At 43.4% G+C, this 250667-nt stretch overlaps 6 protein-coding genes and 2 long non-coding RNA genes across 13 annotated transcripts; 3 read left to right on the forward strand and 5 right to left on the reverse strand.

Annotated features, from left to right (window-relative positions):
• Positions 1-7296: 7296 nt before the first annotated feature.
• Positions 7297-14067, reverse strand: LOC139393084 (post-GPI attachment to proteins factor 2-like). Of its 2 annotated transcripts, none has more exons than XM_071141427.1 (6): positions 13693-14067; positions 13186-13354; positions 12416-12665; positions 12084-12190; positions 9188-9296; positions 7297-7994 (listed from the first exon to the last, which is right to left on the reverse strand). In XM_071141427.1, exons 2-6 carry the CDS (start codon positions 13351-13353, stop codon positions 7864-7866), a joined length of 765 nt encoding a protein of 254 aa, XP_070997528.1. In that variant the 5' UTR covers position 13354; positions 13693-14067; the 3' UTR covers positions 7297-7863. The 2 variants fall into 2 exon arrangements, with proteins under 2 accessions (XP_070997528.1, XP_070997529.1); XM_071141428.1 differs by having other exon boundaries at positions 7334-7994; positions 13683-14025.
• A 24014-nt stretch (positions 14068-38081) lies between these two features.
• Positions 38082-39607, forward strand: LOC139392539 (odorant receptor 131-2-like). The gene is made up of 3 exons (XM_071140583.1): positions 38082-38283; positions 38692-38860; positions 39004-39607. The coding sequence occupies exons 1-3, from the start codon at positions 38082-38084 to the stop codon at positions 39605-39607; spliced, it is 975 nt and encodes a 324-aa protein (XP_070996684.1).
• A 5346-nt stretch (positions 39608-44953) lies between these two features.
• On the reverse strand, positions 44954-60730 carry LOC139392845 (transmembrane gamma-carboxyglutamic acid protein 3-like). Its single transcript, XM_071141151.1, has 4 exons — positions 60416-60730; positions 59145-59190; positions 55969-56129; positions 44954-47959 (listed from the first exon to the last, which is right to left on the reverse strand). The coding sequence occupies exons 2-4, from the start codon at positions 59152-59154 to the stop codon at positions 47387-47389; spliced, it is 744 nt and encodes a 247-aa protein (XP_070997252.1). The 5' UTR covers positions 59155-59190; positions 60416-60730; the 3' UTR covers positions 44954-47386.
• Positions 60731-65625: 4895 nt separating this feature from the next.
• LOC139393067 (ripply transcriptional repressor 1) lies at positions 65626-68815 on the reverse strand. Its single transcript, XM_071141408.1, has 4 exons — positions 68538-68815; positions 68085-68163; positions 66938-67026; positions 65626-66659 (listed from the first exon to the last, which is right to left on the reverse strand). Exons 1-4 carry the CDS (start codon positions 68606-68608, stop codon positions 66452-66454), a joined length of 447 nt encoding a protein of 148 aa, XP_070997509.1. The 5' UTR covers positions 68609-68815; the 3' UTR covers positions 65626-66451.
• A 24503-nt stretch (positions 68816-93318) lies between these two features.
• Positions 93319-97895, reverse strand: LOC139393249 (uncharacterized). Its single transcript, XR_011629756.1, has 3 exons — positions 97759-97895; positions 96671-96739; positions 93319-93561 (listed from the first exon to the last, which is right to left on the reverse strand). It is a non-coding gene; the product is annotated as an uncharacterized lncRNA (long non-coding RNA).
• A 10140-nt stretch (positions 97896-108035) lies between these two features.
• On the forward strand, positions 108036-111042 carry LOC139393211 (claudin 2). Of its 2 annotated transcripts, XM_071141652.1 has the most exons (3): positions 108036-108147; positions 108293-108393; positions 109171-110620. In XM_071141652.1, exons 2-3 carry the CDS (start codon positions 108327-108329, stop codon positions 109956-109958), a joined length of 855 nt encoding a protein of 284 aa, XP_070997753.1. In that variant the 5' UTR covers positions 108036-108147; positions 108293-108326; the 3' UTR covers positions 109959-110620. The 2 variants fall into 2 exon arrangements, with proteins under 2 accessions (XP_070997753.1, XP_070997754.1); XM_071141653.1 differs by lacking the exons at positions 108036-108147; positions 108293-108393 and having other exon boundaries at positions 108525-111042.
• A 12652-nt stretch (positions 111043-123694) lies between these two features.
• Positions 123695-126251, reverse strand: LOC139393248 (uncharacterized). The gene is made up of 3 exons (XR_011629755.1): positions 126223-126251; positions 125829-125917; positions 123695-124454 (listed from the first exon to the last, which is right to left on the reverse strand). It is a non-coding gene; the product is annotated as an uncharacterized lncRNA (long non-coding RNA).
• A 1148-nt stretch (positions 126252-127399) lies between these two features.
• Positions 127400-243567, forward strand: LOC139392890 (Krueppel-like factor 8). Of its 4 annotated transcripts, none has more exons than XM_071141214.1 (7): positions 127400-127685; positions 192367-192582; positions 218040-218330; positions 219466-219703; positions 227666-227777; positions 236934-237076; positions 239127-243567. In XM_071141214.1, the coding sequence occupies exons 1-7, from the start codon at positions 127659-127661 to the stop codon at positions 239306-239308; spliced, it is 1209 nt and encodes a 402-aa protein (XP_070997315.1). In that variant the 5' UTR covers positions 127400-127658; the 3' UTR covers positions 239309-243567. The 4 variants fall into 4 exon arrangements, with proteins under 4 accessions (XP_070997315.1, XP_070997312.1, XP_070997314.1 ...); XM_071141211.1 differs by having other exon boundaries at positions 127406-127685; positions 218037-218351; XM_071141213.1 differs by having other exon boundaries at positions 127406-127685; positions 218037-218330.
• Positions 243568-250667: the final 7100 nt, after the last annotated feature.

Consider the following 250667-nt stretch of genomic DNA (forward strand, 5'->3'; position numbering starts at 1 on the left):
AAATCACAAATTCACAGGTGCTCGCATCTTGGGACATTTGGCCCATAGACTTACACGAAACTCACTGTCAGTTTCCGTTTAGAGTTGGGGAGACATTGAACTAACACGTTTCCTTCCAGAATTTAAACAAGCATCTGATGCAATTAATTACACAAGATTGTATTTCTGGGTGTCCGAGATTAAACATGCTCCAAAAGTATCTGTACGCCAGAGCTAAATGATACAATGACTGAGGTTAAAGTGCAGCGTTAGAGGCAGGCGGGCGAGCAATATCCACCATCCACCGTCGTAGTACGAGCCTGATATGGAATGTGAAGCTAACTGAAGTTGGCTAGCTTCATAAAAGCCAGGGGAGGTTAACATTTTAGAATCATACCCCCAAGACATGCCAACATCTCACCATTTCAATAACAGGGGAGGTTAGCATTTTATATTATACCGCCAAGACATGCCAACATCTCACCATTTCAATAACAGGGGAGGTTAGCATTTTATATTATACCCCCAAGACATGCCAACATCTCACCATTATAATAATAGGGGAGGTTAGCATTTTATATCATACCCCCAAGACATGCCAACATCTCACCATTACAATAACAGGGGAGGTTAGCATTTTATATCATACCCCCAAGACATGCCAACATCTCACCATTACAATAACAGGGGAGGTTAGCATTTTATATCATACCCCCCAATACATGCCAACATCTCACCATTACAATAACAGGGGAGGTTAGCATTTTATATCATATCCCCAAGACATGCCAACATCTCACCATTACAATAACAGGGGAGGTTAGCATTTTATATCATATCCCCAAGACATGCCAACATCTCACCATTACAATAACAGGGGAGGTTAGCATTTTATATCATATCCCCAATACATGCCAACATCTCACCATTACAATAACAGGGGAGGTTAGCATTTTATATCATACCCCCAATACATGCCAACATCTCACCATTACAATAACAGGGGAGGTTAGCATTTTATATCATATCCCCAATACATGCCAACATCTCACCATTACAATAACAGGGGAGGTTAGCATTTTATATCATACCTCCAAGACATGCCAACATCTCACCACTACAATAACAGGGGAGGTTAGCATTTTATATCATATCCCCAATACATGCCAACATCTCACCATTACAATAACAGGGGAGGTTAGCATTTTATATCATACCCCCAATACATGCCAACATCTCACCATTACAATAACAGGGGAGGATAGCATTTTATATCATATCCCCAAGACATGCCAACATCTCACCATTACAATAACAGGGGAGGTTAGCATTTTATATTATATCCCCAATACATGCCAACATCTCACCATTACAATAACAGGGGAGGTTAGCATTTTATATCATATCCCCAAGACATGCCAACATCTCACCATTACAATAACAGGGGAGGTTAGCATTTTATATCATACCCCCAATACATGCCAACATCTCACCATTACAATAACAGGGGAGGTTAGCATTTTATATCATACCCCCCAATACATGCCAACATCTCACCATTACAATAACAGGGGAGGATAGCATTTTATATCATACCCCCAAGACATGCCAACATCTCACCATTACAATAACAGGGGAGGTTAGCATTTTATATCATATCCCCAAGACATGCCAACATCTCACCATTACAATAACAGGGGAGGTTAGCATTTTATATCATATCCCCAAGACATGCCAACATCTCACCATTACAATAACAGGGGAGGTTAGCATTTTATATCATACCCCCCAATACATGCCAACATCTCACCATTACAATAACAGGGGAGGTTAGCATTTTATATCATATCCCCAATACATGCCAACATCTCACCATTACAATAACAGGGAGGTTAGCATTTTATATCATATCCCCAAGACATGCCAACATCTCACCATTACAATAACAGGGGAGGTTAGCATTTTATATCATATCCCCAATACATGCCAACATCTCACCATTACAATAACAGGGGAGGTTAGCATTTTATATCATACCCCCCAATACATGCCAACATCTCACCATTACAATAACAGGGGAGGATAGCATTTTATATCATATCCCCAAGACATGCCAACATCTCACCATTACAATAACAGGGGAGGTTAGCATTTTTGGAGAGGTATGATATTTAAGCCACATTTTTTGCAGTTTTACTAGTGCTTTATTGCAAACAGGATGCATGTTTTTGAATATTTGTAATCTGTAAAGGCTTCCTTCTTTTCACTCTGTCATTTAGGTTGGTATTGTGGAGTAACTACAATGTTGTTGATCCATCCTCAGTTTTCTCCTATCACAGCCATTAAACTTTTATAAAGCCACCATTGGCCTCATGGTGAAATTTACTGTAACTTTCTCACTCATCATTATTCACTATAAATTCAGGATAATCTGTAATCATGGTAGTGTCCACATTATTGTTGAAGTGTTTTGAAACCCTTCTGATTTACAATAAAAGTGACTCCAAAATGACACAATACATTATTTACCATTAATTTCTATTAGGCACAAAATAATCTGAAACAACCAAAACAAACAGCAAATGCATCCAAGTTTGTAGAGGCACATTTCGTGCTTGGAATATGGGACAAAATACTACAGTTTTGTTTACTTTAATACACACGTGATGTTGTCCCAATACTTTTGGTCCCCTAAAAATGGGGAGGGGGGGGGGGACTATGTACAAAGAAGTACTGTAACTTCTAAACGGTTCACCTGATATGGATGAAAATGCCCTCAAATTAAAGCTGACAGTCTGCACTTTAACCTCAGTCATTGTATCAAAGGGCTGGTGTACTGAGATCCAGAACAACAAATAAATTGTCACTGTCCCAAATCTTTTGAAGCTCACTGTACGTCAACCACAGACCAGGGGTCGTATGTATCAAGATTTTCAGAGTCGGAGTGCTGATTTAGGATCAGTTTTGCTTGTTAAAACACAAATCAATAAAAGACTACATTGACAAGGGGATCGGTAGTTTGACTGTATAACCAACCCAGGCCAATCCTGCTACCTGCCTCCACTTCCTATAGCCAGTCTGATTTGAAAGTCAAATCATCTGTCAGTATTTCCCTCCACCTATTACAGGTTCAATCATAATGCTTCTTTGTCCCAGGCAACCAACCGTATGCTGAGTCACCCTCGTCTCTGTAACACACTCACGCACACGGTTACTGCGTTGGTGACATTCACAAGTGTACACACACTCACGCAAACAAACCGTGGTTAAAGGGGCATTGACTGTTGGCGACAGCAGGCAACTGTTTGAGTAAATCAAATCTTATCTTACAATGTTAGCAGATGTTAATGCGAGTGTAGCAAAATGCTTGTGCTTCTAGTTCCAACCATGCAGTAATATCTAACAAGTAATCTAACCTAACAATTTCAAAACAACTACCTTATACACACAAGTTTAAAGGGATGAATAAGAATATGCGCATAAAAATATATGGATGAGCGATGGCCGAAAGGCATAGGCAAGATGCAGTAGATGGTATAGAGCACAGTATATACATATGAGATGAGTAATGTAGGGTATGTAAACATTATACTGTACAAAGTGGCATAGAATAATCCATGAGATGGCGTATCCCGCTCTCTAACCCCCGACCCACACACAGTAACAACACACTCAATCTACACCATTCAAACAGTACACATAATCATAGCATACAGTACAAAATGGTCCCATAATATGACTGAGATACTGGGACTTCCGAAAGTATTCATACCCCTGGACTTATTCCACACTCTGTTGTGTTACAGCCTGAATTCAGAATGGATTAATTTGTTTCTCTCATCCATCTACAAACAATAACCCACAAAAGTGAAAACATGTTCATAGAAGTTTTTTGCTAATTTGACAAATTCATTCAGAAATATCTAATTTACATATGTATTCACACCCAAGTCAACACGTTAGAGTCACCTTTGGCAGCGATTACAGCTGTGAGTCTTTCTGGGAAAGTCTCTAAGAGTTTTGCACACCTGGATTGTGCAATACTTACACATTATTACTTAAAAAGTTCTTCATGCTCTTTCAAGTTGGTTGTTGATCATTGTTAGACAGCCTTTTTCAAGTCTTGACATTGATTTTCAAGCCGATTTAAGTCAACACTAATTAGGCCACTCAGGAACATACGTCGTCTTGGTAAGAAACTCTAGTGTACAGTGGGGCAAAAAACTATTTAGTCAGCCACCAATTGTGCAAGTTCTCCCACTTAAAAAGATGAGAGGCCTGTAACTTTCATCATAGGTACACTTCAACTATGACAGACAAAATGAGAAAAAAAATCCAGAAAATCACATTGTAGGATTTTTTATTAATTTATTTGCAAATTATGGTGGAAAATAAGTATTTGGTCAATAACAAAAGTCAATAACAAAAGGTGAGGGATCAGCCCAGAACTACACGGCAGGACCTGGTCAATGACCTGAAGAGAGCTGGGACCACAGTCTCAAAGAAAACCATTAGTAACACACTACGCCGCCATGGATTAAAATCCTGCAGCGCACGCAAGGTCCCCCTGCTCAAGTCAGCGCATGTCCAGGCCCGTCTGAAGTTTGCCAATGACCATCTGGATGAGCCAGAGGAGGAATGGGAGAAGGTCATGTGGTCTGATGAGACAAAAATAGAGCTTTTTGGTCTAAACTCCACTCGCCGTGTTTGGAGGAAGAAGGATGAGTACAACCCCAAGAACACCATCCCAACCGTGAAGCATGGAGGTGGAAACATCATTATTTGGGGATGCTTTTTGTAAAGGGGACAGGACGACTGCACCATATTGAGGGGAGGACGGATGGGGCCATGTATCGCGAGATCTTGGCCAACAATCTCCTTCCCTCAGTAAGAGCATTGAAGATGGGTCGTGGCTGGGTCTTCCAGCATGACAATGACCCGAAACACACAGCCAGGGCAACTAAGGAGTGGCTCCGTAAGAAGAAATACCCAATAGACCCAAAAGAAAATTGAAAACCCAATAGAAAATCTTTGGAGGGAGCTGAAAGTCCGACTGAACAGTAGTCCAGGTGCGACAAAACTAGGGCCTGTAGGACCTGCCATGTTTATGGTGCTGTCAATATGTTTGACCATGACAGTTTAAAATCCAGGGTTACTCCAAGCAGTTGTCACCTCAATTTGCTCAATTTCCACATTAATTATTACAAGATTTAGTTGAGATTTAGTGAAATATTTGTCCCAAATACAATACTTTTAGAAATATTTAGGACTGACTCATTCCTTGCCACCCACTCTGAAACTAACTACAACTCTTTGTTAAGCAAACACAGACACATTGGCTTTAATCAGATGCCGAGACAGCCGCCCTGGGGAATTCCTGATTCTACCTGGATAATGTTGGAGGCGCTTCCCTTAAAGAACACCCTCTGTTCTGTTGGACAGGTAACTCTTCATCCACAATATAGCAAGTGGTGTGAATCCATAACACATCTGATGGACCTGGATATGGTCTGGATGGTCTATAGTAGCTTCCCACCAGAATGGGCTTTAGGTGAGGCAGATGAACCTGTAGCCATATTACTTCAACAGTATTTAACATGAGATCCGCTCTAATCTTTACAGGAATGTGGTTCTGAATATAAACAACACCTCCACCATTGGCATTTCTATCTTTCTATAAATGTTATAACATTGTATTGCTACCACTGTATCAAAGGTATTATCTAAGTGAGTTTCAGGGATAGTCAGAATATGAATGTCGTCTGTTACGAGCAAATTTTTAAGTTCAAGCGACATATGTTAACGTGGGCTATTTTGAGCACTTTTCTTCTGGGATGCTTACTTATTTGTATTGCTTTACTGGGAAGCTTAGCAGCAGTAGATATGCTCATGTTAGTGCAGGGTGAGCTGCACACGGTGGACATCCTCCTAGGGCAGTGCTAACAGTATAACCGGCACATGATTACTGCATACAATAGCTGTAGGATCAGCAGAGGCATTCAGGACAGTAAGAGGGACATAAATTAGGTTACATACATTGTGTCTACCAACACCCCTGTGTACCTAACATGAGCACAGGGAAGTATTATCCACAGGTATTGGCTGTAGCAGAACAGAGGAGGTCATTGGGGATGTTGGTGCCTATGGAACCGGATGGGAGTTGGGAGCTATCAGTAAACTATGAAGATAATAGGAGACAGATTCCAAGCAATAGCTATTCTCACAGAAGTCGCTGTAGCACTGTTGAGATATCATCTTCTGAGGGCAGTGTTAGTAGTTGCAGGGGTTACCTTGGTAACACTGTCAGGATATCATCTTCTGAGGGCAGTGTTAGTAGTAGCAAGGGTTACCTTGTTAGCACTGTTGGGATATCATCTTCTGAGGGCAGTGTTAGTAGTAGCAGGGGTTAACTTGGTAGCACTGTTGGGATATCATCTTCTGAGGGCAGTGTTAGTAGTAGCAGGGGTTACCTTGTTAGTACTGTTGGGATATCATCTTCTGAGGGCAGTGTTCGTAGTAGCAGGGGTTAACTTGGTAGCACTGTTGGGATATCATATTCTGAGGGCAGTGTTAGTAGTAGCAGGGGTTACCTTGTTAGCACTGTTGGGATATCATCTTCTGAGGGCAGTGTTAGTAGTAGCAGGGGTTAACTTGGTAGCACTGTTGGGATATCATCTTCTGAGGGCAGTGTTAGTAGTAGCAGTGGTAACCTTGGTAGCACTGTTGGGATATCATCTTCTGAGGGCAGTGTTAGTAGTAGCAGGGGTTACCTTGGTAGCACTGTTGGGATATCATCTTCTGAGGGCAGTGTTAGTAGTAGCAGGGGTTACCTTTGTAGCACTGTTGGGATATCATCTTCTGAGGGCATTGATGTGAAACATATATACAGTGTTGAGTTACCTCAAGATTAGGTCAAGTTGATTAAAGCCACCACACGTGTATATTGAGTGGCTATTGAGGAAGAAGATGATGGGGAACAAAGTGAAAATGACATGGCTTGGGAACATCTCTTGGAGCCTGTGGTCGGGGAAGACTGGGTGAAAGCATGAGTTTTTTTTTGGACCTTCATTTTTGTGGAACCCAGAAGAAAAGTATCCTGAAAGCATAGTCAGGCAAAGAGAGAGTGGGAATTGTCATGTTATCAAACTTTGGTTTTGTCTTTGCATATATAATTATGCATAGCATGACACATTAATACTGTTATGTCTTGTGTTTCTTTTTGCTTTCATGTCTTGTGCCATCACTCTCTTAGGAACCAGAAGCTGAAATGGGGAAAGTCAAAAGTGTGATTATAGAACAGAGGCCACAAGTCTTGGATTTGTAAAACATAATAATAAACTGAATGGTAATCATGTTTTATTATCATTGTTTGTTTATTTATAAGTCATTTCCAAGTTTATATAATGTTGAACAGCATGGAGTTAATGTTCAAAGGGGGAACTGATTAGTTCTAAACTTGAAATATCCTTATTCATGTTACTGAGGGAGAGGGGATTGTAGAATGTTTACATGTCAGAACATGTTATTGTTAGACATCAGGTATCCTATGGAAAGGAGAAGGGTCACAGTCTGGTACAAGGACAGCCGTGAGTTGGGGAGGAGTGGGGAATTTGGGCCGAGGTCAGGTTAGATGAAGTGAGGAAGAACAGATATCCCTAATCTTCTGTATAGCAAAAGAGGTGTATTGGCTGTTCAGATGTGTAAGGAGAGGGCTCAGCATAAGAGAAAGGGTTAAATACCAGTTCTTGTGTGAATGTGTCTGTTCAGCTGTCTGACCCTTTGGATGAAAAAAAAACTTGCTTTGTGCTTTTATACTTGTCAGGTCCTAAATAACAGGGTAAAAATTAACAAGAGTAGGGGTGTGTCCTCTGTCACACTCAGTCTTCAATAGCGTTTGTCCTCTGCTGGAGTGGTGACCATCACTTCCTTGTTTCCAAAGTCCCAGAATGCCGTCATGTGGAAGGCCATGTTGGAGAGCACCACCAGGTACTCACATAGAGCAAACAGAGTGTAGACTGGAGGGAAAGGGAGGGAGGAAGGGAGAGGGGGAAATAGAGAGGGAGGGCGTAAATGAGATGAGACATCAGTCAGTTATCAGTCACTTGTCTCAGTGAAGGAGAGAGATACACTGTATATACAAAAGTATGTGGACACCCCTACATATTAGTGGATTTGGCCATTTCAGCCACACCCGTTGCTGACAGGTATACAAATATTGAGCATACAGTCATGCAGTCTCCAGAGACAAACATTGGCAGTAGAATGGCCTTACTGAAGAGCTCAGTTACTTTCAATGTGGCACCGTCATAGGATGCCACCTTTCCAACAAGTCAGTTCATCAAATTTCTGCCCTGCTAGAGCTGCCCCAGTCAACTTTAAGTGCTGATATTGTGAAGTGGAAAACGTCTAGGAGCAACAACGGCTCAGCCGCTAAGTGGTAGGACACACAAGCTCACAGAATGGGACCGCCGAATGCTGAAGCGCGTAAATATATATTCGGTCGCAACACTCACTACAGAGTTCCAAACCGCCTCTGGAAGCAACATCAGCACAAGAACTGTTCTGGGTTTCCATGGCTGAGCAGCCGCACACAAGGCTAAGATCACCATGCGCAACGCCAAGCCTAATTGCCCAACATCACGGCCAGACCTCACTAATAATCTTGTGGCTGAATGGAAGCAAGTCCCCACAACAATGTTCCACCATCTAGTAGAAAGCCTTCCCAGAAGAGAGGAGGCTGTTATAGCAGCAAAGGGGGGACCAACGCCATATTTTGGAATGAGATGTTAGACGAGCAGGTGTCCACATCCTTTTAGTGTACATTCAGACATATGATATACATAGCATGTTACAACAGAGTCGAGAGAATGTGTACACTGGAAGAGACGGGAGCGAGAACCCATTTGGGGTGGAGGTGAAAGGAGCGGAGGTTTCAAACTGGAGTATTGGTGTTATCATTACTGGTAACGCCGGGGTTGACAAAGATATGAGGGAAATGGAGAAACAAAGCCCTAAACACACAGACAACTTCTACTCAAACTTCCTCTACTACAGGGTGATGTATATTACAAAATATGACATTATCAGGACCTTGATTGACTGAGCAGAGAGGAAAGAGGGGCATAATACAAAATAATGGGTGGGGATCTGTTCAAAAGTAGTACACTATATAGGGAATAGGGTTCCAATACAGGTGCCAAAAACTCACTTATGGGTTCGCAGTACTTGTTGTGGCGTCTGTAAAAGTAGGCGGCGACCAAACAAAAGCTGACATTGAAGAGAAAGAGACGCACCTTCCAACGAAACGACGTGATCTCCTGGGAGAGACAGAAAGAGGAGGAGAGTCACCAACAGACAGAGAGAGAGATTGAGACAGAGAGGGGGAGAAAGAGATGGAGACAAACAGAGCGGTTAAAATGTAGCTAGCTATAACAGGTGGTGTTGCAATAGTGAGTTCAGAGTGCCTCAGGCTGGTGAGGGTAGTTGGGTTGGTCCCCGTGTGTGTAACCCACTTCCCCTGCTTTGAACAGACCAAGCCACACACTAACAAAACATAAGCTGTGGACTCAAACACATACAGTTGAAGTCTGAAGTTTACATACACTTAGGTTGGAGTCATTGGAACTCGTTTTTCAACCACTCCACAAATATCTTGTTAACAAACTATAGTTTTGGCAAGTCAGCTAGGACATCTACTTTGTGCATGACAAGTAATTTTTCCAACAACTGTTTACAGACAGATTATTTCACTTATAATTCACTGTATCACAAATCCAGTGGGTCAGAAGTTTACATACACTAAGTTGACTGTGCCTTTAAACAGCTTGGAAAATTCCAGAAAATGACGACATGGCTTTAGAAGCTTCTGATAGGCTAATTGACATAATTTGAGTCAATTGGAGGTGTACCTGTGGATGTACTTTAAGGCCTACCTTCAAACTCAGTGCCTCTTTGCTTGACATCATGGGAAAATCAAAAGAAATCAGCAAAGACCTCAGAAAAAAAATTGTAGACCTCCACAAGTCTGGTTCATCCTTGGGAGCAATTTCCAAAAGTCTGGTTCATCCTTGGGAGCAATTTCCAAACGCCTGAGGGTACCATGTTCATCTGTACAAACAATAGTACGCAAGTTTAAACACCATGAGACAACGCAGCCGTCATACCGCTCAGGAAGGAGACGTGTTCTGTCTCCTAGAGATGAACGTACTTGGGTGCGAAAAGGGCAAATCAATCCCAGAACAACAGCAAAGGACCTTGTGAAGATGCTGGAGAAAACATGTACAAAGTATCTATATCCACAGTAAAACGAGTCCCATATCGACATAACCTGAAAAGCCGCTCAGCAAGGAAGAAGCCACTGCTCCAAAACCGCCATAAAAAGCCAGACTACGGTTTGCAACTGCACAAGGGGACAAAGATTGTGCTTTTTAGAGAAATGTCCTCTGGTCTGATGAAACAAAAATAGAACTGTTTGGCCATAATGACCATCATTATGTTTGGAGGAAAAAGGGGGAGGCTTGCAAGCCGAAGATCACCATCCCAACCTTGAAGCACGGGGGTGGCAGCATCATGTTGCGGGGGTGCTTAGCTGCAGGAGGGACTGGTGCACTTCACAAAATAGATGGCATCATGAGGTAAGAAAATTATGTGGATATATTCAAGAAATACCTCAAGACATCAGTCAGGAAGTTAAAGCTTGGTCGCAACTGGGTCTTCCAAATGGACAATGACCCCAAGCATACTTCCAAAGTTGTGGCAAAATGGCATAAGGACAACAAAGTCAAGGTATTGGAGTGGCCATCACAGAGCCCTGACCTAAATCCTATAGAAAATGTGTGGGCAGAACTGAAAAAGAGTGTGCGAACAAGGAGGCCTAAAACCTAACTCAGTTTTTTTATTTTACCTTTATTTAACTAGGCAAGTCAGTTAAGAACAAATTCTTATTTTCAATGACGGCCTACCTGCCTGTTCAGGGGCAGAACAGCAGACCTTGTCAGCTCGGGGGTTTGAACTTGCAACCTTCTGGTTACTAGTGCAACGCTCTAACCACTAGGCTACCCTGCCGCCCCTGCACCAGGTCTGTCAGGAGGAATGGGCCAAAATTCACCCAACTTGAAACAATTTCAAGGCAATGCTACAAAATACTAATTGAGTGTAAGTAAAGTTCTGACCCACTGGGAATGTGATGAAAGAAATAAAAGCTGAAATAAATCTCTCTACTATTATTCTGACATTTCACATTCTTAAAATAAAGTGGTGATCTGACCTAAGACAGGGAATTTTTACTAGGATTAAATGTCAGGAATTGTGAAAGACTGAGTTTAAATGTATTTGGCTGTGTATGTCAACTTCCGACTTCAACTGTACACCTCGGGTGACACCATCATAGTTCTGTGTGTGGTTATAAATTAATTTCCACACCTGTTTGCTGGTGTTGAAACTGTGGCTCAATGTGTGTTGAAAGGCTATCAGAGATTAGTGTGTGTCCATAATGAGCCAGGGCCATAATGAGCTCTCTGGTATTCAAAAAGCATCTCAAAGCGAGATGCAGCAATGCTAATCTAGGATCAGGTCTCTCTGTCCAATTATATTAATTATGATCAAAAAAGCATAATTGATCCTAGACTCTTTATTAATAGGGTCCCTGGTAACAGTAGCTCAACACTGTCACGGGGTGGTGAGAAAGAGTCCTGTTCTCTGGCATGGCTGCTGTAGCATTAATGACCCAGCCTCTGGCACACGTCTACAGTAATGGCATAGGTTTGAGTCCGGCCTACTCCCCTTTTATGCAACCTGTCTCAGATATATATATATATATATATCTATCTATCTATCTTACGAAACTGTCATCCTTTTTCACTATCTGTTCAATAAAATCTGAAAATCCCATATAAAAATTAAGAAAGGGTCCTGTTCCAAGTACAGGAATGAACATCAGCTTTTTTAGTAGGATGTTGAGACATTTATGACGAGTCTTAAAAAGTGGGATAACAACGCCGATGACACTAGTACTCAAGGACTGAAGAGGAATGGCAATACGAAGGCACACAGCACAAATAAGAAACATGCACGGTAAGGTGAGGGAATGAGGGTGTGTACTCTACCTCGGGGTTGAGACTGAACTTCTTAATCACCTGCCACAGTCTGCAGGTAATGAGCATGTGCAGAAGAGAGCAGGCGGCGAACGTGATAAAACCATTCTTGTGAACACCTGCCGAACACAAACCCGGCAGTGAATGTAACTCTAAAACACCAGCACATAATACAGTGGATAACAACACATCTGTCACTTACGCTAAAAACTAAGTGGACATTAACGCAGGGTGTATGAATGCATGTGTACGATGCATTAGCCCATGTCCTAACTTGGAATGCAAAGCAGTGTGTGTATATGTTTGATGCATGCTTGTGCACGTGTGCATCTACCGGTACTCACTGTAGGTCTCAGTAGAGGACACATAGGTGAGCAACAGCAGGCCTACGTTCTCAGCCAGGGCAGCTATGAGAGCCAGGACGCTAAGGCCCATGTCAGGGAAGCTCTTAGCAAACCGTCCGCGGTAGAAGCTGAAGTAGGCCGCAGCCACCAGGAAACGAGGGGCCGAGTGCAGGCCGATACAGAACCTCCATATATAGCGCTCTGGGACCAGACTGATAGATGCACTGATGGAGGGGAGGTAGTTGGGCACCTGGTGGTGAGGAGGTGCAGCAGGAGGAGAGGTCAGTCAATGGAGTGTTATTTGTATATGTAGTGTAGCACGTTCTACAATGCTGTATTTATTTAAGCGATACACACACATTGTCAGTATTACCAGTAGTGTAGCACGTGTAGTGTAGAACATTCTGCATATAGCTAAGCTAATACTGCATTTATCAAAGTGCATCATAGGCCCTTATTTAAAGGAAAATTACACCCAAAAAGTATATTTTGGTATTTGTTTCATTAGTCCATTGTTGTTATTGTCCCAACATGTATTGCATGTCAGCATTCAAGATATTGAACTTTCAAAATACAGCCGGTATGATGCAAAATGCATGTATTTTGAAAATACATATATCTTGAATGCTGACATGTAATACATTTTGGGACAATAACAACAATGGACTAATGAAACAAATAGGAAAACCTCCCTAATCAAAAACCTGAAAGGAAGTGTCAATGGACAGAGAGAGAGACAAGACAGAACGAGAGTGAGGTGAACTACTCACCTGACAGTGGGTATAGGTAGACTCATCGAAATGGAACATCAGAGAAATGACGATGCAGGCTATTAGACCGGTTAGAGCCAGCAAGACAGTCCCAACGGCAAAGTCCGTGAAAGGAAGCCGGATCAGCGGCTTGTCCCGATCCAGACTTCCGTACAGTCCCTGCAGCATCCTGCCAACAAAACACCACCCAAACAAATGGAACAGCTAACGTTAGCCGAGCTCCTTCATTGACAACTGTTTGGCTACTTTATTTTTAACATGGATGCATGGACAGCTGGCTAGTAGAGTAATAAAAGCTACATCACGTTATTTGCTGTATTTCAATAACCAGCTAACTACTATGGCCGAGCATCGGCGCGGCTAATTATGGCCAAACCAGTTAGCTAGCTAACGTTAGGTTAACATGACAGAATATTCGCTAGTTAGCTGCTCTGGCATGCATTTTGAAATGAACCACAATAATAAATCAACCAAATATAACTAGTATAGCAACATACGGTAGCCTACCTGGCTTTCCCCCCAAGCTATCCCGACTGGGAGCTGGATTTCATAGCCTTCCACCCGGTCTCATCCACCAGACGACCATTATGGCTAACGTTAACACGCGTTAGCTAGCAGGCTAAAGTCAAGAGGTAACAAGCTACCAGTTCTCAAAGAGGTCGTTCAAATTGAGATCTGTAGCTAGTTAGTGTAAAGTAATCGTTATCAGTGGTGTGAGTATACTGTGCTGATAGTTTAGTATTCCGTTAGCTGGTTGAATCAGCTGTAGGCGAAAAATAGTATGAGCTGCACCCGGAAGAACGTCCAGCTAAACTGGTATAATTTAAACCAGAGGAAAGGAAAGGCACAACTCGGTGGAAAATCTGTCTCCCTCCAGCAGGCGGCGTTATTTCCTTGTTTCGCCCAACAAGCAATGAGTTTATTTATGTAGATCAGTAGTTCCAAACTTTTTATAGTCCCGTCCCCTTCAAACATTCAACCTCCAGCTGCGTATCCCCTCTAGCACCAGGGTCAGCATACTCTCAATTTTAGTTTTTTTTGCCATCATTGTAAGGCTGCCACACACACATTATATGATACATTTATTAAACATAAGAATGAGTGTGAGTTTGTCAAAACCTGGCTCCTGGGAAGTGAAAAAAGTCTTAAATCACTTTTCACATACAGTCTGTGCCTGTATTTAGTTGTCATGCTAGTGAGGGCCGAGAATCCACTCTCACGTAGGTACGTGGTTGCAAAGGGCATCAGTGTCTTAGCAGTGCGATTTGTCAAGGCAAGAAACTCTGAGGGCAGCCCTGTCCAGAAATCTGGCAGTGGCTTCTGATTAAATTCAATTTTCACAGAACCGCTTGTTGCAATTTCGATGAGGCTCTCTTGTTCAGATATCGGTAAGTGGACTGGAGGCAGGGCATGAAAGGGATAATGAATCCAGTAGTTTGTGTCGTCTGTTTCGGGAAAGTACCTGCGTAATTGTGCACCCAGCTCACTCAGGTACTTCGCTATATCAGATTTGACATTGTCCGTAAGCTTGAGTTCATTTGCACACAAAAACTCATACAATGATGGAAAGACCTGTGTGTTGTCCTTATTAATGCAGACAGAAAAGAATTCCAACTTCTTAATCACAGCCATAATTTTGTCCCGCACATTAAATATAGCTGAAGAGTCCCTGTAATCCTAGATTCAGATCATTCAGGTGAGAAACAGCATCACCCAGATAGGCCAGTCGTGTGACAAACTCATCATCATGCAGTAGTCAGACAAGTGAAAATTATGGTCAGTAAAGAAAACTTTAAGCTTGTCTCTCAATTTGAAAAAACGTGTCAATACTTTGCCCCTTGATAACCAGCGCACTTCTATATGTTGTAAAAGCGTTACTGTGTAGACTTTGATCTGAAGCCATTCTTGTGATTATTGTGACTTTGCCATTGTAATTGTTTGTAAGCTTGTGTAGCCAAATTAATCTATGATCGTATGCTATCCATTTGTTGTTTGTATGCTGTTCTTTGTATGACATTTTAATATTTGATTATTAACCAATGATGTTAGGCCACTCTTGATCATGATTATAGACACCTGTGTCTTTTGAAACTATATAAACGAGTCATCCTGCAGTGTTTGTGATTATACCCTGATGAAGACAGCTTGGCTGTCGAAACGTTGGTAATTACATTTTTGCATCTGAGCTCCTAGAGTGTGCGGCTCTCTTTTATTTTCAAGTAAAAGCGTTACTGCCCATATCATTGCATAACGCAGAAACTACACAACAGTTCTGGGGCCTTGCTTTAACAAAGTTAACAATTTTCACTGTAGTGTCCAAAACGTCTTTCAAGCTATCAGGCATTCCCTTGGCAGCAAGAGCCTCTCGGTGGATGCTGCAGTGTACCCAAGTAGTTGCACGCACGTTACCACCACGTTACCACTATGTCCCCCCGTCATGGCTTTTGCGCCATCAGTACAGATACCAACACATCTTGACCACCAAAGTCCATTCAATGTCACAGAGCTGTCCAATACTTTAAAAATATCCTCTCATGTTGTCCTGGTTTCCAGTGGTTTGCAGAAGAGGATGTCTTCTTTAATTGACCCCCCATAAACGTAACGGACATATACCAGGAGCTGTGCCAGCTGTAACACATCGAATTCACTGGCTTGTTTACGAAGCAGTAATTGTTTCAAAACGTCTCCTGCCATGTCACTGATGCATCGTAAAACAGTGTTGTTTGATGAAGGCATTGTCTGAATAGTTTTTTTGGCCTTTTCCCCCAGCATTGTCCCAGCCATATCAATGGCAACAAGAATACTTCAGTCCTCCACAATAGTATGGGGCTTGCCTGTCCTAGCCACTCGGTAGCTCACCATATAAGATGCTTCTAGCCCCTTCTTATTAATGGTATCTGTTGCTTTTATACATGTCTTACTACTCGAAAGTCATCTTTATTCTCGCTCAAAAAACTCCTGTGGCTTATTTTTCAAATTGTCATGTTTCGTTTCTAAATGTCTGAGCATGAGTTTATTTAAAAATATATATATTGAACCTTTATTTAACCAGGTAGGCCAGTTGAGAACAAGTTCTCATTTACAACTGCGAACTGGCCAAGATAAAGCAAAGAAGTGCGACACAAACAACAACACATGGAATAAACAAGCGTACAGTCAATAACACAATAGAAAACAAAAACACGTCTATATACAGTGTGTGCAAATGGGGTGAGGAGCTAAGGCAATAAATAGGCCATAGTGGCAAAGTAATTACAATTTAGCAAATTAGCACTGGAGTGATAGATGTGCAGATGATGATGTGCAAGTAGAAATACTGGTGTGCAAAAGAGCAGAAAAGTAAACAAAAAAACAATGTGGGGATGAGGTAGGTAGATTGGATGGGCCATGTACAGCTGCAGCGATCGGTTAGCTGCTCAGATAGCTGATGTTTAAAGTTAGTGAGGGAAATATAAGACTCCAACTTCAGCAACTTTTTAAATTCATTCTAGTCATTGGCAACTGGAAAGAAAGGCGGCCTAAGGAGGTATTGGCTTTGGGGATGACCAGTGAGATATGCCAGCTGGAGCGCGTGCTACGGGTGGGTGTTGTTATCATGACCAGTGAGCTGAGAAAAGACAAAGCTTTACATAGCAAAGACTTATAGATGACCTGGAGCCAGTGGGGGGGGGGGGGGGGGGGGGGGGGGCAGCCGTCGGCGAGGGCCAGCCGACGAGAGCATACAGGTCACAGTGGTGGGTGGTATATGGGGCTTTGGTGACAAAACGGATGGCACTGTGATAGACTGCATCCAGTTTTCTGAGTAGAGTGTTGGAAAATATTTTGCAAATGACATCACCGAAGTCGAGGATCGGTAGTATAGTCAGTTTTATGAGGGTATGTCTGGTGGCATGAGTGAAGGAGGCTTTGTTGCGAAATAGAATGCCGATTCTACATTTAATTTTGGATTGGAGATGTTTAATATGAGTCTGGAAGGAGAGATTGCAGTCTAGCCAGACACCTAGGTATTTGTAGTTGTCGACATATTCTAAGTCAAAACCGTCCGAGTTGTGATATCGAGTTGTGATGCTAGTCAGGAGGGAGGGTGCAGGCAGCGATCGGTTGAAGATCATGCACTTAGTTTTACTAGCATTTAAAAGCAGTTGGAGGCCACAGAAGGAGTGTTGTATGGCATTGAAGCTCGTTTGGAGGTTTGTTAGCACAGTGTCCAAAGAAGGGCCAGATGTATACAGAATGGTGTCATCTGCGTAGATGTGGATCAGGGAGTCACCCGCAGCAAGAGCGACATCGTTGATATATACAGAGAAAAGAGTCGGCCCGAGAATTGAACCTTGTGGTACAGAGACTGCCAGAGGTCTGGACAACAGGCCCTCCGATTTGGCACACTGAACTCTATCTGAGAAGTAGTCGGTGAACCAGGTGAGGCATTTGAGTCATTTGAGAAACCAAGGCTGTTGAGTCTGCCGATAAGAATACGGTGATTGACAGAGTCGAAAGCCTTGGCCAGGTCGATGAATACGGCTGCACAGTACTGTCTTTTATCAATGGCAGTTATGATATTGTTTAGTACCTTGAGCGTGGCTGAGGTGCACCCATGACCAGCTCGGAAATTGGATTGCACAACGGAGAAGATACGGTGGGTTTCGAAATGGTCAGTGATCTGTTTATTAACTTGGCTTTCGAAGACTTTAGAAAGGCAGGGCAGGATGGATATAGGTCTGTAACAGTTTGGGTCTAGAGTGTCACCCCCTTTGAAGAGGGGGGTGACCGTGTCAGCTTTCCAATCTTTAGTGATCTCGGACGATACGAAAGAGATGTTGAACAGACTAGTAAAGCCAGCATTAGCTTTCCTGACTGACTGTGTGTATTGGTTCCTGACTTCCCTGAAAAGTTTCATATCTATTTGATGTTAGTGCAGTCCGCCACAGGATGTGTTTGTGCTGCTCGAGGGCAGTCAGGTCTGGAGTGAACCAAGGGCTATATTTGTTCTTAGTTCAAAAAAAATTCGAATGGGGCATGCTTATTTATTTTTAAAGAATGACCAGGCATCCTCTACTGAAGGGATGAGGTAAATATCCTTCCAGGAAACCCGGGCCAGATCGATTTGAAAGGCCTGCTCGCAGAAGTTTTTTTAGGGAGCATTTGACAGTGATGAGGTGTGGTCTTTTGACCTCGGACCCAGGCAATGATCCTGATTGAAGACAGCAGTGGTGTATTTGGAGGGCAAGTTGGTCAGGATAATATCTGTGAGGGTGCCCATGTTTACAGATTTAGGGTTGTACCTGGTGGGTTCCTTGATAATTTGTGTGAGATTGAGAGCATCTATCTTAGATTGTAGGACTGCCAGGGTGTTAAGCATATCCCAGTTTAGGTCACCTAACAGAACAAACTCTGAAGATAGATGGGGGGGGGGGTGCGATCAAGTCACATATTGTTAATTTATCCATTATTTTACCAGGTAAATTGACTAAGAACACATTCTCATTTACAGCAACGACCTGGGGAATAGTGTCAGGGGATGAATGACCCAATTGTAAAATGGGGATTATTAGGTGACCTTAATGGTTTGAGGGCCAGATTGGGAATTTAGCCAGGACACCGGTGTTAACACCCCTACTCTTTAATGACCTTTAAGGACACCCACTTAACATTCCATCCGAAAGACGGCACCCTATACAGGGCAGTGTCCCCAATCACTTCCCTGGGGAATTGGGATATATATATATGTTTTTAGACCAGAGGAAAGAGTGCCTCCTACTGGCCCTCCAACACCACTTCCAGCAGCATCTGGTCTCCCATCCAGGGACTGACCATGACCAACCCTGCTTAGCTTCAGAAGCAAGCCAGCAGTGGTATGCAGGGTGGTATGCTGCTGGCTAAAATGGCGCTGGCACATATGGTGTCCAGGCCACAGCTGGGAGCTGAGGGGGATCTATAATAGGCGGCAAATGTTTGGGCATAGACATGGAAAGTATGACAGAACTTTGCAGGCTATCACTGAAGTAGATTGCAACTCCTCCCCCTTTGGCAGTTCTATCTTGATGGAAAATGTTATAGTTTGGGATGGAAATCTCAGATTTTTGGTGGCCTTCCTAAGCCAGGATTCAGACACGGCAAGAACATCAGGGTTGGCGGAGTGTGCTAAAGCAATGAGTAAAACAAATTTAGGGAGGAGGCTTCTGATGTTAACATGCATGAAACCAAGGCTTTTACGGTTACAGAAGTCAACAAATGAGAGCGCCTGGGGACACACAGGACCTGTGTTAACCTCCACATCACCCGAGGAGTGGGATGAGGGTAGGGCTAAAGGCTATCAAAACTGTTTGTCTAGTGCGTTTGGGGATAGAGAATAAAAGGAGCAGATTTCTGGCCGTGGTAGGATAGATTCAGGGCATAATGTACAGACAAGGGTATGGTAGAGTGAAGGTTTCCCATGAGAGAGTAACTGTTAATGTGATTGGATGTTAATTATTTGACTAGGCTACCTGTATTTTACATTGCGTTAATTCGCTGAAAACAAGATGATTTTATTTGATTTTTGGCAATAAACGAGCCTACTCAGGCGAGAAAAAAACCTCACAAATGTATAACCCGTTGGAAAATACAAATGTACTTTTTTTACATGTGAAGAATAAATGAAAAAAAATTATATACATATATCACAACTGGTCGTGACTGGGAGTCCCATAGGGCTGCGCACAATTGGCCCAGCGTTGTCCGGGTTTGACCGGTATAGGCCGTCATTGTAAATAAGAATGTGTTCTTAAATGACTTCCCTAGTTAAATTAAGGTTAAAAAAAAGTAGGACACATGACATACTGGCAACTTCAAGAAAAAACACTTTGTCTCGAGATGGCTATACATATTCATAGCAGAGGCTAGTAGCATGCAGTGGAGGGGGAGGACCATCCTCCTCAGTGAATTTCATAAACATTTCAATTGTAAAATGTTTAAAAAGTAACAAAAAAAAGTTACTATTTTCAAAGAAGGTCTAGAGTGGCGCAGCGGTCTAAGGCAATGCATGTCAGTGTTAGAGGTGTCACTATAGACCTTGGTTTGATTCCAGGCTATATCACAACCGGCCATGATTGAGAGTCACATAGGGCGGCGCACAATTGGCCCAGCGTCATCCGGGTTAGGATATGGCTGGGGTAGGCTGTCATTGTAAATAACAATATGTTCTTATTTGACTTACCTATTTAAATAAAGGTGAAACATTTAAATAAACAGCACTCTGTAGGGTAGCACCATGGGGTAGCCGGAGGACAGCTTGCTTCCGTCCTCCTTTGGATACATTGACTTCAATACAAAACTTAAGTACTTAGAGGAGGCTCATGGTTCTCACCCCCTTCCATACACTTACACAGTAATTATGACAACTTCTGGACGTCCTCCAGCCTATTAGAGCTCTTGTAGCATGAACTGACATGTTGTCAACCAAATCAAAGGATCAGAGAATTAATCTAGTACTGAAAGTATAATCTACAGCTAGCTAGCACTGCATTGTGTAAAATGTGGCGAGTAGTTGACTCAAAGGGAAAGACAATAGTTGAACAAATTAATTTATTCCAAAATAAATGAGAAGCAAGAGAGAAAGAGAGAGAGAGTTCATCATTTTTTGTTCACTCTCAGTTTCACTTACGCTTCGAATTCACCGACAGCGTCATTGCGCAAAATAGTATGCAGCATCATCTGGATATGAATGCAACAAAAGTTCAACATTCACCTTCTGCTACCATCTCTGTCAAGCCGTCTACGCATACAGTTTGACGCATATGTTCAATAAACCCAACTTTTGCACCACAACGAACACACTGAAACGCAATGCTGCAAGGCAAACACAGCGTTTCATTGGAAATTAATGTAATTCTGCTGTTCCAAAATGCAATGACGCTGTCGTGTGTTCAAAGCGTTGCTTATTGTAGCTAGCAAATGCAGCTAGCTAGTTTAGCCTACTGAAACACTTTGCTCTAACAGAGGGATGCTATGTTAGCTAGCTGGCTATGACTTTCCAACACAACACTGGAACTCTTCCAAGTCAAGGTAAGCTTTTGGCATCACTCATTTATTGCCACCGGGGCCTGCCGATGTAACTGCTTACTGACTGTACACTGTACCGTTACTGCATGATTGTATCGGGTTAACTAACTTGTTAGTTCTATTAGCTATGCTGACTATGACGTTATTTGAGCTAATATGATGACAACGATGTAGGCTGTGTGTAGTGGTTTGGCTTGGAAAGGTTTTTTCACCTGGTCACAGACCTGATGTGTTGTGCATTGAAGTCCACAAGCGAAGGGAAGAGGAGAGAGGAAGAGAACACATAGATTCGTGAAGGAATACAACGTGGCTGCTATGAAAGTGAACTGTTTACGAGTGATCAGGGGTGTATTCATTCCACCAATTCTGTTGAAAAACATTTCTTAATCGGACACAAAATGAACAAAATGGGGAGAAACATACCTGAATATATTCAACAGAAACTCGTTTTCAAATGTTGGACCAATGATTACACCCTATATCAGCGCAATGCAGGCAAGAGTTTTGCAAGGCGGTATTGAATGTCACCGTCTGTTCATGTGTCACTGTCTGTCACCTCAAATTTGTCTTTCGACCTGTGCGGCCGCATGGCGCACCCCCTTTCCCCGTTAGACACGGCCGCATGGCGCACCCCCAATATCAAGGTGCACATGGGCCTATTTATATGATGAATATGAATTCAGAGGGCAGAAATTATTAAATATTAAAGCATTAGACCTTTCACTAAAGGCATCATGGAATAATGCAATAGAATGTCTGTTTAATATGCAGTGCAGATCACCTCCTATTACCCTTCTCAGAGTTTTAAGAATTGTGTGTGTTCAATTATTTGTGACATTGTGGTATTTGAAGATAGAAGCAATAGGATTTGAAGCAATAGCCTACCCACGCGTGGTCAACTATTTCAGCACCGTTTCGTGCTACTCTGAGACAAGCATGGGGACTGGTCTTGATAAATCAATTAGATTTTTATTTTCACTGAATCTCCGTTTGGTATTGGTTAGCCTACAATTAGGGTGTGGAAATGTTAGGATTATAGCCTACTCCCGACCGGTCACGTTGTACAGCGCCATATTTTCCTAAAGGAAACCCTGAGGGTTTTGTTTTTTTGGAATAAAAACACCATAATATTAATCAAATTAATTAAGCTACATTTCTTCAAATCAATCCAATATACAATGTTCTTACAAAAAAAAGGTTTTAAATTCTCTAGTACAGCCAATATTGAAGACTGTCAAATGCTTCTCAAAGATGCCCTCTGGTGGTCAAACTAGCACTAACTAAAATGAATGGCAACAATGGCTGACACCTAAAATAAATGCCATAGAATTCTGCGGCAGCCCGCAAGGTGTGCTGCTGTATGACGCAACTTTTACAGTAAGAACCACTGTACAACCTAGCCTATGAATGAAAGTTTACAACGTTGGTGCACTGTCTAGAGGGGAAATGGGGTGCGCCATGAGGCAGTGTCTAATGGGGAAAAACCAGTTCAGAGTTCAAAAGTTACCGAAGGGCAGGCAGAATCAAGGTCAGGGGAGGCAGGATGATCAGGCAGGCAGGAAAGTAGTCCAGAGACAGGCAGGGGTCAAAACCAGGAAGACTATCAAAAAGAGAATAGCAAAAGGAGAACGGGAAAACCATGCTGGTTGATTTGACAAACATACAAGACGAACTGGCACAGAGAGACAGGAAACACAGGGATAAATACACTGGAGAAAATCAGCGGCACCTGGAGGGGGTGGAGACAATCACAAGGACAGGTGAAACAGATCAGGGTGTGACACAAAATGTTATGAGAACTGGTGAAGAAAGTTACCCCTCTACATACACATTTCTTTACCGGAATCTCTAAATGAAAATACTGGCAGATCCATAAAATGTCCTTGTGCAGTAGTAGATCTAATTACGTTCATAGATTCATATCTAAGGGGCTTTTATACTATTGTAATGCAGGGTTAATCAAAAAAACTGTTTTAAAATGTAAATGAAGTAGTCTTGCTTGTCTCAGAGCAGAGCGAACGGTGCTGAAATAGTTGACCACACTCAGGTAGGGTATTGCTTGTTGGGGCGATTTTCACACGGTAGCCAGGCTATTAATCTAATCATTGGATAACAGATCTGTCATGACCTGACCTTAGAGAGCCTGTTTATTTCTATATTTGGTTAGGTCAGGGTGTGATTTGGGTGGGCATCTTAGTTTTCTATTTCTTTGTTGGCCGGGTATGGTTCCCAATCAGAGGCAGCTGTCAATCGTTGTCTCTGATTGGGAATCATACTTTGGCAGCCTGTTTTCCACCTGAGTTTGTGGGATCTTGTTTTTGCACAGTAGCTGTATGGCCCTGCAGAACTTTACATTCATTGTTCTTTTTGGGTGTTCATCTAAAATTAAGAAAGATGTACACTTTCCACGCTGCGCTTTGGTCTCATTGCGACAACGGATGTAACAAGATCGGCTCTTAGATATTATGAGCCGATCTATGAGGGTGCCCATGTTTACGTAATTTAGGGTTGTACCTGCTGGGTTCTTTGATAATTTGTGTGAGATTGAGGGCATCTAATTTAGATTGTAGGATTGCCGGGATGTTAACTTCTGGGCCTTTTTTTCCAGTCACACAAAAAAAAGCCCTCATTCTGTCACTCAGAAACGTGTTTTCCTGTGTCTGCCTGTCAAATGAAAATCTTTGCCAGTGTGTGCATGCATGTGTAGGCTACTTGCTTCACCCCTGCCGAAACACTGTAGGCTACTGACATTACAAGCGTGTTAAGGATACTATAGTTATCATATTTCACATTGGGTTTATTAACAAAAAAAAGGTAAGATGTGGTTTTATTTTAATTCGGGTGCTGCTGCACAAATTAGCTTGTTAGCTAGCTACTAGCTCTGGTCCAACGTTATGCCAACTCTCTGAAGTTCAAAGACATTCAAAGTTCCTTCATCGAAGCCGCTCCTCCGTAGGTATTGTTCTGTGGGCCTAATTAGCTTTTCTCTGGTTTCCAGGTTGGGTCATCTGTTTTGGAGCGAATATGGGGAATTCTATATCCGGGCTAAGGCATATGGCCTTTTCTTAACACAAATGGTGCAAACCAAGAGCAAGTCCTGTTGTAGCATATCTCTTTGTTTGAATTAGAAAATATTAATGAAATTGTAGAAAGTCCTTTGGCTACAACAAGCTAGATAACTATTCGGAACAAAAATATAAACACATGCCAAAATTAAAAGATTTTACATGGTTGCATATGGCCTGCCGGTGTGAGGCAGGTTGGACGTACTACTAAATTCTCTAAAACGACATTGGAGGCGGCAGGCCAGAGAATGTAACATTAATTTCTCTGGCAATAGCTCTGATGGACATTCCTGGAGTCAGAATGCATTTGGCACGCTCCCTAAAAAACTTGAGACATCTCTGGCATTGTGTTGTGTGACAAAGCTGCACATTTTAGACTGGCCTTGTATTGTCCCCGGCACATGATGCACCTGTGTACTGATCATGCTGTTTAATCAGCTTCTAGATATGCCACACCTGTCAGGTGGATGGATTATCTTGGCAACAGAGAAATTCTAACTAACAGGGATGTAAACAAATTTGTTCACAAATTATTAGAGAAATAAGCTTATTGTGCGTATGGAACATGTTGGGTGTCTTTTATTTCAGCTCATGAAACATGGGACTAACACTTTACATGTTGCGTTTATATTTTTGTTCAGTATATAACTACAACAAAAATAAAAAAGAAATACATCAAAATACATTTACAAGGACAGCAACTAGTATTCTGAATTTTAAATATATCAAAAAGTTGGGCTGAAACAGCTAACCATTACTAGATGGGTGCTCCAATACTTAATAATAAAAAAGTGTCTACCACTTTCTTGGTCATAATGGTTAATGTCAAGCAAATATATTGTGCATCTTTAATCAATTCATCTGATTACATGTGTTAGCCCTTGAGGAATGTACTTCCAGTGCCTTCAGAAAGGATTCCCACCCCTTGAGGAATGTACTTCCAGTGCCTTCAGAAAGGATTCCCACCCCTAGAGGAATGTACTTCCAGTGCCTTCAGAAAGGATTCCCACCCCTTGAGGAATGTACTTCCAGTGCCTTCAGAAAGGATTCCCACCCCTAGAGGAATGTACTTCCAGTGCCTTCAGAAAGGATTCCCACCCCTTGAGGAATGTACTTCCAGTGCCTTCAGAAAGGATTCCCACCCCTAGAGGAATGTACTTCCAGTGCCTTCAGAAAGGATTCCCACCCCTAGAGGAATGTACTTCCAGTGCCTTCAGAAAGGATTCCCACCCCTTGAGGAATGTACTTCCAGTGCCTTCAGAAAGGATTCCCACCCCTAGAGGAATGTACTTCCAGTGCCTTCAGAAAGGATTCCCACCCCTAGAGGAATGTACTTCCAGTGCCTTCAGAAAGGATTCCCACCCCTTGAGGAATATACTTCCAGTGCCTTCAGAAAGGATTCCCACCCCTTGAGGAATGTACCTCCAGTGCCTTCAGAAAGGATTCCCACCCCTTGAGGAATGTACCTCCAGTGCCTTCAGAAAGGATTCCCACCCCTTGAGGAATGTACTTCCAGTGCCTTCAGAAAGGATTCCCACCCCTTGAGGAATATACCTCCAGTGCCTTCAGAAAGGATTCCCACCCCTTGAGGAATATACTTCCAGTGCCTTCAGAAAGGATTCCCACCCCTTGAGGAATATACCTCCAGTGCCTTCAGAAAGGATTCCCACCCCTTGAGGAATGTACCTCCAGTGCCTTCAGAAAGGATTCCCACCCCTTGAGGAATGTACTTACAGTGCAGTGCCTTCAGAAAGTATTCCCACCCCTTGACTTTTTCCACATTTTGTTTTATTACAGCCTGAATTTATCGATTCAATTGAGATTTTGTGTCATCGGCCTACACACAAAACCCCATAATATCAAAGTTGAATTATGTTTTTAGAAATGTAAAAGTTTAAATGTTTTGAGTCAATAAGTATTCAACCGCTTTGTTATGGCAAGCCTAAATAAGTGCAAAAGTAAACATTGAGTTAATAACAAGTCACCTAATTAGTAGTATGGACTCACTCTGTGTGCAGTAATAGTTTTTAACCCATTAGAGTCTAAGCCCTGCCTAAGCCGGGAGAGGGTTCTACTAAGCTATACTAAGCTATATGATTTTGATTTTGAAAAAGCCTTGAAGTATCCCAAAAATATTTGATGACATTTTTTTGGGGGGGGCATACCGCTATTAGCACATACAAACACATTGAATAACAGATTCACTACATGGAACAACAGGAAATTTGTTCTGAACTGTCTGTCCTATATCTCAGAGATATAAGAAAGATCAGGAAACTGTCTAAGTCCTGTCTAATTTGGGGGAGAGGGGAGGGCTCTGCTACACTATATATAATTGTTTTAAGAAGGTCATACCAAGGAAATTTAAGACCCCTTGAAGTATAATTTAGTAAACAAATGTGGTCTTACTTTTATTAGCCCATACAAACGCATTGAATAACCGATTGTAGGTCAAACCTTTTGGACGCTACAGATGAACTTCGCGGACATCGACCTTAAGGGGTTAACAGGATTTTTGAATGACTACCTAATTTCTGTACCCCACACATACAATTATCTGTGAGGTCCCTCAGTCGTGCAGTGAATTTCAAACACAGATTTAACCACAAAGACTAGGGAGGTTTTCCAATGCATCGCAAATGGTAGATGAGTAAAAAAAAGCAGACATTGAATCTCCCTTTGAGCATGGTGAAGTTATATAATACACTTTGGATGGTGTATCAATACACCCAGTCAATGATGGCTAGATGACGGCTAGCACCCATCTAGAAGACGGGTGACACCGACCACCGAACGCCGCCGAACAAGGAGAAGAACCGACTTTGGCGGAAGTCCTAGACAGTACCCCCCCATCTGCGGCCACAGATGGTACACGTGAAAGCCCCTCCTCCGGCCTCCCTTAGCGCAGCACCTCCCAGCTCCATAGGCACCGGAGCGGTGGTGCTGGAGAGGGAATTGTCAGAGCCCTCTCTGGACGTCCGCTGGAGACCAGCAGGTTATCCAACCGAATGGACAGGTCCACCAGCTGGTCGAAGATGAGGGTGGTATCCCTTCAGGCCAACTCCCGACGGACATCCTCGTGCAGGCTGCAACGGTAGTGGTCGATAAGGGCCCTGTCTTTCCATCCCACTCCTGCGGCCAAGGTCCGAAATTTCAGGGCGAACGGCGGGTGAACTCTGTGAAGTCGTCCAATGCCGCATCTCCTTCCTCCCACACGGCGTTAGCCCACTCCAGAGCTTTCCCTGAGAGGCACGAGACGAGGGCGGACACCATCTCCCTTCCCAAGGGAGCCGGGTAAACGGTGCCCAGTTATAGGTCCAGCTGTAGTCGGAACCCCTGGCACCGTGCCGCCGTCCCATCATACTCCCCGGGAAGGACGAGACGCCTCCCACTTGGACTGGGTACAGGAGGGACTAGTAGTGGGAACCCCGGGTGTGCTGGTGGAGGCACTGGAGGGACTCCCTGTCTCTCCCAGCCGTCCATGGTCTGGACGACGCAGTCCATTGTTACGCCAAGATGTTGTAGCATCGCTGCGTGTTCTCTGACGCGCTCCTTACTCCTCTAACCGGGGTACCTGCTCCTGCTGGCTCCATGGTGGGGTGTGGAATTCTGTAAGGGGTGCGTAACCGGTGGCAGGGAAGTCAGACGCAGAACTAGATAATAGCCGGAGCAGTTTAATAGAACAAAACAACGGCATAAAGAATAACAAGACATGGGTACAAAACCCGTCACGCACCAGTCAACATGTGAACAAGCACTTACAATAAACAATACCACACAAAGACATGGGGGGAACAGAGGGTTAAATACACAACACTTAATGTGTGAAATGAGAACCAGGTGTGTAGGAAAACAAGACAAAACAAATGGAAAATGAAAAGTGGATCGATGATGGTTAGAAGACCGGTGACGGCAACAGCCGAACGCTGTCCGAACAAGAGAGGAAGTCGTGACAGACACTTATGAAATGCTTGTAATTATACTTCAGTATTCCATAGTAACATCTGACAAAAACATATGAAGACACTGAAGAAGCAAACTTTGTGAAAATTAATACTTGTGTCATTCTCAATTTTTTGGGGCCACGTCTGTAGTTGTGGCTACATAATGTTATGGGTATGCTTGTAATCATTAAGGACTGGTGAGTTTTTCACGATAAAAAATAAACGGAATGGAGCTAAGCACAGGCAAAATCCTAGAGGAAAGCCTAGTTCAGTCTGCTTTCCACCAGACACAAGGTGTCACGCCCTGGTCGAAGTATTTTGTGTTTATCTTCATGTATTGGGTCAGGCCAGGGTGTGGCATGGGGTTTTTGTATTGTGGTGTGTTTTGTCTTGGGGTTTTGGTATGTATTGGGATTGTAGCTAGTGGGGTGATCTAGCAAAGTCTATGGCTGTCTGGAGTGGTTCTCAATCAGAGGCAGGTGTTTATCGTTGTCTCTGATTGGGAACCATATTTAGGCAGCCATATTCTTTGAGTGTTTTGTGGGTGATTGTCCTATGTGTCGTTGTTCCTGTCGCAGTGTTAGTTTACACAAGTATAGGCTGTTTCGGTTTTCGTTAAGTTCTTTGTTTTGTAGTGTTTGTTATTGATTCGTGTTTTACGTTCGTTCATTAAACGTGGATCGCAATCTACACGCTGCATTTTGGTCCGACTCTCCTTCACACCTAGAAAACCGTTACACAAGGAGATTAATTCACCTTTCATCAGAACAATAACCTAAAACACAAGGCCAAATCTACACTAGAGTTGCTTACCAAGAACACAGTACATTTTCCTGAGTGGACAAGTTATGGTTTTGACTTATATTTGCTTGAAAATCTATGGCAAGACTTGAAAATGGTTGTCTAATGGTTGTTGCAATGATCAACAACCAATTTGACAGAGCTTGAAGAATGTTTTAAAAACAATAATGTGCAAATATTGTACAATCCAGATGTCCAAAGCTCTTAGAGATCTACCCAGAAAGACTGACAGAAATCGCTTCCAAAAGTGATTCTAACATGTATTGACTCAGGGGTGTGAACACTTACCTGTATGTAAATGAGATATTTCTGTATTTCATGTTCAATACATTTGCAAATATTTCTGGTGTTATGGAGTATTGGGTGTACTGTAGATTGGTGAGGATTTTAAAAAAATCTCCTTACTTCTTATTTAATACATTTTAAATGTGTGTTGTAACACAACTAAATGTGGAATAAGTGAAGGCGTATGAATACTTTCTGAAGGCACTGTGTGTAGCTGTATTTTTTGGGGGGGACTCATTCCACACCTGCACACACACTCAGGCTTTGACTCTCTGATGTTCTCCCGAGTCCCACACACAGATTGAGGAGGATAATAACGGACTGCAGGACTTGGTGGACAAATTGCAGCTGAAACTGAAGACCGGCAAGAATCAGGTTGAGGAAGTGATGAGTCACACTAGACATGCAGTCAAATACTCTGAGGCTGCAACTGAAATGATACCATGGTACCCTATTCCCAATATAGTGCACTACTTTTGACTAGGGCCTTCTATTCTTAACTTTATACCACTATTCAAGGAGAGCTGCTTGAATAGTATAATAGAGCTGCTTGAATAGTACATTTCTCTGCATAAAGGAGTGTTCAAACATTGAATGCTGATGTTATTATTTTCCTCTTTCCGTCTCTCCTCTTCCTCTCATATTCTCTCCTTCTCTCCCTCTGTATTTTCACTTTACAGGAGGAAGCAGCCAACCAGGACGTTTCTAAGTTTAAGAATGTGCAGCATGAGATGAGCTGGAGGAGGCAGAGGAGCACGCTTACATCGCTGAGACCTAAGTCAACAAGCTCGGGACCAAGGGTCGCAACGCCGGAGGAAAAGTACAGTCTATAGGTCTGATGCATCCAAAATGGCATCTTATTCCCTATATAGTGCAATACTTTTGACTTTTGACAGAGTCTGTTGTATTCTTTCAAACATTTATGTGGTTTCGAGTGAAAAGGATGATGTTGATCCCCTCTTCGCTTTCTGTCTTCCTTTTCACAGAAAGTTGAAGGTGAATAAACAATGCCCAACCTTTCCTATTTCCATGTTTGTGTAATAACATTTTAATTGGTGAAACTCTGAACATTCATTAAACTTGTGTAGCTACTCCTTGGTGCCTCTGTGGCTTTGTTGCATGATAATACAGTAGGCCTACACACAGCTTGGAACCATACATCAAAATCTGTGTTATCCCTAACACATCCATAACAATCCAAAGCAATCACACTTCTTAACTACTGAAAATGAATAGACATGTACATATTGAAATCTAACTACGACACATAACAAAGTTTACATTTTTATGATGAGAACATTTAGACATCTGCATGTCCAAAACCTCAGTGGTAAAGAGGCTGGACACAAATGATCTAAGCAATGACAATCCCAAAGGCATTTGAAAAGTATCAAATGCAAGCTGCTCCCCTCCGTAGAGAAACCCTGACTCCCAGACACGCAACACAACAACCATAACAACAGGCATGAATGATGTCAATATTTACTGTCTGGTAGCGTTAATGATGGCACAAAGGATTATTAAAAGTCTAATCATCGTATTAAAAAGAATCGAACTGTAATAAAGGAACAAGGGACTGTCTGTTTCATGAGGGATTGAGGGATAGAGAGATGGAGGGATGGGGGCATAGAGGGATGGAGGGATGCTGCTTCAATCCCCTGGTCACCCTCCTTAATGAAGTCATATTAATATTTAATGTGATAAATAAACATCTATTTTCTTTGTGCCATCATTAACATTCTGAGTAAACATGGACATAATGAGTGTCTGTTGTGGTTGTTGTGTTAACTGGTGGTCAGGGTTTCACTATGGGGAGAATTGAGGGCCTGACTGATGCAGACTTCTAATATGGAGAGACAGGCATTTTCAATGCTGTATTGTGTTATATAGAAACAACAGAATACAACAAATACAAAGTAAAAGACCCAACAAATACCAATAAAACTGGTTTTCTGTGAGAAAAAGAAAAGAAAAAGTATGACAACAAACGAAACAATATAGAAAACGGGACTCAACTAAAATCACTAGCTAATCACATCACACTGGGCAGAGAGAATAGGATAAATACATCAACCAAGGTAATAAAACACATGAAGAGGGCTACGCTTATGGCTTAAATTTAACAACCCATTTTCACTGAGGTCTCATGAACCACTGATATGATCTAGATATTTACCCCATTACAAATCATATTTCTCCACATGGTTGATAAGTCGGAAAGACAGTTTCTCGTATGATGCAACAGTACCCATTTGGGAGTACCATACTGGGATATACAAATTATATTTTAGTGATATAATAATAAATAATGTGCAGAAAACTCTTTGTTGTATAACAACCATTGTGCCTAATGAGTTGTACACCAGTTGTACAACTTGAGTGGGACTTCAGTCACAACACATTCTTTATTCTCCTTAACTATCCATCTCAACGCAAGCCGCCTGTTGTTGGTTTCCTCTTCTTTCACCTTCAATGTGGATAACTGACTTGAAACTTAAGCTTATCGATCTTCAGTCTGATGCAGTGATTGGTGAACTATTCAAAACAATGTCACTGACGAGGAATGCAGGTGGCTAAAAACAGACCTCCATCTTCTGTTAGCTTGCTACCCATGGCCCTGCTAGCTGTCTGAATCGCCGTGACCCCAACCAACCTCACTACTCACTGGACCTTATGATGACTCGACTAAGCATGCCTCTCCTTAATGTCAATATGCCTTGTCCATTGCTGTTCTGGTTAGTGTTTATTGGATTATTTCACTGTAGAGCCTCTAGCCCTGCTCATTATACCTTATCCAACCTTTCAGTTCCACCACCCACACATGCGATGACATCACCTGGTTTCAATGATGTTTCTAGAGACAATATCTCTCTCATCATCACTCAATGCCTAGGTTTACCTCCACTGTATTCACATCCTACCATACCTTTGTCTGTACATTATACCTTGAAGCTATTTTACCGCCCCCAGAAACCTCCTTTTACTTTCTGTTCCGGACGTCCTAGACGACCAATTCTCATAGCTTTTAGCCGTACCCTTATCCTACTCCTCCTCTGTTCCTCTGGTGATGTAGAGGTGAACCCAGGCCCTGCAGTGCCTAGCTCCACTCCTATTCCCCAGGCGCTCTCCACTCCTATTCCCCATGACTTCTGTAACCGTAATAGCCTTGGTTTCATTCCTGTTAACATTAGAAGCCTCCTCCCTAAGTTTGTTTTTTTCACTGCTTTAGCACACTCTGCCAACCCGGATGTTCTAGCCGTGTCTGAATCCTGGTTTAGGAAATCTCCATCCCTAACTACAACATTTTCAGACAAGATAGAACGGCCAAAGGGGGCGGTGTTGCAATCTACTGCAGAGATAGCCTGCAGAGTTCTGTCCTACCACCCAGGTCTGTACCCAAATAATTTGAACTTCTAGTTTTACAAATCTAACTCTCTAAAAACAAGTCTCTATAGTCTCTGCTATAGACCACCCGCTGCCCCCAGCTGTGCTCTGGACACCATATGTGTCACGTTCTGACCATCGTTTGTGTGTGTTGTCCTTGTTCCTGTCTGTGTTACTTTGCACCAGTATTAGGCTGTTTCGGTTTTCGTGTTACGTTTATTGTTTTGTATTTGATTCGTGTTTACTTTGTTTCATTAAACATGGATCGCAATAGCCACGCCGCATTTTGGTCTGACTCTCCTTCACCTAAAGAAAACCGTTACAATATGTGAACTGATTTCCCCACATCTATCTTCAGAGCTTGTGCTGCTAGGTGACCTAAACTGGAAAATGCTTTACACCCCAGCCATCCTACAATCTAAGCTTGATGCCCTCAATCTCACACAAATTATCAATGAACCTACCAGGTACCACCCCAAAGCCGTTAACACGGGCACCCTCATAGATATCCTCCTAACCAACTTGCCCTCTAAATACACCTCTGCTGTTTTCAACCAAGATCTCAGCGATCACTGCCTCATTGCCTGCATCCGTAATGGGTCAGCGGTCAAGCGACCTCCACTCATCACTGTCAAACGCTCCCTGAAACACTTCAGCGAGCAGGCCTTTCTAATCGGCCTGGCCCGGGGTATCCTGGAAGGATATTGACCTCATCCCGTCAGCCTGATTATTTTTTTTAAATGCCTTCTTCGCCATCTTAAATAAGCATGCTCCATTCAATGAATTTAGAACCAGGAACAGATATAGCCCTTGGTTCTCTCCAGACCTGACTGCCCTTAACCAACACAAAAACATTCTATGGCGTTCTGCATTAGCATCGAACAGCCCCCGTGATGTGCAACTTTTCAGGGAAGTTAGAAACCAATATACACAGGCAGTTAGAATAGCCAAGGCTAGCTTTTTCAAACAGAAATTTGCTTCCTGCAGCACAAACTCAAAAAGGTTCTGGGACACTGTAAAGTCAATGGAGAATAAGAACACCTCCTCCCAGATGCCCACTGCACTGAGGATAGGAAACTCTGTCACCACCGATAAATCCACTATAATTGAACATTTCAATAAGCATTTTTCTACAGCTGGCCATGCTTTCCACCTGGCTACCCCTACCCCGGTCAACAGCACTGTACTTCCCACAGCAACTCGCCCAAGCCTTCCCCATTTATCCTTCTCCCAAATCGTCAGCTGATGTTCTGAAAAAGCTGCAAATTCTTGACCCCTACAAATCAGCCGGGCTAGACATTCTGGACCCTTTCTTTCTAAAATGATCTGCCAAAATTGTTGCAACACCTATTACTAGACTGTTCAGCCTCTCTTTGTCTATTACTAGACTGGTCAACCTCTCTGTGTCGTCTGAGATTCCCAAACATTGGAAAGCAGCTGCGGTCATCCCCCTCTTCAAAGGGGGGAACACTCAAGACCCAAACTGCTACAGACCTATATCTATCCTACCATGTCTTTCTAAGGTCTTCGAAAGCCAAGTCAACAAACAGATTACCAACCATTTCAAATCCCACCGCACCTTCTCCGCTATGCAATCTGGTTTCAGAGCTGGTCATGGGTGCACCTCAGCCACGCTCAGGGTCCTAAACGATATCTTAACCGCCATCGATAAGAAACAATACTGTGCAGCCGTATTCATTGACCTGGCCAAGGCTTTTGACTCTGTCACCAATCACCACATCCTCATTGGCAGACTCGATAGCCTTGGTTTCTCAAATGATTGCCTTGCCTGGTTCACCAACTACTTATCTGATAGAGTTCAGTGTGTCAAATCGGAGGGCCTGTTGTCCGGGCCTCTGGCAGTCTCCATGGGAGTGCCACAAGGTTCAATTCTTGGGCTGACTCTCTTCTCTGTATACATCAATGATGACGCTCTTGCTGCTGGTGATTCTCTGATCCACCTCTACGCAGAAGACACCATTCTGTATACTTCTGGCCCTTCTTTGGACACTGTGTTATTTAACCTCCAAACGAGCTTCAATGCCATACAACTCTCCTCCCGTGGCCTCCAACTGCTCTTAAATATACTGTAAGTAAAACTAAATGCATGCACTTCAACCGATCACTGCCCGCACCTGCACGCCCGTCCAGCATCACTACTCTGGACGGTTCTGACTTAGAATATGTGGACAACTACAAATAACTAGGTGTCTGGTTAGACTGTAAACTCTCCTTCCAGACTCACATCAAACATCTTCAATCCAAAGTTAAATCTAGAATTGGCTTCATATTTCGCAACAAAGCATCCTTCACTCATGCTGCCAAACATACCCTCGTAAAACTGACCATCCTACCGATCCTCGACTTCGGCGATGTCATTTACAAAATAGCCTCCAATACCCAACTCAATAAATTGGATGCAGTCTATCATAGTGCCATCCATTTTGTCACCAAAGTCCTATATACTACCCACCACTGCGACCTGTATGCTCTCGTTGGCTGGCCCTCACTTCATACTCATCGCCAAACCCACCGGCTCCAGGTCATCTACAAGCCCTGCTAGGTAAAGTCCCCCTTATCTCAGCTCGCTGGTCACTATAGCAGCACCCACCTGTAGCACGCGCTCCAGCAGGTATATCTCTCTGGTCACCCCCAAAACCAATTCTTCCTTTGGCCGCCTCTCCTTCCAGTTCTCTGCTGCCAATGACTGGAACGAACTACAAAAATCTCTGAAACTGGAAACACTTATCTCCCTCACTAGCTTTAAGCACCAGCTTTCAGAGCAGCTCACAGATTACTGCACCTGTACATAGCCCATCTATAATTTAGCCCAAACAACTACCTTTTCCCCTACTGTATTTATTTATTTTGCTCCTTTGCACCCCATTATTTGTATTTCTACTTTGAACATTCTTCCAATGCAAATCTACCATTCCAGTGTTTTACTTGCTATATTGTATTTACTTTGCCACCATGGCCTTTTTGCCTTTACCTCCCTTCTCACCTCATTTGCTCACATCGTATATAGACTTGTTTATACTGTATTATTGACTGTATGTTTGTTTTATTCCATGTGTAACTCTGTGTTGTTGTATGTGTCGAACTGCTTTGCTTTATCTTGGCAAGTTCACAGTTGTAAATGAGAACTTGTTCTCAACTGGCCTACCTGGTTAAATAAAGGTGAAATAAAATACAATGAAGAAAAATCTCTCGATGAACAAAACAAAGATTAGGAGTCATGCACAGAAGATGTTTGTACTGTTTGTGTCAACCTATGTATGTGAACAAACATTTTCAGTGATGAAATATAACAAGTCAAGGCACAGATCATCTCTTACTGACTCTCACCTCTCTGCAATCCTGTGCATAGCGACATCAGAAACTATACCTGACTTCACTGCTCTAGTCAATGCCCATCAGAGACTTCACTCCGCACACTGATTGAGTAGTTGAAATGTAATGTTGAGCTCTCTCTCTTTCTTGTGTTGTTGTGCATACCCGTTAACAAGGGTTCTGTCCGTGGTGCTGAATGCACAGTGTACTTTTCCCTCCGTGTAGTTCATTGCATGTTTAATAATGAAAATACCTACCAAAAGGAGAACATGGACATGGTTTATTTCTGCGCATGTTAAAAAAGTAAAATAAGCAGCATATCTGGATGTGATTTACAGTAGATATATCTGTCAACACAGTCATACTCATGATGTATATCCCTGTAATATGATTCTGGCCCACGATGGCAAAAATATATTCTAATGAGGCCCTCCATGGAAATAATTGCCCTGCACTACAGTAGGCTAACAGTTTGTGTTTCTCTCTGGATCCTGATTGGCCAGACTACAGCATGCAACCGTTTCTTGATGATTCACTAATAATTGAGCAACTATTTTAGAGTCCACATTTAATAAAGACATTGGTCGATTAGACCGACATCTGCCCTCACGGGCTAGATCACCTCATGCTACTCTGTTATTGGCTACAGGACCGGCACATGTGATGGTGTGATGTAGAGTGAACTGTCGATATATATCTTATAAGAGGTGGACAAGAGGTGAGCCCCACACACCTTGGGCAGAGCCCTACAGAGCCTCAGACTGTAGCTGAACTGACAGTGAGTATTTCTGCTTTGAAATTACTTCAGGAGATCTCCTGTGGGTGATTCCTCTGCCTTCAATGTGAACTGAATTGTGACTGAAAGCTACAGAAGGAAACAGTTGTGGGATTCTGTAATATTTGTTTTTATTCTTTGTCTTTGCTGTGTTCAATTGTTTTTGCTATTCCATTAGCATAATAAGCATTGCATTTATAGCAGTTTGAATTTGAGATTTTATTTGATTGTTATCATATTGCATGTTTGATTTGATCCTATGGGGATCGGTACAGGGCAGGCAATATGCTAGTCTGCTCCCAGAGCTGTTGTTTGAAATTGACAACGACCTTAGGATTTGGCTATATAGCACAAAGAGATCTGGGACCACCCTGTCAATGTTTCTCATAGAGGTATAATGAATGCATGTTTGTCCTAATGTATACGACAGAGACATGTCCAAGACAACACCACCATTCCAGACCTGTATAAGCAATATACTGTATTACAGATACAGTGAAATCCAAGAGTATTTGGACTGTGACAATGATGTTTTTGTTTTGGCTCTGTACTCCAGCACTTTGACATTATACAATGACTATAAGCGCAGACTGTCATCTTAATTTGAGAGTATTTTCATTCATGTTCATAATGTCGAATTGTACAGAAACATATTCTATTCATATTTACAGTAAAAGTGACTCCAAAATAACACAATACATTATTTGCCATTCATTTCTATTGGACATAGATCATCTGATACACAACCAACTGCAAATGCATCCAATACGTTTGTAGAGTCACAAGCTTGATTTAGTCATTGCGTGCTAAGAATATGGGACCAAAAACAACATTTTGACAACTTTAATACACATATGAGTGAATTTGTCCCAATACTTTTGGGTCCTTAAAAGGGAGGAGACTATGTTCAAAAATTACTGTAATTTCTGAAAGGTTCATCTGATATGGACTTCTTATTTATCCTTTACTTAACTAGGCAGGTCAGTTAAGAACAAATTCTTATTTACAATGACGGCCTAAATTAGCCAAACCCGGATGAAGCTGGGCCAATTGTGCGCCACCCTATGGGACCGCCTGGAATCAAACCAGGGTCTGTGGTGACACCTCTAGCACTGAGATGCAGTGCCATAGACCGCTGCGCTACCAAGTGCTAGAGTACAAAGCCAAAACAACAAAAAATGTGTCACTGTCCAAATATTTGTACAGACCTCACTGTAATATAATTATTTTTGTTTCAAGTATTCTTGTCTCTACAGATGCGCCTGAAACATGTCCAATACAACACCCCCATTCCAGCTCCTGTCCAACAACGTTTCGTTGACCAATCAGAGGTTGGGAGTGCCCATAAGGACGTTCATGAGCTTTCTGTCTGTGTCTCCATGTCTCCTCTTCCTCTACATCAACACTATCATGCTGTACAGTCTGAAGAGCAAGCCCATGTTCAGAGAGACCTCACGCTACATCTTGTTTGGTAAACCTGGCTACCGGACGTTTTATACATGAGTATTGAACAGATATTGAGAGAGGATGACAGTGGGGAAAGACACAGGTTGTGTCAAGGGGCAGTAGGCCAGATCTGAACCTAAGCCGCCTCTGTAGAAGTGTGCAGATGCTTCAGCAGTACTGCTAGCCCAATCAGGTCATACACTCCATTTGAAATCTTCCATGGCCTGTGGCTTGTTACACGATAACCTGTTCCCAATTCATTTGGTATTTAGGACTTTAGAAGCTCTAAATGCACTCCAAACTAGCTTTTCATGTATTTGTGAAAGCAAAGATGGGGCAGAATGCATTACAATTCAAGTTGTGTTAAAATACAATCTGTTATTGTGCAATTATTGTATTCCCAACAAATGTTTAACGTGTTCATTTCCGGTAGGTAACCTCCTCTTCGCCGACACCGTCCTACTGCTGACCAGCCAACTGCTGTACATATTAGCCGTCGCTGGGTTGTTTGTGATCCGATATATATGTGTTGTGATTGTGTTGGTGGCCATTTTCACCAGCGCTGTTTCCCCTCTCAACCTGTCTGTGATGTCGCTAGAGAGGTATGTTTGCTTATACCCTTTCCCCTATTTAGTCCCCCGGGCAAAAGAGGTTTCTAACCTCAAGGGTTAAATAAAGGTTAAATAGTGTACTACTTTTGACCAGGGCCTATGTTTGGTACTCAATAAAAAATGATCCTTTCCAGGTACGTGGCGATCTGTTATCCTCTGAGGCATGCCTCCATTGTCACCCCCAGGACTACGGGCGTGGTCATTGCTGTGGTGTGGATCCTGTGTTCCCTAAACACTATCATTAAGCTTGTCATGCTGCTGGTTCTAGAGTCCATGCCCCTGGACCAGTTCATGCAGGAATTCTGCTCTACCAGCGAGCTTTTCCACCTGAAGATTCACAACCAGGTAGACAACGTGTTCATCAGCATCGTCTTCATGACCGTTGGTTTTATCATCATATACTCCTACATCGCTATGATGATGGTAGCCAAGTCGGCCTCCGCAGACAAGGACATAAACAGCAAGGCTCGTAACACGGTTCTCCTGCACCTGATCCAGCTAGGCCTGAGTCTCTCCTCCACCCTGGTTCCTACTATAGTGGCAGCCTTGAAATCCAGAGCAATGGACAAAGCCACACAGATTGAGTATATTGTGTTTATCATCCTGATTATTCTGCCCAGGTGTCTGAGTCCTCTGATCTACGGCCTGAGAGACAAGGCATTCAGACACATCCTCATGTACCATCTCACCTGTGGCCTCAGACGCACAGTGGAGCCCATTAAAATCTCTAGCTATTGATGGTTTTTCTTGTAACAGAAACATTTATTCCGTTTTTAATGAAAACTGTTTTTAAGAACTTGTAATAATGCTGGAAGAATGAACTAAACTAAAACACAGGTATGTGAATGTTTTAAAGGGACAATCTGCAGTTGGTACATACTTTTTTACCTTACAAATAAATGAAGGATATGCACCCATTGATTCTTGAAGAATATTACTTATACTTCGGCTTCTGATGGGGTTCGAGGCATTTAGACGTTTGTTTGACTCCAATGCTCGTAAAACAAAGTAAATGTAAACAAACACTCTATAGCCTCAAAACACGGTTAAAACTATAATTTTGATGTCATGGAATGTCAGTCCTTGCATCCATAGCATCTTCTTTGAATTTGAGAGTAGTTACATTTCTCCAGCCTCATCCGCCAGCTTTTTACCGAAACAGTGCCGCTTTGTTATTGTTTCAACTGCGGATTGCCCCTTTAACTTGAAACCACAGTATGTATGTTTTCCTGTAATACAATTAATTAAATAAACCCCTTGATTTTTAGGAATATTTAATAAAAGGGATTTGACCTTCTCGTGCTTCCCAAGCTTCATTACCTTGAAATGTTCATTCACTCTTTGATCCATCGCAGTGACCCACTCCTGTTTGCCCAACAGATGGAGCCAAAGTGCAGTTACAGCCTTCCAATACCGGCCCTTTGGTCACATACACTGCTTTAACCAGACTGAACAGTGCGCCCAATGATGAGTACAGCTTTCAGTCAGCCTTAACCAGGCTACCTAGCCACACATCCTTCAATGTGCCATGTAGATTACACATTTTTATCTCATTGCTAAGACATCTCCTAATCAAATAATCTGATCACCTGACTCATACAAAACCAATCACAGACACAACAGAGGCACAGAGAGAGAAAGCAAGTATGGATAAATGCACTTTAATATATTCACAAAGTAATTCAGCATCAGTGCTTTACCAACAAGAGAAAGAGAGAAATTGGCACTTAGTACGGTATGTGGTGTGTGACTATCGAGTGATGATGTTATCCATCCACTGTGACAAAGAGGATTTAGTGACAGAGGGATGTGTCCCAAATGGCACCCTATTCCACATTTAGTGCACTAGACCTACATTTGACCAGGTCCCATAGGGTGCCATTTGGGACACATAGAGAATACTTTCTCAAAAGTAGTGCACTTTAAAGGGAATACATTTACATGTTAGTCATTTATCAGACGCTCTTATCCAGAGTGACTTACAGTAGTGAGTGCAGACATTTTTCATACTGGTCTCCCATGGGACGTGCCATACTGAGCCACATGGCACCCATTTGGGACCTATTTGGGACAGACCCCCCCCCCCCCAGCCCCCAGCATCCACAATCTGACGTAGATACATTAGTCTACTTACCCAGGGGGAAACATTTGGCATTGTAAACTGGTTTTCTGCTTATAAAGATAACCTGATTACAACAAGGTAATGGAGACATCTGGGAAAGACCTCATATTTTGGCTGTTAGACGTTTTCTGGTCGCTAAAAATATGTCTAAAAAAACATACTTCCCTGACCTCACTTTGCAATTGCATGATATTTACACTGAGTGTACAAAACTTTAGGAACAACTGCTCTTTCCATGACAGACTGACCAGGTGAATAAAGGTGAATGCTATGATCCCTTATTTATGTCACTTGTTAAATCCACTTCAATCAGTGTAGATAAAGAGGAGGAGATGGGTTAAAGAAGGATTTTAAACCTTGAGACAGTTGAGACATGGATTGTATGTGTGTGTCATTCAGAGGGTGAATGGACAAGACTAAATATTCACGTCCCTTAAAACGGGGTATGACAGTAGGTGCGAGGCACAAAGGTTTCAGTGTGTGAAGAACTGCTATGCTGCAGGGTTTTTCATGCTCAACAGCTTCCTGTGTGTAACCAACCAACTTGACACAACATGTTGGAGTCAACATGGGTCAGCATCCCTGTGGAACGCTTTCGACACCTTGCAGAGTCCACGCCCGACGAATTGAGGTTGTTCTGAGGGCAAAGGGGAGTGCAACTCAATATTAGGAAGGTGTTCCTAATGTTTTGTACACTCGTTGTATATTACACGTTTCACCCCAATTGAAACATGAAAAGACAGTTGAAGATATGTAATATTGTTTACATTGTAATATTGTATACATTGTTGTCAACTTAACTATACCAAAATATGACAGTAGCTGACTGAATGTATGTTTGTTGCACCCCCCACCCCCTATATAATACATAGAAAGTGATAGGCAGCAGTACAACCACATGGTTTGTGTTTGAAATTGGAACAGCAACCTATTTTAACTCTATTGTATTCCATTAGGACCACCACCAATTCCACTGGGTCTGTCATAAGATGGGAGACACCCAGCCCCCTTCACATCACCCTCTCCTCCGACTCTCACACTGACCCACATGCAGGCCTGCGTCCCCAAATGGCCCCCTATTCCCTACATGGTCCACTATTTATTGCCAGATCCCTATGGGTCCTGGTCCAAAGAAGTGCACCATATAGGGAATAGGGTGACATTTGAGATCCAGAAAGCCCAGTATATCCACAACCAGACAGAACCAGGAGGAAGCATAGACCACAGTTGCTCTGGTCCAGGGGGTTACATGCGCCAAGCCTTGTTGAAGAAGGCCACATGTAATGCCCTGGACCAGAGCATAGGGCCAGTGACCCAGAGACAGACTGTATGGTACTTTGGTCAAAGACACGTGAGTATTAATAAAGCATTTGTCAGGCTGAACCCATTTAATGGACATCCAGTAACAAGAGAACGAGTATTTGGACATTTCTAACATTTCAGTGGTTTCTTCATGATAACTGGGTGAAATCAACTTTAACAGAGTGGGAGGCCAGGCTGTGGCTTATGTAATTGTATCTGAACTAACTGAATGTTGATGAGGCCTGGATTGTCCAAGGTTCATTAGTCTAGGAGACCTATCTAAGCTACTCTCACTTGTAACCCTCATTTATGCACCGTAGGTAGAAATAGCTGTTATACACTGATACAGGGTCAGATGTTTTTCATCCCGCTACTGGTAAAGGTTAGAATTGCAGTTTTCTGATCCTATACCTGTTGTTGACTGATTTATGTAACAGTGGAGAGCAGCAAGCAGTGTTCTTCGTAATGAACTCCCTGTAGCATTGGCCTGATCCCAGATCTGTTTGTGCTCTTGCCAACTCCATTGCTGTCATTTTGAAGTCAATGTTAGGCATGACAATGAGTGACAGGAGTTGGCAAGATAGCACAAACAGATCAGCATTCAGGCTAATGTAGCACCACTGTAACCCAATCATATAAGTCCATCTCATTGTGCTCACAGTTCTTTCTTGAGGCGTGATCATGAATAGAGCCAAGGGTTTTTCTAAACAGGTTCAACTTCTGGCCCCTATTTGTGAGGCTTCAAGGTCCGTCTTTCTAAACATTGAACAGCATCACAAGCACAGTCACTTCTAGACTAGTGATATAGGCTTCGTCCCAGATGGCACCCTATTCCCTATATAGTGGACTACTTTTGACCAGGGCACATAGGCCTCTGGTCAAAAGAAATGCACTTCATAGGGAACAGAGTGCCATTTGGGATGTAGACATAGTGTTGAACCCAAGTCATTGACAAAAATGATCAGATATTCATGCACCCATTAAAAACCATTAGAAAACATCAACCGTAGTGTGCCATATATATATCTACAGTGCATTCGGAAAGTATTCAGACCCCTTGACTTCTTCCACATTTTGTTAGGTTACAGCCTTATTCTAAAATTGATTAAATTGTTTTTTCCCTCATCAATCTACACACAATAATCCATAATGACAAAGCAAAAACAGGTTTAATTAAAATGTATTAATAATAAAAAACTGAAATATGACATTTACATAAGTATTCAGACCTTTTACTCAGTACTTTGTTGAAGCCCCTTTGGTCGATTACAACCTCAATTATTCTTGGGTATGACGCTACAAGCTTGGCACACCTGTAATTGGGGAGTTTCTCCCATTCTTCTCTGCAGATCCTCTCAATCTCTGTCAGGTTGGATGGGGAGCGTTGCTGCACAGCTATTTTCAGGTCTCTCCAGAAATGTTTGATCAGGTTCAAGTCCGAGCTCTGACTTGGCCACTCAAGGACATTCAGAGACTTGTCCCGAAGCCACTCCTACGCAGGCTTTGTGCTTGGGGTCGTTATCTTGTTGGTAGGTGAACCTTCACCCCAGTCTGAGGTCCTGAGCGCTCTGGAGCAGGTTTTCATCAAGGATATCTCTGTGCTTTGCTCCGTTCATCTTTCCCTCGATCCTGACTCGTCTCTCAGTCCCTGCTGCTGAAAAATATCCCCACAGCATGATAATGCCACCACGATAATGCCACCACCATACTTCACCGTAGGGATGGTGCCAGGTTTCCTTTAGATGTGACGCTTGGCATTTAGGCCAAATAATCTAGTTTCTCATGGTCTGAGACTCTTTAGGTGGCTTTTGGCAAGCTCCAGATGTGCTGTCATGTGCCTTTTACTGAGGCGTTGCTTCCGTCTGGCAACTCTACCATAAAGGCCTGATTGGGGGAGTGCTGCAGAGATGGTTGTCCTTCTAGAAGGTTCTCCCATCTCCACAGAGGAACTCTAGAGCTCTGTCAGAATGACCATCTTGTTATTGGTCACCTCACTGACCAAGGCCCTTCGCCCCCGATTGCTCAGTTTGGCTGGGTGGCCAGCTCTAGGAAGAGTCTTGGTGGTTCCAAAAGTCTTCTATTTAAGAATGATGGAGGCCACTGTGTTCTTGGGGACCTTCAATGCTACAGACATGTTTTGGTACGCCAAACCCAGATCTGTGCCTCGACATAATCCTGTCTCCGATCTCTACGGACAATTCCTTCGACCTCATGGCTTGGTTTTTGCTCTGACATGCACTGTCAACTGTGGGACCTTCATATAGACAGGTGTGGGCCTTTCCAAATCATGTCCAATCAATTGAATTTACCACAGGTGGATTCCAATCAAGTTGTAGAAACATCTCAAGGATGATCAGTAGAAGCAGGATGCACCTGAGCTCTATTTCGATTCTCATTGCAAAGGGTCTGAATACTCATGTAAATAAGGTATGTTTTTTGGGGGGCGGGGTTATACATTTGCTAAATATGTTTTTACATGTCATTATGGTTTATTGTGTGTAGACCTCTGAGGGGAAAACAGTATTTAATCAATTTTAGAATAAGGCTGTAACATAACAAAATGTGGAAAAAGTCAAGGGGTCTGAACACTTTCCGAACGCACTGTATATTTACATGTACATGCATGAATATATAGATATAGTAAAGAACATAAACAATTGTTTTTGTGGAGTATTTCAATCTTTAGTGAAGTGAATTTTTAAGGAGAGTTTGGGCACAAATACAGGATCTCACACACACATACACGCACACACACTCTCGCACATTGTTCATTCCATGAATATGAATCAGCACAAACTGTAGAATAGATGTCAGTATAAAGAGCCTTGAGACCCCGGGGACACTAGGAACTAGTCAGCAGACAGAAACAGACAACGCTCGCATCATCAGAAGCAGACAGACAGTGCTCACATCATCAGAAGCAGCCAGCATCTAGCTCCTCTAGAAAGGGAAGGACCATTACAGTAGCCCTGTGTCCATCCCTCCTTCCCTTCCCTGTAGAAGCCCTATTGTTTTGTCATCCCTCCTTCCTTGGAAAACTGCAGAGCAGACTAAGCCCAGGCCAGACGCTTACATTGCTAACCTTGAGGAGAAGGCCCCAGACAGGCCAGAGGGCATCTCCCGCTCCCTATCTCTCTCTCTCTCTCTCTCTGCCCTTGGTCGCTCCTTTTCTCTCTCCCCTGTGTAAAAAACAGGTACTCCAGGTATTGCTGTACAAGTCAGAGTTATCTTGTGATCCCATTTGGTCCAGCCATTGGCAGTGGTTAGTATATAACATAGAGACTGTTACTGCTGGCAACCTGAGCTGATTCTGAAACACTACTTCTGTTGCATGTCCTGGTTGGTGGATATCTGGTTCAACATGGTTTGAACACCAACAAAACGAGACACAAGTGAAAAAGCAGTCAAAAGGCAAACAACAAAACAAGAAGAGACTAAAGAAAAGAAGAGCATTTGTACCATTCAGCAGTCATGATGGTGATATACCCGACCATGGCTCACTAGTCTAGAGATTTCTTACGCATCTATTCAAACACGATTTTAAAAAGTAGCAATTGTAAACAGTTATAGCACAGCAGTACTGAAACCAGCATTGTAAAGTTCACTTTGCAGCTTTGAGAGGGATAGGCTGAGGGTTGACTGGAATGTTGTCAGAGCTACTGATTGTGCTTCCTCTGTCTGTGTGTGTGTGTGTGTGTGTGTGTGTGTGTGTGTGTGTGTGTGTGTGTGTGTGTGTGTGTGTGTGTGTGCGTGCGTACCCGTGTGTGCGTGTGTTTGTGTGTGTGTGTGTGCATTCGTGCGTACCTGTGTGTGTGTGTGTGTGTGTGTCTTTGTGTGTGTGTGTCTTTGTGCGTGCGTGCGTACCTGTGTGTCTTTGTTTGTGTGTGTAAGATAGTATATTTACTGGTAAGCTTAATAAAGGACTGAAATTAATTATCAGGTCATTCAATTATTTTCTAATTAGCCAAAAACTCAAATACCTGATTGACATTTTGAGATGTTCTTCCAACCATACACTTGGAGTGCATCCGTTTCCTCTTAATTCAAGGCCCTTCCATGACCAGAGGATATATGTGGAGAAAGACGGCCTTGGCGTTGGATTCAGACAAAGAGGAGAAACACTGAAGATCCCAATTCATCCGCTGTGTCTGGCTGCATCCTCTTTATAATAAGATAGTCCTATAGTCCCATAGTCCACAAGCACTGGCTACTGTTTCTGTTTGTTAAACCATACTACTTTCAATAAATGAAAGAATATACTTTTTCTTTTCATTTTGTGTGTTCAGAAAGCAGTACACGTAATTAACATTTGGCAAATCAACTCTCCTTTATCATGAGTCACGGCACAACTATGGAGAGGAAGAAGTACTACTGAGGGCTTGGAAACTTCCTCACTACCTTCATCCACACAGTAGTCTCTTCCTCTCAGGGGATGGAGGGTGACTTGGCAATGTTCCATTCTTCTCACAACCACGTCCCAAATGGCCCTGGTCAAAAGTAGTGAGTACACTATGTAGGGAATAGGGCACCATTTGGGATGGCTGACACATTTAAAGGTGCCTCGGGGTGTCCGGGAAAGGTGTCGTTTCTTCAGTGTTTAGTGGGGGAAGGCAGTGTAGACGCAGCGATTGTATTTCTCCAAGTGACTAGCTACAGCTGGTGTGATGAGAGAAAGGTGGAAAAGTATACAGTATAAATATACAGCTATTATGGATATAGCGCTTCACTGCAGAGTCATACGCACTAGTAAACAATGACCACCACATTCAGAGTACAGTGAGAAACACTGATGCATAACAACAACGCAAAATCAAAACAGACCGCCAAACCCCAGGCATTGGCAAGATAGATAACTCAAGAAGAAAACACAGTGTAGCACAGATCATCGTCATTCCAAACCTTGTACAGTAGTCAGTCAGCGATAGATACAACAAGTGCTTCAAGATATTAGATACCACAGTGCATTCTTTCCCACGGATAGCTAGCAGTTTGCCAGCCCCTCAGACCAGAGACAAGGACAATGGAGGGAGGGATGGATCTGACAGTATGGCCCCCGGCCCAGCCTCCCTCCATCCCTCTCTCCCTCCCTCTGCTTACTTCTCCTTGACAATCTCCTCATATTTGGGCGGAGGGTCGCTGTACGGCGCCGACACCTCGTCGCTGCTGCTCTCCAGGTGTCCTGTCACCTCCTCGTAGGAAGGAGGAGGTGTGGCACCGGAGAGACGCGACGCTACTGACACAGACGGATCCTGGACGTACAGGGCTGAGCGAGTGTTCTGAGGGTGGGAGTGAGGTTCTTGGGGAACGTTTGCGGCGCAAACCAGCGACCCTCCTCCACTTCCTCCTACTACTCTCTCCACCCCACTCACCACCACCGTGGGCCTGGATAAGGGGGTCTCGGAGTGGGATGGCGTGTCCCGGTGGACCAGGATGCGCGGCAGGCTGCGGGTGTTGCGGTTGTTCATGTAGCGGTTCTGGGTGTAGGCGGGCCGCCGCCGTGTGGCCTTCTGCAGCTGGCACCTCCAGATGAGGAAGAGGGCGATGAGGAGGAGGAGAGCCACGCCCAGCAGGGGAACCACCATGTAGAGGTGGCCCTCTGAACGGCCGTCCCTGGTCTGCTCGTGGCTGCTCACCGTGTACACACTGCGAGTCTTCCAGAACTCCATCTGGTGGAGAGTAGAGGCAGGTTGGCATTTATTAAGACCAAAAAGCGAATTTCTGCTTTCATGAATTTTGACAATATAGTCAATTTTGACTTTGCAGCTGGCCCATCTACACTGTAAAAAAAACAACAACAATTGTTTCAACTAAATATTATTAGGTGTTTTTTTTGTTTACTCAACTTTTTGGTCAGTGTTACCTGAACTTTAAAAAATGTGATAACATTTGCCCAAAAATTCTGTCAAATTAAAATGTGTTTGCTCAAAGTGTCTCATATGTTCATTCAACTACAAATTATTTTTGGGGCATCTTACCTAAAGAAGGTTGTGGAACTAGTTAAACACAGTGATTTTCACATACAACTTCTTCAAACTTACATGTACATAGTTCACATACAGTACATAATTACATTGTACATGGTCATTTATACAGTAATTCATTTCCAACATGTCTACACCTGGGATTTGAACTGACAACCTATTGGTTCAAAGCATTCCAATCTTCCTGCGACACCACCATGTCTGTGTCAATAACTAATTTCACCTGTATGGCTACACATTGCACTTAAACAAATACCTTAGCTCTGAGATTTACATTTTAAGTGCAAAGTATAACCTTAAAGCCCTATTGGGATGGGATAAGTTTTACTGTGGGAGCTCAGGTAATGTAATTATGTGCACGAGCACAAATCACCACATCCATCATTTTAGTCCTGTCCGAATCTGCCATGTCAGTTGTTTTTACTTGGCAGGAACGTTATTATCCCAGCCCTAAAAACCTACTGTTTTTCGGCAAACTCCCAGGTCCTATGATAATATTTAGCCAGTGCAAATCGTCTTCCCTGTGTTTTGAGGGATATTACAGAGTTTAACGGGTGCTGCACTCAGTTTGGGTAAAAACATGGGGAAAAATTGACACTTAAAACAAAGTGATATGCAAATTGCCTACAAATGAATGATAAGCTTTGTCACATATCAACTTTCCTGGTGCCAAACTTCTCTTTTAAAAGATGAAGTAGATGATATTGTGAAAATGAATTGATAAATTGCCATAGGTTACAATTCATGGTTCTTATTGATATGCATTATGTCTTTCTCAAAACTGAAAGCCATCAGGCCAATAATAGGCAATCCATAAACATTAGAAAAATCTTAAATCCGTCAACACAGGCAATTTTGAATAAGGAAAAAAAAATTACAGGGGCAGTTTGGTCAAACTAATCCCGTACGAATCATCCACTGGAAAAACAGACATGCTGGGGTAATAATTACATAACCGATGTTCTATAGTAATACTAGTCCTGTCTGAATCATGCACTGGAAAAACAGACATGCTGGAATAATAATTACATAACCGATGTTCTATAGTAATACTAGTCCTGTCTGAATCATCCACTGGAAAAACAGGCATGCTGGGATAATAATAACATAACCAATGTTCTATAGTAATACTAGTCCTGTCTGAATCATCCACTGGAAAAACAGACATGCTGGGGTAATAATTACATAACCGATTTTCTATCGTAACACTAGTCCTATCTGAATCATCCACTGGAAAAACAGACATGCTGGGGAAATAATTACATAACCGATGTTCTACAGTAATAGTAGTCCTGTACCAATCATCCACTGGAAAAACAGACATGCTGGGTTAATAATTACATAACCAATGTTCTATAGTAACACTAGTCCTGCCTGAATCATCCACTGGGAAAAAAGACATGCTGGGGTAAAATGACATAACCAATGTTCGATAAATACCAGTCCTGTCTGACATCCACTGGAAAAAAGGCAAAATGGGGTAATAATTACATAACCGATGTTCTATAGTTATACTAGCCCTTTCTGAATCATGCACTGGAAAAACAGACATGCTGGGGTAATGATTACATAACCGATGTTCTACAGTAACACAAGTCCTGTCTGACTCATCCACTGGAAAAACAGACATGCTGGGGTAATAATTACATAACCGATGTTCTATAGTAATACTAGTCCTGTCTGAATCATCCACTGGAAAAACAGACATGCTGGGGTAATAATTACATAACCGGTGTTCCACAGAAACAATATTCCTGTATGAATCATTCACTAGAAAAACAGACATGCTGGGGTAATAATTATATAACCAATGTTCGATAGTAATACCAGTCCTGTCTGAATCATCTACTGGAAAAAAGGCAAAATGGGGTAATAATTACATAACCAATGTTCTATAGTAATACTAGTCCTGTCTGAATCATCCACTGGAAAAACAGACATGCTGGGGTAATAATTACATAACCAATGTTCGATAGTAATACCAGTCCTGTCTGAATCATCTACTGGAAAAAAGGCAAAATGGGGTAATAATTACATAACCAATGTTCTATAGTAATACTAGTCCTATACGAATCATCCACAGGAAAAACAAACATGCTGGGGAAATAATTACATAACCGATGTTCTATAGTAATACCAGTCCTGTCTGAATCATCCACTGGAAAAAAAAGGCAGGCATGCTGGGGTAATAATGATTACAAATGGGGTAATAATTACATAACCAATGTTCTATAGTTATACTAGTCCTGTCTGAATCATGCACTGGAAAAACAGACATGCTGGGGTAATGATTACATAACCGATGTTCTACAGTAACACAAGTCCTGTCTGGCTCATCCACTGGAAAAACAGACATGCTGGGGTAATAATTACATAACCGATGTCCTGTCTGAATCATCTACTGTGGGGTAATACTAACCGATGTTCTATAGTTATACTAGTCCTGTCTGAATCATCCACTGGAAAAAAAGACATGCTGGGGTAAAATTACATAACCGATGTTCTAAAGTAACACTAGACTCATCTACTGGAAAAACAGACATAATGGGGTAATAATTACACAACCGATGTTCTATAGTAATACTAGTCCTGTCTGAATCATCCACTGGAAAAAGAGACATGCTGGGGATCATAATGACATAACCGATTTTCTAAAGTAATACCAGTAATGTCTGAATCATCCCTGGAAAAACAGACATGCTGTGGTAATGATTATATAACCAATGTTCTTTAAAAATACAGTCCTGTACGAATCATCCACTGGAAAAACAGACATACTGGGGAAATAATTATATAACCTGTGTTTTATAGGAATACTAGTCCAGTTTGAATGATCCACTGGAAAAAGAGACAAGCTGTGGTAATAATGACATAACCAATGTTCTATAGTAATACAAGTCCTGTCTGACTCATCCACTGGAAAAACAGACATGCTGGGGTAATAATTGCATAACCGGTGTTCCACAGAAACAATATTCCTGTATGAATCATTCACTGGAAAAACAGACATGTTGGGGTAATAATTACATCACCGATGTTCTATAGTAATAGTAGTCCTGTACGAATCATCCACTGGAAAAAAAAACATGCTGAGGTAATAAATATATAAACGATGTTCTATAGTAACACTAGTCCTGTCTGAATCCTCCACTGGAAAAACAGACAAAATGGGGTAAAAATTACATAACCGATGTTCTATAGTTATACAATTCCTGTCTGGCTCATCCACTGGAAAAACAGACATGCTGGGGTAATAATTACATAACCGATGTTCTATAGTAATACTAGTCCTGTCTGAATCATCCACTGGAAAAACAGACATGCTGGGGTAATAATTACATAACCGATTTTCTATCGTAACACTAGTCCTATCTGAATCATCCACTGGAAAAACAGACATGCTGGGGAAATAATTACATAACCGATGTTCTACAGTAATAGTAGTCCTGTACCAATCATCCACTGGAAAAACAGACATGCTGGGTTAATAATTACATAACCAATGTTCTATAGTAACACTAGTCCTGCCTGAATCATCCACTGGGAAAAAAGACATGCTGGGGTAAAATTACATAACCAATGTTCGATAGTAATACCAGTCCTGTCTGAATCATCCACTGGAAAAAAGGCAAAATGGGGTAATAATTACATAACCGATGTTCTATAGTTATACTAGCCCTTTCTGAATCATGCACTGGAAAAACAGACATGCTGGGGTAATGATTACATAACCGATGTTCTACAGTAACACAAGTCCTGTCTGACTCATCCACTGGAAAAACAGACATGCTGGGGTAATAATTACATAACCGATGTTCTATAGTAATACTAGTCCTGTCTGAATCATCCACTGGAAAAACAGACATGCTGGGGTAATAATTACATAACCGGTGTTCCACAGAAACAATATTCCTGTATGAATCATTCACTGGAAAAACAGACATGCTGGGGTAATAATTACATAACCAATGTTCGATAGTAATACCAGTCCTGTCTGAATCATCTACTGGAAAAAAGGCAAAATGGGGTAATAATTACATAACCAATGTTCTATAGTAATACTAGTCCTGTCTGAATCATCCACTGGAAAAACAGACATGCTGGGGTAATAATTACATAACCAATGTTCGATAGTAATACCAGTCCTGTCTGAATCATCTACTGGAAAAAAGGCAAAATGGGGTAATAATTACATAACCAATGTTCTATAGTAATACTAGTCCTATACGAATCATCCACAGGAAAAACAAACATGCTGGGGAAATAATTACATAACCGATGTTCTATAGTAATACCAGTCCTGTCTGAATCATCCACTGGAAAAAAAAGGCAAAATGGGGTAATAATTACATAACCAATGTTCTATAGTTATACTAGTCCTGTCTGAATCATGCACTGGAAAAACAGACATGCTGGGGTAATGATTACATAACCGATGTTCTACAGTAACACAAGTCCTGTCTGGCTCATCCACTGGAAAAACAGACATGCTGGGGTAATAATTACATAACCGATGTTCTATAGTAATACTAGTCCTGTCTGAATCATCCACTGGAAAAACAGACATGCTGGGGTAATAATTACATAACCAATGTTCGATAGTAATACCAGTCCTGTCTGAATCATCTACTGGAAAAAAGGAAAAATGGGGTAATAATTACATAACTAATGTTCTATATTAATACTAGTCCTATACGAATCATCCACAGGAAAAACAGACATGCTGGGGAAATAATTACATAACCGATGTTCTATAGTAATACCAGTCCTGTCTGAATCATCCACTGGAAAAAAAGACATGCTGGGGTAAAATTACATAACCAATGTTCGATAGTAATACCAGTCCTGTCTGAATCATCTACTGAATCATCCACTGGAAAAACAGACATGCTGGGGTAATAATTACATAACCGATGTTCTATAGTTTTCTAGTCCTGTCTGAATCATCCACTGGGAAAACAGACATGCTGTGGTAATGATTATATAACATATGTTCTTTAAAAATACAGTCCTGTACGAATCATCCACTGGAAAAACAGATATGCTGGGGAAATAATTATATAACCTGTGTTCTAAAGTAATACCAGTCCTGTCTGAATCATCCACTGGAAAAACAGACAAAATGGGGTAAAAATTACATAACCGATGTTCTATAGTTATACAATTCCTGTCTGAAACATCCACTGGGAAAACAGACATGCTGTGGTAATAATACATAACCAATGTTCTATAGTAATATTAGTCCTGTCTGAATCATCCACTGGAAAAACAGACATGCTGGGGTAATAATTACATAACCGATGTTCTATAGTTTTCTAGTCCTGTCTGAATCATCCACTGGGAAAACAGACATGCTGTGGTAATGATTATATAACCGATGTTCTTTAAAAATACAGTCCTGTACGAATCATCCACTGGAAAAACAGACATGCTGGGGAAATAATTATATAACCTGTGTTTTATAGGAATACTAGTCCAGTTTGAATCATCCACTGGAAAAATAGACAAGCTGTAGTAATAATGACATAACCAATGTTCTATAGTAATACTAGTCCTGTCTGAATCATCCACTGGAAAAACAGACATGCTTGGGTAATAATTACATTACCGATGTTCTATAGTAATACTAGTCCTGTCTGAATCATCCACTGGAAAACAGACATGCTGGGGTAATAATTACATAACCGATGTTCTATTGTAACACTAATCCTGTCTGAATCATCCACTGGAAAAACAGACATGCTTGGGTAATAATTACATAACCGATGTTCCACAGTAATAGTAGTCCTGTGAGAAGAGGTATATAGATGTGAAATCAGTTATTGACACACACATGGTGGCGTAGCTGGAAGAATGGAATTATGTGAAACAATAAGTTGTTAGTTAAATAGTTAACCAATAACTACCCGGAATCCTAAATGTACCCTTTTTGCACTCGTCTCTTTTGACTCATCACATACGCTGCTGGTACTGTATTGGAGTTAAGTTTGTGCCAACAATAATTATTTGATCACTTAACAGTTGGACCAAAAAGTTGAGCAAACTAAAGAAAGGCTGTGGAAACAGTTGAAGTCTGAAGTTTACATACACTTAGGTTGGAGACATTAAAACTCGTTTTTCAACCACTCCACAAATTTCTGTTTAACAAACTATAGTTTTGGCAAGTCGGTTAGGACATCTACTTTGTGCAGGACATCTACTTTTTTCACTTATAATTTACTGTATCACATTTCCAGTGGGTCAGAAGTTGACATACACTAAGTTGACTGTGCCTTTAAACAGCTTGGAAAATTCCAGAAAATGATGTCCTGGCTTTAGAAGCTTCTGATGGGCTAATTGACATACTTTTAGTCAATTGGAGGTGTACCTGCTGATGCATTTCAAGGCCTACCTTCAAACTCTTTGCTTGACATCATGGGAAAATCAAAAGAAATCAGCCAAGACCTCAGAAAAACAAATGTAGACCTCCACAAGTCTGGTTCATCCTTGGAAGCAATCTCCAAACGCCGAAGGTACCACGTTCATCTGTACAAACAATAGTACGCAAGTTTAAACACCATGGGACAACGCAGCCGTCATACCGCTCAGGAAGAAAACGCGCTCTGTCTCCTAGAGATGAACATACTTTGGTGCGAAAAGTGCAAATCAATCCCAGAACAACAGCAAAGGACCTTGTGAAGATGCTGGAGGAAACAGGTACAAAAGTATCTATATCCACAGTAAAACAAGTCCCACATCAACATAACCTGAAAGTCTGCTCAGCAAGGAAGAAGCCACTGCTCCAAAACCTCCACGAAAAAGCCAGATCGTACTTTTTGGAGAAATGTCCTCTGGTCTGATGAAACAAAAACAGCACTGTTTGGCCATAATGACCATCGTTATGTTTGGAGGAAAAAGGGGGAGGCTTGCAAGCTGAAGAACACCATCCCAACCGTGAAGCACGGGGGTGGCAGCATCATGTTGTGGGGGTGCTTTGCTGCAGGAGGGACTGGTGCACTTACAAAATAGATGGCATCATGAAGCAGGAAAATGATGTGGATATATTGAAGCAACATCTCAAGACATCAGTCAGGAAGTTAAAGCCGGGTCGCAAATGGGTCTTCCAAATGGACAATGACCCCAAGCATACTTCCAAAGTTGTGGCAAAATGGCTTAAGGACATCAAAGTCAAGGTATTGGAGTGGTCATCACAAAGCCCTGACCTCAATCCCATAGAACATTTGTGGGCAGAACTGAAAAAGCATGTGTTAGCAAGGAGGCCTACAAACCTGACTCAGTTACACCAGCTCTGTCAGGAGGAATGGGCCAAAATTCATCCAACTTATTTGTACTAGGATTAAATTTCAGGAATTGTGAAAAACTGAGTTTAAATGTATTTGGCTAAAGTGTATGTAAACTTCCGACTTCAACTGTAATTATTTGCTCAGATTCATGACAAAAGCTGTCAACCTGCGAGGAAAGGGGAGGAGAAAAGGAGACGGGTGTATAAGAGGAGTAGAGAGGACAGAAAAGAGAACAGAAGAGGACAGAAGTAAGGAGAGAGGGGGAAGACGAGGAGAGGAGAGACGTGTGTTATAACACACATACTGTATGGGCACATACATGTATAACCAAAACTCAAAAACCAGAACTCAATGATTCGGCCCAGTAATCAATAAATCTGTTTATCTAAAGAGGAGTGTGATATAATTTACTGTTCTCTCTTTGTTCTCGAACACTTCATTGGCCTCCTCGAAGCTGCAGCTCTCCTCCACACACTCCCGTTCGATGTTACCCTGTCTGAACTCCTCCAGGAAACTGTTGGCTCGGGGGAAGCGCTTGAGGAGAGAGTGAGCATCCTTCTCATCTACGAACGCTACAAAGAGAAAGATTGGTTTGTGAGCATCCTTCCCATCTAGGAATGCAACTGACTCACAGCGAGGAGAACATGAAAGAGCATGACACAAACACACACTCAAACACACACACTCCCTCTGCGTGGAGGAGAGCTGCAGCTTCGAGAAGGTGACCTGTGGCTGGTTGACCTTGGTTATCTATTCTTGTGTATTCACACATTCTGTTGAACACACACACACACACACACACGCACACACACACACACACACACACACACACACACACACACACACACACACACACACACACACACACACACACACACACACACACACACACACACACAGACAGTGTTCCCTTTCCAATGGGGAGCAGTCAGAGGCTGTGTCCCAAACGGCAACCCATTCCCTATGGGGCTTGGTCAAAAGTAGAGCACTATACAGGGGCTAGGGTGCCATTTGGGAGGCACAAAGAGAGAACAACTGATACAACGCATTCGGAAAGTATTCAGACCCCTTCAATTTCCCACATTTTGTTAAATGACATACTTAATCTAAAATGGATTAAATTTAAGAAAATGCTCATCAATCTACACACAATACCCTATAATGACAAAGTGAAAAATGTTTTTTTAGATATTTTTACAATTGACATTTTTCCTTATTTACATAAGTATTCAGACCCTTTGCTATGAGACTCCAAATTGAGATCAGGTGCATCCTGTTTCCCTGGATCATCCTTGATTGGAGTCCAACTGTGGTAAATTCAATTGATTGGACATGATTTTCAAAGGCACGCACATGTCTATATAAGGTCCCACAGTTGACAGTGCATGTCAGAGCAAAAACCAAGCCATGAGGTCAAAGAAATTGTCGGTAGACCTCCGAGACAGGATTGTGTTTAGGCACAGATCTGGGGAAGGGTACCAAAAAATGTCTGCAGTATTGAAGGTGCCCAAGAACACAATGGCCTCTATCATTCTTAAATGGAAGAAGTTTGGAACCACCAAGACTCTTCCTAGAGCTGGCCACCCAGCCAAACTGAAAAATTGGGGGCGAAGGCCCTTTGTCAGTGAGGTGACCAATAACCTGATGGCAACTCTGACAGAGCTCCAGAGTTCCACTGTGGAGATGGGAGAACATTCCAGAAGGACAACCATCTCTGCAGCACTCCACCAATCAGGCCTCTATGGTAGAGTGGCCAGACGGAAGCCCTAAAAGGCCCATGACAGCCTGCTTGGTTTGCCAAAAGGCACCTAAAGTCTCTCAGACCATGAAAAACAAGATTCTCGGATCTGATGAAACCAAGATTAAACTATTTGGCCTGAATGCCAAGTGTCACGTCTGGAGGAAACCTGACGCCATCATTATACTGAATGAAGTACGGTGGTGGCAGCATCATGCTGTGGGGATGTTTTTCAGCGGCAGGGACTGGGAGACTAGTCAGGATCAAGGGAAAGATGAACAGAGCAAAGTACAGAGAGATCCTTGATGAAAACCTGCTCCAGAGCGCTCAGGACCTCAGACTGGGGCGAAGGTTCACCTTCCAACAGGTCAACGACCCTAAGCACACAGCCAAGACAACGCAGGAGTGGCTTCGGGACAAGTCTCTGAATGTCCTTGAGTGGCCCCGTCAGAGCCCGGACATGAACCCGATCAAACATCTCTGGAAAGACCTAAAAATAGCTGTGCAGCGACGCTCCCCATCCAACCTGACAGAGCTTGAGAGGATCTGCAGAGAAGAATGGGAGAAACTCCCCAAATACAGGTGTGCCAAGCTTGTAGCGTCATAACAAGAAGACTCATGGCTGTAATCGCTGCTAAAGGTGCTTCAATAAAGTACTGAGTAAAGGGACTGAATGCTTACACTACCGTTCAAAAGTTTGGGGGCACTTAGAAATGTCCTTGTTTTTGAAAGAAAAGCTATTTTCTTGCCAATAAAATAACATTAAATTGATCAGAAATACAGTGTTGACATTGTCAATGTCGTAAATTACTATTGTTGCTGGAAACGGCAGATTTTTTATGGAATATCTACATAGGTGTACAGAGGCCAATTATCAGCAACCATCACTCCTTTGTTCCAATGGCACGTTGTGTTAGCTAATCCAAGTTTATCATTTTAAAAGGCTAATTGGTCATTAGAAAACCCTTTTGCAATTATGTTAGCACAGCTGAAAACGTTTGTTCTGATTAAAGAAGCAATAAAACTGGCCTTCTTTAGACTAGTTGAGTATCTGGAGCATCAGCATTTATGGGTTCGATTACAGGCTCAAAATGGCCAGAAACAAATAACTTGCTTCTGAAACTCATCAGTTTATTCTCTTTCTGAGAAATGAAGGCTGTTCCATGCGAGAAATTGCCAAGAAACTGAAAATCTGGTACAACGCTATGTAGAACAGTGCAAACTGTCCCTAACCAGAATAGAAAGAGGAGTGGGAGGCCCCAGTGCACAACTGAGTAAGAGGACAGGTGCATTAGAATATCTAGTTTGAGAAACAGACACCTCACAAGTCCTCAACTGGCAGCTTCATTAAATAGTACCCGCAAAACACCAGTCTCAACGTCAACAGTGAAGAGGCGACTCCGGGATGCTGGCCTCCAAGAGTTCCTCTGTCCAGTGTCTGTGTTCTTTTTCCCATCTTAATCTATTCTTTTTATTGTCCAGTCTGAGATATGCCTTTTTCTTTGCAATTCTGCCTAGAAGGCCAGCATCCCGGAGTCGCCTCTTCACTGTTGACGTGTTTTTGCTTCATCATTATGGGGTATTGTGTGTAGATTGAAGAGGGGAAAAACAAATGTAATCCATTTTAGAACAAGGCTGTAACGTAACAAAATGTGGAAGAAGTCTAGGGGTCTGAAAACTTTCTGACTGCACTGTACATATACAAACCCCGTATACAATAATGCAATACTGTTTTAGTATAGTTATAGTACAGTTCTAACACTGTTATGATACAGGTTATAATACAGTTGTTACAATGAACAGATTAGCCATAGGAGATCCAGAGGAGCAGGCCATGCTATGTTCTTACCTTCCGCCATCCTACCACCCTGCTACTCAGACCAAGACTTTCTAACCTGTGGGAGGAGAGAAGAGGAAAGAGGAGCACAAAGTCAGGCCGCAGTGTACCCTGATAAAATGCAATAAGAAATTCAGCCATTTTCCCAATGTGTATGATAAAATAACAACAGGCTACTACTATGATCTTGATATTACATGCCTTACAAAATCATAAAGTATTGTATTGAGAAATAATAACGTTGCAAATGCCTCATGATAAAATGTTTGCGATTGCGAACATTTGCTTTTTAGGAATGTTATCCCCCTCCACCTCCACCTCTTCAATCCATGATGGGTCCAGCTGTATTTCTACTTAAATCAGGGCGCTGGGCATGATGTCATACAGTAGCCCACCCATAAAATGGTTCTTACATGTGTTTCTGGCAAAGACACCAGGCTTCAATAATGCATGGTGGAGTAACATGCTCTCTATAATAGGGATGTATATGCTTTATAAATTGATCACCATGTTGTAGCCTAGAAGTCGCGTGAGAGGCAACGTAACCCCCCCCCCAACCCCATCCTGGATGCTGCCTAAATTAAATCATTTCGAGAAGGCGCGTGTGGAGATGGAATATTAAAATGTAATCTGCTGTAGAAAACGGAGATATAAGAGCGCAAGCAGCACGCACGGTAGATCGCGCGAACCATCTGCCATACAGATAAACGAGCCCTATACATCAACTCTCTCCAGCCTCCTGTAGACCAACAGCACAGATGCTTGCAAGGCAAGCCCTTACAAGCACACCCCGGCCTCAGTTTGCACATCCACAATCTCAAATAGTAGGCTCCCATGTAAAATGGGGGGGGGATATATTTTGAAAGAATAATTTCATGCCTTATTTGAAATTACACTTAAAGGGAAAAATATGGTAATATAATATTCAACAAGAATGTAAATAACCTAAGAATGACATTTGAAAAAAAACAATGACTTGAAAAATGTGTGATTGTCGTGACCTTAGCCAAAGATCCCTCTGCTCTTGCTGCCATAATATAAAATGAAACATTTATAAAGACTCTTGTTGAGTTACAGTCATTTTTCTGGAAAGGCAGACCCTTGCTGGCTGTCTGGCTGTCGCTTTACTCTCATTCTCTCTCATTCTCTCTCTCTACCATTATACGACGATCTCTGATCATAAAATGTGTTTTTCTCTAGCCTACTCAAATTAAACACTGTCCCTCATAAATTGCCGTCTATAACATAACTAGTTTGGAAATTAACCGAAGAAGAAACCCTACCTTCCACTCTCCAGCTACAGCAAAGGGCTTTCAATATCCATCCGCGTCATTGCTATACGGGATCCGTGGGATGTACAACTCTGACGTCACCCCATTGAATTTTAAATCTGATGAGGTTCACCCTAACTGGTAAGGATTATGGTTAATTTTAGGGTTAGGGTAAGTGTGGGGGTTAAAATTAAGGTTAGGGTATAGGGAGTGGAAGTCCCAATGATTCGGAATAGCACTTACCTTTTTAATAAGCGAGAACCCCACCACACGAGACAGTACCACACTGTGACCGAAATATCGCCCATGCAATGGCAGAAGAGGAATCCCCGGCCTTGTCCAATGAAATGACTCCTAGGAATTGGGAGACAACCCTCTATGAATACGGAGACATTCGGGTGATGGAGTTGTTGAAAAAAAGCGCCCCCAGCTTCATCTAATTCGTCTTGTGTGGGGCTGATAGAATATGATGTGTGTGTTTAACCAATCAATGTTTTGCTGTTTATCCGTGCTTTCACTCTTGTTCAGGGTATTTATGAAAGCCTTCTGGAAAGCACCGCCGCCTGCTCTAAACCACACCTTACACCAAAATACTTCACCTCCCAGAATTCCCCCTTTCATTTTCCACGCAGTTATCTTTTTATAGGTGCGTTCAGTTCGATTTAACGTTTACTATGTTGCGGAACAGTTTGTACTGAACGACACGTTCCCCAAACCGTTGTTGCACATTATTGAACAAACTTTGAGGTACGTTTGCTCCCGTTTGGTGGGCGTGGCAAGGTGCGGCTTGAAGCAACGAGTGACTTATTTAAAGGACAGTGGCCATGCTGACAGCGTTCCCCAACCCACAACCCCTCCCCGTTTTTCAACAGGTCGTTCAGTACAGCACCGTTTCCGTTCAATTGAACGGTCGAAAACGTAAAAAAGGAACCCTAGTAATAGGCCTTTTATAGCTCATCTGTAGGCTTCAAAAGAGATGGTGACAAGACGATAATTGTTTAATGAATAATAGATTATTATGGTAAACAAAATCATTTGTCTTGCATGATGCTGAAAATGATAATAAATGTTATTCAAAAAGTAATTAGTCTACCTTCATTATATATAGTGCATTGGGAAAGTATTCAGACCCCTTGACTTTTTACACATTTTGTTACATTACAGCGTTATTCTAAAATGTATGAAATACATTTTATGAAAAATCTATTTTGTATTAGCCGAAACAGTTAGAATGGCCCACTGGCTTCCAGCGGCTTGTATTTATTTTTAAATCCTGTATGTTACATTTCAAGAACCCTCCCGCACATGCCCCTAAAAGGGACGCCCGGCCATCCTCACACACTGTGGCTCCTACGGCACTAATCTACATTCTTAAAAGTAAGGGTGCAAGTTGGGACCAAATAAGGTTCTTGAGAGCAATGCCAAAGGGCAACCATTTTAGGGTCTCTGAAGAACCATAAATGGGATGGTTCTTTGAAGAACCATACAAAAATCCAAAACCAGAAATGTTTCGGCCCTCCAGGACCGGATTTGAATAGCCCTGCTATAAGGTTTTAAGCCTTATTTGCATACGTCCCAGGGTGCCTTTTGAGTGAATATTAGAGTTACCAGTACCACCCATGACTGTGTTTGCTAGTGACAGAGACATGATAGTTTTATTCACTCAATTTTACTCCTCTGGTCCTCACCATGTTGGTATTCCAATTTTATTATTTAAAAATATACATATTTTATAAGGCATTCTTATTTTAGGACTTAGTTTTATACAGTGGCCTCAAATAAATCCTAGTTTACAGGCCACACCGGTCCTGAAAAGCACATTATGCTTTTTGCAAAGTGATGTGTAATTCCTATTGGAATCCAGCCTGAGTGGAGAAATCCAACATTTTGAATTTTTAGTCACCTGCAACCTGCATTCAGAATGACTGCCAGGGCTGGGAAGACTAAGATATGAGAATATCTAAACTGGAACAACTATTTCAGTAACGGGTGCAATAAATCCAGGTAACAGATTGGAATAGTTTAGAAAAATGTATGTTATTTATATTTGAGTAGTATAAGGTCCCAGACCTGCTGTTTTCAACTCTCTAGAGACAGCAGGAGGGGTAGAGATACTCTGAATGATCGGCTATGAAAAGCCAACTGACATTTACTCCTGAGGTGCTGACTTGCTCTACCCTCGACAACTACTGTGATTATTATTATTGGACCATGCTGGTCATTTATAAACATTTGAACATCTTGGCCATGTTCTGTTATAATCTCCACCCGGCACAGCCAGAAGAAGACTGGCCACCCCTCATAGCCTGGTTCCTCTCTAGGTTTCTTCCTAGGTTTTGGCCTTTCTAGGGAGTTTTTCCTAGCCACCGTGTTTCTACAACTACATTGCTTGCTGTTTGGGGTTTTAGGCCGGGTTTCTGTACAGCACTTTGAGATATCAGCTGATGTACGAATGGCTATATTAATCAATTTGATTTGATTTGATTAATCAATGCACATGCAAAAACATATATATTGAAACAGACTATTCTAAAAATAAACCTGCAACAGAGCATGCTGAGAAATACTGATAATGATGGGCGTGGTTTTGGTTCAACTCTGGTTATTAACACCAACACTTTGATTATTTTACACCACAGAATGTTAATTGAACTCTTTAGTCTTAATTTACCTCCTGAATCAACACTTGGAATGTTACACGGTAAAATCAACACTAGTTAACACTGGCCAATTTGCTGTGAAAGGGACACATCTACAGGATTACATACAGTGGGGAGAACAAGTATTTGATACACTGCGGATTTTGCAGGTTTTCCTACTTACAAAGCATGTAGAGGTCTGTAATTTTTTATCATAGGTACACTTCAACTGTGAGAGACGGAATCTAAAACAAAAATCCAGAAAATCACATTGTATGATTTTTAAGTAATTCATTTGCATTTTATTGCATGACATACGTATTTGATCACCTACCAACCAGTAAGAATTCCGGCTCTCACAGACCTGTTAGTTTTTCTTTAAGAAGCCCCCCTGTTCTCCACTCATTACCTGTGTTAACTGCACCTGTTTGAACTCGTTACCTGTATAAAAGACACCTGTCCACACACTCAATCAAACAGACTCCAACCTCTCCACAATGGCCAAGACCAGAGAGCTGTGTAAGGACATCAGGGATAATATTGTAGACCTGCACAAGGCTGGGATGGGCTACAGGACAATAGGCAAGCAGCTTGGTGAGAAGGCAACAACTGTTGGCGCATTCGAAAATGGAAGAAGTTCAAGATGACGGTCAATCACCCGCGGTCTGGGGCTACATGCAAGATCCCACCTCGTGGGGCATCAATGATCATGTGGAAGGTGAGGGATCAGCCCAGAACTGGTCAATGACCTGAAGAGAGCTGGGACCACAGTCTCAAAGAAAACCATTAGTAACACACTACGCCGTCATGGATTAAAATCCTACAGCGCACACAAGGTCCCCCTGCTCAAGCCAGCACATGTCCAGGCCCGTCTGAAGTTTGCCAATGACCATCTGGATGATCCAGAGGAGGAATAGGAGAAGGTCATGTAGTCTGATGAGACAAACTCTATAGCCTTTTGGTCTAAACTCCACTCGCCGTGTTTGGAGGAAGAAGAAGGATGAGTACAACCCCAAGAACACCATCCCAACCGTGAAGCATGGATGTGGAAACATAATTCGCGAGATCTTGGCAAACAACCTCCTCCCCTCAGTAAGAGCATTGAAGATGGGTCGTGGCTGGGTCTTCCAGCATGACAATGACCCGAAACACACAGCCAGGGCAACTAAGGAGTGGCTCCGTAAGAAGCATCTCAAGGTCCTGGAGTGGCCTAGCCAGTCTCCAGACCTGAACCCAATAGAAAATCTTTGGAGGGAGCTGAAAGTCCGTATTGCCCAGCGACAGCCCCGAAACCTGAAGGATCTGGAGATGGTCTGTATGGAGGAGTGGGCCAAAATCCCTGCTGCAGTGTGTGCAAACCTGGTCAACAACTACAGGAAACGTATGATCTCTGTAATTGCAAACAAAGGTTTCTGTACCAAATATTAAGTTCTGCTTTTCTGATGTATCAAATACTTATGTCATGCAATAAAATGCAAATTAATTACTTAAAAATCATACAATGGGATTTTCTGGATTTTTGTTTTAGATTCCGTCTCTCACAGTTGAAGTGTACCTATGATAAAAATTACAGACCTCTACATTACAGACCTCTACAAATCGGCAGTGTATCAAATACTTGTTCTCCCCACTGTACATTTCAAGAACCTTTAAGAATTCTGAAGAACCATAGATGCCATGTCAAGAACCTCACACTTAAGAGCTGAGGAAGAACCATTTAAGAAGCTTAATTTTCAGTGTAGTGAGCACCTTTTGAGCTCTGCCCAAGCAAGACATTTGATTGGTTTGACATGTTGCGAGGCGTCACTGGTTTCCACCCCTTTGTAGCTTCTTTCTGCCATATACTTCACCAGGCTTTCCGATTAGGGAAACCTTGTTTTCGACGAGGCTAGGGGTTGTCATGTGACAGGTCAGGCCTTAAGTGGTGAAACTAACAACAGCAAATGCGTCCGGTGAACTGTGACCCCAGAGAGCCTAATCTCTGACCACAACCCTGGATGCCCTCTCTCTGCTTTCCACCAGTTCAATCTGAGACACTGAAGAGTATGTGTCCCAAATGACACCCTATATAGTGTACTACACTCTTAGATAAAAGGGTTCCAAAAAGGTTCTTCAGCTGTCTACATAAGATAACCCTTTTTGGTTCCAGGTAGAACTATGTTGGGTTCCATGTGGAATCCTCTTTGGAAAGGGTTTTATAAAGGGTTCGTCCTGGAACCAAAAAGGGTTCTGCTATGGGGACAGCTGAAGAGCCCTTTTGGACCCTTTTTTTCTGAGACTGTAGTGAACTTCCACTCTTCCCAGTCCCACATAACTAGCAGATATAGACAGATCAAAGGAGAGGAGAGATAACAGGGGGGAAACAGAGAGTAGAATCTGATCCCCCTCACAACAACAACAGCAGACCTGCAGTGTGTGCTCCAAATGGCAGACTATTCTATAGTGGATTACTTTTGAATAGAGCTCTATGAGCCCTGGTCAAAAGTAGTGCACTATAAAGGGATTAGGGTGCCATTTTGAGCATAAACTATGTTTTTCTCTCTGATCATGTAATCAATAGGAAAATAACAAGATGAAATAATCTGCTTTTCCCAAAATAGGTTTTTATTTTTACCGCTGTTGTTTAGACAGTGTTTTCGACGGACAATATACAAAAAAGTTGAAAAATAGGAAATATATAAACATATACTGTATGTATCTATATACAATTGTACATCATAAATTAGATATGTAAATAAAACGCAAAAAGATACTTTTTTTTATACACAAACAAGGTACAGACCCTGAGATAAACTATCCCAATGTGGGATTTAATGTATGTAGTTATAAAATCCCTTGCATACATTCCACTGCTCCAGAGGAAGACTAATATATGGTACTAGAGCAAGACTGCATACATTACTTTTTGCAACTTTCCATTACTATGTATTGCTACAGAAATACATGTAACTCTTTGCTTAACAGAGCTTATGCCAACATAGTGGCAATACAAGATACCAGTTGAAACAGGCTCCACAATTCACATTTAACTTAGGCTTCTTTGCTTTCATGGAGGTAAGATAAACTATCTAGAATACTTAAGACATTACAATCTCTTCTCTTGTGCTCGGCATGCTGTGTACTACTGAATATGTGACATAAATGGTTTGTTGGATCGTTCTGTGCTCCTGTAGGACAAGTCTATGACTCTGACTGACAGTGGTTATTCCATTCATAGAATAAGAATGGATTCTGACTGTGAAGACAGCTCCAGTTATATAGGTTCTTCCAGGTGTCTCGCCAGAGGTGTCTTGCCAGAGGTGTCTCGCCAGAGGTGTCTCCTTCCAGACATCATTTTCTGTGGTACCACAAAGAGATATTATGGAATATCACCATGTTCCATATGTTCCAATTGGAAACCCTCTAGACTTCAGTTGTAGCTGGTGTGGTGGGACTGACGCTTGAGGTACTCCTTTTCCTCGCTGTACATTTCTTCTTCCCACTCCTCGTCCTCCTCGTCATCCTCGCTGTCTGACTCCTCGTAGAAGCTGATGGTGGCCTGGACAGGGAAGTTCCTCAGGAGAGCCTCTCCGTCGCTGTACAGGTAGTCAAACGACTTGGACTTGGGCCAGAAAAGTCTGCGGTGGTGGGAAGAATCAAGAAACGTTAACACACCAAACCCTTGGAATGGCTTCAGACTGAAAACAGACACGGACTAAAGGCCAAATCCTAACTTGAGATCCGCAAAGGCAATTCTTGCCTTTCAAGTAAATCATGCTGTGGTGAGAATGAGATATTAATAACGTATATATCTCAAATTATAATTTGGCCCTAAATGATACAGATATACTATCTGTATCGACACATTAAAACTAAAATGGAGCAGGAGTGTAGCCTATTGGGACTTGGTACTGACCTGACAGGGTGCTGGAAGGACTGGGACTTCCCAGTGAATGGGATGAGACCTGGAGCTGCAGGGGTGGAGTCTGTAGGTCTGGAGTAAGGCTGTAAATACACAGAGAGAGAGAGAATTAGGCGTTAATCTACCGCACTGTCCTGTCAAAACACAAATCCACAAACACCAAATGCCCTGCTATCATAACCACCACCTAGACCTCCTCCTGTCCTGCATTAGTTCACCATACTGCCAGACAGAATCACAAATCCACAAACACCTATCTTGACCTGACATCCTGTCCTAGCAAAACCCAACACCAGCGCCAACCACACCACACAAGTTACTGCCAGCTGGAGTTGGGTGCCAAACTAGGGAAGTCACAAGAGGTGTTTGCTGTGTGTGAAGTACCTGAACTTCTCTCTCCCTCTCGCTCTATCATGACAACACTCCCTGAGGTGTCCAGTTTAGTGTTTTTCTGGAAAACAGCAGGAAAGTGCTAAGCTAGTAGGATATCTGGAGGGCACTACTCTCTGGCTGTCGCCTTCGGTGTCGGTGTGAGGTGTGGGGCCAGCTCAGCTCAGGATAGAGCCAGGTTGCATCCCAAGTGGCACCCTATTTCAGATATAGTGAACTACTTTCTGACCAGAGCCCTATGGGCCCTGGTCAAAATAAATGCACTAAATAGGGTGCCATTTGGGACGCTGCCAGTCAGTAGGGCCATATGGTGCTGCGGGTCAGTCTGACAGGGTGCAACAGACATGCCTTCTCACCCTCTGAGCCTCAGTTGATTGGCTCAGTGACAGGAAAACAGCTAAGCACTCACACCTTCTGCTCTGCAACAGTGCTGCTAATGGTAATACTGCCCTCCCTCTCTCCCTCCATTCCTCTACAGGACTGTCTGACTGTCTCCTGCCTGGCCCTTGACACTGCCTTAAATGCTATGCTGCAGCTCCTCTCTCGCTTCAATCAACATTATACACAAATACACAGGCACTATCTTACATTCTATGTGAAATGAAATGCCAGACTTTCACTGCTTTTCTCGACTTTCATATTTTCCTGTATATAACACTGGTGACCTACATTTGAACAAACCTAATAAAGAGCTGCAACACAACAGAAAAGACCAGACAAGAGCTTATTATTAGGGCTAATATAAACTTACACATGACTGTCTGCTTCTCTGGCATTCCCTTTGCATATCCTTCTTGGTTGTGAGCCAAGGTCTCCATAGTGAATCATATCTGCAGAGAGAAAGACCGTGCAGGATGGTTGTAGTGTCAATCAAACAGAGATCATTAACATACTAAGGGATGTGGAAGGAAAATGTGCTCTGAATAATTACATGTGCATGCTGGTATGAATTCACCCTACTGTACAAAGCTTAAGTTAGATAATATTATTGCCTCCACATAAAAATGATAGTATTCAATGTAAAATAATAGACTCCTTTTGGAAAATGACTGAAAAGGCTATTGGGTGGTGCCATAATAAAGCACATTTTACGCGTCAATGTAGGTCTACACTTATTAAATAAAGACATTATTACACGATATCACCATCAAAAGTGCTATATATTATTCCTGGAATATTCTGTGATCTTATTTGGAGCGCTTACCTGTCATTTGTCTGCGGACGAGGAGCAACAACGAAGGGCGTCTGTTTGACGATCAGACATGCGGTACTCATTTCTGTAGCTGGTATCCCTTGTATACTATACTGAATAACGATATTCCCTTTGCGGTAAACGCGGCGATATCTGCTCTGCTATGGCTTAAATAGGCGGCGAGCCTCTATTGGTGCGCTTCTGTCCCGTGGAACGGCTACACTGAGAAGAAGTATAGATGGATGTCCAACTGGCCACTACGCCCGCGGTTTATAAAGACCTCTAGATCTGGAGGGGGTGTGGGAGGAGTTGACCTGCCAAATGACCATTGGTAGGGGGGTGAGATCAACCTCAGTGGGGGCGAGCCTGTCTGGCAAATGATTGGGGGTCAGGGCAATTTGTTGTGAAGAGTTCTCCAGTTGTCCAAACAGTGGCCCGCAGCGAGAGGGTGAGAAATCTGTTACGGCAGGGTTATTGGAAAAACACAGAGGAGGAAAGAGAGACACCATCTGTGAGAAAGACAGCGGGGGACAAATAAGGGGGAGTCATCCTATTGTTTACCAATTAACGAAGAACAGAGTTTGAGCAACCATCGAATTGGGTAAAGAAGGATAGGCCCGCCAAGCAGAGACAATTCTAACACCAATGGACAGAGCAGGCGAAATGTCTGAATTCCCAATGCACTCATATACCACATTCTTATGTAGTCTTAGTTTTGGTATTATTACTTTTAATCTGAAACTATATTTAGTCTATATTAGCTAAATCCCTGTAGCCTAAATCATATAGGCAGAGGTCGTCAACCATGTTTAGCTTACAACTAATCTGTTATCAGGATAATCTACAGTTTATGATTATCAAACACTTGTCTTGAAGGACATCAACAACACCACACAGTTTCAAATGTGACATGGACTCTGATATGACAGAGCCTGTACTTTATTTCTATACAGTACCAGTCAAACGTTTGGACACCTACTCATTCCAGGGTTTTTCTTTATTTGGACTATTTTCTACATTGTAGAATAATAGTGAAGACATCAAAACTATGAAATAACACATATGGAATCATGTAGTAACCAAAAAAGTGTTAAACAAAGCAATATGTTATGTTATATTTGAGATTCTTCAAAGCAGCCCCCCTTTGCCTTGATGACAGCTTTGCACACTCTTGACATTCTCTCAACCAGCTTCATGGGTTAGTCACCTGGAATGCATTAACAGGTGTGCCTTGTTAAAAGTACATTTGTGGAATTGCTTTCCTTCTTAATGCATTTGAGCCAATCAGTTGTCTTATGACAAGGTAGGGATGGTTTACAGAAGATGGTCTTTTACCAAATAGGGCTAAGTCCATATTATGACAAGAACAGCTCAAATAAGCAAAGAGAAACGACAGTCCATCATTACAATAAGACATGACGTTCAGCCAATCAGGAATATTGAAAGTTTCTTCAAGTGCAGTCGCAAAAACCATCAAGCGCTATGATGAAACTAACTCTCATGAGGACTGCCACAGGAAACGAATACCCAGAGTTACCTCTGCTGCAGAGGATAAGTTCATTAGAGTTAACTGCACCTCAGATTGCAGCCGAAATAAATGCTTCACAGAATTCAAAGAACAGACACATCTCAACATCAACTGTCCAGAGGAGACTGCGTGAATCAGGCCTTCATGGTCCAATTGCTGCAAAGAAACCACTACTAAAGGACATCAATGATAAGAAGAGACTTGCTTGGGCCAAGAAACATGAGCAATGGACATTAGACCGGTGGAAATCTGTCCTTTGGTCTGATGAGTCCAAATTTGAGATTTTTGGTTCCAACCGCTGTGTCTTTGTGAGATTTTTGGTTCCAACCGCTGTTTCTTTGTGAGATGCAGATGTTCTCCGCATGTGTGGTTCCCACCATGAAGCATGGAGGAGGACATGTGAGGGTGTGGGGGTGCTTTGCTGGTGACACTGTCAGTGATTTATTTAGAATCCATTCTGCAGCGATACGACATCCCTTCTGGTTTGAGCTTAGTGAGACTATCATTTGTTTTTCAACAGGACAATGACCCAAAACACATCTCCAGGATGTGTAAGGGCTGTTTGACCAAGAAGGAGAGTGATGGAGTGCTGCATCAGATGACTTGGCCTCCACAATCAACCGACCTCAACCCAATTGAGAGGGTTTGGGAAGAGTTGTACCGCAGAGTGAAGGAAAAGCAGCCAACAAGTGCTCAGCATATGTGGGAACTCCTTCTAGACTGTTGGAAAATAATTCCAGGTGAAGCTGGTTGAGGGAATGCCAAGAGTGTGCAATGCATCAAGGCAAAGGGTGGCTACTTTGAAGAATCAAAAATCAAAAATATATTTTGATTTGTTTAACAATTTTTTGAGAATGCGCCGGAGATGGCTGCCGTTGTACGGGTTCCTTTCCAATTGTGCTACTGTGTGTGTTTTTCCGTGTTATTTTGTACATAATGTTTCTGCCACCGTCTCTTACGACCGAAAAGAGCTTCTGGGTATCAGGACAGCGATTACTCACCTCGTACTGGACAATTATTTTTTTCTTTAACGAGATGGGTCAGGATTTACTTCAGACACCTGACAAGGTCAAAATCCCCATCATTCACATGAAGAAGAGATGGAGATATCGGAACGTAGGTCAGGCTGCCTTGTAAGTATACGACGCAGAGTGAGTAATCCCCCTCTACCATCTGTCCTATTAGCCAACGTGCAATCATTGGATAACAAAATGGATGAGCTCCGAACAAGACTATCCTACCAACGGAACATAAAAACTGTAATATCTTATGTTTCACCGAATCGTGGCTGAACAATGACATGGATAACATACAGTTGGCTTTGTTTTCGGTCCATCGGCAAGATAGAACAGCTGCCTCCAGTAAGACAAGGGGTCTGTGTCTATTTGTCAACAGCTAGCTAACTATTACCGACTACAAAGGGAAGCACAGCCGGGAGCTGTCCAGTGACACGAGCCTACCAGACGAACTAAATAACATCTATGCTCGCTTCGAGGCAAGCAACACTGAAGCATACATGAGAGTATCAGCTGTTCCGGACGATGTGATCACGTTCTCTGTAGCCAATGTGAGTAAACCTTTAAACAGGTCAACATTCACAAGGCCGCAGGGCCAAACAGATTACCAGGACATGTACTCCGAGCATGCGCTGACCAACTGGCAAGTGTCTTCACTGACATTTTCAACCTGTCCTTGACCAAATCTTTAATACCAACATGTTTCAAGCAGACCACCATAGTGCCCGTGCCCAAGGACACCAAGGTAAACTGCCTAAATGACTACCGACCCGTAGCACTCACATCTGTAGCCATGAAGTGCTTTGAATGGCTGGTCATGGCTCACATCAACACCATTATCCCAGAAACCCCAGACCCACTCCAATTTGCATACCGCCCAAACAGATCCACAGATGATGCAATCTTTATTGCACTCCACACTGCCCTTTCCCACCTAGACAAAAGGAACACCTACATGAGAATGCTATTCATTGACTACAACTCAGCGTTCAACACCATAGTGCCCTCAAAGCTCATCACTGAGCTAAGGACCCTGGGACTTAACACCCCCCTCTGCAACTGGATCCTGGACTTCCTGACAGGCCGCCCCCAGGTGGTAAGGGTAGGTAACAACACATCTGCTACTGCTGATTCTCAACACGGGGGCCCTACGGGGTGCGTGCTCAGTCCCCTCCTGTACAAGCACGACTCCAACACCATCAATAAGTTTGCTGACGACACAACAGTGGTTGGCCTGATCACGGACAATGATGAGACAGCCTATAGGGAGGAGGTCAGAGACCTAGCAGTGTGGTGCCAGGGTAACAACCACTCTCTCAATGCGATCAAGACAAAGGAGATAATTGTAAACTACAGAAAAAGGAGGATGAGCACCCCCCCCATTCTCATCAACTGGTCTTTCGTGGATTAGGTTGCGAGCTTCAAGTTCCTTGGTGTCCACATCACCAACAAACTATCATGGTCCAAACACACCAAGGGGGCACGACAATGCCTATTTCCCCTCAGGAGACTGAAAGGATTTGTCATGGATTCTCAAAAAGTTCTACAGCGGCACCATCGAGAGCATAAAATAAACGGAAGTAAAAATTAATAAATAAAATCAGGAACCGATTCGTCGAGGTTTCTGAGGTAATATGTTTATGTAGGTAGAGGTAAAGTTACTATGCATGGATAATAAACAGAGAGTAGCAGCAGCGTAAAATAGGGGTTAAGGGGGGGGACAATGCAAATAGTCCGGGGAGCCATTTGATTAGCTTGGGGTTAGAAGCTGTTAAGAAGCCTGACTGGTTGCATCACCGCCTGGTATGGCAACTGCTCGACTTCCAACTGCAAGGCACTACCGAGGGTAGTCGTACGGCCCAGTACATCACTGGGGCCAAGCTTCCTGCCATCCAGGACCTCTATACCAGGCGGTGTCAGAGGAAGGCCCCAAAAATTGCCAAAGACTCCAGCCACCCTAGTTATAGACTGTTATCTGTGCTACCGCATGGCAAGCGGTACCGGAGCGCCAAGTCTAGGTCCAGAAGGCTTCTTAACAGCTTCTAACCCCAAGCCATAAGAATCCTGAAGAGCTAATCAAATGGCTCCCCGGACTATTTGCATTGTCCTCCCCTTAACCCCTATTTTACGCTGCTGCTACTCTCTGTTTATTATCCATGCATAGTAATTTTACCTCTACCTACATAAACATATTACCTCAGAAACCTCGACGAATCGGTTCCTGATTTTATTAATTAATTTTTACTTCAGTTTATTTTAGTAAATAATTTTACACATTTTTTCTTAAAACTGCATTGTTGGTTAAGTAAGCGTTTCACTGTAAGGTCTACAGTGTTGTATTCGGTGCATGTGACAAATAACATTTGATTAGATTTTTATTTACATTATTCCATATGTGTTATTTCACAGTTTTGATGTATTCACTATTATTCTACAATGTAGAAAATATTAAAAATAAAGAAAAACCCTTGAATGAGTAGGTGTCCACACTTTTGAATGGTATTGTATATATATATTTTTCAACCACTCCTCACATTTCTTGTTAACAAACTATAGTTTTGGCAAGTCGGTTAGGACATCTACTTTGTGCATGACATAAGTCATTTTTCCAACAATTGTTTACAGACAGATTATTTCACTTATAATTCACTGTATCACTATTCCAGTGGGTCAGAAGTTTACATAGACTAAGTTGACTGTGCCTTTAAACAGCTTGGAAAATTCCAGAAAATTATGTCATGGCTTTAGAAGCTTCTGATAGGCTAATTTACATAATTTGAGTCAATTGGAGGTGTACCTGTGGATGTATTTCAAAGGCCTACTTTCAAACTCATTGTTTTTTTGCTTGACTCCATGGGAAAATCAAAAGAAATCAGCCAAGACCTTAGAAAAAAATTATAGATAGTCTGGTTCATCCTTGGGAGCAATTTCCAAATGGCTGAAGGTAGCACGTTCATCTGTACAAACAATAACACGCAAGTATAAACACCATGGGACCACACAGCCGTCATACCGCTCAGGCAGGAGACGCGTTTTGTCTCCTAGAGATGAACACACTTTTGTGCGAAAAGTGCAAATCAAACCCAGAACAACAGCAAAGGACCTTGTGAAGATGCTGGAGGAAACAGGTACAAAAGTATCTATATCCACAGTAAAATGAGTCCTATATCGACATAACCTGAAAGGCCGCTCAGCAAGGAAGAAGCCACTGCTCCAAAACCGCCATAAAAAAAGACAGACTACGGTTTGCAACTGCACATGGGGACAAAGATTGTACTTATTGGAGAAATGTCCTCTGGTCTGATGAAACAAAAATAGAACTGTTTGGCCATAATGACCATCTTTATGTTTGGAGGAAAAAGGGGAGGCTTGCAAGCCGAAGAACACCATCCCAACCGTGAAGCACGGGGGTGGCAGCATTATGTTGTGGGGGTGCTTTGCTGGAGGAGCGACTAGTGCACTTCACAAAATAGATGGCATCATGAGGAGGAAAATGATGTGGATATATTGAAGCAACATCTCAAGACATCAGTCAGGAAGTTAAAGCTTGGTCGCAAATGGGTCTTCCAAATGGACAATGTCCCCAAGCGTACTTCCAATGTTGTGGCAAAATGGCTTAAGGACATAAAAGGCAAGGTATTGGAGTGGCCATCACAAAGCCCTGACCTCCATCCTATAGAAAATTTGTAGGCAGAACTGAAAAAGTGTGTGTTAGCAAGGAGGCCAACAAACCTGACTCAGTTACACCAGCTCTGCCAGGAGGAATGAGCCAAAATTCACCCAATTTATTGTGGGAAGCTTGTGGAAGGCTACCCAAAACATTTGACCCAAGTGAAACAATGTATAGGAAATGCTACCAAATACTAATTGAGTGTATGTTATCTTCTGACCCACTGGGAATGTGATGAAAGAAATGAAAGTTGAAATAAATAATTCTCTCTACTATTATTCTGACATTTCACATTCTAAAAATAACGTGGTGATCCTAACTGACCTAAAACGGGGAATATGTATTAGGATTAAATGTCAGGAATTGTGAACATTTAAGTTAAAATGTAATTTGGCTAAGGTGTGTATATATATATATATATATATGTATATATTAGGGCTTTGTCGTTATCAAAAAATGTCCCTGTAAATGTCAAAGTAGTCACTAGCCCTATTCAAAGCCAATAGTGTTATCCAGAGCGCACGTGTCATAGCCTATCCAGGTGTGAGAATCCTCACCACCGTGTTCTAATGGTCCTAATGGTTCTAATAGCCGCGTTACGGCTTCCTCTGGAAAAGCAAACCTGGAGCCCAGCAGCTCCCGCCGAGACAGCAAATTGGCGCAAACGGAACAAATGGATAGGGACATGCGGACTTATACCATTACTCAGAACACTCGAACGCGCTATCAGCGTAACCAGTCGATAATTATCTGGAGGACACTATCTATTCAACTTGCAGCATGCACCAACATCGTTGGACTGATTGCGTTAATTACATTACAATGATTACATACGAATTCACGTTAAAAACGCAGAAAACAGTGACATGATTGCACTTCAGGCAATGCTTGAGAAATGAAAGGCTAATTCTGTCCAAAATCTAGGATTTAATCTACATGAATGAAACCCCTGTTTTTTTTCACATTGGGACCTCCCTACCCTAAACCCTTACCCTAATCCTAACCATAATCATAACTATTTCCTAACCTAAACCCTTACCTTAACCATTTTACATTTCAACGACAATGGGACATCCCAAGGAACCCGGATAGCAAGGACCTAACATCTCGGGGAGAAACTAAATTAAACTTCAATAGACATTTCAGAAAACAATAATCGCATGCTTATCATGGTAACACATTTGCCCATGGTTTACAAATACGTTGTGACAAGATATGATTAGTAATATCCATTACAAGGAAAGGGATTGTCTTTTCTCACCGACAACAGTCAGCAGATGAATACAAGAGCAAAGAAACAGACTCATCCAACAGGCTCCAATGGGCCACACAAAAGTATTCTGGATCATTTATTTGATCTTTCTATTCTATTCTATGACGATGCTCAGAGGATGAGGTCTTGACCAGAAAAGACAGACTATGGCCGACTGATGTGGAATAGAGAGCTGTCCAACAAAACCAACAGTCATCCGGAAGTATTCCATATCATTTATTGTCTCTTTCTATTCTAAGAAGATTATAATGTGTTCTAGAAGGCTGGAAGGTCATCACCAGAACAGGCTATGGTCAAGTCACCTGACTTCAACAAATAGTACTAGCATTTAGACAAAAGCTGTCCGGATATATGATCTCTAAAATAGAGCCTTACAACAACAACAAGGAATGGCACAGCTTGTTTACTTTGCTCATCTGTGTGTGTGTGTGTGTGTGTGTGTGTGTGTGTGTGTGTGTGTGTGTGTGTGTGTGTGTGTGTGTGTGTGTGTGTGTGTGTGTGTGTGTGTGTGTGTGTGTGTGTGTGTGTGTGTGTGTGTGTGTGTGTGTGTGTGTGTGTGTGTGTGTGTGTGTGTGTGTGTGTGTCCCACTGTTTTCACATTTGCTGATAGATAGTAGAGGCACAGAGAACCCCCTCCCTTCTCCTCCCCAAAAGCCTCTCTCTCCCCCATGGTGTGGAATGCCAGTAATTGGCGACCAACTGCTCTTTTGTCTTATGTACATATGTTCCTTTCACAAGGTCAATATGACCCTTATCTAGGCAAAACTTAAAATAATTGTGGTGGTGGTGATAACATTTTGAGCTAAACAAAGCTTAGGTTACTTACATAATCCTCTCAGTCCCTTTTGGGGACTTTGGGGTGGGCAGGCTAAATAAAAACACGTCAGGTTGCTGTGAAGTCGACCTTGTAGGCCTGTAGCCTTGGCTAGAATGAGTTCAGGGATGTCTTGGTGTCTGGGTTGGCTTGGCATGGATAGACAGTGGGTAGTTTGAGCTCTATAGCTTCAGATTTTGTGAGAGTAATGTGGAAAGTGTGCTCACCAACACTGATCTGCTTTTATGGAGCGGTCTAATATGGCAGTTAGTTACATGGGCAGATTGTAAGTAATTACTTTACATGTACAGCCCAGGTCAATTCTATTTGAATTCATTCAATTCAGGGCATGAATTGAAATTTGATTGAAACTCAATAAATGATTTGAAAAAACATAAAATTCAATTCATGTTTTGAAAAGTCCACACTGAAAATAACTGTCAATTTTCAATCTCCTGATTTGTCTGAATTGACCTGAAACCTGGTTTCTGTGTGTAACCACAGTGTGTCCCTGCCTCTAGCCCTCCTGACCACACCTCACCCCTCTGGCCTCATTACGGGAGATGTTGGGGTGTCAGGTCAGCCCTCGCTTCCCTCACTTACAGCTCCACAGGCACACTCCAGGGCCCAATTCCCCCCTCTCCAGGGCCCAGTGCCCCCCTCCCCTCCTCTCTCTCCTAGCATCCTGTGCTAGCTGTGCTAGCAGTGCTGGCTGTGCCACTAGAGATTCTGGGTTCGAGTCCAGGCTATGTCACAGCCGGCTGCGACCGGGAGACCCATGGGGTGGCGCACAATTGGCCCAGCGTCGTCCGGGTTAGGGGAGGGTTTTGGCCGGCAGGGACGTCCTTGTCCCATCGCACACTAGCGGCTCCTGTGGCGGGCCAGGCACAGTGCACGCTGACAAGGTAGACAGGTGTACAGTGTTTCCTCCGACACATTGGTGCGGCTGGCTTCCAGGTTAAGTGGGAATTGTGTCAAGAAGCAGTGCGGCTTGGTTGGGTTGTGTTTCGGAAGATGCGCGGCTCTCGACCTTCGCCTCCCGAGTCCGTACGGGAGTTGCAGTGATGAGACAAGACTGTAACTTCAAATTGGATACCACGATATTGGGGGGGAAAGGGGGGGGGGGAAGAGACAGTCCTGTTTTGTACAGCGTTTACATAGGGGTAAAGTGACAAGGCAACAGGATAGGTGATAGACTGAGCTGTAGCAGCAGTGTATGTGGAGTAGTAGCAGCAGCAGCGTATGTGGTGAGTGTGAATGTGTGTGTGTGTGTGTGTGTGTGTGTGTGTGTGTGTGTGTGTGTGTGTGTGTGTGTGTGTGTGTGTGTGTGTGTGTGTGTGTGTGTGTGGCGTCCGTATGCATGTGTGCGCATATTATGTACAGTACCAGACAAAAGTTTGGACACATCTACTCATTCAAGGGTTTTTCTTTATTTGTACTATTTTCTACATTGTAGAATAATAGTGAAAACATCAAAACTATTAAATAACACATATGGAATCATGTAGTAACCAAAAAAGTGTTAAGTTCTTCAAAGTAGCCACCCTGCCTTGATGACAGCTTTGCACACTCTTGGCATTCTCTCAACCAGCTTCACCTGGAATGCTTTTCCAACAGTATTGAAGGAGTTCCCACATAGGCTGAGCACTTGTTGGCTGCTTTTCCTTCACTCTCCAATCCAACTCATCCCAAACCCTCTCAATTGGGTTGAGGTCAGGTGATAGTGGAGGCCAGCTCATCTGATGCAGCACTCCATCACTCTCCTTCTTAGTCAAATAGCCGTTACACAGCCTGGAGGTGTGTTTTAGGTCATTGTCCTGTTGAAAATCAAATGATAGTGGGACTAAGCGCAAACCAGAAGGGATGATGTATCGCTGCAGAATGCTTGTGTAGCCATGCTGGTTAAGTGTGCCTTAAATTCTAAACAAATCACTGGCAGTGTCACCAGCAAAGCACCCCCACACAATCACACCTTCTCCTCCATGCTTCACGGTGGGAATCACACATGCAGAGATCATCCGTTCACCTACTCTGCATCTCACAAAGACACAGCGGTTGGAACCTGTCACGCCCTGACCTTAGAGAGACTTTTTATTCTCTATTTTGGTTAGGTCAGGGTGTGACTAGGGTGGGTTTGTAAATATCTATGTTGGCCTGGTATGGTTCCCAATCAGAGGCAGCTGTTTATCGTTGTCTCTGATTGGGGATCATATTTAGGCAGCCTTTCCCACCTGTTGTTTGTGGAATCTTGATTTTGTATTGTTGCTTTTGAGCCCTACATAGCTGGACGTTTCGTTTTGTTATTTTTTATTTGTTTTAGTTTGCTGGTTCACATTAATAAATACGATGAACGCTTTCCACGCTGCACCTTGGTACAATCCTTCAAACAACGAACGTGACAGAAGATCACACCAACAACGGACCAAGCAGCGTGCCCAGGAGTAGCGGACATCCTGGATGTGGGAGGATATGTGCCACAGTGTCTCCTGACCCCTCCTGTCTCAGCCTCCAGTATTTATGCTGCAGTAGTTATGTGTCAGGGGGCTAGGGTCAGTTTGTTATATCTGGAGTACTTCTCCTGTCTTATCCGGTGTCCTGTGTGAATTTAAGTATGCTCTCTCTAATTCTCTCTTTCTCTCTTTCTTTCTCTCTCTCGGAGGACCTGAGCCTTAGGACCAGGCCTCAGGACTACCTGGCATGATGACTCCTTGCTGTCCCCAGTCCACCTGGCCGTGCTGCTGCTCCAGTTTCAACTGTTCTGCCTGCGGCTATGGAATCCTGACCTGTTCACCGGACGTGCTACCTGTCCCAGACCTATTATTTGACCATGCTGGTCATTTATGAACATATGAACATCTTGGCCGTGTTCAGTTATAATCTCCACCCGGCACAGCCAGAAGAGGACTGGCCACCCCTAATAGCCTGGTTCCTCTCTAGGTTTCTTCCTAGGTTTTGGCCTTTCTAGGGAGTTTTTCCTAGCCCATGTGCTTTAACACCTGCATTGCTTGCTGTGTGGGGTTTTAGGCTGGGTTTCTGTACAGCACTTTTTTATATCAGCTGATGATGTACGAAGGGTTTGATTTGATTTGATATTGGACGGGAAGGAATCCTGGACGTGGGAGGAAATCATGGCCGGAAAGGATCGCCTGCAATGCGAGCAGACGGAGGCAGCGAGGGAGCAACAACGACATGACTTGACGGAAGCCCGAGAGGCAGTCTCCAAAAAAAATTGGGGTGGGGGGACACACACGGAGCCTCCAGAGACGATTCAAGGTCCGGAGCCTCCAGCGACGGTTCCCAGTCCGGAGCCGCCAGCTACTTTGCGACTACTTAGCATGTTAGGTACCTTTCCTCTTCCCCTGACTTTAACCTTAACCATTTTAGCTAACCCTTCCCTTAACCCTAACCCTTTAACCTAACTCCTAAACTTAACCCTAACCTTAATCGTAACCACTAACCTAGTTAACGTTAGCCAGCTAGCTAACGTTAGCTACAACCAATTGAAATTTGTAACATTTCATATATTATGAAAATACTTAACATATTGTATGTTTGCAAATTCGTAATATTTTGTATGAATTGTAATTCTTAACATATCATACAAGATGGATGATGGACAGCCATAAATTAATACATACCATACAAAACGTAACATATCATACTAAATCAGATTTACGTACAGAATAATACGAAATGCTCTGAGACCAGGTTGCTCTGCAGAGTGATGACGCTGTTAAGCAGCCTGTGAAGATACTGCGAGACATTGGGGCATTCCAGTGCTTCATTTTGGAGGGGGTTTTGCCTTTGTCTGACACTTCAGCAACTGGTTACAGCGTGTTAGTTCAAGGTGTGGAGATGGGGTGCATGGAAGTTCCTTTGTTTAATGTGGAACTTGAGTCTGATCTTGTTTATGGTTCTGTTGTCATAGGAGTGAGGCCTATCCTACTTGTGAATGTGGTCTCATTCCTTTTGGGCAACGATTTGACTGTCGGGAAGGTTGTGCCAAATCCTGTTGTTTGTAGCGAACCCAGAGTGGGGGAACCTAATGGGTTATCGGAAAAGTACCCGAGTGTTCCCAGCGTGCGCTATGTCTAAGAAAATAGTAGAGAGCCATTATTTTCAGCTTTTGAGCTTCCTCAGATAGTGTTTTATTATGTGTTGGTCTCTACCCATCTTGTGGTCTATACCGATCCTAATCCTCGTGTTTTCATGCAAAAGACCACAATAGCTGACTCCTTAGCTGGGGTCTCATATTGCAGGAGTTTCCCCTTCAATTTAGACATGTCTGCATTAAGGACAACTTGGCTGCAGATTTTGTGGGCATTCCAAAAAGTTTTGTGTTTTGTGTTTAGCCAGTGTATAGCCCTGGCACACATTTTGTTTTGACTGCAGGTTTTGCCATATTGGAGATGAGTTCTGTTTTGGTTGGGCTCATCCCAAGAGGATGGGAGTTAGAAAGGTACAAAGATCAACATTTTACATCTGTTTTTCAAAACTTCTTGAGTTTTAGACAGCTATATACACTGAACAAAAATATAAATGCAACATGTAAAGTGTTGGTCCCATGTTTCATGAGCTGAAATAAGCTTATTTCTCTCAAATGTTGTGCACAAATTTGTTTACATCCCTGTTAGTGAGCATTTCTCCTTTGCAAAGATAATCCATCCACCTGACAGGTGTGGCATATCCAGAAGATGATTAAACAGCATGATCATTACATAGGTGCACCTTGTGCTGGGGACAATAACAGGCAACTCAAACATGTGCAGTTTTGTCACGCAACAAAGTGCCACAGATGTCTCAAGATGAGGGAGCATGCAATTGGCATGCTGACTGCAGGAATATCCACCCGAGCTGTTGCCAAATAATTGCTTGTTCATTTCTTTACCATAAACCACTTCCAAAATTATTTTAGAGAATTTGGCAATACGTCCAACCAGCCTCACAACCACAGACCACATGTCACCACACCAGCCCAGGACCTACACATCTGAGACAAGCCACCCGGACAGCTGATGAAACTGAGGAGAATTTCTGTCTGTAATAAAGCCCTTTTGTGGGGAAGAATTATTCTGATTGGCTGGGCCTGGTTCCCCAGTGGATGGGCCTGGTTCCCAAGTGGGTGGGCCAGTCATGTGAAATCCATAGATTAGGCCATCATTTATTTATTTCAATTGATTGATTTCCTTCTATGAACTGTAACTCAGTAAAATCTTTGACACTGTTGCATGTTGCATTTATATTTCTATTCAGTGTATATACGGTTTTAAAAATAAGAAATAGATTATAAAAAATGGCTATATAAAACAAGAGTGGCTGTTTTCTCTTGTACAATAGACAGACAATAAAGACCAGGTTTAAATTGTAGAAAACTACGCATTTAAGTAGCGAATCATTTAGGCTGATCAATTTGTGAAATGGGAGTTGTTTTCTGTTTGTTTTGAGCAAAAATATGGGATATATACTCAGCAAAAAAATAAACGTCCCTTTTTCAGGACCCTGTCTTTCAAAGATAATTAGTAAAAATCCAAATAACATCACAGATCTTCATTGTAAAGTGTTTAAACACTGTTTCCCATCCTTGTTCAATGAACCATAAACAATAAATGAACATGCACCTGTTAAGACACTAACAGCTTACAGATGGTAGGCAATTAAGGTCACAGTTATGAAAACGTAGGACACTAAAGAGGCCTTTCTACTGACTCTGAAAAACACACAAAAAATGCCCAGTGTCCCTGCTCATCTGCATGAACGTGCCTTAGGCATGCTGCAAGGAGGCATGAGAACTGCAGATGTGGCCAGGGCAATAAATTGCAATGTCCGGACTGTGAGACGCCTAACACACTGCTACAGGTAGACAGGACGGACAGCTGATCGTCCTCGCAGTGGCAGACCATGTGTAAAAACACCTGCACAGGATCGGTACATCCAAACATCACACCTGCAGGACAGGTACAGGATGGCAACAACAACTGCCCGTTACAGCAGGAACGCACAATTCCTCCATCAGTGCTCAGAATGTCCGTAATATGCTGAAAGAGGCTGGACTGTCAAAAAGTGCTCTTCACTGACGAGTCGTGATTTGGTCTCACCAGGGGTGATGGGCAGATTCGCGTGTATCGTCGAAGGAATTAGCGTTACACCGAGGCCTGTACTCTGGAGTGGGATCGATTTGGAGGTGGAGGGTCCATCATGGTCTGGGGCGGTGTGTCACAGCATCATCAGACTGAGCTTGTTGTCATTCAAATCAAATCAAATGTATTTATATAGCACTTCGTACATCAGCTGATATCTCAAAGTGGTGTACAGAAACACAGCCTAAAACCCCAAGCAGCAAGCAATGGTACACATCCGGCTGATAGAGAGCCGTTTATTATGTTCAACATAGGAGGGCCAAGCACAGGAAGCATCTCTTTCAGTAGTTTAATTGGAATAGGGTCCAGTATGCAGCTTGAAGGTTTAGAGGCCATGATTATTTTCATCATTGTGTCAAGAGATATAGACCTAAAACACTTGAGTGTCTCTCTTGATCCTATGTCCTGGCAGAGTTGTGCAGACTTAGGACAACTGAGCTTTGGAGAAATATGCAGATTTAAAGAGGAGTCAGTAATTTGCTTTCTAATGATCATGATTTTTTCCTCAAAGAAGTTCATGAATTTATTACTGCTGAAGTGAAAGCCATCCTCTCTTGGGGAATGCTGCTTTTTAGTTAGCTTTGTAACAGTATCAAAAATACATTTCGTATTGTTCTTATTTTCCTCAATTAAGTTGGAAAAATAGGATGATCGAGCAGCAGTGAGGTCTCTTCGACACTGCACGGTACTGTCGGTAGACTTCCAGATTGGTGTGGCGCCATTTCCGTTCCAATTTTCTGGAAGCTTGCTTCAGAGCTTCAGAGTTTCTTATGATAAATGTTTTTAGTTTTTAGGGGTGCAACTGCGTCAAGGGTATTGCGCAAGGTTAAATTGAGTACCTCAGTTAAGTGGTTAACTGATTTTTGTCCTCTGACATCCTTGGGTAGGCAGAGGGAGTCTAGAAGGGCATCAAGGAATCTTTGGGTTGTCTGAGAATTTATAGCACGACTTTTGATGCTCCTTGATTGGGGTCTGAGCAGATTATTTGTTGCGATTGCAAACGTAATAAAATGGTGGTCCGATAGTCCAGGATTATGAGGAAAAACAGTAAGATCCACAACATTTATTCCACGGGACAAAACTAGGTCCAGAGTATGACTGACAGTGAGTAGGTCCAGAGACATGTTGGACAAAACCCAATGATGATGGCTCTGAAAGCCTTTTGGAATGGGTCTGTGGACTTTTCCATGTGAATATTAAAATCCCCAAAAATGTGAATATTATCTGCTATGACTACAAGGTCCGATAGGAATTCAGAGAACTCAGTGAGGAAAGTTGTATATGGCCCAGGAGGCCTGTAAACAGTAGCTATAAAAAATGATTGAGTAGGCTGCATAGATTTCATGACTAGAAGCTCAAAAGACAAAGCGTAATTTAAGTGTAGGAAAGGATTAAACAGTGTCTGTACCACCAGTAAGTACAGATAGTAGTATAAAAAACATTTTTTACATTTTTTATTAATTGATATTTGCTATCATAAATGTTAGCAACACCTTCACCATTGCGGGATGCGCGGGGGGAATGGTCACTAGTGTAACCAGGAGGTGAGGCCTCATTTAACAAGGGAAATTCATCAGGATTTATCCATGTTTCAGTCAGGCCAATCACACCAAGATTATGATCAGTGATTAGTTCATTGACTATAACTGCCTTGGAAGTGAGGGATCTAACATTAAGTAGCCCTATTTTGAGATGTGAGGTATCACAATCTCTTTCAGTAATGGCAGGAATGGAGGAGGTCTTTACTCCAGTGAGATTGCTAAGGCGAACACCGCCATGTTTAGTTTTGCCCAACCTAGGTCGAGGCACAGACACGGTCTCAATGGGGATAGCTGAGCTGACTACAATGACTATGCTAGTGGCAGACTAGACTAGTTGCAGGCAGGCTGGCTAACAGCCTGCTGCCTGGCCTGCACCCTATTTCATTGTGGAGCTAGGGGAGTTAGAGCCATGTCTATGTTCATAAATAAGATGAGAGCACCCCTCCAGCTAGGATGGAGTCCATCACTCCTCAGCAGGCCAGGCTTGGTCCTGTTTGTGGGTGAGTCCCAGAAATAGGGCCAATTATCTACAAATTCTATCTTTTGGGTGGGGCAGAAAACAGTTTTCAACCTGCGATTGAGTTGTGAGACTCTGCTGTAGAGCTCATCACTCCCCCTAACTGGGAGGGGGCCAGAGACAATTACTCGATGCCGACACATCTTTCTAGCTGATTTACACGCTGAAGCTATGTTGCACTTGGTGACCTCTGACTGTTTTGGCAACAAAACGCACAGCAACACGTAAACAAGTCTGCAAGTTGTGACCGGAAATGACCCCACCACTCTACACCACTCCACACCACTTGAGCTGTACAGTTTATCACAGTTGCAAAGAACGCAACAAAATACACTTTCTTTACATACAGCATGTCTGCTTCTCTTGGTTGACAAATAGGCCTATTCACCTTGGGCATTGGTGATACCACTACGATTTCTTCAACTTCACTTGCTCTCAAATATTTTGATGGCCTCCGCATAGGAGATCCGATAGACCGCCGTAACTTTTGCCACCTTAACCTCCTTCACCCTTACAGGGTGCTCCATGAACTCTGGGTCATGATCCCCACCACAAATGCAACACGGCCATTCTTCACTCCGATCTTCTGTATACTCCACCCGTCTGAACACACTTGAAACGTGGCCAAATCCTTGAAAGCTTGGGGACAAAAGCTCTTACTGCGTACCTCATATACCCCAACTTTACATAACTTTCTTGCTTTCTTTCTTCCTGCATCCAACATGCAGGTCAAGCGATGGGCACTAAACACGCCTGGGATTCCTGTCACAAGTTTTTCCTCCCTGTCGATAACTCCCTTAAAATCCTTAAGAGTCCGTCAATCTAAGTGACACAATCAAATCAAATCCCCAGTTTAAGCTAGAGATATCATTTTGCTTGGGCTGCGTCTCAATTAGCCGCCATCTGCCTATGTGGGCCTTCGGGGGAAGACATCCAGAAAACAAGTGTCATGGGACTCATCTGAAGCTAACCCATACAAATGAATGGGATGCATGGAGGTAGAGGATTCTAACAAAAATAAGGGGTTAAATATTTATTTAAAAAAAACACAAATATTTGAGCTTTTTTATATATCCTAGATATAGGACAGACACTTCAAAACCTTATTCGTGATTAATTTTTTGCCTGTCTTTTTTGCCATTTATGCGTGTGTTATTCAATGCGTTTCTATGGGCTAACATTATTATACCTAACAAAAGTTATACCTAAAGGGGTGCAACAATTCTAAATCAAATAGCTAAATGGTGTTATGACCTTCTTAAAATAATTCCATATGTTAGTTTAGCACCCCCCCCAGAAATTGGACGATCGCCCTATAGTGGTGAAAGGAAGAACTGCCGAAAATGCACAGTCACTGTGACACAGTGAGTTAATGATAACGCAGTGGTGCAGGAAATGAAGAAATGTATTAAAATGCTGGAAGTGAATGCTGAAATTAAACATTTAACTATGCAAATGAGCAAAAGCTGTGTGAATTAAGGAAATAAATGCCTGGCTCAAATAGAAGCCTGTCTCAAGCTTGTGTTCAGTGATTTAAGCAAATAAACGCCTGGGCTATTAATTGAAGTTTTGCAATAGATACAGAGTTGAGTGACACATTAGGTCCACAGTCTGTTATATTCAGAGACAGTCGATGTAGGCTTACAGTATGAGTATAAATGTATCACAACCGGCCATGATCGGGAGTTCCATAGGGAAGCGCACCGGGTTAAGGGAAGGTTTGGCCGGGGTAGGCCGTCATTGTAAAATAAGAATTTGTTCTTAACTGACTTGCCTAGTTAAATACAGGTTACATAACAATTTAATTAAAATAAAATAAATGTATTCAAATAAATAAAAACAAAGAGACCAAAACGAGCATTTACCCAAAAGTTAAGAAATGTTTACAGTCCATTAAAGTAGTTCAACAGCACACTGCATTACATTACACTATAATATTACAGAGATATCACTATGATGAAAAGTAATGATACCCCATTGACGGTCACTGTGTGTCCACAATGTACTGTATGTGTGTAACCACAGAGTGACTTTGCCTCTAGCCCTCCTGACCACACCTCACACCTCTGGCCTCATTTGGGGAGGTGTTGGGGTGTCAGGTCAGCCTTCACCCCCTCCCCTCACACCACCACAAGCACACTCCAGGGTCCAGAGCCCCCCCCCCTCTTTCTCCTAGCACCTTGTTAGAGCCAGTCTCATACAGGAGAAACACACTACAATGTCCCAGAGTTCCCACATCAGCACCTAGTCTACACACTCTCACTGTGACCTGCAGGCACTCACACACATGCCTGAACAAGCTCAGCTACACACTTTTAGCCACTGCACTGACCCTGTATTGACCTGTATTCATTTGGTAGAGAAACAATGAAAGTCAACACATACAATACGACATAGCCCACCCACACTCTTATACCCCTAACATTCAGCTACTTGGATTCTCATGTCATCACTGGGCAGTGAGAGGGAAAGAGGGATGTGGCTGTAAAAAAAAACATTTCATTTCATTCCCAGGGATATCCAAATGTATTTTTTATATAGGATTAGTTTTGGAATTACACCCTTATCCTTCTGGTGTTGGTCTCTGATGATTTTCAAACATGTTTCTGAGGAGTTGTATTTGTATCATATTTCTATAGGTTGCCAAGATGTCATCTTCAAAATGGAACGATGGTCTCCGAAATGCTTCTGGACAGTCAGTGAACAGCTAAGTTGTTTTAATACCCGTATTATCAATGTTACCTCTGTAATTTCATTCTTGTGTGTTATAGGTCAGAGCAGGGTCAGTAGTTCAGAGTGTGTTTCTGGGACTGTGTGTGTCATCATGCCTGTGTGTACAGGCAGTGTAAGGAATGTAGTAGTCTATAGGTGGTGGTGTGGGAACAGGTCTCAGTTTTGGGAGAGGCAGTGCGTCTCCTCTCAGGGTGAGACTGGCTCTAACAAGGTGCTAGGTGCTAGAGAGGAGAGGGGGAGAGGGAGAGGGGGCACTGGGCCCTAGAGTGTGCCGTTGGAGGTGTGAGGAGAGGGGGTGAGGGCTGACCTGACACCCCAGCACCTCCCATAATGAGGCCAGAGGGGTGAGGCGTGGTCAGGAGGGCCAGCGGCAGGGACACTCTGTGGTTACACACATACTGGACACCAAGTGACCCTCTACTAGGGTCACACTAACATGAGAAACAATTGGAGCAATCTTTACGCAACGTTCACTCTAAAGATAGAAGTACTGTATACTGCGTTGTGAATATTCAGTCCTCCTGGCTCATACTGTGAGATAGACTAAAGCACCCTCTGGTGACTTCATTCATGAATTACATTTCTAACCATTACAGTAAATGGTTTGAGCCATCCAAGTCGGACTGTTCTCTTTGCTACCGTACGGCAAGCAGCACCGATGCACCAAGTCTGGAACCAACAGGACCCTGAACAGCTTCTACCCCCAAACTATAACTCTGCTAAATAGTCAGTTAAATACTTAACCAATATGTACCCGGACTATCTGCATTGACCCCTTTTGCTCAAACTCTTTTGACGCATAACATACACTGCAGTTACTGTTTATCACCTATCCTGTCGCCTAGTCACTTTTCCCTGCCTATGTACAGTGCACCCTTTGACTTTTTCCACATTTTGCTATGTTATAGCCTTATTTTAAAATGGATAAAACATTTTTTGCTCATCAATCTACACACAATACCCCATAATGACAACGTAAAAACAGAAATGTTTAAAGTTACTATTGGCCTTATGGTGAATTACCTGATCGTTATCATTTCTCTCCGGCAACTGAGTTAGGAAGGACGCCAGTATCTTCATAGTGACTGGGTGTATTGATACACCATCCAAAGTGTAATTAATAACTTCACCATGCTCAAAGGGATATTCAGTCTCATTTTTCTATTTTTACCCATCTACCAATTGGTGCCCTTCTTTGTGAGGCATTGGAAAACCTCCCTGGTCTTTGTGGTTGAATCTGTGTTTGAAATTCACTGTTCGACTGAGGCACCTTATAGATAAATGTATGTGTGGGGTACAGAGATGAAGCAGTCATTCCAACACTATTATTGCACACAGAGTGAGTCGATGCAACTTATTATGTGACTTGCTAAGCACATTTTTACTCCTGAACTTATTTAGGCTTGTCATCACAAAGGGGTTGAATACTTATTGACTCAAGGCTTTTCCTTTTTTATTCATTTGTAAAAATGTAATAAATAAATAAATAATCTAAAATGTATACATTTTTCTTTCAGACTGTAGCACAACAAAATGTGGAAAACGTCAAGGGGTGTGAATACTTTCTGAAACCACTGTATATGTAATAAATATCTGTAAAAAAACAAACAAATGTAAGTAACTTTTGGATGGGCCAATATGAATAATGAGTATGTTGTCACGACTTCCGCCGAAGTTGGTGCCTCTCCTTGTTCGGGTGGCGTTCGGCGGTTGTCGTCACCGGCTTTCTAGCTGCCACCGATCAACGTTGCTTTTTCCATTTGTTTTGTCTTGATTGTACACACCTGGTTCCCATTACGTTAGAATTTATTCTCTATTTAACCCTCTGGTTCCCACATGGTTTTGTGCGTGTTTGTTCTTTGTTTAGTGTTCAAGACTTCTGTGAGCTGGTGTGTTTTCCCTGCGTGGAAATATTTGTTGTTTCTTTTCGAGTAAAGTACGTCTTTTACTCAGTTCTGTGTCCTGCGCCTGACTCCGTCCTAACCGCTGCACATTGACACTTGACATATGTAAGTGGGGTTAGGGTGGTGAGTTTCCCCTTACACTGAAAGGGCTTTGGGTGTCTAGAAATGACATAGTTTAAGTCTATTATTATTATTATTAAGTATATTATTATTATTAAATTGCTGCCATCTTCCATACGTTGATGACCGTGCCTTTGTACAGAGATGGAAACCGTTACAAACTGTTACATCTACCGATCCTTGACTTCGGCGATGTCATTTACAAAATAGCCCCCAACACTCTAATCAGCAAACTGGATGTAGTCTATCACAGTGCCATCTGTTTTGTCACCAAAGCCGCATATAATACCCACCACTGGGACCTCTATGCTCTCGTTGGCTGGCCCTCACTACATATCCGTCGCCAAACCCACTGGCTCCAGGTCATCTATAAGTCTTTGCTAGGTAAAGCCCCACCTTATCTCAGCTCACTGGTCACCATAGCTACACCCACATGTAACACGCACTCCAGCAGGTATATTGTACTGGTCATCCCCAAAGCCAAAACTTACTTTGGCCGCCTTTCCTTCCAGTTCTCTGCTGCCAATGACTGGAACGAATAGCAAAAATATTCTGAAGCTGGAGTCTCTTATCTCCATCTCTTTAAGCATCAGCTGTCAGAGCAGCTTACCGATCACTGCACAGCCAATCTGTAAATAGCACACCCGACTACCTCATCCCCATATTGTTATTTATCCTCTTGCTCTTTTGCACCCCAGTGCAAGTGTAATATTGGGATAACTCAAAATTGTATACATTTCAACTTTATATCTGACATTTAAGCCCATAACCACGTGTGTGTGGTGTGTACTTTAGTTTCAAAGTAGATTTGTACCAAGAAACACTCTGTGTGACCCTGATTTAGTCCACTGCAGTAAAAGGTTTTAAGATAGCTAGGTTGGACAACCACATAACATTTTCCCTCAATAAAGTAGCAATCAGCTAAACCAGAAGTACATTCTCCCTCAATAAAGTAGCAGTCATCAAAGTCAGAGCTAGTAAGAAATAAATGTGCATGTCTCTTCCCTGCAAGCCGGTCGGCATACGCATCATCATACTCCATCATCTAAACCGGCGTACGTGTTATCACATCTGATTGGTCGAGTAGGCGATCATGATTTTTTGGCTGTGGTAACTAGTGATGACCCTCCTAAAGGTATTCCAATAGGTTCAACAACTCCCCATTTCTCACATTAGTATGTCTTCCACTTAGCGTCAGTATTCAGGTCACTGAAAGGCATATGTACATTGTCAAAAACACCATCTACAGCTCCACTTGGGTTGTCAGGGAGGACTACTCTCAGAGTTTACTCTGGACGGCTGACTTAGAATACGTGGACAACTACAAATACCTAGGTGTCTGGTTAGACTGTAAACTCTCCTTCCAGACCCACATCAAACATCTCCAATCCAAAGTTAAATCTAGAATTGGCTTCCTATTTCGCAACAAAGCATCCTTCACTCATGCTGCCAAACATACCCTTGTAAAACTGACCATCCTACCAATCCTCGACTTCGGCGATGTCATTTACAAAATAGCCTCCAATACCCAACTCAATAAATTGGATGCAGTCTATCATAGTGCCATCCGTTTTGTCACCAAAGTCCCATATACTACCCACCATTGCGACCTGTACGCTCTCGTTGGCTGGCCCTCACTTCATACTCATCGCCAAACCCACCGGCTCCAGGTCATCTACAAGACCCTGCTAGGTAAAGTCCCCCTTATCTCAGCTCGCTGGTCACCATAGCAGCACCCACCTGTAGCACGCGCTCCAGCAGGTATATCTCTCTGGTCACCCCCAAAACCAATTCTTCCTTTGGCCGCCTCTCCTTCCAGTTCTCTGCTGCCAAATACTGGAACAAACTACAAACATCTCTGAAACTGGAAACACTTATCTCCCTCACTAGCTTTAAGCACCAACTGTCAGAGCAGCTCACAGATTACTGCACCTGTACATAGCCCACCTATAATTTATCCCAAACAACTACCTCTTTCCCTACTGTATTCATTTATTTTGCTCCTTTGCACCCCATTATTTTTATTTCTACTTTGCACATTCTTCCACTGCAAATCTACCATTCCAGTGTTTTACTTGCTATATTGTATTTACTTTGCCACCATGGCCTTTTTTTGCCTTTTCCTCCCTTATCTCACCTCATTTGCTCACATCGTATATAGACTTGTTTATACTGTATTATTGACTGTATGTTTGTTTTACTCCATGTGTAACTCTGTGTCGTTGTATGTGTCGAACTGCTTTGCTTTATCTTGGCCAGGTCACAATTGTAAATGAGAACTTGTTCTCAACTTGCCTACCTGGTTAAATAAAGGTGAAATAAATAAATAAAAGTATTGGAGTGGCCATAACAAAGCCCTGACCTCAATCCTATAGAAAATGTGTGGGCAGAACTTAAAAAGCGTGTGCGAGCAGGGAGGCCTACAAACCTGACTCAGTTACACCAGCTCTGTCAGGAGGAATGAGCCAAAATTCACTCAACTTATTGTGGGAAGCTTGTGGAAGGTTACCAACAGCATTTGACCCAATTAAACAATTTAAAGGCAATGCTGCCAAATACTAATTGACTGTATGTAAACATCTGACCCACTGGGAATGTGATGAAAGAGATAAAAGCTTAAATAAATAATTCCCTCTACTATTATTCTGACATTTCACATTCTTAAAATAGAGTGGTGATCCTAACTGACCTAAGATATTTTTTAAAACTTTTTATTTATTTTACCCCCTTTTTGCCCCCAATTTCGTGGTATCCAATTGTTAGTTACTGTCTTGTCTCATCGCTACAACTCCCGTACGGACTCGGGAGAGGCGAAGGTCGAGAGCCATGCGTCCTCCGAAATCCAACCAAGCCTCACTGCTTCTTAACACAGTGCGCATCCAACCCAGAAGCCAGCCGCACCAATGTGTACCAAATATTAAGTTCTGCTTTTCTGATGTATCAAATACTTATGTCATGCAATAAAATGCAAATTAATTACTTAAAAATCATACAATGTGATTTTCTGGATTTTTGTTTTAGATTCCATCTCTCACAGTTGAAGTGTACCTATGATAAAAATTACAGACTCTACATGCTTTGTAAGTAGGAAAACCTGCAAAATCTGCAGTGTATCAAATACTTGTTCTCCTCACTGTATATTGTATTTCAATATTTTTTTCTCCCCAATTTTCATGGTATCAAATTGGTATTTACAGTCTTGTCTCTTCGCTGCAACTCCCGTACTGACTCGAGAGAATCAAGGGTCGAGAGCCGAAACCTCCTCCGAAACCCAACCAAGCCGACGCTAGGCCAATTGTGCACCACCCATTTGGCTGGCTGTGAGCCTGGACTCGAACCCAGAATCTCTAGTGGCACAGCTAGCACTGCGATGCAGTACCTTAGACCACTGCGCCACTAGGGAGGCCCTAGCTACTATTTGTAACTGTGACGTGTGTGTCAGCCTGTCAGTCAACGTCTGTCCTCGTGCAGTTGTTATTTATACGTGCCTTCAAAATAAATGTCCCACAAGTGGTGGGAGTTAAAATATTACACAAAGGCGAGTATTCATTGGGCTTTAATTTGAATAACAAATACGTTTTTCAAAACTTTACTATTGCAAATTCTTCATGTGATTTGAGTGGCCCCTGGACCCGGTCTTTGCACAGGCCTGACCTAGACAGTCATCATGCTGGATTCTTGTAGATTTCAGCAACCGCTGCGGCAAGGGTGTGCTTGTCAGGTTCTCTCGTATCACTTAACTGATGTTTCTGGGCTGAAGAGCATCCTGAAGACCTGCAGTATCTGAAAAACATTGTGCATCCCTATAAGTACATTTTAATTAAACCATGCACTACTATGTTACAAGCAATTGGTGTACATAATTCAATAAGACATTACCAGTCCTTTTGTGTCCAAAAGCCTCAGGAATATAGTAAGGACAGTCGATGTCTCCGGGTTGCGGAGAAGGCACTGTCTTTACTGAAATGTTTCTTGCACCTTCAGCAGTATAGTCGATCTGTCACGGGTACAGTTCATAAGTGATATGGCTTCCTTGTCTAATTGGATGTTAAGGTGACTCACATCACTTCCAACGGTAGGACCTCCCTGATTTTGACTTGTCTTGGTCTCTGAACCTTTCTCACAAGGCTTTGATGGGCTATGAATTTTTTTGTGTGCCACTTATCCAGGAAGCATGTACAACATTGGCTGTCGTAGTACTGCTTCCCCCCCTAACCTGGAGCAGTAATGTAATGGTTGCATAGCATTAGATAAGTATACAATACCTGCACATTGTTTTTGTTCTGTAAATTGGAGCTTCTTTTTGTTCAATAATAACTCCTGTTACTTGAGAAAGAATTAATAGCAAGTAATGCTTTAAAGTAAAACAATTGGTCCTTTGTAGCTCAGTTGGTAGAGCATGGTGCTTGTAACGCCAGGGTTGTGGGTTTGATTCCTGGAAACACCCATATTTAAAATGGATGCACGCATGACTAAGTCAAGGCATCTACCAAACGGCATATATATACAGTGCATTCCGAAAGCATTGAGACCCCTAGACATTTTCCACATTAAGTTACATTGAGGAATAACAGTGAAGACAACAAGCCTATTAAATAACACATGTGGAATTATGTAGTAAACAAGTGTTCATTCAAAACATCCACCTTTTGCCTCTGACAGCTTTGCACACTCTTGCCATTCTCTCAACCAGCTTCATCAGGTAGTCACCTGGAATGCATTTCAATTAACAGGTGTGCCTTGTTAAAATTACATTTGTGGAATTTCTTAATGCCATTGAGCTAATCAGTTGTGTTGTGACAAGGTAGGGGTGTTATACAGAAGTCAGCCCTATTTGGTAAAAGACCAAGTCCATATTATGGCAAGAACAGCTCAAATAAGCAAAGAGAAATGACAGTTCATCATTACTTTAAGACATGAACGTCAGTCAATATGGAAAATTGCAAGAACTTTGAAACTTCATTTAAGTGCAGTCGCAAGAACCATGAAGCGCTATGATGAAACTGGCTCTCATGAGAACCGTCACAGGAAAGGAAAACCCAGAGTTAACTCTGCTGCAGAGGATAAATTAATTTGAGTTAATTGCACTTAAGATTGCAGCCCAAATTAATGCTTCACAGAATTCAAAGAGCAGACACATCTCAACATCAACTGTCCAGAGGAGACTGCGTGAATCAGGCCTTCATGGTCGAATTGCTGCAAATAAACTACTACTAAAGGACACTAATAAGAAGACACTTGCTTGGGCCAAGAAACACGAGCAATGGACATTAGACCGGTGGAAATCTGTCCTTTAGTCTGATGAGTCCGAATTTTTGGTACCAACTGCCGTGTCTTTGTGAGACGCAGACTAGGTGAATGGATGATCTCGGAATGTGTGATTCCCATCATGAAGCACGGAGGAGGAGGTGTGATGGTATGGGGGTGCTTTGCTGGTGACACTGTCGGTGACTTATTTCAAATTCAAGGCACACTTAACCAGCATGGTTACCACAGTATTCTGCAGCAATACGTCATCCAATCTGGTTTGCGCTTAGCAGGACTATCATTTGTTTTTCAACAGGACAATGACCCAACACACCTCCAGGCAGTGTAAGGGCTATTTGACCAAGGATAGTGATGGAGTGCTGCATCAGATGACCTGGCCTCCACAATCACCCGACCTCAAACCAATCGAGATGGTTTGGGATGAGTTGGACCGTAGAGTGAAGGAAAAGCAGCCAACAAGTGCTCAGCACATGTGGGAACTCCTTCAAGATTGTTGGAAAAGCATTCCTCATGAAGCTGGCTCAGAGAATGCCAAGAGTGTGCAAAGCTGTCATCAAGGCAAAGTGTGGCTACTTTGAAGAATCTCAAATATAAAATGTATTTAGATTTGTTTAACACTTTTTTGGTTACAACATGATTCCTTATGTGTTTTTCATAGTTTTGATGTCTTCACTATTATTCTACAATGTATAAAATAGTAAAAAATAAAGAAAAACCCTTGACTTTTGACTGGTACTGTATATATATATTTTGGCGGCGCACAATTGGCCCGGGGTCATCTCAGTTGGGGGAGGGTTTGGCCGGGGTAGGCCGCCATTGTAAATAAGAATTTGTTCTTAACTGACTTGCTTCGTTAAATAAAAAGTGTTGTGTAAAATATTAGGATGTTAATCTATGAACAAACGATCCGAAAATACAAGAAACCCTCCAAAAATATTTACTTTGAAAAGTCACCCATTGTATGGAAGTCACCTGTTGTCACAATATTGCACTGGAATCATTGTAGTTCTCATTTCAACATCAGTCTATAAGGGGGAAATATCTTTAGTACTTATGGCAATAGCCCAAACATTATTATGATTGATCTAATCGACTGATATGGTTCTGTCTTGATGTCACCATTCCTAAATATTTGTCTTAGTACAGCAACGTGTCAGACAGTGTTTTTTAACCTGTATTTAAAAAAAAATCTGAACCACTATTTGATTTAGTTTCTACTTGCATATGGGCTACTTTCAGGGCAAGTAACCATTCTACATGAGAAATCCTGAATGTATCCTACAAATTATGGAAATCCTCAGCTCATCAACCCCAATGTGTGAATTTCAACTCACCTCTGTTCCATGTCCTTCCATTTGGAATGTTTAAGCTATTGCATGTAGGTTTATACCTGCACTTATTGTTTAATGTCAATAACATATCAGATAAGCTAATAGAATAGACATTTTCATGAGGGCCATGTGTCATCTTTTGACACCCGTCAGAGCATTGTTACAGTCAAGGATTGTGCCTTTTATTAATGGGCCAGAAGGAGGAACCATCTAACTAAAACAGGGGAAATCCCAAACGTATTCTATAAGACATTTCTGTTAAATACTGTTATCAATGAAGTTGAAAGACTTACCAACTGGTTCTCTCAGGGTTGATAGTTGCATTAGGGCCCCTCAAACGGCAGCCTTGAAAAGTAGGCCTTCTGCAAAACAATGAAAGGTTGATGAAGTAGAGCAGACCAAAGTCAGCTAATCTAACGGCCTGTGTACGATATCTAATTTCAGTTAGCTAAGTATTCAAAATAGCATCCATTCATTTACACATAAACACAAGTGCAGGAAATGGATACAGCTGCACACTAAATGCAGATAGACCAAAACCTTTAGTGCCATGTTACTTCTACAATATGTTAAATATTCACGTGTTCAGTTAAATCATTTAGGCTACATATATATTTCACTGAAACTAGAATAAACCAAAAGTCCAATAACACTAAAGTACTGGCGCACTCAAAACTTTGATTGAAATGCATAAGGCATGAGCAAACAATGTCAAGATTAATAAACAGCCCCATCAGGTGGACACCGGAACTAGCTGGTTCTAAATAGGCCAATGGTGGCGAAGTAATTACAATTGAGCAACCAGCAGTGTAGTTCAAGAAGAGTTAAGAAAATATTGACCAAATCAACTGTAGTAAAAAATTATAAAAAGTAACATAACAATAATGAGGATATATACAGGGGGTACCGGTACCGAGTCAGTGCGCGGGGGTACAGGTTAGTTGAGGTAAGCCAGTAATACGTCCAAAAAATATAAACAAAATGCTCACATTTATTTTAAAAAAAATGCCTTTAAACATGAACTTTCCATGTCCCAAATACATTTTATATGGGGCAAAATCATATTCAAACTACAAGATACGGACAACATTATAGTAATTCATAGCTTGTAGTTGGGGGGATAATACGATAATACGTCCCAAAATATAAACAAAATGCGTTGTCAGGTCTGTGCCCCTTTTTGGGGTAAAACAAAGCATTTTCTGTGCAGCGAATTATCACGTCGCTAACTTTGATCACTTTTCTTGACCGTTTCGGCAAAAATTATGCCGAAAATATGCTGTGTGAACTGCTGTGTGACACAGCATATTTTCGGCATAATTTTTGCCGAAACGGTCAAGAAAAGTGAAAAGTGATCAAAGTTAAATGTGACATATTGCACCAGTAATAGTTCGAAAAACCCAGGTCTCCGGTTCGCACGCCTTCCTTAATACAAGAGAGATCCAAAAAGAAGAGCCTTATGGCTTCAGGCCATTCGGCGAGAGGATGAGATAGGGAAACTGGGACCAAGCATCTCCGTAATGGAGATTAAGCAAACAACTCCAATGACTTGGCTAATTCTGAGGATTTGTTTAGCTAGGTAAATTGTACCAAATACAAAAACGTACGTCTATTTAAATTATTTCAGGGTTCCACGTAAATAACCATCTACATCCAGACTACGTGCCAAATATTTCCCCCACCGACAGGAATCTTGTGTAACAGTTGTTAAAGTACTTTGTGAATTTCACTAGGTTCATATGTCGTGTTGATTTGTTATTATGCATGCCTGCATCCTGGGAGAAGGGGAGTGTGTACTTACTTACGTGTTGCCCTGCGTGCTCAAATAATTGTCATGCACTTTGAGAGGTTGGCCCGCTTTTTCTGTCTTCAGAAAAGTTTTATTATAAGCACAAAGTCATACACAGTGTTTTGTTCATGAATAATGTTGTCTATTTAGAGGTTACTCATAAGTGGATGGTATTGTTAAGATGTAATTGTACTTTTTAGGATGATATCAACATTCTGAATTCAACATGTGGTTAATAGCTAGCTAAGGTATCAGCAGGTTATTGTATGTGTGAATGATGGCTAGCTCCTCAAATGATCCCAGTCCCTCCTATTGTGCATCTGTTGTAGAAAGAGGCGACGATTCGCGGAACATATGTGCTCTACAAATGTTTTATTTTCTTTTGGATGCAGGATGCAGAGTGAATTCTGCTTTGTTAAAACTCCCTGATCTCCAAAGTCCCAATCTAGTCTCAATCAACCACATACAACCCAGAGTTACAGCGGTGCAGTACAGCACCGGTTACATTGGTGCCTTCTAGACCCGGATTCATCGTTGATCGACGTCAGCTCAATCACCGGGGCGCTGCTGCTCTTGAGACTGTTTACATCATTGAGGTACTCTTGCCGCCTTGTGGCAAAAGCGGAACTGCAGTATATTTTCTTTCCTGACTTTTTCTGAAAACGATGTATTGAGAGCGCTGTTTATGATTAACTAACATAGAAGTATGTTCATCAACAGACATTTTAACCTAACTTTAGTGGCATGGCATTTTATAATGGTGATGACGAACCCAAATTCACTGCTGGAAGGGGGAGGTTTTTCTCATACTCTGATCAAACCCCTGTAAAGCGTGTAGGTGCAGTAGGTTCCCCCATGTTTTGCTCCACAAAAAATTGGCTGATAGCCCTTCATCTAGTGTTAATCCAAACACCCCTGTAGATGGCCTAGCTGAGCTGGTCACTCAGCCGGCCCGGGAAATAGGGAGCTCCATTAAGGAAGAACTACAGAGTGGCAGGTCCAGTACTTATGAGCCACCCGTAAGTACAGAGAAGATAAGTGATCATCATTCAGAGTCAGTAGGATATGTAGACCTCAGTAAAAATTAAGTTAATCATGCAATCAGACATGAAGGAACCTCCTACATATAGAGGAGATGGTACAGACAAATGCTCCATTCATGAATGGGAGGAGTTGATGAGAATGTACTTGATGAGGAAGGGATGTCCTGTTGGGGAACAATCGGATGAGATGATTAGTCGATTATCTGGCAAAGCAAGAGACATGGTAAAGATACATTTATGCAATGAGACAACTGTTGATCCTACAGAGAAGCCAGAGATTGTATTTGACATTTTGAAACAGAATTTCAGCAAATTGGCCTATTCATGCATGCCTTTGGCTGATTTTTACAATACTAAACCTGTACCCGGAGAGACTGTTATGGAGTATTGGGTTCGATTGAACAAGGCCGTAGATGTTGCTGACAAGGGCCTTAAGAGACAAGGTAAGAAGATTGACAACTCCAACTCCGATGTCGCCAGGATGTTTGTAACATACTGCCCTGACCCCAAACTGGCAGCAGTATTCCAATACAAGTCTGCTGAGAAATGGACTGAGAGTGAATTACAGGAGAGAATCTATGATCATGAACGCAGCAGAAAGGCCACCATGTGTCAATCTACCTCTGTATCCTCAAAGCAAGTAACAGTACATCCCCAGATAACTCCGTTTGAAGGCGGGGTCAATGCTGATGCGTGCAGTGACACTTCTCTCACATTATTCTCCAAACAAGATGGTATCGAGAGACTCATTCACCTGCTTGAACATACCTTAGAGAAGAGCATACCACCCGTTATGGTTTCACAGACACAGGCCAAGGCACCATCTTTCCCCGCCCAACCCTTCAGGCGTAGGGTTTGTGGCTCAACAGATCATTCCACTGTGATGCACTGTAGACATGAGAACCTGTGCCTCTGGTGCTTTCCCCCAGATCATTGGAAGTCAAATTGTCCAAAACAGCGGGAACGCTATGCCAATCCCGGTGGTGAGAGACACCCACCACAACAGCAGAGAAACTCACCACAGCAGCAACCGTTAAACTGACACACCCACAGGTGAAGGGGGAAATGTGGGTGTTCAACTGTCTGCCCTCCAGAAAGAATCTGATGATCTCGAGAAAACATATGAGATTTTGTGCTCTGATGCGAAAGAATGAGAGAAAATTGTTATGTTAGGTTCACAAGAGGTTGTGGCTTTTTCAGATTTGTTTTACACCTCTGTCTGTACACGTGAAAGTGCAGCTTAGGGCATGCTTGACACTGGGTCTATGGCCTGTACATTGAGTGAACATGTGGAGCAGAGGCTTTTGGAAGCAGGTGCCCTTCCTCAGCATTATCAGCCTCCTACAGAGTTAGTGTTAATGGGTCATGGGGGGGGGGGGGGGGGGGAAGAAGACCTCAACAAAGTGTTTCTATGACTTGGAGATGCAAATCTATGGGATTGATGTTAAAGTGCCCACCCTAGATGTTCCTGGACAGCGTGATGATCTCATTACTGGGATCGAATGTCATTATGATATTTGCCCTTACTCATATTACTTGTCTTAACCCAAAATAGATTTACTCCAATATCTACATTGTATTTAAAATGACATGTAGACAAACAAATGTACACATCTTGATTTTCGTATGCAGTTTTACAGAAATGTTAGCAGAAATTAACATTTCTGAAATCAGCAGATCTTTCACTTATTTAAGTTAACTTCAACCCTGTTACTTTATTTGGCAGCTAAGCACTTACTTACTTTATTTATTTAACTTAAAAGAGCCTTGCAGTCCATCTTTTGGGTATTTTTTTTTACCAGTTTCCATTTACCAGTACAAAAAGCATGGTCTTCAAACTATGGAAGATGGCAAGACCAGGACAGTGAAAAGCCCTTGGGAGTGGGGTAACCCTGTGGTAAAGTCTACGGACTGCTGGGACCAGGGGCGGCTGGGGATGGGCAGAGGTTAGAGCATCCCAGTCGGTCGCTGTTGCTTTGGGCACGGGTGGAGCAGGCCATAACGAAGGATTGATCTCACATCCTCAATCATGTTGGGCCACCAGAATTTCCGCATCAGGAAGTCCAGTGTCCGATTAACTCCTGGATGCCCAGTTCATTTAGAGGAGTGTCCCCATTGTAGTACTCTGGAACGGGCTGACCGCGGAACAGTCTGTTCGTGGGACACCTGCCGGGGTCATGGTCTGGGCTTGTCGGACAGTGGTCTTAATACTCCATATCACAGGGGCCACAATGCGGGAGCTGGGGATGATGAGCTCGGAGTCCCTCTCCTCATTAGAGACATTGTGCTGGCGGGACAGGGTGTCTGCTTTCTGATTCTTGGATCCCGGGTGATAGCCTTGTGTGAAGTTGAACCTGTTGAAGAACAGAACCCACCTAGCCTGGCAAGCGTTCAACCTCTTGGCTTCTTGAATGGAGACCAAGTTCTTATGGTCTGTCCAGATCACAAAAGGATGAGGTGCCCCCTCCAACCAGTGTCTACACCCCTCAAGGGCCCACTTAAATGCCAAAAGCTCCCGGTTGCCTACATCGTATTTGCCTTCCGCTGGCGAGAACTGCTTGGAGAGAAAGGCACATGGGTGCAGTTTCTTGTCCCCCTTGTGCCGCTGTGAAAGGGCCGCCCCTGCCCCGGTGTCCGAGGCGTCCACATCTACCACAAAGGGACGGGTAGGATCAGGATGGGCGAGGATGGGTCCGGAGGTGAAACGTCCCTTGAGCTCCCCAATGCCCTGTCAGCCTCGGGGGTCCAGCAAAAACAGTTCTGGGAATTGCGGGTTAGGGCTGTGAGAGGCGCTGCCACAGCACCAAAGTTGCGTATTAAACACCTGTAAAAATGGGCAAACTCAAGGAACCGTTGGACTTGTTTGAGTGAAGCGGGACGGGGCCAGTCGGTGACCACCCTCACCTTTACTGGGTCCATTTGGATGCTAGCAGTAGAGATGTGGCCCAGTAAAGAAACTTGGGATATATGTAACTCACAATCTGATATATAGTTGACTCTGCAGGAGGCAACTCAGGACGTGCAGGATGTGCTCCGGAAGGGTCTTGGAGAAGGTAAACAAAGAGAAACCGATTCAACATATCCCTAAGCGTGTCATTGACCAATGCTTGGAAAACTGCCAGTGAGTTCAATAATCCGAAGGGCATGATTAAATACCCGAGTGGCCACTCTGGGTGATGAAGGCAGTCTTTGGTGGGGGTCTTCGGCATTTAGTAAGCAGTTCTTATCCCAGTCTAGTAAGTGTCCAGTGGACCAGGAGAATTGTGGGTAATGTAGCACTAGCCAGGGTAAGAGGGTTCTCAGGAGCAGTAATCAACAGAAAACTAAGCGTGTGAGTGGTTCACCCCAACCTGCAGTAGAATGGGCTTGGTCTGATATTCCCCCTGGCTGGAGCTGATGGGGAATCCATTGAGGGCTTGAATCTGCAGAGGGATGGGACATTTCATGCAGGGGATTTGTAATTCCCTGTCGAAGTACTGGTCAATGAAATTATCCGTGGCCCTGAAGTCCACGAAGGCTTGAATGTGGTGCTAACGGTTGTTCCAATGGAAGGTTGTGGGTAGTGTCAGATGTTGACCGGGTTGCTGGGGTGTAACTGCACAGCTCGTCAGGGTCTCCCCTTGTCCTGGTGAGACCCAGCGTTTCCCGTCAACTCTGGTCATGTAGAACGGAGATGGCCGAGACCTCTGCAGTAGAGGCAGCAGCCGTCGCGCATGCGCCTGTTATTTTCCTGTGGGCTCAGACATGTGCGTCATAGCTGCATGGGCTACTCAATGCTGGGCTCGGGAGATGCTGGGCTTGGGTTGCTCCGGAAACCGGGATACGGGGGTGTCAAAAAGGTGCTGTCTCACATGTTCTTGGATGCAGTTAATCCTGGCGGCCAGCGTTATCAGGGACTCAAGGTCTTCTCCCAGTTCCTGAGTGGCCAGTTCATCCTTGATGAAGTTAGACAGACCCTGGTGGAAAGCGGTGACAAGTGCCTCAGTATTCCACTCAATCTTGGCGGCGAGGGTGCGGAACTCAATGGCGAAGTCAGCCACTGCTCTGACCCCTTGGCAGAGATTGAACAGTCGGCTTACCGCTTCTCGTCCGCTGACTGGGTGGTTGAAGACTTGTGCCAGATCGGCAGTGAAAACTAATATGGAGCTGCAGGATTGTGGCTGCTGTTCCCACACCGCCGTTGCCCACGCCAGGGCCTTGCCCGAGAGTAGAGAGATGATGCAGGCGATCATGGCCCGATCGGTGTGGAACGAGGAGGACTGTAGCCCGAACACCAGAGAGCACTGAGTGAGGAACCCCTTGCATTCTCCTGGGTGGCCGTCATAACGCTTGTGGGCTGGGATCTTGGGTTCCCGGTGCAGGTTCCCTGGAGGAACTATGGCGACATCTGTAGCACTGGGCGATGAGACTTGGACATTGGCTCCTCCTGGGTTAGGGTTGGGCCGTGGCTGGAGGGAATCGGTAAGTGCCCAGAGGGTCTCTGATATTTGGGAGAGTTGTTCTTGCTGCCGCCCCAGCAGTGCTCCCTGTTGGGTAAAAGCATTCTGGATCTGGGTGATCTCTGCTGGGTCCATGTTGAGGCAGAACCTTTCTGTGATGTGGTGAGGTTGGACCCAGGTGTAGAGAAGAGACCAGATGAGGAATAAGTGGTTAAGTATAAACATCTTACTTTACTGAGAACCGGTAGACGCAGGATGACAGTACACTTGGAAAACAACAAACTCTAAGTCTCAAACTCACTCAGGGTAAACAATTCAAGCTCCTGCAAAGGACAACAGGAAACACACCTCTTTTAACAGGGAAATCATGAGTAAATAGGACACACCTGAGAGTCGTTAATGTCTCTAGGACGGTCTCTGCCGCCCTCTGGTGACAGGTGGTGACAGGTGGAACCATGACAGATTTTTTTATGTTATTACTGAAGGCTGTCTTATATAAGGATGTCCAATGCACTTACTTTTTACCCCAATCCTTTTAATCTTCAGATGTCATTTGGTTGTGAATGTTTTGTTATGTTACTGAAGTCTGTCTTGTATAAAGGGCCTGTGTCTCCTAATGCACATGAGGCGAGTCTGTCGGGACGGGGTATTTGAAATTCAAAAACTGGAACAAACCCCATGTTCCATTGAATATTGTTAAATATTGTTTATGTTAAATATTGTAATATTGTATGTGAGCAGTTTTCTTCTAAGCAGATGAACTGAGCAGAACTTTTGTTTACCCTTTGTATATTTCCATGTTGAAAAAAACATTCACAATATTTGTTGATATGCAACTCCTTGCTAGCATTATGGTTTAGATTTACGCTAAGGGTTAAGGATAGGGTTTAGGATATGGGCAGGGGTTGCACATTTTGGGGAATATTCAGAGGTGGAAACTTTCTGTGAGAATATACGGGAATATATATATGGGAATTAACAGAAATATATGCAAATTAATATTAACACCATATTAAACCCCTTTTTCTCCCCAATTTCGTGGTATCCAATTGTTGTAGTAGCTACTATCTTGTCTCATTGCTACAACTCCCATACGCGTCCTCCGATACACAACCCAACCAGCCGTACTGCTTCTTAACACAGCGCGCATCCAACCCGGAAGCCAGCCGCCACCAATGTGTCGGAGGCTACACCGTGCACCTGGCAACCTTTGCTAGCGCGCACTGCGCGATGAGACAAGGAGATCCCTACTGACCAATCCCTCCCTAACCCGGGCGACGCTAGGCCAATTGTGCCGTCGCCCCACGGACCTCCCGGTCGCGGCCGGTTACGACAGAGCCTGGGCGCGAACCCAGGGACTCTGATGCAGGACAGCGCCCTTAACCACTGCGCCACCCGGGAGGCTGCATTGGATATATTTACCATATCATATGGAGACAGAAACAAACATTTTACCTTATCATAAGTATACATAATTGGACATTTTAAAATCCTTCCAATAGAAAAAAACAACAATTTAGTTACGAATTGAACGTTAATTAAATTAGTTGACTCTTCACATAGGATTATTTCACTGAACAACAAAATAAAGGGAATATTGAATGATCCATCGCATCTCCCAAAAACCTTTTCAACATACATCTGTAAAATGATAGTCTAGAAACTAAACTATTTGCCAGGATTGCCACCAATTTTTCACCCCTTATATTGGTCAGCCTGTTGTGTGCTTTGGTGTGTGTGTGGTGGAATTTGGAGGAAACAGCAATGGCTACTGCTATAGGTTTCAGGAGTTTCAGGCTGCTTACCACTCTCTTCTGCCCCTGAACAAGGCAGTACATCATCCACTTGGAGGATCCTCTTCAGGCTTTTTGATGGTGTTGTCCATATCGGCAGACTGTGATATGGCCATTTCTGCTATAGGTTTCAGGAGTTTCACTCCTTCCACATCCAGGAGACTGTGGTGTTGTCAAACATAATGACAACACCACCCCAATGGGTGTTGCTGGGCAGCTTCAATGTAGATTGCTGCTATAACTTGATGACACTTCACATACCTAACCATTTCCTTGGCTCTCTTATAGAGTGTATCCATTGTTTTCAGTGCCATGATGTCTTTGAGGAGCAGATTCAATGCATGAGCAGCACAGCCAATAGGTGTGATGTGAGGGTAGGACTCCTCCACTTTAGACCAAGCAGCCTTCATGTTTGCAGCATTGTCTGTCACCAGTGCAAATACCTTCTGTGGGCCAAGCTCATTGATGACTGCCTTCAGCTCATCTGCAATTTAGAGACCGGTGTTTCTGTTGTCCCTTGTGTCTGTGCTCTTGTAGAATACTGGTTGAGGGGTGGAGATGATGTAGTTATTTATTCCATGCCCACAAACATTCGACCACCCATCAGAGGTGATTGCAATACAGTTGCATACACAGCTCAAGCAAGACATTCATCAGCATTTCTCCATGTTCCACCATTGAGTCAAAAGAACGTCTGATTCCAGGAGAACCATGAGCTGTTGCTATCAATAAGGTGTCTGATTCATCATTTTCACCTCGAATAGAAGTAGTGGGACTTTTGTCAGAGGTTGCTTGTTGTGAGCGCTGAGGGAACTTTATCCACTTGGCCAGATGATTCTGCATATTTGTTGCATTCTTCCATATGATTTGGCACAGTATTTGCAGATGTACACAGCTTTTCATTCTACTTTAGCTGCAGTGAAATGTGCCCGTGGCATTTAACTGTAAAGATTAGAAAAAAATGTGTAAAGAAATAACAAATTCAATTCCATGTACAGATATAAAATATATTCACCCCACCCAGTATTGTAATCAAAACTTACCAGAAAGCATGGGGTGGCAGGGTAGCCTAGAGCGTTGGACTAGTAACCGGAAGGTTGCAAGTTCAAACCCCCGAGCTGACAAGCTACAAATCTGTCGTTCTAGGCTGTTCCTAGGCCGTCATTGAAAATAAGAATTTGTTCTTAACTGACTTGCCTAGTTAAATAAAGGTACAAAAATAAATAAAACATTTAGTCCTTGACTCAGACAGTGTAGTATTGTGGGCTCAATAGCATCTCATTAGTGTGCAAGATCTTCAGAATGCACTGCACATGTGATGGAAGAGTGCACTGTGCATGCAGAGGGTTGCAATTCCATTGAATTGGGGATAGTTTAACCAAAATATGCTACAAGACTTATGTGTATCCCACAAAAAAAGGCTCACTGTTATAAACAAAGTTTTTTGATGAATTTAAGCAAAATTCCCGGGCATTTTCCCATGGAGAATTTCGGAATAATTACGGAAATTTACCGGAAAGTTTCCGACCCTTTGCAACCCTAGATATGTGTTAAGGTTAGGGTAAGCGTTAAATTTAGAGTTAGGATAACGGTTGGGGTTAGGGTTAATGGATGGTTAGTTGAAATGTTGACAGTTATTGAACATCTACAAACCATCTACTTGGGAGACTATTCAAATGAAGTGATATCAAAGAAATGTTAGTTGTCCAAAATGAATTATGTTTGTTACAGGATATTTTGTATCATATCCAGAGCACTTTATTTTACCTGTAGAAGACTACAACACATTTTTTGTTATTTTTTTACCTTCAATTCCACTGAGGCAATCCAAAATCGTCCCCTAAACCCAATGCACTTGTGGAGATCTGAGAGAATTTGATTGGTATACACAATATGGTGTAAATTCCACCTAGTGGGGCAAGGTCAAGCTATACCAGTTGACGCACCTGTCAATTCCTCTCAGATCTCCACAAGTGCATAGGACATAGGGTTTAGGGGATGAATTTTGATTGGGCCACTTCTCTTGGATGTAAAAAACATTGAGACAAAACCTTTCACAGTTAAACATTTATTGAATAGTACAGCTGCTTTGGAATGGTTGAATGGATAGCATGTGCTATAATCCTTTTCTACCCTGCTTATTGTAATGTTACATAGTAAATGCTTTGCTTTGAAATGACTGTCTGCAGACTTTTGAATGGTAGACCTAGTGTAAATCCTTTAACACTGACCTAGTGTTAAAATCACACTCTGTGTTACATGCACTATATATACAAAAGTATGTGGACACCCCTTCAAATTAGTGGATTCGGCTATTTCAGCCACACCCGATGCTGACAGATGTATAAAATCGAGCAGACATCCATGCAACCTCCATATACAAACATTGGCAGTAGAATGGCCAGAAGGCCCATTCATTCTAATTCTATGGTTGGTACAGTATGCCCATATAGACTGCTCTTAATAATCATGTAGTGTTTCTGGTGCATTTGGACCTTGTACCTCTCCCTCCCTCCACTGAAAGAGTGGCTGGATTACATGCTAATCCCATTATGCTGTTGGTGACATGTGAGCACAGATGAATACAGATTAGGAGCAGAGCGTCAGGTTTCATATACACTTAGGCCTAGTATGAACACACACTTGTCTGTCTCCATTGAGGAATAACATTACCTTCTCTCAGCCAGACGCTGGGGTTTTGTGACGGTACGTGTGTGTGTGTCTGTGTGTCTGTTTGTGATGTTGTTTCAATCAATAATGTAACAGTACAGCTATGGGATTTGTTTTAGTTTTCAGTATTTCTAAATTTGATCTCCCTTCCTTAATATGTATTTCCCTCATTTACCCTCAGTTCCATAGAAGTGTTTGGAGAAGATACAGGAGAGATGCTGCTCTCTTTAGCCTGGCCTGTCCATCAGCTGGCCTTGGTGCAGCCTGAACCGTGTACCAAAGGTCTGTTTTGGGAAAGAGATGACTGATGGCTGAATGAATGTTTAACCCACTGTGCCAATGGGGATGCCAGTGTCTGTGTACATGGAGAGGTGAAGGACCTGATAGGTTAGTGTGATGGTGGGTTCACAAACACAAAGAGAGAAGTGCAATATACTGAGCAGTAGAGAGTGGAGGAAAGAGAGAGGGGAAAAAAGACAAAAGTCAGGATTGAGACTGTAGAGTCGAACAAGAATTGAGAGAGAACATCATTGAGAGAGAGAGAACATCATTTGTCAGGTGTTGTGTTGTTCTTTCCTGACAAAGTGGCCAGAATTATTATCACAGTCGTAGCAAGCTAGAGTAACAATCCATCTGGAGGGTTTGAAAAGTGGCTACCGAGTGTTATGGTGAGGAACATGGATTCAATCAAGTTACCAGTCAGTCGGCAGGTCAGTCTTTGCTAACCAGTGTGTCAGAGAGAGAGAGAGAGAGAGGCTGGGTGTGAGTAAGCAGTTATCACAGGATTGAAACTGGTTCTATGGCAAGTTAGTCAAAGAGAGAGCCGCGAGCTTAGAGGATTGTAACGGGCAACAGTACCGTTATAGCAATCGTGTTAGTAGAAGAGAGTGTAGTGTTTGTGTTAGTGTGGTGAAGGAGGACCAGTGAGAGTGTTTGAGTTAAAAAGACAGAGAGTGGGAGTTAACTGAAATAGCAGCAAGAGGGTATAACATTATCATCATCAGTCCACCATGGCGTCAGCTGCTCTAGAACTGATGGGCTTCTTCATGGGTCTGCTAGGCATGCTGGGTACCCTGGTGTCCACAGTGCTTCCCTACTGGCGGACATCTGCCCACATCGGGCCCAACATCGTCACTGCCGTGGCCAATATGAAGGGCCTCTGGATGGAGTGTGTCTACCAGAGCACCGGAGCCTTCCAGTGTGAGACCTACAACTCCATGCTGGCCTTACCCTCAGACCTCCAGGCCTCCCGGGCCCTGATGGTGGTCTCCGTGGTCTTTTCCGTCCTGGCCGTCGTCATCTCCACCGTGGGCATGCAGTGTACCATCTGCATGGAGGGCTCAACGGCTAAAGGCCGAGTGGCCGGTACTGGGGGAGGCCTCTTCCTCACCGCGGGGTTCCTGGCTCTGATCCCGGTGTCGTGGACCACCCACGAGGTTGTCCAGACCTTCTACCAAGCCAACCTGCCCAACAGCTTGAAGTACGAGCTGGGGGACTGTCTGTACGTGGGGCTGGCCGCCGCCCTGCTCTCCATGCTGGGCGGGGGGCTGCTATGTGTCTCCTGCTGTGAGAAGGCGGATGGGGGGCGCCGTGGAGGGAGGAGGCACGGCGGAGGGTACCCCTACCCAGCCCCGGGCATGGGGGTAGGCACTGGGAGGGCCAGGACCAGCTCACAGACCTATAGGAACCCAACGCTACAGATGGGGGTGAACGCTGCCACCAAGGCAGCGACCCTGGCAAGGAGTCACACCAGCACTACTACCCAGTCCAGCACCCCCGCCCAGGGGGCCAAGAAAGACCCACGCCGCAACCCTGCGGTGGGCTACGATGTCACTGGGTACGTCTGATCGTGTTCAGGCCAATGTTAACATTCACACACACATCACACTGTCTCTTCTATACAGTATGTGGTGCAGAGCATGACCACCCCAACAACTTGCTAAGGTAACTGACTGTGTTATCTTTTACAATTAACTGATCAGGGGACTTTTAGTGCCACACTACCGTATAGGAATACTTTTGGCTCCTCGCAATGGAAATCAGAGAGACTTGTAGTGCTTGACCACGCATACAGTACTGTAGTGACTGAACGAGTATGTTTTATACACCCTTTGATAGATTTACTATTGAAAATGGATTTACTGCAGGAACATCTGTCTTGATGTGATTACTCTGAGGTGTTCGCTCCATCTCTATTTTTTTGCTCTACGACCCCCACAAGCCTCGTCTGAAGGTAGCCCGGTACAAGTTGAGAAAATTAATGGAAGTATGTAATGGTGGTTTAGTGCCACAGAAAATGTGTTAAATATTGCAAAAAAATATACGCATGTATAATAATTTCCTGATCTGTCTTATATTTCTCAGATGCAGGACAGACACTTCAAAACAAATGTCATTTTGATATTCTTTTTCTGTTTTTCCATGTATGAATCTGTTATTCAATGCATTTCTATGGGCTAATAGCAGTAAAGCCAAATTCAATGTTTCATAAAAAAATATATAAAATAAATATGTTTTTATACCTAAATGGGTTCTAGAATTCAAAATCAAATAACTAAATGATCCATGGTATGACCATCTTAAAACGATTCCATATGTTAGCTTAGTAGAACCCCCCCCCCCCACCCCCCTAGACTCTTGTGAATTATAATCATTGACAAATGTTCATTATAAATAACTATGTTAGCTAATCTCTACATGTTTCTTTTGATTGATAATCATTCATGTGAAAGTTGAAAGGCTTTCTTCTGTTTTGCAGAATGTTTCATGTGATTTAACACTACTGATTGTTTTTTTCATATTAAGACCTGTTTACAAATAATTGCAACACTTTCTAAACAGAACTTCTATTTTCCAAAGATATTTAGCCGTCAAAATAGTAAAGAAAAATGCAAGTGATTTAACGAAAAATAAAATGTATTTTGATCTTCATTAGAACCGTCAGTCATTTTCAGTTTATTACAGATGAAGCCCAAGGACCGCTTATTAACCTGAATGTTATCTACTGCATCTCTGTTGTAGAGGGACCCTTATGTCCCATCCCATTCCAAAACAGATGAGCCATGAACGATGATGAAAGACAAACAAGAAGGAAAGATGGCCGCAAATAAACCCAAAACAAGCAACAAAGACAAACTCCCCTCTAATCGATAGGTAGTTAGTTTCGGTGTTGGTGACAGGAGTGAGGTACTTGGGGAGGTTGAGGTGATCTGACAGATGATTTGAAAACAGGTCACTTTGGCTGTTGTCCACAAGTAGACAGACAAGACCGCTGTTTCATTGTATTGGTGGGAAAGCAACGCAACTGTATGTGGTGTTTAATGAACCCTAAAACGACCTCTAAAAAGACTGCTGTAAACTGACACCCCTGGACTTTAACCTTGATTGAGCAGTATTGTGCACGGCTTAACACACACTTCTGCTGGTGGGAAAAACAAACCTAACACACATTCTCTCCATACATACAGTATGTATTTCAGTTTATTCCCGCTCCATTTAGTGAGGTACAGGGACATCTAGTGACTCACCAGAGGAATGACACCCACTCACAATGAGCAGCGAGGTACAGGGACGTCTAGTGACACAACAGAGGAATGACACCCACTCACAATGAGCAGTGAGGTACAGGGACATCTAGTGACTCACCAGAGGAATGACACCCACTCACAATGAGCAGTGAGGTACAGGGACCCAGAGGAATGACACCCACTCACAATGAGCAGTGAGGTACAGGGACCCAGAAGAATGACACCCACTCACAATGAGCAGTGAGGTACAGGGACATCTAGTGACTCACCAGAGGAATGACACCCACTCACAATGAGCAGTGAGGTACAGGGACATCTAGTGACTCACCAGAGGAATGACACCCACTCACAATGAGCAGTGAGGTACAGGGACATCTAGTGACTCACCAGAGGAATGACACCCACTCACAATGAGCAATAAGGTACAGGGACCCAGAGGAATGACACCGACTCACAATGAGCAGTGAGGTACAGGTTACCCAGAAGAATGACACCCACTCACAATGAGCAGTGAGGTACAGGGACATCTAGTGACACACCAGAGGAATGACACCCACTCACAATGAGCAGTGAGGTACAGGGACATCTAGTGACTCACCAGAGGAATGGCACCCACTCACAATGAGCAGTGAGGTACAGGGATGTCTAGTGACCCACCAGAGGAATGACACCCACTCAGAATGAGCAGTGAGGTACAGGGATGTCTAGTGACCCACCAGAGGAATGACACCCACTCAGAATGAGCAGTGAGGTACAGGGACATCTAGTGACTCACCAGAGGAATGACACCCACTCACAATGAGCAGTGAGGTACAGGGATGTCTAGTGACCCACCAGAGGAATGACACCCACTCACAATGAGCAGTGAGGTACAGGGACGTCTAGTGACCCACCAGAGGAATGACACCCACTCAGAATGAAACCTGACCAATAGTGAAAGAGAACTCATGTTGGGTTTATATAACTCACATTTCAAACACAGCCAAAGCGATCACACATAAAAACCACAAACATCCAGGACAAAAATACAAATAAATCCACATTGTTTTGATTGATCTTCACACAACACATTGCATAATGACCAGAAATGTCAAACCTCAGTCATTGAGCTGCGGAGTACCAAACCCTCTCCTCCTTTGACAACATCCGTTCTCTGTCTCTTATTGACAACTCAGCCCTTGTTGAGGCTGTAGAGTCTATAGTACTGGGGTCAGAGATCACTACATCCTCTTTTTCTCCTCCTCCTCCCTTTTCGGTTGATGCTCAGTCGGGGCCAAACTCAAATCACCAGATATGTCCCTAGCAACCAGTACCCATTCTATCTCCAGTGCTCTTTGGGACGTTTCAATATTTTATACCCCATAGAGATCATATTAAATGACTATTTAGTTCATTACTATTTCTATTAAATAAGCATTCTAATTCCTAATTCTATGGTTATACCACTATAAGATATGACATAACATGGCTAATGTTAGCTGGGTTAGGGTTACATTTATGAGTTAGGTTAAAGGGTTAAGGTTAGGGGAAGGGTTAGCTAACATGCTAAGTAGTTGCAAAGTAGCTAAAAATTAGTAAGTAGTTGAAAAATGGCTAATTAGCTAATATGCTAAAACTGTCCGTGATGAGATTCGAACTCGCAACCTTTGGGTTGCTAGTCGTTCATGGTATACGCCCACCCTGACCAACCACTCTCCTTTCGTTTTTGCTTTGAGTAACCATCTGTCTTATGTTACCACACCAAACGTAACACATCACACTCATTTGAGTGTTCTGGGTTTACATTTACTATGTTATGTCTAGTCTATGAGACCAGGCTGATATATCAGACATGTAAAATTAATAAGGGTTCCTGGATCCTTACACAGCATTATAAGGCTTTGTTGAGACAATGACTTATCAATGACCCAAGCCCAGCTCATTTAATCTCTACCAGTGTGATGCTGAGTTGTCAAAATGCTTCAGCAAATGTACATTATCCCAGGGGCGTTGATCAACACAATGTAAGTAACCTAATTTATGTCCCTCTAACTGCCCTGAATGCCTCTGCTGATCCTACAGCCATTGTAGGATCCAGGCTGTATCACATCCGGCCATGAATGGGAGTCCAATAGGGTGGCGCACAATTGGCCCAGCGTCATCCGGGTTTGACTGGGGTAGGCCGTCAATGTAAATAAGAATTTGTTCTTAACTGACTTGCCTAGTTAAATAAAGGTTAAATGAAAAAATATTGTATGCAGTAATCATGTGCCTTACTATACTGTTAGCATTGAGGAGGTGTGCCCTAGTAGGAAGTCCACTCTGTGCAGCTCACCCTGCACTAACATAAATAACATGAGAATATCTACTTCTGCTAAGCTTCCCAGTAAAGCAATGAAAACAATCAAGCATCCCAGAATAAAAGTAGCCCACGTTAACATATGCATCTTAAGAAACAAGGTTCATCAAATTAATAATTTGCTAGTAACAGATGACATTCATATTCTGTCTATCTCTGAAACTCACTTAGATAATACCTTTGATGATACAGTGGTAGCAATACAAGGTTATAACATTTATAGATAAGACAGAAATGCCAATGGTGGAGGTGTTGCTGTTTATATTCAGAACCACATTCCTGTAAAGATTAGAGAGGATCTCATGTTAAATACTGTTGAAGTAATATGGCTACAGGTTCATCTGCCTCACCTAAAGCCCATTCTGGTGGGAAGCTGCTATAGACCACCAAGCGATAACGGTCAGTATCTGGATAATGTTAAATAATGTTGAAATAATATGGCTACAGGTTCATCTGCCTCACCTAAAGCCCATTCTGGTGAGAAGCTGCTATAGACCACCAAGTGGTAACATTCAATATCTGGATAATGTTAAATAATGTTGAAGTAATATGGCTACAGGTTCATCTGCCTCACCTAAAGCCCATTCTGGTGGGAAGCTGCTATAGACCACCAAGCGATAACGGTCAGTATCTGGATAATGTTAAATAATGTTGAAATAATATGGCTACAGGTTCATCTGCCTCACCTAAAGCCCATTCTGGTGAGAAGCTGCTATAGACCACCAAGTGGTAACATTCAATATCTGGATAATGTTAAATAATGTTGAAGTAATATGGCTACAGGTTCATCTGCCTCACCTAAAGCCCATTCTGGTGGGAAGCTGCTATAGACCACCAAGCGATAACGGTCAGTATCTGGATAATGTTAAATAATGTTGAAATAATATGGCTACAGGTTCATCTGCCTCACCTAAAGCCCATTCTGGTAGGAAGCTGCTATAGACCACCAAGTGGTAAGTCAGTATCTGGATAACGTGTGTGAAATGCTTGATAATGTATGTGATATCAACAGAGAGGTATATTTTCTGGGTGATTTAAATATTGACTGGCTTTCATCAGGCTGCCCACTCAAGAAAAAAATTCAAACTGTAACCAGTGCCTGCAACCTGGTTCAGGTTATCAGTCCACCTTCCAGGGTAGTTGCAAATAGCACAGGAATGAGATCATCAACATGTATTGATCACATCTTTACTAATGCTGCAGAAATGCGCTTTAAAGCAGTATCCAGATCCATCGGATGTAGTGATCACAATATAGTAGCCATATGTAGGAAAACCAAAGTTCCAAAGGCTGGGCCTAATATTTTATATAAGAGGTCATACAATACGTTTTGTAGTGATTCATATGTTGTTGATGTAAAGAATATTTGTTGGTCCGTGGAGTGCAATGAGAAGCAAACAGACACTGCACATTTATGAAATTACTTATCTCAGTTACTAATAAGCATGCATGGAGTAACCCTGGATTGTAAACTTTCATGGTCAAAACATATTGATACAACAGTAGCTAAGGTGGGGAGAAGTCTGTCCATAATAAAGTGCTGCTCTACCTTCTTAACAGCACTATCAATAAGGCAGGTCCTACAGGCCCTAGTTTTGTCGCACCTGGACTACTGTTTAGTGGTGTGGTCAGGTGCCACAAAAAGGGACTCAGGAAAATTGCAATTGGCTAAGAACAGGACAGCACGCTGGCCTTGGATGTACACAGAGAGCTAACATCAATAATATGCATGTCAATCTCTCCTGGCTCAAAGTGGAGGAGAGATTGACTTCACCACTACTTGTATTTATGAGAGGTATTGACATGTTGAATGCACAAGCTGTCTGTGTGAACTACTGGGGCACCCCACAAGACATGCCACAAAAGGTCAGACTATATGAGGCGCACAGTACTACATAAAGCCATGACTACATGGAACTCTATTCCACATCAGGTAACTGATGCAAGCAGTACAATTTGATTTAAAACAAATAAGAATACACCTTATGGAAGAGTGAGAACGGTGAAGCAACACAAACATAGGGACAGACACATGCATAAACACACAAGCTAACATACGCACTATACAGACGTACACATGGATTTTGTGTTGTAGATATGTGACAGTGATGGAGTATGGGCCTGAGGGCACACAGCGTGTTGTGAAATCTGTGAATGTATTGTAATGTTTTTAAAATTGTATAACTGCCTTAAAATGTTGCTGGACCTCAGGAAGAGTAATGGGGATCTATAATAAATACAAATCCTCTACCTATCTCTGGACCATTACCAAACCCTGCCTTCGCCGCACCAGACAGGCTACTGATTTGCTGACTCGCGTTGATCCTCTTTGGAGCTGCCAATCGCTTGAGTCCTTGATCCCGCCTCTCAATCCTGCTATGCCCTCTTACGAATCATCAAACAGGCAAAGATCAAATCCTACTACACCGGCTGTGACACTCAGCGGATGTGGCAGGCCTTGCAAACTATCACGGATTACAAAGGTAAACCCAGCCATGAGCTCCACAGTGACATGGACGTACCTGACAAGCTAAATGTCTTCTACGCTCGCTTAGAGCAACTCTGAACCATGCGTGAGAGCACCAGCTGTCCAGGACGACTGTATGATCATGCTCTCCATAGCCAACATGAGTAAGACCTTTAAAACTTCTTAGGGATAGGGGGCAGTATTTTCACATCTGGATGAAAAGTGTGCCCAAAGTAAACTGCCTGCTAGTCAGGCCCAGAAGCTAGGATATGCATATTATTAGTATATTTGGATAGAAAACACTCTGAAGTTTCTACAACTGTTTGAATAATGTCTGTGAGTATAACAGAACTGTTTTGGCAGGCGAAACCCCGAGTACAATCCATCCAGGGATTTTTGTTTTTTAGGTCAATCTGTTTTCCATTAGTTTTCTATCGTAAGCCTTTTTTAATAGGAATCTGGTTACAGTTCCTATGGCTTCCACTAGATGTCAACAGTCTTTAGAAATTAGTTAATGTTTTTCTTTTGAGAAATGAAGAAGTCGCCCTGTTCTTTCCATGTGTCACTCCAGGTGGACTCTAGTCTTTTAGTGCGCACGACCTGGAACGTGCTTCACTTTGTTTTTGTCCGGTATTGAACACAGTTTATCCCGTCTTAAATTTGGATTAGGAACTCTGTTTGAAATGTTTGGACCAAGTTTGATGAAATATGATTGTCTGTGTTTGTTTGATGGGGTGCTGTCCTCAAATAATCCCATGGTTTGCTTTCGCCGTGAAGCCTTTTTGAACTCTGACACCGTGTCTGGATTAACAAGAAGTGAAGCTATTTATTTATTTATTTAGATGTATTATACATGTATTTTTGTGTGAATTTTTATTATGAGTATTTCTGTTTTTGAATTTGGAGCGCTGCAATTTCACTGGATGTTGTCAAATCAGTCCCGTTACCGGGATCTGAGCGGGAAGGGATCACTAGAAGTTAAACGGGTTAACATTCACAAGGCCGCAGGGCCAGATGGATTACCAGGACGTGTATTCAGAGCATTCGCTGACCAGCTGGCAAGTGTCTTCACTGACATTTTCAACCTGTCCCTAACTCAGTTTGCAATAACTATATGTTTTAAGCAGACCATCATAGTTACTTTGCCCAAGAACGCCAAGGTAACCGGTCTAAATGACTATTGCCACATTGCACTCACATCTGTAGCCATGGAATGCTTTGAAAGGCTGGTCATGGCTCACATCAACACCATCATCCCAGACAATCTGGACCTCTACATTGCCCTTTCACACCTGGACAAAAGGAACACCTACGTGAGAATGCTGTTCATTGACTACAGCTCAGTGTTCAACACCATAGTGCCCCTCGAAATTCATCACTAAGCTAAGGACTGAACACCTCCCTCTGCAACTGGATCCTGGACTTCCTGACGGGCCGCCCTCGGGTGATAAGGGTAGGTAACAATACATTCGCCACGCTGACCCTCAACATGGGTGCCCCTCATGGGTGCGTGCTTAGTCCCCTCCTGTATTCCCTGTTCACCCACGACTGTGTGGCCGTGCACAACTCCAAACATCATTATTAAGTTTACCAGGACAACAACCTCTCCCTCAACGTCAGTAAGACAAAGGAGCTGATTGTGGACTACAGGTAACGAAGGTCCGAGCACGTCCCCATTCACATTGACGGGGCTGTAGTGGAGCCGGGTCTAGAGCTTAAAGTTCCTCGTTCCACAACACTTAGGATATATCATGGTCCAAACACACCAACAGTTGTGAAGAGGGCACAACAACGCCTCTTCCCCTCAGAAAAAAATTGGCATAGGCCCTCAGATCCTCATAAAGTTATACAGCTGCTTTATCGAGAGCATCTTGACTGGTTGCATCACCGCATGGTAAGGCAACTGCTTGACATCTGACCGCAAGGCGCTACAGAGTGTAGTGCGTACTGCCCAGTACATAACTGGGGCCGAGCTCCCTGCCTTCCAGGACCTCTATAACAGGCAGTGTCCGAGGAAGGCCCAAAAAACTGTCCTCTCTGCTACCGCATGGCAAGTGGTACCAATGCACCAAGTCTGGAACCTACAGGACCCAGACCTGCTTCTACCACCAAGCCATAAGACTTCTAAATAAGACTGCTAAATAGCTAATCAAATGTTTACCTGGACTACCTGCATTTACCCTTTTTTGCACCAACTCTCATGCATTGACTATACACACACTCACTGGACTCTACTCACACAGACTTACACTGACACCCAAACTACATACGCTCACACACACAACATGCATACTGACGCAACAAACACTTTCACCCTCACCACATCCGTTGCTGCTACGGTTTATCTATCCTGTTGCCTAGTCACTTTACCCCTACCTATATGTACAGCACATACAGTTGACGTCGGAAGTTTCCCTGATACTTCAATAAAGAAATATGTCGATGTCCACTCTTGCTGGAACACCCTACATTCATGGTCTACTTTCCTCTTCTTTGAAATATTTGACACACATTGTGTCACAATTTCTAGCGAGCTACTATATCTATATATATATACACACACACACAGTTGAAGTCAGACGTTTACATACACTTAGGTTGGAGTCATTAAAGTTGTTTTTCAATCACTCCACACATTTATTGTTAACAAACTATAGTTTTGGCAAGTCGGTTAGGACATCTACTTTGTGCATGACACAAGTAATTTTTCAAACAATTGTTTACAGACAGATTATTTCACTTATAATTCTCTGTATCACAATTCCAGTGGGTCAGAAGTTTACATACACTAAGTTGACTGTGCCTTTAAACAGCTTGGAAAATTCCAGAAAATTATGTCATGGCTTTAGAAGCTAATTGGGCTAATAGGCTAGGCTAATTGACATCATTTGAGTCAATTGGAGGTGTACCTGTGGATGTATTTCAAGGCCTAACTTCAAATGCAGTGCCTCTTTACTTGACATCATGGGAAAATCAAAAGAAATCAGCCAAGACCTCAGAAAAAAATGGTAGACCTCCACAAGTCTGGTTCATCCTTGGGAACAATTTCCAAACGCTGGAAGATAACACTTTCATCTGTACAAATAATAGTATAAATAGTATAAACACCATAGGACCGTCATACCGCTCAGGAAGGAGACGCAATCTGTCTCCTAGAGATGAACGTACTTTGGTGCGAAGTGCAAATCAATCCCAGAACAACAGCAGAGGACCTTGTGAAGATGCTGGAGGAAACGGGTACAACAATATCTATATCCACAGTAAAACAAGTCCTATATCGACATAACCTGAAAGGCCGCTCAGCAAGGAAGAAGCCACTGCTCCAAAACCGCCATAAAAAACGCAGACTACATTTCTTGCAACTGCACATGGGGACAGAGATCGTACTTTCTGTAGAAATGTCCTCTGGTCTGATGAAACAAAAATAGAACTGTTTGGCCATCGTTATGTCTGGAGGATAAAGGCTTGCAAGCCAAAGAACACCATCCCAAGCATGAAGCATTGGTGTAACGGTTTTCTTCCGTTGAAGGAGAGGAGGACCAAATTGCAGCGTGGTTAGTGTTCAACATGTTTAATATAGACGATAAACGAGAAGCCTACAAAATAACAAATGTGAAAACCGAAACAGTCCTATCTGGTGCAATGACACAAAGACAGAAGACAACCACCCACAAAGTACCCACAGAATTTGGCTGCCTAAATATGGTTCCCAATCAGAGACAACGATAGACAGCTGCCTCTAATTAAAGAACCAATCTAGGCAACCATAGACATACAAACTACCTAGAATGGAAACAGCCCCATAAACATACAAAAACCCCTAGACCAGAAAAACACATAAACCCCCCATGTCACACCCTGACCTAACCAAAATAAAGAAAACAAAGATAACTAAGGCCAGGGCGTGACAACGGGGGTGGCAGCATCATGTTGTGAGGGTGCTTTGCTGCAGGAGGGACTGGTGCACTTCACAAAATAGATGGCATCATGAGGAGGAAAATTATGTGGATATATTGAAGCAACATCTCAAGACATCAGTCAGGAAGTTAAAGCTTGGTCGCAAATGGGTCTTCCAAATGGACAATGACCCCAAGCATACTTCCAAAGTTGTGGCAAAATGGCTTAAAGACAACAAAGTCAAGGTATTGGAGTGACCATAACAAAGTCCTAACCTCGATCCTATAGAAAATGTGTGGGCAGAACTGAAAAAGCGTGTGCGAGCACCCCTGCACATCAACTCAGTACCGGTACACCCTGTATATAGCCACGGCCTATTTATTCCTCGTATCACAATTATTTTTTTTGTTATCTTATATTTAACTCTGCATTGTTGGAAATTGACCCGTAAATAAGCATTTCACTTTTAGTCTACACGTGTTGTCAGCGACGCATGTGACAAATAAAAATGTGATTTGATTTGATCAATGACAGATTTACAGTGAGGCTGGACTTATGATTGGTCAGTGCTTTTCCATGAGCTATGTGATTGGTCAAACTCAGTTTAAGGTCTGGGCTGTGGTAGAGATGAGTCTCCTGTGGTTTTCAGTTCAGAATTCTCTGATACAGTCTGTTTTCTCCCATCACTAGGGCCATCTCTGTACAGCATTGGTATCCAGGACGTCGGTCACGGTCGACCGCAAACTTCTTTCTAGTAGACCACATAAAAGTTTTCAAAATGTAACTTGTGTAACAGTATAGCCTCTGTCCCTCTCCTCGACCCAACCTGGGCTCGACCAGGGACCCTCTGCACACATCAACAACAGCCACCCCCGAAGCATCGTTACCCATTGTCTTGTTTTGCACACTTTGTACAAAATAATAAAATGCAGTACTACAGGATATTTCTTAACGTAGCTCTTTATTAGCTAGCTATAACTGGCATGATCACTTATCGCCAACCAGGATCAAACTGACCATGACCTAACCATTTGGGTGGTCTTAACCAATCATAGCACAGTATGATATGGCAAGGGGAACCACTACTTCAAGGTCTCAGAGTGACGTCACCAATTGAAACGCTATTAGCGTGCACCACCTCTAACTAGCCAGCCATTTCACATCGGTTACATGTGCACAAAAAATATACATTTTGGCAATTCACAGCGTTACCATCGAATCTGCTTAAAAATAATGAGGTCCACAGTTCTGAAGCACAGTATGCTTTGCTTACAGGTTAGCTTCTTTCTCAAATATTGCTGCAATATTTAAAAACTGCTTGATTGACATAAAATTGGATCAACCCCTGGCACTATAGTTGCTACATTTGTTTTCCAAACTGTCGCTACCATAGCAACCGTCTGCAGTTAGTACATTTCCATTTCCATGCTTGCCAGACCTGAAACAGACCTGTAACACAATATTTTTTGTTGTTCCAGTGTTTTTTTTTTACTACTTTTCTCCTATGAAGTTGCAGTTACATTTTTAATATGAGTGCTGGACCAAGCAGCGAGAAACCGAAAATCTACCACTTTCACAGTGAGATCATTTTTTCCCCCACAGCAAATTCAAAATGTGTGTGACTGATTTCCCATTCAAACGTAGCTCTTGATAAGAAGGGAAATGTCGAGAGGCATTTCAAAACTGTTCACAAGAAATATGAAAGTGACTTTCCAGCTAAAAGTGAACTACGTAAGAGAAAAGTAAGAGTTGAAGTCTCAACTAGCTGCCCAACAATCGATCTTTACAAGGCCCAGCTCAAAATCAAAGGCAGCCACGATTTCATAATTCCGGGTGAGTTGCATACTAGCAAAGCACAAGAAACCGTTCCAGGATGGAGAAATAGTCAAATAGGCCTTTTTAGAGGCAACAGACTCATTGTTTGATGTTTTCAAAAATAAATCAGAAATATTTCCAATATTAAGGATGTTCACCTATCCAGAAATACTGTGAAATGATGGATGAGGATTTGAGGGAGCATCTTAAAAAAATACATGAGTATAAATGCTCTTTTCACTTCAATTTGACGAGTCGACAGATGTGATCAACACATCTCAGTTGTGCATTTTCATCAGAATGGTGTTTGAAGATATGACTGCCAAAGAGGAACTGCTCACAATCGTATCGCTAAAATGAAAACTCGAGGGGAGGAAATTTTTGTGGCATTCAAGGACTTTTTTAAAACAGCAATCAGTTACCCATTTACAAACTACAGATGGAGCACCAGCATGACTGGCTGCATCAACTTTGCAAAAGTGATGACTTTCCAGACTTCCTCAATTATCACTGCATAATCCATCAACAACCCTTGTGTGATAAAATGCTGAATATGAAAGATGTCATGGATATCGCGCTCAAAATCGTGAATTTGATTCAGGCCAGAAGTCTGCAGATCTCTTCAGGTCTCAACTGGAAGAAAGTGAAGCTGAACACAGACCTCTTGCAACACACAGATGTAAGGAGGCTTAGTAGAGGTACATTCCTGCAGAGATTTAAGGATCTGTTATTTGAAATCAAGGAGTTTCTGGCCTCAAAATATGCCGAATATGAGCAGTTGGAAGGCAAAGTGTGGCTGTTAGATGTATCTTTTTTGACCAATGTAACTTTTCGGCTGAATGAACTCAATTTAAAGCTGCAAGGAAAATACAAAAATATTGTTGAAATAATTAGCCATGTGACAGCTTTTAATCAAACATTCAAATTGCTGTCCTGACACTTGCAGCACCATGAACTGAGGAATTTCAAAAATATGTCAGAACTCGAGTCAGGGAAAGGCACCTGCACTTTGTGACTGGTCGATACGTTCAACAGGTACACAACATTATCGCAGACTTTGACCGACGCTTTCAAGACTTTGCAATCCTGGAACCTGTGGCAACATTTATGCGCTTTCTGTTTGGTGTGGAAGTTGATGTTGTTGAAATTGCAACAAACATTGCATCATGTTTTCACATGGAGACATCAGCTGTCAAGAGTGAAATTTTGACTCTGCAAAGCGACCTCAAAATCACATCGAGGGCATTGGGGGAACTCTTTTGGAACCTTATCGTGGAGGAAAGATATCCAAAGATGTGAAAAGTTGCCATGTACTTGACAGCATTTTTTGGATCTATCTACCTTTGCGAGTCAGCATTTTAAGACATGAAGATCATCAAGTCAAAATAGCGGTCCACATCTGTTAGAGTGACTTTGCCCTGTCCACCTGGACACCTGCTTGAGGCTAGCAATCAGTAGCTACAACCCAGACCATGCTAAGCTAGCTGATAGCATTCAGTGCAAACCATCCAAACAATAAGGTGGGGTGTAGACCGCGTTAGGAAGCAGGGTGGAAAAAGTAGATCCAATGTAACTAAAGTCTGGGCACCCCTGCTGTACAGAGTCCAGGAGGTCTGAGGAGGATGCCCCCTACTGGTCAGCCAGGGTATCTTCCTCTAAGGGAAATACCAAAAACATGAGCAGGTAAGTGTTAGTACTCCATGACAGCTTGTAGCCTACTTACTAGGTAGTTACAGGGTAATTTAAAAACTAAACATATTGCAACAATAATAACAATATTACACATTAATACAGGATAATTGCTTACTGTCAGATTCCAATATTGTAAATGACAAACAGGATGATGGACAGCTGAATTCTTTTATTTATTTTAAACATTTTACTTTACTTTAAAAAACACACAGTGATGCCAAGGTCATTAATAATAAAACATCTTACAACATTATATTTTCCGGTTCAAGCCCAGCAGCCAACTCCTATTGTGTATTTTCAAAGACACTTCCAACACACATAGGACTTGTTCAAACTCCTCCAAAACTCCTTTTCGTTCTAACTCGTTCAGGCTTTCTAACCTCTTGGTCTATGGAAGTTGCAGTGTGAACGACCAGACACTTAGCATTGTATAACATCACCCCACCTTGGTGATAGAGTGCAGTGAGGAAGCCCGGGTGGTCATTACCATGGAACAGGGCCTACTCGACCATCTCTCTGCGGGACAGGGGTCAGCTGGCTGAGAAGCAAAGTGGAACTCTGCCCGAGCCGACATCTTGTCCTGGATCACCTGCAGACGCTGCGGACCCTGTAGGGCAGAACACACAACGTGGCTGCCTGAAGCACACACCCCACAGCCCTGAACACACACACACACAGCTGCCTACTTGACCATACTGTTCAATGAGTCCAACCGGTAATACAGGTGGAATAATAATAGCATCCTTTTATCAGTGAGTATTGAAGTAAATAGAGTTGAGGAAAGTTACACCCTGATCTCTTCCAGTTTGGATGGATGCCTGAGTCAAAAAATCAATAACAGGCTACACCACCAGGATGTTTTTCATGTCTGACAACACACTCATAGTTGATCAGTCAATATCACTAACATTTATTCCTTCTCAGGTGTAATTGATAACCACAACCACACACATTGTCTCTATTCATAAAACATCTCGTCGTTACAGCCAACAGTATATCCAGCAGCTGGCAAAAACAGTGGGCAAAACTAGTTAAAATGACATTATTACAATCTGGTCGTAGAGACATTTCAACCAGTTTGCCCACTGTCTGGGGAGCAACAATCACCTTCTCTTCACTATTTTGACCTATTCTTCCTTCTATGCGGCTGTCCAAATGTACTGTCCCTGGTAGTAAATGGCATAAATGATATAAATAAATAACATTCACCATCTCAGTGTTTTAAGGCTGGTCTCTGGGGAACCACAGTTCTATCTCCAGGTCTGAGAGCCCCAAATCCCTAAGACTGGCCAGCTCCCTCCCCCCGTTCTGGTGAGCCTGGAACTGGGATATACTCCTCACCCAGGCATCCTGCTCCCCAAAGGCTTGTACAGCACCACAGGGGCAAAACACTTCCTCTTGGCAACACATCTGGGACAACACATGAGAGGACTAAAAGTCTCTCTGAATGTGGTCTGAAAGCACATAATGACATTTAGCAGTAATACTTAATCATTTAGTTATTATGCCTTGATCATTTAAAGGTAAAACTCAAGACTCAATCAGGTATAACACGAGAGTTGAGGAATTCTTATCTTATTCTCTGACTTTCAGACATTGTTTAATTAACGGCTTGGGTTAAGCTAAATTGACGAGTTCATGTGTCTAGACGTTGACAAATCATTGGCTGGCTGGCTGTCCTTAGGTGAACCTGTACTGGAATGCACAGGGGAATGTAGACCCTCCCCTGAGGTCAGTTCAGACATATAAGAATATGTAAATAGTGTGGCTGTTGCAACTTGCTATTGTCATGCTGCAGAAGAAAATAAACAGTTGGATGAGGTGAGTTTCTCCCTTACATGTAAAGCACTTTGAGCTTGTGTTGGTAAGAAAAAAAAAGCGCTATAGAAATCCAAATCAAATTATTATTTAGTAGGAGTGTAGGCTATTGTATGTAAACTGTGTGGGTGATGCTATTGTAATTGTGTGTGTGGAGGCTCACCTGTCTATGTTGAAGTCCGTGTCTAGCTGATGTAGGAAGAGACTGTGGAGCGGTCTCTGTCCCGTTCCTCACACAAATGACAGGTCTTACTGTAAAACACACACACACACACACACACAGTGTCATACACATTACTCTATACATTTTCATTTTCATTAAATATACAACCAATTTTAACTGTGCAGCTATCACTGGAGTAGCTGACGTTAGCTAGCTAACGTTAGTGCATCGCATTCCAGCTACACAATGTTAGTAATGCAAGTGACAGACAGCTTTTGGCAACACGATTATATAAACACCTCATATATGCGTGCATATTATACAGCAAAATGAGGCCAATAAAACCGCAGTAAATCAATGTAATGTGAGCTTGTTAGCAGAGAACGTTGTTTACCGTCGCATATTTCCGTTTTGTTCTCCTGTAGGAGGAGTTTGGGACGCAGCGCGGAATTTTGGGAAATGGAGTGAAATTGTGCTAGCTCAATTTCACTGACTCCAGAGGGAATGATTGTTTAATCTATAATAATATAATTTAAAGGGAGTTAATGGAAGAGCATTTGAGGACAGAAGCCATTCCCACATAGCTGTGCCTTAGGTTTAGTGTAGAAAGTCTACAAGGTAGGTTAAGCCAGATCCTGAAATGTTTCAATTTGTTGCACTAAAAGGAAAACCTGTCAGCATTGACAGTAATATAATTGTAATAGTATTTAGCTGTTTAGCTGAAACCATAGATTATGTGGTTGAAACATCTCTGTTGGATCAACACTCAGATCAAATCAAATTGTACTGGTCACATAAGCAAGTTTAGCAGATTTATTGGGGATGTAGTGAAATGCCCGTTGATAGTTGTGAAGTGATAATTCACCTTAATGAATAGGCTATACAATATTGGAGGACACCTATTTAATACATTTTCTAGAGTTGTGAAAGAGCTCCCAGAGTGTATATCTTTTTTAGGAAAATATGTCAATTTTTTACATTTGTTTTCATACTCGTCAATATCTTCTACTGTAGATAATATTGGCACTGTACTGATCATAAATGTACAGTAGTAATTTGGGCACCTAAGCTATCCCTTCAAAAAAATATTTTTTTAGGAACCACACCCTTCCGATGTCAGGACAGACCACACCCTTCCTACGTCATAACAAAGGGTGTGGTTGAAAGCCATCCTCCCCTCCCCTTACACCAGCATAAACAGAATATTCAGAATGTAATAACACATTAGTTCATGTCTTTTTGGACCGGGCTTTCTTGAATTGCATTGAATACATGTTCCAAGTTAGTTAATAGGAGACATTGCAATATTCAGCTGTGACATATCAATTTGCCTCATAGACATCCACTACAACTTACTTTACATCATTAGGTTGACATGGATGTGTGTGTGCCTTTACAGAAGCTATGACGGCGAAATGCATGCACATTTAGTGTGTGGTTTTTGGGGGATAGTTTGTCGTTGCTGCAAGCTCGGGTAAGTCTGGCCTGTGGCTGGCTGCTCAGCTTCTGATTGACAGGGTTGAGGGGTGGAGACGCAGGGTGGGGTCACAAGCAGGGAGAGGCGGAGGAGAAACGAAGAGAGAGAGCGCCCAACCCTGTACACGGCAACAACACACCGAGAGAGAGAGAGAGAGAGACTTTACTGGTGAAGAAAGAGGAATAGTCGACGCCGTGGATATGATCTAAAAGAATATCCGAAGAGGCAAACAATACAACTTTCTCCCAAATAGCAAATTGATTCAAAAAGGTGGAAAACTGCTAAAAAGATTACTATTATTCAAATTCACCCCACCCGACCAACCCCCCCCCCTCTGCACCCTAGCTACCGAGATGCACACGGAGACTCGAAGCAAGAAAGTAAGTCTGTCTTGACCATTATTGACTTTGCCCTGTCCAGCAAACTGCTATCGGCCGATATTTAAATGAGTTCACATTGTCAGTTTAACATGTGCCAATTTAAAGACAATTGGAGAGTGTCTGACAAAGGGAAAGGCATATGTAAGAAGCTTGACTCTTACATTCAGTTAGCTAGCTAGTTGACCAACTACTAGGTAACGGCACTGATAATAATAGCATGTTAGCTAGCTAGGTGACTGACGCAGGCTACTGAGAGCTAGAGGTGGAGAGTCGAATCGATTCCTCGACTCCCAATTGTGTGTGTCAAGCTTCGATTTTGCTAGGAATCGACTCATAAGATTCAGTATTTTTGCAACGGAGGAGACTGTTGCCGTAGGCTACTTCCGAGAACACAAACTCTCGCATCTTCCACAGCAAAGAAAGAGGTTCGATAGCTCCGACAAATCGACCACAGACTGCTGTTGCCTCTCTCACCCTGTCTCTTAATAAACAATGTTCTCTCCTCTGTAAACGTTAACGATTTAACGTGCATGCAAATGCAAGGAACTGAAACGTGTTAACTATATACCCCTTCTCGGGTAACTGTCTCTCTCATCCCCTCTCTCTGTGCGAGCTTTGGGGTACAGGTTTTTTAAAAGTGCGCTGTGATCTATGTGAGGCAGGAAGGAAACACAGGAACTGCAGCTAGTACATAGAGATGGATAGAGATCTCTAAATGGATATACCCCCTTTTAGTATGGGCATTGCCATTGAGAGTTTCCACCATGAACTGGGTGGTTTATTCCTATGGGTTGGGAGAGAGATCAGCTAATGATCAGAGCATTGTCTTCTTCAAATTGGGTTGACTATGGCTTTAAGCTATATCACTGCCATCTAGTGGCCACAATAGATGAATGACACAAGATTTGGTTGAGGACTCCAGCACTGCAGGTGGTGGTAAATCACCAATATTAGCTTTATGCTTTTTTCAAACACAAAATAAGAACATTTACATCTTTTAAAATGGAGATGGCCTCAATGGTGCTGCCCATGCCACCATAAAGGTACAGATACAAAGATTAGATCTCTATCTATCTCTATGAGCTGGTAGGACACAGTCTTAGTTCCTTAAAGGGACAGTAGCACTCGCTCACATCCCAACCCTGGGAACGAGCCAGGTGTAGGCCTACTGCCTCGAGCGACACTGTACACGCATCCGGCCTGCCGTATCTCGTGCACAGAACTTTACATAATTTGGAAGCCTGCTGTAAATATTTTGGTACAGCCGTCAGGTACAGTAGCAAAAGGTCAGAGTGCAAGACAAGTATTCAGGCTCAACCAGGGACAGGAAAGAACCCATCCTTCAAGCTTGTCTGGGGTGTCAAGACTTTTCATCATTCACATGATCGTTATCCTTCAACAGCAATATGAATAAAGGTTTCATTATGCATCATACATTAAACAGGTAGCCTACTGATCTATCATCATGTTGACACAAATGATGCATTATGTCTGAGATACCTCCACATTACTTTTGGCCTCAGTTATTGTTTTTCTCTAAGCATGACACAAATCCATTTCTTATCATGTCTGTAGTCTGTGTAGTTGCCTTATTATGATGATTGACAGTTTCATGCTGTAATGAAACATGAATCGGATGTCGTCACTCGTCACTGCTACACAAGAGACACAGAGCACACTCCTTTTCCTGTATGTGTGTGTGCAAGCGTGCTTCTTTGTGTGTGTGTGTGTGCTCGTCCGCGGGTATTCTCTCTGTGTGCGAGTTTGGCTTGTATACGCCTCTGTATCTGTGTGCATGGCATGGATTAGGCCAGCTCTGAAGGTGTAATCTATACGCAGGGCCTATAACACATTCCTATGCAAGACAGCAGCAGCCTCAGCAGGCCTAATGGGGGTGACCACTGAGTTTTGTGGAGGGAGAGGCCCAGTCATTTGGAGGCCAGTAGTGTCTGTAGCCGACCAATCAGCCTGTTACCAACACTTAGTAAACTTCTGGAAAAAATTGTGTTTGACCAGATACAATGTTATTTCACAGTAAACAAATTGACAACAGAATTTCAGCATGCTTATAGGGAAGAACACTCAACAAGCACAGCACATACACAAATTACTGATGATTGGCTGAGAGAAATTGATGATAAAATGATTTTGGGGATTTTGGGGTTTTGTTAGACTTCAGTGAGGCTTTTGACATTATCGATCATAGTCTGCTGCTGGAAAAACGTACAGTTGAAGTCAGAAGTTTACATACACTTAGTTGGAGTCATTAAAACTCGTTTTTCAACCACTCCAAACATTTCTTGTTAACAAACTATAGTTTTGGCAAGTCGGTTAGGACATCTACTTTGTGCATAACGCAAGTAATTTTTCCAACAATTGTTTACAGACAGATTATTTCACTTATAATTCACTGTATCACAATTCCAGTGAGTCAGAAGTTTTACATACACTAAGTTGACTGTGCCTTTAAACAGCTTGGAAAATTCCATTAAATGGTGTAATGGCTTTAGAAGCTTCTGATAGGCTAATTGATATAATTTAAGTGAATTGGAGGTATACCTGTGGATGTATTTCAAGGCCTACCTTCAAACTCAGTGCCTCTTTGCTTGACATCATGGGAAAATCAAAAGAAATCAGCCAAGACCTCTACAAGTCTGGTTCATCCTTGAGAGCAATTTCCAAATGCCAGAAGGTACCACGTTCATCTGTACAAACAATAGTACGCAGGTACAAACACCACAGACCACGCATCCGTCATACCGCTCAGGAAGGAGACGCGTTTCTGTCTCCTAGAGTTGAACGCACTTTCGTGCAAAAAGTGCAAATCAATTCCAGAACAACAGCAAAGGATCTTGTGAAGATGAAGGAGGAAACGGGTACAAAAGTACCTATATCCACAGTAAAACGAGTCCTATATTGACATTAGAGGTCGACCAATTAATCGGAATGGACGATTAATTAGGGCCGAGTTCAAGTTTTCATAACAATTGGAAATCGGTATTTTTGGACACCCTATTTGGCCGAATTATTATTATTATTCATTTTTTTTTACACCTTTATTTAATCATTATTTAACTAGGCAAGCCAGTTAAGAACACATTCTTATTTTCAATGACGGCCTAGGAACGGTGGGTTAACTGCCTCGTTCAGGGGCAGAACGACAGATTTTTACCTTGTCGGCTCGGGGCATTCAATCTTGCAACCTTACAGTTAACTAGTCCAACACACTAACCACCTGCCTCTCATTGCACTCCACGAGGAGACTGCCTGTTACGCGAATGCAGAAGCCAAGGTAAGTTGCTAGCTAGCATTAAACTTATCTTAAAAAAAACAATCAATCAATCATAATCACTAGTTAACTACACATGGTTGATGATATTACTAGTTTATCTAGCGTGTCCTGCGTTGCATATAATCGATGCGGTGCGTATCGTTGCTCCAATGTGTTCCTAACCATAAACATCAATGCCTTTCTTAAAATCAATACACAGAAGTATATATTTTTAAACCTGCATATTTAGCTAAAGAAATCCAGGTTAGCAGGCAATATTAACTAGGTGAAATTGTCACTTCTCTTGCATTCATTGCACGCAGAGTCTGTGTATATGCAACAGCTTGGGCCGCCTAATTTGCCAGAATTTTACGTAATTATATTAACGACCTATGGCTCGTATTTCTGTGTGTTATTATGTTATAACTAAGTCTATGATTTGATAGAGCAGTCTGACTGAGCGATAGTAGACAGCAGCAGGCTCGTAAGCATTCATTTAAACAGCACTTTTGTGCGTTTGCCAGCAGCTGTTTATAACTTCAAGCCTATCAACTCCCGAGATTAGGCTCGTGTAACCGATGTGAAATGGCTAGCTTGTTAGCGGGTTGCGCTCTAATAGCGTTTCAAATGTCACTCGCTCTGAGACTTGGAGTAGTTGTTCCCCTTGCTCTGCAAGGGCCGCGGCTTTTGTGGAGCGATGGGTAACGCTGCTTCGAGGGTGGCTGTTGTCGTTGTGTTCCTGGTTCGAGCCCAGGGAGGAGCGAGGAGAGGGACGGAAGCTATACTGTTACATTGGCAATACTAAAGTGCCTATAAGAACATCCAATAGTCAAATGTTAATGGAATACAAATTGTATAGAGATAAATAGTCCTATAATTCCTATAATAACTACATCCTAAAACTTCTTACCTGGGAATATTGAAGACTCATGTTAAAGGGAACCACCAGATTTAATATGTTCTCATGTTCTGAGCAAGGAACTTAAACGTTAGCTTTCTTGCATATTGCACTTTATTGCACTTTGTTTTTGCATTTAAACCAAATTGAACATGTTTCATTATTTATTTGAGGCAAAATTTATTTTATTGATGTATTATATTAAGTTAAAGTAAGTGTTAATTCAGTAATGTTGTAATTGTCATTATTACACATTTAATTTTTTAAATCGGCTGATTAATCGGTATCGGCTTTTTTTGGTCCTCCAATAATCTGTATCGGCGTTGAAAAATCATATTCGGTCGAACTCTAATTGACATAACCTGACATGCCACTCAGCAAGGAAGAAGCCACTGCTCCAAAATAGCCATAAAAAAGCCAGACTACAGTTTGCAACTGCACATGGGGACAAAGATCGTACTTTTTGGAGAAATGTCCTCTGGTCTGATGAAACAAAAATAGAACTGTTTGGCCATAATGACCATCATTATGTTTGGAGGAAAAAGGGGGAGGCTTGCAAGCCGAAGAACACCATCCCAACCATGAAGCACGGGGGTGCAGCATCATGTTGTGGGGTGCTTTTCTGCCGGAGGGACTGGTGCACTTTACAAAATAGATGGCATCATGAGGTAGGAAAATTATGTGGATATATTGAAGCAACATCTCAAGACATCAGTCAGGAAGTTAAAGCAAATTGGTCTTCCAAATGGACAATGACCCCAAGCATACTTCCAAAGTTGTGGCAAAATGTCTTATGGACAACAAAGTCAAGGTCTTGGAGTGGCCATCACAAAGCCCTGACCTCAATCCCATAGAAAATGTGTGGGCAGATCTGAAAAAGCGTGTGCGAGCAAGGAGGGCTACAAACCTGATTCAGTTACTCCAGCTCTGTCAGGAGGAATGGGCCAAAATTCACCCAACTTATTGTGGGAAGCTTGTGGAAAGCTCCCTGAAACATTTGTTAAACCAAGTTAAACAATTTAAAGGCAGTGCTACCAAATACTAATTGAGTGTATGTAAACTTCTGACCCACTGGGAATGTGATGAAAGAAATAAAAGCTGAAATGAATACTTCTCTCTACTGTTATTCTGACATTTCACATTCTTAAAATAAAAATGTTGATCCTAATTGACCTAAGACAGAGAATTTTTACTAGGATTAAATGTCGGGAATTGTGAAAACAAAGTTTAAATGTATTTGGCTCAGGTGTATGTAAACTTCTGACTTCAACTGTATGTGTTATGGTTTTACACCCCCTGCAATAATGTGGATAAAGAGTTACTTGTCTAACAGAACACAGAGGGTGTTCTTTAATTGAAGCCTCTAAAATATAATCCAGTTAGAATCAGGAATTCCCCAGGGTAGCTGTTTAGGCCCCTTGCTTTTTTCAATTTTTACTAACGACATGCCACTGGCTTAGTTGCATGTAAAACCAGAGTGTCTATGTATGCGGATGACGGATATGCGGATGACTCAACACTATACATGTTAGCGACTGAAATGACTGCAACACTCAAAGAGCTGCAGTTAGTTTCAGAGTGGGTTTGAAGGAATAAATTAGCCCCAAATATTTCTAAAACTAAAAGCATTGTATTTGGAACAAAACACTCACTAAACCCTAAACCTCAACTAAATCTTGTAAATAATGTGGAAGTTGAGCAAGTTGAGATAACTAAACTGCTTGGAGTAACCCTGGATTGTATACTGTCATTTTCGAAACATATTGATACAACAGTAGCTAAGGTGGGGAGAAGTCTTTCCATAATAAAGAGATGCTCTGCCTTCTTAACAACACTATCAACAAGGCAGGTCCGACAGACCCTTAGTCATGTGGTCAGGTGCCACGGCTGGCCCTTGGATGTACACAGAGAGCTAATATTAATAATATGCATGTCAATCTCTCCTGGCTGAAAGTGGAGGAGAGATTGACTTCATCACTACTTTTATTTATGAGAGATATTGACATGTTGAATGCACCGAGCGGTCTGTCTAAACTACTGGCACACAGCTCGGACACCCATGCATACCCCACAAGACATGCCTCGAGGTCTCTTCACAGTCCCCAAGTCCAGAACAGACTATGGGAGGTGCACAGTACTACATAGAGCCATGACTACATGGAACGCTATTCCACATCAAGTAACTGAAGCAAGCAGTCAAATTTGATTAAAAAAAACACATTATGGAACAGTGGGGACTGTGATGCAACACAAACATTGGCACGGACACATTCATGCATACACACACACACGATAACATACACAGACAATAACAAACGCACTATACATACACATGGTTTAGTACTGTAGATATGCGGTAGTGGTGGAGTAGGGGCCTGAGGGACCTGAGGGCACACAATGTGTTGTGAAATCTGAATGTATTGTAATGTTTTTAAAATTGTATAAACTGCCTTAATTTTGCTGGACCCCAGGAAGAGTAGCTGCTGTTTTGGAAGCAGCGATTGGGGATCCATAATAAATACAAACCTGGGCCTGAACCTGACCGTTTTGCATTCAAGCATGCCAAATTGTCACAATACTAAATTAATTGTTGACAAGTTGACAAAGGCAGAAACAGACTGTTACCCAGGCTAGGAGCATTAGCCCCTTTCGGGCTTCAGCTTGTTTGAGACAGGAGTGGCCCTGTACTATTACAGGGTTGTAGCATGTGGTGCATGATATTTGAGGGAGAGGGGATTCATTGGTGAGAGTGTCACAACAGGGGGTAAAGAGAGGTGAGGTGACCCTGATTTGGCAGACTGGGGGCGTTAGCTGACTTTGTGGAGCAGCCAGGTATGAGCTGGGTGGGGAGACAGGGTGGATGGTGTCACAGTCACAAGGGTATTAGTTTGGGAGGAAGGGAAGGACAGTTGAGTGGAGGAAGGGAAGGACAGTTGAGTGGGGTTGGGGTGGATAGGGTTAACATGGGTATTAGTTTGGAAGGGAGGGAAGGACAGTTGAGTGGGGTTGGGGTGGATAGGGTTAACAGGGGTAATAGTTTAGAAGGAAGGACAGGAGGGGTAGGGTTGGGGTGGATAGGTTAACAGGGGTATTAGTTTAGAAGGAAGGGAAGGAGTGGTAGGGTTGGGGTGGTGTCATAAGGGTATTAGTTTTGGAGGACAGGAGAGGTGGGGCGATGGTAAGGGGGTGTCAAGCGTGTCACTAGGGCTGGCACAATTACAGTATAGACCTAACTGTGTAATGGACAGTTATGGATGAAGACCTTTATGAACATAAAATAATCGTCAGAACCTTAAAAAAAATCTATTAAATCTGAAAGTATTCAGACCGCTTTACTTTTTCCACATTTTGTTACGTTACAGCCTTAATCTGAAATTGATGAAATTTTGACTTTGTCATTATCGGGTATTGTGTGTTGATTTGATGAGGAAAACATCTATTCAATACATTTTGAATAAGGCTGTAACTAGTGATGTACCAATATAACATTTTTTGTCCGATACTGATATCCAATATTTTCCTTGCCAAAAAAACGATATTTAAAGTTTTAGCGGCCTTTTAAGCATTCTAGTACAGTTAAATAGTTAAAACACACACATGCACGCAGCGGTCTAAGACACTGCATCTCAGTGCAAGAGGTGTCACTGCAGTCCCTGGTTCAAATCCAGGCTATATTACATCTGGCCGTGATGAGAGTCCCATAGGGCAGCGCACAATTAGCCCAGCCTCGTCTGGGTTTGGCCGGGGTAGGCCATCATTGTAAATAAGAATTTGTTCTTAACTGACTTGCCTAGTTAAATAAAGGTTACACACCACACTGACCAAAAAGTTATTTTGTTGGCATTTATGTATGTCCCCATTACCAGTAAAACAATCAAAACCTATATCTTTCACTTACTTTCTGTGCTGTTTCATGGTCATTTGTTCAATCGTTTCATTCTCAACCAGGATTTCATCATACATGTCAAGCTGTGAAGTTTCAGCTCTGTCTGTCCGTGGCCTCTTCTGTCGTGGGTCCTCTTCTTCGGTGGGCACTGTCACTGTGTCCGTTTCCATCTTGTCCAGCTGTGTCTATAACATTTCACGTAAACCCGGTTTCTTGTCTGCATCGATGTAGCGGTCCTTTTACATAGCATCGAGCATGGTGGCAACACAGTAAAGAGCGAATGCCACCGAATCGCTTGTTCACAGCCTGTGTCGGTAGTTTTGTTGAGCAGGTGTTTCAATGCCACCATACAGAGGGTATCACGTCTGCTGCAGGCGCAGTTGATGAGCTTATTTCGCAAGTCAGTTGTTCGAATGGAGCTAGCTAGTGTGTTCATGTTTCAAACATGTTCCCAAATGTCATTGAAATGGCAGCAGCGGTATGACAACCAGCACATTCATGAGCATGCAATACGACTTTCCTCAGTACGAAATCCTCGACAACCCACTGTGCTGTCAGACTCGGCATGCTCATGGGGCTGATATTGCTGGTCCAAATGTCAGTCGTGAAGCTAATAGCAGTGACGCTATTACTGTGTAACTCCGGTAGGAGTTAGTGCACTTGGTAGCGTGTACCGGTGCTCGACCAGTTGCCGAAAGCCAACGTCTCCCTTGACAGAGAACGGTTGATTGTCAAGGGCAATGAATTCAATTATCTTGGCGTTAATGGATTTCACCTTTGAGTTGTCTCGCTAAAATGTTCTTACTCTTTTCAAATGACTGCTGGACTTGTTGACTGCTCGATCCACACAGCAGACATTGTGGGCTAGGTTAGGAATGCTGTGTTGCACGTGTAGCGCAACATTTTATGTGGCGTCATTACGTCATTTACCTACATTGTATAGGTATGCACGTCAGCTTTGACATCGGTTTTGCACATCGGCGTTATACTAGACTTCGGGTCTATGTTGGCATTTTTTAGCTAATATCGTCCGATTCCGATATGTTCACCGATATATCGTGCATCCCTAGCTGTAACGTAACAAAACGTGGAAAAAGTACTTCCGACTGCGCGGTATATTCGACTTTGGGAATGGTTTATTCAAGTTTTAATTAAGCCTAAACGATTTGATTATTTTAACAATATTGAATGTATATGTATTGTTTTGTTATTTTGGCTATAGGCTTTTATTAGGTAAGAAGGCTAATTAGAAGGCTATTTTTCTCAAAGCAATTTGAGTGACTCAACGCATTGTGAAAATAAAAATATTTTTCTTAATTCATAGCATAGTTTCCTTTTATCCAAATATCGAATAGACATACAGACAAATTAATTCATGCAAGGAATAGTAATAATAGATGAATAATGATGCTAATAAAGTTATAATTATAATTTATTTTTATATGGTGGGTTACGGATTGTCTCTCGGAACAATTCTATGTGGTATATCAGCTTAGCACCCATCCCTCACCCCAACGTCTTACATGCTGACCAGACCGGACAAGTCGTGTGCGCAAGCGTCGCAAAATACATTTAGAAATCCATGTTATTCAATTATTGCACCCACACTGCTCGCGCGCGCCAACAAGCGTCTACGATGCCAAGGGCTAAAATAGAACTCCTTTCTATTTCTAATGCAGATCGCGCTGAAAGTCCTGCCTCTCCCATCTCCTCATTGGTTTATAGAAGCAGGTACCCACGTGCCATCTCCTCATTGGTTATACCCACGTGGGTGATTGAAAGACGACCTGTTTTGCCGGTCATCGTGGTAATACTATGAAAGTTTAGATGCCAATCACCATATAAGTTCAAAGAAGAAAAAGCCTGGAAGGAGGAAAGATGACTAGATACGATTCGGTTGGCCGTTTTATGTGTGGATTAATTGTCGGAGTAGAGGACCTTGGGAATTTCAGGTAAATTAACAACTCAATGTTTATATCCCAGGGCAAATTAGCTAGCAACAGCAAGCTAGCTAAATAGTACAAATTAGCTTGCAAGTGCAAGCTAACTAGATAAATTGCCATACATGTTTAATGCTTTTCGACCTGTCCCCAAATTAATGTCATTGGTTCAGAGTTTGTTTTGATATTTTAACCTGCGTGTCGTGATTGCATTTCGTCTACGGGGACAAAATACATTTATGCACGATGGCGCACGCGCGCAGCCGGTTTGGGTTCCGTGTTAGACTAAAAATATAGAAAAAATGGGGAAAGCTTTGCCAATAGTGTGCAATGCTGTCATCAAGGCAAAGGGTGGCTACTTTGAAGAATCTCAAATATAAAATATATTTAGATTTGTTTAACACTTTTTTTTGGTTACTACATGATTCCATATGTGTTATTTATAGTTTTTTGATGTCTTCACTATTATTCTACAATGTAGAAAATAGTAAAAAATGATAGAAAAAACATGTCTAAACCAGAGGTCGACCGATTAATCCGCTATGGGACCAATTTCAAGTTTTCATAACAAACGGTAATCAACCTTTTTGAATGCCGATTATGGCCGATTACATTGCATTCCATGAGGAAACTGCGTGGCAGGCTGACCACCTGTTATGCGAGTGCAGCGTCAAAAGGACCTTGTGGCTGCAAGGAGCCAAGGTAAATTGCTCGCTAGCATTAAACTTATTTTATAAACAATATTTTATAAGCAATCACATAATCACTAGTTAACTACACATGATTGATGATATTACTAGTTTAACTAGCTTGTCCTGCGTTGCATATAATCAATGCGGTGCCTGTTAATTTATCATCGAATCACAGCCAACTTCGACAAACGGGTGATGATTTGACAAAAGCGCATTCGCGAAGAAAGCACATTTGTTGCACAAGTATACTTAGCCATAAACATCAATGCCTTTCTTAAAATCAATACACAGAAGTATATATATTTTTAAACCTGCGTATTTAGTTAAAATAAATGCATGTTAGCAGGCAATATTAACTAGGGAAATTGTGTCACTTCTCTTGCGTTCAGTGCAAGCAGAGTCCGGGTATATGCAACAGTTTGGGCCGCCTGGCTCGTTGAGAACTGTATTGCTTCCTAACAAAGACCGTCATTAATTTGCCAGAATTTTACATAATTATGACATAACATTGAAGGTTGTGCAATATAACAGCAATATTTAGACTTAGGGTTGCCACCCGTTCGACAAAATACGGAATGGTTCCGTGTTTCACTGAAAGAATAAACAGTTTGTTTTCGAAATTATAGTTTCCGTATTCGACCATATTCATGACCAAAGGCTCGTATTTCTGTGTGTTTATTATAATTAAGTCTATGATTTGATAAAGCAGTCTGACTGAGCGGTGGTAGGCAGCAGCAGGCTCGTAAGCATTCATTCAAACAGCACTTTCCTGCGTTTGCCAGCAGCTCTTAGCAATGCTTGAAGCACAGCGCTGTTTATGACTTCAAGCCTATCAACTCCCGAGATTAGGCTGGCAATACTAAAGTGCCTATAAGAACATCCAACAGTCAAAGGGAAATTAAATACGAATGGTATAGAGAGAAATAGTCCTATAATTCCTATAATAACTACAACCTAAAACTTCTTAACTGGGAATATTGAAGACTCATGTTAAAAGGAACCACCAGCTTTCATATGTTCTCATGTTCTGAGCAAGGAACTTACACTTTAGCTTTTTTACATGGCACATATTGCACTTTTACTTTCTTCTCCAACACTTTGTTTTTGCATTATTTAAACCAAATTGAACATGTTTAATGATTTATTTGAGACTACATTTATTTTTATTTATGTATTATATTAAGTTAGAATAAAAGGGTACATTGTTCATTCAGTGTTGTTGTAATTGTCATTATTACAAATATATATATATTAGAGGTCGACCGATGATTTTATGATTTTTCAACGCCGATACCGATTATTGGAGGACCAAAAGAAGCCGATACCGATTAATCAGACGATTTTATTTATTTATTTGTAATAATGTCTGGTGTGAACCGCTCTTTTGAGGTCATGCCACAGCATCTCAATCGGGTTGAGGTCAGGACTCTGACTGTACCACTCCAGAAGGCGTATTTTCTTCTGTTGAAGCCATTCCGTTGTTGATTTACTCCTGTGTTTTGGGTCGTTGTCCTGTTGCATCACCCAACTTATATTGCGTTTCAATTGGCGAACAGATAGCCTATAATCTCCTGCAAAATATCTTGATAAACTTGGGAATTCATTTTTCCGTCGAAGATAGCATGCTGTCCAGGCCCTGAGGCAGCAAAGGAGCCCCAAACCATGATGCTCCTCTTCACCATACTTTACAGTTGGGATGAGTTTTTTTGGACAGCAGTGGCTTCTTCTGTGGTGTCTTCCCATGAACACTATTCTTGTTTAGTGTTTTACGTATCCTAGACTTGTCAACAGAGATGTTAGCATGTTCCAGAGATTTCTGTAAGTCTTTAGCTGACAGTCTAGGATTCTTCTTAACCTCATTGAGCGTTCTGCGTTGTGCTCTTGCAGTCATCTTTGCAGGATGGCCACTCCTAGGGAGAGTAGCAACAGTGCTGAACTTTCTCCATTTATAGACAATTTGTCTTTCTGTGGACTGATGAACATCAAGGCTTTTAGAGATACTTTGTAACCCTTTCCAGCTTTATGCAAGTCAACAATTCTTTGTCTTAGGTCTTCTGAGATCTCTTTTGTCTGATGTATGGTTCACATCAGTCAATGCTTCTTGTGAAAAGCAAACTCAAATTTTGTGAGTAATTTTTTTTAAATGAATTATAATACATTTTTTGGGGCGAGGCAGCTCTAACCAACAGTCTCGTCTCATTGATTGGACTCCAGTTAGCTTTTGGAGAAGTCATTAGCCCAGGGGTTCACATACTTTTTCCAACCTACACCATCAATGTTTAAATGATGTATTCAATATAGACAAGAAAAATACAATAATGTGTGTGTTATTAGTTTAAGGTCACTGTGTTTGTCTATTGTTGTGACTTAGATGAAGATCAGATTAAATGTGATGATCAATTTTTGCACAAATCCATGTAATTCCAAAGGGTTCACATACATTTTCTTGCCACTGTATGTGTTACCTTCATTTTGGCAGTTACCGGTATGCCTACAGTCGGGAAGGCTGCAGTTTGTGCAGCATGCGCATCAAATATACAGCTTGTTGCATTGTGGCCATTAAAATATTGTCCATAGAAGGGTATAGGAACCTCTTACCCTGTCAATTTGATTGTTGAACTCATGGGTACACTAGCAATGGATGCCAGTCTTGTCTTGAATGTGAACTGCCGTCTATAGATTTATATTTCTATGGTTGGTTGCAGCTGTCGTTTTTGAAAGTTTCAAAATACAATTGTGGGAAAAACGTACAGTTTGGAAACCAATTGAAACAAACAGCAGCACTGTTTTTCAAAGTAGCACATCTGCCATCACCATGAGTAGCTTACATCTTCATCAAAAGGTGAGTCAGAATGTGGAAAAAAACAAAGCCCCCGGGGGCCCATGATTTCTTAATTCAACATCTTCTTCAAATGTTTTCATAATTTATCTGCAGATAATCACCAAAAAGCAGTAGTAGCCTACCAGTATGCAAATTAGGTAGCCAAATGAACAGCTCTTTCACCAATGCGATTTGGTTCCTGATCTGTTCAAAAAGAGCCGTTCGTTCCCGAACAACTCATCACTGATGAGTCACTTTAGCGGTCACTGGCAAGTCTGCTGTTCGGTCGTCCAGTCAAGGCACAGTAAATAGCCTAAGCGCCCCGACTCTATGGCAGGCAATATGAAAGTTGAAACACACCAAATAAAATGTATGAATGTGCCACAAAACAATTAAGCTAAATAAACTCATCGTAACCACTTACATTACATGGTCAAATCAAAGTTGATTTGTCATGTACGCCGAATACAACAGGTGTAGTAAAATACAGTGAAATGCTTACTTACAGGCTCGAACCAATAGTGCAAAAAAGGGGTTAGGTGAACAATAGGTACAGTGCCTTGCGAAAGTATTCGGCCCCCTTGAACTTTGCGACTTTTTGCCACATTTCAGGCTTCAAACATGCAGTAAGCTAAGGTAAGTTGCTAGCTATCATTAAACTTATCTTATAAAAAACAATCAAGGCAGAAGCAGGCGCGTAAACATTCATTCAAACAGCACTTTAGTGCGTTTTGCCAGCAGCTCTTCGTTGTGCGTCAAGCATTGCGCTGTTTATGACTTCAAGCCTATCAACTCCTGAGATAAGGCTGGTGTAACCGAAGTGAAATGGCTAGCTAGTTAGCACGCGCTAATAGCGTTTCAAACATCACTCGCTCTGAGCCTTCTAGTAGTTGTTCCTTTTGCTCTGCATGGGTAACGCTGCTTCGATGGTGGCTGTTGTCGTTGTGTTGCTGGTTCGAGCCCAGGGAGGAGCGAGGAGAGGGACGGAAGCTATACTGTTACACTGGTAATACTAAAGTGCCTATACGAACATGGAGGGGCACACAATGCAAATAGTCCGGGTAGCCATTTGATTACCTGTTCAGGAGCCTTATGGCTTGGGGGTAAAAACTGTTGAGAAGCCTTTTTGTCCTAGACTTGGCACTCCGGTACCGCTTGCCATGCGGTAGTAGAGAGAACAGACTATGACTGGGGTGGCTGGGGTCTTTGACCATTTTCAGGGCCTTCCTCTGACACCGCCTGGTGTAGAGGTCCTGGGTGGCAGGAAGCTTGGACCCAGTGATGTACCCTCTGTAGTGCCTTGCGGTCAGAGGTCGAGCAGTTGCCGTACCATGCAGAGATGCAACCCGTCAGGATGCTCTTGATGTTGCAGCTGTAGAACCTTTTGAGGATCTGAGGACCCATGCCAACCTTTTTAGTTTCCTGAGGGGGAATAGGCTTTGTCGTGCCCTCTTCACAACTGTCTTGGTGTGTTTGGACCATTCTAGTTTGTTGTTGATGTGGACACCAAGAAACTTGAAGCTCTCAACCTGCTCCACTACAGCCCCGTCGATGAGAATGGGGGCGTGCTCGGTGCTCCTTTTCCTTTAGTCCACAATCATCTCCTTAGTCTTGGCTACTTTGAGGGATAGGTTGTTTTTCTGGCACCACATGGCCAGGTCTATGAACCTCCTCCCTATAGGCTGTCTCGTCGGTACGTGTACATTCACTCACAGGAGACGATGAAGAAACATCATGCTCTCTCCCTCTTCCGTGAAAATAAATTTGACCGCAACCAACCACATTGCACAAAAATAACACCGGTACTGAGAGGCGGGACAGACAGTAGACTGACAAACCAGCAGTGTTTCCATGTCATAGCTGGCTTTGTGACTGACAGGCGCCTGTCCTATCAATAGATCACTAGAAGATGCAATAGTTTATTTGAGCGGTAGAAGGCTATACAGACTTTTCTGACTAGCGAACTGAAACTTTTAAATGAGGGGGAAAAAAGCCTGAAGTGGGGAAAGTAGCCGGCCGACAATGACTCTTATCGGCTGTTTAGGCACCTAGGGAAAACACTGATGGGGGCAGGGTTATAGGGACGAGGCTGACTGTGAGCAGAAGCAGTCAAGCAGAGGTGCTGTCAGAGACAACAGGCACACCACCCTCCTCGCTCTTATTTCTGCCCCTCCCTCAACCAGCCTCCCCCTGCCCAACATGGAGAGGAGTGGAGACATAGAGAGAGCTCTGGCTGGAAAAATAACTCCCCAACACTCTCGCCTGCTATAACAAGGATCAGCTAGCTGCTATACCCTAACCCTGCAGCCACCATCTAGGAATGCATACTCCAGTACTCTGCCTCTGAGTCTCTGTCTCATTGGCTACATCCCAAATGGCACCCTATTCCCTATATGGTGCACAACTTTTGACCTGAGCCCTATGGGCCTTGGTCAAAAGTAGTGCACTACAAATCAAATTGTGTTTGTCACATGGGGAATAGGTTGCCATTTGGAATGCATCCACTGTCTCTCTGTTAAGGTGTGAAGACAAGACACAGGTATTCTCTCACTTCTACCTGTCAGGACTCAGTTCATATGCTTGTCAACCTGCTCACTGATGCTGGTTTCAGCTAAAGTAGCTCCTCTCAGAGAAGATTCATTCGGGACTCTATGCAGTATGTGGCGGCGGGAGCCGCAGGATAAAGGAGAAAAAGAGAGGGGGACAGAGGAAGGGACAGGGAATGTATGGTGTCATTTCTGTCAGGGTTGAACACACAGACTGAAGTTTGTATGAAGAGTGGGGTTTGTGGATTCTCATGTCTGATAAGGATAGAGAGAGTAAGCTACACCTGTCTTTTTATGGTGGACTAACACTCAGTGATAAAACATTAAAGGATTCTACTATCAGGGCTGCGTCCCACATTTACCCCTATTACCTTTAATGCACTACTTTTGACCTGAGCCCTATACTATGAACCAGGTTTGAGGAGTTACCAAGGTAACTCGGGATAACCGGTACTACAAAAGTTGCTCACCAATACTTCAGAACTAACCTGCTCCAGGGCAGGCTAACTCAGGGCTAACTCCACTATCCTGCATTCAGAACTAACCTGCTCCAGGGCAGGCTAACTCCACTATCCTGCATTCAGAACTAACCTGCTCCAGGGCAGGCTAACTCCACTCAGGTGTTATCCCCTTCATTTGAGGAAGATCACTGATTCGATATGTAATTAATCAAATGTTTATTTGTCTAAAAAAATAGTCATGTTAATACCTATCACATTACACATTTAGTAATGACAGAATGCATTTGTTAGGAGTGGGGGGGAAAGGTGCTTGTACACACCAAAACACACCCTAGTTGGCATGAAGATAAGTAATACAATAAAGATGGCACTTCTAAAAGTTCCAAGCCTGCGAGAGTTAAAAATAGCACAATAGGGAATAGGGTACCATTTGGAACGCACGCATCCCCTCATCCATCCTCCCTCACCTCATCCTACTCATCATATACAGTGCATTCGGAAACTGTTTAGACCCCTTGACTTTGTCCACATTTTGTTATGTTACAGCCTTATTCTAAAATGTATTATAGTTTTTTCCCCCTTATCAATCTACACACAATACCCCATAATGACAAAGCAAGGACAGGTTTTTCATATTTCTTTTGCAAATGTAAAAAAAAAAGAAGAAAAAAAAAGAAGGAAATATCATATTTACATAAGTATTCAGACCCTTTACTCACTACTTTGTTGAAGCACCTTTGGAAGTATTTACAGCCTCGAGTCTGCTTGGGTATGACACTACAAGCTTGGCACACCTGTATTTGGGGAGTTTCTCCCATTTTTCTCTGCAGATCCTCTCAACCTCTGTCAGGTTGGATGGCGAGCATCGCTGCACAGCAATTTTCAGGTCTCTTCAGAGATGTTCGATCGGGTTCAAGTCCGGGTTCTGGCTGGGCCACTCAAAGACATTCAAAGACTGCGTTGTCTTGGCTGTGTGCTTAGGGGCATTGTCCTGTTGGAAGGTGAACCTTCGTCCCAGTCTGGGGTCCTGAGCGCTCTTGAGCAGGTTTTCATCAAGGATCTCTCTGTACTTTGCCAAAGAGTTCAGTCTTGGTTTCATCAGACCAGAAAATCTTGTTTTTCATGGTCTGAGAGTCCTTAAGCTGCCTTTTGGCAAACTCCAAGCGGCCTGTCGTGCCTTTTTAGTGGCTTCCATCTGGCCACTACACCATAAATTCCTGATTGGAGGAGTGCTGCATAAATGGTTGTCCTTCTCCACAAAGGAGCTCTGTCAGCGGGACCATCGGGTTCTTGGTCACCTCCCTGAGTAAGGCCCTTCTCCCCCGATTGCCCAGTTTGGCCGGGCGGCCAGCTCTAAGAAGAGTCTTGGTGGTTCCACACTTCTTCCATTTAAGAATGATGGAGGTCACTGTGTTTTTGGGGACCTTCAATGCTGCAGAAATGTTTTGTTACCCTTCCCCAGATCTGTGCCTACGGACAATTCCTTCGACCTCATGGCTTTGTTTTTGCTCTGACAGGCAATGTCAACTGTGGGACCGTATATAGAGAGGTGTGGGCCTTTCCAAATAATGTCCAATCAATTGAATTTACCACAGGTGGACTCCAATCAAGTTGTAGAAACATGATGATCAATGGAAACAGGATGCACCTGAGCTCAATTTAGATTCTTATAGCAAAGAGTCTGAGTACTTGAAGTTGGAAGCCCTGCCTCCAGCTGTTTGCTTAGAAATTCTAGGGACAATTAGGAGGCCTGCGTCTTGTGACCGTAGCGTACGTGTAGGTATGTACGGCAGGACCAAATCAGAGAGATAGGTAGGAGCAAGCCCATGTAATGCTTTGTAGGTTAGCAGTAAAACCTTGAAATCAGCCCTTGCTTTGACAGGAAGCCAGTGTAGAGAGGCTAGCACTGGAGTAATATGATCAAATTTTTTGGTTCTAGTCAGGATTCTAGCAGCCGTATTTAGCACTAACTGAAGTTTATTTAGTGCTTTATCCGGGTAGCCGGAAAGTAGATCATTGCAGTAGTCTAACCTAGAAGTGACAAAAGCATGGATTAATTTTTCTGCATCATTTTTGGACAGAACGTTTCTGATTTTTGCAATGTTACGTAGATGGAAAAAAGCTGTCCTTGAAATGGTCTTGATATGTTCTTCAAAAGAGAGATCAGGGTCCAGAGTAACGCCGAGGTCCTTCACAGTTTTATTTGAGACGACTGTACAACCATTAAGATTAATTGTCAGATTCAACAGAAGATCTCTTTGTTTCTTGGGACCTAGAACAAGCATCTCTGTTTTGTCCGAGTTTAAAAGTAGAAAGTTGGCAGCCATCCACTTCCTTATGTCTGAAACACATGCTTCTAGCAAGGGCAATTTTGGGGCTTCACCATGTTTCATTGAAATGAACAGCTGTGTGTCATCCGCATAGCAGTGAAAGTTAACATTAAGTTTTCGAATAACATCCCCAAGAGGTAAAATATATAGTGAAAACAATAGTGGTCCTAAAACGGAACCTTGAGGAACACCGAAATTTACAGTTGATTTGTCAGAGATCTAAGGTCTATGTAAACCTCGGATTTCAACTGTATGTAAATAATATATTTACAGGTAAAAAAATAAAAATAATTTGCAAACAATTCTTAACCTGTTTTCATTTTGTCGTTATGAGGTATTGTGTGTAGATTGAGGAAAAATAATAATTTCATCAATTTTAGAATAATGCTTTTAACGTAACATGTGGAAAAGGTGAAGGGGTGTGAATACTTTCCAAATGCACTGTCGATGTTACCTCGGAACCAAAACCAGAAGCGTTCACACTATACTTTGGTTATGGATTTCTTAGAGTAGGACAATGGATGTGTAGATGGAATGCACGGTGTATGTATGTTATTTTACTGGAAGCCTGTTTGAAGGTGGTGAGATGCGGTTATGGCAAGAACACATCTCATTGTGGCTTAAGGATGGTCTCCCTCTTGTTCACTCATTTTCTCTCTTTAATTCACTCATTCTCTACATTTCAATTCAAAGGGCTTTATTGGCATGGGAAACACGTTGCCAAAGCAAGTGAAGTGGATAATAAATATAATTGAAATAAAATTTTAAAAAATGAACCGTAAACATTAAACTCACAAAATTTCATAGAAACATTTGGAAAAAGAAAGGAATATAAACTTTTGAAATGTCATATGGCTCTCGCTCTCTGTCCTCCTTTGCCCTGAGTGCTCTCCTGAAACTCTGCTATTCCTCTAGCGCTTCTTGTAAATCCAGTAAGATAGAGCCCAGTTTGGTTCAATCTGGGTCTGTCTGGCACATAGAACCACTGTTCCATGAATCAGGTGTATTGAAACAGAATGTTTTGTGGTGCCTCGTAGACCCTGTCCTATGTCTTAGAACTAGGGCTGCTTCAAAGAGAAGGGTGGCAGCTGAGACACACGCACACTGCAGATGTTATCAGCCGGGGGAAGGTTTACTTAGTGGGAGCCTCTAGTTGGAGGATTCTGAGGAACGTGTGTGTATGTGTGTGTGTGTGTGTGTGTGTGTGTGTGTGTGTGTGTGTGTGTGTGTGTGTGTATGGGTCTTTGTGTGTGGGTCTTGGGGAAAGGAGGAGCAATTGGCTGGGTGAGAGGATGAAGGCAGACTGCAGGCAGAGGGGAGCTGGGAACTGCGAGGGAGGGAGTCAGTCTGGGTTGGGTTTAGTAGGATAGGAGGGGGCTGCCTGGCTAGCTGGCTGTGTGGTTTAGCTTGGTGAAAAGGAACTGCGTTTTTTTTCCTGTTGGATAGGGTGGGGATGAAGGCTGTTTGGGAGAGACGAGAAGGGGAGAACAGCTCTTGTATCTGAGTGCCTCTGGTAGGTGTGTGTGGGGGGGGGGGGATATTGTCCATGTCTTTCCAGATTAGGGCTGATGTGACGGAGTGACCCCCTACCATCGCACCACAATCATTAACCAGCGAAATAATTCTGTCCCCATAGCAACCCCTGCAGCTCTGCCAAGCGCACAGGGCCAGGCTGAAAAGCGAGAGGAGGAGGTGGGGTGTGAAGGGTGTGTCAATGTGTATGAGAGAGGGAATTTACAAAAAAAACTGTGCAAACTAGAATGCTATTTGGTCCTAAACAGAGAGTACACAGTGGCAGAATACCTGACCATCATGACTGACTCAAACTTAAGGAAAGCTTTGACTATGTACAGACTCAGTGAGCATAGCCTTGCTATTAAGAAAGGCCGCCGTTGGCAGACCTGACTCTCAAGAGAAGACCGGCTATGTGCACACTGCCCACAAAATGGAGTGGAAACTGAGCTGCACTTCCTAACCTCCTGCCAAATGTATGACCATATTAGAGACACATATTTCCCTCAGATTACACAGACCCACAATAAACTCCCATGTCTACTGGTTGAAATAACACAGTGTGCCATCACAGCAGCAAGATTTTTGACCTGTTGCCACAAGAAAAGGGAACTAGTGAAGAACAAACACCCTATATAAATACAACCTATATTTATGTTTATTTATTTTCCCTTTTGTACACTAACTATTTGTACATCGTTACATCGCTGTATATAGACATGACATTTGAAATGTCTTTATTCTTTTGGAACTTTTATGAGTAATTTTTACTGTAAATTTGTGTTGTTAATTTCACTTTTGTTTATCTATTTAACTTGCTTTGGCAATGGAGTGAGAGAGTGAGAGATCCATGTAAAGTTCATAGGAGAATGTCAAATTGGGTGTCAAATGAAAGATGAGCATCTATATTTTTGAGAAATGAAGGCATATGCAATTATGCAATGCAATTATTTTCCATCCCAAAAATGTTGAATAAGTAAAGGCTTTGATATCTTGTCCTCCAAATGGAAAAGGGGTCTTATGAAACATCTACCAGAAAAAGTCTTAACAGGAATTAGACATGCTTTAAAACACTAACGCTGAAGTAAAGACCCTGTCAACTAATATACTAACTATACTAATATAGTTTTGGAGAAATGATTCTGCCTTCTGTAAGTTTAAGAAACCTTGCCTTATGCCTTGAGATCATGTTACCAAAAACCCACATATCTTGAAGATATTCCTCATGAGGGAGGATAATGAAAGTTCACAGAATGAACTGTGAACTGTTAACTGTGAATGTAAGTAAAGATACACCTATCAATTAGTTATAGTGTTTTATCCATTTCCATAATATGAATTATTAAGTGATTCAAATTCTGTTACCAAATTGTACAGTACATAACAGTAGAGTACAGTAGAGTATCGTTCAGTAGAGTACAATAGAGAATCTAGAATCAAGTTTGGTACAGATCAGGGACTCGTGATGTAATTCCGTTACCGGGTGTAAATCCACTTCACTTACTGTAGTTCAATAACTAAAAGAGATTCTTTTTTCCAAAGTCAATGTGTCATGCCATAGCTGACACCCCATTCTGTCTGCAGATATCGTTGAATCTTAATTCAGATATTGAAGAGATTTTAGAAAACGTGCACAGTTTTTCCAGTAAATGAGTTTTTGTAAAATGTTCAGTGTAAATTGTTAAAAGTTGTCATTATGCGAAGAGTTGTGTGGTTTGATAAACTTTGAAAGAAATGGTTTTTGTTTGGCATACAGTGGGGCAAAAAAGTATTTAGTCAGCCACCAATTGTGCAAGTCTCCCACTTAAAAAGATGAGAGAGGCCTGTAATTTTCATCATAGGTACACTTCAACTATGACAGACAAAATGAGAAAAAAAATCTGGAATATCACATTGTAGGATTTTTTATGAATTTATTTGCAAATTATGGTGGAAAATAACTATTTGGTCAATAACAAAAGTTTATATCAATACTTTGTTATATACCCTTTGTTGGCAATGACAGAGGTCAAACGTTTTCTGTAAGTCTTCCCAAGGTTTTCACACACTGTTGCTGGTATTTTGGCCCATTATTGATTTTGTACCAGAAATTATAGTGACAACAGCCATTACATTCTGAAATTGTCGCCATAACTTTTATTCTCGAATGTTGATTTTTTTTTGTCGTTACTTGACTGCACTAAGGAAGGTCCAGGCAAGAAGCAACTCCCCTGGGAATTATCAACGTTTTCAGTTGTAGTTTGCTTTTACCTGACTTCCATGATATTGATAAAAATGAAGCCTGGTTAGTTCCAAGGTAATTTTAATATGGTAGCTAGTGTAAACCTAAGAGCTCCTATCTAGCTATGGTTCAGCTAAACGTCAGCATTCAGCTACAGCCAGCACGTTGATGTGAGGACTCAAACTGGTTTTGTTTAGCCATCTAGCTAATGTTACCTAGCTGTGTAGCTTATGTTATAATATGATTAACGTACATTTTTTATATGCTAACGTTACTTGATCATGAAGCATGTTGTTGTTAGTTAGCTAGCCCGAGTTAGCTGTGTATTGTCAGCTTATTCATTGTAATATGTTTTAGAAAAGAAGTTGCTTGGATTGTTAAATGCGCTGAACAAAAATATAAACCCAACAATTTCTTAGATTTTTGTGTGTTACATTTCATGTAAGGAAATTAGTCAATTGAAATGAATTCATTAGGCAATAATCTATAGATTTCACATGACTGGGAATACAGATATGCATCTGTTGATCACAGATACCGTTAATAAAAGGTAGCGACATGGATCAGAGAACCAGTCAGTATCTGATGTTACCACCATTTTCCTCATTCTGCACGACACATCTCCTTCCCTTAGAGTTGATCAGGCTGTTGATTGTAGCCTGTGGAATTTTGTCCCACTCCTCTTCAATGGCTTTGCAAAGTTGCTGGATATTGGCGGGAACTGGAACACGCTGTTGTACACGTCGATCCAGAGCATCACAAACAGGCTCAATGGGTGACATGTCTGTTGAGTATGCAGGCCGTGGAAGAACTGGGACATTTTCAGCTTGTAGAATTGTGTACAGATCCTTGCAACATGGGCCCGTGCATTATCATGCTGAAACACGAGGTGATGGCGGCAGATGAATGGCACGAAAATGGGCCTCAGGATCTCGTCACTGCATCTCTGTGCTTTCAAATTGCCATCGATAAAATGCATTTGAGTTTGTTGTCCATAGTTTATGCCTGCACATACCGTAAACCCACCACCACGGGGCACTCTGTTCACAATGTTGATATCAGAAAACCGCTTACCCACACAATGCCATACACACTGTCTGCCATCTGCCCGGTACAGTTGAAACCGGGATTCATCCATGAAGAGTAAACTTCTCCAATGTGCCAGTGGCCATCGAAGGTGGGCATTTTACCACTGAAGTCGGTTACAACGCCAACCTGCAGTCAGGTAAAGACCCTGATGAGGACGACGAGCACGCTGATGAGCTTCCCTGAGAGGGTTTCTGACAGTTTGTATGAAAATGATTTGGTTTTGCAAACCCACAGTTTCATCAGCTGTCCGGGGGCTGGTCTCAGACGTTCTCGCAGGTGAAGAAGCCGCATGTGGAGGTCCTGGCTGGCATTGTTACACTTGGTTTGCGGTTGTGAGGCCGGTTGGACGTACTGCCAAATGTTGTTATGGTAGAGAAATTAATATTAAATTCTCTGGCAACAGCTCTTGTGGACATTCCTGCAGCCAGCATGCCAATTGCACGCTGCTTCAAAACTATTGACATCTGTGGCATTGTAGATTTTTAGATTGGATTGGCTTTTTTGTTGTTGTCCCCAGCACAAGGTGCACCTGTGTAATTATCATGCTGTTTAATCAGCTTCTTGATATGCCACATCTGTCAGGTGGATGGATTATCTTAGCAAAGGAGAAATGCTCACTAACAGGGATGTAAACAAATTTGTGCAGGAATCTTTTGAGAAATAAACTTTTTGTGCATATTTTTATTGATTGTTTTCATTTCAGCTCATGGAACATGAAACATGTTGCGTTCATATTTGTTCTGTGTAGTTTGTGCTTACTGGCTAGTGGCTGCTGTGATATTTGTGGTCAATTTGAGCTGCGGTCCAAGAATGTCGCATTGCCAGCCATAACAAAAGGTAAGGCAAGAATGTAATGTGAATTGAAAAGTATAAATATTTTACGCTGTTGCCTACTGCCGGTATGAGCTCTGTCTTACCTTGTACTCACCCTGGTTCAACATCCACCAAGGTAGGATAAATAGTGCTGGAGTCACCAACCCGTCGATCTTGGAAGCATTCCAAGTCGATCGTGAGGAGTTTTCAAAATAAGAGAAAAAAAGTCATAAACGTTTTCATTGATTTATTTATTATTTATTCATTTAATTTCAAATGCGCCATGTGTGAGCCCTGTGTGTAGTGAGGGGGGAGGGGTATATCTGGCCAATCAAATATAGTTTCTAGGTTTAACGTCTGACAAAGTACGTTCCTGACTCCCACCTTAACTAGCTCAGGGACTTGTTGTAACGCTCACAAGCTTTCAAGCTAACACTACGCAAGCTAACGAAAACGATGGCAGAGGCACAACGGAAAAAGCAAAAAAACATATAATTTTCATGTAGATTGGGGAAGACTTTTTTTTCTGTTCACGTAGTTAAGGACAAATTGATTAGCCTGATTTGTCACCAGGCTGTAGCGCTCGCGAAAAGGGGTAACGTGGAGCGGCACCACAACACCATCCACCCCAAGTTCAAAGAAACCTACCCGCTAAAGAGCACGCTTCGAGCTCAAGTCTGTATTGAAAGCACAGCAGTCGCTTTTTACCAAACCGACAGCTAAATCTTAGGCAGCAACAGAGGCATCCTTCCATGTCAGCCATCCCTTGGCTAAACGTAAGAAACTGTTCAACGATGGAGCGCTATACAAGGAGGCAATGGCCGTTGCCGCCGAGACGTTATTCAAAGAATTTAAAAAAACAAAGAGGACATTCAAAATGCTATCGGAGGTGTGCCACTTGGCCCATTTAAAAGGGAGGACAATAGGTGAGGACATTTACAACGAGTTTAAACGTTATGTGCTTGATAACAGCATCCCCGTTCATAAGCTGGTAGAGATCACTACAGACGGGGCACCGGCAATGCGTGGGGTGCATTCGGGTTTCGTTGCACTGTGCCGTCGTGATCCCACTTTTTTTTGTTCCCCCCCCCAAGTTTTTGATCCATCAGCAAGCACTAGCTAGTAAAGTAGTGGACTTGTCTCATGTCATGACACCGGCTAGTAAAGTAGTGGACTTGTCTCATGTCATGACACCAGCTAGTAAAGTAGTGGACTTGTCTCATGTCATGACACCAGCTAGTAAAGTAGTGGACTTGTCTCATGTCATGACACCAGCTAGTAAAGTAGTGGACTTGTCTCATGTCATGACACCAGCTAGTAAAGTAGTGGACTTGTCTCATGTCATGACACCAGCTAGTAAAGTAGTGGACTTGTTTCTTATCATAACACTTGTTGTTTGTTAATTTGATTCGCGCCAAAGGACTTTCGCACCGCTGGTTTAAATCTTTATTAGATGTACTTGATGCTGCATACGGTGACTTGATTCTCCACGCTTGCGTAAGGTGGTTGAGTCGCGGGAAAGTACTGCAGCGATTTGTTGACTTGCTGCCCGCGATCAAATCATTTCTGGAGTCACGAAATGAGGAGCATGAGGAACTGTCTGATGATGCATGGCTGCTAGACTGAGGTTTCCTCACGGACATAACAGCAAAACTCAACCAGCTCAACTATGAGCTTCAGGGAAAAGACAGAGACGTGGAACACATGATCAGCGCTGTCAATGCCTTTAAGGCCAAGGTGGGTGTGTGGGCCTCAGCTGAGGAATGGAAGGCTGGTGCACTTCCCAAACCTGGAGAAAATGTTGCAAAACATCGGAAACTAAAAGATGCTTTTCTCCCGCAAGAATTCTGTGTACACCTGGAGAAACTGGCATCCGTTTTCAGGGGAGGTTGTTGCATTTATCTCAAACCCTTTCCTCCCCATTGAGATTGAGGAGGTGTCCGACAGATTCCAGCCAGTATTTGCTTTACCAATCGGAGTTGACATGGAGCTAATTGAATTGCAAAATGACATGGAGTTGAAAGCAAGATCAAGAGACAGTGACTTTTGGGGTCTTGTAAACACTGAAAAGTTTCCCTTCCTTTTCATCCTGCGTGAAGGCCTACTTTGGATCGACATATCTCATGAGATGGCCTTTTCACAGATGAAAATAATCAAGTCAAAGAACAGGTTTGTCTAACTAATAGACATCTCACAGACAGTGTCAGACTTGCTGTGTCAAACTATGAGCCAGACTACAGAGCACTTGATAGTGTGCAATCACAGCCATCACATTGAATGTGTGTGTGTGTGTGGGGAGGGGATCTCATCCACAGCCGTCACATTGAATGTGTGTGTGTGTGTGGGGAGGGGATCTCATCCACAGCCATCACATTGGATGTTTGTGTGTGGGGAGGGGATCTAATCCACAGCCATCAGAGTGAGTGAGTATTGCCAGTTTGAAATCTGTTGTAGGCCATATTGTTAACAAAAGGATATGATCTGTGATGCATGCTGTTCAAAAAAGGAAAGTGAAACCATATTGTACGTGGTTGGCTGAGGCCTGTAGTTGACTGATTTTATTGAGAATGGTAGTAGGGCTGTGATTTTTGTGAAAATATTTTTTTTAACAATTGAATGATGTGACTCATAGTATTTTGAATGCTAGTTGCACTTATTTGAGTATTGTCATTTTGAAGTGTCTTGAAATATGATGTTTAAAAGGGGGAAGTGAAACAGTACTGTACATGATAGGCTTAGGCCTGTATTTGACAGATTTTTGAGGTTATATATGAATGGTGAATGAGTAATAGGCCTGTGGAAATATAGAATGATTTAATATGACTGTTATACAAATGTTGAATGATAGTTTGACTTCTGATTATACTATTTGTGTAATTCAATGAATACTTTGCTTGTGACTGACATGTAACAAAATAAAGAATGTCAAAGTGGAACTCCATAGTGGCTTTGTTTTTTCATCATTGTTTTGCAAGTGGTAGATCTTGGTTTACATTTGAACTTGGAATGGGATCTTAGGCTTAAAGGTTGGTTGACCACTGGCCTAGTGAGTGTGTGTGAGATAAGTCGACCTCTGCGTATCTAGTCCAGTCCAACCCATCCATAACCACGGGCCACATCGTTCTCTGGGTTACCTTTCTCTTTTTTTTTTGTCATGAACTGTTTATTACTTTTACATGCAAGTTCAAATGAACACATGAAGAAAGAATTGAAAGGACCGTCCTACATTTGAAGAAGAGGATGATCCTAGATCAGTAACATAAGCTGTATAGTGCATTCGGAAAGTATTCACAACCTTTGCATTTTTCCACATGTTGTTACTTTACAGCCTTTTTTTACTTTTTTCCCTCATCAATCTACACACAATATCCCATAATGACAAAGTGAAAAACAGAAATACCTTATTTACAGACCCTTTGCTATGAGACTTGAAATTGAGCTCAGGTGCATCCTGTTTCCATTGATCATCTGCAGCATTGAAGGTCCCCAAGAAGACAGTGGCCTCCATCATTCTTAAATGGAAGTAGTTTGGAACCTCCCAAGACACTTCCTAGAGCTGGCCGCCTGGCCAAACTGAGTAATCGGGGGAGAAGGACCTTGGTCAGTGAGGTGACCAAGAACCTGATGGCCATTCTGACAGAGCTCCAGAGTTCCTCTGTGGAGATGGGAGAACCTTCCAGAAGGACAACCATCTTTGCAGCACTCTACCAATCAGGCCTTTTATAGTAGAGTAGCTAGACGGAAGCCACTCCTCAGTAAATGGCACATGACAGCCTGCTTGGAATTTGCCAAAAGGCACCTAAAGGACTCTCAGACCATGAGAAACAAGATTCTCTGGTCTGATGAAACCAAGATTGAACTTTTTGGCTGGATGCCAAGCATAATTTCGGGAGGAAACCGGGCACCATCCCTACAGTGAAGCATGGTGGTGGCAGCAGCATCATGCTGTGGGAATGTTTTTCAGCGGCAGGGACTAGGAGACTAGTCAGGATTGAGGGTTAAAGATGAACGGAGCAGAGTACAGAGAGATCCTTGATGAAAACCTGCCACAGAGCGCCCAGGACCTCGATTGGAGTGAAGGTCCACCTTTCAACAGAACAACGACCCTAAGCACACAGCCAAGACAACACAGGAGTGGCTTCGGGAAAAATATCAATGTCCCTGATTGGCCCAGCCAGTGCCCGGACTTTAACCCGATTGAACATCTCTGGAGAGACCTGACAGAGCTTGAGAGGAGAAGAATGGGAGAAACTCCCCATATACAGGTGTGCCAAGCTTGTAGCGTCATACCCAGGAAGACTCAAGGCTGTAATTGCTGCCAAAGGAGTAAAGGGTCTGAATTGCAAAATGTTCACCCCCGCTTGGCATTTTTCTTTCTTTGTTGCCTTACAACCTGGAATTAAAATTGATTTTTTTGGGGGGGGGGGGGGTTGTATCATTGGATTTACACAACATGCCTACCACTTTGAAGATGCAAAATATTTTTTTATTGTGGAACAAAAAGAAATTAGACAAAAAAACAGAACTTGAGTGTGCATATCTTCACCCCCCCCCCCCCCCCCCCCCAAATTCAATAATTCGTAGAGCCACCTTTTGCAGCAATTACAGCTGCAAGTCTCTTGGGGTATGTCTCTATAAACTTGGCACATCTAGCCACTGGGATTTTTGCCCATTCTTCAAGGCATAACTGTTCCAGCTCCTTCAAGTTGGATGGGTTCGGCTGGTGTTCAGCAATCTTTAAGTCATACCACAGATTCTCAATTGGATTGAGGTCTGGGCTTTGACTAGGCTATTCCAAGACATTAAAATGTTTCCCCTTAAACTACACAAATGTTTTTTTAGCATTATGCCTATGGATCATTGCAGTATGCAGTATGCAATGGGTCACTGTCCTGCTGGAGGTGAATCTCTGTCCCAGTCTCAAATCTCTGGAAGACACAAACAGGTTTCCCTGAAGAATTTCCCTGTATTTAGCCCCATCCATCATTCCTTCAATTCTGACCAGTTTCCCAGTCCCTGCTGATGGAAAAACATCCACACAGCATGATGCTGCCACCACCATGCTTCACTGTGGGGATGGTGTTCTAAGGGGTGATGAGAGGTGTTGGGTTTGCGCCAGACATAGCATTTTCCTTGATTGCCAAAAAGCTCAATTTTAGTCTCATCTGAGCAGAGTACCTTCTTCCATATGTTTGGGGAGTCTCCCACCTGCCTTTTGGCGAAAACAAAACGTGTTTGCTTATTATTTTCTTTAAGCAATGGCTTTTTTCTGTCCGCTCTTCCTTAAAGCCCAGCTCTGTGGAGTGTACGGCTTAAAGTGGTCCCATGGACAGATACTCCAGTCTCCGCTGTGGAGCTTTGCAGCTTCTTCAGGGTTATCTTTGGTCTCTTTGTTGCCTCTCTTATTAATGTCCTCCTTGCCTGGTCTGTGACTTTTGGTGGGCGGCCCTCTCTTGGCAGGTTTGTTGTGGTGCCATATTCTTTCCATTTTTTGATAATGGATTTAATGGAGCTCCGTGGGATGTTCAAAGTTTTGGATATTTTTTTACAACCCAACCCTGATCTCTACTTCTCCACAACTTTGTCCCTGACCTGTTTTGGAGAGCTCCTTGGTCTTCATGGTGCCCCTTGCTTAGTGGTGTTGCAGACTCTGGGGCCTGTCAGAACAGGTGTGTGTATATATACTGAGATCATGTGACACTTCGATTGCACACACTAATTATGTGACTTCTGAAGGTAATTGGATGCACCAGATCTTATTTAGGGAAAAGTTATTTTTTTCACTTCACCAATTTGGACTATTTTATGTATATCCATTACATGAAATCCAAATAAATATAAATGTAAATTACAGGTTGTAATGCAACAAAATAGGAAAAATGACAATGGAGATTAATACTTTTGCAAGGCAATGTAAATGTGGTATTTCCATTTTTTTTATGTACATTTGCAAAAATGTCTACAAACCTGTTTTTGCATTGTCATTATGGGGTATTGTGTGTAGATTGATGAGGATAAAAAAGGATCAAGGCTGTAACGTAACAAAATGCGTAAAAAGTAAAGGGGTCTGAATGCACTGTATGTCGCTGTAGATCAAAAAGAAGGGCATAATAAATGTTTTAAAGCATTGATAAATCCTATAATAATAGAATATATACATGGTGAATAGGGACCCTGGCCTGCCTCTTTCAGTCTGCAGTACAGATGAGCTGTCTTTTCGAGAAGTAGCAGTCACTAGGCCAAACTCCTTCCTTCCTGTGTCTAATATGGTGTCAATCAGCCATCATGTACATCCCAAAGGGTACCCTATTTCCTATATAGTTCACTACTTTCGACCAGAACCCTATGGGCACTACATGGGGAATAGGGTGCCATTTCAGATACAGCTGTGTGACTGTCTTCTGGTTGTTGAGAGAGAACCCCCCCCCCCCTAGATAAACATTGCTACCAGGGAACAAGCTATTTTATAGTTCTGAGAACTGTTTGCCATTTCTTTCTCCCACTCTGTCTCTCTGCCCTCTCTCTCTCTCTTTCACACTCTCTCTTTTTAAGTGTGCGGGTGAGTCAGTTAGGAAGAGTTTGGGAGGCAGGCAGGTAGATTGGAATTCAAACTCCAATTCTCTTCAAATGGATCCAAATCCCAGTTAGTGTTTATTTGGGGTGGGCATGTGTGTGTTTCTGTCTGTGTGGACAAGAGAGTATTGTGCACAGTGTGCAGTGCCTCTTTAGGGCGTGTCGGAAGTGGTAGCCAGCCTTGCATCAGCAGGGTGTGGTAAGATAAGACCCAGCCTCTCCTCCCGTCTCCTCTTTATTGCCAACCAGAAGGGAGACACTCCCGTGTGTGTGTGTGTGTGTGTGTGTGTGTGTGTGTACACATAGACTTAAAACAATTAAATAGTAGTGTTTGTGTCTTTCGTTTGGTATCTGTGTGACAAGGTCAATAAATGCCTTTTTGAGGGTACAGAGGAAGAACACACTTTTTGGTGTTCATGGCGCCCTCTGATAAAGTACTATATTATTCTATTTAGTTCCCCTTTTAAACCACAACTTTTCTCTTCCCACTTTCCTTTCTCTCCATCCCTATTCTCTCCTTCTTGATAGACAAAAACACAATAACAAGTCAGTGTGACAACATGTTGCATAACCCACAGCAGTTCACCTTTGATCCCAGCCTGTCAGTGAACACCACTCCTTAGTTTTTCTGCTCCTGCTCATCTTGGGAGAGAGGTGGACAGTAACCCAGTCTTAACCCCTTACTCAAGCCATAGCCTATCTCAGTACCCAGCTTCATTCTCAGTTTCAGACCCTATCCTATCCCCTAGCTCCAGCACCAAGTTTCAGGGGGATGAAGGGGAGCTATATAAGGAGCACTCAGGCTTGGGTAGAGCTTTCAGGCACTGCCTGTACCCTTTTAAAGGGAAACCACACCCGCTGATTTGTCCTAGTTTTTTTTACTTGCTCCTCAAGAAAAGTTGCCGGCCATGACAGAAGCCTAATGTTAGATGGTTTGGGGGGTGTGGCATGATGTGGGGGTGTGTCCTTGTCACCACCAAGACACAGCCATCTGTCAGAACCTTGCTGCAGCTGTTTCCCCCCCCACTCAATCACAACAAACAAACCTCCTGCAGGTTGAGTTCAATATCTACAGGCCTACTGTGCCTTCAGAAAATATTCACACTTCACCCTTGACTTTTTCCACATTTTGTTGCGTTACAGCCTGAATTTAAAATTGATTAAATATATATGTTTTGTCACTGACCTACACACAATACCCCATAATGCCAAAGTGATTTTTTTATTTACAAATTAATAAAAAATGAAAAGCTGAAATGTCTTGAGTCAATAAGTATTCAACACCTTTGTTATGGCAAGCCTAAATAAGTTTTCATAGACTCATTGTATGTGTAATTATAGTGTTTAACATGATTTTTGAATGACTACCTGATCTCTGTACCCCACACATAAAAGGATCTGTAAGGTCCCTCAGTCAAGCAGTGAATTTCAAACACAGATTCAACCAAAGCCCAGGGACGTTTTCTAATGCCTCTCAAAGAAGGGTACATTTTTGGTAGATAAAAAATCAAAACATACATTGAATATCCCTTTTGAGCATGGTGAAGTTATTCATTACATTTTTGAAGGTGTATCAATACACCCAGTCACCACAAATATACAGCATTGTAGTTACTCCGCAATACTAACCTAATTGACAGAGTGAAAAGAAGGATGCCTCTACAGATTAAAAATATTAAAAAACTTGCATGCTGTTTGCAACAAGGCACTAAAGTAATATTGCAAAAAAAATGTGGCAAAGCAATTCACTTTTTGCCCTGAATACAAAGTGTTGTGTTTGGGGCAAATCCAATACAACACATTTACTGACTACCATTCTCCATATTTTCAAGCATAGTGGTGGCTGCATCATGTTATGGGTATGCTTGTAATCGTTCAGGACTGAAGAAAAGGAATGGAGCTAAGCATAGGCAAAAATCCTAGAGGTTAACCTGGTTCAGTCTGCTTTCCACAAGACACTGGGAGATGAATTCACTTTCAGCAGGACAATAACCTAAAACACAAGGCCAAATCTACACTGAAGTTGCTTACTAAGAAGACAGTAAATGTTTCTGAGTGGTCGAGTTAAAGTTCTGATTTAAATCTACTTGAAAATCGATGGCAAGACATGGAAATGGTTGTATAGCAATGGTAAACAACCAATTTGACTGCTTGAAGAATTTTGAAAAGAATAATGGGCAAATGTTGTACAATCCAGTTGTGGAAAGCTCTTAGAGATCTACCCAGAAAGTTTGTAATTGCAGCCAAAGGTGATTCTACAAAGTATTGACTCAAGGGTGTGAATACTTATTTAAATGAGATATTTCTAAAAACATTTGTTTCACTTTGTCATTATCGGGTATTGTGTTGAGGGAGAGGTTGTTGTACTGGCACCACACGGCCAGGTCTCTGACCTCCTCCCTATAGGCTGTCTCGTCGTTGTCGGTGATCAGGCCTACCACTGTTGTGTCATCGACAAACTTAATGATGGTGTTGGAGTCGTACTTGGCCGTGCAGTCATGAGTGAAGAGGGAGTACAGGAGGGGACTGATCACGCACCTCTGAGGGGCCCCCGTGTTCTCCCCCGTGTTGAGGATCAGCGTAGCGAATGTTACCTGACCTTACCACCTGGGGGTGGCCCGTCAGGAAGTCCAGGATCCAGATGCAGAGGGAAGTGTTTAGTCCCAGGGACCTTAGCTTATTGATGGGCTTTGAGGGCACTATGGTGTTAAAGGCTGAGCTGTAGTCAATGAATAGCATTCTCACAGGTGTTCCTTTTGTCAGGTGTGAAAGGGAAGTGTAATAGAGTGCAATAGAGATTGCATCATCTGTGGATCTGTTGGGGAAGTATGCAAATTGGAGTGGGTCTAGGGTTTCTGGGATAATGTTGTTGATGTGAGCCATGACCAGCGTTTCAAAGCAATTCATGGCTACAGACGTGAGTGCTACGGCCCGTAGCACCCGTAGTCATTTGAGCAGGTTACCTTTGTGTTCTTGGGCACAGGGACTATGGTGGTCTGCTTTAAATAAGTTGGTATTACAGACTCAGACAGAGAGAGGTTGAAAATGTCAGTGAAGGCAATTTCCAGTTGGTCAGCGCATGCTCGGAGTACATGTCCTAGTAATCCGTCTGGCCCTGCGGCCTAGTGAATGTTGGCCTGTTTAAAGGTCTTACTCACATCGGCTGCGGAGAGCGTGATCACACAGTTGTCCTGAACAGCTGATGCCCTCATGCATGTTTCAGTGTTACTTGCCTCAAAGCGAGCATAGAAGGCATTTAGCTCATCTGGTAGGCTCGTGTCACTGGGCAGCTCTCGGCTGTGCTTCCCTTTTGGAGTAATAGTTTGCAAGCCCTGCCACGTCCGTCGGAACCGGTGTAGTACGATTTGATCTTAGTCCTGTATTGACGCTTTGCCTGTTTGATGGTTCATCAGAGGACATAGCGGGATTTCTTATGTATTGTAGGTACGTACACAGTCACTGTGGGGATGACATCATCGATTCACTTATTGATGAAGCCAGTGACTGTTATGGTGTTCTCCTCAATGCCATCAGAAGAGTCCCGGAACATATTCCAGCCTGTGCTAGCAAAATAGTCCTGTAGCTTAGCATCTGCTTCATCTGACCACTTTTTTATTTATCTAGTCACGGGTGCTTCCTGCTTAAGTTTTTGCTTGTAAGCAGGAATGAGGAGGATAGAATTATGGTCAGATTTTCCAAATGGTGGGCGAGGGAGAGCTTTGTACGTGTCTCTGTGTGGAGTAAAGTTGGTCTAGAGTTTTTTTCCCCATCTGGTTGCACATTTTAACATGCTGGTAGAAATGAGGTAAAATGGTTTTGAGTTTCCCTGCATTAAAGTCCCCGTCCACTAGGAGCGCCGCCTCTGGATGAGCATTGTCCTGTTTGCTTATGGCGGTATACAGCTCATTGAGTGCGGTCCTAGTGCCAGCATCGGTCTGTGGTGGTATGTAGACCGCTACGAAAAATACAGATAGTGTGGTCTACAGCTTATCATAAGATACTCTACCTCAGGTGAGCGGAACATTGAGACTTCCTTAGATATCTGTGCACCAGCTGTTGTTTACAAATATACCTCTTGTCTTACCAGAGAAACCTGTTCTATCCTGCCGATACAGTGTATAACCCACCAGCTTTATGTTATTCATGTCGTTGTTCAACCACGACTCTGTGAAACAACATAAGATATTACTTGGAGTTTTTAATGTCCCGTTGGTAGGATATATATACAGTTGAATTTGGAAGTTTACATACACCTTAGCCAAATACATTTAAACTCAGTTTTTCATAATTGCTGACATTTAATTCTAGTAAAATTCACTGTTTTAGGTAAGTTAGGATTACCACTTTATTTTAAGAATGTGAAATGTCAGAATAATAGTAGAGAGTGATTTATTTCAGGCTTTTGTTTCTTTCATCACATTCCCAGTGGGTCAGAAGTTTACATACACTCAATTAGTATTTGTTAGCATTGCCTTTAAATTGTTTAACTTGGGTCAAACGTTTCAGGTAGCCTCCCATAAGCTTCCCCCTCCTGACAGAGCTGGTGTAACTGAGTCAGGTTTGTAAGCCTCTTTGCTCGCACAATCTTTTTCAGTTCTGCCCACAAATTTTCTATAGGATTGAGGTCAGGGCTTTGTGATGGCCACTACAATACCATGCCTTTGTTGTCCTTAAGCCATTTTGCCACAACTTTGGAAGTATGCTTGGGGTCATTGTCCATTTGGAAGACCCATTTGTGACCAAGTTTTAACTTCCTGACCGATGTCTTGAGATGTTGCTTCAATATATCCACATCATTTCCCCCCTCATGATGCCATCTATTTTGTGAAGTGCATCAGTCCCTCCTGCAGCAAAGCACCCCCACAACATGATGCTACCACCCCTGTGCTTCATGGTTGGGATGGTGTTCTTCAGCTTGCAATCCTCCCCCTTTTTCCTCCAAACATAATGATGGTCATTATGGCCAAACAGTTCTATTTTTGTTTCATCAGACCAGAGGACATTTCTCCAGAAAGTACGACCTTTGTCCCCATGTGTAGTTGCAAATGTAGTCTGGCTTTTTTATGGCGGTTTTGGAGCAGTGGCTTCTTCCTTGCTGAGTGGCCTTTCAGGTTATGTCGATATAGGACTCATTTTACTGTGGATTTAGATACTTTTGTACCTGTTTCCTCCAGCATTCTTCACAAGGTCCTTTTAATGTTATTCTGTGATTGATTTGCACTTTTCGTACCAAAGTACGTTAACCTCTAGGAGACGCGTCTCCATCCTGAGCGGTATGACGGCTGTGTGGTCCCATGGTGTTTCTACTTGCGTACTTGCGTTTGGTATCTGTCCATTCAGAGACATCAGTATCAAGTCTGTCTGAGTGCCAGGTCTCTTTCCATTCAGGGACATTGGTGTCAAGCCCGTCTGTCAGTCTGGACTTCATCACATCATCGTGCAAGTCTCCATGTGCTGTCTGCATACATGTTTCTGTGAACACAAACACACATAGTCACTGTTCTATTACCAATGGCAGTTAGGATAGGTGACATCTGACACACAGTCACTGTTCTATTAAATCAAATCAAATCAAATCAAATTTTATTTGTCACATACACATGGTTAGCAGATGTTAATGCGAGTATAGCGAAATGCTTGTAGTGTAGTGAAATGCTTGTATTACCAATGGTAGTTAGGACAGGTGACATCTGACACACAGTCACTGTTCTATTACCAATGGTAGTTATGACAGGTGACATCTGACACACAGTCACTGTTCTATTACCAATGGTAGTTAGGATAGGTGACATCTGACACACAGTCAATGTTTTATTACCAATGGCAGTTAGGATAGGTGACATATGACACACAGTCACTGTTCTATTACCAATGGCAGTTAGGACAGGTGACATCTGACACACAGTCACTGTTCTATTACCAATGGCAGTTAGGACAGGTGACATCTGACACAGTCACTGTTCTATTACCAATGGCAGTTAGGATAGGTGACATCTGACACAAAGTCACTGTTCTATTACCAATGGTAGTTATTACCAAGGCTATGTTATACCCTGGACATTATATGGTGATCAGGCTGGTTCCATCAGGCTATGTTATACCCTGGACATTATATGGTGAACACAGTGATCAGGCTGGTTATACCAGGCTATGTTATACCCTGGACATTATATGGTGAACACAGTGATCAGGCTGGTTCCACCAGGCTAGGTTATACCCTGGACTTTATATGGTGAACACAGTGATCATGCTGGTTATACCAGGCTATGTTATGCCCTGGACATTATATGGTGATCAGGCTGGTTATACCAGGCTATGTTATGCCCTGGACATTATATGGTGAACACAGTGATCATGCTGGTTATACCAGGCTATGTTATGCCCTGGACATTATATGGTGAACACAGTGATCAGGCTGGTTCCACTAGGCTATGTTATACCCTGGACATTATATGGTGAACACAGTGATCAGGCTGGTTATACCAGGCTAGGTTATGCCTTGGACATTATATGGTGAACACAGTGATCAGGCTGGTTCCACTAGGCTATGTTATACCCTGGACATTATATGGTGAACACAGAGATCAGGCTGGTTATACCAGGCTATGTTATACCCTGGACATTATATGGTGAACACAGTAATCAGGCTGGTTATACCAGGCTATGTTATGCCCTGGACATTATATGGTGAACACAGTGATCAGGCTGGTTATACCAGGCTATGTTATACCCTGGACATCATATGGTGAACACAGTGATCAGGCTGGTTATACCAGGCTAGGTTATGCCCTGGACATTATATGGTGAACACAGTGATCAGGCTGGTTCCACTAGGCTAGGTTATGCCCTGGACATTATATGGTGAACACAGTGATCAGGCTGGTTCCACTAGGCTAGGTTATGCCCTGGACGTTATATGGTGAACACAGTAATCAGGCTGGTTCCACTAGGCTAGGTTATGCCCTGGACATTATATGCATCTATGAAATACAAAATAAGCAACAAATAATGTCAGTTCACATAAATGATGTGTCGCAATTGAGTTCTCAAATGCATCAAAGCTTTTAGTCATTGTTAGCTACTGCTTGCAGCTTTTGCCTCTAGCTCAGACACCACTTTTACCCTGGATAATACCCGCCAGTCTGCACAACGGCAGTCTGCACAGCGCGATATCAACCCTGAGCATATCAGGACTGCTTTTTTCCATCATTACTCCAGATTACTCCATTACTGGACCATTACTCTAGAGCCCCGAAGCTAGCTAGCTGCTACCGAGTGGCCCAGCCCCGAAGCTAGCTAGCTGCTACCGAGTGGCCCAGCCCCGAAGCTAGCTAGCTGCTACCGAGTGGCCCAGCCCTGAAGCTAGCCTTTGAGCCAGGCCCATCTCCCGGCCTGCTCAGCGGACCCTATGATCACTCGGCTACATAGCTGATGCCTCCCGGACTCTAAACTAACACGACTAGAAGCCACTACATCACCCGATTCCTGCCGTAAGCTCTGGACCTTTGCATCGCAACTAGCCAGCCGCTACCAAGTGGCTATCGTGGTTAATCGTAGCTTGTCCCGAAGCTACCACCAGTTAGGCTTGAGCCAGGCGCATCTCCCGGCTAGCAAACTAAATTACTCCAGCTACATTACCTCTTTTGCCAACTGGCCTGAAGCCTTTGTCAACACTGAGCCCCGCAGATCCATTCCGACTGGTCTGCCAACGTAATTCCATCCGTTGTGCCCTCAACCGGCCTTTGCCGGACGTCGATGAAGACGCTTCTGCTAGCCCCGGTCTGCTAACTTTATGAATGCCGTGTCCACCCTCATCCTACTCCTCCTCTGTTCCTCGGGTGATGTAGAGGTTAACCCAGGCCCTGTGTGTCCCCAGGCGCTCTCATTTGTTGATGTCTGTAACCGTAAAATCCTTGGTTTCATGCATGCATCAGAAGCATCCTCCCTAAGTTTGTTTTACTCACTGCTTTAGCACACTCCGCCAACCCTGATGTCCTTGCCGTGTCTGAATCCTGGCTTAGGAAGGCCACCCAAAATTCAGAGATTTCCATCCCCAAACTAAAACATTTTCCATCAAGATAGAACTGCCAAAGGGGGAGGAGTTGCAATCTACTGCAGAAATAGCCTGAAAAGTTCTGTCATACTTTCCATGTCTATGTCTATCCAAACAGTTCAAGTTTCTAATTTTAAAATGAATCTCTCCAGAAACAAGTCTCTCACCGTTGTCGCTCTCACCCCCCTAAGCCCTCAGCTGTGCCCTGGACACCATATGTGAATTGATTGTCCCCCATCTATCTTCAGAGTTCGTTCTGTTAGGTGACCTAAACTGGGACATGCTTAACACCCTGGCCGTCCTACAATCTAAGCTAGATGCCCTCAATCTCACACAAACCATCAAGGAACCCACCAGGTGCAACCCTAAATCTGTAAACATGGGCACCCTCATAGATATTATCCTGATCAACTTGCCCTCCAAATACATCTCTGCTGTTTTCAATCAGGATCTCAGCGTTCACTCATTGTCTGCATTCATTATGGGTCCGCGGTCAAACGACCACCCCTCATCACTTCAAACGCTCCCTAAAACACTTCTGCGAGCAGGCCTTTCTAATCAACCTGGCCCGGGTGTTCTGGAAGGATATTGACCTCATCCCGTCAGTAGAGGATGCCTGGTTGTTCTTTAAAAGTAATTTCCTCACCATCTTAAATAAGCATGCCCCTTTCAAAAAATGAAGAACAGATATAGCCTTGGTTCACTCCAGACCCGACTGCCCTCGACCAGCACAAAAACATCCTGTGGCGTACTGCACTAGCATCGAATAGACCCCGGGATATGCAACTTTTCAGGGAAGTTAGGAACCAATACACACAGTCAGTCAGGAAAGCAAATGCTAGCTTTTTCAAACAGAAATGTGCATCCTGTAGCTCTAACTCCAAAAAGTTCTGGGACACTGTAAAGTCCATGGAGAATAAGAGCACCTCCTCCCAGCTGCCCACTGCACTGAGTCTAGGAAACACTGTCACCACTGATAAATCCACGATAATCGAGAATTTCAAGAAGCATTTCTCTACGGCTGGCCATGCTTTCCTCCTGGCTACCTCTACCCCGGCCAACAGCTCCGCACCCCCCGCAGCTACTTGCCTCCCCAGTTTCTCCTTCACCCAAATCCAGATAATAGATGTTCTGAAAGAGCTGCAAAACCTGGGCCCGTACAAATCAGCTGGGCTAGACAATCTGGACCCTCTCTTTCTAAAATTATCCGCCACCATTGTTGCAACCCCTATTGTTAGTCTGTCAACCTCTTTCGTATCGTCCGAGATCCCCAAAGATTGGAAAGCTGCCCTCTCTTCAAAGGGGGGGGGGGGGGGTGGGGGGTCACTCTAGACCCAAACTGTTATAGACCTATATCCATCCTGCCCTGCCTTTCTAACAGGTAAGAAGTTTTAGGTTGTAGTTATTATAGGAATTATAGGACTATTTCTCTCTATACCATTCGTATTTAATTTCCCTTTGACTATTGGATGTTCTTATAGGCACTTTAGTATTGCCAGCCTAATCTCGGGAGTTGATAGGCTTGAAGTCATAAACAGCGCTGTGCTTCAAGCATTGGTAAGAGCTGCTGGCAAACGCAGGAAAGTGCTGTTTGAATGAATGCTTACGAGCCTGCTGCTGCCTACCAACGCTCAGTCAGACTGCTCTATCAAATCATAGACTTAATTATAATATAATAAACACACAGAACTATGAGCCTTTTGTCATTAATATGGTCAAATCCGGAAACTATCATTTCGAAAACAAAACGTTTATTCTTTCAGTGAAATATGGAACCGTTCCGTATTTTGTCGAACGAGTCGCATCCCTATATCTCAATATTACTGTTATATTGCACAACCTTCAATGTTATGTCATAATTATGTAAGATTCTGGCAAATTAATTATGGTCTTTGTTAGGAAGAAATGGTTTTCACACAGTTCGCAACGAGCCAAGCGGCCCAAACTGTTGCATATACCCGGACTCTGCTTACACTGAACCCAAGAGAAGGGACATAATTTCCCTAGTTAATATTGCCTGCTAACCATCATTTATTTGAACTAAATATGCAGGTTTAAAAATATGTACTTGTGTATTGATTTTAAGAAAGGCATTGATGTGTATGGTTCGGTACAGTGGTGCAAACGACAGTGCTTTTTTCACGAATGCTCTTTTGTTAAATCATCATCCTTTTGGCGAAATGAAGAAGGCTGTGATTCGATGACAAGCTAGTTAACCTAGTAATATCATCAACCATGTGCAGTTAACTAGTGATTATGTGAAGATTGATTGTTTTTTATGAGATAAGTTTAAGGCTAGCTAGCAACTCACCTTGTCTCCTTGCTGCACTCGCGTAACAGGTAGTCAGCCTTCCACGCAGTCTTCTCGTGGAGTGCATTGTAATTGGCCATAATCGGCATCCAAAAATGCCGATTACCGATTGTAATGAAAACTTGAAATCGACCCTAATTTATCGGCCATGCTTATTAATCGGTCAACCTCTAATCACAAGGGTACTTGTGTCGCATGACACACTTTTATTCTGAGGTCTTGCCTGACAAGCTGTGAAAACAGCAAGTGAACAGTGAATTAAATTATTTTTGGAGGTCCCTATACCATTGCAATCACATTGCTGGAAAAGTTGTGATAGCCACCTTTGCTCCTTCTGGTAGGTCCCGGCATCCATTCATGACAAGGGAATCAGTCTGGCACCCAACTGTACACTTTGTCTAACAGAAAAACAAGGTCACCGATTGTCATCATCCCTCAATTATAAACATAGCTTGAGAAAATATCGTAATCTCGTTTGGAAGCTAATTCTATGCTTTACAGATGTAGACTGACTGGCTCCAGAATGGTTTAGATTCAGGTTGGTGAAGCCACTACACTACGCAACCAACTGTGACATGTTTTGCTATGGCCCTGGGTTGGTTTTGAGTCTGTTGTTGCTAGTTAGTCATGGTTGTAGTCAGACATGAGTTAGCTTGTACCACCATAGCTGCATCTAATATTTATTTGTGCCCTAGACATGGGTTGCACCTCAGACTAAATTACACCAATTTAGAGTGGTACTAGACTTGTACATCGCCTTGGTCCGTACAATTGCCCTTATTTTAGCGCCCCAAAAACGTAATACTTCCAGATCAACTGTAATGTCAATACCATTGTAAAGCACAATTTCTCCCCTTTCCAACAGAATCAATTACATGACCTAAACGCTGCCCGTTTCTGCATGATTCAACAAGGCAATGAGCCCCGTTGCGTCTTTTTAAAAATGGTAGGTGGGGAAGCGAAACTAATGCATGATAGTGAGAAGGAGAGATGTCGTGTGGGAAAATTGCTTTTTTTCACTCGATCTGTCCAACTTATCACCTTATCATCTCTAAAATGTAAATAAAACACTATAAAGAATTTATATAATGTCATTACATACCTATTTGAAGGTTTGTGTCGAATTTGAAGAGGGTTTTTATGGCGGTGCTAAAGTGATCTTAGAAGTAAACAGCAGCTTTGAGAATGATGATCGCATGCAATGATGACGCAAAAAATGACTAGGTATCCCCCCCTTACCCCCGTCACTGTCCATTTCTTGTTTTTAAAGGATGATAGAAGTGCTACACCTGGTGGAGAGAGATTGTAAGACAGAAATAGTTGCTTTGTGCGTGCTGTACGTTACGACATGACACGTCGGAGGGTCAGTTTTTTTCAACTTTTCTCCAATACTATAGAGCCATTACCATGTAGATCAACGCTTGAATAGAAACCTAGATCACACCCCTGATTTTGAAGTTAACACAGTCGCTACAGTCCCATTAGTTTTCTTTGTAGCCTTGTTTGAATGTTGCGGTTGTGCACATTTGTACAGAATGGGGTGGGTGAGTTTACGTTAGTTAGGTAGCTAGCTAGCTAACGCCAGTTATGCTTGGAATGATAATGATTATCAAAATATATATAACCAGCAGTCTATGGTTTAGCTACTGGTATACTCACCACCACTGGGGACCAACAAAATCCAACCACCGATTCCACAAGATAGGGACCTTCGGTAGGGCATGGAAACCATAGTTGGTCAATCCGTATAGCTAGGACTTTTCAGTCTCAAACGACCGTGACCATTGAGGTCACTGGGGGCAATGAAACAACGGAACCCCGTTCAATGAAGGGAAGTGGAGTGGGTGGAGGGGCGATTTGCACGTGGAGCTTGGCAAAAGGGGGCATGATTTGTTGACATAATTGTATAATCTAAACCCAACCTTAATTTACTCATTGTGACGCACTGAGGTTCCAAACTCCGTTTTGGACGAGACTGACTTTATGACCAAAATTATCCAATTCACACTTTGTAGGCAATGTTTACACCAGAATAAATGTTTCTGTATCATATCAATGCCACATAGGCTGTTTTTAAAAAGGATTAGTTGGTTTTAGTGGCAGTCGCTCTTTAAGAACCACTGCCAAAGCCAGACAGAGAGGAATAAACGGGGAAAGAGTGAGAGAGGGGGACAGAGAGGCAGCGACAGGGTGGGACCAGGAGAGGGAAGGACAGGGTGGGACCGGGAGAGGGAAGGACAGGGTGGGACCGGGAGAGGGAAGGACAGGGTGGGACCGGGAGAGGGAAGGACTGAGGGAGGCAGAGAGGAGGATACACATGTAAGGTCACATCTGTGTGGGGTTGGCTTGGGGGATGGGGGAGCAGAGAAGGAAAAAAGATAGAGAGAGAGAGAGCCAAATGTATGACCATATTAGAGAGAGAGCGAGGTTAGTGACACACAGTGGAGGAGGCAGTCAGTGACGCAGTGGTGCTCTCTTTCTATCCGGTCCCATTGCTCTCTCCCTCTCTCTCTCTCCCTTCTGTCGCTCTGTGTGTTAGTGCAGTTGGCCATATGCAGGACAGAGGGGCAGGGAGGGAACAAGGGAGGGATGGCGTTGGCTGGTACAGAACACTGTGTGCCCCAGGGCTGCCCTTACAACACACACACTGCCCTGACATACAACATTAAAATGTAGATAGTGCCTTCAAAGTATTCATACCCTTTGACTTAATTCCACATTTTTGTTGTTTTTTATTTATTCATTTAACTTTTATTTAACTAGGCAAGTCAGTTAAGAACAAATTCTTATTTATAATGACAGCCTAGGAACAGTGGGTTAACTACCTTGTTCAGGGGCAGAAGAACAGCTCGGGGATTCGATATAGCAACCTTTCGGTTACTCGTCCAACGCTCTAACCACTAGGCCACCTGCCGTTGTCAAAGCATGAATTACATCATTTTTCTCTCTCACCCATCTACACTCAATACCCCATAATAACAAAGAAAAAACATGTTTTTAGAAATTCTCTGCAAATTGAAATGCAGAAATATCTCATTTGTATAATATTCACACCTCTGAATCAATACATGTTAGAATCAACTTTGGCACCGATTTACAGTTGAGTCCTTCTGGGTAAGTCTCTAAGAGCTTTACACACCTGGATTGTACAATAGTTGCACATTATTTTAAAACATTTTCAAGCTTTGTCAACTTGGTCATTGCTCATTGCTGGAAAGCCATTCTTGCAAGTCTTGCCATAGATTTTCGAGACAATTTAAGTCAAAACTCTAGCTAGGCCACTCAGGAACATTCAGTGCTGTCTTTGTAAGCAACTCCAGCGTATATTTGGCCTTGTGTTTTAGGTGGAAGGTGAATTTGTCTCCCAGTGTCTGGATTTTTCCTGTGCTTAGCTCCATTCGTTTTCTTTTTTCTCAACATGAAAACCCTAGTCCTTGCCAATGACAAGCACACCCATAACATGATGCAGACACCACCATGCTTGAAGAGTGGTACTCGGTGGTGTGTTGAATTTGCCCCGAACATAACGCTTTGTATTCAGGAAAAAAAGTGAATTACTTTGCCACATTTTTATCGTTATTACTTCAGTGCCTTGTTGCAAACAGGATGCAAGTTTTGGAATATTTTATTTTGTACAGTCTGCCTTCTGTTCACTATGTCAATTAGGTGTGTATTGTGGAGTAACTACAATGTTGCTAATCTATGCTCAGTTTTCTCCTATCACAACCATTAAACTCTATAACTGTTTTAAAGTCACCATTGGCCTCATGTTGAAATCCCTTAGCAGTTTCCTTCCTCTCCGGCAACTGGGTTAGGAAGGATGCCTGTATCTTTATAGTGACTGGGTGTCTTGATACACCTTCCAACGTGTAATTAATAACTTCACCATGCTCAAAGGGATATTCAATGTCTGTTTTTTTATTTTTTATCTACCAATAGGTTCCTTGCTTTGCGAGGCATTAGAAAACTTGCCTGGTCTATGTGGTTGAATCTGTGTTTGAAATTCACTGTTCGACTGAGGGACCTTACAAATAATTGCATGTGTGGGGTACAGAGATGAGGCAGTCATTCCAACATTATGTTAAATGCTATTATTGCACACAGAATGAGTCCATGCAACTTATTATGTGACTTGTTAAGCACATTTGTACTCCTTAACTTATTTAGGCTTGTCATCACAAAGGGGTTGAATTAAAAACATAATTCCACTTTGATATTATGGGGTGTTGTGTGTGTGTGTGTGTGTGTGTGTGGTCCAGTCACTTTGATATTATGGGGTGTTGTGTAGAGGTCGACCAGTTTATGATTTTTCAACGCCAATACCGATTATTGGAGGACCAAAAAAAAGCCGATACCAATTAATCGGCCGATTTTGGAAGAAAAAAATATGTATTTGTAATAATGACAATTACAACAATACTAAATGAACACTTATTTTAACTTAATATAATACATCAATAAAATCAATTTAACCTCAAATAAAATGAAACATGTTCAATTTGGTTTAAATATTGCAAAAACACAGTGTTGGAGAAGAAAGTAAAAGTGCAATATGTGCTATGTAAAAAAGCTAACGTTTCAGTTCCTTGCTCAGAACATGAGAACATATGAAATCTGGTGGTTCCCTTTAACATGAGTCTTCAATATTCTGAGGTAAGAAGTTTTAGGTTGTAGTTATTATAGGAATTATAGGACTATTTCCCTCTATACCATTTGTATTTCATTAACCTTTGACTATGTTCTTATAGGCACTTTAGTGTTGCCAGTGTAACAGTATAGCTTCCGTCCCTCTCCTCGCTCCTCCCTGGGCTCGAACCAGCAACACATCGACAACAGCCACCCTCGAAGCAGCATTACCCATGCAGAGCAAGGGGAACAACCACTCCAAGTCTCAGAACGAGTGACGTTTGAAACGCTATTATCGTACGCTAACTAGCTAGCCATTTCACTTCGGTTACACCAGCCTCATCTCGGGAGTTGATATGCTTGAAGTCATAAACAGCCCAATGCTTGACGCACAACAAAGAGCTGCTGGCAAAACGCTCGAAAGTGCTGTTTGAATGAATGTTTACGCGCCTGCTTCTGCCTACCACCGCTCAGTCTGATACTTAGATACTTGTATGCTCAGTCAGATTATATGCAACGCAGTATCATCAACCATGTGTAGTTAACTAGTGATTTATGATTGATTGTTTTTTATAAGATAAGTTTAATGCTAGCTAGCAACTTACCTTGGCTTACTGCATTTGCGTAACAGGCAGTCTCCTTATGGAGTGCAACGAGAGAGAGGCAGGTCGTTATTGCGTTGGACTAGTTAACTGTAAGGTTGCAAGATTGGATCCCCCGAGCTGACAAGGTGAAAATCTGTCGTTCTGCCCCTGAACGAGGCAGTTAACCCACCGTTCCTAGGCCGTCATTGAAAATAAGAATGTGTTCTTAACTGACTTGCCTAGTTAAATAAACATTTTTTTTATTTTTTATTAAAAAACATAATTTTTTTAAATCTGCGCCGCAAAATACAGATTTCCGATTGTTATGAAAACTTGATATCGGCCATTCCGATTAATCGGTCGACCTATATTTTGAACGTACTTACACATTTTTTAAAGCGACTATGCGTATGATAGAGAAATTAACATTAAATTCTCTGGCAACAGCTCTGGTGGATATTCCTGCACTCTGCATGCCAATTGTACGCTCCCTCAAGCGAGTTATCTGTGGCATTGTGTTGTGTGACAAAACTGCATATTTTAAAGTGGCCTTTTCTTGTCCCCAGCACAAGGTGCACCTGTGTAATGATCATGCTGTTCACTGACACACACTGATCAATGCTCACTAACAGGGATGTAAACAAATGTGTGCGTATGGTAAATATCTGGGCTCTTTCTATTTTAGCTTCAACTTGATATGTTGCGTTTCTATTTGTGTTTAGTGTCTATGTTGAGGGACTGTATGTAGTGAGAAGTAGCCACCTGGTACTGCTGGGTCTCAGCTAGTTTTCCTGGATATAATGTGTAACATTTGCTGTATGTCCCACTCCTATGCCAAACTGAGCCATGGCTGGGACATGGACATGGCTTGGGGCTAGGGAAGGGGCTGATTGGAGCAATAGATAGGAGGCTAGTGAAATTGGTAGGGGCTGGCAGGGTTGGGGCTGGTGGAGTTGACACATATATTGTACAGACTGGTGGATAGAGTGTGATCTGAGGAGGTTGGAGGTCCATAGGGGGGGAAGGTCCATATCCATAGGAAGAGAGGGAGGGCTCAGTCATGTCGAATGGTCTGAAAACTATCAGCAGTCAGACGTTACAGCGTGTGGTCTGAAGTGGTCACGCCTGCGTGCTTTCGTGTGTACTGTCCTCTTTCCTACTACCCCTCTAGCTCTCTGGTCCCTCTCCTCTCTCTCCTACTACCCCTCTAGCTCTCTGTTCCCTCTCATCTCTCTCCTACTACCCCTCTAGCTCTCTGTTCCCTCTCCTCTCTCTCCTACTACCCCTCTAGCTCTCTGTTCCCTCTCCTCTCCTCTCTCTCTCCTACTACCCCTCCAGCTCTCTGTTCCCTCTCATACCTGTACAGTGTCTTATTTTTCTCATCATCTCATGTGGCCACTCCTCTCCTCTTTCCTCGCCCTCTTCTCCTCTCACCCGGTGCTCTAGGAAGAAAAGCAAACAGTGGTAGAGCTTATGAGCCTAGTAGAACCTAAGACTAGAGCCTAGAAACCTCCCTCCCTCATCCGCCTGCAGAACATAAGACTAGAGCCTAGAAACCTCCCTCCCTCATCTGCCTGCAGAACATAAGACTAGAGCCTAGAAACCTCCCTCCCTCATCTGCCTGCAGAACATAAGACTAGAGCCTAGAAACCTCCCTGCCTCATCTGCCTGCAGAACATAAGACTAGAGCCTAGAGACCTCCCTCCCGCATCTGCCTGCAGAACCTAAGACTAGAGCCTAGAAACCTCCCTCCCTCATCCGCCTGCAGAACCTAAGACTAGAGCCTAGTGACCTCCCTCCCTCATCTGCCTGCAGAACCTAAGACTAGAGCCTAGAAACCTCCCTCCCTCATCCGCCTGCAGAACATAAGACTAGAGCCTAGAGACCTCCCTCCCTCATCTGCCTGCAGAACATAAGACTAGAGCCTAGAAACCTCCCTCCCTCATCTGCCTGCAGAACATAAGACTAGAGCCTAGAGACCTCCCTCCCTCATCTGCCTGCAGAACCTAAGACTAGAGCCTAGAAACCTCCCTCCCTCATCTGCCTGCAGAACATAAGACTAGAGCCTAGAAACCTCCCTCCCTCATCTGTCTGCATGGTAAACAGGACGTTTTCTCTCTTACATGGAAGTTTCTTGATCAGCTACTCTCCACCAGAGGAAGACTGTGTGTGTCCAGAGTGCCCACTACACTTATGCTCCTTTTTCATTATGACTGTTAAGCAGAACACACAGAGGTCAGAGTGGCAGACTTCATAGCAGCCACTGAGAGGCAGGACTGAAACTGGAGGAGAGGGGGCAAGGCCAGGTCACTGTGTGTGTGTGTGTGTTTGCCGTGTCATCTGTGAGTCGCGATGGTAAACCATATACTGTCTTACCTCATACAGAACATACAGAACATACTGTCATTTCCTTCACTCTGGATCTGTCCCATTTTCCTTACCTCATAGTCAATGGCCATTTTTTAAATGTATTTTTTATTCCACCTTTATTTACCCAGGTCGGCCAGTTCAGAACAAGTTCTCATTTACAACTGCGACCAGGCCAAGATAAAGCATAGCAGTTCAACACATACAACAACACAGAGTTACACATAAACAAACGTACAGTCAATAATACAGTAGAAAAAAATCTTTATACAGTGTGTGCAAATGTAGTAAGATTAGGGAGGTAAGGCAACAAATAGGCCATAGAGGCGAAATAATTACAATTTATCATTAACACTGTAGTGATAGATGTGCAGATGATGATGGGGTGCAAAAGAGCAAGAGGGTAAATAACAATATGGGGATGAGGGAGTTGGTTGTGCCATTTACAGATGGGCTGTGTATAGGTGCAGCGATCGGTAAGATATAAGTCTCCAGCTTCAGTGATTTTTTGCAGTTCGTTCCTGTCATTGGCAGCAGAGAACTGGAAGGGAAGGCGGCCTAATGAGTTGGCTTTGGGGGTGAACAGTGAAATATACCTGGTAGAGCACGTGCTACGGGTGGGTGTTGCTATGGTGACCAGTGAGCTGAGATAAGGGGGCTTTACCTAGCAAAGACTTATAGATCACCTGGAGCCAGTGGGTTTGGTGACCAATATGTAGCAAGGGCCAGCGTATGAGAGCATACAGGTCGCAGTGGTGGGTAGTATATGGGGATTTGGTGACAAAACGGATGGCACTGTGATGGGCCTTGTGTAACTGTGTGCTGTTAACTTGTTGACGCTATCCATCCCGGTAGCGGGATAATTGTCATCAGCAACCGCTAAATAGCATAGTCAAATAATATTCCTATTCATGAAATTACAAGGGCAGTATAGGAAAACACAGTTTAGCCATTTGTTAATCCACCTGTCGTCTCAGATTTTGAAATGATGCTTTACAGCGAAAGCAATCCAAGCCTTTGTGTAAGTTTATAGATAGCATCGCATAACATTATGTACACTAAGCATTAAGTAGCTAGGTCACGAAAATCAGAAAAGCAATCAAAAAAATCTTTACCTTTGATCTTTGGATTTTTTCACTCATGAGACTCCCAGTTACACAACAAATGTTCCTTTTGTTCCATAAAGATTATTTTTATATCCAAAATACCGACGTATGTTTGTCACGTTATGTTCAGAAATCCACAGGAAAGAGCGGTCACGACAATGCAGACAAATATTCCAAATAATATCCATAATGTCCACAGAAACATGTCAAACATTTGAATATATCAACCGAGTGTGTAGGTTTTTCAATAACAGCCAATAGCGGCTTTACTCAGTTGCGCAAAATTCACTCTGAGAGCCCCCCCTCTCCACTTACGCAATGTGATCCTTCACGCTCATTTTTCAAAATAAAAGCATGAAACTATGTCTAAAGACTGTTGACACCTTAGGGAAGCCAGAGAAAAGGGAATCTGGTTGATATCCCTTTAAGTGGAGGATAGGCATACATAGGAACAGAGAGGTTTCAAAATAAGAGGCACTTCCTGATTGGATTTTCCTCAGGCTTTCGCCTGCAATATCAGTTCTGTGATACTCACAGACAATATTATTACAGTTTTGGAAACTTTAGAGTGTTTTCTATCCAAATCTGACTAATCTGACTAATTATATGAATATTCTAGTTTCTGGGGCTGAGAAATAGGCAGTTTCAAATGGATATGTTTTTTTTAGCTAAAAACGAAAATACTGCCCCCTACACGCAAAAGGTTAAAGCCACAATGGTCCCAGAGACTCCTGTGTCCAATTTTGTGTCTGTGGGATATAGGCGTGTGTGTTCTAGACGACAGGCCACACTGTGCCCACGTGCGGTACCCACAGGGAGGGACACAGCCAGGCAGCCACGAGGTGTGGAGACAGGGGAGGAGAGGAGGGAAGAGCACTGACCCAAATAGTCACTCTGTTCCCCCCTCTCCCGCTCTGTCACACACGGTCTTCCCCTCTCTCACACTCATCATGCTCTCTCTTTTTCTTCATCTTTTTTTCTGCCCCTCATTCCCTCCCTCTATCCCACCATTGCTGTCCCTTTCACTCCCTGTCCGGTTTCTGTTCCCCTTCCCTCTATCCCGCCCTCTTTCTCTCCCCATGCTCTCTTCCCCCTTCTGCCTTCTACTTTCTCTTCCCCCTCTCTCTGTAACTTCCTGTAGTGGGACAAACAGGGCTGGGGTCCCCCTCTCTCTCTGTAACTTCCTGTAGTGGGACAAACAGGGCTGGGGTCCCACCCCACCCTCTCCTCCCTCCCTCTCTCTCTGTAACTTCCTGTAATGGGACAAACAGGGCTGGGGTCCCACCCCACCCTCTCCTCCCTCCCTCCCTCCCTCTCTCTTCCTGTAGTGAGACAAACAGGGCTGGGGTCCCACCCCACCCTCTCCTCCCTCCCTCTCTTCCTGTAGTGAGACAAACAGGGCTGGGGTCCCACCCCACCCTTCCTCCCTCTCTTCCTGTAGTGGGACAAACAGGGCTGGGGTCCCACCCCACCCTCTCCTCTCTCCCTCTCTTCTTGTAGTGGGACAAACAGGGCTGGGGTCCCACCCCACCCTCTCCTCTCTCCCTCTCTTCTTGTAGTGGGACAAACAGGGCTGGGGTCCCACCCCACCCTCTCCCTCCCTCCCTCCCTCCCTCCCTCTCTTCCTGTAGTGAGACAAACAGGGCTGGGGTCCCACCCCACCCTCTCCTCCCTCCCTCTCTTCCTGTAGTGGGACAAACAGGGCTGGGGTCCCACCCCACCCTCTCCTCCCTCCCTCTCTTCCTGTAGTGGGACAAACAGGGCTGGGGTCCCACCCCACCCTCTCCTCTCTCCCTCTCTTCTTGTAGTGGGACAAACAGGGCTGGGGTCCCACCCCACCCTCTCCTCCCTCCCTCTCTTCCTGTAGTGAGACAAACAGGGCTAGTGAGACAAACAGGGCTGGGGTCCCACCCCACCCTTCCTCCCTCCCTCTCTTCCTGTAGTGGGACAAACAGGGCTGGGGTCCCACCCCACCCTCTCCTCCCTCCCTCCCTCCCTCCCTCTCTTCCTGTAGTGAGACAAACAGGGCTGGGGTCCCACCCCACCCTCTCCTCCCTCCCTCTCTTCCTGTAGTGGGACAAACAGGGCTGGGGTCCCACCCCACCCTCTTCTCTCTCCCTCTCTTCTTGTAGTGGGACAAACAGGGCTGGGGTCCCACCCCACCCTCTCCTCTCTCCCTCTCTTCCTGTAGTGGGACAAACAGGGCTGGGGTCCCACCCCACCCTCTCCTCACTCCCTCTCTTCTTGTAGTGGGACAAACAGGGCTGGGGTCCCACCCCACCCTCTCCTCCCTCCCTCTCTTCTTGTAGTGGGACAAACAGGGCTGGGGTCCCACCCCACCCTCTCCTCTCTCCCTCTCTTCCTGTAGTGGGACAAACAGGGCTGGGGTCCCACCCCACCCTCTCCTCTCTCCCTCTCTTCCTGTAGTGGGACAAGCAGGGCTGGGGTCCCACCCCACCCTCTCCTCTCTCCCTCTCTTCTTGTAGTGGGACAAACAGGGCTGGGGTCCCACCCCACCCTCTCCTCTCTCCCTCTCTTCTTGTAGTGGGACAAACAGGGCTGGGGTCCCACCCCACCCTCTCCTCCCTCCCTCTCTTCCTGTAGTGAGACAAACAGGGCTGGGGTCCCACCCCACCCTCTCCTCTCTCCCTCTCTTCCTGTAGTGGGACAAACAGGGCTGGGGTCCCACCCCACCCTCTCCTCCCTCCCTCCCTCCCTCCCTCTCTTCCTGTAGTGAGACAAACAGGGCTGGGGTCCCACCCCACCCTCTCCTCCCTCCCTCTCTTCCTGTAGTGGGACAAACAGGGCTGGGGTCCCACCCCACCCTCTCCTCTCTCCCTCTCTTCTTGTAGTGGGACAAACAGGGCTGGGGTCCCACCCCACCCTCTCCTCTCTCCCTCTCTTCCTGTAGTGGGACAAACAGGGCTGGGGTCCCACCCCACCCTCTCCTCTCTCCCTCTCTTCTTGTAGTGGGACAAACAGGGCTGGGGTCCCACCCCACCCTCTCCTCCCTCCCTCTCTTCTTGTAGTGGGACAAACAGGGCTGGGGTCCCACCCCACCCTCTCCTCTCTCCCTCTCTTCCTGTAGTGGGACAAACAGGGCTGGGGTCCCACCCCACCCTCTCCTCTCTCCCTCTCTTCCTGTAGTGGGACAAACAGGGCTGGGGTCCCACCCCACCCTCTCCTCTCTCCCTCTCTTCTTGTAGTGGGACAAACAGGGCTGGGGTCCCACCCCACCCTCTCCTCTCTCCCTCTCTTCTTGTAGTGGGACAAACAGGGCTGGGGTCCCACCCCACCCTCTCCTCTCTCCCACTCTTCTTGTAGTGGGACAAACAGGGCTGGGGTCCCACCCCACCCTCTCCTCTCTCCCTCTCTTCCTGTAGTGGGACAAACAGGGCTGGGGTCCCACCCCACCCTCTCCTCTCTCCCTCTCTTCTTGTAGTGGGACAAACAGGGCTGGGGTCCCACCCCACCCTCTCCTCTCTCCCTCTCTTCTTGTAGTGGGACAAACAGGGCTGGGGTCCCACCCCACCCTCTCCTCTCTCCCTCTCTTCTTGTAGTGGGACAAACAGGGCTGGGGTCCCACCCCACCCTCTCCTCCCTCCCTCCCTCCCTCCCTCTCTTCCTGTAGTGAGACAAACAGGGCTGGGGTCCCACCCCACCCTCTCCTCCCTCCCTCTCTTCCTGTAGTGGGACAAACAGGGCTGGGGTCCCACCCCACCCTCTCCTCCCTCCCTCTCTTCCTGTAGTGGGACAAACAGGGCTGGGGTCCCACCCCACCCTCTCCTCTCTCCCTCTCTTCTTGTAGTGGGACAAACAGGGCTGGGGTCCCACCCCACCCTCTCCTCTCTCCCTCTCTTCTTGTAGTGGGACAAACAGGGCTGGGGTCCCACCCCACCCTCTCCTCTCTCCCTCTCTTCTTGTAGTGGGACAAACAGGGCTGGGGTCCCACCCCACCCTCTCCTCCCTCCCTCTCTTCCTGTAGTGGGACAAACAGGGCTGGGGTCCCACCCCACCCTCTCCTCCCTCCCTCTCTTCCTGTAGTGGGACAAACAGGGCTGGGGTCCCACCCCACCCTCTCCTCTCTCCCTCTCTTCTTGTAGTGGGACAAACAGGGCTGGGGGTGGTCTTGTAGTGGGACAAACAGGGCTGGGGTCCCACCCCACCCTCTCCTCTCTCCCTCTCTTCTTGTAGTGGGACAAACAGGGCTGGGGTCCCACCCCACCCTCTCCTCTCTCCCTCTCTTCCTGTAGTGGGACAAACAGGGCTGGGGTCCCACCCCACCCTCTCCTCTCTCCCTCTCCTCTTGTAGTGGGACAAACAGGGCTGGGGTCCCACCCCACCCTCTCCTCTCTCCCTCTCTTCTTGTAGTGGGACAAACAGGGCTGGGGTCCCACCCCACCCTCTCCTCCCTCCCTCTCTTCCTGTAGTGGGACAAACAGGGCTGGGGTCCCACCCCACCCTCTCCTCCCTCCCTCTCTTCCTGTAGTGGGACAAACATGGCTGGGGTCCCACCCCACCAGGGCTGGGGTCCCACCCCACCCTCTCCTCTCTCCCTCTCTTCTTGTAGTGGGACAAACAGGGCTGGGGTCCCACCCCAGGGCTGGGGTCCCACCCCACCCTCTCCTCTCTCCCTCTCTTCCTGTAGTGGGACAAACAGGGCTGGGGTCCCACCCCTGTAGTGGGACAAACAGGGCTGGGGTCCCACCCCACCCTCTCCTCTCTCCCTCTCTTCTTGTAGTGGGACAAACAGGGCTGGGGTCCCACCCCACCCTCTCCTCTCTCCCTCTCTTCTTGTAGTGGGACAAACAGGGCTGGGGTCCCACCCCACCCTCTCCTCTCTCCCTCTCTTCCTGTAGTGGGACAAACAGGGCTGGGGTCCCACCCCACCCTCTCCTCCCTCCCTCTCTTCCTGTAGTGGGACAAACAGGGCTGGGGTCCCACCCCACCCTCTCCTCTCTCCCTCTCTTCTTGTAGTGGGACAAACAGGGCTGGGGTCCCACCCCACCCTCTCCTCCCTCCCTCTCTTCTTGTAGTGGGACAAACAGGGCTGGGGTCCCACCCCACCCTCTCCTCTCTCCCTCTCTTCTTGTAGTGGGACAAACAGGGCTGGGGTCCCACCCCACCCTCTCCTCTCTCCCTCTCTTCTTGTAGTGAGACAAACAGGGCTGGGGTCCCACCCCACCCTCTCTCCCACTCTTCTTGTAGTGGGACAAACAGGGCTGGGGTCCCACCCCACCCTCTCCTCCCTCCCTCTCTTCCTGTAGTGGGACAAACAGGGCTGGGGTCCCACCCCACCCTCTCCTCCCTCCCTCTCTTCTTGTAGTGGGACAAACAGGGCTGGGGTCCCACCCCACCCTCTCCTCTCTCCCTCTCTTCTTGTAGTGGGACAAACAGGGCTGGGGTCCCACCCCACCCTCTCCTCTCTCCCTCTCTTCCTGTAGTGAGACAAACAGGGCTGGGGTCCCACCCCACCCTCTCCTCCCTCCCTCTCTTCCTGTAGTGGGACAAACAGGGCTGGGGTCCCACCCCACCCTCTCCTCTCTCCCTCTCTTCTTGTAGTGGGACAAACAGGGCTGGGGTCCCACCCCACCCTCTCCTCCCTCCCTCTCTTCTTGTAGTGGGACAAACAGGGCTGGGGTCCCAGGGCTGGGGTCCCACCCCACCCTCTCCTCCCTCCCTCTCTTCCTGTAGTGGGACAAACAGGGCTGGGGTCCCACCCCACCCTCTCCTCCCTCCCTCTCTTCCTGTAGTGGGACAAACAGGGCTGGGGTCCCACCCCACCCTCTCCTCTCTCCCTCTCTTCTTGTAGTGGGACAAACAGGGCTGGGGTCCCACCCCACCCTCTCCTCTCTCCCTCTCTTCTTGTAGTGGGACAAACAGGGCTGGGGTCCCACCCCACCCTCTCCTCTCTCCCTCTCTTCTTGTAGTGGGACAAACAGGGCTGGGGTCCCACCCCACCCTCTCCTCCCTCCCTCTCTTCCTGTAGTGGGACAAACAGGGCTGGGGTCCCACCCCACCCTCTCCTCCCTCCCTCTCGTCTTGTAGTGGGACAAACAGGGCTGGGGTCCCACCCCACCCTCTCCTCCCTCCCTCTCTTCTTGTAGTGGGACAAACAGGGCTGGGGTCCCACCCCACCCTCTGGGGTCCCACCCCACCCTCTCCTCTCTCCCTCTCTTCCTGTAGTGGGACAAACAGGGCTGGGGGCTGGGGTCCCACCCCACCCTCTCCTCCCTCCCTCTCTTCTTGTAGTGGGACAAACAGGGCTGGGGTCCCACCCCACCCTCTCCTCTCTCCCTCTCTTCTTGTAGTGGGACAAACAGGGCTGGGGTCCCACCCCACCCTCTCCTCCCTCTCCTCTCTCCCTCTCTTCCTGTAATGGGACAAACAGGGCTGGGGTCCCACCCCACCCTCTCCTCTCTCCCTCTCTTCTTGTAGTGAGACAAACAGGGCTGGGGTCCCACCCCACCCTCTCCTCTCTCCCTCTCTTCTTGTAGTGGGACAAACAGGGCTGGGGTCCCACCCCACCCTCTCCTCTCTCCCTCTCTTCTTGTAGTGGGACAAACAGGGCTGGGGTCCCACCCCACCCTCTCCTCCCTCTCCTCTCTCCCTCTCTTCCTGTAATGGGACAAACCGGGCTGGGGTCCCACCCCACCCTCTCCTCTCCCTCTCTTCTTGTAGTGAGACAAACAGGGCTGGGGTCCCACCCCTGGGGTCCCACCCCACCCTCTCCTCTCTCCCTCTCTTCCTGTAGTGAGACAAACAGGGCTGGGGTCCCACCCCACCCTCTCCTCTCTCCCTCTCTTCTTGTAGTGAGACAAACAGGGCTGGGGTCCCACCCCACCCTCTCCTCTCTCCCTCTCTTCTTGTAGTGGGACAAACAGGGCTGGGGTCCCACCCCGGCTGGGGTCCCACCCCACCCTCTCCTCCCTCCCTCTCTTCTTGTAGTGGGACAAACAGGGCTGGGGTCCCACCCCACCCTCTCCTCTCTCCCTCTCTTCTTGTAGTGGGACAAACAGGGCTGGGGTCCCACCCCACCCTCTCCTCTCTCCCTCTCTTCCTGTAGTGGGACAAACAGGGCTGGGGTCCCACCCCACCCTCTCCTCTCTCCCTCTCTTCCTGTAGTGAGACAAACAGGGCTGGGGTCCCACCCCACCCTCTCCTCTCTCCCTCTCTTCTTGTAGTGGGACAAACAGGGCTGGGGTCCCACCCCACCCTCTCCTCCCTCCCTCTCTTCCTGTAGTGGGACAAACAGGGCTGGGGTCCCACCCCACCCTCTCCTCCCTCCCTCTCTTCTTGTAGTGGGACAAACAGGGCTGGGGTCCCACCCCACCCTCTCCTCCCTCCCTCTCTTCTTGTAGTGGGACAAACAGGGCTGGGGTCCCACCCCACCCTCTCCTCTCTCCCTCTCTTCCTGTAGTGGGACAAACAGGGCTGGGGTCCCACCCCACCCTCTCCTCCCTCCCTCTCTTCTTGTAGTGGGACAAACAGGGCTGGGGTCCCACCCCACCCTCTCCTCTCTCCCTCTCTTCTTGTAGTGGGACAAACAGGGCTGGGGTCCCACCCCACCCTCTCCTCCCTCTCCTCCCTCCCTCTCTTCCTGTAATGGGACAAACAGGGCTGGGGTCCCACCCCACCCTCTCCTCTCTCCCTCTCTTCTTGTAGTGAGACAAACAGGGCTGGGGTCCCACCCCACCCTCTCCTCTCTCCCTCTCTTCTTGTAGTGGGACAAACAGGGCTGGGGTCCCACCCCACCCTCTCCTCTCTCCCTCTCTTCTTGTAGTGGGACAAACAGGGCTGGGGTCCCACCCCACCCTCTCCTCCCTCTCCTCTCTCCCTCTCTTCCTGTAATGGGACAAACAGGGCTGGGGTCCCACCCCACCCTCTCCTCTCCCTCTCTTCTTGTAGTGAGACAAACAGGGCTGGGGTCCCACCCCACCCTCTCCTCTCTCCCTCTCTTCCTGTAGTGAGACAAACAGGGCTGGGGTCCCACCCCTGGGGTCCCACCCCACCCTCTCCTCTCTCCCTCTCTTCTTGTAGTGGGACAAACAGGGCTGGGGTCCCACCCCGGCTGGGGTCCCACCCCACCCTCTCCTCCCTCCCTCTCTTCTTGTAGTGGGACAAACAGGGCTGGGGTCCCACCCCACCCTCTCCTCTCTCCCTCTCTTCTTGTAGTGGGACAAACAGGGCTGGGGTCCCACCCCACCCTCTCCTCTCTCCCTCTCTTCCTGTAGTGGGACAAACAGGGCTGGGGTCCCACCCCACCCTCTCCTCTCTCCCTCTCTTCCTGTAGTGAGACAAACAGGGCTGGGGTCCCACCCCACCCTCTCCTCTCTCCCTCTCTTCCTGTAGTGAGACAAACAGGGCTGGGGTCCCACCCCACCCTCTCCTCTCTCCCTCTCTTCCTGTAGTGAGACAAACAGGGCTGGGGTCCCATCCCACCCTCTCCTCTCTCCCTCTCTTCCTGTAGTGAGACAAACAGGGCTGGGGTCCCACCCCACCCTCTCCTCTCTCCCTCTCTTCCTGTAGTGGGACAAACAGGGCTGGGGTCCCACCCCACCCTCTCCTCCCTCCCTCTCTTCCTGTAGTGAGACAAACAGGGCTGGGGTCCCACCCCACCCTCTCCTCCCTCCCTCCCTCCCTCTCTTCCTGTAGTGGGACAAACAGGGCTGGGGTCCCACCCCACCCTCTCCTCTCTCCCTCTCTTCCTGTAGTGGGACAAACAGGGCTGGGGTCCCACCCCACCCTCTCCTCTCTCCCTCTCTTCTTGTAGTGGGACAAACAGGGCTGGGGTCCCACCCGTGGGACAAACAGGGCTGGGGTCCCACCCCACCCTCTCCTCTCTCCCTCTCTTCTTGTAGTGGGACAAACAGGGCTGGGGTCCCACCCCACCCTCTCCTCCCTCCCTCTCTTCCTGTAGTGGGACAAACAGGGCTGACTCTTTGTGGATCTACTGCTCTCTGTCTGTTGTGGTTAGCTAGCTAGTCAGAGGTGTCACATCACATTGAGCTCACTGCTTACTTTTGTGACTATAGAGGGGTCTCTGTTCCTCTACAATGGTCATTGGGAGAGGACAGCATGTGTGAAGGGGAAGTGGTGTGTGTGGTGGGGGGAGGCATGTCTGTGTAGTGGGGGGATGGGGTGTCTGTGTAGTGGGGGGATGGTGTGTGTGTGTGTGTGTGTGTGTGTGTGTGTGTGTGTGTGTGTGTGTGTGTGTGTGTGTGTGTGTGTGTGTGTGTGTGTGTGTGTGTGTGTGTGTGTGTGTGAGTGGAGCCACACCTAGGCTGATTGGGGGACCACACCTCTGTGAGGAATCTGCTGCAGCTGGGTCACATGTCTGCTCCTCCTCCCTCCTTCCCCACCCCCACACCTAAACATTTCCATATTGCAGCCAACTCATTCTCTCTCAATTCAATTCAATGGGCTTTATTGGCATGGGACACATGTTTACCTTCGGTTGTATTTACAATGGTGTTTGTTCTTCACTGGTTGCCCGTTTCTTGTGGCAACAGGTCACACATCTTGCTGCTGTGATGGAACACTGTGGTATTTCACCTAATAGATATGGGAGTTTATCAAGATTGGATTTGTTTTCAAATTCAAGTCTGTGTAATCGGAGGGAAATGTGCTACAGAGCCTTCAGAAAGTATTCACACCCCTGGACTTTATTCCCATTTGTTGTGTTATTAAATGCGTGTCATTTGTTGTGTCATTTCTTGCTAGTGATCTGCCCAAAATACTCTTGATGTCAAAAGTGGGAAAAAACCACTCATATTCACATCATTATTAGATAAGTATTCAACCCCCTGAGTCACTACATGCTAGAAACACATTTGGCAGAGATGACAGCTGTGAGGGTTTCTGGGTAAGTCTCTAAGAGTGTTCCACATCTGGATTGGGCAACATTTGCCCATTTTATTATTTTCAAAGTTCTTCTTCAAGCTCTGTCAAATTGGTGGTTGATCATTGCTAGCTTCCACTAAGCTAACATATGGGATCGTATCGAGATGGTCACAAATTGAAGCCCTTATTTTTGTTTGAACCATCTACCTCCATACTTCCATTCATTTGTATGGGTTAGCTTCAGATGAGTCCCGTGACACTTGTGTTGGTCGTAGAGCGAAACGGAGAACACCACCTGTTTGTGAGAGTCTCCCCTTTACACAGTGGGGTCATGTTTTCTGGATGTCTCATGGTCCGACAAACGCCGCTGTAGCTCGGCCACCTTCCCCCGCAGGTGCGGAAGGCCGACATAGGCGGATGCAGCCAATACAAAAAAAATAAGTATCTCTAGTTTCAACTGACATTTTGATGGGGATTGTTTTATTATGTTACTCAGATAAACGCACGGGTGTATCAATAGACTCTTAAGGATTTTAATGTTTTATTTCTATATATTTTTGGGCACTTTTACCCCTTTTTCTCCCCAATTATTGTTATCCAATTGGTAATTAAAGTCTTGCCCTATCAGCCGCAGCCCTACAGACTAGGGAGAGGTCAAAGATCAAGAGCCTTGCATCCTCTGAAACACGACCCCGCCAAGCCGCACTGCTTCTTGACACAATGCTCGCTGAACCCGGAAGCCGGCCGCACCAACGTGTCAGAGGAAACACTACCCAGCTGGACATTTCACTACATACTTTGAAGCACGTCTTACCTGGCTTTAAAGTAGCCTCGACAAAATCGAACCAAAAAATGCAGGCAGTTATTGGGAGAGACAAATACAATATGGCGTTCATCTAACCTGGAAGAAAAAATGATTGTCCTAAAACAAGCAAACGTAGCACTGACCCAATGACAGACCGTGAATATGCACATTTTCCTGGGGAGATGGCTGATGTACTCTAGTGGTGCCAATAACTTTAGGTTGAGAATTTTCATAATTAAAAGACAGATTGGAGTCTTTTCGTTGTCTTCTATTTACAGCAATAGCCATTTCATTTTCCAAACTGTTTTTCTGAGATATGTATTTTTTTTTTTGCTCTGCCCAAATTGCGGGCCCTTCCAACTGTAGGCTATGTGATTTAAATCCACAGCCTTTTTTTGTTTAAGAAGTGTGGCCTGTGTGGCCAAATCATGCTTTATGATGTGGTACCCTATTCTTAATAATTGTATTTACTTATGTATATAAGCTATTTAGGCTAATTCAGTGTACTTTAGGGAAAGCTTCCCCTAGCCATACGAAAGTGCCACCTATGTGTTGTAACATCTCATGGGTATTCGGTAAGAAGGATGCACGCCGTTGCATTGCAGTTGCATGTTCTGTTAAGAGGAATTAACATAAAGTAAAAGGGATGTCTGGCATTCTGAGCAGGGGGGGTGGACGCTCTAATCAGGTTGCGCAACCGATGCATATGAATCCAGTCCTTTTCTTAAATGTCCGGTAAATGAAAATGGTGCCATAATTCACCTTTGACATGATGGGGTATTGTGTGTAGGCCAGTGACAAATTGAGGTTGTAACTCAACAAAATGTGGAAAATGTGAAGGGGTGTGAATACTTTCTGAAGGCACTGCATGTGTCTCTAATATGGTCATACGTTTGGAAGGAGGTTAGGAAGTGCACCTCAGTTTTCTCTTCGAGAACCAGGTCTGCCTACGGCAGCCTCTCTCAATAGCAAGGCTATGCTCACCGAGTGTGTATATAGTCTTAGCTTTCCTTCATTTTGGTGAAGGACAGAATAGAAAATCATGAGCAAGTCAAATGAATGCTTTAGTGAATCTAGGGTTAACAGAGAGTACACAGTGGCAGAATACCACTGTGACTGACCATTTCCTAAATAAGTCTATATAACATACTGCTGTTAGAATTGTAATGTCATAAACAGAACTGGAGTTATAACCAGTTTTAAGAGGGCATGTCATTTCTTTTTAAAAGGTTGTCCCTCCTCCTCCCGACAGTGGAAGTGGAAGGTGCCATGCCCAGTTGATAATCACCCTGATAATTTCCTCAACTGAACATAAACTCATTTCACACATATAACAGATGAAATCAATGGAGTCGATTATGATTGGGGAGAATGGGTGAGTTGATGAGCGAGGGGAAGCGAACAATGCATAATTATGTAATCGCCAGTTGTGAATGAAGAGCAGGGCTGGCCATTCCATTGTATTGATACGACATATTCTAATTCTAATCTCAAAATGGTATGTACCCTATATCAATCCACGCGCCACCGTAGCAGTCTTATCAGTCGACTCCTACGCAGTGAGAGTGTCCGGAATTTACAATGGCAAAAAGAGCAAGAGGAATGGATACGCGTGGAATCCGACGTTTGGAACAAGTACAGACAATTCTTGACTATTTGACAGCTGTCATATCGATACTTTTAAATTCATTACAATGCCATTGTTGGTTTTGTGCAGACTTTCACTACTGACGTTTTCTAATTGCTCACCGTGCATCTGGGGTTGGGTTATGTTATTTAGTCGTTATAAAAATAACATTTTCCCGTGTTTTAACACATATGCTTTCTGTTTCATGACAAAGGCATCCCACAAAAATAATGCATTGAACACTTCAATGTTGGTGTTTTTTGTTTTGACATGTATCCTACAGTAACATAAACTAATGAACATGCTATTGTGATTTTTGCAATTCATTCCAGCCATTCGTAGCAGGGAACTGGAAGGAAAGGCGGCCTAAGGGGGTGTTAGCTTTGGGGATGACCAGTGAAATATATCGGCTGGAGCGCTTGCTACGGGTTGGTGTTGCCATGGTGACCAGTGAGCTGAGATAAGGCGGGGCTTTACCTAGCAAAGACTTACAGATGACCTGGAGCCAGTGGGTTTGGCGACAAATATGTAGCGAGGGCCAGCCAACGAGAGCGTACAGGTCGCAGTGGTGGGTAGTATATGGGGCTTTGATGACAAAACGGATGGCACTGTGATAGACTGCATCCAATTTGCTGAGTAGAGTGTTGGAGGCTATTTTGTAAATGACATTGCATGCAGAATTCTTCAAAAAATAACCTTCATGTACAAAGCAAAACCCCAAGCAGTACATTAGGAGAATTAGGACTATGCCCGCTAATGTTCAAAATCCAGAAAATAGCTGTTTTTAAGTGCTACAACCACCTGAAAGGAAGCGATACCCACACATTTCACCACAAAGCCCTCACCTACAGAGAGATGAACCTAGAGAAGAGCCCCCTCAGCAAGCTGTTTCTGGTGCTATGTTCACAAACAGACCCCACAGAGCCCCAGGACAGCAACACAACCAAATTATGAGAAAAGAAAAAGGTAGCTATTTGACACACTGGAAAGAATCAACCAAAAAACAGAGCAAATTGGAATGATATATGGCCCTAAACAGAGAATCCACAGGGTCAGAATACTTGACCACTGTGAAAGACCCAAAATTAAGGAAATCCTTGACTATGTACAGATTCCGTGACCATGGTCTTGCTGTTGAGAGAGATCGCCATAGAGAGAAGACAGGCTATGTGCCCACTGCCCGCAAAATGAGGTGGAATCTGAGCTGCAATTCCTGACCTCGTGCCAAATGTCTGACCATATTAGAGAGACATATTTCCCTCAGATCATACCCACAAAGAATTAGAAAACAAATCAAACATTGATAAACTCCCATATCTGTTAGGCGAAATACAGCAATGTGCCGTCACAGCAGCAAGATTTGTGACCCGTTGCTATGGAAACAGGGCAACCAGTGGAGCACAAACATTGTAAATACAACCCATATTGATCTTCCTCTACTATTCCTATTACAACTATTTGCACATTGTTAAAAACGCTACACAGTTGATAATAGTTTTTGGTTTCTCCTCACTTTTCTGCATTGTTTATTTCACTTGCTTTGGTCGTGTAATCCAATGTTTCCCATGCCAGTAAAGCCCCCTTGAATTGAATTGAACAAGTGTGCGCGTCGAGATTGTGTGTGTCTTTCTCTCTCTCTCCACTCCCCTCTGCTTCTAGAGAAGGGTGTGACTGCCTACCAGTGAGAGAGAGGGAGGGGACACAATACTTCTGTTGAGCTGCTTCTCTGTTTCTCTTTCGCTCTCATTCCCTCACTGGCAGGGCTAGGATCAGGCTGTCTCTCTCTCTCTCTCTCTCTCTCTCTCTCTCTACTTCTATGTCTCTTTCTCTTTTCCTCTCGCATAGGCCTACCCTTTATATATTATTTGTCTTTCTGCATAGCACAGTTTCAGAGTAATAGGCCTACCGTTTGAGAAGAGGGTAATGCTGGTTTTATTTGTGTGTCATTTCCTTACCTGTCTCTTCTACCCCTCCCCCTGTTCTCACCTCTCCTCTCTTATGGCTTTGTTATCTTTCTCTTTGCCTCTCTCGACCTCTATCTCACCTCTCTACTGCTTTCACCCAACTCCTCCTCCTCTCATCTCTCTGTGTTTGTATGTCAGGGTATGTAACAGTTGGCTAGCATGTCCTTTCTCCCTGTGTAGCGGTAGTCTGACTGTTCCCCTGATTACTGTGCCTCTCTCTCTCTCTCTCTCTCTCTATCGCCGTTCTCTAGATGTGTCTAACATGTCATCTCTTCCAGTGTAACTCTTTCTCTTCTCTGTATGTGCTACTACTTGCTAACAGTCCTCTCTCTCCCTCTGCAGTGCCAGTCGAGTCCTAAGAAGGCCAGCAGTGGTGCCAGCTCCCAGTCCCAACCACATCCAAAGGTGCCCCAACCCAAGAAGGAGCCTCAACCCAAGAAGGAGCCCCAACCCAAGGTTCCCAAGAAGGAACCCAAGACCGAGCCCCAGACCCAGGTGGAAGAAGAAGACATGCCCTCAGTACACATCAAACCAGAACCAGAAGAGGTGGAGTGCACGGTGAGAGGAGGATAGGAATGGGTGAATGAGGTGGGGTAGAGGGACAGTGAGAGGGGGTTAGAGGGGTGAGGAAGACTAGAGAGACACAGGGACACATGGATGAATGGTTGTAGGTGGGTAGGTGTAGAGAGAGGCTGAAAGAAAATGGAGACCGGCTCTGTCTCTGGACTGTTAGAGAGGGTGGAGGAAAAGGTGGGGTGGTGATGACTGGCTGGAGAGGAAAGAGTGAGAGAGAGAGAAGGGTGGAGAGGGTGTGGACGGTTAGATAAGAAGAGTAAGGGCGGGGGAGGTTGGTGGAGAGAGATGGAGGAGGGGACCTGCAGAGTGGGTGGGGTTCATTGGGTTAGGACTGTGCAAACTAAGAACAGAAAATTCGGAATAAAATGTTTGGTGTTGGACAGATGATTTGGAATAGGGAATCGTGGCAACTTTAAATCAAATCAGAGTTTATTTGTTGTGTACGCCGAATACTTGAAATGGTTACTTACAGGCCCTAACCAACAGTGCAATTTTTCAGTAAAAAATAGGTATTAGGTGAACAATAGATAAGTAAAGAAATAAAAACAACAGTAAAAAGACTGAAAAATAACAGTAGAGAGGCTACATACAGTAGAGAGGCTACATACAGTAGAGAGGCTACATACAGTAGAGAGGCTACATACAGTAGCGAGGCTATAACAGTAGCGAGGCTACATACAGTAGCGAGGCTACATACAGTAGCGAGGCTATATAGAGTAGCGAGGCTATATAGAGTAGCGAGGCTATATAGAGTAGCGAGGCTATAAACAGTAGCGAGGCTATATACAGTAGCGAGGTTATACACAGTAGCGAGGCTATAACATAACAGTAGCGAGGCTATAACAGTAGCGAGGCTATATACAGTAGCGAGGCTATATACAGTAGCGAGGCTATATACATTAGCGAGGCTATATACAGTAGCGAGGCTACATACAGTAGAGAGGCTACATACAGTAGAGAGGCTACATACAGTAGCGAGGCTATAACAGTAGCGAGGCTACATACAGTAGCGAGGCTACATACAGTAGCGAGGCTATAACAGTAGCGAGGCTATATAGAGTAGCGAGGCTATATAGAGTAGCGAGGCTATAAACAGTAGCGATGCTATATACAGTAGCGAGGTTATACACAGTAGCGAGGCTATAACATAACAGTAGCGAGGCTATAACAGTAGCGAGGCTATATGCAGTAGCGAGGCTATATGCAGTAGCGAGGCTATATACAGTAGCGAGGCTATATACATTAGCGAGGCTATATACATTAGCGAGGCTATATACAGTAGAGAGGCTACATACAGTAGAGAGGCTACATACAGTAGAGAGGCTACATACAGTAGCGAGGCTATAACAGTAGCGAGGCTACATACAGTAGCGAGGCTACATACAGTAGCGAGGCTATATAGAGTAGCGAGGCTATATAGAGTAGCGAGGCTATATAGAGTAGCGAGGCTATAAACAGTAGCGAGGCTATATACAGTAGCGAGGTTATACACAGTAGCGAGGCTATAACATAACAGTAGCGAGGCTATAACAGTAGCGAGGCTATATACAGTAGCGAGGCTATATACAGTAGCGAGGCTATATACATTAGCGAGGCTATATACAGTAGCGAGGCTATATACAGTAGCGAGGCTATAACAGTAGCAAGGCTATATACAGTAGCGAGGCTATATACAGTAGCGAGGCTATAACAGTAGCGAGGCTATATACAGTAGCGAGGCTATAACAGTAGCGAGGCTATAACAGTAGCGAGGCTATATACAGTAGCGAGGCTATATACAGTAGCGAGGCTATATACAGTAGCGAGGCTATATACAGTAGCAAGGCTATATACAGACACCGGTTAGTCAGGCTGATTGAGTTAGTATGTACATATAGATATGGTTAAAGGGACTATGTATATATGATGAACAGAGAGTAGCAGTAGCGTAAAAGAGAGTTTGGCGGGTGGTGGGACACAATGCAGATAGCCCGGTTAGCCCATGTGTGGGAGCACTGGTTGGTCGGGCCAATTGAGGTAGTATGTACATGAATGTATAGTTAAAGTGACTATGCATATATGGTAAACAGGTTGGGTAAGCAATACAAAATTATAGAGCATCTAGAGAGAAATGTGTTGTGTAGAATAGATTATCTGTCATGTGAAGTAGGTAATCATGTTGGCTCTATAGGCCAGTGTTACATTTCTATTTGGTACGTTGTGAATGGAGGGAGGAAGAGTTAGAGGGGGGAAAGGGAGGGGGGGGGTTGGGGTAAGCAATACAAAGTTACAGAGCATCTAGAGAGAAATGTGTTTTGTAGAATAGATTCTCTGTCGTGTGAAGTAGGTAATCATGTTGGCTCTATAGGCCTGTGTTACATTTCTATGTGGTACGTTGTGAATGGAGGGAGGAAGAGTTAGAGGGGGGAAAGGGAGGGAGGGGCAGGGGCTGGGTGGGCCACCATTACATAAGTGCTCTTTAGAGAGGGGTGTGGTTGGGTTGTCGTGTGAGTGTGTGTGTTTGCCCGCACCCTTGTTTGTGTTTGCCCACGCATACATGTTTGCCCGTGCCTGTGAGTATGTGCACGTCTGTGTGTGTGTGTTGACCACCACTCGTGAGCCGCCCAGCAAAGATTGATCTATGGGTGGGTGGAGGGGCATTTCTGGAGTAGCAGACACTTTTTGGTAACATGGTACCCTCGCCGGTCCCACTCCCATTCACAAGGGGGCAAAAACAAAGTTTTTTAAAAATATTTTGTGTTATATTGGTTTTGCCCCAAACATGACACTTTGTATTCAGGACAGAACGTTAATTGCTTTGCCACAGTTATTGCAGTTATTGCCTTGTTGCAAATGGGATGCATGTTTTGGAATATTTGTATTCTGTACAAGCTTCCTTCTTTTCACTCCTTTTCTGTACAGGTTTCCTTCCTCTCCGGCAACTGAGTTAGAAACAACGCCTGTATTTTGTAGTGACTGCGTGTATTGATACACCATCCAAGCGTAATTAATAACTTCACCATGCTCAAAGGGATATTCAATGTGGGTTTTTTTGTGGGGGGTTTTATGCCCATTTTCCAATAGGCATTGGAAAACCTCCCTGGTCTTTGTGGTTGAATCGGTGTTTGAAATTCACTGCCTGACTGAGGGACCTTTACAGATAATTGTATGTGTGGGGTACAGAGATTTTATTTTATTTATTTTACCTTTATTTTACTAGGCAAGTCAGTTAAGAACAAATTCTTATTTTCAATGACGGCCTAGGAACAGTGGGTTAACTGCCTGTTCAGGGGCAGAACGACAGATTTTGTACCTTGTCAGCTCGGGGATTTGAACTTGCAACCTTTCGGTTACTAGTCCAATGCTCTAACCACTAGGCTATCCTGCCGCCGGAGATCAGGTAGTCAATCAAAAATCACGTCAAACACTATTATTGGACACAGAGTGCAACTTATTATATGACTTGGGCTTGTCATGACAAAGGGGTTGAATACTTGTTGACTCACAACATTTCAGCTTTTCATTTTAAATTCACTTGTCAAAGGACATTTATGGACAATTTTTGTTAGACACGTTCTGATTCAAAATGATTCCTCCCATTTCGTGCCTACTGAACACAACCCTGGACCCTGCCAGACTGTCTCACTAGTAACAGCCAGAGCCAGAGGTAATACTAGACTGAACAAGTAAGTAAGTGGGCGATAGATAGAGACGTAAGAGAAGGAGAGCGAGAGGGGAAGGAAGTAAGGGATGGACAGAGTGAGAGGGAGAACTAAGGGATTCCCCACAACATTAGATTCACTCTCAAGGGAGCCTGGTGTAAGTCTCTGATTTGTCTCGCCCTTTCATCTCACACTCACTCGCTCAATGTTGGGTCAGTCGCGGTGGTCAGGTATTCTGCCACTGTGTACTCTCTGTTTAGAGTCAAATAGCATTCTAGTTTGTTCTGTTGTTTGGTTAATTATTTTCAATGTGTCAAGCAATTGTCTTTTTGTTTGGTTGTGTCTAATTGTGTTGCTGTCCTGCGTCTCTGTGGGGTCTGTTTGTGTTTATGAACAGAGCCCCAGTACCAGCTTGCTTAGGGGACTCTTCTCCAGGTTCATTTCTCTTTGTTATGGAAGGTTTGGGAATCATTTCCTTTTAGGTGGTTGTAGAAATGAAAGTCTCTTTTCTGGATTTTGATCATTAGCGAGCATCGGCCTAATTCTGCTCTGCATGCATTATTTGGTGTTTTACGCTGATACACGGCGGACGTTTTTGCAATGGCGGACTCTGCAATGCAGAGTCTCAATTTGGTGTTCGTCCTATTTTGTGAATTCTTGGTTGGTGAGCGGGCCCCAGACCTCACAACCATAAAGGGCAATTTGTTGAATTTTACAGTAGGTTCCTTTTTGTAGCATCAAAGGCCCTTCTTGCTTTGTCTCTCAGATCGTTCACAGCTTGTGGAAGTTGCCTGTGGTTCTGTTTAGGCTGAGGTAGGCTTCATTTTTTGTGTGCTCTAGGGCTATGGTGTCTAGATGGAATTTGTGTTTCTGACAACTGGACCTTTTTGGAACACCATTATTTTTGTATTACTGAGATTCAGGGCCCAGGTCTGACAGATCTGTGCAGAAGATTTAGGTGCTGCTGTAGGCCCTCCTTGGTTGGGGCCAGAAGCACCAGATCATCAGCAAACAGTAGACTTCAGATTCTAGTAAGCTAATAAGTATGGGTGCTACAGACTGTTCTAGTGCCCTCCCCGATTTGTTGATATACGCGGAGTATACCAAACATTAGGAACATCTTCCTAATACAGCTTAAGTTTTTATGTATTCAATAAAAATCTACAGTTTAATATGTTTCCATCGCATTTTCAACTCTACTGTCACAAACTGTAAATGTGTCTACTATGGTATTGGCACTTGCACCTTAGCCAACAGCTCACAGATGCAGTGCAGATAGGCTGTGTGGTTAGCCTATTCTACATGATGAGATTAGTATGGATAAGGCTGAAAGTATGCGTGTTAGTCAAAAGGTAGCGATCATCATGTCAGCAGAATAAGACAAGGTTTATTGAAAGGAGCATCAAGCTCATCACTTTGCACTTTCACCACCCTGTGCAGTTCATCATCATTTATTTCATCTGTAGCCTAATAAACTGCATGCTTTCCCGAGTCACCACACACCATGTCATTGCCGAATCCATTTTTACTTCAATATGATGGTTAATATCGATATCTGTGCATAAAGGCATCTCCACCTCCATTTTGCACATAATACATTTTACCGACACAAAAAAATCCCACCACGTCGAACGAACAAATTATCTGTCTGTATTTATAAAATTGTACCGTAACTTCCTGTTTCCATCACAGCTGACGTTTTTTTTTTATACGGTTTGACCGTATATGAAAACCTGGTTAGTGTCATGGAAAGAGCAGGTGTCCTTAATGTTTTGTACAGTCAGTGTATATGTTGAAGAGGGTGGGGCTCAAGCTGCATCTCTCTCTCTCGCCTAGGCCCCTAATATCGAGGGAGGCTTCCGCTCTCTGGTAGCCATGGCAACGGGGCTCTGACGGGAGTTGGAAAGACTGTGTGATGTAGTCTGCTTGCCCACACCCCTCCCTACCCCCTCCTCCACCTCTTCACTGCTACCCCACCCCCTCCCTTGCAACCCTCCGCACAACACATCACTACAGCCAAAGGCACACGCAAACACAAATACACACAGTTAAACTGACACACACACAAAAATAAATACCTGCTAGCAATACATTCTCATTTGGATTCTCTCTCTCTCTCTCTCTCACTCACTCACTCACTCACTCACTCACTCACTCACTCACTCACTCACTCACACTCGCGGTTTTTCGTTAAAATAATAAGAACATTTAATACAATTCCATGTCAAATCCTATTGCATGGTATGACCGTTAGTGTGCAATGAAGTTCTACCATAGTCATACAATAGGTGGCAGCATCTGGAACCCGCTTCGGGCAGGTGAAATGTTGTACCGAAGACTACCTACCGTTAATTCACGTTGACTCTAGTGTTCCTTTAATTTGTTATGTGCATTAGCAACTCACAGGAAAAAGATACCTAGCCAAGTGATTTCTTCCCCCTACATTCTCTCGGTTTCGCTCCAAGCGCTCCCTCTACACACACGCATGCTGTTCACCCAAGCACCTATTAGGCCTACAGAAATGACTGAAAATCTAACTGATGGAAATCTAATCACGCCGACTTTATCACAAATTAAAAATGGACAGGTCGATTAAAGTAGGGAAGTATGTGTTTCAACCACGAGTTGTAGTTTTGGAATAATACATTCGTCTCTGCTCTTTTAGAATTTTTAGCTAACTGCAAAATTGTTTTAATGGTATTTTTATTTAACTAAGCAAGTCAGTTAAGAATAAATTCTTATTTACAATGACGGCCTACTCCGGCCAAAACCTCACCCGGACGATGCTGGGCCATTTGTGCTCCCAATCACGGCCTGGAATCCAACCAGGGTCTGTAGTGACCCCTATAGCACTGAGATGCAGTGCTTTAGACCGCTGCGCCACTCGGGAGTGGCATTTAGAATAGGTTAAAACCCCCCTAAACCTAGGGGCAAATTGCGTATTCGTAAGAATTAATCTAGTGGCCTAGTTTGTTTCATTATTAACAAAAGCCTGCCCACCAATTTCATTTTCTGAAAAATAAAATGATGATGATCGGGACTTAGTGGTAGTTTTTTTATAATTGCATTGTGATTTTCCTTGAGTTTTAACATTTAAGGATTTAAACGTTTGTCTAACACACACACAGATTACTGTAGTATCGCTAGGATGCAGTTCCCTGTTCACCCACAGTCAGTTATGGTGTTGTTGTCCAGGGCGAGTTAGTTCTCCTGACTCAGAGACAGTAACTCCACTTTGGGGTGTGTGTGCTTGTGTCAAGTTGTGTTATGTTATTGTTTGTAATAATCGGTAATCTTCAAGACTTTACATTGATGTGTTTGTTGTTTGGGTTTGACTGACGGCTCTTTATTGTGTGTGTTCGTGCCATGCACTTAGATTCTGTGTTTTCAACTGTTGTAACTACAATCAACTGTGGGCTCCACCCTGCTTTAAAGCACAGGTTGTGTGTGTGTGTTAAAGCCCTGCACAGGAATGAATTTTAAGCCCTACCCATGTCCGAGACATTCAGGCCCTACCCAATTTGCTTCTGCCAAATTTAAGGCAAACCCAAAATCTGAAATTACTTCCTCCTGTAGTATCCATTAGCTGCTTGTCTGTCTTTCGCTCCCTGCGCAGCATGCGCTCTGTGCATGGCTCTGCTTGTGTGAACATCCATAGCAACGCCTCTGCTTTCTTCACTCTAAAGTCTGACAAAACTCAAGGAACATTATTATTTTTGGGAAAAGAATCTCTGCTGTGGACTCTGATAATATTCTGATCATGTTTTTGATGAGGTTGAAGCACTTCTGATACCATGATATATACTACGCAGCAGATCACAAGCAAATGTCTTTGCTTCAAAATGTTAATGATCAAATTAGTGATAGCCGGGTCCTACCCATACCCTAGTTATTGATGAAAAAACAGGCCCTTTGGGCTCGGGCCAGGTAGCAGAGCTTGTGTGTGTGTGAACTGGTTGCACAAGTGTAGTGTTTGTAACGCAAGATGGAGAGACGGTCTCTTGTCAGAGATCGCATTCATTTTAGGAGATTGCTAAATATGACCTTTTTATTCAAGACAGGACAAACATATTGTTTCAGGTGATAAAAAAACAAACATTTTGTTTAGTTACTTTCCTCTTTCCTAGCAACTCAAGCTAGCCTTCACATAGCAGCCAACGTTAGTTAGCTTACTCATAGCAGCCAACGTTAGCTAGCTTACACATAGCAGCCAACGTTAGCTAGCTTACACATAGCAGCCAACGTTAGCTAGCTTACACATAGCAGCCAATGTTAGATAGCTTATACATAGCAGCCAACGTTAGCTAGCTAACTCATAGCAGCCAACGTTAGCTAGCTAACTCATAGCAGCCAACGTTAGCTAGCTTACTCATAGCAGCCAAAGCTAGCTAGCTTACTCATAGCAGCCAATGTTAGCTAGCTTACTCATAGCAGCCAACGTTAGCTAGCTTACTCATAGCAGCCAAAGCTAGCTAGCTTACTCATAGCAGCCAACGTTAGCTAGCTTACTCATAGCAGCCAACGTTAGCTAGTTTTCACATAGCAGCCAAAGTTAGCTTACTAGCTTACTCATAGCAGCCACCGTTAGCTAACTTTCACATAGCAGCCAACGTTAGCTAGCTTTTACATAGCGGCCAAAGCTAGCTAGATTACTCATAGCAGCCAAAGCTAGCTAGCTAACTCATATCAGCCAAAGCTAGCTAGCTAACTCATATCAGCCAAAGCTAGCTAGTTAACTCATATCAGCCAAAGCTAGCTAGTTAACTCATATCAGCCAAAGCTAGCTAGTTAACTCATATCAGCCAAAGCTAGCTACCTAACTCATATCAGCCAAAGCTAGCTAGCTAACTCATAGCAGCCAACGTTAGCTAGCTTTCTCATAGCAGCCAAAGCTAGCTAGCTAACTCATAGCAGCCAACGTTAGCTAGGTAGAAGATTCTATAGCAACACAAACATAATTATCATCAACTATTCGGAGGCTACAGTCATATAATATAACTGGCTTGACATCCAATGTTGTATTATTTAACATTATTGTTAAAATAGTACTCATTTAAACAAGGTATGTACGGTCATGAAAATTGTGGAAAAGTTTTAGAAAAGTAATGGAAATCAAACGAATTATTTCTGCTAATGTAATTTATTTAGGCACAATTTTCAAATATTTTACAAATTAAACAAAAATCAACATATCAGCCAGGATGGGAATGACACTAGCACATCTGTGTTTGTGTGCATCAGCTGCATGTTTGCGAGGTGAGTGGACCATTGCTCAAGGAGAGAGACATCACAGACATCACAATATTATGGAGAACAGATGAACTAGGTAGACAATTAAAATCATATATTGTACCCTCTAGTTAACTGTTCAGCTGTTATTAGCTTGTATTCATGTTTTCGTCATGCCCCAAAATATCTTCCACCGACACTCGCAAATTACTTTTTTCAACTATTCATTTAAACTATTTTTGACAAAACAAACGATTCACTTCTCCATTGTATTAGTTGGGATTCGGTTCAATCGCGGTGAATCTAATCATGTGAATCAAAATAATACATTTTAAATCATGAACATTGATTTTAGATGTAGCCTTCCCTTTGGATGGTGTTGCTTCACAACGTGTTTTGTAGATAGTACTTCCAGTTGATTTGGACATTGCAACTCTACATACTCGTCAGCCTGCAAAGTAAATACATCTAAGCTAAGATAAACATGACTAACCTAGAAAAGGTACATTTCCTGTAAATGTGTGGGCATGCTTCAGCTGAATAAAATGACTTGTAGCCTACCATAGCCATTTGATCTTTGAGATATTGAGTGAGATAATTATTTCAACAGGCATAAAACGTATTTGGTTGTGATGTCGCAATGTTTTACATCAAGGGTGGTCCACCATCCTCCAGGAGAGCTAATGGATAGCAGGCCTTTATTCCAGTCCCCCTCTAAAAATACATTTTTAGAAATGAGCTGCTCAACCGGACCTTGATAAAACTCTGTCTGATGTGTTTGAGCAGGGCTTGATGAAAAGCCTGCACACCCAGTATTTCTCGAGACTGAGGGTTGACCATGTGTTTTATACAGTTGCCTAACAGGTGTTCAATACTGATCAAAAATATAAATGCAACATGTAAAGTGTTGGTCCCATGTTTCATGAGCTGACATAAAAGATCCCAGAAATGTTCCATAAAAAAAACGTATTTCTCAAAAATGTTTTGCACAAACTTGTTTGCGTCTGTTAGTGAGAATTTGTTATTTGCCAAGATATTCCATCCACCTGACAGGTGTGGAATATCAAGAAGCTGATTAAACAGCATGATCATTACACAGGTGCACCTTGTGCTGAGAACAATTAAAGGCCACTGTAAAATGTGCAGTTTTGTCACAGTTTGCAATTGGCATGCTGACTGCAGGAATATCCACCAGAGCTGTTGCCAGAGATTTGAATGTTAATTTCCCTTCCATAAGCTGCCTCCAACATCGTTTTAGATAATTTGGCAGTACGTCCACACAACCTCAGACCATGTGTATGGTGTTGTGTGGGCGAGCGATTTGCTGATGTCAACATTGTGAACAAAGTGCCCCATGTTGGCGGTGCGTTTATGGTATGGGCAGGCATAAACTACGGACAGTGAAGACAATTGCATTTTATCAATGGCATTTTGTATGCACAGAGATACTGTGACGAGATCCTGAGGCCCATTGTAGTGCCATTCATCCATGATAATGTAGGGCCCCTTTGTCGCAAGGATCTGTACACAATTCCCAAAGCTGAAAATGTCCAGCCATTGACGAGGAGTGGGACAACATTCCACCGGCCACAATCAACAGCCTGATCAACTCTATCAACTCTATGCGAAGGAGATGTGTCGTGCTGCTTGAGGCAAATGGTGGTCACACCAGATACCGACTGGTTTTCTGATCCACGCTCCTACCTTTTTTTTAAGGTAAAGTATCTGTGACCAACAGATGCATATCTGTGTTCCCAGTCATGCATATCATTGCACACCATGTGCTTGAGTAAAATCAACTATATATGTAGGCTACTGAGCTTTTTTGACGCTTTAAGCACACTGTGATATAATTATTAAGATACACAAATGACTCGAAGGAGCCTAACGAGAAGAAAAAAAGCTGTTGCCGAACCAAGGCTGCTGGCCTTCATAAATTCTGTCATTACGCTCCCGATTTTGGCAGTAATAGGCTACACCAGGGGTCGGCAATCTTTTCCAATTTATCTTACCATTTCTACAGATCTGTGTGCCAGTTATGATTTTCATATGCACATTTTCGTGGAGCACTTTCATTTATTTTATAATAGTCTTTTCATCTCAAAATCGTTGTCTTGATTAATAAATAAAAAAGTATGTGAAAATGATACAAATTTCTATTGTCATAGCCAACTATGTAAAAATAGCCTACATAAAGGCAACAAATAAAAACATTGCAGCCTGCAGGTAGATAAAATCCTGATCAAAATAAATCACATTTGCTATGCATGGACTGTCTGCCAACTATCAGCTTGGTCTAGCCTGATGTTGGTGCTGACAAACTTTGTATCAAATATTTTGGACACTCAGAGTTTCCTGCGCCAGTGATCTCCGGACAGACGGCTGTAGGCTATTTGCACAATGCATAAGAAGTAATCAGGAAGTCCTATTTTCCACCAGATCAGAGCATGACCATTTTTTCCCTTTCTCGCAGTGTGGTTATGGAAAGGGAGAGAGCTGGACATATTTTTCAAATAGGCCACATTGAGGAAAGATTGAGAATGTCAATGTATGTAAAAACAGACTGTGTTTACTTGCATTTTGAGGTGAAGGAAAAATTACTTTGAGAAGCTCGACATTTGTGGCGGTTAGTTAAGACAATCAGAAGTACTATCAGATTCCCAAATGGGCACATTTATATGCCTACATTTGCACGCAGGCTAGGTAGCCCATTAGCCTACAGTTGAAGGCGGAAGTTTACATACACCTTAGCCAAATACATTAACACTCAGTTTATTTTAAGAATGTGAAATGTCAGAATAAAAGTGGAGAGAATGATTTATACCAGCTTTCATTTCTTTCATCAGATTTCCAGTGGGTCAGAAGTTTACATACACTCAATTAGTATTTGGTAGAATTGCCTTTAGAATGTATAACTTGGGTCAAATGTTTCGGGTAGCCTTCCACAAGCTTCCCACAATAAGTTGGCTGAATTTTGGCCCGTTCCTCCTGACAGAGCTGGGGTAACTGAGTCAGGTTTGTAGGCCTCCTTGCTCGCACACACTTTTTTAGTTCTACCCACAAACTTTCCATAGGATTGAGGTCAGGGCTTTATGATGGCCACTCCAATACCTTTACTTTGTTGTCCTTAAGCCATTTTGCCACAACTTTGGAAGTATGCTTGGGGTCATTGTCCATTTGGAAGGCTTTAACTTCCTGACTGATGTCTTGAGATGTTGTTTCAATATATCCACATAATTTTCTTACCTCATGACACCATCTATTTTATGAAGTGCACCAGTCCCTCCTGCAGCAAAGCATCCACACAACATGATGCTGCCACCCCCGTGCTTCACGGTTGGGATGGTGTTTTTCGGCTTGCAAGCCTCCCCCTTTTTCCTCCAAACATAACGATGGTCATTATGGCCAAACAGTTCTATTTTTGTTTCATCAGACCAGAAGACATTTCTCCAAAAAGTACGATCTTTGTCCTCATGTGCAGTTGCAAACCATAGTCTGGCTTTTTTATGCCAGTTTTGGAGCAGTGGTTTCTTCCTTGCTGAGTGGCCTTTCAGGTTATGTCGATATAGGACTCGTTTGACTGTGGATAAAAATACTTTTGTACCTGTTTCCTCCAGCATCTTCACAAGGTCCTTTGCTGTTGTTCTGGGATTGATTTGCCCTTTTCGCACCCAAGTACGTTCATCTCTAGGAGACAGAACGCGTCTCCTTCCCGAGTGGTATGATGACTGCGTGGTCCCATGGTGTTTAAACTTGCGTACTATTGTTTGTACAGGTGAACGTAGTACCTTCAGACATTTGGAAGTTGCTCCCAAGGATGAACCAGACTTGTGGAGGTCGACAATTTTTTTCTGAGGTCTTGGATGATTTTTCCAATTGTGTCAAGCAAAGGGGCACTGAGTTTGAAGGTAGGCCTTGAAATACTTCCACAGGTACACCTCCAATTGACTCAAAACATGTCAATTAGCCTGTCAGAGGCTTCTAAAGCCATGACATCATTTTCTGGAATTTTCCAAGCTGTTTATTCAACTTAGTGTATGTAAACTTCTGACCCACTGGAATTGTGATAAAGTTAATTATAAGTGAAATAATCTGTCTGTAAACAATTGTTGGAAAAATTACTTGTGTCGTGCACAAAGTAGATGTCCTAACCGACTTGCCAAAACTATAGTTTGTTAACAAGACATTTGTGGAGTGGTTGAAAAACGAGTTTTAATGACTCCAACCTAAGTGTATGTAAACTTCCGACTTCGACTGTGTATACTTCTGTGCATAATCAGGTGCTCGTCCTTGTCAGAGTTGTCCACTCTGACAATGAGAACTGTAAAATAATGTAATAGTAATAATATATTGAAAGCATTAACAGAAATGACAGTAACAATACAAACAATGAAGATTAGACATTCTGTGAATTAACGGTGAATGTGGTGGGACTGGTGTGCGTGGCCTCCGCAAAGGATTAGTCCACTGAGAAATGCATCAATCAAAATGTCCCATAACCATTTTGTTTTTTTGGAACTGCTCGACTAAAAAAATGATCAGTCGACCAACAGCCCATCGACCAAACAATTGACCAGTTGACTAAATGTGGTCAGCCCTAACATATAGTATCAGTTAAACGTTTGGACACACCTACTCATTCCAGGGTTTTTCTTTATTTTAACTATTTTCTACATTGTAGAATAATAGTGAAGACATCAAAACTATGAAATAGCATATATGGACTCATGTAGTAACCAAAAAAGTGTTAAACATATTCAAATATATTTTATATTTGACATTCTTCAAAGTAGCCACCCTTTGCCTTGATGACAGCTTTGCACCCTCTTTGCAGTCTGTCAACCAGCTTTGTGAGGTAATCACCTGGAATGCATTTCAATTAACAGATGTGCCTTGTTAAAAGTTAATTTGTGGAATTTCTTTTCTTTATGCATTTGAGCCAATCAGTTTGACACGGTAGGTGTGGTATACAGAAGTCAGCCCTAAGTCCATATTATGGCAAGAACAGCTCAAAGAAGCAAAGTGAAACGACAGTCCATCATTACTTTAAGACATTAAGGTCAGCCAATCGGGAAGGAGTATTTGAAAGTTTCTTCAAGTACAGTCGCAAAAACTATCAAGTGCTATGATGAAACTGGCTCTCATGAGGACCGCCACAGGAAAGGAAGACCCAGCATTACCTCAGATGCAGAATATAAGCTCATTAGAGTTGCCAGCCTCAGAAATCGCAGCCCAAATAAATGGTTCAGAGTTCAAGTAACAGACACATCTCAACATCAACTGTTCAGATGAGACTACGTGAATCAGGCCTTCATGGCCAAATTGCTGCAAAGAAACCACTACTAAAGGAAACCAATAATAAGAAGAGACTTGCTTGGGCCAAGAAACACAAGCAATGGACATTAGACCGGTGGAAATCTGTCTTTTGGTCTGATGAGTCCAAATTTACGATTTTTGGTTCCAACTGCTGTGTCTTTGTGAGACGCAGAGTAGGTGAACGGATGACCTTCGCATGTGTATTTCCCACCGTGAAGCATGGAGGAGGAGGTGTGATGTTGTGGTGCTTTGCTGGTGACACTGTCTGTGATTTATTTAGAATTCAAGGCACACTTAACTTAACCAGCATGGCTACCACAGCATTCTGCAGTGATACGCCATCCCATCTGGTTTGTTCTTAGTGGGACTATCATTTGTTTTTCAACAGGACAATGACCCAACACACCTCTAGGTTGTGTAAGGTCTATTTGACCAAGAAGGAGAGTGATGGAGTGCTGCATCAGATGACCTGGCTTCCATAATCATCCGACCTCAACCCAATCGAGATGGTTTGGGATGAGTTGGACCGCAGAGTGAAGAAAAAACAGCCAACAAGTGTTCAGCATATGTGGGAACTCCTTCAAGACGGTTGGAAAAGCATTCCAGGTGAAGCTGGTTGAGAGAATGCCAAGAGTGTGCAAAGCTGTAAAATACCTCAAGTAAATTCACCCAGTTAGAAACTACTTTAGTGAATGTCTAAAATTATCTGGTTTAAAATGTACTTAATTACAGTGGTGGAAAAAGTAAAACATTTTCTTACTTAAGTAAAAAGTAAATGCTATACATCAAATTCCTTATATTAAGCAAACCGTCTGGCTCAGATTTCTTGTACTTTTAATTTACGGACAGGCAAGGCCATTCTCCAACACAGTATTTGTGTTTAGTGAGTTCGCCAGATTGGAGACCGTAAAGTTGATAACGCATTATATTGATAGGTGCGTGAATTGGCTCATATTACTGTCCTGCCTGAGCTTTCCAAATGTAACAAATTTTGGGTTTCAGAGAAAATGTAAAAATTTAAACGTACATATTTTCTTTAGGAATGTAGTAGAGTAAAAGTTGTGAAAAATATAAATAGTAAAGTGAAGTACAGGTTCTCCAAAAACTCCTTAAGTAGTATTTCAATGTAGTTTTACTCTTTCTCTCGCTCTCACCACTGCTATCTAGTTGTCTAGGTAGTATTATAGCTGGAACACAACATTGTTGACTCCATCATCATATGGACCTTAACCAGGGCGTATGACTGTACTCTAGTATCTATTTCTCTCTCTCCTCTCTTCTCTCTATCTGGCTGTGAGTAGAAATCCATTAACCATTTGAGCTGTTGGCTCTATTAAGATTCACCTCAGACTTTAGGCATGACCTTCAGGGCCACGGCAGAGAGCTATTGACTGGAGACCGATAAGCCTGGAGAGAGTGAGGGGTAGGAAGGGAGAAAGAGAGGGTCACTGAAATTGGGAGAGGTACCATTTGCACTTGCACTCTCTGGCTGCCTCCTTTTCTCTACTCTCTCTCTCTCTCTCCCCCCCATGCCTCCTTTAATCTACTCTCTCTCTCTCTCTCTCTCCTCCTGCATTTCTCTCTGTCCTCATTCCTCCTTTTCTCTACTCTCTCTCACACTCACCCTCTCTCTCTCTCTCTCTCTCTCTCTCTCTCTCTATCTCTCTCTCCTACTGCCTTTCTCTCTGTCCTCATGCCTCCTTTTCTCTACTCTCATGCCTCCTTTTCTCTACTCTCTCTCTCACACTCACACTCACACTCACACTCACACTCACACTCTCTCACACACACACACACACACAGACAAAGCATTGTTTCTCTCACCTTGTGACCTATTGATTTCCTCCTTTAGAATAACTTAGTGACTTAGTCAGAGCCTATTGGGGTTCAACTGAGTTGACTGCCAGAGCTATAGGTTCCCTCTCAGCACTCCATTGCAATAACCAACAATGCAATATCAACACCAGCATTGCAGTGCAGTAGCATGAATGAATACTGTATTGTACCATAGGGAAATGTGTCTGGCAACAATACAGGCTATTCCTGGCATGCATAGCACATCACAAGACATACACCCGTGCATAGCAAGGCATTCACGTTTAAATGACATCAACTACTCTGCATCTGGTGACCCATTTATATGGCAGAGTTGTTGAATTAAAAGTCAGAGTAAATACCACTCTCGTCTCTTGCCAACCTTCCAGGGGGTCTCACACAGTTCTGCCACCAATATTGTTCTCTCTGTTACTTCCTTCATTTAATGTGTCGCCATCGTCTTTACCCAATCACGTTGTTAATGGGCCCATACATTTTCTCTCTCTCTCTCTCTCTTCATCCTGTAAGTCTCCTCTCCAGCTCTCTCATTCTATCATTCTCTCAATCTCTTTCTCTTCTCCCTTTATCTCTCTGTGGTGATAGTGGGGGCTGCGGTGCGGGGCTGGAGGCTTAGCTTTTATAGAAGTGCACAGAGCTAGATAGAGGTCTATATATAAAGTAGTGCTGGGAGGGCAGCCTACGAGGATAGAGAGGGAGGTGGATCACTCAGAGACCGTACAGGGAGAGAGATGGAGGCTGCAGGGAAAGGATAGATACTTAGCTCAAAGTACAAGGATATAGAGGCAGAGGCTGATGATGGAGGTCAAGCTGTTAGTCATTGCTGAGAGAATACAGGGTTAGAGACTGGTAGAAAGTCACTCAGTATAGAGTACAGAGAGAATACAGGGTTAGAGACTGATATAAAGTCACTCAGTATAGAGTACAGAGGATACAGGGTTAGAGACTGATAGAAAGTCACTCAGTATAGAGTACAGAGAGAATACAGGGATAGAGACTGATAGAAAGTCACTCAGTATAGAGTACAGAGAGGATACAGGGTTAGAGACTGATAGAAAGTCACTCAGTATAGAGTACAGAGGATACAGGGTTAGAGACTGATAGAAAGTCACTCAGTATAGAGTACAGAGAATACAGGGTTAGAGACTGATAGAAAGTCACTCAGTATAAAGAGAGAATACAGGGTTAGAGACTGATAGAAAGTCACTCAGTATAGAGTACAGATAGAATAAAGGGTTAGAGACTGATAGAAAGTCACTCAGTATAGAGTACAGAGAATACAGGGTTAGAGACAGATAGAAAGTCACTCAGTATAGAGTACAGAGAGAATACAGGGTTAGAGACTGATAGAAAGTCACTCAGTATAGAGTACAGAGAATACAGGGTTAGAGACTGATATAAAGTCACTCAGTATAGAGTACAGAGAGAATACAGGGTTAGAGACTGATAGAAAGTCACTCAGTATAGAGTACAGAGAGAATACAGGGTTAGAGACTGATAGAAAGTCACTCAGTATAGAGTACAGATAGAATACAGGGTTAGAGACTGATAGAAAGTCACTCAGTATAGAGTACAGATAATACAGGGTTAGAGACTGATAGAAAGTCACTCAGTATAGAGTACAGAGAGAATACAGGGTTAGAGACTGATAGAAAGTCACTCAGTAATAGAGTACAGAGAATACAGGGTTAGAGACTGATAGAAAGTCACTCAGTATAGAGTACAGAGAGAATACAGGGTTAGAGACCGGTAGAAAGTCACTCAGTATAAAGTACAGAGAATACAGGGTTAGAGACTGGTAGAAAGTCACTCAGTATAGAGTACAGAGAGAATACAGGGTTAGAGACTGGTAGAAAGTCACTCAGTATAGAGTACAGAGAATGCAGGGTTAGAGACTGGTAGAAAGTCACTCAGTATAGAGTACAGAGAGAATACAGGGTTAGAGAATGATAGAAAGTCACTCAATATAGAGTACAGAGAATACAGGGTTAGAGACTGATAGAATGTCACTCAGTATAGAGTACAGAGAGAATACAGGGTTAGAGACTGATAGAAAGTCACTCAGTATAGAGTACAGAGAATACAGGGTTAGAGACTGATAGAAAGTCACTCAGTATAGAGTACAGAGAGGATACAGGGTTAGAGACTGATAGAAAGTCACTCAGTATAGAGTACAGAGAATACAGGGTTAGAGACTGATAGAAAGTCACTCAGTATAAAGAGAGAATACAGGGTTAGAGACTGATAGAAAGTCACTCAGTATAGAGTACAGATAGAATACAGGGTTAGAGACTGATAGAAAGTCACTCAGTATAGAGTACATAGAATACAGGGTTAGAGACTGATAGAAAGTCACGCAGTATAGAGTACAGAGAGAATACAGGGTTAGAGACTGATAGAAAGTCACTCAGTAATAGAGTACAGAGAATACAGGGTTAGAGACTGATAGAAAGTCACTCAGTATAGAGTACAGAGAGAATACAGGGTTAGAGACTGATAGAAAGTCACTCAGTATAGAGTACAGAGAGAATACAGGGTTAGAGACTGATAGAAAGTCACTCAGTATAGAGTACAGAGAATACAGGGTTAGAGACTGATAGAAAGTCACTCAGTATAGAGTACAGAGAATACAGGGTTAGAGACTGATAGAAAGTCACTCAGTAATAGAGTACAGAGAATACAGGGTTAAAGACTGATAGAAAGTCACTCAGTATAGAGTACAGAGAGATACTCAGGATCTCTGAGTGTTCAGTGGTGTAGTAGTAAAAGTAGGTGCAGAGAACACTTCATTGCTGCCCTCCATGTCTTTGTACTTACAGGAGACCTCTCATCTCTACCTCGCTGAAACAGTACTTCTCCCATTCGCTAGGCCTGTTGCGACCACACTCCAGCCTCAGGATCTCCATGGCATCGTCTTCTCTTTGAGACCAAGCCTTCGCTCTGGCACAGACGTCAGTTCAACGTCTCTTCAACGTCATTTCAAAGAAATAACGTGGAAACAACGTTTATTCAACCAGTGTGACCCCAGTGGTTTGCTTGAGTTAGATGTTATAACCTATTGTTGCCTAACTTGTGACGCCACTTTCTGTGTGTGATGTGGCCGACTTTGTCTCTCAGTGTTGGTGAGCTCTCCACCGCTCATACAGTCACTGGGTTTGTCCAAAATGGCACCCTATTTCCTATATGCTGCACTACTTTACACCAGAGCCCTTATGCACTATATAGGGCCTGAAAACTCAACTCTGGACCTCGGAGCAAGTTTCACTGTTTTGATAAATTCTTCCCTTCTAATCAGGCACTTATTTAAACACCAGGTGGGTGTAATTAATTAACAGCTTAATTAATTAACAGAAAACCAGCAGGCTTCGGACCTCGTAGGGTAAATGTTGAATGCCCCTGAAATAGGGAATAGGGTGCCATTTGTTAGTGTGTAGTAGGAACAGGGTGTAATTTGTTATCTGATTTTCAGGAGCATTATTTTAAATGTTTTAGCTGAGAATAGTGTATGTGTATTTGTATTTATTATGGATACCCATTAGCAGACTTTTCCTGGGGTCTGGCAAAATTAAGGCAGTTGTACAATTTTTACATTATAATACATTCATAACACACTAAGTGTGCCCTCTGGCCCCTACTCCACTACCACATATCTACAACACAAAATCTATGTGTACGTGTGTATAGTGCGTATGTTATCATGTGTGTGTGTATACATGTGTCTGTGCCTAAGTTTGTGTTACTTCACAGTCCCCGCCGTTCCATAAGGTGTGTATCTGTTTAAATCTGATTCTACTGCTGCATCAGTTACCTGATGTGGAATAGAGTTCAATATAGTCATGGCTCTATGTAGTACTGTGCACCTCCCATAGTCTGTTCTGGACTTGGGGACTGTGAAGAGACCTCTGGTGGCATGTGTTGTGGGGTATGGTGGGTGTTTGAGCTGTGTGCTAGTAGTTTAAACAGACAGCTCGGTGCGTTCAGCATGTCAACACTGATTACAAACCAAGTAGTGAGGAAGTCAATCTCTCTTCTACTTTGAGCCAGGAGAGAATGACATGTATGTGTCTCAATGCCCTTCCAAATGTAGACCATTGTGAAGAGGATATGGGAGAGAGATGGCTAGAAAGAAAGCGAGAGAACGTGATCTGGAGGGAAGGTGTGGGGGACAAACAGACTAGCATGAGAGGATGCGGTGAAAGCAGAGAGGGAGGGAAAAAGGAGGAGAGGGAGGAAGGGAGTGGAAGCAGAGAAAGGGAGGGAAAGAGGAGGAGAGGGAGGAAGGGAGTGGAAGCAGAGACAGGGAGGGAAAGAGGAGGAGAGGGAGGAAGGGAGTGGAAGCAGAGACAGGGAGGGAAAGAGGAGGAGAGGGAGGAAGGGAGTGGAAGCAGAGACAGGGAGGAAAAGAGGAAGGGAGTGGAGGCAGAGACAAGGAGGGAGAGGGAGGAAGGGAGTGGAAGCAGAGACAGGGAGGGAAAGAGGATGAGAGGGAGGAAGGGAGTGGAAGCAGAGACAGGGAGGAAAAGAGGAAGGGAGTGGAAGCAGAGACAGGGAGGGAAAGAGGAGGAGAGGGAGGAAGGGAGTAGAAGCAGAGGCAGGGAGGGCAAGAGGAGGAGAGTGAGGAAGGGAGTGGAAGCAGAGACAGGGAGGGAAAGAGGAGGAGAGGGAGGAAGGGAGTGGAAGCAGAGACAGGGAGGGAAAGAGGAGGAAGGGAGTGGAAGCAGAGACAGGGAGGAAAAGAGGAAGGGAGTGTAAGCAGAGACAGGGAGGAAAAGAGGAGGAGAGGGAGGAAGGGAGTGGAAGCAGAGACAGGGAGGGAAAGAGGAGGAGAGGGAGGAAGGGAGTGGAAGCAGAGACAGGGAGGGAAAGAGGAGAAGAGGGAGGAAGGGAGTGGAAGCAGAGACAGGGAGGGAAAGAGGAGGAGAGGGAGGAAGGGAGTAGAAGCAGAGGCAGGGAGGGAAAGAGGAGGAGAGGGAGGAAGGGAGTGGAAGCAGAGACAGGGAGGGAAAGAGGTGGAGAGGGAGGAAGGGAGTGGAAGCAGAGACAGGGACGGAAAGAGGAGGAGGGAGGAAGGGAGTGGAAGCAGAGACAGGGAGCAAAAGAGGAAGGGAGTGGAAGCAGAGACAGGGAGGAAAAGAGGAGGAGAGGGAGGAAGGGAGTGGAAGCAGAGACAGGGAGGAAAAGAGGAAGGGAGTGGAAGCAGAGACAGGGAGGAAAAGAGGAGGAGAGGGAGGAAGGGAGTGGAAGCAGAGACAGGGAGGGAAAGAGGAGGAGAGGGAGGAAGGGAGTGGAAGCAGAGACAGGGAGGAAAAGAGGAAGGGAGTGGAAGCAGAGACGGGGAGGAACAGAGAAGGAGAGGGAGGAAGGGAGTGGAAGCAGAGACAGGGAGGGAGGGAGGAGAGGGAGGAAGGGAGTGGAAGCAGAGGCAGGGAGGGAAAGAGGAGGAGAGGGAGGAAGGGAGTGGAAGCAGAGACAGGGAGGAAAAGAGGAAGGGAGTGGAAGCACAGACAGGGAGGGAAAGAGGAGGAGAGGGAGGAAGGGAGTGGAAGCAGAGACAGGGAGGGAAAAAGGAGGAGAGGGAGGAAGGGAGTGGAAGCAGAGACAGGGAGGAAAAGAGGAGGAGAGGGAGGAAGGGAGTGGAAGCAGAGACAGGGAGGGAAAGAGGTGGAGAGGGAGGAAGGGAGTGGAAGCAGAGGCAGGGAGGGAAAGAGGAAGAGAGGGAGGAAGGGAGTGGAAGCAGAGACAGTGAGGGAAAGAGGAGGAGAGGGAGGGAGGAAGGGAGTGGAAGCAGAGACAGGGAGGGAAGAGGAGGAGAGGGAGGGAGTGGAAGCAGAGACAGGGAGGAAAAAAGGAAGGGAGTGGAAGGAGAGACAGTGAGGAAAAGAGGAGGAGAGGGGGGAAGGGAGTGGAAGCAGACAGGGAGGGAAAGAGGAGGAGAGGGAGGAAGGGAGTGGAAGCAGAGACAGGGAGGAAAAGAGGAAGGGAGTGGAAGCAGAGACAGGGAGGGAAAGCAGGAGGAGAGGGAGGAAGGGAGTGCATGCAGAGACAGGGAGGGAAAGAGGAGGAGAGGGAGGAAGGGAGTGGAAGCAGAGGCAGGGAGGGAAAGAGGAGGAGAGGGAGGAAGGGAGTGGAAGCAGAGACAGGGAGGAAAAGAGGAGGAGAGGGAGGAAGGGAGTGGAAGCAGAGACAGGGAGGAAAAGAGGAAGGGAGTGGAAGCAGAGACAGGGGGGAAAGAGGAGGAGAGGGAGGAAGGGAGTGGAAGCAGAGACAGGGAGGGAAAGAGGAGGAGAGGGAGGAAGGGAGTAGAAGCAGAGGCAGGGAGGGAAAGAGGAGGAGAGGGAGGAAGGGAGTGGAAGCAGAGACAGGGAGGGAAAGAGGAGGAGAGGGAGTGGAAGCAGAGACAGGGAGGGAAAGAGGAGGAGAGGGAGGAAGGGAGTGGAAGCAGAGACAGGGAGGGAAAGAGGAGGAGAGGGAGTGGAAGCAGAGACAGGGAGGGAAAGAGGAGGAGAGGGAGGAAGGGAGTGGAAGCAGAGACAGGGAGGAAAAGAGGAAGGGGGTGGAAGCAGAGACAGGGAGGGAAAGAGGAGGAGAGGGAGGAAGGGAGTGGAAGCAGAGACAGGGAGGAAAAGAGGAAGGGAGTGGAAGCAGAGACAGGGAGGGAAAGAGGAGGAGAGGGAGGAAGGGAGTAGAAGCAGAGGCAGGGAGGGAAAGAGGAGGAGAGGGAGGAAGGGGGTGGAAGCAGAGACAGGGAGGGAAAGAGGAGGAGAGGGAGGAAGGGAGTAGAAGCAGAGGCAGGGAGGGAAAGAGGAGGAGAGGGAGGAAGGGAGTGGAAGCAGAGACAGGGAGGGAAAGAGGAGGAGAGGGAGGAAGGGAGAGGAAGCAGAGACAGGGAGGGAAAGAGGAGGAGAGGGAGGAAGGGAGTGGAAGCAGAGACAGGGAGGAAAAGAAGAAGGGAGTGGAAGCAGAGACAGGGAGGGAAAGAGGAGGAGAGGGAGGAACGGAGTAGAAGCAGAGGCAGGGAGGGAAAGAGGAGGAGAGGGAGGAAGGGAGAGGAAGCAGAGACAGGGAGGGAAAGAGGAGGAGAGGGAGGAAGGGAGAGGAAGCAGAGACAGGGAGGGAAAGAGGAGGAGAGGGAGGAAGGGAGTGGAAGCAGAGACAGGGAGGAAAAGAAGAAGGGAGTGTAAGCAGAGACAGGGAGGGAAAGAGGAGGAGAGGGAGGAAGGGAGTGGAAGCAGAGACGGGGAGGGAAAGAGGAGGAGAGGGAGGAAGGGAGTGGAAGCAGAGACAGGGAGGGCAAGAGGAGGAGAGGGAGGAAGGGAGTGGAAGCAGAGACAGGGAGGAAAAGAGGAGGAGAGGGAGGAAGGGAGTGGAAGCAGAGACAGGGAGGGCAAGAGGAGGAGAGGGAGGAAGGGAGTGGAAGCAGAGACAGGGAGGGAAAGAGGAGGAGAGGGAGGAAAGGGAGTGGGTAGGTGTGAAGATAGAATGAGGGGAAAAAATTGTCAGCTGATACCTCCCAGTTTCCATGACAACCAGAGGCCTTTCCCACCCACTCTCCTTTTCTCTCTCGCTCGCTCTCTCTCACTCTGCCACCCTCGCTCTCTCTCTCTGCCACCCTCTCTCTCTCTGCCACCCTCGCTCTCTCTCTCTGCCACCCTCTCTCTCTCTGCCACTCTCGCTCTCTCTCTCTCTGCCACCCTCGCTCTCTCTCTCTCTCTGCCACCCTCGCTCTCTCTCTCTCTGCCACCCTCGCTCTCTCTCTCTCTGCCTCCCTCGCTCTCTCTCTCTCTCTCTGCCACCCTCGCTCTCTCTCTCTCTCTGCCACCCTCGCTCTCTCTCGCTCTGCCACCTTCGGCCTCTCTCACTTTGCCACCCTCGCTCTCTCTCTCTCTGCCACCCTCGCTCTCTCTCTGCCACCCTCTCTCTCTCTCTCTCTGCCACTCTCGCTCTCTCTCTCTCTGCCACCCTCTCTCTCTCTCTCTCTGCCACTCTCGCCCTCTCTCTCTCTGCCACTCTCGCTCTCTCTCTCTCTCGCTGCCACCCTCGCTCTCTCTCTCTCTGCCACCCTCGCTCTCTCTCTCTCTGCCTCCCTCGCTCTCTCTCTCTCTGCCACCCTCGCTCTCTCTCTCTCTGCCACCCTCGCTCTCTCTCTCTCTCTGCCACCCTCGCTCTCTCTCTCTCTGCCACCCTCGCTCTCTCTCGCTCTGCCACCTTCGGCCTCTCTCACTTTGCCACCCTCGCTCTCTCTCGATCTGCCACCCTCGCTCTCTCTCACTCTGCGACCCCTCCCTCTCTCACTCTGCCACGCTCTCTCTCACTCTTACTCTGCCACCCTCGCTCTCTCTCACTCTGCCACCCTTTCTCTCTCTCTCTCTCTCTCTCTCTCTCTCTCTCTCTCTCTCTCTCTTTTCCTTTTCCCAACAACATGTATCCTAACCTCCTATGTTATGTACACTGACTGACCTCCTTCCCTCTCTGGGTCCACCTGTGTCCACTCTCTAAGTGTGGTTATGTAGGCTAGGAGAGTTTGGGTAGTGGGTTTAGCCCATCATCCCTATAGCCATCTCTCACTGAATACTGAACCAGACAACCCAAAAGCAGGAATTGTGTGTTTGTCTTGAAATGACTTCAGTAATGATGAACTCATACCCATCATTCATCTCACATGCACTGAGGCTCAGTGTCTGTGTACAGTCACTAACAAACCCCTGCCTTTTCTTGTGCGTGTGTGCATGGTGGCGGTTGTGTCAGCGTGGGCGAGTGTAGGTATGTGCATGCCTGCCCCCCTGGGCTGGGCGTATGCCTGAGCACTGGGTCATGCTCTGCTCCAGGCTGGATAGGGATGTTGTGTTCTGCTCTATGCTTAGTGCTCTCTGCTCTGTATGCTGTAGCTGGGTGCACTCTGTGCCTCAGTGCAGGGCTTGGCCGGGGCTAGGCAGGGCAGGGCAGCTCTCTCCTGGCAGCGTGCCATCATTAGGCCTGCTGCTCTGCTCTCCACCTCCCAGCCCCACCTCCCAGCCCCACCTCTCCCTCTCAGCTCCCAGGGCCCCACACAGCAGCCATTGTTCCCCTACCCAGCTTTGCTCTGCTCTGCTCTGTTTGTGCAGCCAGAGAGTACAGCTGAGCTGAGCCAAGGGAGAGCAGTGTGTGTGTGTGTGTGTGTGTGTGTGTGTGTGTGTGTGTGTGTGTGTGTGTGTGTGTGTATGTGGAGGAAAATCATGTGCTGATCATCTCTCTTCTTTCCTTCTTTCTCTTCCCTTTTCTCCCTATTCATCTCACTTCTTTCTCCTTGACTCTGTCAATCATTCTTCTTAATATCTCTCTACCCTCTCTTTCTTTCCTCTCTTTCTCTCCAACCCTCCCTCACGCCCATCCCCTCCCTCTCCACCTCTCTCTCATATCCTCTTCCCTCTCTCTCTCTAGCAGGCTGAAGTGGGTGAGGAGTTTCCCCAGCCTACAGACCTGAAGATCAAGACAGAGAAGACCCAACCTGAGTCTCCCCCTCCCCTCTGCACAGCCACAGACATGACCATAGACACAACCACAACAGACACACAAGACGACTCCTCCCGCCCCTCAGAGGACCAGACGGAACCTGTCGACCTGTCACTTGGCAAGCCACGCCCCTCCCTGCCCGTTTCTACACCGTCCACCACAGCCAACCCCGCCCCCAGCTCCGTGGCGCCGCCCACGCTGTCGGCAAACCACATCCCTACGGTAACCATTCTAGACACCATGGTAACCACGCCAGTTATTAAGCCAGTCGGCTCGTTAGCTAGCTCCTCTTTTGGAATAATGGGTAGTCGTGTCTGTTGGCTGAAAAGTGAAATCACTCACACAAATTAGGGCCTGCCAAAAAATGTGTCTTATGTAGTAACTTAGTTTACAATGTTTTTTATTTTGACAGGCTCTGTCTTTCAGTTTAACAATTGTTTTTTATTTTTCTATTTAACCTTTTTATTTAACTCGGCAAGTCAGTTAAAGAACTAATTCGTATTTACAATGACGGCCTACCCCATACTGACATGCTCTTTATTTTCTTCTCAGCTTAGCTGTTGACTCAATGTCTGTCTAGAATGGCACCCTATTTCCCTTTCTGGTCAAAAGTAGTGCACTTTGTCAGGGTTTCCCAAACTTTTTCACTCAGGCATTGGACCCCACCCCGGACGTGCCATGTCTGTTTCTATGGGGACAAGCACTGTTCATGACACAAACTGTTCACACCCCTCTTGTTGGTGGAGAGAACATTTAGCTGGTTTCAAGCTTAATTCCCACAATTCTACACAATTATTACCGTTTAATGTGGCATGAACACAACCAGTTATGATATTTTAATCTGATTGTCAAACACTCCAAAATAATTCCAACATCCAAACTGCATGCCATTTGATTCATGGAAATAGACATCTGTTACAAAACACCATAGTGTGCTGATAGTGATTTCTATTGATTAGGCCTACGTGAATTGATGGGTCTTGTTGACAAATTGCCCTTTTTAGTAGCCTGAAGTTGGAATACCTAAAATGGGTATAAAATTTAGAGACCCCACCAAAGTTAGACTTTTGTTGGATTTAGGGGGGCTGAGCCCCCTGGCTCCCCTGTAATTCGCAACATGGAGTGACTCAAACCCTACAACAAAAAGTTGCCGGCATGGGCAAGTTGATCTGGACATTTCTAGTTCTACCTCTCCGAGGTCTGTAATGACTGACACGACAAGAGGAACTGATGATGTACTACCCAGTTTGGGAAACACTGCACTATATAGGGAATCTGGTGCCATTTCAGACAGTACTGCTCCCCCCCCTGTATACCCAACTTAACCCCTGCTCTCCTCCATCCCTCCCTCCTCCAGATGCTCTCTCCCGGGTCCATCCTAGCATCCACCCAGGGGGCAGGCGGTCAGCAGATCCTGCATGTCATCCACACCATCCCGTCGGTCAACATGCCCAGTAAGATGGGCCAGCTGCAGACCATCCCCGTGGTGGTCCAGTCTCTGCCCTTGGTCTACACCACCATGCCCACGGACGGGGTGGCCACCGCTGCCATCACAGTGCCCCTCATCGGGAGCGACGGGCGCTCTGAGGGATCCGGTGAGTCCGAGGGAAAGGGAGGGAAGGGTATGTTCCGTTTTGTTGAGATGAAGCTATTCCCTAGAGCATAGAAATTGTGAGGCTGAAACAATTACAACATGAACGTCGTAAGTACAACCTTGTGAAATAAGTGTTGAAATGAAAGCTTCAAAGTTGGAGAAATGATAATTGAGTTCTCTCTGGTCACGTCCGTCCTCTTCTTCTCCCTATACACTCTCTTCTCTCCGATTTCTCTCACTTAAAGTTCATCTATTATGTTGACAAAATAGCCGAGTTGACTAACGATGGAAATACATGTCGTCAATGATTGAAGGCAGGCGAGATCAGGTGGGACCATTCTAGCCAATGAGAGGGCAGATACACAACAGGCCCAACTAAGACATTTTTCTTAAAGTTGCCGAAATGCCACATGCATCCACTTACAGCGCATTCAGAAAGTATTCAGACCCCTTTACTTTTTCCCCATTTTGTTACGTTACACCCTTATTCTAAAATTGATTTTTTTTTTATGTTTTAAAGGTCTCATCAATCTACACACAATACCCCACAAAGCGAAAACAGTTTGTTTAAAAAAAAAAATTGCTAATATATTAAACATAAAAAACAGATACCTTGTTTGCACATGTATTCAGACCCTTCGTTATGAGACTCGATATTGAGCTCAGGTGCATCCTGTTTTCATTGATCATCCTTGAGATGTTTCTACAACTTGATCGGAGTCCACCTGTGGTAAAAAATGTTGATTGGACATGATTTGGAAAGGCACACGCATGTCTATATAAGGTCCCACAGTTGACAGTGCATGTCAGAGCAAAAACCAAGCCTTGAGGTCGAAGGAATTGTCCGTAGACCTCCGAGACAGGATTGTGTTGAGGCACAGCTCTGGGGAAGGATACCAAAAAATGGCTGCAGCATTGAAGGTCCCCAAGAACACAGTGGCCTCCACCAAGACTCTTCCTAGAGCTGGCCGCCTGGCCAAACTGAGCAAGATGGGCCTTGGTCAGGGATGTGACCAAGAGTTTCACTGTGGAGCTGGGAGAACCTTCCAGAAGGACATCCATCTCTGCAGCACTCCACCAATCAGGCTTTTATATTAGAGTGGCCAGATGGAAACCACTCCTCAGTGAAAGGCACATGACAGCCCGCTTGGAGTTTGCCAAAGGACACATAAAGAACTCTCAGACCATGCAAAACAAGATTCTCTAGTCTGATGAAACCAAGATTGAACTCTTTAGCCTGAATGCCAAGCGTCACGTCTGGAGGAAACCTGGCACCATCCCTACAGTAAAGTATGGAGGTGGCAGCATCATGCTGTGGGGATGTTTTTCAGCGGCAGGGACTGGGAGACTAGTCAGGATCGAGGGAAAGATGAACGGAGCAAAGTACAGAGATATCCTTGATGAAACCTGCTCCAGAGTGCTCAGGACCTCAGATTGGGGTGAAGGTTCACTTTCCAACAGGACAACGACCCTAAGAACACAGCTAAGACAACACAGGAGTGACTCTGAATATCCTTGAGTGGCCCAGCCAGAAACTGGATTTGAACCCGATCGAACATCTCTGGAGAGACCTGAAAATAGCTGTGCAGCGACGCTCCCCATCCAATCTGACAGAGCTTGAGGATCTACAGAGTGGAATGGGAGAAACTCCCCAAGTACTGGTGTGCCAAGCTTGTAGCGTCATACCCAAGAAGACTTGAGGCTGTAATCACTGCCAAAGGTCCTTCAACAAAGTAGAGTAAAGGGTCTGAATACTTATGGAAGTATCATATTTCAGTTTTTTCAGAGTAAATCCTCTCACTAACACACAGTTTCTCTCCCCTGCTCTTTATCTTCGTCACTTTATCTCATCATCTCGGTCTCTTGACCTCTTGAACAGTATCCTCCTCGCAAGCAAATACGTCTCTCGAGTCTCGTCCATGCTAACTCTCTTTAAACCATACTGGCTTATCTTCACACACACACACACAGTCACACGCATGAGCTCTTTCTCTCGCTCTATCACAGACACACACACAGTAGTTGTATGTCATTGTCATGGACTTTCTCCTTCTCTCTTTCCCTCTCTTTCAGTCACTGTTTCTCTTTCACCCCCGCCACGCTCTCTCCCACTGGCACGGCCCCGTATCGTCTTTCTAAGGATCCCTCTTCACACATGCACACGTGCGCACACACACGTTAATGATGCACTGCATATACAGACTGACATGTTAATTCATAAGCAGAGCTCTCCGGATAGTACAGTATGTCTCTTCCTGAGGAGTCAATCTGTGTCCCAAAGAGCACATTATTCCCTATTTGGGGCGTTCTACGGAAGTGGTGCAAATCTGTATTCTACTTTTCCCAAGCTTTCAGCACACGTCTTAATACATACAAGAGTGTGCATAGCTGTCGTCAAGGCAAAGGGTGGCTACTTTGAAGAATCTCAAATATAAAATATATTTTGATTTGTTTAACACTTTTTTTTGGTTACTACATGATTCCATATGTGTTATTTCATAGTTTTGATGTCTTCACTATTATTCTACAATGTAGAAAATAGTCCAAATAAAGAAAAACCCTGGAATGAGTAGGTGTCCATACTTTTGACTGGTACTGCATGTCAGGTAGACACTTCTCACACACTTTGTTTGTATTGCATATTTGAAATCTTTACCCGAATTTCTTACCACCTCACGAAATGTGTCCCTATCGAAAGAAAAGTTGCAGTGAAGGGAGAACCATGCCTAGTATTCTATATAGTATAGTATCTATTACAGGTTTATTTTAGAACATGTATTTTCAAAACCTTTACATTTCCTTTAGAGAAATAAAACCTCTATTGTTCTCTGTGAAATGTTCAACGTTGATTGTATGAATCTGAAACTTGTAACTTAATTTGCGCGGCTGGTCAAGGGTCCGGAACTAATAATTCGACTAATTTGTGCACTGCAAATTGACAACAACTAAGCCCCAAAATAAATTGTATTTGAAAATTATATCTTGATTACATTGATACACGATCACATATGTCAATTTGTATTATTTGTGGGAATAGTTGGGAACAGATTTCCTAAAATAAACCAATTTTTTGCTGAATTCCTGGTGATTTTAGTATTTTTTTTTTTGTTTTACCAAAAACTAAAACCCCCCCCCAAATAAAAAAACCTTACTATAAACTTTAGCGTGCCAAAATAAATCACTTGCGGGTCGGTTTATCTGACTTACCTACTAGTTAAATAAATGTTACATTTAGTTGCTGACCCCTGCAGTAAAATCTAGTAAAGACCAGTAGAGCAGGGTACAATAGAGCACAGTACAGAAGTGCAAGGTTTCCCAAACTCGGTCCTGGTGACCCCCCTGGTTGCACATGTAGTTTTCATTACTCAGCGGATTCAAATAACCAACTCATCATCAAGCTTTGATTATTTCAATCAGCTGTGTAGTGCTAGGGCAAACACCAAAATATGTACCCAGGAGGGGCCCCAGGACCCAGTTTGGGAAATCCTGCAGTACAGTACAGTAAAGCACAGTAATAATGGCACAGATACAAAGATGAAAATAAGAGATGTACATCTGTCCAAATGAAAGATTATATCAGTGGAGGCTGCTGAGGGGCTGAATGGTTCGTAATATTGGCCGGAACGGAGCTATTGGAATGACATCGAACACCTGGAAGCCATGTGTTTGATGTATTTGATACCATTCCACTGATTCCGCTCTAGTCAATACCACGAACCCGTCCTCCACAAATAAGGTGCCGCCTACCTCCTACTGTGTACATCACAGCAAACTTATATAGGTAACTACCTAAATAAAGGAAACATTTTGTTTAAATGAGGGATACAAAGTATATTCAAAGCAGGTGCTTCCGCACAGGTGTGGTTCCTGAGTTAATTAAGCAATTAACATCCATTTGTGCTTAGGGTCATGTATAAAAATGCACAGTTGCCCATTATTTTGGTGACGATGGCTATTCTTCGAAAGAGGGGTCTCAAAGAGGCATAGGGAGTTTAATGTGTGTGTGTGTGTGTGTGTGTGTGTGTGTCACCAGACCTTTAATCCAATCCAATTGAACTCTTATGAGAGCTTTTGGAGTGGCGCCTTAGACAGCGTTTTCCATCACCAAAACACCAAATTATGGAATTTCTTGTGGAAGAATGGTGTCGCATCTAGGGCTGTTGCGGTGACCGTGGCGTTCACGAGTCATGAAGGCAGTCAAATTCCACATGAGCATTTAGTCACGGTAATTAGGTTTCTCCAAGCTCTGATGCCGCTGATGGTCCTTAATAGTCTACCAAACTTGTTAACTGCCTGGTACTCAAGCACTCTATTGCCCCTCTAATCACTCTGACATCAATGGAAATGTAATGGAAAATCTAATCAAACACTTCATGAAAGCCCATGAATTCATGTTGCGCAACATTTCTATAGGCTATGCAATTGCGAGGGAAAACACAGTGATGGCCTCTATTTAAAAGAGGAGGATCCCATCAGCTTTCTATAGGCTGGGACTACTAAATGTATTTCTCAACTTTCCTAATATTAAGCACACTGATTCACTTTACGACGGAGTATGAAAATGAAAATAAACCACAGGAAAAGCATCCTTGATTCGCTATTTAAGTGCATAGATGACATGTATTTTTTCCGCTGCCCATATTTAGTATATGTAAAGACAAGATTCAATCAAGAACAGTCTGATGGGTGACGATATTAGCCTATCACTTGTGAATGATACATTATCACTTGTGAATGATGCCCAGAATAGGAAACAATGCCTTTTTTTTGCAACTTAGTGTCACACCTCATGTAGTCTAGTCCATAGTACTATATGTTTTAATAAGGTTTGTATCACACCTCATGTAGCCTAATCCATAGTCCTATATGTTTTAATAAGGTTAGTATCACACCTCATGTAGTCTAGTCCATAGTCCTAAATGTTTTAATAAGGTTTGTATCACACCTCATGTAGCCTAGCCCATAGTCCTATATGTTTTAATAAGGTTTGTATCACACCTCATGTAGTCCATAGTCCTATATGTTGTAATAAGGTTTGTATCACACCTCATGTAGTCTAGTGCATAGTCCTATATGTTTTAATAAGGTTTGTATCACACCTCATGTAGTCTAGTCCATAGTCCTATATGTTTTAATAAGGTTTGTATCACACCTCATGTAGTCTAGTCCATAGTCCTATATGTTTTAATAAGGTTTGTATCACACCTCATGTAGCCTAGCCCATAGTCCTATATGTTTTAATAAGGTTTGTATCACACCTCATGTAGCCTAGCCCATAGGCCTATATGTTGTAATAAGGTTTGTATCACAACTAAAGTGGCCAAATAACCTCTTTAAAATCAATCTGCTTTACTGAAGGTGTGTAGAGCCAAACTAGCATATATAAGGTGAGGTGTGAGTTTCGAGTTTGGGGAAGATAATTTTCACCATAAAAATGCACATTTCTAGTAAAAGCATACCATGCAAAAATGCATTTGTGGTCACTTTTGATTAGAGGTTGACTGATTTATGATTTTTCAACACCAATACCCATTATTAGAGAACCAAAAAAAGCCTGTACTGATTAATCTGACGTTTTTATATATTTATTTGTAATAATGACAAGTACAACAATACTGAACGAACACTTTTATTTTAACTTAATATAATGCATAAATAAAATCTATTTAGTCTCAAATAAATAATGAAACATGTTCAATTTGGTTTAAATAATGCAAAAACACAGTGTTGGAGAAGAAAGTAAAAGTGCAATATGTGCCATGTAAAAAAGCTAACGTTTAAGTTCCTTGCTCAGAACATGAGAACATTTGAAAGCTGGTGGTTCCTTTTAACATGAGTCTTCAATATTCCCAGGTAAGAAGTTTTAGGTTGTAGTTATTATCGCAATTATAGGACTATTTCCCTCTATACCATTTGTATTTCATTAACCTTTGACTGTTGGATGTTCTTATAGGCACTTTAGTATTGCCAGCCTAATCTCGGGAGTTGATAGGCTTGAAGTCATAAACAGCGCTGTGCTTCAAGCATTGCTAAGAGCTGCCGGCAAACGCAGGAAAGTGCTATTTGAATGAATGCTTACCAGCCTGCTGCTGCCCACCACCGCTCAGACTGCTCTATCAAATCATACACTTAAATATGCAGAATAGCAAATTCTATATGCCATTCTGTTCTTCTGAAATAAACTACATTTCCATGATATCATGTTCTTTAGACCTGTCTAAAATAAATAATGGATTTGTGAAAGCGTTGGCTATATTACATGGATTTATTAGACTTTTTAAAATGTAGCTGTTCCAAAGGTCTGCATCGGTGGAAGCCTGGAGATGCTTCATTTGTTTATGTTAATTAACGGTCAATTACCACAAGACCAACAGTTATTTGCTTGACAATCGCCGGCTGACTAAATTTCGTGACGGCCACAGCCCTAGTCGCATCCCTCCAATGGAATGCCAGACACTTGTAAAATCTATGCCAAAGCGCATTGAAGCTGTTCTGGTGGCTCGTGATGGCCCAACGCCCTATTAAGACACTCTGTTGGTGTGTCCTTTTATTTTGGCAGTTACCTGTACTTTAGTCACAAAACCGTACTTTACATATTTCTTGATAAATTAGATGTTCGGTAGTGACATTAAAACATTTTTTTTTAAATGATCCATGAAGATTTACTAACTTGCTCACCATTTTCTCCAAAATGTTTGCAGACTGACTACTCACCATGAGGCCATGCTGGAGAGGGGTGCAATCCCTTGCCATGTCTGTTTCTATGGGGACAAGCACTGTTCATGACACAAACTGTTCACACCCCTCTTGTTTGGCGGAGAGATAATTTTACAGGTTTTAAAGCAAGTTTTCTTGCAATTCTATACATACACAACGTGTATTCATGTCAATATTTCCAAATTGCACCATGTGCGTTATACTATTACAACTTTCAAGAGTAAGTTGAAAGCCGGACTGAGTTCCTTACATGAAATCCATTTATTTTATTTTTATTTCACGGGAGAGAGGGTGGGGCACAGGAGAGAGGGGGCGCACGGGAGAGAGGGTGGAGCACGGGAGAGAGGGTGGAGCACGGGAGAGAGGGTGGAGCACGGGAGAGAGGGTGGAGCACGGGAGAGAGGGTGGGGCACGGGAGAGAGGTTGGGGCACGGGAGAGAGGGTGGGGCACGGGAGAGAGGGTGGGGCACGGGAGAGAGGGTGGGGCACGGGAGAGAGGGTGAAGCACGGGAGAGAGGGTGGGGCACGGGAGAGAGGGGGCGCACGGGAGAGAGGGTGGAGCACGGGAGAGAGGGTGGGGCACGGGAGAGAGGGTGGGGCACGGGAGAGAGGGTGGGGCACGGGAGAGAGGGTGGGGCACGGGAGAGAGGGTGGGGCACGGGAGAGAGGGGTGGAGTACGGAGAAGAGTGTGGAGTACGGAGGGAGGGACTTTTAGAAGGGGGAAGAGTTCTAGAAGAGAGGAGGTGGGTCGTTTTGCCTTTGAATAAGGTGGGTTTCAGGGGTATTAGGGTTAACAGGTGGTGGGTTATCCCAACGTACAAAGGACAGTTATTTACCCCCATCCCAACCCCATCATCACAAACAACCCTCACCCTCACTCATCCTCAGGCAAGAGAACCTTTAAACAGTGCACTCACCACATTCTGACCCACTAAAGGAGAAGGGAGAGGGGGGTTCACAAATACAATCAACAGCCTCCGCAGCACAGCCAACCATACCTAAGTATAATGAGGAATTCTCTCACACCCAAATAGAAATTCAAATGAGCTCAGCTGGGATGTCTTGACTTACCTTTTGTGTTGCCAAGTACTGTGTTTTAATGCTGGATTTAAGTTGCTAGCCCCTGTTGTTTGTCTTTCTCTATTTATACCCATCTTTCTTCCTCTCTCTCTTTCTTCCCTCGCTCTTCATCTTCATCTCTCTCCCCCCCCCCCCCTTTCTCTGTCTACCCTTTTCTCCCTACAGTGCGTATCAAGCCTGGCTCGGCGTCCCCAGTGGAGTACCAGAGTGACAGTGATGTGGAGAGTGGGACAGAGTCGGGTTCAGCTTCCTTCAGTACACCGGGACTGGACACAGGGTGAGTGTCAGATAATGGAAGGTGGTGGTATAGGCCTGGACACAGGGTTGGTGGTACTGTAGGACTCAGCTTCCTTCTTTGGACACAGGGTGAGTGTTAAGGCTTCCGCATGCTTCCCAGCCAAAAGAGTTCGGAAACAGTTTGTGCATCTATTATGACAACATTTTGTGACGTTTTTGTTAGTTTTGGACTTCGGCAAGGGTCTTTTCAGGTGTTCGGGCACACCGTTTTTTTTCTCGGTAGCTGAAGTCTACGCCCCCTTGTCGGCGATTGGTCAACAGTATGGATTCTTCAATGAAGTGCCTGTTGTCATTCAACAAGAGACTTGTACTCATGCACATTTTTCCACTTGAGAAATACTGCACCAAACATCTTAGTCAGATGCAAAATTGCGCAACTAAGATCTCCTCGGCAAAAATGTATGACAGATTTCTCGAGTTATCATAGATAAATCTGGCTCCTGGCTACGGCGTCTCAAAATGGACAAACATTTTTTTTCAAGCGAAGGTCTTTTAAGGGAACGAGCTCGGCAAGCGCCAGCCGAACGAACTGAAGCAGGCTGACGCCTTCAGAGGATGGAGGCTGGGTGATACATTGTTTTTTTTTTTTCATCAGTATACGAGAACAATACTTATTTCAGAAGATATCTTGCATGATTTGTGGGTAGTTGAGTAGTCCTGTCATACACTGCCTTCATAAAGTATTCATACCCCTTGACTTATTCCACATTTTGTTGTTACAGCCTGAATTCAAATTGGATTCAATATATTTTTTTCTCACCCATCTACACACAATACCCCATAGTGACAAAGTGAAAACATCTTTGTAGAAATGTTTGCATATGTATTGAAATACAGGGCCTCCCGAGTGGCGCAGCATCGCAGTGCTCGAGGCGTCACTACAGACACGGGTTTGTTCCCAGGCATGTGCCTTTTTCTCAGGGGGGGGGGGCTTCCGTCTGGCCACTCTCCCATAAAACCCAATTTGGTGAAGTGCTACAGAGACTGTTGTCCCGTCTCAGCCAAGGAACTCTGTAGTTCTGTCAGAGTGGTCGTTGGGTTCTTGGTCACCACCTCTTGCCCAGTTGCTCAGTTTGGTTGGACGGCCAGCTCTAGACAGTCTGGGTAGTTCCATACTTTTTCCATTTCCCACTGTGCTCTTGGAAAATTTATTTTATTTTCCCTTTATTTAACCAGGTAAGCTAGTTGAGAACAAGTTCTCATTTACAACTGCAACCTGGCCAAGATAAAGCATAGCAGTGTGAACAGACAACAACACAGAGTTACACATGGAGTAAACAATAAACAAGTCAATAACACAGTAGAAAAAAAAGAGTCTATATACATTGTGTGCAAAAGGCATGAGGAGGTAGGCGAATAATTACAATTTAGCAGATTAACATTGGAGTGATAAATGATCAGATGAACATGTGCAAGTAGAGATACTGGTGTGCAAAAGAGCAGAAAAGTAAATAAATAAAAACAGTATGGGGATGAGGTAGGTAAATTGGGTGGGCTATTTACAGATGGGCTATGTACAGCTGCAGCGATCGGTTAGCTGCTCAGATAGCAGATGTTTAAAGTTGGTGAGGGAAATAAAAGTCTCCAACTTCAGCGATTTTTGCAATTCATTCCAGTCACAGGTAGCAGAGAACTGGAAGGAAAGGCGGCCAAATGAGGTGTTGGCTTTAGGGATGATCAGTGAGATACACCTGCTGGAGCGCATGAAACGGGTGGGTGTTGCCATCGTGACCAGTGAACTGAGATCAGGCAGAGCTTTACCTAGCATGGACTTGTAGATGACCTGGAGCCAGTGGGTCTGGCGACGAATATGTAGCGAGGGCCAGCCGACTAGAGCATACAGGTCGCAGTGGTGTTTGGTATAAGGTGCTTTAGTAACAAAACGGATCTAGTTTGCTGAGTAGAGTATTGGAAGCTATTTTGTAGATGACATCGCCGAAGTCGAGGATCGGTAGGATAGTCAGTTTTACTAGGGTAAGTTTGGCGGCGTGAGTGAAGGAGGCTTTGTTGCGAAATAGAAAGCCGACTCTAGATTTGATTTTGGATTGGAGATGTTTGATATGAGTCTGGAAGGAGAGTTTACAGTCTAGCCAGACACCTAGGTACTTATAGAGGACTCACCCTGTGTCCAGTCCCGGTGTACCTTGAGCGTGGCTGAGGTGCATCCGTGACCGGCTCGGAAACCAGATTGCACAGCGGAGAAGGTACAGTGGGATTCGAGATGGTCAGTGATCTGTTTGTTGACTTGGCTTTCGAAGACCTTAGAGAGGCAGGGCAGGATGGATATAGGTCTGTAACAGTTTGGGTCCAGGGTGTCTCCCCCTTTGAAGAGAGGGATGACCGCGGCAGCTTTCCAATCCTTGGGGATCTCAGACGATACAAAAGAGAGGTTGAACAGGCTGGTAATAGGGGTTGCGACTATGGCGGCGGATAGTTTCAGAAATAGAGGGTCCAGACTGATTTGTATGGGTACAGGTTTTGCAGCTCTTTCAGAACATCTGCTATCTGGATTTGGGTAAAGGAGAAGCTGGGGAGGCTTGGGCGAGTAGCTGCGGGGGGGGCGGAGCTGTTGGCCGAGGTTGGAGTTGCCAGGAGGAAGGCATGGCCAGCCGTTGAGAAATGCTTGTTGAAGTTTTCGATTATCATGGATTTATCAGTGGTGACCGTGTTACCTAGCCTCAGTGCAGTGGGCAGCTGGGAGGAGGTGCTCTTGTTCTCCATGGACTTTACAGTGTCCCAGAGCTTTTTGGAGTTAGAGCTACAGGATGCAAATTTCTGCTTGAAAAAGCTGGCCTTTGCTTTCCTGACTGACTGCGTGTATTGGTTCCTGACTTCCCTGAACAGTTGCATATCGCGGGGACTATTCGATGCTATTGCAGTCCGCCACAGGATGTTTTTGTGCTGGAGTGAACCAAGGGCTATATATCTGTTCTTAGTTCTGCATTTTTTGAACGGAGCATGCTTATCTAAGATGGTGAGGAAGTTACTTTTAAAGAATGACCAGGCATCCTCTACTGACGGGATGAGGTCAATATCCTTCCAGGATACCCGGGCCAGGTCGATTAGAAAGGCCTGCTCGCAGAAGTGTTTTAGGGAGCGTTTGACAGTGATGAGGATCACTCATCTCAAGGATGATCAAAGGAAATTGGATGCACCTGAGCTCAATTTGGAATGTGTGAATACTTATGTAAATGAGACATTTTTGTGTTTAATTTTCAGTTATTTTTTTTTTTAAAGCTGTAAAAGCATGTCTTCACTACTGGGTATTGGCAGGTCCTCCCATAATTAAAAAAATATATTTAATCCATTTGAATTCAGGATGTAACACAACAAAATGTGGAATAAGTCAAGGGGTATGAATACTTTCTGAAGGCACTGTAGGAGTAGAGTGATACAGGGAGAGTGTTTTGCAGGACTGGGGTTGAGTGTATTAGAGAAAAGTGATATAGGGTGAATTTGCCCCTTCACTGGGGGTTTGGCTGTGGTGAGCTGGGCCCGTCCCTCCTCTCCTCTCTCTGGCATTAATCACATTACTGCAGCACTGCTCTTCTCTGGACCCTTACATAACCCCTGAACACTGGAGGAGAGGCAGTGTGTATGTGGCACACAATGTGTAGTGAGGCAGCAACCGAGAGAGACAGAATGTATTCATGTGTATCTCTATTTGGTAGGAGGATGCAGCAACCTCAACACCCCAAGGCGTAGCTTTGTGTGTGTGTGTGTCAGAGCTTGCTGCACTCTATCTAACTGAAATGCAGGGTGTGTGCTTGGAGAGTTCACTTAGCTGACGTATGTGTGTGTGTGTGTGTGTGTGTGTGTGTGTGTGTCAGAGCTTGCTGCACTCTATCTAACTGAAATGCAGGGTGTGTGCTTGGAGAGTTCACTTAGCTGACGTGTGTGTGTGTGTGTGTGTGTGTGTGTGTGTGTGTGTGTGTGTGTCAGAGCTTGCTGCACTCTATCTAACTGAAATGCAGGGTGTGTGCTTGGAGAGTTCACTTAGCTGACGTGTGTGTGTGTGTGTGTCAGAGCTTGCTGCACTCGATCTAACTGAAATGCAGGGTGTGTGCTTGGAGAGTTCACTTAGCTGACGTGTGTTTGTGTGTTTGTGTGTGTTGCTGGGCAGGGTTGTCACAGAACTGGGTGTAAACAAGGTTACGTAATGCAGTTTGCCGTCACACCTCCTTATAAACGGTTTGGAGAGAGAGAAAGAGAAGGAGCGGGGTGAGTGTGTTAGAGGCGGGATGGGGTGAAGAAGGAATTCTATTCTTTAGTGTGTTTGAGAGAGAGAGAGAGAGAGAGAGAGAGAGAGAGAGAGAGAGAGAGAGAGAGAGAGAGAGAGAGAGAGAGAGAGAGAGAGAGAGAGAGAGAAAGAGTGAACTAGTTGGCAGGCAGGCTGGAGAAAGGGAAGGCCGGCCGCGAGGAACCCGGAGGATGGGAGGGAGAGCGAGAGGAAGGAAAGGAGGGAAGAGAGAGGAGAGATCAGCATTGAACTGGAAGCTGTCCAGCTGTATGGGTTTTCAACAGTTACTCTCTATCCCTCTCTGCTGCCTGTGGCCTGTAACTTCACCCAGGGATCATAGATCACTATTAACTGTGATAAACCTAAACAATAAACTTAGTCATCAGTGATTACCAGGAGTGAGGCTCTGTTAGAATCATTTAAATGAACATGGTGTATTTGACTATTATGTATGTATACTGAACAAAAATATAAATGCAACAATTTCAAAGATTTTACTGAGTTACAGTTCATTGAAATCAACACATTAGGCCATATCTATGGATTTCACATGACTGGGAATACAGATATGCATCTGTTGGTCACAGATACCTTAAATGTAATGTAGGAGCGTGGATCAGAGAACCAAATCTAATTTTATTTGTCACATACACATGGTTAGCAGATGTTAATGCGAGTGTAGCGAAATGCTTGTGCTTCTTGTTCCAACAATGCAGTAATAACCAACGAGTAATCTAACCTAACAATTTCACAACAACTACCTTATACACACAAGTGTAAAGGGATGAAGAATATGTACATAAAGATATATGAATGAGTGATGGTACAGAGCGGCATAGGCAAGATGCAGTAGATGGTATTGAGTACAGCATATACATATGAGATGAGTAATGTAGGGTATGTAAACATTATATTAAGTGGCATTGTTTAAAGTGGCTAGTGATACATTTTTTACATCAATTTCCATTATTAAAGTGAGCTTGAGTTGAGTCAGTATGTTGGCAGCAGCCACTCAATGTTAGTGGTGGCTGTTAACAGTCTGCTGGCCTTGAGATAGGTGTTTTCAGTCTCTCGGTCCCAGCTTTGATGCACCTGTACTGACCTCACCTTCTGGATGATAGTGGGGTGAACAGGCGGTGGCTCGGGTGGTTGTTGTCCTTGATGATCTTTATGGCCTTCCTGTGACATCGTGTGCTGTAGGTGTCCTGGAGGGCAGGTAGTTTGCCCCCGGTGATGCGTTGTGCAGACCTCACTACCCTCTGGAGAGCTTTACGGTTGTGGACGGAGCAGTTGCCGTACCAGGCAGTGATACAGCCCGGCAGGATGCTCTCGATTGTGCATCTGTAAAAGTTTGTGAGTGCTTTTGGTGATTTCTTCAGGCTCCTGAGGTTGAAGAGGTGCTGCTGCACCTTCTTCACCACGCTTTCTGTGTGGGTGGACCAATTCAGTTTGCCCATGATGTGTACGCCGAGGAACTTAACTTTCTAACCTCTCCACTACTGTCCCGTTGATGTGGATAGGGGGGTGTTCCCTCTGCTGTTTCTTGAAGTCCACGATCACCACCTTTGTTTTGTTGACGTTGAGTGTGAGGTTATTTTCCTGACACCACACTCCGAGGGCCCTCACCTCCTCCCTGTAGGCCGTCTTGCCGTTGTTGGTAATCATGCCTAACACTGTAGTATCGTCTGCAAACTTGATGATTGAGTTGGAGGCGTGCATGGCCACCCAGTCATGGGTGAACAGGGAGTACAGGAGAGGGCTGAGAACGCACCCTTGTGGGGCCCCAGTGTTGAGGATCAGCGGGGTGGAGATGTTGTTACCTACCCTCACCACCTGGGGGCGGCCCGTCAGGAAGTCCAGTACCCAGTTGCACAGGGCGGGGTCGAGACCCAGGGTCTCGAGCTTGATGACGAGTTTGGAGGGTACTATGGTGTTAAATGCTGAGCTGTAGTCGATGAACAGCATTCTCACATAGGTATTCCTCTTGTCCAGATGGGTTAGGGCAGTGTGCAGTGTGATGGCGATTGCGTCATCTGTGGACCTATTGGGGCGGTAAGCAAATTGGAGTGGGTCTAGGGTGGAGGTGTCAGGTAGGGTGGAGGTGATATGGTCCTTGACTAGTCTCTCAAAGCACTTAATGATGCACTTCATGATGACGGAAGTGAGTGCTACAGTTACCTTAGCTTTCTTGGGAACAGGAACAATGGTGGCCCTCTTGAAGCATGTGGGAACAGCAGACTGGGATAAGGATTGATTGAATATGTCCGTAAACACACCAGCCAGCTGGTCTGCGCATGCTCTGAGGACGCGGTTGGCGATGCCGTCTGGGCCTGCAGCTTTGCGAGGGTTAATACGTTTAAATGTTTTACTCAGGTCGGCTGCAGTGAAGGAGAGTCCGCAGGTTTTGGTAGCGGGCCGTGTCAGTGGCACTGTATTGTCCTCAAAGTGAGCAAAGAAGTTGTTTAGTCTGTCTGGGAGCAAGACATCCTGGTCCGCGACGGGGCTGGTTTTCTTTTTGTAATCCGTGATTGACTGTAGACCCTGCCACATACCTCTTGTGTCTGAGCCGTTGAATTGCGACTCTACCTTGTCTCTATACTGATGCTTAACTTGTTTGATTGCCTTGCGGAGGGAATGGCTACACTGTTTGTATTCGTTCAGTCATTATCTGATGCTACCACCATTTGCCTCATGTGGCACGACACAGGCTGTTGATTGTGACCTGTGGAATGTTGTCCCACTCCTCTTCAATGGCTGTGCAAAGTTGCTGGATATAGGCGGGAAATGGAACACGCTGTCGTACACGTTGATCCAGAGCATCCCAAACATGCTCAATGTGTGACATGTCTGGTGAGTATGCAGGCTATGGAAGAACTGGGACATTTTCAGCTTCCAGGAATTGTGTACAGATCCTTGCAACATGGGGCCGTGCATTATCGTGCTGAAATATGAGGTGATGGCTGCAGATGAATGGCACGACAATGGTCCTCAGGATCTCGTCACGGTATCTCTGTGCATTCAAATTGCCATCGATAAAATACATTTGAGTTTGTTTGTTTGAGTCTGCACATACCGTAACCCCACCACCACGGGGCACTCTGTTCACAATGTTGATATCAGAAAACCGCTTACCCACACAATGCCATACACACTGTCTGCCATCTGCCCGGTACAGTTGAAACCGGGATTCATCCATGAAGGGTAAACTTCTCCAGTGTGCCAGTGGCCATCGAAGGTGGGCATTTTACCACTGAAGTCGATTACGATGCTGAACTGCAGTCAGATTAAGACCCTGGTGAGGACGACGAGCACGCAGATGAGCTTTCCTGAGAGGGTTTATGGCAGTTTTTGCAGAAATTCTTCAGTTGTGCAAACCCACAGTTTCATCAGCTGTCAGACCATCCCGCAGGTGAAGAAGCCGAATGTGTAAGTCCTGGGCTGCATAGTTACACGTGGTCTGTGGTTGTGAGGCCGGCTGGACGTACTGCCGAATTCTCTAAAATGATGTTAGAGGCTGCTTATGGTAGAGAAATTAACATTCAATTCTCTGGCAACAGCTCTCATGGACATTCCTGCAGTCAGCATGCTAATTGCACGCTCCCCCAAAACTTGAGGCAGCTGTGGCATTGTGTTGTGTGACCAAACTGCACATTTTATAGTGGCCTTTTATTGTCCCCAGCACAAGGTGCACCTGTGTAATCGTCATGCTGTTTAATCAACGTCTTGATTAACACCTGTCAGATGGATGGATTATCTTGGCAAAGGCAACGCTTACTAACAGGGATTTAAACAAATTTGTGCACAACATTTTTTAGAAATAAGCTGTTTGTTGGAATGGAACAGTTCTGGGATCTTTTATTTCAGCTCATGAAAGATGGGACCAATACTTTACATGTTGTGTTTATATTTCTGTTCAGTGTAGTTCCCTCATGTAGCCATGTCCAAATACGTAGGGGCGAATCACAACTTCCCATTGATATTTTTGTTCAGTGTAGTTCCCTCATGTAGCCATGTCCAAATACGTAGGGGCGAATCACAACTTCCCATTGATATTTGTGTTCAGTGTAGTTCCCTCATGTAGCCATGTCCAAATACGTAGGGGCGAATCACAACTTCCCATTGACATAAATGCTTGGCTAAGTAAATAAAATTGGAAGTTAAGATTCGCCCGAATAGTGTCACCTAATGATGATGCAGCAATGACAAAATAATTTGTAAGACTTCTATTCATCAATCACACAGATCCGTACAATAGAGTGCATGAACAATAAACCCATGGATAGGTTTTAATTGTCCAGTCAGCCACACTAGGGCAGTTCCCTATAGGTGTTACATCACAGTCCTTTCCTTCTAGGTTTAGTTAGGGCTTAGACAGTATGGGTGGGGTTGGGGAGGTAAACCTTATAGAACATGTCTGCTCGTGTAACACTAACATTTAAAGACCTTTTATCAAGCCCACATTAAGTATTTCAATATGTTGTTGCTGTTATACTCATATTCTATTGGATGTCATGTACTTGTGTTTTCTATTGTTTTAGTGACTATTTGTATGTGCATTGTGTGTAAAGGCCCTTACCTGCCCAGAGACTACTGGTGCAAATTACCTCTTTTCTACCCCCAGCACATTTCCATGGAAGTTGCACTACTGTAATATTTGTGTTGGTTAATGTGCACGGTCCCGGTGAAATTCAAATAATGATCCTAATAATATTTCAAATATGATTTGAACCCAGGTCTGAAGAGTTAATATACCGGTAGCTAGCTGCTTTCTAGTAATCCTGCTAATACAGGTGATCCTCTGACATTCTGTCATTTCACTAAATACATGACTTAGTGCATCTCACTCCAGCCTCACCCATATAATGTCTGCCCTCTCTCTCTCTTTGTCACTCTCAGGTCGGGCGTAGACATGGACATGCAGGTGGATCCTGATTCGCCGGATATGAAGAGGAGGCGTGTCCATATGTGTGACTATGATGGCTGTAACAAGGTGTACACCAAGAGCTCACACCTTAAAGCCCACCGCAGGATACACACAGGTAACACCAGTGTTGGGAAAGTAATATATTACTAACTGAAACTTTTTGGGCAAAAGTAACGTTACTTTACAATATTACTTTGTGTGGTAAGTAACGAGTTATATTACTTTGCTTTGCTTTCATGGAAAAAAATCACTGCTGTTGGATCACTGCTTTTTTTTTTTTTAGACCTCACATACACAGCCTATAGAGATGTATAGACATCAGAGGTGCGCCCTCTATACATTTCTATGAACAGCAGCCCGTCATTATATTTCTCCAAACACCCTTTCTCCGCTCGCTCAAGAACTAAATGAGGAAACAAGTCGAGATCGGATCATGGAAACACACCCGGTGGAGGAAAGATTCTGAAAGTAACACACACGTTGTTTGACAAAGTAACTGTAATAAAATAACCCAAGTAATGCATTACTTTACTCTGTTGCTCATAAAATGTATCAGATTACGTTACTTGTTAGTTCTGTAACGCGATACCCCCAACACTGGGTAACACACACCCTGACCTGCCCACATACTCATCTATAGCCCATGACTGATCCAGGGCCCGCATTCTGGAGCCTAGTGTTGCCCATCTCCCGTCCTCATGTACCCCCAACAGTACACATTTGTATTGCAGGCCCAGACAAGCACACCTGATTCAACTGATCATCAAGCCCTAAATTAGTTCAATGAGGTATGTTTGACCCAGGCTACACACTTTTTATGCTGTTGGGAGTTCTCGACGACTGGAGTTGGGAAACACTGCTGTAGCCAATGAATAGCCACTGCTGTAGCCAATGAATAGCCACTGCTGTAGCCAATGAATAGCCACTGCTGTAGCCAATGCATAGCCACTGCTGTAGCCAATGAATAGCCACTGCTGTAGCCCACTGCTCTTAAATGCTAGTAAAACTAAGTGCATGCTCTTCAACCGATTGCTGCCCGCACCCGCATGCCCGACTAGCATAACTACTCTGGACGGTTCTGACTTAGAATATGTGGACAACTACAAATACCTAGGTGTCTGGTTAGACTGAAGTCTCCTTCCAGACTCATATCAAACATCTCCAATCCAAAATGAAATCTAGAATCGGCTTCCTATTTCGCAAACAAAGCCTCCTTCACCCATGCTGCCAAACATACCCTCGTACAAAATAGCCTCCAGCACTCTACTCAGCAAATTGGATGCAGTCTATCACAGTGCCGTCTGTTTTGTCACCAAAGACCCATATACTACCCACCACTGCGCCCTGTATGCTCTCACTGCGATCCGTACGCTCTCACTGGCTGGCCCTCACTACATATCCGTCGCCAAACCCACTGGCTCCAGCCCCGTAAAGTCTTTGCTAGGTAAAGCCCCGCCTTATCTCAGCTCACTGGTCACCATAGCAACACCAACCCGTAGCAAGCGCTCCAGTCGGTACATCTCACTGGTCATCCCCAAAGCTAACACCCCCTTAGGCCGCCTTTCCTTCCAGTTCTCTGCTGCCAATGACAGGAACGAACTGCAAAAATCACTGAAGCTGGAGACTTATATCTTACCGATCGCTGCACCTGTACACAGCCCATCTGTAAATGGCACAACCAACTCCCTCATCCCCATATTGTTATTTACCCTCTTGCTCTTTTGCACCCCAGTATCTCTACTTCATATCATCGTCTGTACATCTATCACTACAGTGTTAATGATAAGTTGTAATTATTTCACCTCTATGGCCTATTTGTTGCCTTACCTCCCTAATATTACTACATTTGCACACACTGTACATATATTTTTATACTGTATTATTGACTGTACGTTTGTTTATTCCATGTGTAACTCTGTGTTGTTGTTTTTGTCGCACTGCTTTGCTTTATCTTGGCCAGATCACAGTTGTGAATGAGAACTTGTTCTCAACTGGCCTACCTGGTTAAATAAAGGTGGAAAAAGTCATTGAAAAAAATAGGCACGTTGCGTAGATCTATACTATAACTTCTTATCTGAAGATGCTTCGTTTTTTCTCAATTACATGCACTGAATGTACTTCCTATTAAACTAATCAACCAACTAACTCTGTCTTCTTCCCTGTAGGAGAGAAGCCATACCACTGTACATGGGAGGGCTGTACCTGGAGGTTCGCCCGGTCAGACGAGCTGACACGACACTTCCGTAAACACACGGGCATCAAGCCCTTCCGCTGCACCGACTGTGACCGCTCCTTCTCCCGGTCCGACCACCTAGCCCTGCACCGGAGACGCCACGTCATGATGTGAACCATGACCTCTGGCCCCTGATCTTTAAACCCTTCCCCCTACTACCATCACCCCCCCCCACCCCACCCCCGGTACTCAAGTGAAACTCAGATGGGAGGGGCTAAACCCTGAATGGTCACTTCCTGTTCCTGTCTCTTTTCTCTCCTCGTCCTCTAATTTGAACTGTGGGTCATCATGGAGATCAGGAAATGAAAGAGGTGGAGAACACAGATTGCAAAGTAAATGATGAGAGCAGTTCATTGTTGTTATTTGGTTGCCCAGCACCTGAAGGGGGAGTCCACCACTCTTCACAGCCACTCTCACCCCAATGCTTACCTTCTCATCTCTCCCTCACACCCCACTCAGTGTGACCATGGCATGACACCATCCTCCTCTATGGCTTCCTATCCTATCCTGGACTGAGAGAGAGACAGAGAACGGACTTTGAAATGATGCAGGGATGCCTAAACCATACACTCAGCTCTGAGGAAGAAGATGAGGGAGGAAGAGAACGGAGAGGAGGTGAAGGGGGCGTGGAAGGATATGTGGCTTTTGTCTTGTTTGTTGATTTCAGAGGGGAAGATACTGTAGATACCTTTACTGTATTTTCCTTCTCAACTTCTGTGATCCTGCATTGTGTGTGTGTGTGTGTGTGTGTGTGTGTGTGTGTGTGTGTGTGCGTGCGTGTGCGTGCGTGCGTTAGTGAAGCGTGTGCTATTTAAAGACAGTTGAAGATGCATAAAGTCCTCTCCTCCATATTCTTCCCGAGCAGAGTCCGCAGACCCCTCGGGGTGTGTGGGGTAGAACTGTTCTATTCTATCTAATTCAACCCCCCCCCCCACTCCCCCATCCCCTAAAACAGGGAGCTACAAGACTGTGAATTTTTATTAAGATTCTGTTTCAATCAGAAATGAAATCATGTTCACTCTCCCCACATTTTTAACTTGTTTGTTCAGTAACAGTATTTGTTGTTTTAAAAAAGGCCTTTTTTCCTTCTTCTCCTTCCCTCCGTCTCTTTGCCAGTGAATGGCTCTTAACAGAATAACATCCCTTTTTTTTGTATATTTCAAATCCTTAGATTGTGTTTGAGGCTGTGAAAGTATAAGAAAAAAAAGTTTGAGATTACAAATGGAACTCTCGCAGGGATCTAGGGGAGCTTGTGTGTGTGTTTGTTGCGTGTGTATGGACGTGTGTGTGTGTGTGTGGAACAAATAATCAGAACTGATGATTTTAGAAGTGTGTGTTTGGGGCAGCAGAGTGTTACCTCTTGCTCGTCGGCGCCTTAATGAATCAAAGTCAATCTGAGAAACTCTGGTTTTAGAAACGCGCGTTTATTTTGGTCTTCAGGGTTACCCAGGAAACGGGGTCTTATCGCCCTGACGACAGGTCACGAGGCACTCTCTTTTTTGTTACAAGCATTTCTACCCAGACTCAGATCAGGGCTTGTATTTACAGAGTCACAGAGTAAGATTTTTGATCTAGGATCAGATCTGCCCTTTCCATACGATCTTATTCATTATGATCTAAAAAGGCAAAACTGATCCTAGATCAGGAATTTACTGATCTTCATGTCTTAAACTGGCTGTTTTTAGCTCCTGCTCTCTGGGTTCACTTGATTATGCAACTTCCACAGACCTCACTCCTTACGCTGTACTGGGGTCAGTGGGTAAGTATGTGTTGCTAGTGGAACATACAAAGAGCTCACTCCAAAGTGCTGTTATGGAGTAAGTAGCAACATACATCTTGCTACTGGGACATACACAGATCTTGCTCCTAAGGGCTGTACTGAAGCCAGTGGCTAAGTACGTGTTGCCACTGGAACGCACAGCTCCTGTGGTACTAGTGCTGAGTGATTAACTGAAATGTCGGTTATTTTACGTTTTTCAAACAACTAATTGACCAACATCAGTTCAATTATTTAAATTCCATTGTTCCGTTTTTTTTCAGTGAGCTCATTGCACAGTTTCTGTACAAATAAATCAGATATAGACTGAAATGTTTGATGTGGGAGGGAGTTGTAGTTTCAACAGGGCCAATATTCCAAATAGTTTAGCTCATAAAACGCGGTGAATAACTACAATGGCCATAATCCATTGCGCATCTACTTGTCTGGTCTATGTTTTCTTTTACGCCAGCTACGGAAGAGACAGAAGAATGCGTGATCGTGAGAGGATACAGAGAGCAGCTGTTGGTTCGCAAGGTATCTATCTGTACCTGCAAATACATGATCTAAGTGATTTGGTATTCAGCAGTCATAAAATATGCGTTATTTACTTTGAAGCACTACTAAAATAGTGATTTTGTCAGACAGCAGGCAGCAGCTCTATAGAGATGAGATGAGTTGGAATGAAATACAAATACAAAACTACAACTCCCTCCTACATCAAACAGTTCAGTAAAGTCATCATATAAAACAAATGTAATATACACAACAGCTGAAATATTTGATTAAAGTAAAGTGATGTGAATAAATTATGGTTAACAAGTGATGCACAGTAATGGGCAGTCACTACCTCCATGGGACTTTTGTTATTTGTTTTGTCCTGTGTTATTTCAGCATTCAACCCACATAATGCATAGTGCATTTAATGTTTTTTTTTAAATCATCAAAACCGCGATTATATTTTAATAATTGAACCCGAAACCGAACCGACCTCAAAAAGTACTAATCGCTCAGCACTATGTGGGACATACATACAGAGAGGGCATACTTGAGGACATGTAAACAAATTGTTTGGCTATCTCGCTAGCAGTCGCAGCAGCCATAATCATTTCAAACGCTAGCTAAATAAAACACGAGCGAATTTTAACATCCCTTTTCTGTTGACAATTTAAAAACAAAATGCAGATAATGCTTGTCTGACTCTGAGCCCAGCCTTGGTGTGAGTTGAGTTGAGCGCATGCCGGAAGCAGCGAGAGATCTTATTGGTCCACACAGAGCAATGCAATGTTCCTATGAGTTTCTCTCATTCTCTGCTTCGACTCCTAACAATGATACTAAGCACATCTTTCTAGAAGAGTATATGCATTTGATTGCAACTTGTTTTGTTTTGTAAACTGTTCATATTAGATGTTAAGGACTATGAGAATAATGAAAAAGAATAAGAAGTGTACATTCTGTATATAAATCAAAAAGCATAATAAATGTAACAGGTGGAGTTCTATTTTTAACACTGACTAGACAATGTGAAAATATCATTTGTATTTTCTTTTCTCCTCTGTTGGATGGATTTACAAATGAAATGTGTATAAAAAGTTAAATTCCTTCTTTACAAAAAAAATCCCCCAAAATCGGTCCCTTTTGTGTTGTGCTCACTGTTGTTGCATGGAGAGTAGCATTTGTTTTTGTGAAGTTGGTGAGCATGTCGGTGTGAACATGGTGCCCTAACCTAACAGTTATGATGACCTGCAACAAGCACTGAAAAATCTGAAGAACCGTCTCGACCATATCCTTATCCCAAAAGTCACCCTATTCCCTACGTAGTGCATTGCCTTAGGGTTCTGGTCAAAAGTAGTGCACTATATAGAGAGAAGGATGCAATTGTGGACACACCCCAATGCTGAAAAACTGATAATGTGTCATATCTGTTGTCGTTGGTCAAACCCACCTCAATGCATAGACATGGCAATGCCAGTGATATACAATACAAGACACCAACTCATCCATATGAAATAACATCAGAATCCTTTTTAATGTCTCCATATACCACAAAGAAAACCATCCAGTAATACATCAATACACCACGATAGTGATGCTCTTGACCAAGAACATGCATCTATGGTTCAGACTTGGCAGCATACAACTGAAGACTTCATGACCATCTGCTCCTTACTGTATCTGAACAAGCACGTTTATCCACTATTCGCTAGTCACCCAATCACTTCTACAATACGGCACCACATAATGTAAGGGTAAATTGATTGATTGTGTGTGTGTGTGTGTGTGTGTGTGCGCGTGTGTATTACTGAACGTGTGTGAGTGTGCTTTTTCTTATCATTAATCAAAACTCTTTAAGAAATCATCATTTTAGGTATTTTTTATTGAATGCAGTAATTTATGGGCCAGTACTATATTACTCAGTGCAATGCAGTTATCGTTATAATAATACAAGTCATTAATATTATTTCTTTTGTATTTGTACAGAACAAATGTGTAAAGATCAGTGAGGAAAACGTGAGCTTTTTGATACTGTGAGATGTTGTTTCATTAAGTCAGTTTCCCCCTGTACAGTTGTGATTTACCCCACTTCTTTTATAGAATAAAATGTTTTTGGTTCAGATTGATGACGCAATGTCTTTATTGTTGACTTTTACGTGCTGCCGACACCAGCCACAGGCGTGCGTCCACATGCGCCGTCTCACACGTTGATTTTGTCCATCGACAAACACACATGAAACATTCATGGACTTGGTGTTGCTAATTTGTCCTGGAAGATAAACATTTGGTTGTTCTTTTACCTGAAATTGCATTTAGTCCTTTTCTGCTGAGTCTCTGTATAATTTTGTAGTAGTGTGTGATTGCGCCGCAGCCCGCAATTCGGGGCGTTCCTGCGGTTGCACAATTAAACTGGATGTAAAACAGCACATTTAAAGTATTCACTCAGTTTAAGTGTATTCATTTCAAATCGAATGTTATTGGTACACAGATTTAAACAGCACATTAATATTTCAACTGCACATTTCAAGCTTTCACTCAGTTTTTTGTTTTATTCGTATCAAATCTAATTTTGGTCGCATACACAGATTTGCAGATGTTAATGAAGGTACAGCTAAATGCTGTCGTTACTAGCTCCAACAGTGCACTAGAATGTCTCGCAAATGCAATACATACATTTTTTGTATCTTAAGAACAAATCAAGAAATAACAATCCAAGTAGGTATATTAGTGAGAATATCAATACGCTGTGTGTATAGACAGAATATCATTGGGAAAAGATAATGGTACGTACAGTTTATTTTTTATTTAACCTTTTATTTAACTGGCTTTGCCTCTCAAGGACATTCAGAGACTCTATTGACAGTTAGGGCTGTCGCGGTGACCGTATTACCGGCACATCGGCGGTCACGAGTCATGAAGGCAGTCAAATTCCACGTGACCATTTAGTCACGGTAATTAGGCTTCTCCAAGCTCTGCTGATGGTCATTAGTAGCCTACCAAACTTGCTAACTGGTACTCAAGCACTCTATTGTCCCTTTAATCACTCTGACATCAATGGAAATGTAATGGAAAATCTAATCAAACACTTCATGAAAGCCCATGAATTCATGTTGCGCAACATTTCTATGGGCTATGCAATTGTGTTAGAAAACAGAGTGATGGCCTCTATTTAAAAGAGGAGGATCCCATCAGCTTTCTATAGGCTGGGACTACTATATTTATTTCTCAACTTTCCTAATATAAAAAATTAAAAAAATGAAACACGGGAACAGCGTCCTCCGTTCACTATTTAAGTGCATACACTGCATTTGGAAAGTATTCAGAACACTTGAGTTTTTATGTTACAGCCTTATTCCAAAATGTATTAATTCTACACACAATACTACACCATAATGACAAAGCAAAAACAGGATTTTAGACATTTTTGATCACATTTACATCATTAAGCACCTTTGGCAACAATTACAGCCCGGAGTCTGCTTGGGTATGACGCTACAAGCTTGGCACACCTGTATTTGGGGAGTTTATCCCATTCTTCTCTGCAGATCCTCTCAAGCTCTGTCAGGTTGGACGGCGAGCGTCGCTTCACAGCAATTTCCAGGCCTCTCCAGAAATGTTTGATCAGGTTTTATGTCCAGGCTCTGGTTTTGCCTCAAGGACATTCAGAGACTTGTCCTGAAGCCTGTTCTGCGTTGTCTTGGCTGTGTCTTGGCTGTGTGCTTTGGGTTGTTGTCCTGTTGGAAGGTGAACACACCTACTCATCCAGGGTTTTTCTTTATTTTTACTATTTTCTACATTGTAGAATAATTAGTGTCAAAAGTGATTGACACACTTTATAAAGATGAACAACAATGGGTGTATAAAACTAGAAAAGTACATTTCCTTGAATAAAGTGTGGTGTGAATGCTATCTTGTGAAGCATTGATTGATAGGATAGGCTAGCCTTAACATGTAAAAGTTGGTGTGGTGTCTCTAGCTTGAACTGTTCAAGACTTACTGTTGGTGGCTATTGTATGCAAATGTATGCACATTTATATAGTTACAGTTCATGCAAGTTTCACAGAATGTTAAGTTAGGATAGCCTGAACATGTGAAAGGTGGTTTGGTGCCTATAGCCTGAATGGCTGAAGACTTACTGTTGGTGGGATATTTAATGCAAATCTATAGTTATAGTTGATCAACGTTTTTAAGAATTTTAATTTGGGATAAGAGGAACATGTGAATGTTGGTTTAGTGTCTAACTGGAACCGATCAAGAGTTACTGTTGGTGGGTTATTTTATGTTAATTTATGCAAATGTTTATAATTATAGTTCATTTATATCATTATAGTTAATAACGTTTTTAATCATTTGAAGTTCGATAGCCTGAACATGTGAACGTTGGTTTGGTGTCTCCAGCCTGAATGGTTCAAAAGTTACTGTTGGTGGGTTATTTTATGGAAATGTAGTTGATAAAGTTAGAAAAAATGTTAGGATAGCCTGAACATTGTTGGTTTGTTGGTTTGGTGTATCTAGCTTGAGCGGTTCAAGAGTTATTGTTGGTGAGTTGTTTTATGCTAATTTATGCAAATGTGTACAGTTATAATTTATAACATTTGAACCGGATGTTAAGTTAGGATGGTCTGAACATGTGAATATTGGTTTGATGTCTCTAGCTTGAACGGATCAAGAGTTACTGTTGGTGAGTTGTGTTGTGCTATTTTATTCTAATTCAAATTTTTCAGCGTTTATAAAGGATTTTTTGAGAATTTCAAGTTAGGATAAACTTAGCTTTTCAAATTTGGACCTGGACCATTTTGAAAGCTACCACTGTATTCCTGTTGTTCTCTTTCAAACCCATGTTTATTTATGAAACATGTAAATGGTTTTAGTTCCAAAAGTATACATAGTATCAGATCACCTTTGACAAGCCATAGAAGTTGGACTGAACATCTCAACGTTGGTTTGGTGTTGATAGCTTAAGTTATAATGGTGGCAGAACCTCTTCATGTCCCAAAAATAATACATGCCCATCTTATCCTATGGGCCCCTTATGTTTAGCTTGGTGTGTTCTTTGGTATGTCTGTCCTTATTAGGACTCGTAGACTATGTGTCTCTTCTAACATTCCTTCAGCATCTTCATGTTCTAAAAATAATTTATGTACTATGTCTATAGTCCATCAGTTGGTCATTTGGCTGACCCCCTCCTTTGTGTGTCCTTCTGACCTCGGTATGTCCAGCTGTCCTATGGCCGTGCTTTGGTTTCCTGTCCTCTACAATAGACAATGCATTTTACCCTAAACATTTATGCATTTGATGGCTTTGGCCATTACGTCTGTTATTTCTTGGTTTCCTGTTTTGACCAGAATGGCAAATGCACTCTAAGTGTATCCTCTTCCTCTTGTGGTCTAATGTACACCTTTGCTCTACAGTATAATGTTTGTCCCTATATGTACCGCTTGCTCCCACACTAGCAAGCTAGCAAAAGGGCCTTAGAGGGACGTCATGACGGAGGAAGTCTGTTATAGTCTCCTCGTTCGGTTACGTCGAATAGACGAATACTCTTGATGGAGTAGTAGGTTTCCATGTAGCAAAGGGGTTTAGTCCAATTGGTAAAATAGAAAGGTATAGTGGCCCAAGAAATTGGGCCACTATACCTATAACTCTTCAGCTAACGGTCCAATATGCTCTAGACAGCTAGCGGGCCGCGGTTAGCAGGCTAGCAGATGGGCATTCAGGGGACGTCTCGACAGGGGCCTGTTGGAAGAAGAAAAAAAAACCTTGTGCAGATTATGTCGGTAGTCCAGTCGTGATGGATAAGCTAAGGCTTCGTGTAGTAAAAGTTCTGCATCAGTGGCTTGTGGGACATGTGTGGAAGCAAGGAGATGCTTAATGTGTTTATGTTAATTAACGGTAAATTACCGTGAGGCCGACAGTTATTTGGCTGACAATCACCGGCTGACTAAATATGTGACCGCCACAGCCCTAGTGGTGAATACTTGTGGTCATTAGTTATGTGGTTGTGGTCCATATCTGTGTTCAGGAGTTGTGGTCTGTAGTCTGTAGTTGTATTGTTGTGGTCAGTAGTTGTGTGGTTCAGTAGTTGTGTGGTCAATAGTAGTGTGGTTGTGGTCAGTTGTTATGTTGGTGTGTTCTGTTGTGGTCAGTAGTTGTGTGGTTATGGTCAGTAATTGTGGTCGGTAATTGTGTCGTTGGTTGTGGTCAGTTGTGTGTGGTGAGCAGTTGTGGTTCAGTAGTTGTTGTCAGTAGTTTTGTGGTTGTGGTGTTCAGTAGTTGTGGTCCGTAGTTATGTTGTTGTGATCAGTAGTTGGTTGATTGTGGTCAGTATTTGTGTGGTTGTGGTCAGAAGTTGTTGTCAGTAGTTTAATGGTTGTGGTCATTAGTTGTGTTGTTAAGTAATTGTGTGGTCAGTAATGTTCAGCAGTTTTGTTAAGTAGGTGTGTGGTGAAGTAGTTGTCAGTATGTGTGTGGTTGTTCTCAGTAATTATGGTTTGTAATTGTGTTGTGGTCAGTAGCTGTGTGGTTGTGGTCAGTAGTTATGTGGTTCAGTAGTTGTACTGTTATGGGTATTATGGGTATTAGTTTTGGTCAGTTAGTAGTTTTGTTAAGTAGGTGTATGGTTCAGTAATTGTGTTCAGTTGTTGTGGTCAGTAGTTATGTTCTCTAGTTGTGTTGTTGTGGTCAGTATTTTTGGTCATTAGTTGTGTGGTTCTGTAGTTGTGTGAAGGTGTATATTATATTCAGACTATTAAAGGTTCATGTTATATTCAGACTATTAAAGGTGTATGATACATTCAGACTATTAAAGGTATATATTATATTCAGACTATTAAAGGTGTATATTATATTCAGACTATTAAAGGTGTATATTATATTCAGACTATTAAAGGTGTATGATATATTCAGACTATTAAAGTTGTTATGATATATTTAGAATATTAAAGGTGTATATTATATTCAGACTATTAAAGGTGTATGATATATTCAGACTATTAAAGGTGTATGATATATTTAGAATATTAAAGGTGTATATTATATTCAGAATATTAAGGGTATATATTATATTATCAGACTATTAAAGGTGTATATTATATATAGAATATATTAAAGGTGTATATTATATTCAGACTATCTAAAGGTGTATGATATATTCAGTATATTAAAGGTGTATGATATATTTAGAATATAAAAGGTGTATATTATATTCAGACTATTAAAGGTGTATGATATATTCAGACTATTAAAGGTGTATGATATTTTTAGAACATTAAAGGTGTATTGTATATTCAGACTATTAAAGGTGTATATTATATTCAGACTATTAAAGGTGTATGATATATTTAGAATATTAAAGGTGTATATTATATTCAGACTATTACAGGTGTATATTATACTCAGACTATTAAAGGTGTATGTTATATTCAGAATATTAAAGGTGTATATTATATTTACAATATTAAAGGTGTATGATATATTCAGACTATTAAAGGTGTATGATATATTCAGACTATTAAAGGTGTATGTTATATTCAGACTATTAAAGGTGTATGATATATTCCGACTATTAAAGGTGTATGTTATATTCAGAATATTAAAGGTGTATATATTAAGTCTTAAAGGTGTATGTTAAATTCAGACTATTAAAGGTGTATATTATATTAGAACTTAAAGGTGTATATTATATTCAGACTATTAAAGGTGTATATTATATTTAGACTATTAAAGGTGTATGTTATATTCAGAATATTAAAGGTGTATATTATATTTACAATATTAAAGGTGCATGATATATTCAGACTATTAAAGGTGTATGATATATTCAGACAATTAAAGGTGTATGTTATATTCAGACTATTAAAGGTGTATGATATATTCCGACTATTAAAGGTGTATATTATGTTTAGATTATTAAAGGTGTATATTATATTCAGACTATTAAAGGTGTATATTATATTCAAACTATTAAAGGTGTATATTATATTCAGATTATTAAAGGTGTATATTATACTTAGAATATTAAAGGTGTATGTTAAATTCAGACTATTAAAGGTGTATATTATATTTACAATATTAAAGGTGTATGATATATTCAGACTATTAAAGGTGTATGTTAAATTCAGACTATTAAAGGTGTATATTATATTCAGACTCGTAAAGGTGTATGTTATATTCAGACTATTCAAGGTGTATATTATATTTACAATATTAAAGGTGTATGATATATTCAGACTATTAAAGGTGTATGTTAAATTCAGACTATTAAAGGTGTATATTATATTTAGAATATTAAAGGTGTATATTATATTCAGACTATTAAAGGTGTATATTATATTCAGACTATTAAAGGTGTATGATATTTTTAGAACATCCTCAAAGGTGTATATTATATTCAGACTATTAAAGGTGTATATTCAATTCAGACTAATAAAGGTGTATATTATATTCAGACTAAAAGGTGTATGTTATATTCAGAATATTAAAGGTGTATATTATATTTACAATATTAAAGGTGTATGATATATTCAGACTATTAAAGGTGTATGATATATTCAGACTTTTAAAGGTGTGATATATTCCGACTATTAAAGGTGTATGTTATATTCAGAATATTAAAGGTGTATATTATATTTAGAATATTAAAGGTGTATATTATATTCAGACTATTAAAGGTGTATATTATATTCAGACTATTAAAGGTGTATATTATATTCAGTATTAAAGGTGTATATTATACTTAAAATATAAAGGTGTATGTTAAATTCAGACTATAAAGGTGTATATTATATTTAGAACATTAAAGGTGTATATTATATTTAGAATATTAAAGGTGTATATTATATTAGACTGTGAAGGTTATAATATTATTTTTTAGAACATAAAGGTGTATATCATATTCAGACTATTAAAGGTGTATATTATATTCAGACTATTAAAGGTGTATGATATATTTAGAATATTAAAGGTGTATATTATATTCAGACTATTAAAGGTGTATAGTATTTTAGATTATTAAAGGTGTATAGTATATTTACAATATTAAAGGTGTATGATATATTCAGACTATTAAAGGTGTATGATATATTCAGACTATTAAAGGTGTATGATATATTCAGACTAATAAAGGTGTATATTATATTCAGACTATTAAAGGTGTATGTTATATTAGGAATATATTAAAGGTGTATATTTACAATATGAAAGGTGTATGATATATCAAATCAA

This window comes from Oncorhynchus clarkii, chromosome 33, assembly GCF_045791955.1.
Source record: "Oncorhynchus clarkii lewisi isolate Uvic-CL-2024 chromosome 33, UVic_Ocla_1.0, whole genome shotgun sequence".
NCBI classification, from domain to species: Eukaryota; Metazoa; Chordata; class Actinopteri; order Salmoniformes; family Salmonidae; genus Oncorhynchus; species Oncorhynchus clarkii.

Coding starts and splice junctions, on each gene's coding strand:
- LOC139393084 (XM_071141427.1), bottom strand. CDS start 13,353: ATGCTGCAGGGACTGTACGGAAGTCTGGATCGGGACAAGCCGCTGATC. Junction 12,666..13,185: donor CTACCTATACCCACTGTCAG/GTGAGTAGTTCA, acceptor CCTCACCACCAG/GTGCCCAACTACCTCCCCTC. Junction 7,995..9,187: donor CAAGTACTGCGAACCCATAA/GTGAGTTTTTGG, acceptor CTTTCCCTCCAG/TCTACACTCTGTTTGCTCTA.
- LOC139392539 (XM_071140583.1), top strand. CDS start 38,082: ATGTCCAATACAACACCCCCATTCCAGCTCCTGTCCAACAACGTTTCG. Junction 38,284..38,691: donor CTCACGCTACATCTTGTTTG/GTAAACCTGGCT, acceptor CATTTCCGGTAG/GTAACCTCCTCTTCGCCGAC. Junction 38,861..39,003: donor TCTGTGATGTCGCTAGAGAG/GTATGTTTGCTT, acceptor GATCCTTTCCAG/GTACGTGGCGATCTGTTATC.
- LOC139392845 (XM_071141151.1), bottom strand. Junction 47,960..55,968: donor TCGAGAACAAAGAGAGAACA/GTAAATTATATC, acceptor ACTCTCCACCAG/ATGGAGTTCTGGAAGACTCG.
- LOC139393067 (XM_071141408.1), bottom strand. CDS start 68,608: ATGAGTACCGCATGTCTGATCGTCAAACAGACGCCCTTCGTTGTTGCT. Junction 68,164..68,537: donor CGTCCGCAGACAAATGACAG/GTAAGCGCTCCA, acceptor TTCTCTCTGCAG/ATATGATTCACTATGGAGAC. Junction 67,027..68,084: donor AGAGAAGCAGACAGTCATGT/GTAAGTTTATAT, acceptor GTGTATTTACAG/CCTTACTCCAGACCTACAGA.
- LOC139393211 (XM_071141652.1), top strand. CDS start 108,327: ATGCTGCTCTCTTTAGCCTGGCCTGTCCATCAGCTGGCCTTGGTGCAG. Junction 108,394..109,170: donor GCCTGAACCGTGTACCAAAG/GTCTGTTTTGGG, acceptor TGGGTCTGCTAG/GCATGCTGGGTACCCTGGTG.
- LOC139392890 (XM_071141211.1), top strand. CDS start 127,659: ATGCACACGGAGACTCGAAGCAAGAAA. Junction 227,778..236,933: donor ACACCGGGACTGGACACAGG/GTGAGTGTCAGA, acceptor TGTCACTCTCAG/GTCGGGCGTAGACATGGACA. Junction 237,077..239,126: donor CCACCGCAGGATACACACAG/GTAACACCAGTG, acceptor TCTTCCCTGTAG/GAGAGAAGCCATACCACTGT.